This window comes from Balaenoptera physalus (assembly GCF_965194825.1).
Source record: "Balaenoptera physalus genome assembly, chromosome: 2".
NCBI classification, from domain to species: Eukaryota; Metazoa; Chordata; class Mammalia; order Artiodactyla; family Balaenopteridae; genus Balaenoptera; species Balaenoptera physalus.
Window position 1 is genome coordinate 4,360,860 of NC_138883.1, and position 288,358 is coordinate 4,649,217.

The 288,358-nt window shown below is 44.0% G+C and overlaps 1 protein-coding gene and 4 long non-coding RNA genes across 19 annotated transcripts; all 5 read right to left on the reverse strand.

The window, feature by feature from the left end:
* Positions 1 to 45,494: 45,494 nt before the first annotated feature.
* LOC309654396 lies at positions 45,495 to 67,090 on the reverse strand. Of its 3 annotated transcripts, none has more exons than XR_014260217.1 (4): positions 62,757 to 67,090; positions 61,445 to 61,530; positions 58,585 to 58,659; positions 45,495 to 57,715 (listed from the first exon to the last, which is right to left on the reverse strand). It is a non-coding gene; the product is annotated as an uncharacterized lncRNA (long non-coding RNA). The 3 variants fall into 3 exon arrangements; XR_014260219.1 differs by having other exon boundaries at positions 45,495 to 49,876; positions 50,412 to 58,659; positions 59,882 to 61,530; XR_014260218.1 differs by having other exon boundaries at positions 45,495 to 58,659.
* Positions 67,091 to 67,321: 231 nt separating this feature from the next.
* On the reverse strand, positions 67,322 to 99,740 carry LOC309654394. Its single transcript, XR_014260211.1, has 2 exons — positions 89,148 to 99,740; positions 67,322 to 88,620 (listed from the first exon to the last, which is right to left on the reverse strand). It is a non-coding gene; the product is annotated as an uncharacterized lncRNA (long non-coding RNA).
* A 1,570-nt stretch (positions 99,741 to 101,310) lies between these two features.
* On the reverse strand, positions 101,311 to 145,512 carry LOC309654395. Of its 5 annotated transcripts, none has more exons than XR_014260212.1 (4): positions 132,187 to 145,512; positions 114,611 to 129,826; positions 101,935 to 106,668; positions 101,311 to 101,388 (listed from the first exon to the last, which is right to left on the reverse strand). It is a non-coding gene; the product is annotated as an uncharacterized lncRNA (long non-coding RNA). The 5 variants fall into 5 exon arrangements; XR_014260213.1 differs by lacking the exon at positions 101,311 to 101,388 and having other exon boundaries at positions 101,937 to 102,020; positions 103,344 to 106,668; positions 132,187 to 145,511; XR_014260214.1 differs by lacking the exon at positions 101,311 to 101,388 and having other exon boundaries at positions 103,344 to 103,427; positions 104,156 to 106,668; positions 132,187 to 145,511.
* Positions 145,513 to 164,182: 18,670 nt separating this feature from the next.
* On the reverse strand, positions 164,183 to 204,467 carry LOC309654398. 4 transcript variants are annotated; one of them, XR_014260222.1, is made up of 4 exons: positions 202,133 to 204,467; positions 200,774 to 200,888; positions 186,878 to 189,845; positions 164,183 to 183,151 (listed from the first exon to the last, which is right to left on the reverse strand). It is a non-coding gene; the product is annotated as an uncharacterized lncRNA (long non-coding RNA). The 4 variants fall into 4 exon arrangements; XR_014260223.1 differs by having other exon boundaries at positions 186,878 to 186,967; positions 189,774 to 189,845; positions 200,774 to 204,467; XR_014260224.1 differs by having other exon boundaries at positions 200,774 to 204,467.
* A 29,223-nt stretch (positions 204,468 to 233,690) lies between these two features.
* LOC309654391 (uncharacterized protein) lies at positions 233,691 to 268,651 on the reverse strand. 6 transcript variants are annotated; one of them, XR_014260209.1, is made up of 8 exons: positions 268,361 to 268,596; positions 265,744 to 265,849; positions 264,799 to 265,523; positions 263,018 to 263,131; positions 258,233 to 258,382; positions 249,258 to 249,330; positions 237,177 to 248,925; positions 233,691 to 234,059 (listed from the first exon to the last, which is right to left on the reverse strand). XR_014260209.1 is itself a non-coding variant. In XM_082448279.1 (4 exons), exons 1-3 carry the CDS (start codon positions 258,652 to 258,654, stop codon positions 249,298 to 249,300), a joined length of 363 nt encoding a protein of 120 aa, XP_082304405.1. In that variant the 5' UTR covers positions 258,655 to 263,011; the 3' UTR covers positions 233,691 to 234,059; positions 249,258 to 249,297. The 6 variants fall into 6 exon arrangements, 4 of the variants coding, with proteins under 4 accessions (XP_082304405.1, XP_082304404.1, XP_082304403.1 ...); XR_014260210.1 differs by lacking the exon at positions 233,691 to 234,059 and having other exon boundaries at positions 246,278 to 248,925; positions 265,704 to 265,849; positions 268,361 to 268,651; XM_082448279.1 differs by lacking the exons at positions 237,177 to 248,925; positions 263,018 to 263,131; positions 264,799 to 265,523; positions 265,744 to 265,849; positions 268,361 to 268,596 and adding an exon at positions 258,475 to 263,011.
* Between the last annotated feature and the right edge of the window lie 19,707 nt (positions 268,652 to 288,358).

The window sequence follows — 288,358 nt, forward strand, 5'->3', positions numbered from 1 at the left end:
TTATTCCCAGGGTCTGTGTTCCATATGAGTGTCTCTAAGATGAGGTGGATCCAGAAACAGGCACGTAGCCATGCCATGTCCATCAAGAATAAAAGGAACATTCAATAGACAGCTCCTTGGAAGGACCAAACAATGGTGGTGGCAGGAAATGGACTGTGTTTTCCTTAATTTTGCATCTCCTCTAGGACGTCTTCCATGCTCAGAATTTATGCCAAAGATCAGGGGGTGTGGGACCCAGACGCCCCAGTCCACCTTCCAGCTGCCTAGAGAGACACTTGACAGCACCCTGTCTTCCAGGAATTCCTCATGGCTGAGATTGAATAACAAGAAGAGAAAGACAGATGAATAATTATCAGCATCTTCCAAATGGCCCTGAGCACCCGAACTGTAGGTCCGCCCCAAAGCTGGTGTGTGTATTAGTTCAAGGGCATCGCACTGCTGGCGTGCATTCTGAATTAGTTGTTACAGATTGTCAACAAAGCCATGCTCCATGGTGGGGCAGGCCCCCACGTCCTCTTGCTGAAGTCGGCACCTTGCTCGAGAAAACTTGTGAAGCAAATTTGGATACTAAAACAATGGTTGTCCGATATTAATCACCATAAATACAGAGACCATACTACGGACAACCATTCTTTAAGCACCAAAGAATTGTGCCATCCAGAAGAGCTTGGCGTCTTCTCTAAGGTCAGTGTCCCTTCCAGAAAGTTCTTCTCGGGTGGGCCAGACAATGGTTAGCGGGTCAGCTTCAGTCACTGAGTCAGCCATATGCTTGGGGGTCCGTCACATCCTCAGGTGGGGGAGGGGAGCTGACACCAATGACCTGACCCTAAAGTCGGCTTGGTGTCCAAGCAGGACCTTCAAGAAGCAGGATTTGATGAGCCTTGAACACATACCCATGACCAATGCAGGTCAAAGCAGCACCAGGGAGCCCACCGGCCCCATGCCAAGCTTGGCCCTGTGGCCAGGGTTCTGAAGGTTAGAGCACTGGTCCCCCAGCACGAGCCACTGCAAGCTCTCCCAGCCCCCAGCCAGGCAGGAGCCCCAAAAGGGGTCGACACATGCGTCTCTTTATGGAACTGATCACAGGGTCCAGGAAGTCCGCCGAGGCAGGATTTGATACTCAAAAAGAAATTGTCCTTGTATGATTCATCACAAATAAAGCGAACACACCAAGGATAATTTCTCCCCAAGTATGAAACAGCAACGTGGACGGGAACACCGGCACCTCCAGGTCTTTGGCTCAAGGACGGTCAGCGACTGCAACTCAGCAAGCCCAGGCACACACACACAGGCGTGCACACACCACACGCACACACTCGCAAAGCGTGCATCGTGGGCCACGCCTCTCTGGGCACCGGGGAGGTGGCACAGAGCTGCTCCTCGCCCTGCTCAGGGACCACACCCTAGCGTCCTGCAGAGGGCGGAGGGTGGCTCAGCCGAGTATCCAAGGACTGTCCCCCTTCCCTGGAGCGAACGCTCTCAGTGGCCCCGCTGTCGTGGGCCTAACGACCCCCATTGCACTTGGCCTCCTTTTCTGAATGCTATCACGGGAAGGGCTTCGCTGCTGTACTTCCAAAGCCTAGGCCACCCCCATCGTGAATACAGCATAGACTCTGGGCTGGAGAATCCACTCACATACCTGAGCGGGGGGAGTTTGCTGTCCACATCTCAACATTGCTCCAAAACACCAAGGAGAGATTTTAATAATCACATCACCGTTACCAACAGTTTCCTAGCACATGGAGTCCTGGCTATGACTCTGCTCTAAGCCGGGTACAAGTCTTAACTCATTCAGCCCCCAGCAGCTCTCCAATTCCCCTTCCACAACAGCAGCACGGCACGATGAAATCCTTGCCCAAGGTTGCCCAGTTAGTAAGTGTCAGAGGTGGGATCCACACACAGGAAATCGGACTCTACGGTCTGCGCTCTTGATACTGAGAAAGTGGATGACCCTGTACGATTCGACACGAGTAAAACGAACAGGACAGGGGTAACCACTCTCCAAGTACCAAAGGTTAGCACGGAAAAGAAAGCCACCACCTTGGGAGGACCTGGCATGTCTTCAAGGCGCAGTCCTGGGGATGAATTAGATGCTGAGGGTTAGTGGATCAGTTCACGGGCACCCAGCATACACGTGCAGTGATGATGCAACCACCGCCCACACAAGCGCCGACCTGGCCGTCTCGGGCCCCGGACCACACACGCAGTGCATGCCTCCTGACCCCCGCCCCCGCCAATGCAGTCCTGGGAGGGGTGACGTTCCCAGGGGGCCACCGCCTTCTCTGAAGTCAGCCGTGTGCCTGAGACGTCACCTCTGCAAAGTGGTGACCTTAAAGCGATATGCCACACACCAAATGGGCACAAGGTCATGCACACACGTACCGAATCCCTCGCTGCCTGTGGACTGGGTCCAAGGTTTGATACTCACAGAGAGCTTGCCCTTGTATATTCTATGTCAAAAAACCGAATATACAAAGGGCAACCTCGCTTTAAGTACCAAACAATAACATTGGGCAGGTCCATCGCTACCGTTCACAGAGCTGGCCTCGTCTCCCGGGAAACATCCTAGGGAGGGGGTGGGGGATGCAGGATCGGGAGACCAGGGGGCAAACACCTCCTGCCAGGTGTGTGCCCACTGGTCTGCTCTCCATCCCACTAGCCCGGGAAGGGGCAGAAGCCAGTGCTCCTTCACTGAAATCAGCTTCATTTCCAGGAATCACTCCAAATTAAGACTTGTTCCTGAAACGGAGATCAATCCCATGACCTTCAAGAGTGTGCCCAGAGCTCAGCTAGCCTCTCACTTTCTGCAGAACAACGCTGGGGGTGGAACCAGCCTGGACACCTCCTCCAGGAAGTTCTCCTGATAATGCACTGAGGGCAAGGGGATTGGGCGAATTTGCATCGTAGATAACGTAAAGGCCCTGTGGTCACCCTCATACCTCCCACAGGGGTGTGGCCATCAATGTCCTGTTCTAGCACCAGCCTCCTCCCCACACCCCCTACCCCCTGGAGGTTGGCATTACGCCCAGGAAGCCATGCTAGGAAAGAGCTGACATTGAAAAGGAGTCAAACTCCACGTACCACAAGGAAATGGAGACAGCAGACCACGAGCGCTTCCCCACAGCGGCCTCTACCCCCCAGGAGGCCCCTATGGAAGGAGAAGAAACTGAAGGCTACCGGCCAGCAGGTGACCTAACTCATCCCCCGGGTGAGGTGCCCACCTCTCGCAGACGACATTCCCTCTCCTTGACAGCCGCCGCTGCAGTCCCCTTCCCCAGTGCTGGCCTCAGGGCCTGAGGACCCCCAGGGCGGTCAGGCTGTGCCAAGTGGACGGTCACGTGGCCCAAGAAATGTCTCCACAAATGCAGAACCAGAGCCCTCGTCTTCCGGCCATCGTCCTAGAGACGAACGGAATGCAGGAAGGTCAGAGGACTAGAGAACAAACATCGAGACAAAAGCACTTCCCTCTGACCTTCAGCATCCACGTACCTGGCCCAGGGGCGACGGCTCCCGCGGCTCTTCCCCAGAGCCGGGCAGTTCCCGTGGAGGACACTGTCTCCAGGAAGGACTGGAGCCACAAATCACTAACAGAAATAGTTCTTACAGATTCAGCTCAGGGACCTTGAGCAGGAGGGTGTCCTCCCGAACACCGAAGAGGAGGCATTGATGAGCAAATCTCAGCCTCTTCCCCCCATGTGGGTGCCACCTCCAGGAAGCCCTCCAGGATGGACTTGCAGGGGTTGGTCAAGCTTGCTTGGAACCATCGTAAATAAAGCCAGAGCCCTGTGGTCCACCGTCACTCATGCGTTACCCTTGAAAGGGTCTGACATCAAGGTCTCTCTCCTGAGCTTGACATTGTACCGGGAAGCCTCCAGGGTATGATCTGGTAGTGACAAAGGGCAGGTCCACGCACGAATCATCTTTAAAAAAGCAAACCGCCATTAAAGTCAGTGCAGACAATAGACAGCATGCACAAAAGGCCACCCCTGTCCCCTGCCAGCATGGCATAGCCTCCGGGGAGTTCCCCAGAGGAGGACCTGGGGCCCGTATCACAGCCGAAGCCCACGTTAGGGCCTGGAAAGCTAGGACATACCTGAGAGGGGCTGACAACAGTGTCTCTGTCCTGAAGATGGAGCTGGGTCCAAGCGCCTTCCCGGTCAGAGTTTGATACGCAAATAAGAGTCTCCCTCTGTATATTCGCCATTAATAAAGTGAACATACAAAGGGTATCCTCTCTTCAAGTACCAAAGAGCAGCTCCGGTGAGGACCACGCCGTACCTTCCCCAGAGGGGGCTTCGCCTCCTGCGGGGCCTGAGACCAAGGGGGAGGGGCCGGTGATGACACTGACCCTGCACACTGTGACCCAGCCCTGGGATGGGCTGTACTTCCCAGCCTCTCTCCAAGATAGGACTGTCTCCCAAAGACAGGGTGATCCTGTGTGACTCGACAGCAAGTGTCAGCTGGCTGACATTCCTTCAGAGCCTGCAAAACCGCCCTCTGCCCAAAGCCTTTCCCTCCAGGAAGTCCCCCTGGTGACAGGTTGGCTGCTGCGGTTAGAAGACACAATAGCGTGCATCGTTAAAGGAAAAAAAGCAAAAGAGAAAACCAACACATTCCACGATCCACCCCATCCACAAATCGTATGGCAGCTTTAAGACCAGTGTCCCTCCCCCTGAACTTGGCATTGTGTCCAAAAAGCCACCTGAGCTATTACTCAAAAGCACTCGACTAGAGCAAGATTCGCCGAAGGAAAATGGAGTCCCCGTGGGCCAACTCTATCTAATGAAACAGATAATGACATCAGTAATCCCAGCGTCCTCCCATCACAGTTGGCAATGATGCCAAGAGGAGGCCTAAAGACCCAGAGAGCACGGGGGCTTAGGGTCCCACGGCAGGTCCCATAGAACATGGTGCTCTGGGGCTACCCCGTTCACTTACTCAGGACTGGCAGCGGCACCCATTCCCTCCTTCAAATGGACGTTAAGGCCCAGAAGTCAGCCCAAGGATGGCCTGGGTGTGGAGAGTGGGTAGACCAGATGACCCAAGGATGAAGCCGACACTGGCTTGCTGTTGACCCTTCTTTCTCATATCTGGGAGATACGCTGGCATCATGTCTGGGGAGACCGGCCAGAGTAACAGTTCACGGGTGCTTCGTCATTACACTAAACAGGCCCACCAAGGAAGGCACCACGTTCTAAACAGAAAAGCAGCTCTGAAAAGGAAACCACTGCATCCCCTCCAAAGCCATCATCTGTTCCAGAAAGTTCTCGGGAGGATGCAGGGGATGAGGGCGGCGAGAGACCAGGTCACAAACAGTAAGAGAGAGGCACATGCCCCATGGTCAACCATGCATTTGCCTACCCTGCGGCGGTTCTGCCCTCTGATGCTCCCAGAGGTCAGCCTCGACTCCAGGAAGTCTTCCCAGGCAGGCATTTGCTCCTCGGAGAGAACTTGCCCTTGGTATATTCATTACAAAGAATGCAAACACAGGAAGGATAATCTCTCTTCAAGTAGCAAACAACACCACTGGTGGGAAAGCCACTCTCATGGTGACAAAGTTGGCCTCAGCTCCAGCAGTGAGCCTAAGATAAACAGATTGGATATTGCAGGGTTAGAGAGCAAGCAACACGCGGCTGTATGCGGAGTTCCCGCCCGTGGGTGAATCACGCATCCCTTCCTTCCCTATGCCCAGAAATGGTACCCCCACCAGTGCCCCTTCCTAACACTGACAGCCTACCCAGGTAATCTCTAAGATTACTGCAGAAGACGGGATTCTGGAAAATGCATTATAAACATGGTGAACACACAGAGAATAAAATTCATTCAAGGTCAATGAAGTAACCCCGAGAGCACAGCCTCGAGACAACACAACCAGGCCGAGGGTAAGTCAGCCGGGCCGCACGTCTCACACGAAGCACAGGACACCCCTGCGCCACCTCTTCTTTGATGGCGAAGTCACATCCTCGGAGGTTTCCAAGCAGCATTTGATACTGAAAACGTGGATTTTCCTCTATGATTAATCATAAATAATGTACTCATAGAAGGAGAATCTACCTTTTAAATACCAAAGAAGGGTTCTGTCCAGGAGAACTCGAATCTGTGCTTGAGTCATCAAACATGAAAGTCACATCTGGCGGACAAGCCTCCACGGATAAACAGACGGCAGACCCACAATGTAAACTTCACTGGGTGGGCTGCTTGGCCAGAAATGGCTCCTGAGTATGGAAGACCCCCAGGCAACCGTCCTTAACTAAGACACGGCATGCTGCCCACCCGCCATCTTTCCGCCTGCCAGGCCCAGGGGGCCGGGAGCGAGGCTGGCCCTCCAGTCTCTTCCAGAAATATTTCCAAAGCAGCATTTGATACTGAAAACATGGATTTTCCTCTATGATTATCTATGAATCACGTAAACATAGAAGGAATATCCACCTTTTAAATACCAAAGAAAGATGGAGTTCTGGAAAGGACCAACGTGCACAATTCACCAAAAGCGGAAGCAAGACGGCCAGGGAAGCTGTGTCCAGTCCCGTGGCAGAGCTGTGACCACACGCCACGACCTCCTTGGCCGGTGGGCTCCTCAGCGAGAGGGGGCTTCTAAAGGTGATGGTCGGCAGACATATGGCACGAACGAAGCACATGTTCTGCGGCCCACCATCTTTCCACTCACCCGGCTTGGGGGCTCAGCCTTGCCTCACGCCCCTGCCTGCCGTGTCAGTCCCGACAATGTCTCCAAAGCAGCATTTGATACTGAAAATGTGGATTTTCCTCTATGATTAACCATCAAACACGTAATCATAGAAGGAAAATCTACCTTTTAAATACCAAAGAGGATGAATCCTGGGAAGCATGACCCCAGGCACAGTCCATCGGAAGTTAGGGTCACGGCACACAGCAAAGACTGTTGAGCTGCCTGGAGAAACCGGGACCCCAGCCTCTCCCCCTAGTCGGCCGCTCGGCGGGAAGGGTCTCCCCGAGACAAGCGGGCGGTCCACAGACATATGGCGCGAATGGATCTCATGCGCTGGGGTCCACCGACTTCCACTTACCCTGGAGGGGCTTAGCCCCACCTGGCTTCCCTGATGGAGATTTCAGTCCAGGAAAGTTTCCAAGCAGCATTTGATACTGAAAACGTGGAATTTCCTCTATGTTTAACCATAAATAACATAAACATAGAAGGAATATCCACCTTTTAAATACCAAAGAAGGATTTAGTCCCGGAAAGCATGAACCTGAGCAGAATCCGTCAGAGATAAAGGTGACACAGGACAGGGACACCGGGCGCGGCCTGCGCAGCTGGCGGCCACAACGGGGAGCGCGGGGAGGTCACCTGTCCATCACTAAGGGAGAAAGGGGTTGGGGTCCAGCTTCCAATCACTCCCTCCGTGTGTGTGTGTGTGTGTGTGTGTGTGTGTGAGTGTGTGAGTGTGTGTGTGTGTGAGAGTGTGTGTGTTGGGGGGGGGCGTTAACCTTCTTCTCTCTTCCCTGAGGGGGGATTTTGTGTGCAGAAATGTTTTAAAAGCAACTTTAGATACTGAAAATGTGGATTTTCCTCTATGCTTAACCGTAAATCCTGTAAACACAGAAGGAATATCCACTTTTTGAATATCAAACATCGAGCAGCCCTGGGGAGCACAAGCCACAACACGAGTCAGCCGGAATAAAAACAACTTTGGGCAGTCGAGCCCTTTCTAAGCTCCATGAAGGAACTATGACATCAGACCCCAGCTTCTTGGGCTCCCAATGATGGACCTGATTCAGAGGCACGTGGCTTGGGGTCTGCCCTAACGTCACTCCCCTGCTGAGGGTAACCCTGATGTCTCCTCCCCGATGGGGCCCAGAAAAGCAGAGTCTCATTCCGGAAAAGTGGATGTACTTCAAAAAGTCACCATAAATAAAGCAAATACAGTAGGAATAACCATCCTTTAAGTTCCAAAAAAGATCATAGAAAGAAAGAGCAAAATCCTATGAAGTTCCTAAAGTCAAGGCCAACTCCATGGAGCCCTCCTGAGGCACCCAGGGCATAGAAAAGTGTGCAGGACAGTCAAGCAGCCTTTCACATACCTTGGAGGGATGAGGACATCAAAGAACCTTCCAGAAAGCGAGACTTGTGTTTGGAAGGTCCCAATGGGCAGGAGTGGATAAGTCGGCAGGATAGGCTGTTGGGTATATTAGACAAATAGATCACAAACGATATGTCTTCAAAAGCAACCAAGAGGCAGCAAAGCATGATGTTCACCAGCCACCACGCCACCACCACCCCCACTAAAAAAATTGCACAACTTCCAGAAAAGTCATTTTTCAGGTGGATTGGGGGATACAGGGACTTACCGAAATAGGTGCTGTGAATTTCTGGTAAAGCGTGCCTCCAAAAGCAAACAATAAATCAGCAATAATCCCAGACTCAGTCCCTGTTCTGCAAGGTTGCCATCACCTCCAGGAGGTCCTCCTAAACACAGATTCAGTATTGGAGAAAAATGGGCCAATCGGCATTCTTCGGAAACAAAGCACACGTTCTGCGGTCGCCCCTCTGTTCATAGTCCACAAAGAGGCACCCAACTCCAGTATTGCTTTTCTAAAGTTGGAATTGGTTCAAAAAAGCCTTGACCTGAAAAAGCAGTGCCTGTCACAAGGGTGAGTCAGGCACTCCTCCTAGAGATGAATGGATCCCAAGGAGGGTGGACCAGGTCACCCCCATCACCTGCAGAGCCACAGCCCCTCCCCTGCAGCTGAGACTTGCTGAGGAAGCAATCCTGATTCCCCCAAAGTCCCCCCAAGCATCATTTGTCATAAATAAAGCAAACACACGGGGCCCAGTGTTCTTCATGCACCATCGAGAGCTATGCCACGCCGCCCAGGTTGGTGCTTTCTCCATGAAGCCTTGTCCAGAATAAGTGAGACACATAGCTGGTTAGGGGATCGGAGGGTCTAAGTCTGGGGCCAACATCGTTCATGTACCCAGGAGTGGTTCTAACAAGCATGGCCATGAACGAGAAAGGCATGCTATCAAGGAATAATTCCCAGTTGGGTTTTTTAAAAAAAATTGAATGGTAGGCAGCCAGGTGAGATTTGGGACAGATGTAGTGACTAGCTAAGGAACTCCTCTTCAGGTACCCTGGGAAAGCAATGTCAGCCTACCTGTTGTCTCTTCCAAGAAGCTGGCATCACACAGTAAGTGTCCTGCTAAAGCTAAAATGCCAGCTGGGGTACCAAGGGCCTGTGAGCTGAGAACCGTGTCTACTCACTGCTTCGCTTAACCCCCTCCCTCTCCTGTTACCCCCACTTCCTCCTGGAATGACCTTCCTGGAGAGCTCTCCTTGAATAAAGCACTTGCCCACAAATCTTGAGGAACCCCCTCCAAGCTTAAGATAGAAGTATGTGTTAATAACAGCAGTCTGGCCCCCAGGAAAACAACAGAAAGGTAAGTCAGAGACAATTCGATGAGATAGGATAGGATATAGGGACATTTGGAGAGAGTGTAAAGACCTCGTGGTCTCTTTCTGTTAAGCATTTGGAAATTGTAACTTTCCCAAGAAGGCTGGTATTTTCCCTTCAAAAAGTTATTATTAAAATAAAGTTATTTTATTTTACATGAAAATAAGTTATGTACTGAAACATCAGTACACCTGCCACATAGTCATAAAAATTCCCATATCATCTCATCTTTATCATTATAATTTGTTCAGGGTATGTCCCGTGGTTCATCTGTTCTTTTAGAGGTTAAGCTTTGGAAACCAAGGGGCTGGATGGTGTATATTTCAGGATTCTTCTTAAAATCTGAAAACCGTGTTAAACAAGTTTTTGTTCACATTTATTGGTCAGTTGTTTCAAAGAAATCGGTGTTACACAACCTCATTTTTCACATTGATAGATTTACCTTAAGAAACAGGGTGATAGGGTGATTCATTCAATAAATTCTTAATTCGCAAAATAAAAAAATAAACAAAAGAGGAACACTCGTCATCTGGTCAACCATCTGTTTGCTTGCCCTCAGAGAGGGGCTAACACCTCCCCCCTTCCCTCCCCCCACCCGAACATGACCCCACGTGCAGTGAGTCCTTCAAGAAGGCATTTGATGAAGAAAAGAGATCAACCGTGCAATATCTGCCACAAATAAAGCAAATACATCACGGACAACCTCCTTTCGAACATCTCAGACCAGCTTCTGTGACACGCTTCTCCTCCAGCTGCCAGGGCCTCCTCCTGCAAAGGAAATTGACGGTGAGGGTTCATGCACAGAGAACAGACGCTATCAAAGTTCTCACGCTCCCCCCGAGGCTTCCTCTGACATACCTGGGTGTGCAGGTATGAGTGGCCCTCCCTGACATCAGCTGCAGGATGCCGATGGCCTCCAAGGTGGGAAAAGAGGCTCAGTTCTGAAAGCTGTACCTTTCATGTCTCCTTGGGCATAGGACAAAGGCATCATCGGGCAACTGCCCACATTCCACAGGCGACTCAGAACCAGAATCCCCTCCAGGAGGTCCTCCGGGCTGCAGAGACGCTAGGGCCCTGGGGCCAGGTGGGACGTGTCCGACCCAGGATGCCCAGCTGCCCTGTATCTCGGTTCAGAAACCCCAGCAAATGCTCCCGCATCTGGACCTTCCCATCATCCAGAAGGGTGATACTACACTTAGTAAAACAGGTAAACCGTGTAGACCACATCTTGGACAGCCTGTCTCGACGGACCTCAGATGACAGCTGCTTCTTTTCCCAAGGTGTTTTTGCCCCCATGAAGGTCTCTGAAGGAGGACAGGCCCCCGAGGATGGGTGGGGCAGGAGCCAACCATTACACAGGCATCCGCTGAGGCCAGCATCGCCCAAGTGCCACCGATGGGGCTTGCCATCAACATCTCTTCACGGAAGTCAGTGCTGGGCTTCAGTGACGGGGTATGATACTCAAATAGAAGTGCACCCGTATTTTTCGTCATAAATAAAGCGAAGAAACACGGATAACCTCTTTTCTAGTACCAAAATATAGCACCGAGAGTAACCCTAAGGCCTCTGGTCGCAGCTGGCAGAGTTCCAGAAACTCCTCCTAGGGAAGACAGATGCTGAGCGTTAGGGGACTGGGTGACCAGACTGCCACTAGAACACTCTGTAGGCAGCAACCGGCCACTTACCCTACGGACCCACCGACACCAAGAGTCCCAGCTCCGACGGCCTCTCCTCCACGTTGGATTTGATACTGAAAAGAGGTTGGCCAAGACTGATTCGCCGTAAAGAAAACGAATTCACCTGGGAAAACCTCTCTTCAAGTACCACAGAACAGAACGGTCCCTGGAACCCCGTGGCACCTCCTACAGGAAGACGGCCTCGAAATGGATGGAGCACTGAGGCTAAAAGACCGGACAGCAGCGTCTTTCAGGAGGCATGTCCACGTGCTGGTCGCGATTGGGGGCTGACACCAACGTCCCTTCTCTGGCATCTGGGAGCACATCCCTCCGGGGCAGAACTGGAACCTGGAAAGAGGTGGGCTGAGCAGAATTAGTCCCAACAAAACGGCTGCCCTGGGAAAACCGCTCTCCCAGAACCACGGGGACCTCCAGCCTCCACTACAGCAGGTGTCCCCGATCAACTCCACTATGGATGTGTGGGTGACAGTCCCCAAGGTGACAATCACAGCTAACAGCCAGGCACCTGGGCACCATGCACCTCCATCTCCGGAGAGAGATCGTTTCCATCGGCTCCGTGCTTTTGTTGTCACTGCTGCTATTTAGTTGTATTATTTCGGGGGCGGGCTGCTCTCATCTGAACCCCTCTCAAATGCTGGGGGAAATTCTTAGCAACAGAACCGAGAAACATGTTTCCCCAGCCTCCCTTGCAGCGGGGAGTGGACATATGATCAAGGCCTCGCCATCCGTGCCCGTTTTTAGAGGCAGGCATTGCCTGCGTTCGGACCGAGGACGGCTGGACACTGAGTGTGCCATCACCCAGTGGACAAGGGGCAATCCTCCACTTACATACCCAGAGAGGCAGTGACACCAAAGTTCCATCAGGGCCAGGGAGCTCCTCAAGGTGAGATTTGATACCGAAAAAGAAGTGCACCATGTTTGTTTCGTCACGTATCAAGCGAAAAGAACATGGGCGACTTCTTTTCAGGTACCAGAGATCAGCACTGATGGGCAGGCACCGTGCTCACGGCCAGTGGTCCACCTGTGTGGAAGGGATACTGAGCGTTAGGGCGCAGTGGTCAGGCCGTGGCCAACACCGTGTGTTCAACGTGTGCTCGAAAGCAATGGGGCATCTGCTCACCCTGGAGAAGGCAGATGGCACTCCTTGCCTGCAGCGTCTGGGAAGCCCTCGCAGGTGACGTTGACACAGAGCAGGGGCAGACTGCGTGGTCGTCATCATGGATAAAGCAAACCAACCCAGCCCCGCTCTGCTTCAGGATTCCAGGAAGGGCTCATGGGCAGAATTCAATAATCAGGGCAGATGGATTCCAGACTGTTTGATATCAGCTCCACAGAGGCTGAGGGAGAGCATCATTTCAGAGGAAACGGGATGGTCTTGGACCCAGAAAGAAAATCTCCTCTGTGAGTCAGTGGTTCCAGTAAGGCATCCTCTTGAGAGATGGGAGACTGCGGACCTCGAATTAGGTGAAACAAGCCACCGAAGCAGCATCTGCGGTCCTTGGACCATCCCTCCGTGCTCCTGGCATGGTTCTGACTCCAGTATCCCCTCCTTACAGGCACTCCTGGTTCCTTTGAGACATGGTTTAGTTCTATAATGCCGGCCATTCAATATGACTTGTGACAAATACAGCAAACCCATCACAGAGAGCCACAGAACAGCAGGGGCGAGGAAATGATGTCTTCTCCAAAGTCACTGTCACTTCCAGGAAGTGCTCCCAGGGAGAAGGGGACCCTGGGGGTGAAGGAGGCAGGGGAGATGCTCTGGGGTCCACCGTCCTTCAGGTCTCCTGGAGAGGGACCCATGTCAATGGCCCTTCCCTGGACACAAAACACATTAATCAGGCATTATTTGTCATCCAGAAGTTAAACCACGAGGACGACACTTTTAAAGTACAAACAAACACAGCAAATCCACAAGAAAAAGTCACTTTTCGCCAAGAACCCACCTTGGGATACTGAGATAGCTGAACCAAGAGACACATAAAATTGAAAAGAAATGCAGGTTTTCCAATCACCACAGCACTGTGGTATCACTGTTTATATCCCAAGTAAGATAAAACCCAACTCAAACTGGCTTAAACAATAAAGGGATTTATATGCTTTATATAACTGATAGGCTTATACAACTGAAAAGTGCTGAGGCAGGGTAAGCTTCAGGCAGGGTTTGATCCAGGGGCTCAAACAATGTCTCCCAGGTCCTGTTTCCTTTCTAACGACCCAATATGCCTTTTGTGGTACAGGTTTCCTCCTCTGAGTCTGCATAACATCCCCATGCACAGTCCCAGGCACTCTCCTCTTGATCTTTAAATAGTTGTAGGAGCTTCAAGGCTCACATTATCACATCACAAGGCTGAAGGGAACATAGATGGTCTACTCTGGCAGCTCTCACAGGGAAGGGAAAGATAGCTCCTTTCCCAGAAGCCTCAGCAAACATCTTGCATCTCATTGACTCAGTGGAGTTAAGGGCCCATTTTTGAACCAATCACAGCATCAAAGGGGGAGGGATAAAGCAACTCACTAAGCCCTGGACTGGTGTGTGTGTGTGTGTGTGTGTGTGTGTGTGTGTGTGTGTGAAGGGTGGTGGGGGGAGGTTCAACCCAAGCCGAGCCACGTAGCAGGCATGAGAGAAATCAGGGGACACTGGGGAAGGGAAAAGCCGCAGGGTGGCAAAAATCTTGACCGCAGTCCTCTACAAGTGCCCACATGCCTTGCCTGAAGTTGGCACCAGAACCAAGAAGTCTTCGAGGCAGAATTGGATACTGAAAAAGAAGTGCACCGCGAATGTTTCGTCACATATAAAGCGAAAAAGACACGGGCAACTTCTCCTTAAGTACCACAGGTCAGAATCGTCCAGCAACTCTGCTTCTCCGCGGTAGTGTCACTTCGGCGGACTTCCTGAGAGCAAACGGGTCCTGCTAGCCCACCAGGCAACATGTCTTCATGAAACGGGTGCCAGAAGGGATGTTTCATGATTGTCAAAACACAGACGATGGCTCATGGACAACACTGCCTCAAAGTAAAGGGAATGACCTTGATCCTGACTGTTACCTTTGCTGACCGCCTCAGCTTGCACAAGTGTCCCCATGGCAGACGGGACACCGGAGGTTAATGAGTTACGGATGAACAATGAATGAAACGCAAGTGTTTGGTGGCCCATGTGGACGACTGATCAACTGGCTCCACACCCTCACCATAACCTCCTCGTGGGTGGCGTGTACCTCCCACCCCTTGCCTTTGGGCTTAGCCATGTGACTTGCTTTGGCCAATGAGACACGGACAGAAATGTGCCAGTTCCAAGTTTCAGTCTTAAGCAGCCTCTGGGTTTCCACTTACCTTCTGGGGCCCCTGCGATCACTGTGAGACCAATGCGCTGGCCAGCCCAAGAGGAGGGTGACAGATGTCGAGTCCCGCCTTCACCCCCCAGAGTAGGCCTCATCTCCAGAAGTCGACCTAAGGATGGAAGGGATATCTAGGATCAGTGGACCAGGAGACACACATGCTAAGCTGAACGTATGTTCTCGAGTGAAACATCCATATCCACACCTTCACTGATGGCGACTCCAAAACCCCTTCTCTGAAGTTGGTGTCACGTCCAGAATGCATCTTAAGCAGGATCTGACACAGATGAGCAACCAGTCCGTTTGGGTCCTCCTAAGTCAAGCAAGGCTGGACAACCGGCACAGAGGTGGGTGATGACAACAAAGCCTCCTTCCCCAGGTGATGACCATGGACTTGAAATCTGCCCAAGGAGAGGCTGGATTCTAGGTGATAACGACCCAGAAGGTCACATCCAAACCTCTCTGTGAGGACAGCGAGGACAGTCCCCCATCCACTCACCCACCAGTAGTGGTACAGACACCAATGGCCCTGCCTGGAATCGGGCTTCACATCCAGGACATCCTCCAGGGTGGGATTTACTACTGAAAAGAGATGAGCCGTGTGATATTCATCTCATACATGACAAGCACATCAGGCAGCCTCTCTGCAGGCCCCATAGAAGAGAGTTGACATCACAACCACAGATGCTCCCCACATTAGTACTATTGCACACACACACACACACACACACACCATCCTGAGGACAGACTGCACCCCTGAAGCAGGTACTACTCACATCCTGCATTCAACCTGTGCTGTGCGGTGGGCCTCCCCCCGGTGCGGGCACTGACACCAAGGTCTCCTCCCTGACATTTTCTGTGCAGGTTAACCGTCCTCCCGAGAAGGATTTGACTGGGAGGAGATTGTTCATTGACGACTGCTTCTATGTATTTTTAAAAGGCGGGGGTGGGGGTTGGGGGGGAGCCAAGAGGGCAGCCCTTCTCTCAATACGGCAGATTCACACTGGCTCCAAATTCTCCTACACCTTTTCCAAAGTCGCCATGTGCACCAAGATGTCATCCCACAGATGGACTGGGTGCTGATGGGTAGTCAAACGGGTGACCTACATCGTAAATGAAGTGCACGTCACCGGTCTACCATCCTTTCAGCTACCCTGGAGACTGGCTGGGGTGTCCAGAAAGCCACCCGAGCAGGACCTCACCCTGAAGAGCCACCACCCACCATGAGTCATCAAACAGATGAAGACCACAAGGAGCAACTCCCCTCCAGCACAGAAACACGGGCCCTTCTCCACACTGGGCTTCCCTTCCAGGAGCTGTCCTCGGACGGCTGGACCCTGAAGGCCACCCTCCACCCCACTCTGCGACACACGACACACAATCCGCCTTCCTTGTGCCTGCTCAGAGTGCAGCTGGCCACGTCCCTTCCCTGAAGGCTGCATCAGGAACAGGAAGTGCCTCCAGGGTGGGATTTGATACTAAAAAAGAGGTTTCCCGTGTATGTTTCATCATAAATAAAGAGAAGACAACACGGACAACCTCTCCTTCGAGTATCAAGGATTAGCACTGATCAAAAAAAACGAAAACAAAAACAAAAAATTGCTGAATCTTCAGCGACGTTGGTGTCACCTCCGGGAAGTTTTCCCAAGTCTACATGGCCCCGGGTAGACCAGATGTCATGTGTCATATGCAAGTGGAGAGCCTGAATGGAGTGTCCTGGGTTGGTTTCTGGAGGTCAGCCAAGAAACCCTTTAAGACCTGATACTGAAAAGAGGTCACTTGTGAAATATTTTCCACCAGTACAGAGAACATTTAGTTACACCACTCTCCAGGAATTGGAGCTTTCCTGGTGGGGGAACCATAGTCTCCTTCTGGAAGTCCATCAGGCCTCAGCAGAAAGTGCCCCAGCAATGGTCTGCACCCCAAGGTCAATGCATCAGGAGAGAATTCACAAATAAATCCCGCATTTTGTGGTCAAGAGGCAGGTGATGTGGTCTGCAGTGGACCGACACCCAGGCCCCTGCATGGAATTGGCTATGGGTCCAAGTAATCTTCCAGGTAAGCTGTGGTTGGTTCTAAAAACAGATGCATGGTATCAGGTTAGTCATAAGTAAAGTGAGCACCAAGGTAGGGTAGGGACAGCTGGGAACAGGGCCAGGCCTCCATCCTCCAGATGAAACACTACTTAACACCTGCTGCTGCCTTCCATTTGATTCAGTAGAATTAAGGAAGAAAACCAATTTTCATTTCTGGAAGTCAGTTCACCAAATGTTTGTGCCAAATCTGGATTGGTTTTTCTGTTTTGCTGCAAAATGCCTTTGACCATAATTTTTTCACTGTAGGGGGAGCACTGATCTCTTCAGACTCTTTATCATTTCAGTGGGGATGTAAGCCCACCCTAACAGGCATGGAGAGACAGGAGTCAAAAATCAAGGAAAAGAAAAGTCCAGGTTTTCTCTTACAATGTTGTGCAATTGTGCCCTCCCTTGTCTCTGAAGCTGGCCTCTAGAACAGAGGACAAAGAGGGTCATGGGCCATGCAGCCTCCCTCCAGATTGACAGTCTGCCTTTGACCCCTGCTTAGCCACCAGAGTGCCCAGCCTGCAAGAATGTAGCAGCCACCTGCCCTGGATCCATCAGAGGTGATGGCACCTCACCACTGCCCCATTTCCTCATCTTCCTCTCTCTTTTCTCTCGGGGCTCTTTCCATGTGGAAGGAATGAGGTTTGGGCATCATCTTAGAGGAAAGATTGGTTGTGTCGCATGTGAAAGATCATGGCTGCCACCGCAACTGTTCTGACCCTCATCTAACCAAGTGGGGTTGAAGTGGAAAGACCTGGGCCTTTACAAGAACCCGGTGCCCCTTCTCCAAATGCTACGAAAAAGCCCAGAACTGAGTCACAGCCTATTGCCATTAAAACAAACGCACTGCCAACAACCTACCTCTGTGCCCCCGCTTTAGAGCCGGCCAAGAGCCCCTTCCTTTCCCAGAGGTTGGCGTCGCCTCCATGAAGTCCTCCTGAAAAGGATGGAGTAAGAAGCATCAGTGTCAGACACACCATGCAGATCAAGGGAAGCAGACATCTCAGCTCACTCACCCTGGAATGGAGCTGACATCTTCTGTCTCATTCAGGAAGTCTTCCAAGCTGGTATTTGATACTGAAGAGTGGTCGGTGGGAATGATCTGTCATTAAAGATCGAGTACACCAAAGGAAACCTCTCCTTAGTACCACAGAGAAGAACCACCTACAGACAGCTTCTTCCCTAACAGTAGCATCGCCTCCTAAGGATGAATTAGATACAATGGTAAGTGAACCAGGTGTGTCCCTGGTAAAGCACATGGCCTGTGGTCAGCTCTCTGCTTATTTCTCCTGACCCAGGGTTGATGATAAAGCCCTTTCCCCTAAACTGGCATAAATCAAGCATTCCTCCAGATTTAAAATAAGCCCACTCCAGAATTCCTGTTGGAAATAAACAGGTCCTACCACCGACCAATTCTAGAGACCCCCAAGGCTTCATCTTGATCTCGGAACTGGCTTTTCTTCCCAAAGATGTCATTATGTCTAGGACATCTTTTCAGAATAAACCAGAGGCTGAGGGGCAGTGGTCCAGGCCACCTACACTGTCCAGGGCATGCTCTCTGTGCCAAAGGCATTCACCAACATGGGTTGGGCTAAGTCCAAGATAAATGCAGCCACAGATAACCTACCTGCATGTTCCAGGCATGGAGCTATCTTGGGGACCACAGTCTTCTTCCAGGTGGGCATCCCCTTGGGAAGTACTCCTAAGAATGGATAAGATATTGATGGTTAGTGGAACAGATGATTAAAGTAAGAAATATGGGACAGGCTTTGTGGGCAACCATTAATTCGTGTCCACAGCGCCCCTTCCTGGAAGCTGAGATCTGTGCCAGAAGGCCTCCAAGGTGGGATCTGATACTGGAAAAAAGGTTAACCAGGTGTGTTCCATCCTCACGAAAGAAACAGAGACCTAGAAAACCTGTCCTCAGGTACCACCAGTTACACTGATACAATCGCCACTGGTTCTTCCTCAGACTTGACAGCCAGTCCTGGAAGCCCTGTTAATACGGATTGGACACGGATGGTTAGTAGAACAGGTGACATGAGTCATAAATATAAGGCACAGGTTTTGTGGTCAACCACTTATTTCTGTCCACTGGGTGGAAGCTGACAGTAACATCTTTCCCTGAAGCTGAGGTCTGGACCAGAAGGCCTTCAAGATGGGATTTGATACTGGAAAAGAGGTTAACCAGGTGTGTTTCATCCTCATTAAAGAAACAGAAACCCAGAAAACCTCTCTTCAGGTACCACGGATGAACACTGACCAGAACACCAGTGATTCTTCCCCAGACTTGACCTTCAATCCTGGACGTCCTGTTAGTATGGAATTGGATACCGCAGTGGTTGAGGTGCTGGTGTAAGCCACTGGGTGAATGCATGCTGTCCGTTACCCATCCGTCCGAGTACCCCAGTGGAGCAGACCCCGACGGCATCCTCAACATCCTGACATTGGCATCGTGGCCAGAAGGTGTTGAGGCTATAGAGACACTGCTCATAAAAGCTGTCACATTTTTAGTTCACCTCCCCAGGGCAAACTTTTCTCAGTTATCACAGAGACACGGATGCCCCAAGCCAAGGCGGGCTCCCCCAGAGGTCCTCCCAAGGACTTCCTGGGTATGGAGGTGTGGTGGCCCAAGTGACGTGGGTCATAAAGAAAGTGCACACACCCTGGCCAGTGGATCACTTGAGTACTTTGGGGTGGTGCAGACAGCATGCCCCTCCCCCTGAATTTGGATGGCCTCACATCTGGGAAGCCCTCCAAAGAAAGATCTTACTGAAAACAAGTCCAAGTTTGCTGTATCTGGCACATGGGTAGCGAACGCCTTGAGGATGCTCTCTCTTCCAAGTCTAGCGGAGCCCAGCTGGCCCTGCTTTACTGTCTCCTTCCCCAGAGTTGGCACTTCTTCCGGAAGTTGTCCAAGGGGGGATTAGATACTGAGGGTTAGTGGACCAGGTCACAAACGGCACAAATAAAGCGTGTGCTCTCTGGTCAACCATCTCATGTACCCAGGCACGTGTTGAGGCCACTCTGCTCGTCCACAAGTCAGCCCTGCCCTTGAAGCCGCCAAGCCAGCGTGGTCTGCTGAGAATAAGGCTGCCACCCATGAGTTGTCATCACACACAAGACAAACGCATCACAAACAGACCCTGCCGAGCTGCACGGAGCGCAGACCTAGTGTCCCCACCCCCACCGTTGATGTTAGCTCCAGGAAAGCTTGCAAGGCGGGATTAGATACTGCAAAGAGGTCGACCGTGTAATGTGCGCCATAAATAAAGCGAACGCGCCACGGACCACCTCTCTCCAAGTACCAAGCAGCAGCAGTACTGACACCAGGGCAGTGGCTCTTCCTCAAAGCTGAGATCACCTCCTGGAAGTCTTCCAAGGTGAGATGTGATATTGAGAAGAAGTAGACCATGTGTCCTACGTCATAAATAAAGCGTACACACCATGGTCAACCGCGTCTTCAAATACCAGGAAGTGACGCCAACCCCGCCTCTCTTCCCTTCCTCTGGGATCACCTCCAGGGAGCCCTTGCAATCTGCATCATGAGTTATCAGCCATCGGCAAGGGTGGCAACGACCACAAACCCATGCCCAGTGCTGCTACCACCTCCAGGATGCCCTGTAAAGCTGGGATTGAGTGCTGAGTGTTGGTTGGGGGGATAAAGCACGTGATCTGTGCTGGATGGCGCCTACCACACAGGCCCTGCTCCCAAGTTGGCATGGCCTCCAGGAAGTCCCCTCAGGCTGACTGATGCTGAGAATTAGTGGACCATGTGACATACGTCATAAACATCACGTACGTTTTATGGTCGACCATCTCTCCACATACAGTGGAATGGAGCTGAAGCCAGACCAGTGCATCTCCCACGAAGTTGGCTTTGCCTCTGGGAAGCCCTCTGCGACTGAATTTGATATTGAGAAGACGTGGACCACATTACATACGACGCAGAGACAGCGCATGTTCTATGGTCAACCATCTTTTCAGGTACCGTGGGAAGGGCTGATGTCGGACCCGGCGTCTCTTTCCTCTCATTAGCATGACCTTCCGGAAGCCCTCTGAGGCTAGATGCAGTATTGAGAAGAGGCCACCATGCAATGTTTGCTAGAGGCGCGGTGGACGCGGCACAGAGAAACCCCTCAAGGACCCAGAGTGGAGATGACGCCAGGACGAGCGCTATGCCTGATACTCAGCATTGCCTACAGGAAGCCCCCCAAGGTGCAGTGGCTGTTATGAAAAGGTGGACTGAGTCACATGCGTTGTAAGTAAGACGTATGAAGCGTGGCCAACTCCTAGTTAAGTATCTCAAAGCGGTCCTGGTGCCAGAACCAGTACCTTGTCTCCAGAGGTTGACATGACCTCCCTGGAGACCTATGAGGCTGAATATCTGATACTGAAATGAAGCAGACCACGTTACATACGCTGTTAATCAAACACATGCAGTGCGGTTGAACCCTTTCCAGGTACCGTGAGGTCGGCGCTGACGCCAGAACCAGGGCTCGGACTCTACTGTCAGACTGGCAGCATCTTCAGCAAGTTCTCCAAGGCTGGGTTGGAGAGAGGGGAGGAAGCGGGCCCATGGACCGTACATCGTCTGTAAGCATATGTGGCCCATCGGATCTTCGTGGAGGAGCAATGTTGAGTCCAGAGCCAGGGCGTCTTCCCCGAGAAGACTAAACTTGATATGGAAAAAAGATAGACTGTACACACACCATCAGTGAAAATTACGAGTCAGTGTGTCTTCAAGTACCTGGTGTGGCATCGTCTCGCGGGCACCCATATCCACCTCTACATGGGCACTCGGTCCTGGAGACAACTGAGGATAGCTTTGAGGCTGACGAGAGGCAGAACGTGGAACAACAGCCCTCCTTCGTGAACATTCGCGGTGCCAACCACCATTTCTTCAAGTACTATGGGGGGGGGGGATGCACCAAGGTGGAAACAGGATACCTTCCTAGAGGTTACCATTGTCCTAGGGAAGCCCTTAGAGGCTGCATTTGACACTGAGGAGAAGACTGTCGCAAGCATTAACAGATTAAGTACACATCTAACAGTCTACCATTCCACCAAGTACCATGGAGCAGGGAGGCTCCTGAGACCAGTGTCGCTTCTCTAACTTCAGGCTCTCTCCAGGGTGGTTTGGATGGCTGGGCTGGATACCAAGAAGCGGTTTACCGTCCCACATACATATTCAAAATGTATGTGGGACGGTAAACCATTTCTTCAAGTACCGCACGATGGCAGTGATGGCTGGGAGAAGGCTCGCATCTGCAAAGTTGCCTCTGGGGACCTCTTCAAGGCTGTATTTGATGCTGAGAAGAAGCAGGTCATGGTGTCATACTAAACAAGAGTCGCGAAGTCAACCATGTCATTGAATGCCAGAGAGCAGCACTGATCCCAGAAAGAGAATCAAGATCTCCTCCCCAGAGATGGTGAGATTTCCCGAGGCAGAACTTGATATAGGAAGAGCGAGAGTATGTCATTTCGCATCATGCAGAAAAGAACATGCCATACAGAAAACCATCTCTTCGAGTGTCATGGAGAGGCCTGATGCTGGGTCCAAGGGCGCCTCCCCGAAGACGACGTCATTTCTGGGAGCCTCGAGGATGGATTTGATACTGAGGGTTAGTGGACCGTGTTACATACGTCACAGATAAAGCGTACGCTATACGGTCTACTATCTCTCCAAGTACCACACAGGGACGCCGAGGACAGAGGCTGAGGACACGTCCAGAAAGCCTTCCAGAGCTGGAGGGAATCAGAGGGCAGGTCGAGTACAACACATGCATCATGCGACAAGCACACACAGGCTAGGAGTCTTGTCTCCACTGTCAGGAGTTGACGCAGACGCTGGACCTGGTGGCTTATCCCCAAAGCTGGCAACTCCTCCAGGAAGCCCTCCAAGGCTGAAAGTCCCACTGAGCGGAAGTGGACGATGTTCTGGGTTTCGTCATTCCAGAAATACCGATCACGTGCCTACTAGGTGCCAGGCACCATGTTGGATCTGAGGGAACGGGTAGGTGGGCGTGGTGGGAGGTTGGGCATGGCATGTGGCTAACAGGACTGTGTGGGGGATGGTGGAGAGCAAAATGAGAAATAGAAGATGGCGTGTGCGCCACCGAAAAGAACACCTGTCTAGTTATCCTGAGCAGGCCAAGCAAACAGCCTCGGGGCACGTGAAGCCCAGGTCATGAGCGCTAGTTTTTTTGAGCATTAAAAAAAATAACTGTGCCGCAAGGAAAGACTGACAGCCGTCTCTGCCTCAACACCAGGGGCATTTCCGGGAGGTCCTCTCAGGCCAGATGGGATCTGAGCAGTAACCACCGTGCCATCTTCATAAACCAGGTGGATGTCGTTTTGGTCAATGGATTCCCTAAGGTCAGAACCTCCATCTCATCCCCAGTCTTGGCACTGCCTCCAGAAAACCTCTGAGACTGAATTTAATATTGATCAGAGGTGGGCCTTCGTGCAAACATAGGAACTTCAACACAGGGGAATATCTCTTCAGTACCACACAGTGTGATGGAGGCTGGGCTGGTGGGTCTCCCTGAAGGTGGTGTCGGTTCCATGAAGCCCTCCAAAGCTGGCCAGGCTACTGGGAAGTGGTGGGCCACGTCACACAAATCTTTCCTCGTGCATATGCCACACGGCAAGCCATCTCTTCAAGGACCATGGCTGAGGCTGGAACCGGTGTCTCTCCCCCAAGCTGCATCACCTCCAGAAAAGCCCCCAGGGGCTGCATTTAATAGGCCTTGTTGTAAGACTCAGACATCAAACATGGGCCCCAGGGATTACCATGGAGCAGGGCCGCAGCTAAACCCAGTGTCCTCTTCCCTCACGTTGGCAACACCTCCGGGGTGCCCTCCGAGGATGGATTGGATACTGAGAGTTAGTGGACCATGTTACATAGGTCAAAAATCATAAAGCCTACGTTCCATAGTCTACCATCTCTGCAGGAACCATGGAGTGGTGCTGACCCCAGAACCAGGGCTTGGCCCTGAAGTTGGTGTCGCTTCCAGGCTTCCAGAAAACTTTCTGAGGCCTGACTTGGCACTGGGAAGCAGGCACGTAATGAACATCAACTGCTCCCTCAAGTCTGGGGTAGCATTTCTGATAGGGAACACGTGCTTCTACCCTGAAGCAGCATCTCCCCTAGGAAGGCCATGCCAACTTGGAAAGACCGAGAAGAAGCAAACCATGCAATGTTGATCGTGCTTTGGCCATTACACGGTCAACTGTTTCTTAGTCACAGTGAAGGGCAGTGGTTTGCTCTGCGTGGCAGAATGGGGAATTCTAAGAGCAGAGCTCATATGTGAAAGGGGGGCCTCGACTTCTGGGTGGCAACCTGCCTGAGATCACCCAAGCTCTGAAAGTCCTCACCACATGCCACACGCCCTTGTAGACTCAAGCCACAGAGCTGAGTGGGCAATGGGTGCTTCCAGATCCTGCTCAACACCTCCACTTCCTCCCAGAGGTCTTCCTTGGGTCTCTCCATCCCCTCTCGTAGCCCAACTGTCAATACCATCACCCTGTATGAATGGGAGGCACAGCCATGAGGTCAGTTAGTCTCCAAGGAAAGGGCAAGGGCAGGCTCCTGGCCAGCATGGTGGGGGTGTGTGGCTATCCTCCGAAGTCTCAAAGCCCACCGCATGGCACCCCCCTGCTCACAATCCAGATGTTGAACATCAAACTCCCTAGAACAGCATTCAAGGCTTCACCCTTTGTCTCCGTCCTCTTCCCTGATCCCTGAGCTCTGACACTACCTTCCAGCTCCAAGCTTTGCATCCCCGACCCTCCACAGCACCCTGCTCACGTCTTTCCCCCGGCTCCATCACACCTTCCATGTGGTGACTCAGAGAAATAAGCTCATATTTATTAAAAAAAAAAAAAAAAAACCCACGAGGTGCTGGAGGTGTGAATAAAAATGGTCTCTGTCCTCCTGGAGCTTCTAGCTTAGCAGGGGAGACTCACATGGAAATAATTATTGCAGAGCATTGATTTCAAAATTAAAAGGGGCCACAATGTTGCGAAGGAGCAGGGAGCATATAAGAAGAAGATCTGATGAATCAGGAGGAGCTTCTCAGAAGAAGTTTAAAATAAAAGATGAAGGATGAGGAATCTAAGCTAGGAAGAGAGGGGACAAGAGTGGACAGTGCAGGGTTGAAGCAGAGGAATGGATGGAGCACGGACCATAGAGAGGGCTCATGGACCAGACAGATACAGCGTGAGCCAGACGGAACACAGAATGGATGGAGCATGGACCATAGAGAGGGCTCATGGACCAGACAGGTACAGCGTGAGCCAGACAGAACACAGAATGGATGGAGCATGGACCAGATGGAGCATGGACCAGATAAATGGCTCATGGACCAGACAGGTGGCTCAGGGACCAGACAGGTGGAGCATGGTCTGGATGGAGCATGGTAAGCAAAAGAGCATCTATGTCAATGGTACATGGAGAGCCAGAAATGTGCCAGAAATGATGCCGAGGAGCTAGGTGGGGACTAGATCATTCAGAGCCTTACAGCAAAGTTAATGATTACAGATTTTATCCTTAAGCCAAGGGAAAGCTCTTATTAGTTGACAAAGGACTTGAGTTTTACATTTTTACATCTCTTGCTGATATGAAGAGAAAGCGCTGGGGGGGAAAGTGGAGGCAGGGAGAAAGAGTATAGCGTCCAAAAGAAGAGAGTGGCGCCCTGGACAGGGTAGGAATCATGGAAATGCAGGAAAGTGGGCGTGTTTGGAAATAGTTAGAAGGAAGGGCATAGCAGACTTGGTAAGGTCCCAGATGTGGGTGAGGAATGGGGAGCAGTAAGACAACGTGAAGAATCTGTGCAAGTGCTTGGAACGGACGTCAGGAGGGGGTGGCACCTGCCTCTGAGCTGGGGAGCAGCCGATGAAGAATGAGCGTTGGTGGGGGAGCGGGAGTTTAGTCCTGAGTGCTCTGAGTTCGAAGCACTGGTGAGAAATCCCAGCGGAGATGCTGAGTCAGCAATCGGACGGAGGTCGCTGGTGATCCTAACGAAAGCACTTCCAGGGGAAAGATAAGGTGAGAAGTCAAACGAAAATGAGATACAGAGACTCTACCAAGAGGGTGGTAGCTCGATGGAGGAGGTGGACTCCCGGGATTTTTCAGACTCGAAGGACAGCAGTGTGGTAGGGGCCAATGGGAAGGCTGCAGGGTGGGGGAGGGCTGTGTGAGACTCCTGAGAAGCTGGAGGGATGGAGCCCAAGCTTGGGGGGCGGGTGCCGCTGGCCCAGCGGCAGGTCACTTCCTCCCTGGTCCTAGGGAAAGAGAAGCCAGGGGGCGAGGAAGATGGTGGGAAGCTGCGGGGGTTCATTTAGATGGCTTTTATTTTCCCTGTGTCTGTGATGGGAGAGGAACTCAACCCCGCCGCTCCTTGGTATGGGCGCTCCTCTGATGCAGGAAGGGGTCACCGACCTTGGTTTTGCATCTCCAGTGCCCAGCACCAGATATTCCACAGAGTAGTGGGCAAGGAAAGAACAGACAACTCTGAATAGCAGAGGTGGACCCCGAAAGTACCCTCGTCCTCCTGGATAAAGTGACATGCATCCCTACTAGCCTCCTGGATCTCTAGAGACGTGGGTGAGCCCACTTTCCCCACCCAGCCTCCCGACCCCAGATGGCTGGTGGCTGGTGGCACTTCTCACTTCCCCAGGCATTGCTCCCCTCCCTCACCTGTCCACCGGTTCGGTCGCTCTTTCAACGGCACATAAATACACCTGCCCATGCACTCCTCTGTCTCACAAACTCACCCCTTCAGGCACATATTTATTTCTCTGCTACTCATCCTTGTGTTGACTCACCCACACATCCTCGCAGACACTCAACCGTAAGCACACATGTGCTGGCATCAGTCCCGTGCAGAGCCCGAGGCTGCCCGGGGGGCAACCTCAGTGTTCCTGCCTCCCAGTAGCTCACAGGATGGGAGAAGACAGACACGATCCACACACCAATACGTGATGATGGAGGTATGCCGCGTGCTAGGATTTCAGGCTTCCATGATCTCTAGTCCAGAAACAGCACGGAGTTTCAGCTACTGCAGAAGTGGGCTGGACCACAGAAAGCAGATGGGTGATTTGTTCCTCCCAAAGATTAGGGCACAGGGGTGGAAAAGCTAAGTAGAGGAGATGGTGATAAATCCCACTCATATCTTAGCATTTGGAAGGGGATACCCAGGAGGAAGGGGAAGAAACAGATACCCCCTCAGCTTAGTAATTACAGAGGGCAGAGTGGGGACAACATTATTTCACTGCTTTACCACACAGAAATTTAGACGTAAGCATGTTTTGTTTTGTTTTGTTTTAACTGAGGCGTAGGCACTAACAGACTTAGAAACTGGTTGTGTACTTCCTAAATCAGCAAAAAAAAAAATTTTTAAGAGAAATGTAGTCTATATAATATACTAAAAGATAGGGAAGAAAGAAAGGGTGAAAAAAAGAAAACAAGCGTTAAGTGCAGTTTTTTAAGTTCAAACAAGACAATCCAGAAAAAAGTGTAAATGAGTTAAACGCCCTTAAAAGAGGGAGTTTTCAAGTCAAAAATCCTCAAAGCCAACTATATGTTGTCTATTTGAAGCACACTTTCAATAAATTAACTCAAAAAACCCTCAAATCCAAGGGATGGGCCTCAATTTTCATGCATTTGCCTCTCAGGGAGCCCACACAATCACGCGTTGACATCTGAAAAAACTACCAAATTTATACAGCAGCTGATGGCCAGCAATCAACTCCCTATCAACAGCATCCCCAGTTTTGCATACACAGCAATTTGTTCAATTTGTTTCTGTGATTCCTTAAATATCTCGTTGCAGAGGCTTTCAAACGGTATTCTTAGGGGTACTTGGGGCCCCCGTCACTGTCAGGGTGGTGCCCACAGCTCAAGGTCTCCGCCCAGCTCCAAATAGGGCAGCTTTGATTTGATCTATTTTACTTATTGAGCTTCTGGGTAATATTTGGTCTGAATAAAAGGCTTGGCTGCATTTGAAAACCAGTGTTTAATTACATTTTGCTCTTATTGTTTTATAAAAATAAGTGGAAAATGGAAAAATAAAACCGCTGATACCAGTGGTAAGAACATGGACCTCATATATACTTAAGAAATGAAGACAAAGATGGAAATCATTAGGTGAACCTAACGTGGCCAGTCCTTAGCCTCAATAATTGAATTTAAGGCAGTCAACTATGTGTTTGGAAAGAATGAAATTAAAGAACATCCGTGGAATGCTAGAAATTGCCTGGAAAGGTACAGAATGTTGAGCTCTCGAAGAGCAGAATTCTCTGGAACATGCAAGTCTCTGGTTCAACTTTCAAACAACACTTTGCCTTGAATACAGACTTCCAGAAACAATTATATGAGAAAGCAGGGTTACCTAACTCGGGAATACGAATGAAAATAAAGCAGAGGTGCTTCTGAATTTCAAGTACCCAAGAGCAAAGTCATTAAGCAGGTTGAAGAAAACCACCTCTCAGAGACAGAAGGTACCATCCACAGCAATGACATTCACAAACATTTACATTAGGAATAAAATAGCATCAAAAAATGGGGAAACAGAAACAGTGTCCAGAGCCCTCTCAGTCATAAAGACATCAAATAGGCAAAAAGTAAGTGAGAAACATACCTCAAATCTAGAGGCAAGTAACATTGTACTTAGAAAATGAGAAATAAAGATGCTTACTTCATCAATATCAGTTTACACTGTCCTAAAAGCTCTAACCAATACAATAAAACAAAAAAATAGATAAATGTTATAAACTATTAGAATGACATTTAAATTACGGTTATTTACAATTACTTAATTCTTTACTAAGAAAATCCAAAAGAATCAACTGAAAAGCTAGTAAAACTAAATGTCTTTACATCAAAATTTGTATCCTATAAACAAGATATACACCTTACTTTTAAAGGCCCATGAAACATTCACAAAATTAATTAAAGAAAGCACAAAGAAGACATCCATAAATTCCCCAAAGTAGAATTTGTGTGTCCACATTCTCTAACCGCAATGAAATATGACCACAATTGAATAAAAAAGTATAAGCAACAATACACAACCCAAATAAAGTAGAAATTAATTTAAAAAGTAAGCTCTACTTTTGCATATTTAATTCAGATAATCATTTCTTCTAAGAACTAGAAGAAATGAAAAGCATAATTACAAGAAGAAATGAAAAGCATAATTATAAAAATTTTAAAATATTGAAAAGACTACATATTAAAACTTAGGCGGTCAAAATTGCAAACAGAGGCAAATTCAGAGGCAAAACAGAGGCAAATAGTGAAATGGTTTCACTATTAAAGAAGAATAACATAAGGGACATATGAACAGATCCGTAAAACAAGGAAAGCAGAAGGAAGGAATCAATAAAGATAAAAGCAGATATTGGTGAATTTGAACACACACACAAAAACAGCTGAATTGATAAACTATTCCCAAGAACTGATTCTTTGAAAAACCTCTAAAATATACACTCCTCTACTTCACCTAATAAAAAAAGAGATAAAGTACACATATACAAAATTAAGAATGAAAAAGATGATATAATCACAGAAATAGATAAAATTTTATTATAAAAATACTATTTATAATTCTATGCTAAGAAATATTTAAATCTCAGAAAAATAGATTATTTTCTAGAATTAATATTAGCTTTAAAAGAATCATGGAGCACTCGCTATGTGCCAGACTCAGTGCAAGATACTTTATCTCTTTAATTCTCACAGTGGCCCTCTTAGCTACAGGCTCTCATTAACCATTTAACAGGTGAGGAAACTAAGAATTAGGGAGAAGACATAGTTTTCCTGAGGTCACATGAGAAATGACAGAGCAAGAATTTGAACCCAAGTTGTCTGATTCCAGGTCCTGCACATGTAAACACTGAGCTATATTAGGAAAAGAAGCAAACATTCTAAAGATTTAGAAAATCTAAAGAATCCAATAAATACAGAAGAAATAGGAAAAGTCGCCAGAATTATCCCAGGAGAGTTATACGGCTGAGTTCTTTCAAGCTTTCATGAAATAGATCATTCAAATGATGTTTATATGGTACAGAATACAGAAAAAGGTGGATGGTTCCCTAATTCATTTTACAAAGCCAGCATAACTTTGAAATCAAATGAACAAAAAATTAATTTGAGATACTAGCGGACCAAATCATGTAGTATATTAAAAGGACAGTATACCACAACCAGGTAGAATTTGATCTAAAAATGTTTCAAAGTTATGAAACATTATTATAATTCATTGCATCAACAGGTCAATGGAGAAAAACACCAATATCTCTATAGATATCAAAAATGTATTTCATAAAATTCTAATCCATTCCTGATTTTAATCATACATGAAATAGAAATAAATACTTAATTAGCATTATAAAAACATACAGCCTTAAAAAAGTATCTGTTATCATACTTAACATGAACCAGAAATGAGACAAAAGTTTTCTGTTATCAACAACTTAATGTTTTGGAAGATCTAGCCAATACTATAAGACAAGGAAGAGAAATAGAAGAGATAAAATTTTTTAAAATTTGCTATAATTGTATAGATATGAATGACTCTTTACCTAGAAATTCCAAAACATTCAACTAAAACCTTGTAGAACATATGAGAGAATTCAATGAGATAGCCAATAACAATAGATACATAATCTCTTCCCTACATACCAGTAACAACCAGGCAGAAAATATAAGAAAACATTCACAATAGAAGCAGTACTTAATTCCTTGAAATAAACTTAATGACAAATTGTGAATTTGTCAAATTTGACAAATTGTGAATATATATATTAAACTGTAAAATATGTAAAGCCAAAGTATCAAAAAATACCAATTCTCTTTAATTTACAATTTTATAAAATTCCACAGAATATCTATAAAGCATGTTTTTAACTTCACCATATTACTAAAATTCACCTGGAAGAGTAAACAAATGAGACTAAACAAGAAAATCTTGAAAAATAAGAATGAAGGAAGACTATTGCTATCAAATAATAATACATATTATAACTATACAATATATTATAACAAAGCAATACTAGGGTAAGAATAGACAGATTAATGGCATAATAGAAAGCCACAATGAGAAACAAAAAGTATCTAGCATGTGGTAAACGTGGAAATGAAGGATATAGTTGTTTCTCACAATAATTAAAGGATTAAAGATTCAATATAAAGAAGAAATCATGAAAGAACTAGGAAAAAATAAAAGTGACTAATTATATGAGCTTCTAAGCAAGAAGAAACTATAAGAACAAATTAGTGATAGATTTTTAGAACATAAAATTTTTTTAAATAAAAAAGTTGAAAGCTCCATGAACAAAATGGAATGGCAAATGAAAAATGGGGGGGAGGGAATGTTGGTAATATAGGATGGAAAAAGAGTTACTATTCTTATTTTGAAAGGTATTATAAAATAAAAGATACACCAGTAGAGAAAAATGGGAAAATGACTTTCAGTTCAATATGGTGAATTACATATAGATATTCACCTGCCCTCTCTCTTGAAACTGCGCTAAATGAAAGTGAAGGGATTTTCATTTGGAGCATGAGTACACAGGGAAGAGGACAAGAAGGCAGGAGAGTGGTAACTGATTCAGAGCTGGGAACACTAGACTGGCAGTGAGGAAAGCTGAAATAAAGACCAGGGTATGCCATGGAACCCACTGAAGTCTCAGGACTTGGCAGTACCAGGTGCCTCCAGGAAAACCTGGGCCTAGATAAGATGAATTGGCTAAAAGTCTGTTAAAGAAGAAGACAGAGCCCCAGATCTTCACCCATCAGGCAAAGCCTTCCCTAACTGTGAGAGAAGACTGAAAATGTATTACATGCAGAAAGCAAAGCAGAGGTGACTGGAGCAGAGACGCATGCCCAGTTGAAGGCAAGAGTCCTAAATTTTAAAAAGAGGAAGAAGGCAAAGCTTTGCAAGTTGGATGTTGAGACCACCCAGTCTTCCTCCACAAATCTCCCAGAGGGCTGGCAGCTAGCAATACTCTAGACCAGAAACTGAAAAACTTTCTTTGGAGCATCTGAGCAATCTAAAAGAAAAAAACATAAAAATGCTGAAACCTGGGTTCCCCAACAAAAAAGACCACTTAGTTCACTCTACAGTAAAGCCCATAGTTTACAAGGCCCAACCACATAGTGAGAGCTTCCAAATAGCTCATTAGTGTATTTGGATGCATGCATTACAGATATGTGTCTATATCATCTATATCTATATATCTATCTATATGACCAGAGAGTTGAGTAAAGCACCTAACATGGAAGTTAGAGAATCACTTGGAAGGAAGAAGAGACAACAACAAAAAAAGCTTGGAGACTCTGTAAGAGAAAGAAAATTTCAGAAAACCTATTATTAATATTTTCAGAAATATCAAAGAAGCAATTACATCCATGAAACAAAATGCTATAAAATACTGTTTAGTGTATAATAAAAAAAAACCCTTGAATATCAGAGACTGCAGAAGTGAAAATAGGTTAAAAGAAGAAGACAGAGAAATCTCTCAGGAAGAGAACAAAGTGGTGAAGAGATGAAAATCAGAGGAAAAATACATGAATAGCAGAGAACCAGTCAAAGAGATCCAACATACAAACAATGTAAGTTCAAGAAAGAGAAAAGTGATAGGAGGACACTGTCCAAGGAATCATTTAAGAAAAATTTTCACAACTGAAGGACACATATTTTCAGATCAAAAGGGCCTGGAAAAATGGATGAACGTAGATCCACATCAAGACGCACACACGTGAAATTCAAAGCACAAGAAGACAATGAGAAAACACCACAAGTTCCAGAAAGGGAGGAGAAAAAAAGATCACATACAAGGGATGAGGAATCAAAAAGTTTTCAGACTTCTCATCAACACCACTAGAAGCCAGAAGGCAATTATTTCTGCTTTCCAAATCTGAAGGGGAAAAAAGTTACTAAGTAGAATTCTATTCCCAGACAAGCCATCAACATCAGTGTGGACTAGACATTTTCCTTTTCAGACGTGAAAGGTCTCCAAAAATTTACCTCCCATGTACCCTTTCTCAGGAAACCGCTAGAGGATACACTCTAGCTAAACAAGGGAGCAAACCAAAAAAGAGGATAACACGGGATTTACAAAATCAGGGATCCAACCAAGGAGAGATGGTCAAGGGAATCCCCAGGTAGAGAATGAGGAGGAGATCCCAAGATAAGGGCAGGAAGCCCAAAGATGAACCAATCCAGAACAGAACAGGCAAGGAGGCTCCAGGAAGAGATTTCTTCAAAAAGATAAAACACATTAAATAAAAACAAAAAATACTAATGTGTTTGAATGTCTTGAGAGGCTGGGGATAAATCTGTGATAAATTCATTAAAAACTAACCAACCAATCAAAGAGAGAAGGAAAAAAAGAAACAAACAAACAAAAACCAAGACAATTATTACCTCCAGAGAAAACAAAAAGTTTTAAGGAGAAGTAAATAAACATCGTGCTGTTGTTCCGCTATCAAGAGTATTTACACTGTTAAAATAATGTAAACACTGAATATTGATCAAACCAAAAATGTGAGCTAAATATATTGAAAGGATGGGACAGAGAGGTCTTCCTGTGTGTGGTGAGGCCAAGGGCCTTTGTGAAAGAGACTTAAATCTTCATCTTCTGTGAAAAAGTGAAAAGTCAAGATAATGCTTAAGCTAAAACAATTTTTTTGAGAACTAGAAAAATCAGAACGTTACTTAGAAAAATGGTTGTAAATGTCAAGAGACTCAGTTAAAAGAGTTAAAAGCTGTTGCTTCTGTGGAGCAGGATATGGGATTGGAGTGGAGAAGGCTGATGCTTCTACAGAATTCTGTAAAACTATTTGATGCTTAAAATGATGTATGTGCATGACTTCAACAAAAATAAAGCTCAATGAAAGATGCAAAGAACCTGAACTGACAACTCAGATACAAAGCACCAATAAAGATATGGGAGGAAATGCTCTTATCGCAGGTAATAAAATAACTGAAAATGAGAAGGATGAAATATTGCGTTTTGACAAATTGGCAAATGTTTAAAAACTTTGATAATTCCCAGAGGAACAGTCACTTCTCAAACTAATTCTGGGAATGTAAGTAAGTTGGTACAAAGAAGGGCAACTTGGCCATAAAATGCTCACACCTTTTGACATGGCCATTCCACTTTCAGAATGCACTGAAGGAAACTGAAAGATGAAAAAAACAAAGTTGTTCAGCCCAACTTACACCATCCAACTTTTAAAAATCATGTAAATATCTGACAAGAGCATGTCAATTAAATCAATTATGATATAGTCATTTGCTAGGATACTAGGTAAAAAAATCACAAGACAGGAAATTACTTAATGGCATAGGAAAATGTTCAGGATGTATAGTTAGGTGAAAAATTAGGATGACTGTGATGAACCCAATTTACAATATACATACATATGTGTGTCCACGCGCACACACACACACGCACACACGCACACTTCTGCAATTTATAGGTGAAACCAAAAGACCAGAGGCTGGTCACCAAAATGCCGGCCGTGGTCATCTTTGAGCAGTGAGAGTCTTGTTCTTTTTAGTATTTTACAAGTTTTCACAATAAACATATTTCTTTTTTCTAGAATTATTACACGCAATAAATTTTAGTTATCAGCTTAGTAACTTTTACGGGAAAAACTCACACGGCTCCCCCGTCTTCATTCTCCACAACAGAAATGAGTTCATAAAACACAATTATCTGCATAATTTATAAGAGACTCAGCGGGGGGCAGGGGTGTGAAGGTAACCCTGAGTCCCAGCTCAAGCGGCCAACAAGGACTCTGGCGTCTGGTCAGCTGCAAAGTGACCACTTGGGTGGGACCAGAGATGAGGGCCAGGTGTCTGGGGTCGCGCCCCTGCTGACCTCCCCTCTATGCTCTGGGTAGCTTCTGAGTGGCTTCATCCTTCACTCAGAGAAGCAGCTGCCAGAAACGGCCCAGCCTCTACCTGCCACTGCCCAGGTGGGCAGTGTGTGCATTCGGGCCCCTCGGAGGCCTTCACGCGTGCTAATATCGTCTCTAGTCTTTACCTTTTCTAGACCAAGCCTGGCCCTTAGTGACGGGCACACAAGCCTCTTAGAGTGTAACGAGGAAAAGCACAACTCACCCAGCGAAGCAAGGGCTCCACCCATCGGCAGTGTCCTCAGGAAGCGTTGTGCTCAAGCACCCACACCTCCATGGGCTCCGTGCGAACAACCTTCCAAGACAAGAGGGCCGAGTCACAAAACCACGTCCAACTGTGTGAGCACGCGTCTGACCCACAGGGTCCATCCCTGGAGGGGCGGTTGGCGAATGGTGAGGCCAGCCCTGGGGACGCGGAGCCAGAGCAGAGTCGCCTCCCCGACTCAGGATGCTCCTGACCCAACGTGAGACGAACGGGGCAGATCTGGGTCGGGTGATAGGAGGTGTGAACAGGGGGAGGACGAGAAACTCAGGCTGGAGCAGGGCGGAGGGGAGGAAGGAGAGGATGACCTTGGTTCCGGCCAGTTGGGACGTCTGTCGAGATAAAGAACACAGGGGCCTGTGGGATTGGCCTAGGCGATCAGTGCCCTCGGACCTCCACCCATCGAGTGAGCGCTGTTGTTAATATCCCTGTCATTGTCTATTGTATCCAGGGATACACAGAACTGGACCGATGACAGTCTTCATCCCATGACACCAATCATCACTGGTCCACGAATGGCTCTTTTAGTTTATTCTTTTTAACTTTTTAAGGATTTAATGCTCATTCATAAACCCACCAGAGCTCCAACCCAGAGCTAGGGCACTAACTGTACGTTGCATCCCCCAGGGCTGGGGGGCCGTTCCGTACAGCCCTGGGGTCATGGGGCTCCCCTCCAGCCCTGCCATCGGAGGCTGACACCCCCCCGATCCTGAATTTGGGAGCCACGCTCCAGCTATTCACTCCCTGCTCCGATCCGTTCCAGCCACGCCATTCCTGGCCTGGGAACTAAGCAAGGCCAGGCTCTCGCCGCTGTGAAAGAAATGGGCTGGTCTCAGACAAAGCCCCAGCTGAAGTTCTCCCTGAGGTCACAGAAGCCAGGGTTTGGGGGCAAGTGGGCACCAAGTGGGCTCTGGGGCAGGGGGCAGCTCGGCGGGCCAAGGGTGGCCCTGCACCCGCTCCCCTGATGATTGGAGCCTCATGTTCAGTGTATTTTGAAACATGCTGTTTGGGGCGACTCTCAGGAGGAGGAAAAGCGTTTTCCAGATGGTTCCCTATAGGGCTTTTAGGAAAGGTCACCACACTGGTGGAGTCGGCCTGGAACATTTGTTCAGTTCTTTCATCCTGATGAGCAAACCATAAACACGTGATGCCCTCAGGACCCGACCCCTCGCGTGAAAGGGGACACTGCCTCCCATCCCACCGGTGAGGACGGCAGACGCCCAGGCTCTGCCCCCAGAGCCCCCCTCCGGCTTCACTCTCTCCTACCCTACGACCCAGGGAGGTGACCAGGGCTGGGACGGCTGCGGGACCCAGGGGACCCGCCCTGGGCTCAGGCACAGAGCTGGGCTCATCACACTCATCTGAGCCTCGGTTTCCTTCTTTGCAAGGGGGAGCCAATGATGTGCCCCCTGTAGCACTGGGGGTTCGGTGAGGTGCAAATGCTGCAGCACCCGCCGACTCAGCCAGCCCCGGGGCAGGGGGAGGGAAGGGAGAGCAGCTCCCGGGGCGGGGGGGGCAGGGGGGATATGCAGAGGTGGGCTGGGGGTCCCCGAAGGGCCTCTCCCTCCCTCGTGTCTCCAACATCTGCCCAGCACTTTCTAGCTCATAAAACCCTTCCCTCTGTGCCCTGTCGCAGCCCAGAGAAGGGCTATCCTATGGGGAGCCTCATCTTCCAGCCATCCCCGCCCTCACATCCCCCAGTCTCCCTCCAAACCGGGCACAGAGCACAGTCCCTGAGAAGGTGTGGCGGGGAGAGAGAGCTGGGAGGAGAGGCTGGGAGACGCGCAAAGCGAAGGACTCAGACCGGAGGGTCCCAGTGGCCCTCTCACTCCCTGTCTTCTGCGAAGGGAATGAGTCTCCTTTGGTGACCTCCCCCCGCTTCAAGCACGGCTCCTTCAAAGTGTGAGGAGCGCCCGCCAGCTGGATAAACAGCCGAGCCGAGGAATGCGGGCTCACGGCTTGCCGGGGTACTGAATATCTGGATATGTGACCTGCAGAGCAGCGGGGGTGTTTTGGGGGGAGGGAAGAGGGGCCGTGCAGAGGGTCTGTATAGAGAGGAGGGGCGTGAACAGGAGGAGGCAGGGGCCCAGAGATGCAGGGAGAGGCCAGGGGCAGAGGCAGCTGGACAGATGGCCTTTGAGAAGTCTGAAGGTGGGCTGGGGTTCCCCGGAGAACCCCACAGGAGGGGCCATCAGAAAATGAAACCAGGAGCCCGGCGGAACCAGGGGTGGGCGGTGCAGCAGAGGTGAGGGGACAGCTGAGGCTGCAGCAGGGACACCTGTGCCCAGGCCCACCTTCCTCCCCGCTGGGCAGCTGCCAGCAGCTCGGGCCGATACCAGGAACATCTGCCACAGGCGGGGTCCAGCCCCCACCAAGCTAGTGGGACTGTCATCGTACCATGTTGAAAAAACACGTGCTGGGAGAAGCCTCGGATCTCAGGGAAAAGAAAATAAAACTGGGGACTTCCCTGGTGGTCCAGTGGGTAAGACTCCACACTCCCAATGCAGGCCCAGGCTCGATTCCGGGTCAGAGAACTAGATCCCGCACGCATGCCACAACTAAGAGTACGCATGCCGCAACTAAGGGTCCACATGCCGCAACTGAGAAGCCCACATGCCGCAACTAAGACCCAGCACAGCCAAAATAAATAAATAAAATAATAAATAAATAAATATTGAAAAAAAAAAAAGAAAAGAAAACTGGCCCCAAATTACAAGTGAAGCTCAAGGGCCTGGAAGTACAGAAGAGAGCGGGGTCAGCACCGCAGTGAAATAGGGAGACATCTTTTCCCTCTCCCCAGCAGGCAAGACATCACCCTTCTTCCAGGTATGCAGATGGGGAAACTGAGGCCAGGCTGGGTGGCCACTGGCTCCAGCTCGAGTCTTAGATGCTGGAAGAAGGAAACATCACCCTCTGTGAGGGTCCCTGGGGGATACTGAGGTCCCCTGCGAGCCTGGGAGACCAGTGAAGGGAAGACGTGAGGACGAAAAGGTAAGTGGGGCGATTCCGCATGTGAGTGAGCACCTCTGAGGCTCCGGAAGGGCAGGGACAGGAGAAGAGCCCACGGCACAGACAGCACACGCTCCACAGGGGCGGAGCTGCACGCAGGGGCCACGAGCTCTGGTCAGTGCACAGCTCTTGGCACTTTTGAGACGTTTGCAGAATAAATGAATGAAATTTACTTCCCTTTTACAGATGACGGGCATGGGACTTGGAGGGGCCTGGTGACTTCTCCAAGGGCACTCTCTGCTATCTTTCCTGGCAGAGAAAAGAACAAAGAAGTCAGAAGAGAACGAGAGACAACAGAATCACCTGTCCTCGGGGGCCAGTCCAGGGCCAGTGTCCACTCACCGAGGACAGCAGGGACAGGGGCCACAGGGCGTGAACACTGAGAACTGATCTCCAGGGCTGTCTACCCCTGTGCCCCACCGCCACTGCTTCTGTGATCCTGGAGCCCGGCCTCAGGCTTTGCTCTGTGTGTCGGGTGCCCACTGAGGAAAAGCCCAAGGAGAGCGCAGGATGTGGAATCAGGACTGTCTGGCTGAACTGTGGCCCTGACGGGACCCAGGTCACAGCCCCACCCCACCCCCCAGGCCCCAGTGTCCTTGTCTCCACAGTGAGGAATGGGTGTCACCCATCTCCAAGTGAGATGTGGAAACTTTGGGCTGTGAGAGCAGACACAACATAACGTCATTATTCTTTCTCCCCAGTGTCAGGCCCACTGAGCTCCAGTGCACAGCCCCTCCGGGGCCTGCTCCCAAAGAGAAGGGGAGCCTCTGGTCGCCGTGGTCCCCCAAGTGGGGCTGGATGGTCCCCGGGCCTGCTCCTGAACATCTGTCTCCTCCAGGCCTGGGCCAAAGCCCCGGTCCCTGTAGCGCTCACACACTTGTCCCATAGATTTCAGGACCAGCTCAAACTCCCCTCTGGCTTCGGGAGGGTCTGAGGCCTCCGCCGAAAGTTTGAAAGAAGAGATGATGAGGGTCACCCAGCCCGCTCAAGTTTCATCAGAGAAGCAAAACCAAACCGCGGAATTCTGTCTTGCAAACCTTCAGCCTATTCAGTGACAGCTGAAGGCTTGTTTTCAATCTTCCCTTCCCTTCTTTGGGAGGAGGCCCCAGCGACCCCCACAAACCAGACTCGGCTCTGGCCAGTGGCCATGGGGTTTCAAATTTTGAAACGGGCCTTTTGCAAAATGTTCAGTTTCAAGCCCTGGTCCGATTGCCCACATCCTGTCCAAACTTCCTGGGGGAGCGAGATTTATTTAAGAAAGGAATAAAATCCCCATGTTCAGGCCATTGAGTGAAAACACGCTCCATCACAGGCAATTTCAAGGATTAAGGTTACACATCTCTTAATGAGTCACAGGCAGAAAGCAAAGTGGAGTTGGCTGGAGGAGGAGGACCAGCCTCAGTCACGGGGAGGTGCTAGTCCTCAGCGCCAAGGACCCCAGTTCTCGGCCAGGGATATAATCTGCCCCCCAGCACGGCCTCACAATCATTCTTTTGTGCATTCATTCATTCTTTCACTCCACCCGTATTCTTACTGATGGATAAGCTACTCTGCACAGGTTCTGTACCGGAGAGTGGGGAGTCTTAGGCACCCAAGACCGAGCACCCCCAGTCGGGAAGCTCAAGGTCTGGTTGGGAAGGCAGATGCCTAACCAGATCATGGCCAAGCAACGGGACTGGTTTCCGCATGGAAGTCAAGTTCACGGCCATGGAACAGTTCTGAGTGTGGGGGGACTCATCCCATCTAGAGGGGCAGGACAAGCCCTCCGGTGATTGAGCACCGTGGGGAGAGGGCTAAAGGGTGAGCTTGTGCAAAGGCACAGGGGCACAGATGCACGCAGACTCGGGGGTGGGCAGGTGGTCTGCTGGGTGATGCGCGAGGTCAGGGAGCTTGTGGTGGGAGGTGTGATGGGAGACCAAGTCATGAGGATCCTTGAGCATGAAGCCAAGGAGCTTGGACTTCACCCTGGGGCTTTGGGAACTCATGAGAGAGCTCTAAGGAGCAGGGGACTCTTTCTCAGTCATTCTAGAAAGATGCACAGGGAGGAGAGCAAATTGGAGGAGGAGCAAGAAGACCAGTCGGAGGTGGAAGACAGCCCAAGGAGCCTGGACCAACGTGGGGGTGATGGTGATGAGAACCGTAGACTCATGGGCTCCCTGGAGAGATGCTGAAGGGGGTGGACCGGAGTTGGAAGCAGAGGGAGGGAGGCATCAGGGATGGCGACTGAAACAACATATGCCCTTTTGCCGGGGGTGCTGTAGAACATTCTAGCAATGTTAGCGATAGCCAGTGTCCCAGGCAGCCATTTTGAGAAACTCAAAGAAATACGGTAGAGGGAAGCGAAAAGGTCGCCACACATTCCATTCTACCCTTGGTTTGTCATTTGGCAACACATCTAAGAGAAATACTTGAAAGTTGACAGGGCAGATCAAACCCTGACAATCAACAGAACTTTCCTTAACAAGCACGGTGCTTGAGTGAATGTTGTGGTGGGCTGGCTGGTCACAACTGCCCAGGAAATGACCAGGCAGCAGCTGCACAAACTCCAGAGTACACTTGTCTCTCTTTCCTCCAAGGATGTCTGAAGACTCTGCTGACCTGATTGACTCCAGGGAGCCAAAGCCATCGACCAGCTCCCACCAAGTCTATAGCTTTGTCCTCCTTTCAGTGTCCCCCCAAAACACAGGAGAGAAGCAGATGCAGCTTCTTATGAGGGTCAAGACCAGTCTAGCTGGCAGGTTAACAAAGCCCCGGGCACCTGGGCTTCATAGCGCTGGTCACATGTGTAATCAGGTAATTTTGCCATGAATAGTTGTTTAAAATCTATCTCCCACTCAAGACTTGAAGCTCCACCAGGGTAGAGATGGGATATGTCTTATTTCTTGCTATTTATCACCCAGCCTCTGGCACCATAGAAAGGGCCCAATATTTTTTGAGTAAATGAAAGAATGAATGATTAATTCGCCAAGCATTTCCGGATGCCCAGACCTTCTGCTGGGTGAGCATGACTCAAAAAGAAGACCCCGACTTCAAGAAGTTCATAGCCCTTTGGGAGAGATTGGTGGCTCATAGTTTAACAATGTAATATGGGCTCTGTCAGTGGTACTGATGAAGGATGAATGAGTGAGGAAGGGCAAATTTGGACACAGGGAGGTGGGAAGTCAAAGGAGGGGCAGGGGACTGTGGGAATGTGAGAGGCAGGTGACATCTGTGTTAGGCAGTGAGGGAAGCACACCTCGTTTACCCAGGAATTCTGGGGAAATGTGAGAACCTGATTTCCATATGTGTACACACTTGACAGCTGAATCTTAGGCTCTAGCCCAAAGGCATCAGTGATGATCATGCAGTTCACCCTCAGCATTCGGAGGGTCCACCTGCTACCCACATGGTCTGAACACCTCTCCAGAGGGACTGGAGTTTGCCCAGATGGGAGAGAGTTGACCCAGAAGACTCAAAATTAGAGGCCCAGATGCCCACAGTTAAGAAGGGGGATTCTACCTGATTCAGGTGAATGGTTTGAGCTGACATCAAATCCTTGCGAAGGAGATGGCTATATTCCAAGCCGGATGGCCAAGTACCATCACCAAGTTCAAAGGAAGGATGCAAGACCAGGAGTGGGAGACAGAATCCAGGGTCAGGAGCTGGTCAAGACAAGAGAGGAAGAGTAGTGGTCGGTATTAGGTAAATAGTGGATTCTGAATACGTAATTGCTGGGGGGAGGGAAGGAGGAATAGAAGGAGGGTGGGAAGGAGGACGGGAGGGAGGGAGAATCTTGGGCAAATGCCCCACACCGTGCAAAAGTGTTGCCAACTCACATTTCTTGTTATCTGTCCCTGGTAGAGGGTATGTTATGATGCCTTAAATGTGCATGGTCTGGGCTGGCCTGTCCCATCCAAACTAGTATTCTTCCAAAACTTAGTTGAACTCTCCATTCTTCTGGGACAGGGGAATTTGGGTACCACATCCATTTGGGAGCTTTTAAATGAATGCAGTTGACACCATCAATTACAGCTCCTTCAGGTAATTTCTGAGGCATCTCTTTCCTCTCTGGTACCACAATATTATGTATAGGATAGGTATTACACCAGATAAGGGCCTTATAATAAGCTCCTGTTAGACAAGGTTAATTCTCACAACAATCCAGCCAGGTAGGTATCGTTATTCTCATCTAATAGGTGACGCTGAGGCTGGAGGTCCAGAGTGCTTCCAGTCTAACCCAAAGTCTCACAGCTAGAAGCAGGATGAAAGGCGAGGAGTGGCCCCCCTCACTGGAGGCATAAAAACAAGACTGGGTCATTTTCAATCTCCTGTCTTGGCAGAGGCCGGGGCAGCTTTCGGGAAGACCCAGGGCTTCCATTCCACCAGTCCAAGCCAATGTTGCCCAAGGATGGGCCAAAGTCCAGGGCAGTCAGAACTGCCAGGATCCTGTCTCACTGTCTGGCACTGGCCACAGGAAGCTGGACTCAAGGGAGAATTTGCACTTGGGTAGGAGGATGCCACAGACCATCTGACACACAGCACACCTCCCTGCAGGAGAGCTCCCGGGCCGTTCTGAGAAGGGCCATCCCGGTTCCACAAAAGCACGTGTATGTATTTTTAGCTATTCGTTCATTCATTCAGCAGTAATTTACTGGGCGCCTCCTAGGCTCAGGCTGGGCAGGCCGTGGGGAGACAGAGGAGAATTTGACCCAGTTCTTGGCTCATGGAGCAGGTCAGTTTACTGGTGACATGTAAACAAATGCCCACGACGGAGTAGGATGGGTGCCCCGCGCGGTATTTAGAATGTGCTCTGAGGCTGGGGTGTGGCTGACTTTGGACTGGTCAGGGAAGGAAGCCCAGTGGGACCTCATCTACTCATTGCCTCACACACGGGTCACTGACTCATTCATTTACTGATTCGTTCACTTATTCACTCGTTCATTCGTAGAGCACTCAATTTATTCTTGGATGACATATGCATTGACTCGTTTAATCACCCAATTATTATTCTTTTATTCAATGACTCTAAGATATTCATTCCTCCATCCATTTGCCTGTTCATTCCTCATTAATTTGTCTCATGCCTTGACTTACTTATCTACTCATTAGTTAAATTATTCAACTTTGTCCTCTTTTCATTGACTTCTTTATTCCCACACTCCTTTTTTGATTTATTCATCAATTAATTCATTTGGTTCCTCATTGACTCACTGGCTCACTCATTCTGTCCTTACTAATTAACTTTCACTAATCCATTTATTGATAAAGTCATTCTGGAATCCACTTATTAATTCACTCATCTGGTTGCACACTCATCTTTCTCTTATTGAGTCATTGAACTACTAGTCTTTCATTCATTTCCTCCTTCACTTACTCATTCGTCACTCTCCATCCACCTCTTGACATTTGTACCTACACATCGACTCATCTACTCATGAATTCATCATACACTTAAGTACTTATTGATTTAGTTACTCTACGCATTATCAATGTGTTCACTCATTTGTGTACTCCACATTTTCACTCCTTTTTTTCCATTCCTTTGTTTACTCAAAGACTCATTCAGGGGCTTCCCTGGTGGCGCAGTGGTTTTGAATCCGCCTGCCAATGCAGGGGACACAGGTTCAAGCTCTGGTCCAGGAAGATCCCACATGCTGCGGGGCAACTAAGCCTATGTGCCACAACTACTGAGCCTGCCACAACTACTGAGCCTGCACTCTAGAGCCCACGAGCCACAACTACTGAGCCCGCATGCCACACTACTGAAGCCTGTGTGCCTAGAGCCCGTGCTCCACAACAAGAGAAGTCACCACAGTGAGAAGCCCACACACTGCAACAAAGAGTAGCCCCCGCTCGCTGCAACTAGAGAAAACAGGCACGCAGCAACAAAGACCCAACGCAGCCAAAAATAAAATAAATAAAATAAAATAAATAAATTTATTTTTAAAAAGACTCATTCATTCACTCACTCACTGCTTCATTCATTCATTATTTCATTCACCTTTTATTCAATGACTCATTCAACAAATGTATTACATGTGCTCTATGTGCAATAGGTAGGAGGAGTGTGAGTCCTAACACCCTGGACCTCACAGCCCAGGGAGGTGGTCATTGGCACAGGCATTTTCTCTTTTATAAAGCATCTGATACTTGAGACTGAGCTGAAGTCCTGCCATCTGTGCTTCTGGAAAGCCCATCTACTTGCCCTATTTATACTGAATTATTATATTTATCAGTAGGTCTCCACCTAATCCCAAAGAGCTACTTGATTGCTGGAACTAGATCAGATTTAGATATGAATGCCATGACCAATACAGAGCCTGACACAGATTTGGATCAATACTTGTTGAGCTGAAATTAATACCTTAGTATCAGTTATTTTTGTACTCTCTCAGATACCAAATTTTCTCTCTCAGAAAATTTTTAAATATGGGGTACAGGGACCTCCTGCCATCACCTCCTATCAGGTCATTAGTATTTGTTCCTGAGATAGGGTAAAAAAAAAAATCCAGGTAAGCAGCATGCAAAAATATCCAAATTAGTTCAGTACAACATGAACTGCATACTACATACTATTAAAACAAATATTTTTAAAAGTGTTTTATTTTTATAAATGTCAGTGGTACAGAACTGTAATAATCATAATCCTTGTTTCAAAACACATTTCCAAAAAAAAAAAAAAAAAATCCCACAAGGACTCAGAGGCAAAGAATATACAAATCAATTTTCACTGCAAAGTAAAGGAGCTGTTACAGTGGAGGATTACTGGACTGAATGTCAATATTATGACATAGTATGAGTGTGTTTCATGTTTCGTAATTGCAATCATTGTTGCTTTTGTTGTGGTCATCCATGTACAATGCTTGGTGTCAGTCTATTTATCTCTTGTAAAAATAAAATACAGTGTGTGTGTGTGAAAAAAAAAAAAAAGTTTTGTGGGTCTATGCAGACATGTCTTTATCAAAAAAAAAAAAAAAAAAAAAAAAAAAAAAAAAAAAAACACATTTCCATCACTGACCCTCTTCTAATTTACTTTTTCATAGATTGATTTACTAAACAATAATAATAATGATAATAGTAACACCCAAGAACCCACTAAAATACAACAACAAAAACAACAAATATTTTAATATCTATGTCCCCATTATAAACAGAGGTAACAGATTAAATCTTTTTGGTTAAATGGATCTCAGAGAAGCAAAATTGGGCCACTCATAATTCTTGTTTCATAAAATTTTATCATTGAAATACTCTTGGTCATTTTAATTTTCTTTATATATGGATTTTCTCTTATTTATTAATTTAGTCAGGTACTCATTTTCAAAAGTAAAGTCAACAGCAAAGAATCCACTTCCAAACAAGAGGGTAAACTTTGACTATTACGTCTCCCTATATACTCCTTAAACAGAGTGGTAAAATAGCTGACTTGAGTTAAACAAATCCTTGTTTCATGAATAATCACATCATTGGTCATGAGTGGCCATTGTGATTTTACTAGCATATTTATCTTTAATTTGTTTAATTATTTATTACCCAAGGAAATCACAACCAACCCAAGAACAAGATCTTTGACTAAGCCTAGAATTCATCTATGCTCTTCTTACTCTAAGAGGCAGCAGTCTAAATCTATTTTTTAACAGAAATTTTTTTTTTTTTTTTGGTTTTGCAAAATGAATTAACCACGATCCTTGTCAGACAAAGTCTTATCATTGGTCCCTGCATAATCTTCTTTGATTTGTTCTATAATTACATGAAGCCATCTATTCTTTTTAAAGAATATAGTCATCATCCATAAACAAAATGACCAAACCAAGAATAAAAACTTAATCTCTTACTTACCCTGATCTATACTCTCCTTGGCCACATAGGTAACAGTCAAGATCTTCATCATTAAATAATGACTAAAACAACCAAGGAGTGGCCATTCTGGGGCACAAAGCAGATGGAAAAAAGAATAACATACACTGATCATTGGTTCATATTTTGCACTCTTTCATTTAGTTAACCATTTGTTTAATCCTAATTTTGTTTCCTTCATGAATCAAGCATCTAGTAACCCACTTCAGACTAAAAGCAGAACACTGATTATTAAATACCTCTTTCTAGCTGCTTCCTACACAAAGTGGTAACAACTTTATGTAAATGTTTTCTTATTGGGCCAACATATTTCAGAACTGAAGTAATTATATTCCTTATTTTATAACACATCCTAAAAATTGGTCCGTGTTTTGACCTCTCTTTCTTTTCTTTTGAGTGTATTTGTTTATTGATCCATTCATTTATTCACTAATAGTATAAAACCAATATCTATGAACCCTCTCAACTAGATTCTCAAACTTTCCTGAGATCATTCCCAAAAAAGTCATACACTAGTTCTCTTTTTGCCATGGACCTCAGTGGTTCAAAAAATGATTGATCATAATTTTTATTCAGATGCATTCCATTCACATCATCGGTCCAGGTGTGGTCCTTCTGCATTTAATTTGAACAATCTTTAGATGTTACAATGAACAACCATGAAACTGCTGTCCTACTCAACAACTAGAGTACTGACTTCCTAAATGAGTAACAGCCTAGATCTTTATCAAGAGAGGGATGTTTAAATAATCAGTGGGACAAACATAAAATGGGACATTTGAGTTTTGAAATGAGTGGGAAAAGTTAAGTTTTTTTTCTTGTACTTCATTTGTGCTAAATTGCATTAATCATAAACTTTGGCTTATAACACATTCTCATCGTAGGTCTATGCATGGCATTTAATTTTAATTACATTTATTCTTTTTTAACGATACAACGGAAACCCATGAGCTAACCACCCAAACCAAGAACTTTATTACTTACATGGCATGATATGCTCCTCCCCCCGCGGGATTAGGCAAAGATCTTCATGATTGGAGAATAATTTAATTAGCTATAGTCCATCCATCCTGTGGAATGTAAGATGCTGACAAATGAAAAGGCCTGGATTTGGGTTTTAATTTAGTGAACATGAGGTAACCATGACAACAATTAATTGTAAACAATGATTTATGCCACATTCTTATCTCTGGTTCATGAATGGACCTCCATTTTATTAGTTAATATATGCAGTTATTCATTTTAATAACATAATAAGCACCTGTAAATGAACCACCCAATAGAAGAAGAACTCTGAGTGTTGCAGACAAGAGACTCTAGGTCTCTTACCCACAGAGCTAAGAAGTCAGAACTTCATTTTTTTTTTTAATTTGGGGTATAGTTCTTTTACAATATTGTGTTAGTTTCTACCATACAGCGAAGTGAGGTAGAATTCCCTGTGCTATACAGCAGATTCTCATGAGTTATCTATTTTATACATATTAGTGTATATATGTCAATCCCAATCTCCCAATTCATCCCACACCCCCCCTTACCCCCCTTGGTGTCCATACGTTTGTAGAACTTCATTTTTTAAAAGGTGTCTGTTGTGCTGAATCAGATTCTTCACGAACCTTGGTTTAGGACACAATCTTATCATTGGTCCTTATGTGGTCTTCTTTGATTATATTCCATACTTTCTTTTTTTCAATTGTTCAATATGCAAAAATCAGGAGTCACTATTGGACAGACAATCCATCCGCATGGTGCTCTGAGTGAAAACAGATCAGCTTGCTATATGATGGACTAAAATCCCACTCTCCAAGATGTAAAGTAGTGAGAGGAACAGCCATCAAATGTATTCCATACTTTTAAATCGTACACTGAATATCCTAAATAAGTTATCCCAACAAAAACAAGAACTTGACCATTACTCACATTGAACCATGAAGGTCTTGATCATTACAAAACGATTATCAGCTCATGCCCATTCTGTGAAGCACAAAGCAAATAGCACAAAAAGGGGGGGGGGAGGAGGAAATGAATATGGACTCTTTTATAACTTTAAAAATGTTAAATAAAATATGACAGAATATCTTTTGCCCCAAAAAGGCAAATAGGCAAAATTCTCTCCACTGATTCATGTTTTCTGCTTGATTGACTTGCTATTTAGGTATTAATTCATTTCATTATTTATTTCTGTTTCTCTTAATTAAATAAACTAGAACTCACCACTGATATAGACCAAGAACATTGACTCTGACTATTCTCTGTCTACATGACCTTCATCCCAAACAGGTAACACCTCTGATTTGTTTGTTTATTAATGAACCTCAGTGTTCTAGGATGATATTTTAAAATATATAGTTCAACAGTTGTACTGACTGGTTACATCCTAATCCTTGATGTGTAATTCATTCTCATCTCTGGTCTTTTAAAATTTTGTGTACGTATGTAGGCATTTATCCATTTTTTGTAATACAGCGAACACCCATGAGCAAACTACCCACCCAAGGATGAGAACTTTGTGTACCACGTATACAGGCCTATAGGCGTCTTACCCAGAGACTCCCCAGCCATGACGTTTAACCATGAGAAGCCATTCTGGGGAGTAGAAAGCAAATGTGAAAAAGAACGAAACAGCCTAGATTTTGACTTTGCTCTAACACGCTAATGGATGCAGGGTGAGCAGGTTGAGATTAACCTTAAAACTTTGGGCCATGTTACTTGCTACAATTGGCAAAAAAGTAACCCCTCTTTTAATTTAATTAATTCAATGATAAAGTTTACATAAAAAAGGGATACCTTTGAATCCAGTACCTGAGTCAAGGACAAGAGCATCTGTGAGGCATCCGTCTCAATGCTCCACACATACATACAACCACCTGAATGTCTGGGCCTTACTTGTGCAGAATTAGATTCATCTCAGCCCTTGTTCCAAGGCAATTTCATACCAATGAACAATACTCAATCCTACTTTATTTATTTATTTATTCATAAATTAACTCGGACACTATTCATTCTTTTTAAAGAAATGGAATAACGTTTAAAACCTCCAAAACCCTGAACAGAAATGCTACTGTATATATCAATGTTCTTCTTAGTCAAACTAGCAAGAGCCAGAATTTCTGCCCTAAGAGGGACATCAACTGAATGGAACTGGTTAAATCGTAATTATTTCAAGACACACTCATTACTGGCCCACACTTTGTCCCTTTGAGCTAGTGATTGTTATTAACTTATTCATTTGTTCACTGTAATGATAAAATTGCACACGCTCAATGCAATAGCATGAATAATAGTAATACATGCACAGTTTGCTGCTCATTACCAAGCTGAAAACAGACTGTGTAACTCTGCAATGGAATTCAGTGAGCAAAATAGCTCATGCTGCCTAACAAACTTTTATCACTGGCCTTTTTTAATTTAAACAGCACTTAATATTTTATTTAATTTTATAAACATGTTTCCGAATTAGTAATAAAACAAACAACCATTAGACCAAAGACATCCCAGAATGAGAACATTGACAATTCATGCATCTGTCTGTATGTGCTGCATTCTGAGAGAGAAGGAACATGAATCCCAACTCCTCAAAAATAGATTAGTACTGATACTTGTTTCATCACGTCTGCGATAGTTGGTCCAGGACTGGCCATGTTTTTATTCACTTATTCCTATTTGTTAAACCTCCATGCATTAATTCACTTATACTAATATAATCATTATCCTTGACCCACAAAAGCGCAAAAACAGGATAACTGAATATTGGAAACAACTGTCTATAAGATAATTTCCAATACAGACATAGATTAGATTTCTTCTTGTGGTGGACCTCAGATGTCCCGACACGTATTATTCAACATCTTTGACTCAGACACCACCAGTCGTTAGCAAAGGTCCAAGCACGGAATCTTTTTCTTCATTTATACTTTGCCTATTGATTTTATTTATTAAGTTACGACTTACACATAAAGAAATATACATGAATCAGAAAAAACCCAAAATAAGAACCTTGATATCCCTAATGTAGATCTATAAAATCATTTCCTAGACACTAGATCTGTTTCTTGAATTGACCTCAGTGTTTCATACATGGATACCTCAACATGTTTCCATGTTCATTACTGGACTATGGTTGCCCTTCTTTGATTATATTTCCTATTTCTTAATAATGCATTGACCACCATAAACCACCCAAACCAAGACAAGAACTTTGACTATTACTCACACTGGTCTCCATGTTCCTAAGACAACTGAGTTTGAGGCCACAGCAGAATGCTAAAATCAGTGCAGGAGTGACCATTCTGAGGAGTACAAAAAAGAACAAAAAGTAAAGTTTGACACCGTCTATGCATTGACTGTTTGCATTCCACCTTTCATGGACTCAGTCATTTAATATTTATTAGTTTATGGTAATTCTGTCCGGTTGGACCTCAGAGTTCCAGACACGTATTCATCATGCACGACTCATACGCCACCAGTGGTCATCATCGATCCAGTACTGCCCCTCTTTTTCTTCGTTCATTTCTATGTGTTTATTGATCAAATCACTAATGCACTAATAATAATTTTAACTCACTATGATTCACAAAAACCCAAGAAGAGTTTTTACATACATAATCTGTACACAGAATAATTCTCACATCAATATATATATCTTTCACTATATCCTCAGTTTTACAAACATTCAATAAACAATACAATGCATCATATCAATCTCATATTTATTGCTAGTCTAGAGTTGACCATCTTTGATTATTTTTCACACTTTTTAATAATATTTTGAATACTCTTAAACAAACCAACCAAACCAAGACAAGAACTTTGACTATTACTCACATGGTCTTCATGTTCCTAACACAGATGTAACCAGAAAGCTCCTGACAATGGAAGGTGCTTAAATCAGCTCAAGTGCATTCATTCTGAAGAGTACAAAGCAGGACAAAGAAATCAAAAAAACTCAGACCTTATCTCCATTGATCCTTGATTTCTGCATTTCAGTTACTCATTGAGGTATTTATTAATTTTGCATAAATATACATTTTTCCTTAACAAAAAAGGACTAACCTTAAACTTGGAACTGATCCAGATCAAAAAATTGATTCTTACAAAACAGTGCCCAGATGATCCTAAACCTAAGAGGTAACATTCTTGAATCATTTATTTCTTAAGGAACAACTTTTTAATATTAACATGAAAACTTTTATGAGCAATATTTTTTGTCTCACCACATATGTTCATGTTGAAAAATGCTTCACTCTCCTCTTCTTTATCTGTATATTTTTATTTGTTTAATGGTTCTATCATTGATTCATTAGTAATAGCAAATCTAAATCTATGAATCTAAATAAGAACATGATATTTGTATATTGCTGACATCTGTCTATAGGATCATCTCAAACAGAGGGAATAGACTAGATCTCAGGTTGACCCCGAGTTCCACACACATATTACTCATCATCCATGACTCACATGCCCCAGACATCATTAATGGTCCACATTAGACCCTTGTTTTCTTCATTTGTTTTACATTGGTATCAATTAAATAATTCATTCATGGATTTTAACAAAAATCAAATTATTTAAGAAAACAAACGAACAAGATCCTTAAATATTCCTGAAGTCTGTCTACAGAATCTTTTCCCATATACACTATATTTTTTCATTAAGTGACTTCAACATTGATTAGTCAACACGATGGTTCCTATGACATCTCTTATTATCTATTATGGATAATTTTTCATTATATTTAGTACTTTTTAATAATGCCAGGAATACTCAAACAAATAACTGAAACCAAAATAAGATCTCTGACTACTACTATTCATCTGTTCTCTTTCCTGACACAGAGGCAACATAATTTGATCACGACAGAACCTAAGATCAGCTCGGTGCATCCGTTCTGAAGAGTTCCAACCCTAATGATAAAAAAATGTTGAGACATTCTCTTCTCTTCATTTATCCACAATTTCCATCCTCCATGTACATAGTCATTTAAGTGCTTATTAATTCATGGTAATTTTTATTTTTCTTTCAATACAATAAATATCAAACATGCAACTGACTCAGTGCAATAACTGACTACTACTTATCACTGTCAATATCATGCTTATTTAGTTCAAGACATAATATATTTGGTCCATTTTATTATCTATTCCAGTATATATTAATATTCATTTTGCTGACTAAATATTTTATTAATTAACAGTGCTTCACCCCTCTTCATCTTTATTCATTTATACATTTGTTAATTTATTCTGCCATTGATTCTTTTATAATTATATTTTTAAAATTCATGAGCACAAAGACCAAGAAAAAGATCACTGTATAATCCTGAAATCTATCTATAGTCACTTAAAATATGATGAATAGATAGAGTCTCTTTGTGTTGGTCCTCAGACTTCTGGACACGTAGAATTCATCTCATGAATTCATGACTCATACACTAGTCATCATCATTAGACCATGATTGGCCAACTTTCTCTTTATGTCACCAATATTTGTTTACTAATTCACTAATAAGGAAATACATGTAAATCACCAAAAAAAGACAAGAATAAGATTCTTGAATATCTCATAACATCCACCTATAGACTCATTCATGTCAATCATCTCTTTCAATTAACTGAACTCAATGTTCCATTTATGGATTAATCAATGTAATGCTTCATATGAATCTGATATTAAGCATCAGTATGGTTGGCTTTCTTTGATTATATTCAATACTTTTTAATAATACAGTGAACAGTTGTTTTAAAAAAACCACTCAAACCAAGTCAAGAACTTTGACTATTATGCTGCTCTCCACGCTCCTAATACAAAGATGCAACCATACAGCTTGTGACTTTGGAAGAATCTTTAAATAAGCTCGAGTGGGTCCCTTCTGAGGAGCAAAAAGAGGAGCAGATGATAAAAAAATAAGACATTCTATCCATTGATCTATAGATTACACCATTCATTTACATAGCTGTTGAGGTATTTATTAAAATAGGTTAATATATTTCTTCTTAATAAATCAAATTGTCAAACTGGAAACTGACTCAACAATGACTGACTGTTACTTACAAGGTTCTGTTATCATCCTTTCGTCAAAGACAAAACACACTTGGCAAAATACACACAGTACGTTTATTGTCCATTCCAAATTATAATATTATTTTTCCTCATACATTCCTGCCATTAGTTTAAAGGGTCGATTCAAACAGAGATAATGAACTAGATTTTTTTCAGGTTGGACCACGTTCCAGATACACACTCATCATATATGACTCATACACCATCAGTGGTCATCACTGATCCAATATTGCCCCTCCTTTTTTTCATTAATTTCTATAGGTTTGTTGATTAAATCATTATCTCATTAATAATCATTTTTAAATGTTATGATTCACAAAAACTCAAGAATACTTTTTGTGTCCCTAATCTATATATGGAATTCGTCTCACAACAGTATATCTCTCACTAATTATCCTCAGTTTTTCATATATACATTGATATGATGATAACTTTATCCCATATTTATCACTGAGATAGAGTTGCATTCTCTAAATCTATTTTGCACTTTTAAATGAATAACTTTAAAAAAAAAAAACACTGAAACCAAGAGAGTAACTTCACTATTACTTACATTAATCTCTGTCTTCCTAGTATATACAGGCAACCGTAGAGCTCATGAGAGTGGAAGATGCTGAAAGCAGCTCGAGTGCATCTGTACTGAGAAGTACAACACAGAGCAGACAATAAAAAATTGAGACTTAATCACCATTTCTGAATAGGTATCAATGTTTTCAATTTTATTAATAATATCTTTTGCCACGCAACATACATTCATAATTGGACAATGCTTCACCCTATTGTTTTTTAATGTATGTATTTATATTTGTCTAATGATTCTATAGTAATTCCATAATAGTAACAAATCTAAGTTATGAAATGAATACAAGAATATGATCTTTGTATATGTCTCACATCTCTTTATAGAAACAGTTTCAACAGAGGAACAGGTTAATTTTGTTCTGTGTTGGACCTCAGAGTTTCAGACACAAATTTTTTCATCGTCCATGACTCCTATGCCATCAGACATCATCACTGGTCCATGATTTGGTCTGTTCCTCTTCATTTGTATGTTTGTACTGATTAAATTATGAATTCATTGATAAGAATAAAAATAATACACGGTTCATAAAAACTCTAAGACAAGATTCCTAACACTGGTTTACAGAATCATTTTCCACACAGACTATACCTTTTTCATTAACAGACCTCAATCCTGCACATTATTGATTAATCAATATAATGTTTCATATCCTATTTATCATTAGGAATTTTTTAATGAATTTAATACTTTTTAATAATACTGTAAATACCCGTAAACAGATGACCCAATCCAAGACAACAGTGTGGACCATTACTCACCTTGGTCTCTTTCCACACAAGGAAGCAGCAGACAATCTTGATGACAACAGGAGCTGAAGTCATCTCCAGCATCTGTTCTGAAAAGGACTAAGCAGACAAGATGATAAAAATGTTGAGACTTTCTCTCCACTGATTTAACGTTTTGACAACTCATCTGCATAGTCATTTAGGCATTTATTAATTTATGATAAGATTTAATTATTGTGCTCTTAAGAAATCAAATGTCAAAGTTGTAACTGAATCAGTAAATGACAATTATCACTATTATTCTCACTCGAAGACATATACACTTGATCATTTTATTTTCCATCCCAATTTACATCATCAGATTTCTTCATAATACTTTTTAACAATGAACAGTGTTTCCGCTCTTCATATTTAATTACTTACCTATTTATTTACTTATCCTGTCATTGATTTCTTAATAATAATACTTTTAAGTATTTCTGTACACTAAGACTAAGAACATGATCCTCATATATGGCTGGCATCTTCCTACAGGATCACTTCAAAAGAGGGGAGAATATTAGATTTCTTTTGTGTTGGGCCTCAGAACTCCAGACCCGTAGTGTTCCTCATCAAAGACTCATACCACAAGTCATCATTGTTTATTCAGATTTGGTCCTCATTACCTTCATTCACGTCAACACTTTTTATTGATTAATTCATCAATTCACTAATAATAATAAAATAAATGCTTCACGGTCACAAAAACTTAAAACAAACAAGGTCTTTGGCTCTTACATTTGTCTACAGAATTACTTCCCACAGAAACTGTCATTAATTGAACTCAAAGTTTCCTATATAGATTCATTAATATGAATCCTATATAGATTCATTAATGCTTCATATTAACCCTACTTTTACTGTTTAGCCATGGTCGACAATCATCAATTATATTTCACATTTTTTTTTAAAGATTTTTTGATGTGGACCATTTTTAAAGTCCTTATTGAATTTGTTACAACATTGTTTCTGTTTTATGTTTTTGTTTTTTGGCCCCACAGCATGTGGGATCTCAGCTCCCTGACCAGGGATCGAACCCACACCCTGTGCAACAGAAGGCGAAGTCTTAACCACTGGACCACCAGGGAATTCCCTCACAGGTTTTAAGAATGCAGTGAAAATCTTATAAAAAACAAAACCACAAAACCAAGAAAATAATTTTGACTATTACTCACTTTGCTCTCCAAGCTCTTAACACATAGATGCAACCACAGGATTCGTGACATCGGTGGAAAACTTAAGTCAGCCCATTGCAACGATTCTAAGGAGTACAAGACAAAGTAGAAGATAAAAAAAGAGGTTAAGATATTATTTTCATTAGTCCTTGAATTCCACCTTTCATTTAGTCAGTCATTTAGGTAGGTAGTGAATTGGGATAATTTGTATTTTATTTTCTCCTAAGTAAATGAACAATATCGATCTTCACAATGACAGAGAACATGAAAATTTGACTTATCAATAACTATATCATCCTTAGTCAAAGAATACCCCCCTTGTACCATATGTTTCCTAACATACATTTGTTTTTAATATTTGTTGATAGTATTTCTTGCCTAACCACATATTTCTATAATTGGAGAAAGTTCCACCACCTTCATCTTTATTTATCTATTTATTATTTGATTGATCCAATTATAAAAAGAAAAAGAAAATGAATGAACATAAAACAAGATCCTTGTATAATCCTGACATGTGTCTATAGGATCACCTGAAATAGGGGCAATGGGCCAGAATACATTTGCACTGGACCTCAGAGTTCCAGACACGTATTCATCGTAAACGACTCATAACGCACCGAACAGTCATCATGGATCCAATGTTGTACCTATTTTCTTCATTCATTTCTACAGTGTTTATTGACTAATTCATTAATTCACTAATAATAATTTAAAAACCCAATTATTCGCAAAAAGCCAGAAAAGCCCTAAAATCCCTATTCTGTGTATATAATAGAATTATTTTCACATCAGTATATCTCTTTGTTTATATCCTTTGTTTTTATGTTACATATTAATTCAGTATTTATCACTGGGCTACAGTTGGCCATTCTTATTATATATGGTACTTTTCAATAATACACTAAATACCCTGAAAGGAATCACTGAAATCCATACAAGACTTTGACTATTACTCACATTGGTGTCTGTTCTCCTAACACAGAGATGCAATCACAGAGGTCACCATCACGGTACACTGCTTAAATCAGCTCAAGTGTTTCCATTCTGCAAAGTACAAAGCAGTTGATGATAAAAAACGTTTAAGTATAATCCCCATTGATTCTTGATATCCACATTTCATTTACTCATGCATTTAGGTATTTATAAATTATTCACAGTGGAGATATTTTTATCTTAACAAAATGAACAACAGCAAACTTGAGACAAACCCACAACAATATAATTGACTCTTAATTATCTGTATTGATATGATCCTTAGTCAAAGAGATGCTCTTGATCCATTTACTCCTGACTGAGTTTCAGTGTTTTCAATTTTATTAATAGTATTTCTTGTCTCGCCACATGTTTATAGTTAGACAAATTTCACCCTTTTTTCTTTACCTGTTATTTATATTTATTTAATGGTTCTATAATTAATCCATTAATAATAATAAATCTAAATCTATGAACCAAATACGTATACTGGGTATATCTTAACATGAAATACAAGAAATACACTAGGTATTTTGTTGGACCTCAGTATCTAGACATATATTATTCATTACCCAGACTCATCTGCTACCATTTACCATCACTGGCCCATGAAAGCCCTCTTTCTTTTCATTCTCATAAACATCTGTTTATTGATAAATTCATTGTTAAATACACATAAATAAAAAATAAACTAAAATATTGTCAATATCTATCTCTAAAATCTTTTCCAGAGACTAACTCTGTTTCAAAAACTGACCTCAAGGATACATTTATAGATTAATCAACATAACAGTTCATGTCAATCTGATACTAACATGGTATTTTTCCTTCTTTGATTACATTTCATATTTTGAATAATACGTGAATAACCTTAAACAAACCACTCAAACTAAAACATTGACTATTACTCACATGGTCTTCATACTCCTACAGCACAGGTGAAACCAGAGAGCTCGTGACCACGCAAGATGCTTCAATCAGCTCCCGTGCGTCCGTTCTGAGGAATATAAAGCAGAGGAGATGATAATAAAATGAGATGCTCTTCCTGACATCTGTCTATAGGATGCCTTCTCGAGTTGAGAATGGACTAGTTTAATTCAATATTGGACCTCAGAGTTCCAGACACGTATTCATCGTATATGACTCATATTGATGATGACCAGAAATCATCATCGATCCAATATTGGTCCTATTTTACTACATACATTTCTATATCTTTATTGCTTAAATCAAAAATCCACTAATAATTTCAGCAGTACAATTCAAAAAATAAAACAAGAAGAGTCTTGGTGTACACAGAAGTATTGTTACTGTAACATATCTTCCTCGATAATACTTTGTTTTCCATATATACATTAATCAATATAATGGTTCGTATATCCATACTCAGCACTGAGATGTGGCTGCCTTCTTTACTTATATTCCACATTTCTTAATAATACAGTAAATTACTTTAATAAAAAAACAGAGAATTTCAACTGTTACTCACATTAATCTCCATCCTCCTATTATACAGAGGCAACCAGAGCTCCTGTCCTTGGAAGATGCTAAATCAGCTCTACTGCCTTCATTCTGAGAAGTACACAACACAGAAGATGTTAAAAATATTGAGACCTAATAACCACTGATCCTTGTTTTCTGCATTTCGTTTACTCAGTATTTAGGTATTTATTACTTTTTCTTTCTCTCTATACTTTTTATCTTGTTAAAAGAGAAGGCTCAATCTTTAGTCTTAGGCAGAACAATTAAACTGTCTTTACTCATGCATTTCTATCTAAGCTTGGTCAAAGAGGTGACCTTCAGCCATTTATTTAACGGGCATCAGTGTTTTCAGTGTTTATTAACAGTATCTTTTGCCAAATCAAATACGTTCATATTTGGACAGTGCTTCACCCTATTTTTCCTTATGTTTATTTATATTTGTTTAATGGTTCTATCAGAGATCCATTAATAATAACAAATCTAAGTCTGTGAAATCCATACAAAGATACGATCTATTTATATTCCTGTCATCTCCCTATAGAGACAATTTCACCAGAAGGAAGAGACTACTTATGGTCTGGGTTGGACCTCAGAGTTTCAGACCTGTTTTCATCATTCAGGACTCTTCCCATCACGATCATCATTATTGGTCCATCACTGAGTCTCTTTTCTTCCATCATTTCTATATTTGTATTGATTAAATCATTAATTGATAATAACCCCAAGAATAAGACCCGTCAATACCCCTAACCTCAATTTACAGAATCATTTCCCACTAAGGGTCCATCTCTTCCAATATTCGACCTCAATCCTATCCATTATCAATTATTCAAAAGAATATTTCTATTTATCATTGAACTATGAGTAAGTTTTTGATTAATTTAATACTTTTTAATAACACCGTAAATACCCTCAAATGCATCACCTAATCCAAGACAACAACCTTGCCCATTGTTCACCTTAGTTTCCTTCCTGACACAGGGGCGGTGTGACAAGTGAGCACAGCAGAAGCTGAAATAGCAGGAACATCCATCCTGAAGAATAACAAGCAGACAAGGTGATAAAAATACTGAGATACGCTCTCCATTGATCCAAATACCACACTATTCATTTGCACGGTAATTGAGGCATTGACTAAATTATGGTAATATTTGTTTCTTTTTCCCTTAATAAATCAAATGTCAAAGTTGTAACTGACTCAGTCAGTAACCAATACCTGTCACTTTCTATATCATCCAAAGAGGTAACACCCTTATACCACATCTTTCTCAATGGTTATCAGTCTTTTCAATAATTATCAATGTATTACTATATGATAGTAACTTTTGCCTAACCACATATTTTTATAATTGAAAAAGGCTTCACTTTCATCATTTTTTAATTTTACATATTTGTATATTGACTATTTCATTGATTCAATTATAAAAATAGAAAAAATGCATGGTAATAATAACCAAAACAAAGATCTTTGTATATTCCTAACCATTGCCTATAAGGTCACTTCAAACAGGACAATGGACTAGATTCCATTTGCATCAGACCTCAGAGCTCCAGACACGTATTCATCGTACACAACCCATATGCCACGGGTAGTCATCATCAGACCAATATTGTCCATCTTTTTCTACATACATTTCTATTTCTTTATTGTGTAAATCACAAATTCACTAATAATTTTAATCAGTACAATTCAAAAAAAAACAGAACCTTGATGTATAAAGAATTATTCTTACTTTAACACATTAATACAAGAATATAATCTATTTATATTGCTGAAACCTCTCAACAGAAAAAGTTTCAGCAGAGGAAATATACTACTTATGTCTGCATTGGACCTCAGAGTTCCAGACATGTTTTCATCGTTTAGGACTCTTCCCGAAACGATCATCATCATTGGTCCATGGTTGAGTCTCTTTTCTTTGTTCAATTCTGTTCATTGACTAATTCAGTAATGCACTCATAATAACTAAAAAAACCCATTATTCACAAAACCTTAGAAGAGTCATGATATCCCTGTTGTGTACATAGATCATTCTCACATCAACGTATCTCTTTTTTTAAATTAGATGCTGTTTTTCACTGACGCAGTAATCAATTAATGTGTCATAAAATTCAATAGTTATCACTGAGCTACACTTGGCCTTCTGTTATTCTATATAGAACATTCAAACAATACAATGAATACACAAACAAACAAAAACAAACAAACAAGCAGAAATTAACAAAACTGTGACAAGAAATTTGACTACTACTCACATTGGTCTCTGTGCTTCTAACCCAGAGATGCAATCATAAGGTACATCACCACGGAATAATGCTTCATTAGCGCGAATGTGTCCATTTTGAACAATATGAAGTACAGTCGATGAGAAAAATAAAGGAAAGAAAATTTATCATCATTGACTCTTGCATTCTACGTCTCGTTTACCCAGACCTTTAGGAATGTATAGCTTTTTCTAATGTAGACATTGTTTTCTCTTGAAAGAAAGAAAAACCTCATACTTGACACTGACTCAGAAAAACAAAATCGACTTCCAATACTTCAAGTCTACCTGAATCTTAGCCACAGAGGTAACATCTTTCATCCACTGATTTCATAATGGGCACCACTGTTGGGAATTTCTCTTACTATTTCTTTCCTCACCATTTATGTTCACAATTAGACAATAATATATCTGTTCTTCTTCATCTATTATCTATATCTTTAAAGGTACTCTCACTGATGTATTAATAATTTTAAAACTCAATCTTAGAACTTGAACTTTAAACATTCATAACGTCTGCCCATAGGATGAAATAAACAAAGAAATAGAGTATGAAATGGCTTGGGCCTCAAGGTTCCAGACCTTCTTCATTTGTCATCCATGACTCATCTGCTAATCATCACTGGTTCATTTGAGACCTAGTTTTAGTTCATTCATTTATATATTTGTATCAATTAAATCCTTATTCATTGATAATAATAAAATAAATACATGATTAACAAAAACCAAAGAACAAGACACTCGAATACCCCTGACTTGTCTCTAATTAATACCAAAATAGATTATACCTTTCATTAATAAATATCAATGTTATATATTATCAATAAATCAACATAAGGTTTCATATCATATTTATCATTGGGCCATAGTTAACCTTTTGATGATATCTATTACGTTTAAGAATACAATGAAAACACTTGAACCAATTCCCTAAACCAAGACAGGACCCCACCCGGGTCTCTGTCCCACAGCAACCTGAAATGGAGAACCTTGATCACAGTGGAGGCTGAAATCACCTTGAGCTTCTATTCTGAAAAGTACCAGAGAAGGTGATGACCGAGATTGAGACTTTCACACCATGGATCGGCAGATTTGTTGATTGATGCTTTCATTGAATCAATTAGCATAACCAGTGAAAACGCATGAAGAGAAAGACCACATTTCTTTTGTATTGGACCTCAGAGTTCCAGACACGTATTATTCGTCATCGATGACGCATACGCTGGCATTTATCATCATCGATCCAGAAAAGATGACCTTTTCTTCATTCTATATGGTTCACTGATTCATGCGTTAATTCACTAATGCCGATTTTGACACTCTTGGGTTTGCAAAACCCAGCGAGGCCTCGATATCACTCACCTGTGTCTAGAACCATTCTCACGTCATCATATCTCTCTCATATTTATTATCAGGTTTTTGCTTCATAACAGTTCTTTGTTTATCAGTGGGATAAAGATGCCCTCCTTTAATTTCCTTTCACCTATTTTGTTAGCACAGTCATTACTTTTAGAGAATCCACCCAGCCCCAGACTAGGAACTAGATGATGCTCACATGGGTGTCCTGGCTCTTACAACCCAGATGCCATCCTAGGCTAGCACTCGAGGAAGAATCCTCATTTCTGGTCCAGTGCATCCACTCTGAGGAGTATAAAACAAAGCAGAAGATAAAAATGGTGGAGACAATCCACTCATCCCTGCTTCCACATTCACATCGTTATGTAAGCTATCCCTAATGTAGTAGATATGTGAAATCTTATGAAAACGAACCATTTTGATCTTGACACTGCGCTACACAATGAAGACTGTCCATCACTTCTCTTGGCCCCCTCATCCTTACCCTAAGTGGTAACAGTCAGGTACCATTCATTTTTAATTGAAATTCAGGGTGTCCGTGGTACATTAATAGTATTTCTTGGCTCAGCACATATTTCAGTAATTGGAAATTGTTTTACTCCATTCATCTTTATTTTTAATTATATATTTATTTACAGATTCTCACATTTTCCAATTACAATAATAGAATGAATATCCATGAACACGAAGACCACAAATAAGCCCCTCCTTTATTCTTGACATCTGTTTATAGGATGCCTTCTCGAGTTGAGAATGGACTCGATTAATTTAATATTGGACCTCAGAGTTCCTCAGAGTTCCAGAGTTCCAGAATATATTGGTATAGTCACCATACACCACTCATAATGATGACCGGAAATCATCATTGATCCAATATTGTTCCTATATTCCTACATATATTTCTATTTTTTATTGATTAAATAAAAAATTCACTAATAATGTTAGCAGTACAACTCAAAAAAGAGAAACAAGAAAAGCCTTGATGTATATAGAATAATTTGTACTTAAATATATATCTCTCTTTAATACATTGTTTTCCATATGTGCATTAATCAATATAATAGTTTGTATATCAATACTCAACACTGAGGGCTTCCCTGGTGGCTCAGTGGTTGGGGGTCTGCCTGCCAATGCAGGGGACACGGGTTCGAGCCCTGGTCTGGGAAGATCCCACATGCCACGGAGCAACTGGGCCCGTGAGCCACAATTACTGAGCCTGCGCGTCTGGAGCCTGTGCTCCGCAACAAGAGAGGCCGCGATGGTGAGAGGCCCGCGCACCGCGATGAAGAGTGGTCCCCGCTTGCCGCAACTAGAGAAAGCCCTCGCACAGAAACGAAGACCCAACACAGTCATGAATAAATAAATAAATAAATAAATAAAAGAACGTGAATTTCTAAAAAAAAAATACTCAACACTGAGATGTAGCTGCCTTCTTTACTTATATTCCACGTTTCTTAATAATACAGTAAATTACTTTAATAAAAAAACAGAGAATTTCAACTGTTACTCACATTAATCTCCATCCTCCTATTATACAGAGGCAACCAGAGCTCCTGTCCTTGGAAGATGCTAAATCAGCTCTACTGCCTTCATTCTGAGGAGTACACAACACAGAAGATGATAAAAATATTGAGACCTAATCGCCACTGATCCTTGTTTTCTGCCTTTCATTTACTCAGTAGTTAGGTTTCATTAGTTTTTCTTTCTCTCTTATCTTAAAAGAAAAAAACTCAATCTTTAGTCTGAGGCAGAACAATTAAACTGTCTTTACTGATGCATTTCTATCTAACTTTGGACCAAGAGGTGACCTTCACCCATTTATTTAATGGGCAGCAGTGTTTTCAATGTTTCTTAACAGTATCTTTTGCCAAACAAAACACATTCATATTTGGACAATGTTTCACCTTATTTTTCCTTATGTTTATTTATATTTGCTTAAAGGTTCTAATACAGATCCATTAATAATAACAAATCTAAGTCTGTGAAATCCATACATAGATATGATCTATTTATATTCTTGTCATCTCTCTATAGAAACAGTTTCACCAGAAGGAAGAGACTACTATGGTCTGGGTTGGACCTCAGAGTTTCAGACATGTTTTCATCGTTCAGGACTCTTCCCGTCACGATCATCATCATTGGTCCATCACTGAGTCTCTTTTCTTCCATCATGTCTATATTTGTATTGATTAAATCATTAATTAATTGCTAATAATAAAAATAATATATGGTTCACTAAATATTCCAAGAATAAGACTCTTCAATACCTCTAACCTCAGTTTACAGAATCGTTTCCCACTAAGGGTCCATCTCTTCCAATTTTCAGCCTCAATCCTATCCATTATCAATTATTCAAAAGAATATTTCTTATATTTATCATTGAACTATGAGTAAGTTTTTGATTAACTTAATACTTTTTAATAACACCATGAGTACCCTCAAACGCACCACCAGTCCAAGACAACAACCTTGCCCATTGTTCACCTTAGTTTCCTTCCTGACACAGGGGCGGTGTGACAAGTGAGCACAGCAGAAGCTGAAATAGCAGGAACATCCATCCTGAAGAATAACAAGCAGACAAGGTGATAAAAATACTGAGATACGCTCTCCATTGATCCAAATATCACACTATTCATTTGCACAGTAATTGAGGCATTGACTAAATTATGGTAATATTTGTTTCTTTTTCCCTTAATAAATTAAATGTCAAAGTTGTAACTGACTCAGTCAGTAACCAATACCTGTCACTTTCTATATCACCCCTAGCCAAAGAGGTGATATACCACTACTTTCCCAATGGTTACAAGTCTTTTCAATAAATTTTTTTTTAAAGAATTATGGGGTTTTTTTGATGTGGACCATTTTTAAAGTCTTTATTGAATTTGTTCCAATATCGCTTCTGTTTTATATTTTGTTTTTTTGGCCACGAGGCATGTGGGATCTTAGCTCCCCGACCAGGGATCGAAACCACACCCACTGCATTGGAAGACAAATTCTTAACCACTGGACCACCAGGGAAGTCCCTCAATAAATATTAATGTATTAATATACGATAGTAATTTTTGCCTAACCACATATTTTTATAATTGGAAAAGGCTTCACATTCATCATTTTTTTTATTTTACACATCTGTATATTCACTATTTCATTGATTCAGTTATAAAAATAGAAAAAATGCCTGGTCATAATAACCAAAACAAACATCTTTGTATATTCCTAACCACTGCCTATAAGGTCACTGCAAACAGGAAAATGGACTAGAATCCATTTGCATCGGACCTCAGAGCTCCAGACACGTATTCATCGTACACGACTCATACGCCACCGGTAGTCATCATCGATCCAATATTGTCCCTTTTTTTCTAAATATATTTCTATTTCTTTATTGTGTAAATCACAAATTCACTAATAATTTTATCAGTACAATTAGAAAAACAAGAAGAGGTTTTTTTTTTTTTACGTGATGATCCATTTATTTATTTATTTATTTATGGCTGTGTTGGGTCTTCGTTTCTGCGTGAGGGCTTTCTCTAGTTGCGGTAAGTGGGGGCCACTCTTCATCGCGGTGCACGGGCCTCTCACTATCGCGGCCTCTCTTGTTGCGGAGCACAAGCTCCAGACGCGCAGGCTCAGTAATTGTGGCTCACGGGCCTAGTTGCTCCGCGGCATGTGGGATCTTCCCAGACCAGGGCTCGAACCCGTGTCCCCTGCATTGGCAGGCAGACTCTCAACCACTGCGCCATTAGGGAAGCCCAAGAAGAGCTTTGATGTATATAGAATTACTCTTACTTTAATACATCTCTCATTAACACTCTGTTTTCCGTATATTCATTAATCAGTATAATGATTCTTATACCAATTCTCAACACTGAGATGCAGCTGCCTTCTTTACTTATGGTCCACATTTCTTAATCATACATTGAATTACTTTAATAAAAAAACAATCTGAGGAAAAGAACTTCGACTATTACTCACATTAATCTCCATCCTCCTACTATTCAGAGGCAAGCACAGAGCTCATGCCCATGAAAGATGCTAAATCATCTCTATTGCCTTCATTCTGAGGAGTACAGAACACAGGAGATGATACAAATATTCAGACCTAATTGCTATTGATCCTTATTTTCCAAATTTCATTTACTCAGTATTTAGGTAGTTATTATTTTTTCTTTCAATACTTTCTATTTTGTTAAAAGAGAAAGCTCAATCTTTAGTCTGAGGCAGAACAATTAAACTGACTCTTACATATGCATTTCTATCCAAACTGTGTCAAATAGGTGACCCTCAGCCATTTATTTAATGGGCATCAGTGTTTTCAATGTTTGTTAACAGTAACTTTTGTCACAAAGTTCCAATTTGGACAGTTTCACCCTACTTTTCCTTATATGTTTATTTATACTTGCTTAATGGTTCCATCACAGATCCATTAATAACAACAAATCTAAGTCTATGAAATCAATATAAGAATATGATTTCTTTATATTCCTGACATCTCTCTATAGAAATAACTTCAAACAGGGAATAGACTACTTATGATCTGGGTTGGACCTCAGTTTCAGCCATGTTTTCATCGTTCAGGACTCTTCCCATCACGATCATCATCATTGGCTCATGATTGAGTCTCTTTTCTTTGTTCATTTCTATTTGTTTATTGACTAATTCAGTAAGTCACTCAAAATAATTTTAAAACCCTATTATTCACAAATCCCAAGAAGAGTCATGATATTGCTATCTATAAATAGATCATTCTTACAGCAATGTACCTCTTTTTAAATTATATGCTGTTACTCATCTATGCATTAATCAATTAATGTTTCATAAACTTCTGTATCACTGAGTTGCATTGTCCCTCTGTTATCCTATATGGAACTTTCAAATAGTACACTGTATACACACACAGAGGAAAAAAAATCACTGAAACCAAGACAAGAAATGTGACTATTACTCACATTGGTCTCTGTGCTTCTAACACAGAGATGCAATCATTAAGGTGCATCACCATGGAATAACGCTTCATCAGCGCGAATGTGTCCATTTTGAACAATACAAAGTACAGTCAATGAGAAAAAAAAACAAATTTATTGCTATTGACTCTTGCATTCTACATTTCATTTTCCCAGTCGTTTAGGAATTTATAACATTTTTATAATGCAGACATTGTTTTCTCTTAACAGGAAGAACAACTTCAGACTTGAGATTGACTCAGAACAATAAAATCAACTCTGAATAGTTCAAGTCTATCTGATACTTGGCCAGAGAGGTGATACCCTTGAGCCATCCATTTCATAATGGACATCAATGTTGGCAATTTTTATTAATATTTCTTGCCTCATTATATATGTTCCTAATTAGACAATAATTTACTGTTCTTCTTCATCTATTATCTACATATCTTTAATGGTGCTCTCATTGCTGTATTACTAATTTTTAAACTCGGTCTAAGCACTTGAACTTCTTAACATCTGTGCATAGGATGAAATAAACAAAGAAAAAGAGTACGGATTGTGTTGGGCCTCAGCGTTCCAGACCCTTATTTTTCATCATCCATGGTCATGTGTTAATCATCATTGATTCATTTGGGCCCAGGTTTAGTTCATTTATTTATATATTTGTATCAATTAAATCATCACTTCACTTATAATAATAAAATAAATACTTGAGTAACAAAAACCAAAGAACTAGCCATTGGATATCCCTGACTTGTCTCTAATACCAACATAGATTATACCATTCATTAATAAATATGAATGTTATATATTATCAATTAATCAACATAAGGTCTCATATGATATTTATCATTGGGCCATAGTTAACTTTTTGATTATATTTACTACTTTCAAAGAATACAATGGGGTTTCCCTGGTGGCGCAGCGGTTGAGAATCTGCCTGCCAATGCAGGGGACACGGGTTCAAGCCCTGGTCTGGGAAGATCCCACATGCCGTGGAGCAACTAGGCCCGTGAGCCACAACTACTGAGCCTGCACGTCTGGAGCCTGTGCTCCGCAACAAGAGAGGCCGCGACAGTGAGAGGCCCATGCACCACGATGAAGAGCGGCCCCCGCTTGCCGCAACTAGAGAAAGCCCTCGCACAGAAACGAAGACCCAACACAGCCAAAAATAAATATAAATAAATAAAAATTAAAAAAAAAAAAAAGAATACAATGAAAACACTTAAACCAACTCCCCAAACCAAGAGAGGAACCCTGGCTATAGCTCACCTGGGTCTCTGTCCCATAGCAACCTGAAAAGGAGAACCTTGATCAAAATGGAGGCTGAACTCACCTTGAGCTTCTATTCTGAAAAGTACCAAACAGAGAAGGTGATGACCAAGATTGAGACTTTCACACCATGGATCGGCGGATTTGTTGACTGATGCTTTCATTGGCTCAATTAGCATAACCAATGAAAACGCATGAAGAGAAAGACCACATTTCTTTTGTATTGGACCTCAGCGTTCCAGACACATATTATTCGTCATCGATGACTCATACGCTGGCATTTATCATCATCGATCCAGAAGAGATGACTTTCTCTTCATTCATTCTATATCATTTATTGGTTAATTCATTAATTCACTAATTACAACTTTAAAACAATATGATTCACGAAACACCAAGAAGTCCTTGTTATTCCTGATATGTATCTTGAGTCATTCTCAAATCAATGTATCTTTGTTATTAATTATACAACTTTTCATAAATGCTTTAATCATTGTGATTCTATTAATCACATATTTGTTACAAGGACACATTGGACTTTCTGGAATATTTTTAATTCTTTTGGTTAATACAATGAAGACCCTTAACAAAACATCCAAACCAAGGAAAGAATTTGCTTATTACTCACATAGATCTCTGGGATCCTAAAACACAGATCCTATCCTAAGGCTGTCGATCAAGGAAAGGTCCTTAAATCAGGTCCACTGTGTTGCTTCTGAGGAGAAGAGGGAAGAACAGATGATAAAGACGGTTGAGACATTCTCTCCACTGATCATTGATTGCTTTTACCTTTCATTTAATCAGTCCTTAGGCAATCATTAATTTGTGAATATTCATTTCTCTTAAGAAAATGAACAAGTTTGACCCTTGACCAGATTATGAACATTATGTAAGACTTTTATTCCCTTAGAAAACAGTTAAGAGTCATATACCATTCACATATTTATATAATGGCCAATGCTTCATGCATTCATCTTTACTGATTTATATAATTATTTATAGATTCTCTAATTTATCCAATTATAATAATAGATGAAAATGCATGCACATAAGGATCAAATCAAGATCTCAGTATATTCCTGACATCTGTCTATAGAATACCTTCAAATAATGAAAATGTACTAGATTAATTTTATTGGGTCTCAGAGTTCCAGACCCACACTCATCGTATATGACTCATACGCTGCCAGTAGTCATCATTAATCCAGTACTGTATCTCTTTTTCCTCATCCCTTTCCACACCATTTATTGATCAATTCATAATTCAGTAATTATAATTTTAAAAATGGTTATTCATCAGAACCACCAAAGAGCTTAGAAATCTCTAATATATATTTAGAATCATTCTCATGTCAACATCTTTCATTAATAACTCTCATTTTTCATTTTATGAATGAATCAATATAATACTTCATATTAATCCCATATTTCACACTGGGCTATTTGGATTTCATTGATTATATTTCACAACTTACAATAATACAGTCAATAGACTTAAATAAAATATTGAAACTAAGATCAAAATTTGTCTATTACTCACATGGTCTCCACAGTCCTAACACGTGAATGCAACCAGAGCTCTCAGGACCATAGAAGAATCCTTCAACCAGCTTAAGTGCTCCCATTCTAAGGAGTACAGAGCAGAAAGGAAGATAAAAATTTTCAGACCTTATCTCCATTGATCCTTGTTATCCACACTTCATTACTCATTTAAGTATTCATTAATTTTTCATAGTGTAGTATTTTTTTCTCTTAACAAGAGAAAACCTTAAACTTGAGACTGACCCAGAACAATAATGTTGACTCTTACTTATCAGTGTCTATATGATCCTTTCAGCAAAAGGGCAAGACACTTATTCATTTATTGCTTAAAGGGCATGAATGTTTTCTATTTTATTAATAATATTTCTTGCCTGACCACATATGATCCTGGTGGACAATGCTTCACCTTCTCCTTTTCATCTTTTTTTTACATTTTTTCAGGGCTCAATTACTGATTTATTATTATTAATACATTTAACCCCAAAAATGGTATATGATGTTTGTATTTTCCTAACATCGACCCATGGGGTCATTTATAACAGAACATTGGCTAGATTTTGCATTGTGTGGAATCAGGGTTACAGACACATGGTACTCACCATATATGACTCCTATGCCTCCAGTCATCATCAGTGGTCCAGGAGGGGCTCTTTTCTCCAGTATCATCTACATCTGTTTATTGATTAATTCACTATTATTTAAATGACTTCCCTGGTGGTCCAGGGGTTAAAACTCCATGCTGCCAATGCAGGGGGCCCGGGTTTGATCCCTGGTCAGGGAACTAGATACCACATGCTACAACTAAGAGCTCACATGCCGCAACTAAAGACCCTGCATGCCACAACTAAAGATCCTGAATGCTGCAACTAAGACCCGGCATAGCCAAATAAATAAATAAATATTTAAAAATAAATAAATAAATAAACATAAGTCACACAAATAAATCATGAGTAAGACTCTTAAATATCCCTAACATCCATCTAAACCATCATCTCCCCTGACACTCAACTCTTTCATTAACTGAACTCAGTTTTTCATATATGGATTAATCATCATATTCCTTCATATCAATGATATTTGACTTTGGCAAGTTTGGACTTCTATTATATTTAATACTTTTTAACAATACAATAAGTGTCTTTTTAAAAATACTGCTCAATCCAAGACAAGAACACTGACTACTACTCACATTGTTCCCCTTCCTCCTAACACACAGATGCAACCACAGGGCTCCTGACCATGCAAGATGCTCAGATCAGCTCAAGGGCATCCATTCTGAGGAGTACAGGGCAGAGCAAATTATAAAAAACTGAGAACTAACCTCCATTGATCCTTGCTTTTGCACTTCATTTTTCAGTGGTTTAGACAATCATTAATTTGGAGTACATTTATTTCAATTTCTTTTAAGAAAATGAACTTAAAACTTGACGCTGACCAAGAAAATGAGCAGTGATTATTACTACAATTGTCCATATTTCTCTTAGTCAAAGATTTTTCATGTACCATTTATTTCTCTTTGGACTTCACTGTTTTCAAGTTTACTAATATTGTTTCTTCTATCACCACATATGTTTATAATTGGACAATATTTCACTGCCTTCATCTTTATTTATTTATATGCTTGTTTATTGTTTATTTGATTAACCCAATTATAAAATATAAAGAAAATGCATAAACATAAAGACCAAAAACAAGTCCCTTGTATATATCAGACAAGTGTCTCTAGAATCAACTCAAATAGGACAATGGACTAGATTCTATTTGCATCGGACATCAGACTTCCAGTCATCGTACACAACTCATACGCCACCAGTAGTCATCATCGATCCAATATTGTCCCTCTTTTTATTCACTCATTTCTACATGCTTTATTGACTAATTCAGAAAATCAATCATAATAATTTAAAACAGTTTATTCACAAAACCCAAGAAGAGTCATGATATCCTTATTCTGTAAATAATTCATTCTCACAGCAGAGTATCTTTCTTAAAAATAATGATGCCATTTTTCATCTATGCAGTAATCAATTAATGTTTCATAAAACTCAATATATATCACTGAGCTACAGTTGGCCTTCTTTTATTCTGTATGGAACTTTCAAATAAAACAGTGAATAAATGCACAGGAAAAAAAAAATCACTGAAACTGAGACAAGAAATTTGACTATTATTCACATTGGTTCCTGTGAATCTAACACAGCGATGCAATCATAAGGTGCATGACCATGGAATAATGCTTAATCAGCTCGAATATGTCCATTTTCAGAAGTACAATGCACAGTGGCTGTTTAAAAAGAAAAGGAAAATTTATTGCGATTGATTCTTGCTTTCTAGATTTATAGTACTCAAATCATTAGGAATTTATAACTTTTTCATAATTTAGAGAATTTTTCTATGAACAAAAAGAACCTCAAACTCGAGAATGACACAGATCAATAAAACTGACACTTAATCATCACATCTGTATGATGCTTGGCCAAAGAGGTGACACCATGGACCCATTCATTTCCTAATGGGCATCAGTGCTGGCAATTTTCATCACTATTTCTTGGCTGACAATATATTTTCATAGGTACATAATAATTTACCTTTTCTTCTTAAGCTGTTATTTATATATCTTTAATGGTTAATTATTTATCCATTAATAATACTAAATCAAAATCTATTAACCCAAACTAAGAGCATGACTTTATATATTTCAATCACCTGTCCATAGGACAAAATCAATGTAGAAAATAGAGTATGTACACTTCTTGGCCCTCAGGCTTCCAGATACTTATGGTTCCTTGCCCATGCCTCATCCTCTACCCAACTTCATCTTTGGTCCCCTTGGGTCCAATTTTAGTTCATTCATTGGTACATCTCTATCAATTAAATCATTATATCATTAATACTAATGAAAGAAAAACATGAATACCCAAAACCCAAGAACCAGACCAGCGAATATCCCTAACTTCTCTCCAATCATTATCACCATACATGAGATCTCCTTGGTTAATGAATTTCCAGGTTCTAGATTATCACTTCATCAGCATAAGCTCTCATGGTTATTTTTCAACAGGCCATCATCAACCCTTTGATATATGTCGATTATGCTTGAAAATACAATGAAAACACTTAAACCAATTCCCCAAACCAAGAGAGGAACACTGGCCATGACTCACCTGGGTCTCTGTCCCATAGCAACCAGAAAAGGAGAGCCTTGATCACAATGGAGGCTGAAATCACCTTGAGCTGCTATTCTGAAAAGTACCAAACAGAGAAGGTGATCACCGAGATTGAGACTTTCTCTCCTTTGATCCGCAGATTTGTTGATTGATGCTTTCATTGGCTTAATTAGCATAACCAATGAACATGCATGAAGAGAAAGACCACATTTCTTTTGCGTTGGACCTCAGAGTTCGAGACACGTATTATTCATCATCGATGACTCATACGCCGGCATTTATCATCACTGATCCAGAAAAGATGAATGTCTCTTCATTCTATATTGTTAATTGATTAGTTCATTGATTCACTAATTATAATCTATAACTCCATGAGTCACAAAACCCAATAAGGCCTTGATACCACTAACATGTCTCTAGAAAGATACTCACATCATTATATCTCTTTCATATTTATGATCAGTTTTTCAAATCTGCATTAATCAATATAATGCTTCATATTAATCTCTTTATTATCAATAGGATAAAAATGGCCTTCTTTAATTATACTTCAAATATTTTATTAATACAGTAAATATGTTAGACAAACCACCCAACCCAAGACTACAAATTTGATTCTGCTCACACTGGTCTCTTGGCTCCTAAAACAAAGATGCCATCCTAGGCTGGTGCTCAAGGAAGAATCTTTCTTTCAGGTCCAGTGTGTCCACTCTGAGGAGTATAAAGCAAAGCAGATGATAAAAATGGTGCATACACTCTCCACTTTCCCTTACTTCCACATTCACACAGATATTTAGGCAATCATTAATTTAGTGTATGTATTAAGTCTGTTTAAAACGAACCACTTCAATCTTGCCACTGAGCCAGAATATGAAGGTTGTCTACAAATTATCCTGTCTACCTCATTCTTACCCTAAGTGGTAATGGTCATGTACCATTCATTACTAATTGAACTTCAGGGTTTCTATGATATATTAATAATATTTCTTGTCTCACCACATATTTTGATAATTGGAAAGTGTTTTACTCCATTCATCGTTAGTTTTAATTATATATTTATTTATAGATTCTCATATTATCCAATTATAATAATAGAATGAAATGCATGAACACAAAGACGAAAAACAAGCCCCTCATTTATTCCTAACATTTGTCTATAGGACACCTTCTCAAGTTGAGAATGGACAAGCTTAATTTAATATTGGACCTCAGAGTTCCAGACATGTATTCATCGTATACAACTCATATTGATGATGACCAGAAATCATCATCGATCCAGTACTGTTCTTCTTTCTACATACATTTCTATTTCTTTATTGATTAAATTAAAAACTCACTAATAATTTTAGCAGTACAATTCAAAAAACCCAGGAAGACCCCTGATGTACATAGAATTATTCTCAGTTTAATACATCTCACACTAATAGTCTCAGTTTTCCATATATGCATTAATCAATATGATGGTTTGTATATCCATACTCAACACCGAGATACAGCTGCCTTCTTTATTTATATTCCACATTCCAAACAATACAGTGAATTACTTTAATTAAAAAAAAACTGAAAAAAGAACTTCAACTATTACTCACATTAATCTTCATCCTCCTATTATACAGAAGCAACCACAGAGCTCATGCCCATGGAAGATGCTAAATGATGCATTCATTCTGGGGAGTACAGAACATGAAAGATAATAAAAATATTGAGATCTAATCACCACTGATCCTTGTTTTCTACATTTCATTTAGTCAGTATTTAGATATTTATTATTTTTTCTTATTCTCTCTATTTTTTGTCTTGTTAAAAGAAAAAACACAACCATTTGGCTAAAGCAGAACAATTAAACTGATGCCTACTTATGCATTTCTATCTAATCTTGGTCAAATAAGTGATCCTCACCCATTTATTTAATGGGCATCAGTGTTTTCAATGTTTATTAACCGTATCTTTTGCCTCACGAAATATGTTCAATTTGGACCATGCTTCACCCTATTTTTTCCTTATATGTAATTTATATTTGCTTAATGGTTCCATTAATACTAACAAATCTAAATCCATGAAATCAATATAAGAATATGATCTTTAAATATTCCTGACCTCTTTCTACAAAAGCAATTTCAAAGAGGGAGAGACTACTTGTGTTCTGGGTTGGACCTCAGAGTTTCAGACATGTTTTCATCGTTCAGGACTCTTCCCGAAACGATCATCATCATTGGTCCATGACTGAGTCTCTTCTCTTTGTTCATTTGCATATTTGCATTGATTAAATCATTAATTAATTGGTAATAATCCCAAGAATAAGACCCTTCAATATCCCTAATTCTCAGTTTACAGAATCATTTCCCATTAAGTGTCCATCTCTTGCATTATTCAACCTCAATCCTGCCCACTATCAATTATTCAAAATAACATTTCTTCTCAGATTTATCATTGAACTATGAGTAATTTTTGATTAATTTAATACTTTTTAATAACACCATGACTACCCTCAAACACATCACCTAATGCAAGAACACCAACCTTGCCTGTTATTTACTTTAGTTACTTTCTGACACAGAAGCAGCAGGACAACTGAGCACAGCAGAAGCTGAAGGAGTGGGAACATCTGTCCTGAAGAGTAACAAGCAGACAAGGTGATAAAAATATTCAGATTTATCCATTTATTTATTTATTTATTTATTTATTTATTTATTTATTTATTCATTCTCCATTTATCCAATATTCCGCTATTCATTTGCACAGTAATTTAGTCATTTACTAAATTATGGTAATTATTTATTTGTTTTTTCCTTAATGAATCAAATGTCAAAGTAGTTACTGACTCAGTCAGTAACTAATACCTATCATTTTCTGTATCACTCTTAACCAAAGAGATAACATCTTTATATCACTTTTTACCTAAAAACGTCTTTTCAATATATATTAATGTATTTGTATATAATAGTAATTTTTGACTAACCACATATTTTTATTATTGAAAAGCCTTCATATTCATCATTATTTAATTTACAAATTTGTATATTGACTATTTCATTGATCCAATCATAGAAATTTTTTAAATGCATGGTCATAATAACCAAAACAAATATCTTTGTATATTCCTAACCTCTGCCTATAGGATCACTTCAAACAAGACAATGGACTAGATTCCATTTGCATTGGACCTCAGAGTTCCAGACACGTATTCATCGTACACGACTCTTACGCCACGGGTAGTCATCATTGATCCAATACTGACCCTCTTTTCTACATACATTTTTATTTCTTTATTGTATAAATCCCAAATTCACTGATAATTTTAGCATTACAATAAAAAAACCAAGAGTATTGATGTATATGGAATTATTCTTAGTTTAATATATGTCTCATATTAATGCTCAGTTTTCCATATATGCATTAATCAATATAATGGTTTGTAATAACATACTCAACACTGAAATGCAGCTACCTTCTTTACTCATATTCCACATTTCTTAACGATAGAGTGAATGTCTTTAATAAAAAAACAAACTGAAAAAAGAACTTCAACTATTACTCACATTAATCTCCATCCTCCTATTATACAGAGGCAACCACAGATCTGGTGACCATGGATGATTCTAAACCATCTCTAGTGCATTCATTCTGAGTACAAAACACAGAAGATGATGAAAATACTGAGACCAGAAGCCACAGATCTTTGTTTTTGGAATTTCATATACTCACTATTTAATTATTTATTAGCTACTGTTTTTCTATTTATTTTTTACCTTGTTGAAAGAAAAACCTCAACTTTAGTCTGAAAAAGAATAATTTAATGACTCTTATGTAGGCATGTCTATAGAAACCTGGTCAAGGAGGTGACCCTCACCCATTTATTTAATGGGATTCAGAATTTTCAGGTTTTATTCACAATATCTTTTGCTTCAACAAAGGTGTTCATATGAGAAAAATACTTCACCCTATTTTTCCTTATACATTTATATTTGCTTAATGATTCCATCACAGATCAATTACTAATAACAACTATAACTCTATGAAATCAACAAGAATATGATCTTTTGGTATTCCTGACATCTCCCTATACAAACAATTTTAACAAAGGAAGTAGACTACTTATGCTCTGCATTGGACCTCAGAGTTTCAGACATGTTTTCATCACTCAGGACTATTCTTAGAATGATCATCATACTTGGTCCATGAATATGTCTCTGTTCTTTGTTCATTTCTATTTGTTTATTGACTGATCAAGTAATCCATTCACCAACATTTTTAGACTCTATTTTCTGCAAAACCCAAAAAGAGCATGATATCCCTACTGTGTAAATAGTTCAATTTCATATCAATGAAACTTTTTTGAATTAGATGCTGTTTTCATTTATTTATTAATCATTTAATGTTTCATCAAATTCTCTATTTCTTATTGAGCTTGGCCATCTACTATTCTGTATGGAAATTGTGAACTTTACCCTTAATACACACAGACACACACACACACACACGCAAACACAGAAATCAACAAAACCATGAGAAAAAATATGATTAAATATTTCTTAATAGATCTTTATTGGAGTATAATTGCTTCACAATACTGTGTTAGTTTCTGTTGCACAACAAAGCAAATCAGCCATATGCATACACATGTCCCCATATCCCCTCCCTCTTGAGCCTCCCTCCCATCCTCGCTACCCCACTCCTCTAGGTCATAGCAAAGCACCGACCTGATCTCCCTGTGCTACGCTGTTGCTTCCCACCAGCCAACTATTTTACATTCAGTAGTGTATATATGTCAATGCTACTCTCACTTCGCCCTCCCACCCCATGTCCACAAGTCCATTTTCTATGTCTACCTCTTTATTCCTGCTCTGCATCTAGGTTCATCAGTACCTTTTTTTTTTTTTAGGTTCCATATATATGCATTAGCATACAGTATTTGTTTTTCTTTCTGACTTACTTCACTCTGTATGACAGACTCTAGGTCCATCCACCTCACTACAAACAACTCAATTTCGTTTCTTTTTATGGCTGAGTAATATTCCATTGTTTACATGTGTCACATCTTCTTTATCCATTCATCTGTCGATGGACATTTAGGTTGGTTCCATATCCTGGCTGTTATAAATAGTGCTGCAATGAACATTGTGGTATATGTCTCATTTTGAATTATGTTTTTCTCAAGGTATATGCCCAGTAGTGGGATTGCTGGGTGGTATGGTAGTTCTATTTTTAGTTTTTTAAGGAACCTCCATACTGTTTTCCATAGTGGTTGTATCAATTTACATTCCCACCAACAGTGCAGGAGGGTTCCCTTTTCACCATACCCGTACCAGCATTTATTGTTTCCAGATTTTTTGATAATGGCCATTCTGACTGGCATGAGGTGATACCTCATTGTAGTTTTGATTTGCATTTCTCTAATAATTAGTGATGCTGAGCATCTTTTAATGTGCCTGTTGGCCATCTGTATGTCTTCCTTGGTGAAATATCTATTTAGGTCTTCGGCCCATTTTTTTAACTGGATTGTTTTGTTTTGTTTTGTTTTGTTTTGATATTGAGCTCCATGACCTGTTGTATATTTTGGAGATTAATCCTTTGTCTGTTGTTTCATTTGCAAATATTTTCTCCCATTCTGAGGGTTGTCTTTTTGTCTTGTTTATGGTTTCCTTTGCTGTGCAAAAGCTTTTAAGTTTCATTAAGTCCCACTGTTTATTTTTGTTTTTATTTCTGTTACTCTAGGAGGTGGGTAAAAAAGATCTTGCTGTGGTTTATGTCAAAGAGTGTTTTTCCTATGTTTTCCTCTAAGAGTTTTATAGTGTCTGGTCTTACGTTTAAGTCTTTAATCCATTTGGAGTTAATTTTTGTGTATGGTGTTAGGTAGTGTTCTAATTTCTTTCTTTTACAGGTAGCTGTCCAGTTTTCCAGCACCACTTATTGAAGAGGCTGTCTTTTCTCCATTGTATGTTCTTGCCTCCTTTGTTGTAAATTAGGTGCCCATAGGTGCGTGGGTTTATCTCTGGGCATTCTATCCTATACCATTGATCTATACTTCTGTTTTTGTGCCAGTACCATACTGTCCTGATTACTGTAGCTTTGTGGTATAGTTTGAAGTCGGGGAGCCTCATTCCTCCAACTCCATTTTTCTTTCTCAAGATTGCTTTGGTTATTCAGGGTCTTTTGTGTTTCCATACAAATTGTAAAATTTTTTGTTCTAATTCTGTGAAGAATGCCATTGGTAGTTTGATAAGGATTACATTGAATCTGTAGATTGCTTTGGGTAGTATAGTCATTTTCACAATATTGATTCTTCCAACCAGTTGATCGGAAGATCAATTGATCACCTCCTTAGGCACATTTATTCCTAGGTATATTATTCTTGTTCTTGCAATGGTAAATGGGAGTGTTTTCTTAATTTCTCTTTCTGACTTTTTGTTGGTGGTGTATAGGAATGCCAGAGATTTCTGTGCATTAATTTTGTATCCTGCAACCTTACCAAATTCATTGATTAGTTCTAGTAGTTTTCTGGTGGCATCTTTAGTATTTTCTGTGTATAGTATCATGTCATCAGCAAACAGTGACAGTTTTCCTTCTTCTTTTCCAATTTGTATTCCTTTTATTTCTTTTTCTTCTCTGACTGCTGTGGTTAGGACTTCCAAAACTATGTTGAATAAGAGAGGTGAGAGTGGACATCCTTGTCTTGTTCCTGATCTTAGTGGAAATGCTTTCAGTTTTTCACCACTGAGTATGATGCTTGCTGTGGGTTTGTCATGTTGAGGTAGGTTCCCTCTATGCCCATTTTCTGGAGAGTTTTTATCATAAATGGGTGTTGACTTTTGTCAAAAGCTTTTTCTGCATCTATTGAGATGATCATATGGGTTTTATTCCTTATTTTGTTAATGTGGTGTATCACATTGATTGATTTGCATATATTGAAGAATCCTTGCATCCCTGGGATAAATCCCACTTGATCATGGTGTATGATCCTTTTAATATGTTGTTGGATTCTGTTTGATAGTATTTTGTTCAGGATTTTTGCATCTATGTTCATCAGTGATGTTGGTCTATACTTTTCTTTTTTTGTGATATCTTTTTCTGGTTTTAGTAACAGGGTGATGGTGGCTTCGTAGATTGAATTTGGGAGTGTTTCTGCCTCTCAATTTTTTGGAAGAGTTTGAGAAGGATGCGTGTTAGCTCTTCTCTAAATGTTTGATAGAATTTGCCTGTGAAGCCATCTCGTCCTGGACTTTTGTTTGTTGGAAGATTTCTAATTATGGTTTCAATTTCACTACTTTTGATAGGTCTGTTTATACTTTCTAATTCTTTCTGGTTCAGTCTTGGAAAATTGTACCTTTCCAAGAATTTCCATTTCTTCATGGTTGTCCATTTTATTGGCGTATAGTTGTTTGTAGTAGTCTCTTATAATCCTTTGTATTTCTGCACTGTCGGTTGTGATTTCTCCTTTTTCATTTCTAATTTTATTGATTTGCATCCTCTCCCTTTTTTTCTTGATGAGTCTGGCTAAGGGTTTATCAATTTTGATTATCTTCTCAAAGAACCAGCTTTTAGTTTTATTGATCTCTGCTATTGTTTTATTCATTTCTATTTCATTTATTCCTGCTCTGATCTTTATGATTTCTTTCCTTCTACTGACTTTGGATTTTCTTTGTTCTTCTTTCTCTAGTTGTTTTAAATGTAGAGTTAGATTGTTTATTTGAAATTTTTCTTGTTTCTTGAGGTGAGATTGTATTGCTCTAAACTTCCCTCTTAGAACTGCTTTTGCTGCGACCCATAGGTTTTGGGTCGTTGTGTTTTCATTGTCATTTGTTTCTATGTATTTTTTTTATTTCTTCTTTGATTTCTTCAGTGATCTTTTGGTTATTAAGTAGCACACTGTTTAGCCTCCATGTATTTGTGTTTTTTACAGTTTTTTTTCCTGTAATTGATTTCCAGTCTTATAGCTTTGTGGTCAGAAAAGATGCTTGATATGATTTCAATTTTCTTAAATTTTCCAAGGCTTCATTTGTGACCCAAGATGTGATCTATCCTGGAGAATGTTCCATGTGCACTTGAGAAGAAAGTGTATTCTGCCACTTTTGGGTGGAATGTTCTATAAATATCAATTAGATCTATCTGGTCTGTGTGTCATTTAAAGCTTGTGTTTCCTTATTTATTTTCTGTTTGGATGATCTGTCCATTGATGTAAGTGGGGTGCTAAAGTCCTCTACTGTTATTGTGTTACTGTCAATTTCTCTTTCATGGTTGTTAGCATTTGCCTTACATATTGAGGTGCTCCTATGTTGGGTGCATAAATATTTATAATTGTTATATCTTCTTCTTGGATTGATCCTTTGATCATTATGTAGTGTCCCTCCATATCTCTTGTAAGAGTCTTTATTTTAAAGTCTATTTTATCTGATACAAGTATTGCTACTCCAGCTTTCTTTTGATTTCCATTTGCATGAAATATCTTTTTTCCATCCCTTCACTTTCTGTATGTGTATGTGTCTTTCTGTGTCTGTATGTGTCACTAGGTCTAAAGTGGGTCTCTTGTAGACAGCATATATAAGGATCTTGTTTTTGTATCCATTCAGCCAGCCTGTGTCTTTTGGTTGGAGCTTTTAAACCATTTACATTCAAGGTGATTATTGATATGTATATTCTTATTACCATTTTCTTAATTAATTTGGGCTTGTTTTTGTGGGTCTTTTTCTTCCTTTGTGTTTCCCACTTAGAGAAGTTCCTTTACATTTGCTGTAAAGATGCTTTGCTCTTGCTGAATTCTCGTAGCTTTTGCTTGTCTGTAAAGCTTTTGATTTCTCCATTGAATCTGAATGAGATCCTTGCGGGGTAGAGTAATCTTGGTTGTACGTTTCCCCTTTCATCATTTTAAATATGTCCTGCCACTCCCTTCTGGCTTGCAGAGTTTCTGCTGAAAGATCACCTGTTAACCTTATGGGGATTCCTTTGTATGTTATTTTTTGTTTTTCCCTTGCTGCTTTTAATATTTTTTCTTTGAATTTAATATTTGTTAGTTTGATTAACATGTGTCTTGGTGTGTTTCCCCTAGGGTTTATCCTGTATGGGACTCTCTGTGCTTCCTGGACTTGGGTGACTATTTCCTTTCCCATGTTAGGGAAGTTTTCAAATATAATCTCTTCAAATATTTTCTCAGACCATTTCTTTTTCTCTTCTTCTTCTGGGACCCCTATAATTCGAATGTTGGTACATTTAGTGTTGTCCCAGAGGTCTCTGAGATTGTCTTCAATTCTTTTCATTCTTTTTTCTTTATTCTGCTCCTTGTCAGTTATTTCCACCATTTTGTCTTCCAGCTCACTTATTCGTTCTTCTGCCTCAGTTATTCTGTTATTGATTCCTTCTAGTGTATTTTTCATTTCAGTTATTGTGCTGTTCATCTCTGTTTCTTCTTTAGTTCTTCTAGATCTTTGTTAAACATTTTTTGTATTTTCTCAATCCATGCCTCCATTCTACTTCCGAGATTCTGGATCATCTTTACTATCATTACTCTGAGTTCTTTTTCAGGTACATTGCCTATTTCTTCTTCATTTATTTGGTCTTGTAGGTTTTCACCTTGCTCCTTCATCTGTGACATATTTTTTGCTGTCTCTTTTTTTTTTTTTTTTTTATGAGTGGGATTGTTTCCTGTCTTACTGGTTGTTTGGTCTGAGGCTTCCAACACTGGAGTTTGTAGGCTATTGGGTAGAGCTGGGTCTTGGTGCTGAGATGAGGAACTCCGTGAGACCTCACTCCGATGAATATTCCTTGGGGTCTGAGGTTCTCTGTTAGTCCAGTGGTTTGGACTCAGAGCTCCCACCACAGAAGCTTCAGTCTGACACTTGGCTTGTGAACCAAGATCCTGCAAGCCGCCTGGGGCAGCAAAAAAAAAAAAAAAAAAAAAAAGAACAATAACAAAGTAAAAAATAAAATTAGACTAGGAAACTAACAGATGTGTTAGAAAGAACATAAAAATAAAAATATAGATGAGGGGCTTCCCTGGTGGCTCAGTGGTTAAGAACCCACCTGCCAATGCAGGGGACACAGGTTCGAGCCCTGGTCCGGGAAGATCCCACATGCCATGGAGCAACTAAGCCCATGTGCCACAACTACTGAGTCTGCGCTCTACAGCCTGCGAGCCACAACTACTAAGCCCACATGCCACAACTACTGAAGCCCACGTACCTAGAGCCTGTGCTCCGCAACAAGAGAAGCCACCACAATGAGAAGCCCGTGCACCGCAACAAAGAGTAGCCCCCGCTCGCCACAACTAGAGAAAGCCTGTGCGCAGCAATGAAGACCCAACACAGCCAAAAATAAAAACAAATAAATTTATTTAAAAAAATATATATATAGATGAATCAACAACCAGAAGGTACATCAGTACCACAGTAGTAAAGGAGGAGGAGGGAAAAGAAAAAAAAGTGGGGGGGAAGGCCTTCGTTTTGGAGGGTGGGACCTAAGCAAGGGTGAGGTTTGGGCAGTGGGTGGGGCCTATGCTCAGGACCCACAGGGCTGGAAAAGGTCCTGGGGGTTGTGGGTGGTGGGGCTTAGGCTCAAGGAACAGAAGGGGCTCAGGCATGCCCCCCCACCCCTAGTCTCAGAAGGCAGGGGACCTCACCTGGGAGCCCAGCAGGCTTCTTGGGCTCGAGTGGGTGGGGCAAATGCCCTCCTCTCCTCTCCTGCTCCTCCCATCTGGGAGGATCCCTCCCTCCTGCCTCTCCTGATCTCCCCATCCTCTCTCCTGTGCCCCCAAGGACCTATGCAGCCTAGAGGGGGCTTTGGAGGGCAGGGGATCGGCCTGGGAGCTCAGCAGGCTCTCCAGTCCCCAGTGGGTGGGGCAATTGCCCTCTGCTCCTCTCCTGCTCCTCCCAGAGGGCCTCTCTCACCTGCCTCTCCTGTTTTATGCTCGGCATCCTTCTTATGTCCCCAAGGACCCACACAACCTGGAGAGGGCTTTGGAGTGTAGGGGACTGGCCTGGGAGCTCAGCAGGCTCTCCAGGCCAAGTGGGCAGGTCAATGGCCCTCTGCTCCTCTCCCGCTCCTCCTGGATGGCTCCTCCTGCCTGCCTCTCCTGATCTCCCCAGCCTCCCTCTTATGCCCCCAGGACCCACGCAGCCTGGATGGGGCGTTGGAGCCAGGGTACCGGCTTGGGAGCTCAGCAGCCTCCCTGGCCGAGTGGGCCAAGCGATTGCCCTCCGCTCCTCTCCCGCTCTTCCTGGAGAGTCCCTCCCGCCTGCCTCTCCTGATCTCCCTGGCCTCAGGGACGCTGATCCTGTCTGGACTCCACTTCTCCTCCCCCTTCAGTCCCCCTACATCCTACTGGTTCACTTTGGGGTTCCTCCCGTCTCCTTGGGCGTCAGAGTCCCCACCAGCGGCCAGCAGGCACCCTAGTTGTGGGGAGACGCTAACTCTGTGTCTTCCCACACTGCCATCTTGACTCTGCCTCCCATGATTAAATATTTTTTAATGAAAAACAATCACCTGAACCAAGACAAGAAATTTGACTATTACTGACATTGGTCTTTCTACTTCTAACACAGAGATTCAGTCATGAGGCACATCACCATGGAATAAGGCTTAATTACAATTTTAACACTCTATAGATTGAAAATACAACAAACACATGAAATAGATAATGTCTCTAGAAAATTCTCATATCATTATATCTCTCTCATATTTATTATCAGGTTTCATACATGCATTAATCAATAGAAACCTTCATATCAATTACTTGTTTATCAATAGGATAAAAAAAGCCATCTTTAATTATATTCCAAACACACTATTAGCATAGTAATTACTCTTAGAAAACAGAGCAAAAGGAAGCCTAAGAATTAACTGATGCTAACACTGGTCTCCTGGCTCCTAAAAAAAGATGTCACCCAAGGCAGATGCCCAAAGAAAAATCCTTAGATTAGCTTTGAATAGGACATCAAAGTCACAGACACAAATTCAACTTTCATGACCCGTAAGCCACCAGGAGTAATCAGCCATACAGTGTTAACTTCTGTGACCTCAAGTATTTGGACATTGTTTATTGAATAATTCAATACATCACAAAATAATTGAAAGTGCTATTAAACACAAAACCTAAGGAGAGTCATGATATCCCTATTCTGTAAATAGTTCATTCTCACAGCAATGAATCTCTTCTGTGAATTACGATGCTGCTTTTTTTTTTTTTTTTTTTTCAGCTACGTAGTAATCAACTAATGCTTGAAAAATGCAACATTTAAAACTGAGCTGCGTTGGCTTTATGTTATCCTATATGGATCTTTCTAAAAATAAACTGAGTGTACACTCAGAGGAAGGAAAAAGACTGAAGGAAGACAAGAAATTAGATTATTGATCACATGGGTTCCTGCAGTTATATGATGCATCGCCATGGAATCGATCTATTATGGCCATTCCTTCTCTTTGCTTATTACTACATTGTTTACTGATTGAAGAAATAAATCTCTCATAAATATTGAAAAACCTATTAATCACAAAACTTAAGGGCAGTCATGATATCCCTCTTATCAAAACAGTTCATTCTCACAGCAGTGCATCTCTCCCGTAAATCATGATGCTGGTTTTCTGTTGATTTGTTTTGTATTGTTTTGATTTGTTTGTTTTTTCCATCAGGGCAGTAATCAATTAATGTTTCATAAAATGTAACATTTATCACTGAGCTGCATTGCCCTTGTTTTTCCTGTATGTATCTCTCCAATAATACACTCAATGCACACACAGAGGGACAAAAAAATCATGACATGAAATTTATTATCCACATGGGTTCCAGCAATCATAAGGTGCAGCACCATGGAATATTGATAGCTTAATCAGCTTGAATGTGTCCATTTTAATCAGTAGAAAGCACAGTCAATGAAACAAAACAGAGAAAGAAAAAGGAAACTTTATGGACATTGATGCTTTCTTTCCAAATTTAGAGTTCTCAATATTCACGAATTGATCACTCTTTCATAATGCAGAGATTTTTCTTCTTCTACAATCAAAAATACCCTCAAACTTGAGAGTGCCCCAGAACAATAAAATTGACTCTTAATTATTCACATCTAAATGATGCTTGGCCAAACAGTTGACCCCTAGGTCCACTTGTTATTAACGGTCATAACTGATGGAAATATTTAGGATTGCTTCTTGCCAAACCCCATGTGTCCACAGTAGGCAATAATGGACCTTTTCTTCTTAATCTACTATTTATATATTTTGAAGTGTTCTATCACTGATCGATTAATAGTATGAAATATAAATTGAGTAACACAAAATAGGAGCATGATTTTATATATTCCGAACATCTGTCCAAGGGAAGAAATCAATGTAGAAAACAAAGTATGTATCCTTTCTTGGACCTCAGGATTCCAGATACTTATAGTTCCTTGGCCATGCCTCATCGTCTACCCAACGTCATCGTTGTTCCCCTTGGGTCCAATTTTAGTTCATTCATTGATACATCACTATCAATTAAATCATTACATCATTGATATTAATGAAAGAAAGACACGAAAAACCAAAACCCAAGAACAGTATACCCATGAATATCCCTAATTTCCCTCCAATCTCTATCACCATACGTGAGATCTCTTTCCTTAATGCATTTCCAGGATCTAGATGATCACTTCATCAGCATAAGCTCTCATGGCTTATTTTTCAACAGGCATCATCAACCCTTTGATATATATCAATGACTTTTGAGAATACAATGAAAACACTTAAACCAGTTCCCAAACCAAGGCAGAAACCCTGGCCATAACTCACCTGGGTCTCTGTCCCATAGCAACCTGAGAAGGAGAACCTTGATCACAATGGAGGCCAAAATCACCTTGAGCTTCTATTCTGAAAAGTACCAAACAGAGAAGGTGTCGACTGAGATTGAGACTTTCTCTCCATAGATAGGCAGATTTGTTGATTGATGCTTTCTTTGGCTCAATTAGCATAATCAATGAAAAAGCATGAAGAGAAAGACCACATTTCTTTTGTATTGGACCTCAGAGTTCCAGACACGTATTATTCATAATCAGTGACTCATACGCTGGCATTTATCATCATCAATCCAGAAAAGATGACCTTCTCTTCATTCTGTATGTTTCACTGATGCATGCGTTAATTCACTAATGCCAGTTATGACCCTCTAGGGTTTGCAAAACTCAGCGAAGCCTTAATATCGCTCACCTGTCTCTAGAACCATTCTCACATCATCATATCTCCCTCATATTTATTATCTGGTTTTTGCTTCACAAGAGTTCCTGTTTATCAATGGGATAAAGAGTCCCTCCTTTAATTTTCTTTAACCCATTTTGTTAGCATAGCCATTACTATTAGTGAAAACACCGACCCCCGGATTAGGAACTAGATGATGCCTACATGGGTCTCCTGGCTCCTATGACCAAGATGCCATCCTACGCTGGCGCTCAAAGAATAATCCTCCTGAAGTCCAGTGCATCCAACCTGAGGAGTATAAAGCAAAGCAGAAGATAAAAATGGTGGAGACACTCTTCACTCATCACTGCTTCCAAATTCATGTCGTTATTTAGGCAATACCTAATGTAGCAGATGTGTGAAATCTGTTAAAAAGAAACCACTTCGATCTTGCTGCTGTGCCAGAATATGAGGGCTGTCTACCGATTCTCCTGGCCCCCTCCTCCTTACCCTATGTGGTAACAGTTATGTGCCATGGCTTTCCAATTGAAACTCAGGCTTCCCTTGACATATTAATGGTATATCTCATTTCCACCCATATATCCGTGAATAGAAATTGTTTTCTGTCATTTTTCTTTATTTTAATTCATATATTTATGAAGAGGGTCTCAGTTTTTCATTTGCATGGGAAAAATGAAAAGGCATGAACACAAAGACTGCAAAGGAGCCCCTCATTCATTCCTGACCTCAGCCCCTAGGGTCACTTCCAATAGGACAATGGACTAGATTCCATTTGCATCGGACCTCAGAGCTCCAGACACGTATTCATCGTACACAACTCAGACGCCACGAGTAGTCATCATCGATCCATTAGTGTCCCTCCTTCTCTTCATGTATTTCTACATTGTGTACTGATTAAGGCAATAAATCTCTCATAAATACTGAAAAGCCTATTAATCACAAAACCCAAGGGCAGTCATGATTTCCCTCCTCTCTCCATAGTTCATTCTCACAGCAGTGTGTCTCTCCTGTAAATCACGATGCTGATTTTGTGTTGTTTTGTCTTGGTTTGTTTTGTTTTATTTTATTTTTTTCATTGGGGCAGTAATCAATTAATGTTTCATAAAATGTAACATTTATCACTGAACTGCACTGGCCTTTTGTTTTCCTATATGAATATCTCAAATAATACCCTGAATGCACACCCAGGCAGACAAAAAAAAAAAAAAAAAACAGAAACCATGACAAGAAATTTGCTTATTACTCACATGGGTTCCTGCAATCATAAGGTGCATCACCATGGAATACTGATAGCTTGCTCAGCTCGAATGTGTCCATTTTAATCAATAAAAGCACAGTCGATGAAACAAAAGAGAGAGAGAGAAAGGAAACTTATGAACACTGATGCTTTCTTTCCACATTTAATGTTCTCAGTCATGAGGAATTGACCACTCTTTCATAATGAAGAGATGTTTTTTTCTATAAAAAATAATACCCTCAAACTTGAGAGTGGCCAAGAACAATAAAATTGACTCAATTATTCACATCTACATGACTCTTGGCCAAACATTTGACCTCCTAGGTCCAATTGTAATTAAGGGGCATAAGGGGTGGAAATCTTTAGGATTACTTCTTGCTGGCCCACATGTGTCCACATTTGGCAATAACTGACCATTTCTTCTTAATCTACTATTTACATATTTTGAAGGGTTCTATCATTGATCGATTAATAGTATTAAATATAAATTTAGTAAACCAAACTAAGAGCATGACTTTATATATTCTGAACATCTGTCCATAGGAAGAAATCAATGTAGAAAAGAGAGTACGTATCCTTCTTGGCCCTCAGGCTTCCAGATACATATGGTTCTTTGCCCATGCCTCATCCTCTACCCACCTTGTTTGTTGGTCCTCTTCAGTTCAATTTTAGTTCGTTCATTGATATATCTCTATCAATTAAATCATTATATCATTGATACTAATGAAAGAAAGACACGAATATCCAAAACCCAAGAACAAGACCTGCAAATATCCTTATGTTCTCTCCAATCACTATCACCATACATGAGATCACTTTCCTTAATGCATTTCCAGGATCTAGATGATCACTTCATCAGCATAAGCTCTCATGGCTTATTTTTCAACAGGCATCATCAACCTTTTGATATATATCAATGACTTTTGAGAATACAGTGAAAACACTTAAACCAATTCCCCAAACAGGAAACCTGGCCATAACTCACCTGGGTCTCTGTCCCATAGCAACCTGAAAAGGAGGATTACAATGGAGGCTGAAATCACCTTGAGCTTCTATTCTGAAAAGTACCAAACAGAGAAGGTGATCACCGAGATTGAGACTTTCTCTCCATAGATTCGCAGATTTGTTGACTGATGCTTTCACAGGCTCAATTAGCATAACCAAAGAAAACACATGAGAATAAAGACCACATTTCTTTTGTACTGGACCTCAGAGTTCCAGACACGTATTATTCGTCACTGATGACTCATACGCTGGCATTTCTCATCATCGATCCAGAAAAGATGACTTTCTCTTATTCTATATGTTTCACTGATTCATGCGTCAATTCACTAAGGCCAATTTTGACATTCTAGGGTTTGCAAAACACACCGAGGCCTCAATATCTCTCACCTGTCTCTAGAACTATTCTTACATCATTATATCTCTCTCATATTTGTTACGGGTTTTTGCTTCACAACAGTTCCTTGTTTATCAATGGGATAAAGAGTCCCTCCTTTAATTTTCTTTAACCCATTTTGTTAGCATAGCCATTACTATTAGTGAAAACACCCACCCCCGGATTAGGAACTAGATGATGCCTACATGGGTCTCCTGGCTCCTATGACCAAGATGCCATCCTACGCTGGCGCTCAAAGAATAATCCTCCTGAAGTCCAGTGCATCCAACCTGAGGAGTATAAAGCAAAGCAGAAGATAAAAATGGTGGAGACACTCTTCACTCATCACTGCTTCCAAATTCACATCGTTATTTAGGCAATACCTAATGTAGCAGATGTGTGAAATCTGTTAAAAAGAAACCACTTCAATCTTGCTGCTGTGCCAGAATATGAGGGCTGTCTACCGATTCTCCTGGCCCCCTCCTCCTTACCCTAAGTGGTAACAGTTATGTGCCATGGCTTTCCAATTGAAACTCAGGCTTCCCTTGACATATTAATGGTAGAGCTCATCTCCACCCATATTTCCATGATTGGAAATTGTTTTCCGCCATTCATCTTTATTTTTATTCATATATTTATGAAGAGAGCCTCAGTTTTTCAATTGTACGAACAGAATGAAAAGGCATGAACACAAAGACTGCAAAGAAGCCCCTCATTCATTCCTGACCTCGGCCCCTAGGGTCACTTCCAATAGCACAACGGACTAGATTCCATTTGCATCGGACCTCAGAGTTCCAGACACATATTCATCATACACGACTCAGACGCCACCAGTAGTCATCCTCGATCCAATACTGTCCCTCCTTCTCTTCGTGTATTTCTACATCGTGTACTGATTGAGGCAATAAATCTCTCATCAATATTGAAACCCCATTAATCACAAAACCTAAGGGCAGTCAGGATATCCCTCTTCTCTCCATAGTTCATTCTCACAGTAGTATTCTCTCCTATAAATCACGATGCTGGTTTTGGGTTGCTGTGGTTTGGTTTGTTCTGTTTTGCTTTGCTTTGTTTTTTTTATGGGGCAGTAATCAATTAATGTTTCATAAAATGTAACATTTATCACCAAGTTGCACTGGCCTTCTGTTTTCCTATAGGGATCTCTCCAATAATATACTGAATGCAACACAGAGGGACAAAAATATAATGGAAACCATGACATGAAATTTGATTATTACTCACATGGGTTCTGGCAATGATAAGGCACCATCACCGTGAAATACTGATAGCTTGCTCAGCTCGAATGTGTCCACTTTAATCAGTAGAAAGAACAGTCGATGATAGAAAAGAGACAGAGAGAAAACAAATTTTATGGACATTGATGTTTTCTTTGCAGATTTAATGTTCTCAGTCATGGAGAATTGATCACTCTTTCATAATGCAGAGATTTTTCTTTTTCTACACAGCAAAATACCCTCAAGCTTCACAGCGACCCAGAACAATAAAATTGACTCTTAATTATTCACATCTACATGATGCTTGGCCAAAAAGTTGACCTCCTAGGTCCATTTGTTATTAGCGGGCATCAGTGGTGGTAATCTTTAGGATTACTTATTGCTGGAACACGTGTCCAATGTAGGCAATGATTGACCTTTTCTTCTTAATATACTATTTACATATTTTGAACCATTCTATCACTTATCGATTAATAGTATGAAATCAGAATTGTGTAACCCAAACAAAGGGCATGACTTTATATATGCCGGACATCCATCCATAGCAAGAGACCAATGTAGAAAACAGAGTATGAATCCTTCTTGGCCATCAGGCTTCCAGATACTTATGGTTCCCTACCCAGGCCTCATCTTATACCCAACTTGATCGTTGGCCCCCCTTGGTCCAATTTTATTTCATTCATTGATATATATCAATTAAATCAGTGATACTGATGAACGAAAGACACAAATATCCAAAACCCAAGAACAAGACCCGCGAATATCCCTAACTTCTCTCCAATCACTATCACCATACATGAGATCGCTTTCCTTAATGAATTTCCAGGATCTAGATGATCACTTCTTCAGCATAAGCTCTCATGGCTTGTTTATCAACAGGCCTTCGTCAACCCTTTTATATATATCTATGACTTTTACGAATACAATAAAAACACTTAAACCAATTCCCCAAACCAAGACAGGAAACCTGGCCATAGCTCACCTGGGTCTCTGTCCCATAGCAACCTGAAAAGGAGAACCTTGATCACAATGGAGGTTGAAATCTCCTTGAGCTTCTATTCTGAAAAGTACCAAACAGAGAAGGTGATGACGAGATGGAGACTTTCTCTCCATGGATCTGCCTATCTGTTGATTGATGCTTTCACTGGCTCAATTCACATAACCAATGAAAACTAATGAGGAGAAAGACCACATTTCTTTTGTATTGGGCCTCAAAGTTCCAGACACATATTATTCATCACCAATGACTCATACGCTGGCATTTATCATCATTGATCCAGAAAAGATGACTTTCTCTTCATTCAATATGTTTCACTGATTCATGCGTTACTTCCCTAATGCCAATTTTGACACTCTAGGGTTTGCAAAACCCAGAAAGGCCTCTATATCGCTCACCTGTCTCTAGAACCATTCTCACATCATCGTATCTCTCTCATATTTATTATCGGGTCTCTGCTTCACAGCAGTTCCTTGTTTATCAGTGGGATAAAGATGCCCTCCTTCAATTTTCTTTCACCCATTTTGTTAGCAGAGTCATTACTTTTAGTGAAAACACCCACCCCCAGACTAGGAACTAGATGATGCTCACACAGGCTCCTACGACCAAGATGCCATCCTAGGCTGGCACTCGAGGGCGAAGCCTCTTTTCTGGTCCAGTGCATCCACTCTGAGGAGTATAAAGCAAAGCAGAAGATAAAAATGGTGGAGACACTCACCACTCATCTCAGCTTCCACATTCCCATTGTTATTTAGGCAATCCCTAATACAGCGGATATGTGAGATCTGTTGAAAAGAAACCAGTTCAATCTTGCCGGTGTGCCATATTATGAAGTTTGTCTACCCATTATCTTGGCCTGCTCCTCCTTACCCTAGTGGTATCAATCATGTGCCATGGCTTTCTAACTGAAATTCAGGCTTTCCTTAATATATTAATGGTATATCTCACCTCCACCCATATTTCCGTGATTGGTGATTGCCGCCGTTAATTTTTATATTTATTCATATATTTATGAAGAGAGCCTCAGTTTTTCAATTGTTGAACAGAATGAAAAGGCATGCATACAAAGACCACAAAGAAGCCCCTCATCATTCCTGACCTCTGCCTCTAGGGTCACTTCCAATAGGACAACGGACTAGATTCCATGTACACTAGAACTCCTAGGTCTGCTTGTTATTAACGGGCATCACTGGCAGCAGTCCTTAGGATTACTTCTTGCCAAAGTACGTGTGTCCACAGTAGGCAATAATTGACCTTTTCTTCTTAATCTACTATTTACTTATTTTGAAGGGTTCTATCACTGATCGATTAATAGTATGAAAACTACATTGAGTAACCAAAATAAGAGCATGACATTACATATTCTGAATATCTGTCCATAGGAAGAAATCAATGTAGAAAACAGAGTATGTATCCTTCTTTGCCGTCCGGCCTCCAAATGCTTATGGTTCCTTGCCGATGCCTCATCCTCTACCCATCTTCACTGTTGGTCTCCTTGGGTCCAATTATACTTCATTTATTTATATATCTCTATCAATTAAATCATTATATTATTGATACTAATGAAAGAAAGACACGAATACCCAAAACCCAAGAACAAGACCTGCGAATATCCCTAACTTCTCTCCAATCACTATGACCATACATGAGATCTCTTTTCTTAAGGAATTTCCAGGATCTAGATGACCATTTCATCAGCATAAGCTCTCATGGCTTGTTTTACAACGGGTCATCATCAACCCTTTGAAATATGTCAATGAGTTTTGAGAATACAATGAAAGCACTTAAATCAATTCCCCAAACCAAGACAGGAACGCTGGACAAAACTCACCTGGGTCTCTGCCCCATAGCAACCTGAAATGGAGAACCTTGATCAAAATGGAGGCTGAAATTACCTTGAGTTTCTATTCTAAAAAGTACCAAACAGAGAAGGTGATGACGAGATGGAGACTTTCTCTCCATGGATCAGCAGATTTGTTGCTTGATGCGTTCATTGGCTCAATTAGCATAACCAATGAAAACGCATGAAGAGAAAGATCACATTTCTTTTGTATTGGACCTCAGAGTTCCAGACACATATTATTCGTCATCGATGACTCATACGCTGGCATTTATCAACATCGATCCAGAAAAGATGACTTTCTCTTCATTCTGTACGGTTCACTGATTCATGCATTAATTCACTAATGTGAATTTTGACACTCTGGGGTTCACAAAACCCAATGAGGCCTTGTTATCGCTCACCTGTCTTGAACTATTCTCACACCATTATATCTCTCTCATATTTATTATCAGGGTTTTGCTTCACAACAGTTCCTTATTTATCAATGGGATAAAGATGCCTTTCTTTAATTTTCTTTCACCCATTTTGTTAACATACTCATTACTTTTAGTGAAAACACCCATCCCCAGACTAGGAACTAGATGATGCTCACAAGGGTCTCCTGGCTCCTACGACCAAGATGCCCTCCTAGGCTGGCACTCAAGGAAGAATCTTCATTTCTGGTCCAGTGCATCCACTCTGAGGTGTATAAAGCAAAGCAGAAGATAAAAATGGTGGAGACACGCTCCACTCATCCCTGCTTCCACATTCACATCGTTATATAGGAAATCCCTAATGTAGTGGATATACGAAAGCTGTTGAAAAGGAACCACTTCAATATTGTCTCTGTGCCAGAATATGAATGTTGTCTACCACTTCTCCTGGCCCCCACCTCATTACCGTAAGTGGTAACAGTCATGTGCCATGGCTTTCTAATTGAAATTCAGGCTTTCCTTGATATATTAATCGCATATCTCGTCTCCACCCATATTTCTGTGATTGGAAATTGTTTTCCATCGTTCATCTTTAGTTTTATTCATATATTTATGAAGAAAGCCTCAGTTTTTCAATTGTACAAACAGAATGAAAAGGCATAAACACAAAGACTGCAAAGAAGACCCTCATTCATTCCTGACTTCAGCCTCTAGGGTCACTACCGATAGGACAATGGACTAGATTCCATTTGCATCGGACCTCAGAGTTCCAGACACGTATTCATCGTACACGACTCATACGCCACCAGTAGTCATCATCGATCCATTAGTGTCCCTCCTTCTCTTCATGTATTTCTACATTGTGTACTGATTGAGGCAATAAATCTCTCATAGGTATTGAAAACCCTATTAATCACGAAACCTAAGGGCAGTCATGATATCCCTCTTCTCTCCATAATTTATTCTCACAGCAGTGTGTCTCACCTGTAAATCACAATGCTGATTTTGTGTTGTTGTGGTTTGATTTGTTTTGTTTTGCCTTGTTTTTTTCATTGGGGCAGTAAGCAATTAATATTTCATAAAATGTAACATTTATCACTGAGCTGACTGGCCTTCTGTTTTCCTATAGGGATCTCTCTAGTAATACGCTGAATGCATACACGGAGGGACAAAATAATAACAGAAACCATGACATGAAATTTGATTATTACTCACATGGGTTCCTGTAATTATAAGATGCCTCACCACGGAATACTGATAGCTTGACCAGCTGGAAATGTGTCCACTTTAATCAATAGAAAGCACAGTCGATGAAACAAAAGAGAGAGAAAGGAAACTTTATGGACTTTGATGCATTCTTTCCAGATTTAATGTTCTCAATCATGAGGAATTGGTCACTCTTTCATAATGCAGAGATTTTTCTTTTTCTACAAACAAAAATACCATCAAACTTGAGAGCACCCCGGAACAATAAAATTGACTCTTAATTATTCACATCTACGTGAAGCTTGGCCAAACAGCTGACCTCCTAGATCCATTTGTTATTAACGGTCATTACCAGTGGAAATATTTAGGATTGCTTCTTGCCAGACCACATGTGTCCACTGTGGGAATTAACTGACTTTTTCTTCTCAATCTACTATTTACATATTTTGAACAGTTCTATCACTTATCGATTAATAATATGAAATCTAAATTGAGTAACCCAAACTAAGAGCATGATGTTATATATTCTGAACATCTGTCCATAGGAAGAAATCAATGTAGAAAACAGAGGATGTATCCTTCTTGGCCCTCAAATTCCATATATTTATAGTTCCTTGCCCATGCTTTATCCTCTACCCAACTTCATCTTTGGTCCCCTTGGGTCCAATTTTACTTCATTCATTGACATATCTCTATCAAATAAATCATTACACCATTGATACTAATGAAAGAAAGACACGAATACCCCAAACCCAAGAACAAGACCTGCGAATATCCCTAACTTCTGTCCAATCACTATCATCATACATGAGATCTCTTTCCTTAATGCATTTCCAGGATTTAGATGATCACTTCATCAGCATAAGCTCTCATGGTTTATTTTTCAACGGGCCTTCGTCAACCCTTTGATATATATCGATGACTTTTGAGAATACAATGAAAACACTTAAACAAATTCCCCAAACCAAGACAGGAACCCTGGCCATGACTCACCTGGGTCTCTGTCCCATAGCAACCTGAAAAGGAGAAGTTTGATCAAAATGGAGGCTGAAATCGCCTTGAGCTTCTATTCTGAAAAGTACCAAACAGAGAAGGTAATGACCGAGATTGAGACTTTCTCTTCATGGATCAGCAGATTTGTTTACTGATGCTTTCATTGGCTCAATTAGCATAACCAGTGAAAACGCATGAAGAGATAGACCACATTTCCTGTGTATTGGACCTCAGAGTTCCAGACACGTATTATTCGTCATCGATGACTCATGCACTGGCATTTATCATCATCGATCCAGAAAAGATGACTTTCTCTTCATTCTATATCTTTCACTGATTCATGCGTTACTTCACTAATGCCAATTTTGACACTCTATGGTTTGCAAAACCCAGCGAGACCTCAATATCGTTCACCTGTCTCTATAACCATTCTCACATCATTATATCTCTCTCATATTTATTATCAGGTTTTTGCTTCACAACAGTTCTTTGTTTATCAATGGCATAAAGATGTTCTCCTTTAATTTTCTTTCACCCATTTTTTTAGCATAGTCATTACTTTTATTGAAACCACCCATCCCCAGACTAGGAACTAGATGATGCTCACATGGGTGTCCGGGCTCCTATGACCAAGATGCCATCCTAGGCTGGCACTCAAGGAAGAATCCTCATTTCTGGTCCAGTGCATCCACTCTGAGGAGTATAAAACAAAGCAGAAGATAAAAATGGTGGAGGCACTCTCCACTCATCCCTGCTTCCACATTCACATCATTATTTAGGCAATCCCTAATGTTGAGGATATGTGAAATCTGTTGAAAAAGAATCTTCGATCTTGCCGCTGCACCAGAATATGAAGGTTGTCAACCACTTCTCCTGACCCCTCCTTCTTACCCTAAGTGGTAACAGTCATGTCCCGTGGCTTTATAATTGAAATTCAGTCTTTGTTTGACATATTACTGGTATATCTTTTTTTTTTAAACATCTTTATCGGAGTATAATTGCTTTACAATGGTGTGTTAGTTTCTGCTTTATAACAAAGTGAATCAGTTATACATATACATATATCCCCATATCTCTTCCCTCTTGCATCTCCCTCCCTCCCACCCTCCCTATCCCACCCCTCTAGGTGGTCACAAAGCACCGAGTTGATCTCCCTGTGCTATGCGGCTGCTTCCAACTAGCTATCTATTGTCTCCACCCATATTTCCCATAATTGGAAATTGTTCTTTTTTTCGTTCACATAATATTTTAAAATTTTTATTTGGGTATAATTCAGCATAGTTTTGGAAGCCCTAACCACTGGTATCAGAGAAGAAAAGAATTAAAAGTGATCCAAATTGGAAAAGAAAATGTAAAACTGTCACTATTTGCCGATGATATTATACTATACATATAAAATCATATATATGATACTGGAAAACTAGTAGAGCTCTTCAATGAATTTGGAAAAGTTGCAGGATTCACAATTAATACACAGAAATCTCTTGCATTACTATACTCTAACAACGGAAGTTCATAAATAGGGATTATGGAAACAATCATATTTACCGTTGCATCAAAAAGAATAAAATAGCTAGGAATAAGCCTTCGTAAGGAAGCCAAAGACCTGTAATTAGAAAACTATAAGATGCTGATGAAAGAAATAAAAGATGACACAAACAGATGATGAGATATACCATATTCTTGGATGAAAGAATCAATATTCTGAAAATGGCTACATATCCAAAGATATCTACAGATTCAAAGCAATCCTTATCAAATTACCAATTTTTTTTTTACAGAATTAGAACATAAAATGTTACAATTTGTATGGAAATACAAAAGACCATGAATAGCCAAAGCAATCTTGAGAAAGAAAAACAGATCTGGAGAAATCAGGCTCCCTGACTTCAGACTCTTCTAGAAAGCTATAGTCATCAAACAGTATGGTACTGGCACAAAAACAGAAATATAGATCAATGGTACAGGATAGAAAGTCCAGAGATAAACCCACGCATTTATGGTCACCTAATCTATGACAAAAGTGGCAAGTATACATATACAATGGAGAAAAGACAGTCTCTTCAATAAGTGGTGCTGGGAAAACTGGACAGCTACATGTTGAAGAATGAAATTAGAACACACCCTAGCACCATACACAAAAATAAACTCAAAATGGATTAAAGACCTAAATGTAAGGCCGCATAGTGTAAAACCTTTAGAGGAAAACATAGGGAGAACCCTCTGTGACACAAATCGCAGCAAGATCTTTTTTGATCCATCTCCTAATGAACATAAAAACAGTAATAAACAAATGGGACCTAATTAAACTTAAAGGCTTTTGCACAGCAAAGGAAACCATTAACAAAACGAAAAGAAAACCCACAGAATGGGGGGAAATATTTGCAAACCATGCAACTAACAAGGGATTAATCTCCAAAATATACAAACAGCTCATGCAGCTCTGATTCATTCTGTTGTGCAGCGGAAGCTAACACAACATTGTTAAGCAACCATGCTCCAATACATACTAATTTTAAAAATAATAAATAAATAAATAACAACAACCCAATCAAAAAATGGGCAGAAGATCTAAATAGGCATTTCTCCCAAGAAGATATACAGATCATTCACCTTTATTTTTAATTACATATGTATTTATAGATTCTCCCATTTTCCTATTTTAATAATAGAATGAAAAATATGAACACAAGAGCAAAGTAAGCTCCTCATTTATTCCTGTCTATAGGATGCCTTCTCGAGTTGAGAATCGAATAGATTAATGTAATATCAGACCTCAGAATTCCAGACGAGTATTCACTGTAAATCACTCATATTGATGACCAGAAATCATCATCAATCCAATATTGGTCCTTTTTCTATGTACACATCTCTTTTTTGATTAAATAAAAAAATCACTAATTATTTTTAGCAGTACAATTCAAGAAAAAATAAGAAAAGCCTTCATATATATAGAATAATTATTACTTAAATATATATCTCTCTTTAATACATTGTTTTCTATATGTGTATTAATCCGTATAGTGGTTTTTATATCCATACTCAACACTGAGATGCAATCTCCTTCTTTACTTATATTCCTCATTTCTTATTAAATACATTGAATTACTTTAATAAAACCATAGAGGAAAGAACTTCTACTATGACTCACAGTAATCTCCATCTCCTATTTCGCAGAGGCAAACCCATAGCTCATATCCATGGACAATTCTAAATCACGTCTAGTGACTTCATTCTGAGGTGTACACAACACAGAAGATGATAAAAATATTCAGACCTAATCACCACTATCTTTGTTTTCTGCATTTCTGTTACTCAGTATTTATGTTTCTGTTACTTTTTTTCTCTAAATTTTTTACCTTGTTAAAAGAAAATCTCAGTCTTTTGTCTGAAGCAGAACAATTAAACTGACCCTTACTTATGCGTGTCTTTCTATCTAACCTTGGCCAAACAGGTGACCTTCACCCATTTATTTAATGGGCATCAGTGTTTTCAATATTTATTAACAGTATCTTTTGTCTCGCTTCACCCTGTTTTTCCTTATGTTCATCTATATTTGCTTAATGGTTCATTATAGATCTATTAATAATAACAAATCTGTCTATGAAACCCATACAAAAATGTGATCTATTTATATTCCTGTCATCTCTCTATAGAAACAGTTTCACCAGAAGGAAGAGACTACTTATGGTCTGGGTTGGACCTCAGAGTTTCAGACATGTTTTCATCATTCAGGACTCTTCCCATCACAATCATCATCACTGGTCCATCACTGAGTCTCTTTTCTTCCATCATTTCTATATGGAATAATAAAATAATATATGGTTCACTAAATATTCCAAGAATAACACACTTCAATACCCCTAACCTCAGTTTACAGAATCATTTCCCATTAAGGGTCCATCTCTTCCAATTTTCGACCTCAATCCTGCCCATTATCAATTATTCAAAAGAATATTTCTTATATTTATCATTGAACTATGAGTAAGTTTTTGCTTAATTTAATACTTTTTAACACTTTTTACTCTTTTCTTTGTTCATTTCTATTTGTTTATTGACTAATTCAGTAAGTCACTCATAATAATTTTAAAATTATTAGTCACAAAACCCAAGAAGAGTCATGATATCACTAACTGTAAATAGATCATTCTCACAGCAACGTATCTCTTTTTAAATTTTATGCTATTACACATCTATGCATTAATCAATTAGTGTTTAATGAAGGTCTATATTTATCACTGAGCTACACTCGCCTTCTGTTACTCTATATGGAAGTTTCAAGTAATACACTGAATGCACAGGGGGAAAAAAAAATCACTGAAACTAAGACGAGAAATTTGACTATTACTTACATTTGTCTCTGTGCTTCTAATACAGAGATGCAATCTTAAGGTGCATCACCGTGGAATAATGCTTCAACAGCACGAATGTGTCCATTTTGAACAATATGAAGCACAGTCAATGAGAAAAAAAGAAAAGAAAATTTATCTCCATTGACTCTTGCATTCTACATTTCTCTTACCCAGTCATTTAGGAATTTATAACTTTTTCATAATGTAGAAATTGTTTTCTCTTAACAGAAAGAACAACCTCATACTTAAGATTGACTCAGAACAATAAAATTGACTCCTAGTTGTTCAAGTCTATCTGATACCTGGCAGAAGTGATGACACCCTTGCTCCATCTATTTCATAGTGGTCATCAGGGCTGGAAACTCTTATTAATATTTCTTGTCTCATCATAGATGTTCATAATGAGAACATAATTTATCTTTTCTTTGTAATCTATTATTTATGTATCTTTAATGGTGCTCTCATTGATCGAGTAATAATTTTAAAACTTAATCGAAGAACTTGAAAATTATATGTTCCTAACATCTGTCCATAGGATCAAATAAACATGAAAATAGAGTATGTATTGTCTTGGACCTCAGGGTTCCAGATACTTATTATTCATCAGCTGTGCCTCAACCTCTACCAATTCTCATCACTGGTTCATTTAAACCCAATTTTAGTTCATTCATTTATATATTTGTATCAATTAAATCATTACTGCATTGATAGTAATAAAATAAATACATGATTAACAAAAGCCAAAGAACAAGACACTCGAATATCCCTAACTTCTCTCTAATCATTACCAAAATAGATTACAACTCTTTCATTAATGAATATCAATGTTATACAATATCAATTTTTTAAAATAAATTTATTTATTTATTTATTATTTATTTTTGGCTGCATTGGGTCTTTGTTGCTGCGCTCAGGCTTTCTCTAGTTGTGACAAGTAGGGGCTACTCTTTGTTGTGGTGTGCGGGCTTCTCATTGTGGTGGCTTCTCTCGTTGCGGAGCACAGGCTCTAGGCACATGGGCTCAGTACTTGTGGCTCATGGACTCTTGAGCGCAGCTCAGTAGTTGTGGCGCACGGGCTTAGTTGCTCTGCAGCATGTAGGATCTTCCCGGACCAGGGCTGGAACCCGTGTCCCCTGCATTGGCAGGCAGATTCTAACCACTGCACCACCAGGGAAGTCCCTACAATATCAATTAATCAGTATAACGTTTCAGGTCATATTTATCAATGGGCCATTATTAACCTGTTGATTGCATTTATTACTTTTTAGAATATAATGAAAACACTTTAGTAAATTACCAAAACCAAGAGAGGAACATTGGTCATTACTCACCTGGGTCTCTGTCTTATACCAACCTGAAATGATAACCTTGATCACAATAGAGGCTGAAATCACTTTGAGCTTCTATTCTGAAAAGTACCAAACAGAAGGCAATAAAAAGATTGAGACTTTCTCTCCATTTGTCCACATGTTTGTTTATTGATTCTTTCATTGCTTCAATTATAATAAAGAATGAAAATGCATGAAGAGAAAAAAGACATTTCTTTTGCATCGGACCTCAGATTTCCAGAACATATTCACTGTACACGACGCATACGCCACCAGTAGTCATCATTGATCCAATACCATACCTCTTTTCACTCATTCATTTCTATATTACTTATTGCTCAATTCATAATTCAGTAATTATAATTTTAAAAATGGTTATTCATCGGAACCACCAAAGAGCTTAGAAATCTCTAATATATATTTAGAATCATTCTTGTGTCAACATCTTTCATTAATTACTCTCATTTTTCATTTTATGAATGAATCAATATAGTACTTCATATTAATCCCATATTTCATACTGGGCTATTTGGATTTCATTGATTATATTTCACAACTTGCAATAATACAGTCAATAGCCTTAAATAAAATATTGAAACTAAGGCCAAAATTTATCTATTACTCACATGGTCTCCACAGTCCTAACACGTGAATGCAACCAGAGATCTCAGGACCATAGAAGAATCCTTCAACCAGCTTGAGTGCTCCCATTCTAAGAGGTACAGAGCAGAAAAGATGATAAAAAATTTCAGACCTTATCTCCATTGATCCTGGTTATCCACATTTCACTTACTCATTTAGGCATTCATTAATTTTTCATAACATAGTATTTTTTCTCTTAAGAAAAGAAAACCTTAAACTTGAGACTGACCCAGAACAACAATGTTGACTCTTACTTATCAGTGTCTGTATGATCCTTTCAGCAAAAGGGCAAAACACTTATTTGTTTACTGTTTAAAAGGCATGAATGTTTTCTATTTTATTAATAATATTTCTTGCCTGACCACATATGTTCCTAGTGAACAATGCTTCGCCTTCTTCTTTTTATGTGTGTTTTTACATTTTTTAATGGCTAGATTGCTGATTTATTATTAATAATATGTCTAAATCTATTAACCCAAAATAGGAATATAATGTTTGTATATTCCTAACATCGACCCATGGGGTCATTTATAACAGAAGATAGGCTAGATTTTGCGTTGTGTGGAATCAGGGTTACAGACACATGGTATTCACCATATATGACTCCTATGCCTCCAGTCATGACCAATGGTCCAGGAGAGGCACTTTTCTCTACTGTCATCTACACTTGTTTATTAATTAATTCACTATTATTTAAATAAACATAAATCAGGGACTTCCCTGGTGGCCCAGTGGTTGAGAGACCACCCGCCAATGCAGGGGACATGGATTCAATCCCTGGTCTGGGGAGATCCCACATGCCACAGAGCAACAAAGCCCATGCGCCACAACTACTGAGCCTGCACTCTAGAGCCCGCAAGTCACAACTACTGAGCCCGCACACCCTAGAGACCTCATGCCACAACTATTGAGCCCATGTGCCGCAACTACTGAAGCCTGTGAGCTCTAGGGCCCGCGTGCCACAACTACTGAAGCCGCATGTCTAGAGCCTGTGCTCCACAACAAGAGAAGCCACCGCAACGAGAAGCCCAAGCACTGCAATGAAGAGTAGCTCCCACTCGCCGCAACCAGAGAAAGCCCATGCACAGCAACGAAGACCCAACAAAGCCAAAAAAAATAAATAAATAAATCACACAAAAAATTATGTGTAAGAGCTTGAATATCCCTAACATTTATCTATACAATCATTTCCCCTGACACCCAACTCTTTCATTAACTGAACTCAGTGTTTCATATGTGGATTAATCATATTGTTTTGTATCAATGGTATTTGACATTAGCATGCTTGGACTTTTTTGTTAATATTTAATTTTTTAAATAATATCTTTTAAAGTAATAATTAAAAAAAAAAAATACGGCTCAATCCAAGACAAGAACATTGACTACTACTCACATTGTTCTCCATCCTCCTAACACAGATGCAACCATAGGGCTCCTGTCCATTGAAGATGCTTAAATCAGCTCAAGGGCATCCACTCTGAGAAGTACAGGTCAGAGCAGATAATAAAATATTGAGAACTCATCTCCATTGATCCTTGCTTCTGCATTTCATTTTTAGTGACTTAGGCAATCGTTAATTTGGAGTATGTTTGTTTCATTTTCTCTTTAAAAAATGAACTTAAAACTTGTCCCTGACACAGAAAATGAGCAGTGACTTACAGTAAGTAATCTTACTGATTACAGTAAGTAATCTTACTATTGTCTGTATTATTCTTAGCCAAAGATTTAACAGTCATGCACCATTTGTTTCTCTTTGGACTTCACTGTTTTCAAATTTATTAACAGTATTTCTTGCATGACCACATATTTTTATAATTGGATAAGGATTCACCCATTCAGCTTTATTTATTTACATATTTGGTTTTTGATTATTTCATTTCTCCAATTATAACAGTAAAGTGAAAATGCATGAATGAACACAAAGAGTAAACAAGATCCTTGTATATTCCTGACTTCTATCTATAGGATCTTTACAAACAGAGTTAATGCATTAGACTTCTTTTTGCTGGACCTCAGAGTTTCAGACACATATTATTTATCATCCTTGATTCAAACCATCAGTCATCATCATTGGTCCAGGATTGGCTCAATTTCTCTTTGTTCATTTCTAAATTGTTTATTAATTCATTAATTCACACTAATCATACAGTAACTATTCTTAAGCAAACCACCCAAACCAACATGAGAACTTTGACTATGACTTACAGTGGTCTCCATGCTTCTAATGCATAGATGCAACCAAAGAGCTTGTGATCGTGGAAGATGGTTAAATCCCTCAAGAGTGTTCACTCTGAGGAGTATAGAGCAGAACAGTTTATATAAAAAAAAGTTAGGACCTTATCTACATTGGTCCTTCCTTTCCACATCACTTACTCCAATTTTTTAGGTATTTATTAATTTTTCATTATATATACACATTTTTTCTATTAACAAAGAGAACAACCTCAACCTTGCAACTGATCCAGAATAATAAAACTGACTGGTAATTATCTATGTCTACATGATCCTTAGCCAAAGAAGTAACACCCTTGATCCATTTATTTCTTAAAGGGCTTCACTGTTTTCAATATTTATTAATAATATATCTTGCCTCACTACATATGTTCATGATTGACTAATGCTTCATTTTCCCCTTTATCTTTCTCTAATGGTTCTATCTATGATCCATTAATAATGATGAATCTAAATCTATGAATCTAATATAAGAACATGACCTTTGTATATTTCTGACAGTTGTCTATATGATCATTTCCAAAAGGAGGATCAAACACATTATGTTGTGTATTGGATCTCAGCATTTCAGACACTTATTTTCAACATCCACAACTCATATGTCACCAGTAGTCATCAATGTCATGTTATTCCATATTAGGGTGTCATTTTCTTCACTGGTGTTTATATTTGTATTGATTAAACTATTAATAATTATTAATTCTTTGATAATAATAAAATAAGTATATAATTCACAAAAAAAACCCCAAGAGCAAGATTCTACAGTCTGTCTATACAATCATTTCCCACATGGATCATACCTCTTCTGTTATTCAATCTCAGTGTTACACATTATTGATTAAACAACATGTTTCATACATATTTATCATTGACAATAGTTAACTTTTTGATTTAAGAATTTTTAATAATACCATGACACCCTTAAACGAAGACTCAAACCAAGATAAGATCTTTGACCATTACCTACCTTTGTCTCTTTCCTGACAGAGGCAGTACAGTAACCTTGATCATGGTGGAAGCTGAAATCAGCTCCAGTATCTGTTCTGAAGAGTACCAAGCAGAGAAGGTAATAAAAAGATTGAGACATTCACGCCATTAATCCATACTTTCTACCATTCATATACATAGTAATTTAGGTATTTATTAATTTATAGTAATATTTATTTATTTTTCTCTTAATCAATCAAACATCAACTCTACTCTGCTATTGATTCTTTTATAACAATATTTTTTAAATCTATGGCCACAAGTCCAAGAAAAAGATCCTTGCATAAATGTGACAAATGTCTAATGGAACATGTCAAACAGGGTGAATGTACTAGATTCTTTTTATGTTGGACCTCAGAGCTCCCAACACGTAATATTCACTGTATATGACTCATATGCGCCAGTCATCATCATTGGTCCAGAATTTACCCTTATTCTTCATCTTTTGTTTAATTCAATCATTCACAAATAATAACAAAATTAATTCATGTAAATCACAAAAACCTAAGAAGTCTCTTGAAAATTCCTAAGATCTGTCTATAGAATTATTTCCCACAGAGACTAGATCTCTTTGTCTATTTGACGTCAATGTTTAATATATCAATTAATCAACATCATGCTTCATGTCAACACCAGCTTCAGTATCAGGCTATGGTTGGCCTTCTGTCATTATATTTCATAGATTTTTTTTTTTCTGGCTGCACAACATGTGGGATCTTAGTTCCCCAACCAGGGATTGAACCCTCGCCCCCTGCACTGGAAGCTTGGAGTCTTAACCACTGGACCACCAGGAAAGTCCCAGATAGTGAATGCCATTAGTCGCCTTGACAAGAAATTTGATTATTACTCACGCTGGTCCGCACACATAGATGCAAACGTAAATTTTTTGACCACAGGGATCATGGCAGAACCTTGAACAGCATTGAGTACCCACCCTGAGGAGTACAAAGCATAGCAGATGATAAAAGGATTGAAGCATTATTTCCATTGATCATTGTGGTCCACATTTCATTTTCTTAGGCATTTAAATATTTACTAATTGATGTTAATAATTCTTTGTCTCATCTCCTAAAAAAAGAGAACACCATTGAACTGACTACTGATCCAGAATAGTAACATTGATATATAATCCCTGGCTATGTGATAGTTAACCAAAGAGGTAATACCCTTGATCCAATTATTTCTTTTATTTTTTTAATACAACTCAAGTAAATTTATTACATAAAACAAAAATATGACAAGGCCAAGTAAAATGAAGGCTCAGTGTTTGGTATAAGTGAAAAAATTATTCATGAAAATTCAAGATAGGTCAATTGCTACTAAAATACTTGCCAGAGAGAGGAGCTTCAAGATGGCGGAAGAGTAAGAAGTGGAGATCACCTTCCTCCCCACAAATACATCAAAAATACATCTACATGTGGAACAACTGCTACAGAACACCTACGGAACACTAGCAGAAGACCTCAGACCTCCCAAAAGGCAAGAAACTCCCCACGTACCTGGGTAGGGAAAAGAAAAAAGAAAAAACAGAGACAAAGAATAGGGACAGGACCTGCACCAGTGGGAGGGAGCTGTGAAGGAGGAAAGGTTTCCACACACTAGGAAGCCCCTTCGCGGGTGGAGACTGCGGGTGGCGGAGGGGGAAGCTTCGGAGCCACGGAGGAGAGCGCAGCCACAGGGGTGCGGAGGGCAAAGCGGAGAGATCCCACACAGAGGATCGGTGCCGACCAGCGCTCACCAGCCCGAGAGGTTCGTCTGCTCCCCCGCCGGGGCGGGCGGGGCTGGGAGCTGAGGCTCGGGCTTTGGTCAGATCGCAGGGAGAGTACTGGGGTTGGCGGCGTGAACACAGCCTGAAGGGGCTAGTGCACCACGGCTAGCCGGGAAGGAGTCCGGGAAAAGGTCTGCAGCTGCCGAAGAGGCAAGAGACTCTTTCTTGCCTGTTTCCTGGTGCACGAGGAGAGGGGATTCAGAGCGCCGCCTAAACGAGCTCCAGAGACGGGCGCGAGCCGCGGCTAAAAGCGCGGACCCCAGAGACGGGCGTGAGACGCTAAGGCTGCTGCTGCCGCCACCAAGAAGCCTGTGTGCGAGCACAGGTCACTACCCACACCGCCCCTCCCGGGAGCCGGTGCAGCCCGCCACCGCCAGGGTCCCGATTCAGGGACAACGTTCCCGGGAGAACGCACGGCGCGCCTCAGGCTGGTGCAACGTCACGACACCTCTGACGCCGAAGGCTCGCCCCACCTCCTCCGTGCCCCTCCCTCCCCGCGGCCTGAGTGAGCCAGAGCCCCTGAAGCAGCTGCTCCTTTAACCCCGTCCTGTCTGAGCAAAGAACAGACGCCCTCAGGCGACCTACACGCAGAGGCGGGGCCACATCCAAAGCTGAACCCCGGGAGCTGTGCGAACAAAGAAGAGAAAGGGAAGTCTCTCCCAGCAGCCTCAGGAGCAGCAGATTAAATCTCCACAATCAACTTTATGTACCCTGCATCTGTGGAATACCTGAATAGACAACAAATCATCCCAAATTGAGGAGGTGGACTTTGGGAGCAATGATATATATATATTTCCCCCCTTTTTCTCTTTTCTTGAGTGTCTATGTGTATGCTTCTGTGTGTGATTTGGTCTCTATAGCTTTGCTTTTACCATTTGTCCTAGGGTTCTGTCTGTCCATTTCTTTTTTTTTTTTAGTATAGTTTTTAGCACTTGTTATCATTGGTGGATTTGATTTTTGGTTTGGTTGCTCCCTTCTTTCTTTCTTTCCTTTTTTATTACTTTAAAAAATTTTTTTAATAATTATTTTTTATTTTAATAACTATTTTACTTTATTTTATTTTATCTTCTTCTTCCTTTCTTTCTTTTTTTTTCTCCCTTTTATTCTGAGTCATGTGGATGACAGGCTCTTGATACTCCAGCCAGGCATCAGGGCTGTGCCTCTGAGGTGGGAGAGCCAAGATCAGGACATTGGTCCACAAAGGACCTTCCAGCTCCACGTAATATCAAACGGCGAAAATCTCCCAGAGATCTCCATCTCAACGTCAAGACGCAGCTCCACTCAAAAGACCAGCAAGTTACAGTGCTGGACACCCCATGCCAAACAAATAGCAAGACAGGAACACAGCCCCGCCCATTAGCAGAGAGGCTGCCTAAAATCATAATAAGGCCACAGACACCCCAAAACACACCACCAGACGTGGACCTGCCCACCAGAAAGACAAGATCCAGCCTCATCCACCAGAACACAGGCACCAGTCACCTCCACCAGGAAGCCTACAAACCCACTGAACCAACCTTAGCCATTGGGGACAGACACCAAAAACAACAGGAACTACGAACCTGCAGCCTGTGAAAAGGAGACCCCAAACACAGTAAGTTAAGCAAAATGAGAAGACAGAGAAACACACAGCAGATGAAGGAGCAAGGTAAAAACCCACCAGACCGAACAAATGAAGAGGAAATAGGCAGTCTACCTGAAAAAGAATTCAGAATAATGATAGTAAAGATGATCCAAAATCTTGGAAATAGAATGGAGAAAATACAAGAAATGTTTAACAAGGACCTAGAAGAACTAAAGAGCAAAGAAACAGTGATGAACAACACAATAAATGAAATTAAAAATTCTCTAGAAGGGATCAATAGCAGAATAACTGAGGCAGAAGAACGGATAAGTGACTTGGAAGATAAAATAGTGGAAATAACTACCGCAGAGCAGAATAAAGAAAAAATAATGAAAAGAATTGAGGACAGTCTCAGAGACCTCTGGGACAACATTAAACTCACCGACATTTGAATTATAGGGGTCCCAGAAGAATAAGAGAAAAAGAAAGGGACTGAGAAAATATTTGAAGAGATTATAGTTGAAAACTTCCCTAATATGGGAAAGGAAATAGTTAATCAAGTCCAGGAAGCACAGAGAGTCCCATACAGGATAAATCCAAGGAGAAACACGCCAAGACACATATTAATCAAACTATCAAAAATTAAATATAAAGAAAACATATTAAAAGCAGCAAGGGGAAAACAACAAATAACACAGAAGGGAATCCCCATAAGGTTAACAGCTGATCTTTCAGCAGAAACTCTGCAAGCCAGAAGGGAGTGGCAGGACATATTTAAAGTGATGAAGGGGAAAAACCTACAACCAAGATTACCCTACCCAGCAAGAATCTCATTCAGATTTGACAGAGAAATTAAAACCTTTACAGATAAGCAAAAGCTAAGAGAATTCAGCACCACCAAACCAGCTTTACGACAAATGCTAAAGGAACTTCTCTAGGCAGGAAACACAAGAGAAGGAAAAGACCTACAATAACAAAACCAAAACAATTAAGAAAATGGTAATAGGAACATACATATCGATAATTACCTTAAATGTAAATGCATTAAATGCTCCAACCAAAAGACACAGACTGGCTGAATGCATACAAAAACAAGACCCATATATAGGCTGTCTACAAGAGACACACTTCAGACCTAGGGACACATACAGACTGAAAGTGAGGGGATGGAAAAAGATAGTCCATGCAAATGGAAATCAAAAGAAAGCTGGAGTAACAATTCTCATATCAGACAAAATAGAGTTTAAAACAAAGACTATTACAAGAGACAAAGAAGGATACTACATAATGATCAAGGGATCAATCCAAAAAGAAGATATAACAATTGTAAATATTTATGCACCCAACATAGGAGCACCTCAATACATAAGGTGCATACTAACAGCCATAAAAGGGGAAATCGACAGTAACACAATCATAGTAGGGGACTTTAACACCCCACTTTCACCAATGGACAGATCATCCAAAATGAAAATAAATAAGGAAACACAAGCTTTAAATGACACATTAAACAAGATGGACTTAATTGATATTTATAGGACATTCCATCCAGAAACAACAGAATACACTCTCTTCTCAAGTGCTCACAGAACATTCTCCAGGATAGATCATATCCTGGGTCACAAATCAAGCCTCAGTAAATTTAAGAAAATTGAAATCGTATCAAGTATCTTTTCCGACCACAACACTATGAGGCTAGATATCAATTACTGGGGGGAAAATCTGTAAAAAATACGAACATATGGAGGCTAAACAATACACTACTTAATAACCAAAAGATCACTGAAGAAATCAAAGAGGAAATCAAAAAATACCTAGAAACAAATGACAATGAAAACACGATGACCCAAAACCTATTGGATGCAGCAAAACCAGTTCTAAGAAGGAAGTTTATAGCAATAAAATCCTACGTTAAGAAACAAGAAACATCTCAAAGAAACAACCTAACCTTCCACCTAAAACAATTAGAGAAAAAAACAAAAAAAACCCCAAAGTTAGCAGAAGGAAAGAAATCATAAAGATCAGATCAGAAATAAATGAAAAAGAAATGAAGGAAATGATAGCAAAGATCAATAAAACTAAAAGCTGGTTCTTTGAGAAGATAAACAAAATTGATAAACCATTAGCCAGACTCATCAAGAAAAAAAGGGAGAAGACTCAAATCAATAGAATTAGAAATGAAAAAGGAGAAGTAACAACTGACACTGCAGAAATAAAAGGATCATGAGCGATTACTACAAGCAACTATATGCCAATAAAATGGACAATCTGGAAGAAATGGACAAATTCTTAGAAATGCACAACCTTCCGAGACTGACCCAGAAAGAAATGGAAAATATGAACAGACCAATCACAAGCACTGAAATTGAAACTGCGATTAAAAATCTTCCAGCAAACAAAAGCCCAGGACCGGTTGGCTTCAGAGGCGAATTCTATCAAACATTTAGAGAAGAGCTAACACCTATCCTTCTCAAACTCCTCCAAAATATAGCTGAGGGAGGAACACTCCCAAACTCATTCTATGAGGCCACCATCACCCTGATACCAAAACCAGACAAAGATGTCACAACGAAAGAAAAATACAGGCCAATATCACTGATGAACATAGATGCAAAAATCCTCAACAAAATACTAGCAAACAGAATCTAACAGCACATTAAAAGGATCATACACCATTATCAAGTGGGGTTTATCCCAGGAACGCAAGGATTCTTCAATATACGCAAATCAATCAATGTGATACACCATATTAACAAACTGAAGGAGAAAAACCATATGATCATCTCAAGAGACGCAGAGAAAGCTTTCGACAAAATTCAACACCCATTTATGATAAAAACCCTCCAGAAAGTAGGCACAGAGGGAACTTACCTCAACATAATAAAGGCCATATATGATAAACCCACAGCCAACATTGTCCTCAATGGTGAAAAACTGAAACCATTTCCACTAAGATCAGGAACAACACAAGGTTGCCCACTCTCACCACTATTATTCAACATAGTTTTGGAATTGTTAGCCACAGCATTCAGAGAAGAAAAAGAAATAAAAGGAATCCAAATTGGAAAAGAAGAAGTAAAGCTGTCACTCTTTGCAGATGACATGATACTATACAAAGAGAATCCTAAAGATGCTACCAGAAAACTACTAGAGCTAATCAACGAATTTGGTAAAGTAGCAGGATACAAAATTAATGCACAGAAATCTCTTGCATTCCTATACACTACTGATGAAAAATCTGAAAGTGAAATTAAGAAAACACTCCCACTTACCATTGCAACAAAAAGAATAAAATATCTAGGAATAAACCTAGCTAAGGAGACAAAAGACCTGTATGCAGAAAATTATAAGACACTGATGAAAGACATTAAAGATGGTACAAACAGATGGAGAGATATACCATGTTTTTGGATTGGAAGAATCAACATTGTGAAAATGACTCTACTACCCAAAGCAATCTACAGATTCAATGCAATCCCTATCAAACTACCACTGGCATTTTTCACAGAACTAGAACAAAAATTTTCACAATTTGTATGGAAACACAGAAGACCCCCAATAGCCAAAGCAATCTTGAGAAAGAAAAACGGAGCTAGAGGAATCCGGCTCCCTGACTTCAGACTATACTACAAAGCTACAGTAATCAAGACAGTATGGTACTGGCACAAAAACAGAAATATAGATCAATGGAACAGGATAGAAAGCCCAGAGAAAAACTCGGCACACATGGTCACCTTATCTTTGATAAAGGAGGCAAGAATATACAATGGAGAAAAGACAGCCTCTTCAATAAGTGGTGCTGGGAAAACTGGACAACTACATGTAAAAGAATGAAATTAGAACACTCCCTAACACCATACACAAAAATAAACTAAAAATGGATTAAAGACCTAAATGTAAGGCCAGACACTATCAAACTCTTAGAGGAAAACATAGGCAGAACACTCTATGACATAAATCACAGCAAGATCCTTTTTGACACATCTCCTAGAGAAATGGAAATAAAAACAAAATAAACAAATGGGACGTAATGAAACTTCAAAGCTTTTCACAGCAAAGGAAACCATAAACAAGACCAAAAGACAACCCTCAGAATGGGAGAAAATATTTGCAAATGAAGCAACTGACAAAGGATTAATCTCCAAAATTTACAAGCAGCACATGCAGCTCAATATCAAAAAAACAAACAACCCAATCCAAAAATGGGCATAAGACCTAAATAGACATTTCTCCAAAGAAGATATACAGATTGCCAACAGACACATGAAAGAATGCTCAACATCATTAATCATTAGAGAAATGCAAATCAAAACTACCATGAGATATCATCTCACACCGGTCAGAATGGCCATCATCAAAAAATCTACAAACAATAAGTGCTGGAGAGGGTGTGGAGAAAAGGGAACCCTCTTGCACTGTTGGTGGGAATGTAAATTGATACAGCCACTATGGAAAACAGTATGGAGGTTCCTTAAAAAACTAAAAATAGAACTACCACACGACCCAGCAATCCCACTACTGGGCATATACCCTCAGAAAACCATAATTCAAAAAGAGTCATGTACCACAATGTTCATTGCAGCTCTATTTACAATAGCCAGGACATGGAAGCAACCTAAGTGTCCATCATCGGATGAATGGATAAAGAAGATGTGGCACATATATACAATAGAATATTACTCAGCCATAAAAAGAAACAAAATTGAGTTATTTGGGGTTTTTTTAACATCTTTATTGGAGTCTAATTGCTTTACAATGGTGTGTTAGTTTCTGCTTTATAACAAAGTGAATCAGTTATACATATACATATGTTCCCATATCTCTTCCCTCTTGCATCTCCCTCCCTCCCACCCTCCCTATCCCACCCCTCTAGATGGTCACAAACGACCGAGCAAATTGAGTTATTTGTAGTGAGGTGAATGGACCTAGAGTCTGTCATACAGAGTGAAGTAAGTCAGAAAGAGAAAAACAAATACCATATGCTAACACATATATATGGAATCTAAAAAACAAACAAAAAAATGGTCATGAAGAACCTAGGGGCAAGACGGGAATAAAGATGCAGGCCTACTAGAGAATGGACTTGAGGATACGGGGAGGGGGAAGGGTAAGCTGGTACAAAAAGAGAGAGTGGCATGGACATATATACAGTACCAAATGTAAAACAGATAGCTAGTGGGAAGCAGCCGCATAGCACAAGGAGATCAGCTTGGTGCTTTGTGACCACCTAGAGGGGTGGGACAGGGAGGGTGGGAGGGAGGGAGATGCAAGAGGGAAGAGATATGGGGATATATGTATATGTATAGCTGATTCACTTTGTTATAAAGCAGAAACTAACACACCATTGTAAAGCAATTATCCTCCAATAAAGATGTAAATAAATAAATAAATAAAATTAAATACTTTCCAGAATTTAATAACTAACTTTTATATAGTGTTGATCCAATTATATCTTAATGGATACTCATATTTCCAAATTAAATTAATATTATTTCTTGTCTCATATAACTGGACAATACTTCACCCTTTCATCTTTATTTACGTAACTGTATAGATTTTGTTATTGATTTTTTGTCGCAATAATACCATCAAAATTCATGAACCACAAGAGTCCAAGAACAGACTTTAGTGCATTCCTAGTCTGTCTTGAGGATCACTTCCAACAGAGACCATAGACTAGATCTCTTTCTGTACAGTACCTCAGAGCCAGATACATATCATCCATCACCCGTGATTCATACCCCACCAGCGGTCCCTTATCGGTCCAGGATTTGCCCTCTTTCTCCTCATTCATTTGCACATTCGTTGATTTTTAATTTTTAATTGCCTAATAATAATAAAATAAATTTACATGAAGCACAAAAACTCAAGAGCAAGAGTTTCAAGTATCCCTAACATCTGTACATAGAATAATTTCCCTCAGCAACTATATCTTTCATTAATCAATCTTAGTTTGCACCTATTCATTAAGGGACGTATGTGACATATGAAACCCATAGTGGGCCATGGCTAACTTCTTAGATTATACTTAATACATGTTTTTAACAAAACAATGAATATTCTTAAACAAGCCACCCACACCAAGATAAGAGCTTTGACTATTACTCACATTGGTCTCTTTGCTCCTAATACAGAATTCACAGCCATGGCAAAAGGCTTACATCAGTTCAGTTCATCCATTCTGAGTACAAGCAATGCAGATAATAAAATATTGTGACATTCTTCCCATTAATACATGGTTTTCTCATTTCATTTTCTTAATATTTAAGTACTTATTATTTTATAGTGTGATATACTTCTTTTTCTCTAAAGTAAACAAACTACTCAAACACATGACTGACTCAAAGCAAGAAGACAGCCTAATACATATAACTATCTATATCATCCTTACCCCAAAGTGTAACCTGCTTGATCCATTTATCACTTAATGAACTCTCATGGTTCTAAGTTATATTAATAGTAATTCATACCTCACCACATATTTTCATAGTTTGATATGCTTCACCTTTTTCATCTTTATACACTGACATATCTGTTTATTCTTTCATTTATTCACTTAATAAAATCAAAATCCATGAAGCACCGAAAACTGAGAATACGATCCTTGAATATTACTGAAATCTATCCATGGGCTCATTCCCACAAATGTAAACATTTAATATTTTTTTGTAATGGACCTCAGTAGTTCGTAGATGTTTTGATCATAAAATATAGTCCAGAATCGGTCCATGGTTGGCCTTTTCTTCATATAATTTGTATATTGTTTCTATATATAGCATGAACCCACCATCAGCACTACAATACTGACTAGTACTTACGTCTCCTATGTGCTCCGTCCTCATAATGAAAATAGCTTACATCGTTATCAATTAAGGAATGTGTAGGGAAAACCTAAAACAAATTTAAAGAGCTATAAAATGAATGACATGGACTCAACCTGTTTTTAAAATCATCCCAAGTGATCAAATTAATCATAATCAAATTACTCATATACTTTGGTTCCTCATCCTTAGTACAGGCCTATCCTTGTTTGATTTTGTTCATGTATGTAGCCACGTACTCATTTTAAATACACATTCCTAAACATACTGGCAGCCTACAGATCTTGGTCTTTTCAGAATGCTTAAATCAGTTCAGGTGCACCCATTTTGTAGAGTACAAAGATGATGTTAAAAGAATGAGACATTTTCTCCATTGGACCATGCTTTTCCCCTTTCGTTTACTTAGACTTTTAGATATTTATTAATTAATGTATTTGTTATTTCTTTAAAAATAAGCAACCTGGAACTTAGCACTGACACACAGCAACAGCACTAACTATTATGACATATATTTGACTTTATCGGTGATTCTCGAAACGTTGTTTCCTGATAGGCAGCATTAGCAGAACTTGGGAATGTGTTAAAAATGCAGATTAGCGGACCCTACACTAATTTTACTGAATCAGAAATGCTGAGAGTGGGACCAGCAATCCGTAGTTTAACAAGCCCTCCGGGTGATTCTGATTCTCACTCAAGAACACTGCTCTATTATTAACCTATCCCAAAGAGGTAAAACCCTTGATCTACTGGTTTCTTAATGCACTGCCATGCTTCAGAATTATATGAACAAAAATTTCTGTCTCATAACATTTTTTCTTAATTAACCCAGCTTTACTCTCTTTATCTATCTATCTATCTATCCGTCTATTGATTCTTTAATTTATTCCCTTAGAATAATGTAAGAAGTCCCCATGATCCATTTAAACCCCAGAATTAGATGCTTGAAAATTACTGAAATCTAGCTATACACTTATTCCCACAGATATATCAAATCTCCTTTTGAAATGAACTTCAGTGATGCAGAAACGAATTAATCACAAGACACATTCAGACTGAATTCCATTCACATCATGGATCCGTGCTTGACTCGTTTTCATTTAACTTCTGCATTCTTTAAAGATGTAAGAAAGAACCACCATGGGCCCACCAACCACTCCACATCCAAACACCGTAAATATCTTACATTTTCCTGTGGGTTGCTTCACTCAATTCACAGCTTAGATCTTTTCCACAGAGGAATGTTTATAAACTGTGGTGCAAACCTAATATGGAATAATAAGTAGCTGTGAAAGTGAATGTAAAACCCTCAAACTTTTAAAAAATTGTACTGAATTCGATGACTTCATAAAACTTGCCACATTGCATATCTTCAGCATATATCCATATTTGGTCTTCTTTGAATTTATTTGTCGGTAGCTACTTATTAATAGCTCTAATTTTCATTCATCCATTCTTTAATGCGTGAAAGAATCTGACAAACTATTCGTGTCGTAAACAAAATGCAAAATGTTTAACTTCCCAGAAACCAAGAGACAAATGCCTATTGTGTATATCTGTCTAATCCCCCTTATTCAAACTGGCCAGAGCTAAGATTCTTTTTTCTCAAGAGGGACACAACAGGAGTAAAACTGATGAATCACGTTTCACCATATGAACATATTCATGAACATATTCATCACTGGCCAGGTGCTTTGTCCCCTTTGATCTTATTAAGGTATTAACTTATTTATTAATTTATAATACTAAGATCAGTATCCTTGTATACAAACTCAGTTCAATAACACTCATTAATAGTAACTGCATCCAGCCCCTCACTATCATTAAGTGTCACGGGACTATATACTTTTTATTCCCAACTTTATTGAGGAGTAATTGATAAACATAGTTTGCATATATTTAAAATGTACAACATGAAGATTTGATTTATATATACACTGTGGAGTATTACCAATAGAACATTGAAGCCAAGGGCTTGATCATAACTTGTCATATGACACATTTTTGTCACTGGTTCACGTTAAGCCCTCTTTAATGTAGTAAGGGGGTTCAATTATATAAACTATTTTTTCCCATTTCTTAATTAAAAACAAAAAATGCCTGCATCCCAAAGATAACCCAGAACATAAACATCAACAATTACAAACATCTCTCTCTGGGTCTCATGATATAAAAGCCTCTACATATTTTTAATAGACTTCGGTACCTTAGAAATAGATTGGTAATAATGTTTATCACATACTCTATAGTTATTCCAGATTTGGCCCTATTTTTCCTTCATTAGTTCATACATTTGTTTAGTTATTATGGTATTGATTAACTTTTAATAAGCAATCAATATCTATGAAACTCAAAAGCCCAAAAATAAGATCCTTGGATATCCTTAACAAGTCTTTATAGGCTCATTTATATCAGAAGAATGGACTAGATTTCTTTTTGCTTTGGAGTTCGGAGTTCTAGGTAAGCATTGCTCTTCCTTGACTCACATGCCACCAGTCCTCAGTATTACTTCAGACTTCATCCTCTTTTTTTCATTCAATTATAATTTTGTTTAGAGATAAATCGTTAATTCATAATGAGAAACATATACTCATAAATTTTTCAAGTAGTTTTAATATCCCTAACATCTGTATGTAGAATCATTTTCTACAGAGAGAAAAGTCCAGATCTCTTTTGTTAATCGGCCTTGTGTTGAATGTACGGATTAGTCATCATAATTGCTTCATTTTCACGTCTAACTTTACTTATTGTTAGTCCAAGGTTAGCATGGACTAATCCCTAACATCTGTCTGTAGAATTATTTCCCTCAGCAAACCATCTCTTCCATTAATTGACCTCAATGTTTTGATTTGGATTAATAAACATAATGCTTCTTATTAATTGCATTTGGGGGCCATGGTTGGCATTCACTGATTATATTTCACATTTTTAAATAATACAATGAATACCCTTAAACAAACAACCCAAACTGAGGCAATAACTTTGACTATTACTCACATTGGTCACCATGCTCTAAACCATAGAACTTTTGATCATGGAAGAATCGTTACGCCAGCTTGAGGGGGTCCATTCTGAGGAGTACAGAGCAGAGCAGATGATTTTAAAAGGCTGAGACCTAATCAACATTGGTCCTTGTATTTCACCTTTCATTTAGTGAGTTATTTAGGAAATTGGCAACTTTCGAAAATGTTTACTTAATGTCTCCTAAGTAAACAAACAATAACGATCTTGCCACTGACACAGAATATGGACATTGCCTATTAACTACTTCACACTGCCTATAAAATCTTTAGCCAGAGGTAACACCTTGTATGATTTGTTTCCTAATAAACAGAAGTATTTTCAAAATACATTAATAGTATTTCTTGTCTTGCTACATATTTTCATAATTGGACAATGCTTAATGAACTTCATCTTTATTTATGTACGTATTTATCGATTATTTCATTGATCTGACTATAAAAATAGAGAATACATGAACGTAAACCAAAAACGAGATTCTTGTATATTCATGGCATCTGTCTATAGGATCACTTCACACAGGGCAATGGACTAGTTTCCATTTGCATCGGACCTCAGAGTTCCAGACACATATTCATCATACACGACATACATGACTACACCAATAGTCATCATCGATCCAGTATTGTCCCTCCTTTTCTTCAATCGTTTGTACATTGTCCATTGATTAATTCATTAATTCACTAATAATAATTTTTAAACCCTATTATTCACAGAAACCCAAGAAGAGCCTTGATAGCCCTAAACTGTATATAGGATAATTCTCACATCAATATATCTCTCTCATTTATTATTCTGATTTTCCTATATGCATTAATCAATATAATCAACCCCATATTTATATAATTAATTCCATATTTGTCACTGGGCTATAGTTAGCCTTACGCAATTATACTTCACATCAATACTTCATAATGATACAGTGAATATTCTTTTTTTAAAAACACTAAAATAAGACAAGAATTTTGACTATTACTCACATTGGTCTGTATGCTCCTAACACACAGGTGCAACCATAGACCTGGTACCCATGGAAGATGCTTAAATCAGCTCAGGTGTGTCCATTCTGAGGCTTACAGAGCAGAGCAGATGATAAAGATAATTGAGACCTTATTTCCACTGATCCCTGCTTTCCACCGTTCATTTAGGTATTTATATATTTTTCATGATATAGATTTTTTTTTCTCTTAACAAAGGAAACTCTCAAACTTGAAACTGATCCAGTAAATAAAACTGACTCTTATTTATCAGCCTACATGATTCTTAGCCACAGAGGTAACATCCTTGATTCATTTATTTCTTAGGAGGCATCAGTGTCTTCTTCAATTTTTATTAGTAATATTTCTTGCCTCACCACGTATGTTCATAGTTGGACAATGCTTAACATTCTTCTTTATCTATTTACTTCTATTTTATTCTACCGTCAATCCATTAGTAATAATAAATCTAAATCTATGGACTCAAAATAAGAACACAATATTTATATATTTCTGACATCTGTCTACAGCAGGGGTCTCCAACCCCCGGACTGCGGACCGGTACTGGTCCAAGGCCTGTTAGGAACCGGGCTGCACAGCAGGAAGTGAGCAGCGGGCGAGTGAGCGAAGCTTCGTCTGCCGCTCCCCATCGCTCTCCATCGCTCGCATTGCCGCGTGAACCATCTCCCAGCATGCCATCCGTGGAAAAATTGTCTTCCACGAAACCGGTCCCTGGTGCCAAAAATGCTGGGGACTGCTGGTCTACTGGATCATTTCCAAAAGAGAGATTCAACTAATTATGTTTTGTGTTGGACCCCGGAGTTCCAGACACATAGTATTCATTGTTTATAACTCATATGCCACCAGTTGTTATCACTGGTCTATGTTTCTCTTTTTCTTCATTCATTTCTGCATCAGTATTAAATAAATCAAATTAATTCACTGATAATAATATAATGAATACATGATTCCAAAACCCAAGAGCAAGATATTTGCGTATCCCAAGCATAGTATATAGAGCCATATCCCATGTAGACTTTATCTCTTTGATCAGTGAATTTCAATGTTGATTAAATAACATAATATTTCATATGATTTTTAAATTTGGACATAGTTTATTTTTATTTTATTTATTATTTTTTAAAATAATACAGTGAAACCTTTAAACAAATAACCCAAACCAAGACAAGAACTTTGACCGTTACTCACCTTTGTCTCTTTCCTGACACGGAGGCAACATGACAATCTTAATCAGCTTGGAGGAGCCAATCTGAATAGTACCAAGCAGAGAAGAAAATAAAAAGATGGAGACATTCTCTCCATTGATTCATTGTCTCCACCATCCATATACATAGTCATTTAGGTATTTATTGATTAATGGTAATTTTTACTTATTTTCCTCTTAACAAATTCAGCATCAAACTTGTAACTAACTCAGATCAGAAACTGTACATATCACTGTCTATACCATCCTTAGTCAAAGATGTAATACACTTGATCCATTTAATATTGATTTCAATTTATATTAGTATTATTTTCTTTATTATACATTTTAAAGATGAACAATACTTCAGCCTCTTCATTTTTACTTACACATTTGTTTATTTATCCTGCCATTTATTCTTTTAGAATAAGATTTTGTAAAATTCACAGACACAAAGATCAAGAACAATATCTTTGTATATTCTGACATCTGTCTATAGAATCACTTTAAACAGAAGGAATGGGCTGGATTTCTTTGTGCTGGACCTCAGAGTTTCAGACACACAAGTACTCATCGTATACAACTCATACGTCACTAGCTGTCATCATCGGTCCACGATTGGACTCTTTCTTCATTCTCATCTATATTTATTGAGCAATTCATCAATAATAATAAAATAAATATCTGTGAATCACAAATACTCAAGGACTAGATCCTTAATATCCTTAATATCTATCTATAGAATCATTTGCCTCATTGAATATTCTTCTTTCATTAATCATCTTCATTGAGGGAAATACCTATTAAGCAACATAACATCTCATGTCAATTCTATATTTATCCATAGACCATGACTAGCCTTCTTTGAATACATTTAATGCTATTTTTTATTATCACAGCGAATAAACAAACACCCAAACCAAGAGAGGAATTTGACAATTACTTACATGGACCACATGTACTTATACACAGGACAACCAGCAGAGCTCCTGGTCATGGTCAATGCTTAACCAATTCAGGTGCATCCATTCTGAGGAATACAAAGCAGAGAAGATGATAAGAGGATTGAGAGACACTCCACTGACATGTACATTTCAACTTTCACATGGTCACTTACTTAGGAAAACAGTACATTGGGGTCATGTTTATTAATTTATTCTTAAACAAAACAGCATCAAGCTTGACACAGACCAAGAATAAGAACTTTGATGGTTATTTACTGTCTGTATCATTCTCAACTAAAGATGTCAGACATTTGAGCCACTTACATTTCCTAATGAACTTCAGTATTTTCAATCAATGTTAATAGTTTTTATTGACTCACCACATATATTAAGAGTGAATATGCTTCAGCCTCTTCATCTTAACTTATTTACACTTGTACATTGATTATTTCTTTGGGCTAATTTTTATAGTATCAATAAAATCAAAGACTCATAAACACAAACCAAGAAAACTGTTCTTTTATTTTCCTAATACTTGTCAGTAATAGCATGTCAAATAGAGGTGACAAATTATACTTCTTTTTTTACTGGACCTCAGAGTTTCAGACACATAGTATTCATTATCCATGACTCATACGATATCAGTCATCATCACTGGTCCCTATATGGGCCTCTATTTCTTTATTCCCATCGGCATAGTTCATTGATTAATTCATTAAGTGACTGATATTATGTTTCACACTTTTACAATATAGTGAATAGTTGAGAAAAAAAAGCTCTCAAAGACATGAATTTAATTACTGTATTACTCACATTGGTCTATAGAGCACAGGATCGTGCAAGATGCTTAAACCCACCAGCATGCGTCCGTTCTGAGGAGTACAGAGCAGAGCAGAAAAAAAAAAAATTTGAGACGTTCTCTGAATTGGTCCTGGTTTTCCTCATTTTGTTTACTCAGACATGAAAATATTTATTCTTTTCCATAATTTATACACATATATAAGCATAAATATAAATATAATTTGATCCTTAGAAAAACGATCCTAACATCTTTCCATAAGATCACTTCAAACAGAGGCAACAGACTATACTTCGTTTCTGGTTGGACCTCAGAGTTTCAGACACTAAGTAGTCATCGTCCAGGGCTCATACTCCACCAACGGTCATCACTGGTCCACACCTGAGCCTCTGTTTCTTCATTCTCATGGACATTTTCTATGACTGGTGTTTTGGATTATATTTCACACTTTTAACAGTGCAGTGAATACCCTTAAAAAAAAACTTCTTAAACACAAGAACTTAACCTTTACTCACATTCATCTCTAGGCTCTTAACACACAGAGGAAACCACAGAAAACGCTTGAATCAGCTTGAGTGTGTCGATTCTGGGGAGTACAAGATGAGGCGGATGATTAAAAATTTAGATCTTTCAAAAGAAGATCCATCAGTCTTTGTTTACATCATTTCACTTTTTCATTTACAAAGGTATTTATTAATTTTTCCGAATATATGTACATATGAAATATATACATAGGAAACAAGATTGACATCCTCTACTGAGACAGACCCAGGCCTATAAAACTAGGTATTACTTATCAAGGTCAGTGTCTGTATGATCCTTAGGAAAAGAGGTAACACCGTTGGTCCATTTATTTCTTAACATGCATCAGTTTCCTCAGTTTATATTAAATAGTATTTCTTGCCTCTCGCGTATATTCATAGGTGGACAAAGCAAAATCCTCATTTTTATTTATTTGTATTTTGTTTATTGGCTCTATCACTGATCGATTTATATTAATAATATATAAATCCATGAGTCCAAAATTACAAGAACAGTACCCTTGTAAACTCTTAACATCGATCCACAGGATCATTTGCGAGAGAGGAAACAGATTAGATTTTGTTTTGTGTTGGACCTCAGACTTCCAGACACGTGGCATTCATCGTATAAGACTCCTAGGTCATCAGACTTCATCACTGATCTGGGGTTGGGCCACTTTTTCTTCATTCTCCTCTACAGTTGTTTATACATTAATTCAACAGTCTACTAATAAAAATTAAGTAAATATATGTGAATTACAAAAATGCAAGGAAAGGAGCCTTCAGTATCCCTATCATTTTTCTTTAGAATCATTGCCTAATTGAATATACCTTTTCCATTAATCATCATTGTTGTAAAAACAGATTAATCAACATAATGTTTCAGACACTTCCAATTTAATCGCTGGACCACAGTTGGTCTTTTTTCTTATATTTAATACATTTTGAATTATTACAGGGATACCCTGAACAAATCACCCAAACCAGGACAAGAACTTTGATTATTACTCACACTGGACTTAATGCTCCCACACAGAGATGCTCCCATGAGCTCCTGAGTTCAGGGTCCTCTTTCTGAGAAGTACAAAGCAAAACAGATATAACAAGATCAAGACATTATCTGCATTGTTCTGTGCACTCCACCTTACATTTAGTCAATCATTTAGTAATATGTTAATCTGGGATAATACTTAACAAATTTCCTCTTTAAAAAATGAATAACATCAGACTTGCTATGGACTCAGAATAAGAACGGCTCTATTAGCATGAGCCAAAGAGGTAAGGCACTCGAACCACTTATTTTTCGTAATGGTATTCAGTATTCTCAACACATTTTAACAGTTTCTATTGCCTTACCCCATATCTTAAGAGTGCATATGCTTCATGCTCGGCATCCTCACTTTTTTATATTTGTACACTGATTCTTTAATTGATCCATTTATAATAAAAGAATCAAAATTCACAAAAATAGTCTAAGAAAACAGTCCCTTTAGATTCCTCAAATCAGTCTATTGGATCTCAAACAGAGGCAACAGACTATATTTCTTACTGGGTTGGACCTCAGATTCCAGAATGAAGTAGTCATCGTCCATGACTCATACTCCACCAGCGGTCATCATCGATCCGCATGTCAGCCTCTTTTTGCTCATCCTCCTGTACATTAGCTATTAATTAATTTCTTATTCATTGATATTCATTTTAAAAACCCTATGATTCACATAAAAACAAAGAATAAGAACCTTGACTATTTTACATCTGTCCATAGAATCATTTGTCACATTGATATCTCTCTTTCATTAATTACTCTTACAATACCATAAATTGATTAATAAATACGATTGGGAATAATCCCATATTTATCGTTGGCCACGGATGGCCAATAAGTACACTTTTTAAAAAAACCTTTCGAATGAAGGCATGAACGTTATTACTCACATTGGTCTCTATACACCAAAGACGTGGAGACAACCAGAGAACGTGACCATGAAAGAATTTTCCAATCAGCTCGACTGGTCCATTCTGAGGAATATAAAGCAGAGTAGATGATGTTTTAAAAATGAGACTGGGCTTCCCTGGTGGCACAGTGGTTAAGAATCCTCCTGCCAATGCAGGGGACACGGGTTCGAGCCCTAGTCCGGGAAGATCCCACATGCCACGGAGCAACTAAGCCCGTGTGCCACAACTACTGAGCCTGCGCTCTAGAGCTCACGAGCCACAACTACTGAGCCCATGTGCCACAACTACTAAAGCCCGTGCGCCTAAAGCCCATGCTCCACAACAAGAGAAGCCACCGCAATGAGAAGCCCACGCACCACAACGAAGAGTAGCCCCCACTCGCCGCAACTAGAGAAAGCCCGCGCGCAGCAACGAAGACCCAATGCAGCCAAAAATAAATAAATTAAATAAATTTATAAAAATGAGACCTTGTCTGAATGGATTTTTCCTTTCCACATTATATTCGTTCAGTCCTTTAGGTAGTTATTAATTTTTCATAATTTAGATTTTTTTCTCTTAACAAAAGGAACCACCTCAAATTTGAGACTGACCTAGAAAATAAAATTGACTCTAATTATGAATCTATATGATCCTTAGCCAAAGAGGTGACACTCTTGATACATTTATTTCTAAAGAGGCATCAATATTTTCAATTTTTATTAATAGTAATTCTTGCCTCACCACATATGCTCACAGTTGAACAATGCTTCACTCTCTTTTTATCTGTTTATTTATTATTTCTTTAATGGTCCTTTATCTATTTATTGATACTTCTTTAATAGTAATATCATTCATCCATTCATTAACAATAATAAATTTAATCAGTGAATCCAGGGTAAGAACATGATCTCTGTATATTTCTAATATCTGTCTACAAGATCATTTCCAACACAGGTATTTGACGAATTATGTTTTGTGTTGGACCTCAAAGTTCCAGACACATATTATTCACCATCCACAACACATACACTACCAGTTATCTTCATTGGTTCAGGTTTGGCTGTCTTTTTCCTCATTCATTTATCAAGTAAATCATTAATTTATTAATAACAATAAAATAAACACATAATTCACAAAATCCAAGAACAGGATCCTTGAATATTCCCAACATCTGTCTATAGAACTATTTCACACATGGACTGATTCTCTTTATTAACCAACCTCAATGGTGCACAATACTGATGACTCAACATAATGTTTCATATCATATTTATCATTGGGCCATAGTTGACTTTTTTATTATGTTTAATACTTTTAATAATTCAATGAATACCTTTAAACAAATGACCCAACCTAAGATGACAAACTTGACCATTACTCACCTTTGTCTCTTTCTAATACAGAGGCAATAGGACAATCTTAATCACGGCAGAAGCTGAAATCAGCTGGGGCATCAATTCTGAATAGTACCAAGCAGAGCAGGTGATAAAAAGTTTGATATTTTCTCCATTGATCCATACTTTCCACCATTCATATACGTAGTCATTTAGGTATTTATTAATTTATGGTAATATTTATTTGTTGTTTCCTTAATAAAACAAACATCAAGCTTGCAACAGACTCAGATCAATAATTGACTATTACTTATCACTGTCTATATCATCCTTACTCAAAAATGCATAATACACTTGATCCGTTAATTATCCATTCTAACTTATATTAATATTATTTCTCTTTACTATGTATTTAAGTAATGAACAGTACTTAACCCTCTTCATCTTTAGTCACTTATATACTTGTTTATTCGGCCAGTAACATTTTTATAATAATATTTTTAAAAACTCGTGAACCACAAAGAATAAAACAAGGTCCCTATATATTCCTGACATCTGTCTATAGGAACACTTCCAACAGAGGAAATGGACTAGATTTCTTTTGCTGTACCTCAGAGTTTCAGACACACAGTATTCATCGTATATGACTCATATGCCATCAGTCATCATCAATGGTCCAAGCTTAGACTCTTTTTCTTTATTCTCATCTACATTTGTTTAGTGGTCACTTTATTAATTCATTAATAATAATAAAATAAATATCTGTGAATCAAAAAACTCAAGGACAAGATCTTAAATACTAACTTCTGCCTATAGAATCTTTTGCCTCATGGAATATACTTATTTCAATAATCATCCTCATTGTGGCAAATATCGATTAATCAACAGAGTTTCATGTCAATTCCATGATAATCATTAAGCCATGTTTGGCCATCTTTGAATATATTTAATAATTTTTAGTATTACACTGAATATCCTATACAAACCACCTAAACCATGAGAGAAATCTGTTGGTCACATTGGTCTTCATGCTCTTACACACAGGGGCATTCATGGAGGTCCTGATCATGGCCAAATACGTAAATCGGTTCCAGTGTATCCATTCTGAAGCATACAAAGCAGGAGCGATAATAACAACATTGAGATACTCATTATTGATCCACACATTCCACCTTCATCTGGTCAGTCATTTAGGAATATAATAAGTTCAGGTCATATTTCTTATTTTTCTCTTAGAAAAAAGAACAATATCAAACCTGGTACTACCATAGAATAAGAACTTTGCCTGTTATTCATTGTCTACATCATTCTTAGCCAAAGAAGTATGACATTTGCACCATTTACATTTCCTAATGAACTTCAGTATTTTCAATCAATATTAATAGTTTTTATTGCCTTACCACATATATTAAGAGTGAATATGCTTCAACCTCTTCATCTTAACTTATTTATACTTATACTTATTTCTTTGGGCTATTTCTTTTAAAGTAAAATCAAAATTCATGAACACAAACCAAGAAAATTGCTCTCTTCTTTTCCTAATATTTGTCTATGGTGTGATACCAAATAGAGGCAACAGATTATATTTCTTTTTTGACTGAACCTGAGTTTCAGACACGTAGTATTCATCATCCATGACTCATACGATATCAGTCATCATCATTGGTCCATACATGGGCCTCTATTTCTTCATTCTCATCTGCATAAGTTCATTGATTAACTCATTATTACTAATATTAATTCTATTCCACACTTCTAACAATACAGTGAATATTTGAGGAAAAAAAGAAGCTCTCAAAGACATGAATTTGCTTACTGCATTACTCACATTGGTCTATAGAGCACGTGACCATGAAAGATGCTTAAATCCACTAGCGTGCATCCATTCTGAGGAGTACAGAGCAGAGTAGATGATAGAAAAAAATTGAGACTTTCTCTAAATTGGTCCTTGTTTTCCTCATTTCATTTACTCAGTCACAAAGGTATTTATTATTTTCCATGATTTATACACATATATAAGCATAAATATGAATATAATGATATGATCCTTAGAAAAAGAGCGAACACCCTTGGTCCATCCATTTATTAATATGCATCAGTTTCTTCAATTTATATTAATAATACTTCTTGCCTCACCACATATACTTATGGTTGATAAGGCTTCATTCTTGTTTTTATTTAGTTATACTTTGTTTATTGGTTCTATCATTGATCTATTTATATTAATAACATAGAAATTCATGGATCCAAAATTAGAAGAACAATATCCTTGTTTATAGGGATGATTTGCAAGAGAGGAAACAGACTAGATTTTGTTTTGTGTTGGACCTCAGACTTCCAGACACGTGGTATTCATCGTATATGACTCCTACGCCACCAGATGTCATCATTGGTCCAGGTTTGCGACTCTTTTTCTTACTCCCATCTACTTCTGTTTACTGATTAATTTATCAATTTACTAATGGTAATTAAATAAATATCTGAGTCACAAAAGCTCAAGGACAAGAGCCTTCAGTATCTTTATAATTTTCTTTAGAACCACTGCCTAATTGAGTACACTTCTTTCATTAATCACCCTCATTATTCTAAAGATAGATTAATCAACAATGATTCATACATTTCCAATTTAATCACTGGACCATGGTTAGTATTTTTTCTTATAGTGAATATTATTTTTAATATTTCAAAGAATACCCTAAACAAACTACCCACAGTAAGATGAGACCACTGACTATTACTCCCGTTGGTTTCCATGTACAGGCAAATTCAGAGATTGTTGACCAAGACATATGTTTAAATCAGCTAAAGCGTGTCCATTCTAAAGCATAGAAAGCAGAGTAGATGATAACATGATTGAGATGTTTCCTCTACTGATCTTTGTATCTACATTTAATTTTCAGTGATTATGTTATATATGAATTGGGTAATATATAACTTTTTCCTAAGAAAACAAACCACATTGAACTTTCTACTAACCCAGAATAAATACTGGTCATTATTTATATTATCTATAACATCCTTAGCTAGAGGAAACACCCTTGAACCATTTATTTCTTAACTGACTTAGTGTTTCCATATTTATTAATATTATCTCTAGCCTTAAATTTCTTCATAATTGGACGATGCTTCACCCTCTTCATCTTATTCATTTACATCTGCACATTGATTCTTTATTGATTCATTTATTATAATAGAATCAAAATCCATAAACACAAAGATCCCTGAGCATGAGCTTTATAAAATAAATCCTAAATCTGTCTATAGGATCATTTCCAACAGAGGCAATAAACTAGATTTCTTTTTTATGTTGGACCTCAGAGTTCCAGACACATATTCATCATGCACGATGCATACGCCACCAGTGGTCATCATTGGCCCAGGCCTGGCCTTTTTTTTCCCCCACTGTCGTCTACCTTTGTTTAGTAATTAATTCAACAAATTCTCTAATAGGAATAAAATGAATACCTATGAAGCACAAAATACCTAGAACATAGGCCTTGAATAGTTTTACTTCTGTCTATAGAATCGTTTACTACACTGATACATCTCTTTCATTAATCACCCTCAAAGTTTCATATAGGAATTAATCAATATAATGCTGCATTATTAATCAATGGACCATGTCTGGTATTCTTTGTTTATATATCATACTTTTCAAATACAGAGTGTTTACCCATAAAAACTCACATTTGTTTCTATGTGCCAAACACAGAGACAACCAGACATCTTGTGACCTTAGATGAATCCTTAAATCAGCTCCAATGCATCCATGCTGAGAAGTACAAAGCACAGAAGGTGATTTTAAAAAATTGAGACCTTATCTGCATTGACTTTGTTCTCCACATGTCAGCTATTCAGCCTCTTAGGGATTTATTAATTTTCATAATTTACAGTGCTTCACTTATTCATATTTATTTGTTTTTATTGTCTGATTCTTTCATTTATCTGTTTATACTAATAAAATCAAAGTTCTTGAACACAAAAACCAAGAACACAATCCTTGTATATTACTAACATCTGTGAATATGGCAATTTCCAACAGAGGAAATAGACTAGATCTCTTATTGTGATGGACCTCAGAGGTCTTGACACATAGTATTCACCATCCATGACTCATACGCTACCAGTGGTCATCATTGGTCCAGGCTCAGCCCACTTTTTCTTCATTCACTTCTACATTTCTTTACCGATTTAACTTATCGATAAAGCAACAATTGTAAAATAAATATCTATGAGTCAAAAAAAACTTGAAAATAAGACATTCAAGAATCTCTACAAACATATGGACACCAAGGAGGGAAAGCGCGGTGTGGGGGGGGGGGAGGGGATGAATTGGGAGATTGGGATTGACATGTATACACTAATATGTATAAAATAGATAACTAGTAAGAACATGCTATATAAAAAATTAATTAAATAAAAATTTTTTTAAAAAGAATCTCTAACATCTCTCTATAGAATCATTTGCCTCCTTGAATTTACATTTTGCTAATCACCTACGTGGTTGCAAATATTGATTCATCAATATAATGTTTCATATCAGTTCCGTATTTATAAGGGGGCCATGGTTGGCCTTTTTTATTATATTTAACTATTTTTTAATATTACAGTTAACATCCTAAACAAACCACCAAAAACAAGACAAGAACTTTGACTACTTCTTACACTTAGAGCTCAAGATCATGCAAGGTGTTTAAGTTGGCTTGGTGTGCCCACTCTAAGAAGTACAAAGCAGAGAAGATGAAAAAAACACTGAGATATTATCTTCATTAATCCTTGTATTTCACCTTTCATTACATCAGTAATTTAGGTATTCATTAATTTGGGGTAATATTTATTGATATTTCCCTCAAGAAAATATCAAACTTGCCACTGAGCCAGAATAGGAATAATAATTATTACTTGTGCTTTCTATAGAACCATTAGCCAAAGAAATAACATAAAACCATGTCCTTCTTAATTGAATAAGTGTTTTTAACATATATTAACAGATTCTCTTACTTCATGACATATTATCATAATTGGACAATGCTTCACCCTCTTTACTTATTTGTATACAGTTGACCCTTGAACAACATGGGGTTTGAACTGCATGGGTCCATTTGTACATGGATTTTTTTCAATAAATATAGGACCTGTATTTTCATTTTAGGGATCTTTAAGTCAACTAAGTGTGGGAAAAATTTGTGTTTGATTAGAGATCACAACATGTGGTATCAAAAGAACCAGGGTTTGAGTCCTGATTCTATCCAAACTATTTAAGATTCCTAGCCTTGGGTGAGTCATTTATCAATTCCTTTGCTTCTGAAGCAGAGATAGCCTTACAAGGACTTTCGACTGCATGGGGTTACACCACGTGTTGTTCAAGGGTCAACTGTATTTACTGATTGATTCTTTCATTGATCCACCTATAATAACAGAATCAAATTCCATAACAAAAACTAAGAACAAGATCCTTGAATATTCCTAACATATGTCCACAGGATAATTTCTAACAGACGTATGGTACAGACTAGATTTCTTACTGGGTTGGACCTCAGAGTTCCAGACAAGTACTCATCATCCATGACTCATACCCCACCAGCATCACCATTGGTCCAGGATTGGCCCTCATTATCTTCAATCATGTCTGCATGTTTTTATTGATTAAGTAATCAATTCACTAATAATAATAAAATTAATGCCTGGAGGTCATAAAAACTTGAAACAAGATCCTTGAATATCTCTAACATTTCTCTATAGAATTACTTCCCACTGACAATATATATATATTTCATTAATTGGCCACAATGTTTTCTATATAGATTAATTAATACAATACTTTATATTGACCCCATTTTACTGTTTGAATGTGATAAAACCATGTCTTTATAGAGGGAGGTTTAAATCAACTGTGGCTCAAATTAAAATTGATAATACATTGTACATTAATTAATTAATTGAATAATTAACTGTGAAAATAAAATGGTCTTTCTTTTTTCTCCTTAATTGACCACAGATGTACTGAATTGGCCCACACATGATCTCCATTCATTTAATTTGTACATGTAGCCATTTATTCCCTTCCAATAACAGAGTTAACACCCATGACAAACCACCAAACCAGAAGCAATTACTTTGACTGTTACTTACGTAAGTTTCTATAGTCCTTAATTGAATCATTGCGCAATCATTCTGTAGAGTACAAAGCAAATATGAAAATATACAGATTAGATTAGGTAGATAGATAGACAGATAGATAGATAGATAGATAGTTAGGAGAGGCTAGATTCAGATTTTTCTAGTTGACTCCAAGTCAACAACTGATGAGGAATAAACCTTAGTGCTTGTTGTATATTAAAACTCTTCATGGTATATTGCTTGATTGATTGAATCAAGTATTAAATGTAACGAATATAATGAACACCTCTGAAAGCAACACCAGACAAAAGAATAAGAACTATGACTATTACACATGTCTGCTTGTGTGTCCCCTACCCAGTCAGGTAAGAGCTATAACAACTTTCTAAATGAACCTTTCTTGGAGAGAATTCGGTTAATCTGAGTCTTAGATTCAAGCACATTCTCAGCAACTGTCCATGCTTGTCCCACCTTTATATATGTAGGTATGTATATAGCTATACATGGAGTCATTTTATCTTCCATTTTTTTTAAAGTAATTGCACCAACAAGTCAGGAAGAGAAATCCTCTCTAAATATATTGACCATTTCAAAAATTAAGAGCCTAGGTCTAGTTTTTTTATCTAGAGAGCAATTGTTAGAACTGGATTAATCACTCTCCTTGTTTCATAACACATGGTCCTCACTGGGCCATGCGTTACCTTCTTTCAAGGAACTGATTAAAATATTAACTTATTCCTTGATACGTTTATAATAATAACATTAATACTTGTGACTCCACAGAAACAGAACAATATTAATGCCTGTCCATATGCTCATTAGGCACAGAAAAAAGATCAGATAATTTTTTCTTGTTCTTTTTTTTAATTAAAAAGTCGAAGATCATTGAATTAATCATAACTGGTCATGTGACATTCTCAACATAGGTCCAAGTATAAGCCCACTCTCAATTACGTAGTTATTTAATCAATAATTAATTTAAGTAAATGTTTTGCCCTTATCTTAATAAAACAAAAACCAACAACCCAACCCAGAAAAACAGCATGAGCTCTTACACCCATTTATTGAAATGCTCTTTACTCAAAATGGTCAGCTTTAATCAATTTATTTTACTGGAACTCAGTGCTTCAGAAATGTATTAATAATGATTTTTATATTACATATATTACATTACATTCTCCCATATTTGGACCAAGAATAAACCATTTTGTCCTTATTCATTTATACTTTCTCGATTTATTCATGCATTGATTTACTGAAAATACAATACTCAGAAACCCAAGCACAAGAACAAACTCTTGAATATTTTTAACTCCTTGAACAAGTTCATTTCCTGTAGAGATAACAAAGAGGAATGAATCTTTTTGTAATGGACCTCAGAGTTATAGGGTTTAATCAAAGTCCTTGACTTCAGACACCCCAGGGTACTCATCATCGATCCAGGCTAAGCAATCTTTTTCTTCATTTATACTGTTGTTCATTGATCCACCAAGAGTAATAACATCAATATCCATGAATTTAAAAAAAGCCAAGAACAAGACCCTTGAATATGACCAACATCTGTGTATAGGCTCTTTTCCCATAAACTAGATCTTTCTCAATAGATGAGATCTCTTTTTGTAGTGGTCCTCATTGAGGTATGTATGGATCAATTATCATCCTTGCTTTGTATCCTTCCTCTTCCAGCTCTCTTGCATCTTCCTAATCTAAATAATTCAACAAACACTAATGAAAAATTCACTCCAAGATCTTTTGACAAGATCTTTTGACTATTATTATTTTATTTTAGTCATTAGAATCCTTACCCACAAAGGTAACAGTCAAGATCTTCCTCAAAACAGACTGATTAAAGCAGCCATGGTCTTCATTCTGTGGAGTTAAATGCCAATGTTCAAAAGAATGAACAGTTGAGAATTAGATTGATTTAAAAGGACATTAGTTGCGTGGTACTACGTTAATCATTAAGTTGATTCAAGTGTCATTTTCATCACTGACCTGAGAACAGCACTCCTTTTTATTACTTGATTTAACTATTACTTTTAAATAATATAATGAATACTGTTGAATTCATCACTCAAAAATAAGAACTATGACTATTGCTCATATCTGTCTATAGACCCCTACCCACATAGGTAAGAGCCTAGATAATCTTTTTTTAATGGTCTCAATTTGTGTAGAAATGGTTGAATTTAAAATCTGTGATTCATGGCATAGTCTGACCAAGGTCTATGCTTGACCCTACTCATATTTTAATTCAATTGTTCATTGTTTTATTTATTCATTTATGGACTTATTCATGGAATACTCGATCATATATTCAAATATACAAACACACACACACACAAAGTGATAAACCCATGAACAACCCAGAATAGAAATGATCTTCATGTGCATGTCTATATGTTCATACCTAAACTAGGAAGAGAGGATTAGTAGTATACAAAAAGATTAGTCATTATTCTTGCTTCTTACTGAGCCATGTTTGCCTCCTTTTAGACTATTGACTGTGATTAGGATTTCATCTATTTACATGTAAGAATACATCAATATCTAGGAATTAACTAACATTAGATAGGAAACTTGAATAATATTTATTGTTGCCATATGTCTATTTCACTACACAGAGATTTAAAAACGAGATGCTTTTATTGTTTTTAATAAAACTCAGTGAACAGAGTTGGACTAATAATAACTCTTTTCATAAGGCACATTCTGAAGATGAGCTTTGCTCATTCTTTTTTCAATTAAATAATTATTTAATAAGCATTTATTTATGTAATTTTTCCCTTCTCTAAGTAAAAACAACCAACCAGCAAACAACCACCTACATCAAACAATAATTCTGAATCTTACATACATCTGTATACATATTCCTTCCAAAAGAGGGCAAACAGCCTTTATGTATATATTTCACTGGAATTTAGTGCTACGGAAACTTATAACAATAATCCATGTTTCATTACATACTCTCATAACTGGTCCAGGCCCAGCTTCCTTTATATTTACCCATCTTTACATTTCTTCATTTATTCATGCATTGATTTACTTATGAAAATCAATCTATACCCAGAAGGTGTGGACGCCTGTGATCAAGACACCTGAATATTCTGAACTTCTGCTATACACTCATTTCCATAAAGGAAAAAAAAGAGAAGGCCACTTTAAAATGATGGACCTCAGAGTTACAGATGGCTTTAATCAAAAGTTTTGATTCAGACACCCTCCAATCTCATCATTGGTCCAGGCTTGGCACTCTTTTTCTTTGTTATTTATACCTTCATTTTCCCATGAGTCACAGACTCCCAAAAACAGGATCCTTGATATAACTATGATAATTGTCTCTAGACTGATTTCTGACAGAGCTTTCAGACTAGATCTAAGTGTAGCCTTGCTTCATCTCAGTACCATCACAAAAAATGACCCAACATTGGGTCATGTTGATTTAATTCACCCAATTTTAAACATGCTGTATTGAACATCCAAAAACCACAATGGTACCCTACATCTAGAACACACACAATAAGTTCCACCTTCTAAGAGCTTCCTCTAAACAATTAATAGGCTGGATCTCTAACAATATGGAAATGTTTAAACCAACTGCAGTGCAGAAATAATATGAAATAGCAAATGGTTCTGAAAATTAATTAAATGCCTTTCATTTCTTTTTAAAATGAATCTCAGAGGTGCTGAAATGCGTTAATTCTACTCCTTGGCCCATAACACATTCTTCACTATTGGTCCATACTTGGTGTTCTTGGATTTGGTTTTTATGTATACAGCCTTTTTTTCTCTTGAACTACCTCAGTGACCACACATGAACAAACCATACAAACAAAAAACAGAAACTCTGACTGTTACTTACATTGCTCCTTACCTACAGAAGTAACAGCTAAGATCTTCATCATTGGACAACGACTGAATCCAACGTGGAGTGTTCATTCAGAAGGAAAAGGCAGATTTTTAAAAGAATGAAAAGTGTAAACTTAGATTTTTTAAATAGAAGTTAGTTCTGCATTACTAGATTAACCAGAAACATTGGTTTGTGTCACATTTTCATCAATCCATCCAACAGTGGTATCCTTGTCATCTATTGACTTAATTTTTAGTGTGAAATAAAATAATGAAGACTTTTTAAATGTTTTTATGAAGATGTTTTGATCTATCACCCAATATAAGAACTATAACTATTATTAATATTTGGCTATACCCCTACCTAATCGCAAAAAGGCCACATAATTTTTTTAATGGGGAAAACTTTTGCAAAATGTGATGAATTTAAATTCTTATTTCAAAAAACATTCTGACCCCTTGGTGCCATATACTTTAACTCATGTACTTATTGATTAATTTATTCACTCATTTATTTAATAATTCTAAGCATAATTTAATTATCTAGACTTTTTTTTTTAGGAAATACAAACTGATAGAGCCATCTGCTATTCAAAACTAAATACTATTACATGCATCTTTCTCTATCAGCAATGACCAAAATGGTAGCCACTAGCCACTTATAGCTTGAAATGTGCCTAGTGTTACTAAGGAACTAAATTTTTATTTTTGGCTGTTTGAATTTAAATGTTAACAGCAAGATGTGTTTAGAGAGTGGGGTCTATATGATCCTTCCTTAAAGATGGAGGGGCTCAGATCTTTTTTATTTAAGTGGATTTCTAGGCAATAAAACAGGATTAATCATGCTCCTTCACATATTACATATGCTCCTAACTGGCCCACAGTTTGTACTCTTTTAAATAATAGATTGAGATATGAAATTATGCTTTTACTCACTTATAATAATAGCACCAATATTGGTGAAGCCTAAGAACACTTGACAAAAATGCTGAGAGACACTAAATCTATCCATTTGATGATTACTCACAAAAATCATCAACAACATGCATTTACTTTTTTAAAAATAAAAATCAATGAACACAAGAGGATTCATAGTTAGTATATTCTCAAATCTCATGCTTAGACCTTTTGTATGTTTCAGTAACTATCTAATCATTTGTATTTTATTTTTCATTATTGATTATATTAAACTACTACTTATTAAATGTTATATTAATATGTTTATCATGATTTGTTATATTACTATTGAATATATTTATTATTATTATTGTACAGTTATGTAAATATTCTTAAAGTAAGACATACAACCAGAAACTCACCACCAACCAAGAACAACATTGATGTTCACATATATCTATGCTTCCAAAGGAGGAGTAGCCTTGGTCTATTTTATTGAACTCAAATTTTCAGAAATGTATTAACAATAATTTTTGGTTCATAAGCTCCTTTCGTAATTGGACAAGGTGTAGCCCTCCTCTTTATTTATACTTTATTTATTCATACATTTATTTACTTACAATAGTACAATCCATATTCATAAACAACAAAAGGTCAAGAACACAATCCTTGAATATTTCTGACTTCCTCTGTAAGCACATTTCCCAAAGATGCAACGGACCTCAGAGTTACAGACTGGGTTTAATCAAAATGTTATTCAGATGCCCCACGCATACTCATCATCGATCCAGACTTGGTATTCTGTGCCTTTGTTTGATATATTGTTCTTGACTTATTCATTGATTCATTAATAATAATACTGTCAATGTCCATTAATTAGGAAAATAAAACCAAGATCCTTGAAGATATGAATATGTCTGTGAACATTCACTTCCTACAGAGCTAGAGAAGTAGCTCTCTTTGTGCAATGCAGCCCAGCATTGAAAATATGAGTGAATCCATTTCCTTGCATCATATCAGTTTCATATTAGCCACTCGTCCATGCTTGGACCTCTTTCATTTAACATCCATATTTTAAAGATGAACAATGAACTTCCATTTTATACCACAACTAAGAAAAATGCAAAATTTTCCATTTTTGTATATTCTCCTCCTCAGTGGGTTCACAGTCTATAACAATACCAATGGAGAAGTTTATATCCACTGTGGTAAAAAAATTAAACGGAATATTAAAATTTTCTGAAAATGAGTGAAATGCCTTTCATCTTGTTGTCCTAATAAATTCAGTCATGCTGAAATGCTGAAATGGAGTAATCATAATTCTGAATTCCTAACACATTTTAATCATTGGTCAATGCATGACCACCTTGAATTGTTTGTGTATGTAGCCATTTATTCCTTCAAAACATCTCAGTGGATACCCATGACCAAGCCCCCCAAGTAGAACATGAACTTTATTACTTACATAGATCTCTTCTCTCTTTATCCAAAGAGGTAAAACTCAAGATCTTTGCCATGGGCTAATAATCAAATATGGTAGAGTTGTTCATTCTGAGCAGTAAAAAGCAAATTTTAAAAAGAATCAATCTACAATTACCCATTTTTAAAAATCAATAATCAGGTAACAATAATCCTTGGTTTGCTTTCCATTCTCAACATTTGGAAAGAGAGAGCTCTACTTTATATTTATTAACTTGTGCAATTTTTAAATTTTAAATAATACAATGAACACCACTGGATCTAGCAGTAAACAGAAGAAAAATAACTATAATTATTAAGAATATGTCTCCCTACTTACTACCCATGAAGAGCCAAGATCATCTTTTTTATTGAACTTTATTTGTGTGGCATTGGATACATGGGAGATTCAACTCATGGCACAATCTCACCAATGGTCCAAGCTTTACCCTACTTAATATATTTATTAATTCACTCACTAATTCCTTTATTTAATTACTCATGGAATAATAAGACCATCCCTTTATTTTTCTAAAAGAATTCCAAAAAGCTTAAACAATCATCAAACCAGAACTGAAACACTATTATTTACAAATGTCTATGTACACCATTGGAAAGGCCTATGACTCTTTATCTTCCTGTGGACATCAGTTGTGTAAAACATGATGAATCACAATCTTTACATCCAACTGCATGCTTTCCATTGAGGCAATACTGGCTGACATTTTTGAAAAATTGATTGAGATACAAATGTATACATTTGTTCACTTATAATTAAACTTCAATATCTGTGACCCACCCACACTGGATAAGCACCTTGAATAATATTTACATTTGTCCTAATGTCATTACCCAAAAGAATAGCAAACTGGTTCCTTTAATTTAAGTTTGTTTGTATGCAACATAAAATTGCATAAAAAGATTGAATTAATCACAAACGTGGTTGAATAAAAGAGTCTCATAATCATTCCATGCTTTCCCTCTCAATTACACAGTTTATTCAATCAACTATTTATGTAAATGTATTTCTCTTTCCTTAATAAAATGATCGACTGGCAACTCGCCTCCACACAAAACAAAAACATTGAGTTTTGTGTGCAAATGACCATATGCTCCTTACAAAAATGATAAGAGCCTTGACTATTAACTTACTGGGACTAAAAATCTCAAAATTGTTTTTGTAATTATCAATGTTTCATTACATGCTTTAAAAAGTAGTACACATATATCTCTCTTATTCCTCATTCACTGATATATTTCTTTATTCATAGGCTAAATTTATTCTAATTCATACCCCAAACCAAAAAGCCTGAGAATAAGGTGTTGTACGCGCATTTCCCACAAAGAGAATAATGAGATGTCTCTTCGCTTTGGACCTCAGAGTTGCAGATGGGCTTAATCAAAATTCTTGTTTCAGAAACCCCATGAGATTCATCACTGGTCCTTGCTAGAAAAATTTTTTTTCATTTATTGATTAATTTTCTGATGCACAAATAATAATACAATCACAAAATTCCAAAAACAAGATCCTTGAATTTTAGGTTCTCACCCTATAGAGCTAATAAACGACATTTCTTCTATAATGGAACTCAAACCTGCACATGTGGTGGGTGAACATCCCGGCTTTGTATCAAACCCACATTCAGCATTGCTTCCTGTGTGGCCCTCTTTTATTTAATTCATCTGTACGTCAAAGATGGTTCCATGAAAAATAATGAAACCACCATCTGAATCACCTCTGGGCTGCCCACAAAGAGTCATCAGCCCCTCTACCCATATGCAAATGGTGAAATCAACCATGGTAGAAAATAGAAAATAATATTAAACAGCTCGGAGAATAAATTAAATAACTTCTATCTCCTTTTAAAATGACCTCAGTTGTGCTGATTTAGATTAAACATAATTTGGGGTTTGTAACACATTCCCGTCATTGGTCCATAGTTGAAGTGTTTTATATATTTCATGTATGTAGTACATAATTATTACTTTGGAATTCTTCAGCTAACGCTCATGAATAAACCATTCAAACAAAGAATGTGAACCAAGGGACTTACTTATATTAGACTTTATGCTCCTTGCTTACGATAACAATTCTTTATTAAGTGATTAAATCAGCTGTCCTGTGTTCACTCTGGGGAGGAAAAAAGCAGATTTAGACTAGATTTCAATTTTTTAATGATTGTTAGTCAGGCAGAACTAGATAACAATAAACTTTGGCTCAAAAATGTAATTTTTTTACTAATCCAGTATTGAATTCTTAGTTATGAATAATATAATAAACATTATTAACTCCACCACCTAGCCCAAGATTAAGATCTGTAACAATTACAAATATCCAAGAATATAAACAGCTGTTAAGTACATGGTTAGTTAATAGATTATTGACTGATGCAAACACTTTTCCTTTTCCTAATTAAAAAATAGCAAACTACCAAAACTCAAAACATTGCCTCCCGACCACAGATACTCATATGTTCCATGTGAAAGAGGATTACAGACTAAACCTGTTCATTTTACTTCAGAATTGTATTAATATTAATACTTATTTTATTGCACTCTACTGATTGTTCCATGAGCAGATCTCTTCGTTTTTCAGAAGTACATTTCTTTCTTTATTCGTGCTCTGATTCACTTGCAATAATACAATCCATATCCATGAACCACAAAAGCCCAGGGACAAGTTTATTGCCTTTTCCTAACTTCTACTACTAGTTAATGTCTACAGAGAATATTTACTAGTTCTCTTTCCATAGTGGACCTCAAAGTTACACAGAGCGCTTAATCAAAGTTATTGACTCAGATACCTCCACCAATACCCATCATCGACCCAGGCATGTCTTTCTATTTCTTCATCTACTTATGTCTTCTTGAACTGATTCACTCGTTCATGAATTCATGAATAATTATACAATCAATAACCTTCGGTGATGCAAAACTAAGAACAAAAGCCTTAAATACAACCAAGATCTGTTCATTGCCCCTGTTCATGCAGAGCGAATAGACTCAGTCACTTTTCACTGTGAGGCTCTGTTTTACATGTAGGGGTTAATCAGCATGCTTGCTTCATATCAATCCCTTTCTTAAGATTAGTGCCCACCTGCTACTCTTTCACTTGATTTGGCCTTACATTAAAGCTAGTGTAATCAACAACCACAGACCTATCATCTTAGCCTACAACTGACAAAAATGACATCTGCCATCTTCCAAAGTACTCCAGCCTCAAAGAGTTAACAACTGAGGTCTTAATCAATGAAGAAATGGATTCAGCAAATGTGGCAAGAATATTAAGTAGGAAGTTAAACTGCTCTGAAAATATGTGAAATGCCCTCCATCACTTTAGTAATGGTCCTTAGTCGGGCCGAGTCAAATTAATCATAAATGTTAGTTTATGACACATTCCAATCATGGGCTGGTAACTGGCATTCCTTAATTTCATGTACTATTTAACTATTTATTTTATTGAAATAATTTAGTGGGATCCCATTAATAACTCCCATCGGAGCTTAGAACACCAACACTGATGTTTCCTTAGTTCGGTCTTTAAGCTCCTTAGTCTCAGAAGTAAGGGTCTTCACCTTTAGAGAATGATTAAATCAGATGTGTGGTGTTCATTCTATAAAGAAAAAAAAGAGCCTATTATTAAAAACTATAGAGTTAGCTTTTTTCAAATTGTTATAACACATTCTCATCGTTTTCCTAAGAATGGCACTCCTTTATTTACTTACTTAAATTTTACTATTAAATAATATGAATACCACTGAATTCATTATTCAACACAAAATTAAAACTACAATTAGAGATATCTGACTTTACCTGCTACTTACATAGGAAGAGCCAAGATCATCTTATTGGACTTACTTCTGCAGAATTGGACATATTTAATATGTTTCATGGTACAATCTCACCAATCCTCCACTATATGGACTTACGGATTCATTCACCTACTGATTTATTTTATTTTTCAGGGAATAATATTATCATGTCTTTATTTTTCTAAAGAAAACTCAAAATGGTTAGACACTAACCCAGAATCAAATTACTGGAACTTGGAAAGGTTCAGGTGTACCATTCAAAAAATAGAAGAGCTTAGAATTTTTCCTAGAATATCTGACTCAGAAAACAAGATGAATCAGTATCCTGATATCAAAACATGTGTTCTGAACTGGTCTGTGGTTTGCTGACTTCTTAAAAATAGATTGAGATATAAAATTATACCTTCTTTCTCTTATACAAACATATCAGTATCTGTGATCTTATCCACTAGACAAGAACACTGAACAAAATTTATGTCTATCTATGGTCATTGCCATTGAGAATAACAGACTTGCTTCTTTTTTTATTGTTTTAACAAAAATCAATGAAAAAAAGGATTGGATTAATTAGAAGTGTTGTCTTACCAAACATTCTCATCAGTGGTCTCTGGCTCTCAATTACGTGGTTATTTAAACAAGTATTTATACAAGTAAATGCATTTGCATTTCCTTAATACCACAACCAGTGAGCAACCCACCACCAACACAGAACAAAAACTGTTATATACAAATGACCATACATATACCACCTTCCAGAGCAGTAACAGTCTCTACTATTAATGTATAGTAAAGAGTCAGAGTCTCAGCTAGATTTTAATAACAATCCATGTTTCGTTACATTCCTTAATAATAGGTACATGACTTATTATATTTTTTAATTTATTGATACATTTTACCTATTTATGGGTCAACTTTATAATAAAAATACAATCCATCCCCAAGAACCACAAAAGTACAAACACAAGGTACCATGTGCTCATTTCCCACAGAGGGAATAATTTAACCATGTGTCTCTTTGCCATGGACCTCAGAAGTGCATATGGGTTTAATCAAAACTCCTGTTTCAGATACCCCATGGAACTCATCATCGATCCAGACACGTTGTTCTTTCTGTATTTACTTATTAATTGATCCATGAATAACAATACAATCATAAAACTCCAGGAACAAAATCTCCTTTTATAATGGACCTCAGAGAACATGTGTGATCAATCAACATCCATGCTTCATACTAAATCCACATTCACCATTGGTCCTTCTGGGTGCTTCTTTTATTTAGTTTGCCCATGTTTTAACGATGGTTCAATGAAAAGTGATGAAACCACCATCTTTAATCACTTCTCAAACACAGAGTCTTCCACGGGCTTGTGGGTTGCCACAGAGTTATCAGTCAGTGCTATACCAATACGAGAATGTTTAAGTCATTTGTGGAGGATCATATAATGTAATATTAAGTAGTTTTAAAAATGAACGAACAACTACTGAATTAGACTGCTGAATTAGACTAAACATAATTTTTGATTCATAACATATTCCCATCATTGGTCCATATTGGGGATTTTTATTTCCTTTATACACATTGATCCTTTTGAAATACCACTAAATATTTGTGAACAAATCATCCTACCCAAGGATAGGAACTTCAAGTCTTACTTACTTATTTTTCTCTAGGTTCTTAACTCACAGAGCTAACTGCCAAGATTTTGCTTCTTAGAAAATGAATAAGTGTGCTGTCCTGTGATCATTCTGTGGAGGAAGAAGGAGAATTAAACTAGAATTTAAGCGTATTTTAGTTACTTGGAGCTAGGTAGTTATAAACTTTGGTCCTTTTTAATTAATCCAGTATTCGACTTTTACTTTTAGATATTTTTAGTTATAGCCACTGTTGAATTCACACATAAGAATAAGAAAGATATTTATCAAAAATATCTTTATAGTTTAACAGTTTTAACAGAATAAAAGATAATTTTAATGGATGCTACTTTTGCACAATTAGGTACATTTAAATCTTTATTTGGGTACATTTAAATCCAATAAGGGGTTAATATCCAACATATACAAACAGCTCATACAACTCAACATAAAAAAAAAAAAAACTGATTAAAAATGAGCAGAAGAACTGAATAAGCATTCTTCCAAAGAGGAAAAGCAGGCAGCCAAGAGGCACATGAGAAGATGCTCAACATCGCTAATCATCAGGGAAATACAAATCAAAACCACAATGAGATACCACCTCACACCTGTCAGAATGGCCATCATGAAACATAACACAAATAACAAATGTTGGCAAGGATGTGGAGAAAAGGAAATGCTCATACACTGTTGGTAGGAATGTAAAATGTGGAAAACAGTACGGAGGTTTCTCAAAAACCTAAAAATAGAACTATCATATAATCCAGCAATTCCACTCCTGGGTATATATTCAGAAAAAAACCCACGAATTTGAAAAGATACATGCACCCCAATGTTCATAGCAGCATTATTTACAATTGCCAAGATATGGAAGCAACCTAAGTGTCCATGAACAGATGAATGGATAAAGAAGATGTGGTGTGTGTGTGTGTGTGTGTGTGTGTGTGTGTGTGTAATGGAATACTACTCAGCCATAAAAAAGAATGAAATAATGCCATTTGCAGCAACATGGATGGACCTAGAGATTATCATATTGATATTAAGTGAAGTCAGACAGAGAAAGAAAGTATGAATCTAACAAGTACAACCAATTAGTGAATATAACAAAAAAGAAGCAGACTAGCAGATACAGAGAACAAACTAGTGGTTATCAGTGGGGAAAGAAAAGGGGGAGGGGAAATATAGGGGTAAGGAATTACGAGGTACAAACTATTAGGTATAAAATAAGCTACAAGGATGGGTTGTATAACACGGGGAATATAGTCAATAGTTTATAGTAACAATAAATGGAGTATATAACCTTTAAAAATTGTGAATCACTATATTGTACCCCTGTAATTTTATATATTATATATCAACTATACTTCAGTTCAAAAAAAACGGAAAAGGAAAGCACCCATAATCTCATTTTAAAAAATTCTTAGGGGCTTCGGTCGGATCACAGGGAGAGGACTGGGGTTGGGGGCGTGAACACAGCCTGAAGGGGGCTAGTGCGCCACAGCTAGCCGGGAGGGAGTCCGGGAAAAGGTCTGGAGCTGCCAAAGAGACAAGAGACTCTTTCTTGCCTCTTTGTTTCGCGGCGCGCGAGGAGAGGGGATTCAGAGCACCGCCTAAACGAGCTCCAGAGACGGGTGCAAGCCGCGGCTATCAGCGTGGACCCCAGAGACAGGCATGAGACGCTAAGGCTGCTGCTGCCGCCACCAAGAAGCCTGTGTGCGAGCCCAGGTCACTCTCCACACCGCTCCTCCCGGGAGCCTGCACAGCCCGCCACTGTCAGGGTCACGTGATCCACGGACACCGTCCCCGGGAGAACGCATGGCGCGCCTCTGGCTGGTGCAACGTCACGACGCCTCTGCCGCCACAGCCTCGCCCCGCATCTGTACCCCTCCCTCCCCCCGGCCTGAGTGAGCCAGAGCCCCCGAATCAGCTGCTCCTTTAACCCCGTCCTGTCTGAGCAAAGAACAGACGCCCTCAGGCGACATAATGCAGAGGCGGGTCCAAATCCAAAGTTGAACCCTGGGAGCTGTGCGAACAAAGAAGAGAAAGGGAAATCTCTCCCAGCAGCCTCAGAAGCAGTGGATTAAAACTCCACAATCAATTTGATGTACCTGCATCTGTGGAATACCTGAATAGACAACGAATCATCCCAAATTGAGGAGGTGGACTTTGGGACCAAGATATATTATTTTTTCTTCTTTTGGTGAGTGTGTATGTGTATGCTTCTGTGTGAGATTTTGTCTGTATAGCTTTGCTTTCACCATTTGTCCTAGCATTCTGTCCGTCCGTTTTTGTTTTTGTTTTTGTTTTTTTTTACTTAAAAAATCTTTTTTCTTAATAATTATTTTTTATTTTAATAACTTTATTTTATTTTATCTTACTTTATTTTATTTTATTTTATCCTCTTTCTTTCTTTCTTTCTATTTTTTCTCCCTTTAATTCTGAGCCATGTGGATGAAACGCTCTTGGTGCTCCAGCCAGGAATCAGGGCTGTGCCTCTGAGGTGGGAGAGCCAACTTCAGGACACTGGTCCACAAGAGACCTCCCAGCTCCATGGAATACCAAACGGCGAAAACCTCCCAGAGATCTCCATCTCAACACCAAGACCCAGCTTCACTCAACGACCAGCAAGCTACAGTGCTGGACAACCTATGCCAAATAACTAGCAAGACAGGAACACAGCCCCATCCATTAGCAGAGAGGCTGCCTAAAATCATAATAAGGCCACAGACACCCCAAAACACACCACCAGACATTGATCTGCCCACCAGAAAGACAAGATCCAGCTTCATCCACCAGAACACAGGCACTAGTCCCCTCCACCAGGAAGCCTACACAACCCACTGAACCAACCTTAGCCACTGGGGACAGATACCAAAAACAATGGGAACTACAAACCTGCAGCCTGTGAAAAGGAGACCCCAAACACAGTAAGTTAAGCAAAATGAGAAGACAGAGAAATACACAGCAGATGAAGGAGCAAGGTAAAAACCCACCAGACTGAACAAATGAAGAGGAAATAGGCAGTCAACCTGAAAAAGAATTCAGAATAATGATAGTAAAGATGATCCAAAATCTTGGAAATAGAATAGACAAAATGCAAGAAACATTTAACAAGGATGTAGAAGAACTAAAGAGGAAACAAGCAATGATGACCAACACAATAAATGAAATTAAAAATACTCTAGAAGGGATCAATAGCAGAATAACAGAGGCAGAAGAATGGATAAGTGACCTGGAAGATAAAATAGTGGAAATAACTACTGCAGAGCAGAATAAAGAAAAAAGAATGAAAAGAACTGTGGACAGTCTCAGAGACCTCTGGGACAACATTAAACGCACCAACATTCGAATTACAGGGGTCCCAGAAGAAGAAGAGAAAAAGAAAGGGACTGAGAAAATATTTGAAGAGATTATAGTTGAAAACTTCCCTAATATGGGAAAGGAAATAGTTAATCAAGTCCTGGAAGCACAGAGAGTCCCATACAAGATAAATCCAAGGAGAAACATGCCAAGACACATATTAATCAAACTATCAAAAATTAAATACAAAGAAAAAATATTAAAAGCAGCAAGGGAAAAACAACAAATAACACACAAGGGAATCCCCATAAGGTTAACAGCTGAACTTTCAGCAGAAACTCTGCAAGCCAGAAGGGAGTGGCAGGACATATTTAAACTGATGAAGGAGAAAAACCTACAACCAAGATGACTCTACCCAGCAAGGATCTCATTCAGATTTGATGGAGAAATTAAAACCTTTACAGACAAGCAAAAGCTGAGAGAGTTCAGCACCACCAAACCAGCTTTGCAACAAATGCTAAAGGAACTTCTCTAGGCAAGAAACACAAGAGAAGGAAAACACTTACAATAACAAACCCAAACATTTAAGAAAATGGGAATAGGAACATACATATCGATAATTACCTTAAATGTAAATGGATTAAATGCTCCCACCAAAAGACACAGGCTGGCTGAATGGATACAAAAACAAGACCCATATATATGCTGTCTACAAGAGACCCACTTCAGACCTACAGACACATACAGACTGAAAGTGAGGGGATGGAAAAAGATATTCCATGCAAATGGAAATCAAAAGAAAGCTGGAGTAGCAATTCTCATATCAGACAAAATAGACTTTAAAATAAAGACTATTACAAGAGACAAAGAAGGACACTATATAATGATCAAGGGATCGATCCAAGAGGAAGGTATAACAATTGTAAATATTTATGCACTCAACATAGGAGCACCTCAATACATAAGGCAAATACTAACAGCCATAAAAGGGGAAATCGACAGAAACACAATCATAGTAGGGGACTTTAACACCCCACTTTCACCAATGGACAGATCATCCAAAATGAAAATAAATAAGGAAACACAAGCTTTAAATGATACATTAAACAAGATGGACTTAATTGATATTTATAGGACATTCCACCCAAAAACAACGGAATACACATTTTTCTCAAGTGCTCATGGAACATTCTCCAGGATATATCATATCTTGGGTCACAAATCAAGCCTTGGTAAATTTAAGAAAATTGATATCATATCAAGTATCTTTTCCGACCACAACGCTATGAGACTAGATATCAATTACAGGAAAAGATCTGTAAAAAATACAAACACATGGAGGCTACACAATACACTACTTAATAACGAAGTGATCACTGAAGAAATCAAAGGGGAAATCAAAAAATACCTAGAAACAAATGACAATGGAGACACAACGACCCAAAACCTATGGGACGCAGCACAAGCAGTGCTAAGAGGGAAGTTTATAGCAATACAAGCCTACCTCAAGAAACAGGAAACATCTCGAGTAAACAACCTAACCTTGCACCTAAAGCAATTAGAGAAAGAAGAACAAAAAAACCCCAAAGCCAGCAGAAGGAAAGAAATCATAAAGATTAGGTCAGAAATAAATGAAAAAGAAATGAAGGAAACAATAGCAAAAATCAATGAAACTAAAAGCTGGTTCTTTGAGAAGATAAACAAAATTGATAAACCATTAGCCAGACTCATCAAGAGAAAAAGGGAGAAGACTCAAATCAATAGAATTAGAAATGAAAAAGGAGAAGTAACCACTGACACTGCAGAAATACAAACGATCATGAGAGATTACTACAAGCAACTCTATGCCAATAAAATGGACAACCTGGAAGAAATGGACAGATTCTTAGAAATGCACAGACTGCCGAGACTGAACCAGGAAGAAATAGAAAATATGAACAGACCAATCACAAGCACTGAAATTGAAACTGAGATTAAAAACCTTCCAACAAACAAAAGCCCAGGACCAGATGGCTTCACAGGCGAATTCTATCAAACATTTAGAGAAGAGCTAACACCTATCCTTCTCAAACTCTTCCAAAATATTGCAGAGGGAGGAACACTCCCAAACTCATTCTACGAGGCCACCATCACCCTGATACCAAAACCAGACAAAGATGTCACAAAGAAAGAAAACTACAGGCCAATATCACTGATGAACATAGATGCAAAAATCCTCAACAAAATACTAGCAAACAGAATCCAACAGCACATTAAAAGGATCATACACCATGATCAAGTGGGGTTTATCCCAGGAATGCAAGGATTCTTCAACATACGCAAATCAATCAATGTGATACACCATATTAACAAATTGAAGGAGAAAAAACATATGATCATCTCAATAGATGCAGAGAAAGCTTTCGACAAAATTCAACACGCATTTATGATAAATGCTCCCACCAAAAGACACAGACTGGCTGAATGGATACAAAAACAAGACCCATATATATGCTGTCTACAAGAGACCCACTTCAGACCTAGGGACACATACGACTGAAAGTGAGGGGATGGAAAAAGATAGTCCATACAAATGGAAATCAAAAGAAAGCTGGAGTAGCAATTCTCATATCAGACAAAATAGACTTTAAAATAAAGACTATTACAAGAGACAAAGAAGGACACTACATAATGATCAAGGGATCGATCCAAGAAGAAGATATAACAATTATAAATATTTATGCACCCAACATAGGAGCACCTTAATACATAAGGCAAATACTAACAGCCATAAAAGGGGAAAGCGACAGTAACACAATCATATCAGGGGACTTTAACACCCCACTTTCACCAATGGACAGATCATCCAAAATGAAAATAAATAAGGAAACACAAGCTTTAAGTGATGCACTACACAAGATGGACTTAATTGATATTTATAGGACATTCCACCCAAAAACAACAGAATACACGTTTTTCTCAAGTGCTCATGGAACATTCTCCAGGATAGATCATATCTTGGGTCACAAATCAAGCCTTGGTAAATTTAAGAAAATTGAAATCGTATCAAGTATCTTTTCCGACCACAACGCTATGAGATTAGATATCAATTACAGGAAAAGATCTGTAAAAAATACAAACACATGGAGGCTAAACAATACACTACTTAATACCAAAGTGATCACTGAAGAAATCAAAGGGGAAATCAAAAAATACCTAGAAACAAATGACAATGGAGACACGACGACCCAAAACCTATGGGATGCAGCAAAAGCAGTTCTAAGAAGGAAGTTTATAGCAATACAATCCTACCTTAAGAAATAGGAAACATCTCAAATAAACAATCTAACCTTGCACCTAAAGCAATTAGAGAAAGAAGAACGAAAAAACCCCAAAGTTAGCAGAAGGAAAGAAATCATAAAGATCAGATCAGAAATAAATGAAAAAGAAATGAAGGAAACAATAGCAAAGATCAATAAAACTAAAAGCTGGTTCTTCGAGAAGATAAACAAAATTGATAAACCATTAGCCAGACTCATCAAGAAAAAAAGGGAGAAGACTCAAAGCAATAGAATTAGAAATGAAAAAGGAGAAGTAACAACTGACACTGCAGAAATACAACCGATCATGAGAGATTACTACAAGCAACTCTACGCCAATAAAATGGACAACCTGTAAGAAATGGACAAATTCTTAGAAATGCACAACCTGCCGAGACTGAACCAGGAAGAAATGGAAAATATGAACAGACCAATCACAAGCACTGAAATTGAAACTGCGATTAATAATCTTCCAACAAACAAAAGCCCAGGACCAGTTGGCTTCACAGGCGAATTCTATCAAACATTTAGAGAAGAGCTAACACCTATCCTTCTCAAACTCCTCCAAAATATAGCAGAGGGAGGAACACTCCCAAACTCATTCTACGAGGCCACCATCACCCTGATACCAAAACCAGACAAAGATGTCACAAAGAAAGAAAAATACAGGCCAATATCACTGATGAACATAGATGCAAAAATCCTCAACAAAATACTAGCAAACAGAATCCAACAGTACATTAAAAGGATCATACACCATTATCAAGTGGGGTTTATCCCAGGAATGCAAGGATTCTTCAATATACGCAAATCAATCAATGTGATACACCACATTAACAAATTGAAGGAGAAAAACCATATGATCATCTCAACAGATGCAGAGAAAGCTTTCAACAAAATTCAACACCCATTTATGATAAAAACCCTGCAGAAAGTAGGCATAGAGGGAAATTTCCTCAACATAATAAAGGCCATATATGACAAACCCACAGCCAACATTGTCCTCAATGGTGAAAAACTGAAACCATTTCCACTAAGATCAGGAACACGACAAGGTTGCCCATTCTCACCACTGTTATTCAACATAGTTTTGGAAGTTTTAGCCACAGCATTCAGAGAAGAAAAAGAAATCAAAGGAATCCAAATCGGAAAAGAAGAAGTAAAGCTGTCACTGTTTGCAGATGACATGATACCATACATAGAGAATCCTAAAGATGCTACCAGAAAACTACTAGAGCTAATCAATGAATTTGGTAAAGTAGCAGGATACAAAATTAATGCCCAGAAATCTCTTGCATTCCTATACACTACTGATGAAAAATCTGAAAGTGAAATTAAGAAAACACTCCCACTTACCATTGCAACAAAAAGAATAAAATATCTAGGAATAAACCTAGCTAAGGAGACAAAAGACCTGTATGCAGAAAATTATAAGACACTGATGAAAGAAATTAAAGATGGTACAAACAGATGGAGAGATATACCATGTTTTTGGATTGGAAGAATCAACATTGTGAAAATGACTATACTACCCAAAGCAATCTACAGATTCAATGCAATCCCTATCAAACTACCACTGGCATTTTTCACAGAATTAGAACAAAAAATTTCACAATTTGTATGGAAACACAAAAGACCCCCCAATAGCCAAAGCAATCTTGAGAACGAAAAACGGGGCTGGAGGAATCCGGCTCCCTGACTTCAGACTATACTACAAAGCTACAATAATCAAGATGGTATGGTACTGGCACAAAAACAGAAATATAGATCAATGGAACAGGATAGAAAGCCCAGAGATAAACCCACGCACATATGGTCAACTAATGTATGACAAAGGAGGCAAGCATATACAGTGGAGAAAAGACAGCCTCTTCAATAAGTGGTGCTGGGAAAACTGGACAGGTACATGTAAAAGAATGACATTAGAACACTCTTTAACACCATACACAAAAATAAACTCAAAATGGATTAAAGACCTAAATGTAAGGCCAGACACTATCAAACTCTTAGAGGAAAACAGGCAGAACACTCTATGACATAAATCACAGCAAGATCCTTTTTGACCAACCTCCTAGAGAAATGGAAATAAAACCAAAAATAAACAAATGGGACCTAATGAAACTTAAAAGCTTTTGCACAGCAAAGGAAACCATAAACAAGACAAAAAGACAACCCTCAGAAAGGGAGAAAATATTTGCAAATGAAGCAACTGACAAAGAATTAATCTCCAAAATTTACATGCAGCTCAATACCAAAAAAACAAATAACCCAATCCAAAAATGGGCAGAAGACCTAAATAGACATTTCTACAAAGAAGATATACAGATTTCCAACAAACACATAAAAGAATGCTCAACATCATTAATCATTAGAGAAATGCAAATCAAAACTACAACAAGATATCATCTCACACTGGTCAGAATGGCCATCATCAAAAAATCTAGAAACAATAAATGCTGGAGAGGGTGTGGAGAAAAGGGAACCCTCTTGCACTGTTGGTGGGAATGTAAATTGATACAGCCACTATGGAGAACAGTATGGAGGTTCCTTAAAAAACTAAAAAAAGAACTACCATACGACCCAGCAATCCCACTACTGGGCCTATACCCTGAGAAAACCATAATTCAAAGAGTCATGTACCAAAATGTTCATTGCAGCTCTATTTACAATAGCCAGGACATGGAAGCAACCTAGGTGTCCATCATCGGATGAATGGATAAAGAAGATGTGGCACATATATACAATGGAATATTACTCAGCCATAAAAAGAAACGAAATTGAGTTATTTGTAGTGAGGTGGATGGAGTTAGAGTCTGTCATACAGAGTGAAGTAAGTCAGAAAGAGAAAAACAAATACAATATGCTAACACATATATATGGAACCTAAGGGGGGAAAAAAAAAAAGGTCATGAAGAACCTAGTGGCAAGACTGGAATAAAGACACAGACCTACTATAGAATGGACTTGAGGATATGGGGAGGGGGAAGGGGAGGCTGTGACAAAGTGAGAGAGTGGCATGGACATATATACACTACCAAATGTAAAATAGATAGCTAGTGGGAAGCAACCGCATAGCACAGGGAGATCAGCTCGGTGCTTTGTGACCACCTAGAGGGATGGGATAGGGAGGGTGGGAGGGAGGGAGATGCAAGAGGGAAGAGATATGGGAACATATGTATATGTATAACTGATTCACTTCGTTATAAAGCAGAAACTAACACACCATTGTAAAGCAATTATACTCCAACCAAGAAAAAAAAAATTCTTATTTCACATTCTCAGTGATGACTCTGCTTGATTCAATTTTATATGTTCATTTATTTATTTACTTAACTACTCATGGAATGATTAAATCATATGCTCATTATATGAAGAAAGTCAAAATGGTAAACCAGCCAGTAATCCAGAACAGAAATATTATATGCAATGAATTATATGTCCCTTATCAAAAACGGGAGTAGGCTAGGAAATTTTTCTTTTTATAAACATCAGTAGCAAAAACCCAAACTTACAATTATCACTGTCTCATAAAACATGGTCTTCCAATGATCTGTGCTTTCTCTTATTTTAAAGAATTAAGATAGGATTTTATTTATTCATTCAATTATAACAATACATCAATATCTATGAATGCAAAGACACTAGAAATAAATCCTTAATGATACAAACATCTGTCTATCCACTTGTTAGTCACAGACATAACTGACTAGATCACGTTTGGGCTGTTCATAAAATTTAGAGAACACAGTCTGTTCAATCCTAATGTTTCTTATATGACCTGTCATCAACATATGTCCATAACTGCTTCTCATTCAATGAGCTTCTCATTCATTTATGGTAATGTTTCCTGTTTCAAAAACACCAAGAAAACAAAAAACAAAAAAATGGATGCAGCAAAAACAGTGCTTGGAGGGCGATTTATAGCATTGAATGCGTACATTAGAAAAGAAGACCTAAGTGTTTGCTGACAGATGAATGGATAAAGAAATTGTGGTATATATATATATTGTAATATTTTTCAGCCTTAAAGGAGGACATCCTGTCTTTTGCAACAACATGGATGAACATGGAGGACATTATGCTAAGTGAAATAAGCCAGATACAGAAAGAAAAATGCAGAATGATCTCACACATGGAACCTAAAAAAGGTGAATTCATAGAAGCAGAGACTAGACTAGTGGTTACCAGGAGCAGGGAGGTGGAGGAAATAGAAAGATGTTGGTCAAAGGTACAAAGCTGCTATTATGTAAGGTAGGTAAGTTCCAGAAATCTAATGTACAGCATGGTGACCATAGTTAATAAATATATTGTATACTGGAAATTTGCTAAGAGAGTAGTTTCAGATGCTCTTATCACAAAAACAAAAAAGCAAAAAACAAAAAGTTAAGTGTGTGAGATGAATATGTTAATTAGCTTGTCTGTGGTAATTATTTCTCTCTCTCTATATATATATACATCAAAACATCATGTTGTACATCTTAAATATATACAATTTTTATTTAAAGAAAAAAAGAAATATGTAAAATCAGTAATCTAAGTTTCTGCCTTAGAAAACTAGGAAAAGAAAAACAAACTAAATCCAGAGTAAGCAGAAAAAAAGACATAATAAAAATTAAAGCAGAATCAATGAAATTGAAAACAGAGAATCAACAGAGAAAAATCAATGAAACCAAAAGCTATTTATTTTAAAAGATCAATAAAAGCAGTAAGCTACTAGCCATGCTAAGAAAAAAAATAAGAGGACACAAATTACTATTATGCGAAGTCTGAGGAGAAAGCACTACAGATCCCTGGGACATTAGAAGAATAGTCACAGAATACTGTGAACAACTCTATGCCCACAAATTTGATAACCTAGATGAAATAGACTAGTTCCTCAAAAGACACAATTTGCTAAAATCCAAACAAGAAGAAATAGACAATATGAATAGGCTTATATCCATTAAAGAAATAGATCTATGATTAATAACCTTCCAAAACAGAAAGCACCACACCCAGGTGGGTTCTCTGGTGAATGTTACCAAATATTTAAGGAAAAAATTATAACAGTTCTCTTAAAGCTTTATTTATTTATTTATTTATTTAACATCTTTATTGGAGTATAATTGCTTTACAATGGTGTGTTTGTTAGTTTCTGCTTTATAACAAAGTGAATCAGTTATACATATACATATGTCCCCATATCTCTTCCCTCTTGCATTTCCCTCCCTCCCATCCTCCTTATCCCACCCCTCTAGGTGGTCACAAAGCACCAAGCTGATCTCCTTGTGCTATGCGGTTGCTTCCTACTAGCTATCTATTTTACGTTTGGTAGTGTATATATGTCCATGCCACTCTCTCACTTTGTCACAGCTTACCCTTCCCCCTCCCCGTATCCTCAAGTCCATTCTCTAGTAGGTCTGCATCTTTATTCCCATCTTGTCCCTAGGTTCTTCATGACCTTTTTTTTTTTAGATTCCATATATATGTGTTAGCATACAGTATTTGTTTTTCTCTTTCTGACTTACTTCACTCTGTATGACAGTCTCTAGGTCCATCCACCTCACTACAAATAACTCAGTTTTGTTCCTTTTTATGGCTGAGTAATATTCCATTGTATATATGTGCCACATCTTCTTTATCCATTCATCCGATGATGGACACTTAGGTTGCTTCCATGTCCTGGCTATTGTAAATAGAGCTGCAATGAACATTTTGGTACATGACTCTTTTTGAATTATGGTTTTCTCAGGGTATATGCCCAGTAGTGGGATTGCTGGGTCATATGGTAGTTCTATTTTTAGTTTTTTAAGGAACCTCCATACTGTTCTCCATAGTGGCTGTATCAATTTACATTCCCACCAACAGTGCAAGAGGGTTCCCTTTTCTCCACACCCTCTCCAGCATTTATTGTTTCTAGATTTTTTGATGATGGCCATTCTGACCGGTGTGAGATGATATCTTGTTGTAGTTTTGATTTGCATTTCTCTAATGATTAATGATGTTGAGCATTCTTTTATGTGTTTGTTGGAAATCTGTATATCTTCTTTGTAGAAATGTCTATTTAGGTCTTCTGCCCATTTTTTGATTGGGTTGTTTGTTTTTCTGATATTGAGCTGCATGAGCTGCTTGTAAATTTTGGAGATTAATTCTTTGTCAGTTGCTTCATTTGCAAATATTTTCTCCCTTTCTGAGGGTTGTCTTTTCGTCTTGTTTATGGTTTCCTTTGCTGTGCAAAAGCTTTTAAGTTTCATTAGGTCCCATTTGTTTATTTTTGGTTTTATTTCCATTTCTCTAGGAGGTCGGTCAAAAAGGATCTTGCTGTGATTTATGTCATAGAGTGTTCTGCCTATGTTTTCCTCTAAGAGTTTGATAGTGTCTGGCCTTACATTTAGGTCTTTAATCCATTTTGAGTTTATTTTTGTGTATGGTGTTAAAGAGTGTTCTAATGTCATTCTTTTACATGTACCTGTCCAGTTTTCCCAGCACCACTTATTGAAGAGGCTGTCTTTTCTCCACTGTATATGCTTGCCTCCTTTGTCATACATTAGTTGACCATATGTACGTGGGTTTATCTCTGGGCTTTCTATCCTGTTCCATTGATCGATATTTCTGTTTTTGTGCCAGTACCATACCGTCTTGATTATTGTAGCTTTGTAGTATAGTCTGAAGTCAGGGAGCCGGATTCCTCCAGCCCCGTTTTTCATTCTCAAGATTGCTTTGGCTATTGGGGGTCTTTTGTGTTTCCATACAAATTGTGAAATTTTTTGTTCTAGTTCTGTGAAAAATACCAGTGGTAGTTTGATAGGGATTGGACTGAATCTGTAGATTGTTAAAGCCTTGTTTAGAAGATACAAGCTGAGAAGACACTTCCTAACCCATTCTATGAAGCCAGCATTACCCTAATAAAAAAAAAAATTACAAAAAACTACAGAACAATATCTCTCATGAACATAGGTGCAAAAATCCTCAACAAAATATTAGCAAATTGAATGCAACAATGTATAAAAAGAAATACAATATGATCAACTGGAATTTATCCCACTATGCAAGGCTGATTCAATATTCAAAAGTCAATTAGTGTAATCTATCACATCAAAAGGCTAAAGGAGAATACTCACATGATCATATCAATAGATGCAGAAAAAGCATCTGATAAAATACAACAGCAATTCATGGGGGAAAAAACTCTCAGTAAACTAGGAATAGAGAGGAATTTCCTCAACTTGACAAAGAATATTTACAAAAATCCTATAGATAATATCATACCTAATGATGTAACATTTGAAGCTTTCCCACTAAAATCAGTATCAATGCAAGGATGTTCCCTCTCAACACTTCTTTTCAACATTGTACTGGAAGTTATAGCTAAGATAATAAGAGAATAAAAGGAAATAAAAAGCATACTATTAGTGAAAGAAGAAATAAAACTGTCTTTATTAACAGATGGCAGGGTCATCTATGTAGAAAATACAAAAGAATTAACCAACAAACTCCTGGAACTCATAAGCAAATATAGCAAGGCTGCAGGATACAAGGTAAATAAATAAAAGTCAATCACTTTCCTATATAATAGCAATGGACACGTGGAATTTGAAATTAAAAACATAATATTATTTACATTGGCACCCAAAAAATGAAATACTTAGGTATAAAACTGACAAAATATGTATAAACTATAAAACTCAGATAAAATAATCAAAGAAGAACTAAATAAATGGAAAGATATTCCATGTTCATGGATAGGAAGAGTCAATATTGTTTAAATGTCAATTCTTTCCAACTTGATCTATAGATTCAAGGCAATTCCAATCAAAATCCCAGCAAGTGGTTTTGTGGATATAGACGCAGTGATCTTAAAGTTTACATGGATAGGCAAAAAAAAAAAAAAAAAAAAAAAAAAGAATAGCCAACGCAATATTGAGAAACAAAGTTGGAGGAATGGCAGTATCTGACTTCAAGACTTACTATAAAGCTACAATAATCCAGACTGTGGTATTGGTGAAAGAATTCACAAACTGATCTATGGAACAGAATAGAGCCCAGAAATAAGTCCCACATAAATATGGGCAACTGATTTTTGACAAAGGAGCACTTTTCAATAAGTGGTACTGGAACAACTGGACATACACAATAAAAAAAAGAAAGAAAGAAATCTAGACACAGACCTTACACTCCTCCCAAAAATTAACTCAAAATGGATCATAGACCTAAATGAAAAATGTAAAACAATAAAACCCCTAGAAGATAACATGAGAAAATCTAGCTGACGTTGGGTTTAGTGATGAGTTTTTAAATACAACACCAAAGACATATGTGAAATAATTGATAAGTTGGACTTCATTAAAATTAAAAGTCTCTGCTCTGCAAAGAAAGTTTCAAAAGAACAAAATACAAGCCACAGACTGGAGAAAAAATAATATTTTCAAGACATGTCTGATAAATGACTGTTATCCAAAACACACAAAGAATCCTTAAAATAAACAATAAGAAAACAAACAACTTGGGACTTCCCTGGTGGTGCAGTGGCTAAGAATCTGCCTCCCAATGCAGGGGACACGGGTTTGAGCCCTGGCCCACGAAGATCCCACATGCCACAGAGTAACTAAGCCCACGTGCCTAGAGCCCATGCTCTGCAACAAGAGAAGCCACCACAATGAGAAGCCCACGCACTGCAACGAAGAGTAGCCCCTGCTTGCTGCAACTAGAGAAAGCCCACGCGCAGCAACAAAGACCAACACATCCAGAAGTAAATAAATAAAATTAAGGGGAAAAAAAGAAAAGAAAACACTTGATTAAAAAATGAGTCAAGGAAGCTTCTTAGATAGCCTCATCCACCAGAGAGCAGACAGCAGAAGCAAGAAGAACTACAATCCTGTAGCCTGTGGAACAAAAACCACATTCACAGAAAGATAGACAAGATGAAAATGCAGAGGGCTATGTACCAGATGAAGGAACAAGATAAAATCTCAGAAAAACAACTAAATGAAGTGGAGATAGGCAACCTTCCAGAAAAAGAATTCAGAAAAATGATAGTGAAGATGATCCAGGACCTCGGAAAAACAATGGAGGCAAAGATTGAGAAGATGGAAGAAATGTTTAACAAAGACCTAGAAGAATTAAAGAACAAACAAACAGAGATGAACAATACAATAACTGAAATGAAAACTACACTAGAAGGAATCAATAGCAGAATAACTGAGGTAGAAGAACGGATAAGTGACCTGGAAGACAGAATGGTGGAATTCACTGCTGTGGAACAGAATAAAGAAAAAAGAATGAAAAGAAATGAAGACAGCCTAAGAGACCTCTGGGACAACATTAAATGCAACAACATTCGCATTATAGGGGTCCCAGAAGGAGAAGAGGGAGAGAAAGGACGAGAGAAAATATTTGAAGAGATTATACTCGAAAACTTCCCTAACATGGGAAAGGAAATAGCCACCCAAGTCCAAGAAGCGCAGCAAATCCCATACAGGATAAACCCAACGAGAAACATGCCGAGACACATAGTAATCAAATTGGCAAAAATTAAAGACAAAGAAAAATTATTGAAAGCAGCAAGGGAAAAATGACAAATAACATACAAGGGAACTCCCATAAGGTTAACAGCTGATTTCTCAGCAGAAACTCTACAAGCCAAAAGGGAGTGCCATGATATACTCAAAGTGATGAAAGGGAAGAACCTACAACCAAGATTACTCTACCTGGCAATGATCTCATTCAGATTCGATGGAGAAATCAAAAGCTTTACAGACAAGCAAAAGCTAAGAGAATTCAGCACCACCAAACCAGCTATACAACAAATGCTAAAGGAACTTCGCTAAGTGGGAAACACAAGAGAAGAAAAGGATCTACAAAAACAAACCCAAACCAATTAAGAAAATGGTCATAGGAACATACATATCGATAATTACCTTAAATGTGAATGGATTAAATCCTCCAACCAAAAGGCTTGCTGAATGGATACAAAAACAAGACCCATATATATGCTCTCTACAAGAGACCCACTTCTGACCTAGGGACACATACAGACTGAAAGTGAGGGGATGGAAAAAGATATTCCATGCAAATGGAAATCAAAAGAAAGCTGGAGTAGCTATACTCTTATCAGATAAAATAGACTTTAAAATAAAGAATGTTATGAGAGACAAGGAAGGACACTACATAATGATCAAGGGATCAATCCAAGAAGAAGATATAACAATTATAAATATATATGCACCCAACATAGGAGCACCTCAATACATAAGGCAACTGCTAACAGCTATAAAAGAAGGAATTGACAGTAACACAATAATAGTGGGGGACTTTAACACCTCACTTACACCAATGGACAGATCATCCAAAATGAAAATAAATAAGGAAACAGAAGCTTTAAATGACACAATAGAGCAGATAGATTTAATTGATATTTATTGGACATTCCATCCAAAAACAGCAGATTACACTTTCTTCTCAAGTGCACACGGAACATTCTCCAGGATAGATCACACCCTGGGTCACAAATCAAGCCTCAGTAAATTTAAGAAAACTGAAATCATATCAAGCATCTTTTCTGACCACAACGCTATGAGATTAGAAATGAATTACAGGGAAAAAAAACCCTAAAAACACAAACACATGGAGGCTAAACAATACGTTACTAAATAACCAAGAGGTCACTAAAGAAATCAAAGAGGACATCAAAAAATACCTAGAGACAAATAACAATGAAAACACGACGATCCAAAACCTATGGGATGCAGCAAAAGCTGTTCTAAGAGGGAAGTTTATAGCTATACAAACTTACCTCAAGAAACAAGAAAAATCTCAAATAAACAATCTAACCTTACACCTAAAGGAACTAGAGAAAGAAGAACAATCAAAACCCAAAGTTAGCAGAAGGAAAGAAATCATAAAGATCAGAGCAGAAATAAATGAAATAGAAACAAAGAAAACAATAGCAAAGATCAATAAAACTAAAAGATGGTTCTTTGAGAAGATAAACAAAATTGATAAACCATTAGCCAGACTCATCAAGAAAAAGAGGGAGAGGACTCAAATCAATAAAATTAGAAATGAAAAAGGACAAGTTACAACAGACACCGCAGAAATACAAAGCATCCTAAGAGACTACTACAAGCAACTCTATGCCAATAAAATGGACAACCTGGAAGAAATGGACAAAGTCTTAGAAAGGTGTAACCTTCCAAGACTGAACCAGGAAGAAACAGAAAATATGAACAGACCAATCACAAGTAATGAAATTGAAACTGTGATTAAAAATCTTCCAACAAACAAAAGTCCAGGACCAGATGCCTTCACAGGTGAATTCTATCAAACATTTAGAGAAGAGCTAACACCCATCCTTCTCAAACTCTTCCAAAAAATTGCAGAGGAAGGAACACTCCGAAACTCATTCTATGAGGCCACCATCACCCTGATACCAAAACCAGACAAAGATACTACAAAAAAAGAAAATTACAGATCAATATCACTGATGAATATAGACGCAAATATCCTCAACAAAATACTAGCAAACAGAATCCAACAACACATTAAAAGGATCATACACCAAGAACAAGTGGGATTTATCCCAGGGATGCAAGGATTCTTCAATATATGTAAATCAATCAATGTGATACACCATATTAACAAATTGAAGAATAAAAACCATACGATCATCTCAATAGATGCAGGAAAAGCTTTTGACAAAATTCAACACCCATTTATAATTAAAACTCTCCAGAAAGTGGGCATAGAGGGAACCTACCTCAACATAATAAAGGCCATATATGACAAACCCACAGCAAACATCATTCTCAATGGTGAAAAACTGAAAGCATTTCCTCTAAGATCAGGAACAAGACAAGGATGTCCACTCTCACCACTATTATTCAACATAGTTTTGGAAGTCCTCACCACGGCAATCAGAGAAGAAAAAGAAATAAAAGGAATACAAATTGGAAAAGAAGAAGTAAAACTGTCACTGTTTGCAGATGACATGATACTATACATAGAGAATCCTAAAAATGCCACCAGAAAACTACTAGAGCTAATCAATGAATTTGGTAAAGTAGCAGGATACAAAATTAATGCACAGAAATCTCTTGCATTCCTATACACTAATGATGAAAAATCTGAAAGAGAAATTAAGGAAACACTCCCATTTACCATTGCACCAAAAAGAATAAAATACCTAGGAATAAACCTACCTAGGGAGACAAAAGACCTGTATGCAGAAAACTATAAGACACTGATGAAAGAAATTAAAGATGATACCAACAGATGGAGAGATATACCATGTTCTCGGATTGGAAGAATCAATATTGTGACAATGACTATACCACCCAAAGCAATCTACAGATTCAATGCAATCCCTATCAAATTACCAATGGCATTTTTTACAGAACTAGAACAAAATATCTTAAAATTTGTATGGAGACACAAAAGACCCCGAATAAACAAAGCAATCTAGAGGGAAAGAAAACGGAGCAGGAGGAATCAGACTCCCTGTCTTCAGACTATACTACAAAGCTACACTAATCAAGACAATATGGTACTGGCATAAAAACAGAAACATAGATCAATGGAACAAGATAGAAAGCCCAGAGATGAACCCATGCACCTATGGTCAACTGATCTATGACAAAGGAGGCAAGGATATACAATGGAGAAAAGACAGTCTCTTCAATAAGTGGTGCTGGCAAAACTGGACAGCTACATGCAAAAGAATGAAATTAGAACACTCCCTAACACCATACACAAAAATAAACTCAAAATGGATTTGAGACCTAAATTTAAGACCAGACACCAAACAACTCTTAGAGGAAAACATAGGAAGAACACTCTTTGACATAAATCACAGCAAGATCTTTTTTGATCCACCTCCTAGAGTAATGGAAATAAAAACAAAAATAAACAAATGGGACCTAATGAAACTTCAAAGCTTTGGCACAGCAAAGGAAACCATAAACAAGACGAAAAGACAACCCTCAGAATGGGAGAAAGTATTTGCAAATGAATCAACGGACAAAGGATTAATCTCCAAAATATATAAACAGCTCATGCAGCTCAATATTAAAGAAACAAACAACCCAATCCAAAAATGGGCAGAAGACCTAGATAGACATTTCTCCAAAGAAGACATACAGATGGCCAAGAAGCACATGAAAAGCTGCTCAACATCACTAATTATTAGAGAAATGCAAATCAAAACTACAATGAGGTATCACCTCGCACCAGTTAGCATGGGCATCATCAGAAAATCTACAAACAACAAATGCTGGACAGGGTGTGGAGAAAAGGGAACCCTCTTGCACTGTTGATGGGAATGTAAATTGATGCAGCCACTCTGGAGAACAATATGGAGGTTCCTTAAAAAACTAAAAATAGAATTACCATATGATCCAGCAATCGCACTACTGATCCTATACCCAGAGAAAACCATAATTCAAAAAGACACATGCACCCCAATGTTCATTGCAGCACTATTTACAATAGCCAGGTCATGGAAGCAACCTAAATGCCCATCGACAGATGAATGGATAAAGAAGTTGTGGTACATATATACAATGGAATATTACTCAGCCATAAAAAGGAACGAAATTGGGTCATTTGTTGAGACGTGGATGGATCTAGAGACTGTCATACAGAGTGAAGTAAGTCAGAAAGAGCAAAACAAATATTGTATATTAACACATGTATGTGGAACCAAGAAAAATGGTACAGATGAACCGGTTTGCAGGGCAGAAGTTGAAACACAGATGTAGAGAACAAACATATGGACACCAAGGGGGGATGAATTGGGTGATTGGGATTGACATGTATACCCTGATGTGTATAAAATTGATGACTAATAAGAACCTTCTGTATAAAAAATAAATAAAATTCAAAAATTCAACACAAAAAAGAAACGAAATTGAGTTATTTGTGGTCAGGTGGATGGACCCAGAGTCTGTCATACAGAGTGAAGTAAGTCAGAAAGAGAAAAACAAATACCGCATGCTAACGCATATATATGGAATCTAAAAAAAAAAAAAAAAAAAAAATGGTACTGCTGAACCTAGTTGCAGGGCAGGAATAAAGAGGTAAGCATAGAGAATGGACTTGATGACATGGGTGGGAAATTGGAGCTGGGGCGAAGTGAGAGTAGCATTGACATATATACACTACCGAATGTAAAATAGTTGGCTGGTGGGAAGCAGCAGCATAGCACAGGGAGATCAGCTCAGTGCTTTGGGATGACGTATAGGGGTGGAACAGGGAGGACGGGAGGGAGGCTCAAGAGGGAGGGGACATGGGGACGTGTGTATGCATATGGCTGATTCACTTTGTTGTGCAACAGAAACTAACATGGTATTGTGAAGCAATTATACTCCAATAAAGATCTATTAAAAAAAAAAAATGAGCCAAAGACCTCAACAGATACCTCACCAAAGAAGATACACAGATGGCAAATAAGCATATGAAAAGATTCTCCACATCATATGTCATGAGGGAAATGCAAATTAAAACAATGAAATACCACTACACATCTATTAGAATAGATATTTGGCAGTTCCTTACGAAACTAAACATCTTCTTACCATACGATCCAGAAATCACACTCCTTGGTATTTACCCAAAGGAGTTGAAAACTTATGTCCAGACAGAAACCTCCACATGGATATTTATAGCAGCTTTATTCATAATTGCCAAAACTTGGAAGCAGCCAAGATATCCTTCAGTAGGTGAATGGATAAACTGTGTTACATCAAAATGATGGAAGATTATTCTTCACTAAAAAGAAATGAGCTATCAAAGCCATAAAAAGGTGTGAAGGAACCTTAAACACATATTACTAAATTTAAAAAGACAATATGAAATGGCTATGTACTGTATAATTCCAACATTATTACATTCTGAAAAAGGCAAAACTAGGGGGACAGTAAATGGAGAGGTTGCCAGAGGTTAAGGGGAGAGAAGGATGAATGGAGCACAGAGGATTTTTAGGGCAGCGAAATATTCTGTATGATACTATAATGGTGGATACATGTCATTATACATTTGTCCAAAACCACTGAATTTACAACCAAGAGTGAACCCTGAGGTCAACTATGGACTTCGGGTGAAAATGATGTGTCAGTGAAGGTTCATCAGTTATAACAAATGTACCCCTCTGGTGCAGGATGTTGATAATGGGGGAGGCTATATACATGTAGAGCCAGGGGGATTATGGGAAATCTATGTACATTCCTCTCAATTATGCCATGAACCTAAAACTGCTCTAAAAAAATAAAGTCTTTTAGAAAAGTAAGCAACATCTATAAAAACAAAAAAACAAAAAAACAAAAATTTTGCTTTTCATCAATTGCAACATTGACTCATATAAAATTGTCTTTTATGTTTCTTACTCAAAAGTGTAAGAGCTTTGATCTATTTAATTTTATTGGAACTCAGCATTTCTAAATCATATTAGTCTTGTTCCTTATTTAATTGCATACTCTCATAATTGATCCATTCAGGGCCTTCCTTGTCTTCATTCATTTACATATTTTATTCACACACTGATTTACTTAAAATATAATCTATACTCAAGAACCTCAACAGACCAAGAATAAAAACTGACACTTCCTCACTTCTGCTATACGATCATTTCCCACGGAGATAATAGGGTAATTTTCTTTTTCTAATAGATCTCAGAGCTATAAGGCTTAATCAAAATTTCAGATTCAGACACCCCAGGATACTCATCATTGGTTTAGGCTTGGCACTCTTTTTCTTCATTCATTTGCACCTTTATTGATTGACTCATTCAGTGATTCACTAACAATAAAAAGTCAACACACAAAAATCCCCAAATTCAGAACTCTGATATTGCTAAGATCAATGTATGAACCTCAAAGTCACACACATGGATTAATTAACTTCCTTGCTTCTTAGAAATTCTGTACTCATGGCAGATCCATGCTTACTCCTTTTCATTTAATTTGTCCCTGTTTTAAACATGATACAATGACCATGAACCCACAATCTTTACCCCACAATAGGAGCCCTGACAACATCAACCATTTTCTTATGTGCGCTCATTAAAGAGTCAATAGCCTAGGTCACTTGAGGAAATTTAAATTAGCTGTGGTACAAAAATACAGTGGAATAATCATCCACTCTGAAAGGGATGAAAATGTCCTCCATCTTGTTTTCTTTCACAGCCCAACTTAGGTTGAGTAGATGTCACTTGTGCAGGATTGGATTCACTTAATACTTCTTTCATGGCACATTTTCACCAATAGTCCATGCTAGACCCCACTTTTTGTATTTATTTATTCATTCATTGTTTTATTTATTCATTTACTTTTGTACTCATGAATAATTTGAACATCAATTTATTTTTCCAGAGAAAACACAATATGATCAATCCATCAACAACTCAAATTGCAATACAGTTAGATACACATGAACCTGAGATAATGTGGGAAGAGCCTAGTTTGATTTTTCTTTGTCTTAATATCAGTAAGGAACAATAGGACAAATGAGTCACATTGTTTTTTAACACATGTTCCTCTTTGGTCCATGCTTTACCTAGTGGTCCTCAATGGGGGCGATATTGCCCCCAGAGGACATTTGTCAATGTTGAGATATTTTTGGTTGTCACACTGGGAGAGGGGGTCAATACTGGCATCTAGTTAGTAGAAGTCAGTGAAGTTATCAAACATTCTACAATGCACAGGACAGCGCTCCAACAGCAATGAATTACCCAGCTCAAAATGCCAATAGCGCGAGGTTGAGAAATCCCGCTTTACCTCCTTCAAAATAACTGGTTGAAAGATGACTGTATTTATACATTCACCCATAATATCACCAGTACCACTGAACACAGAAACTGGATCAGAAATTTCAGAGGTATTTATAGCTGCTCATGTGCTCATTACTCCCAGACATAACCAATTAGATCATATCTTCTTATTTTCAATAAGCAACCAGCACTGCCCAAATAATGCAGAACAACATTGATTTCCAGGTATTTATCTCTATATGTTACTTACCCAAATAGATTCATGTTGGAACTGAGTATTTCAGACAAATATTAATAATAAAAAATATATTAAACACTCATAATTGGGCCACATATGGCTTTCCTTGTCTTCATTTATATATATATATATATTAAATATATATATATTTCTTTGTTCATTAATTCACTTACAGTAATACAATCCAGACCTACGAACCTTAATAACCTAACAAAATCCTGAATATTATTAACTTCTGCTGTAAGTTCATTTACCATATAGGCATTAACTAGGTCTCTGGCCTCAGAGTTATATGATTTAATCAAAATCATTGATTCAGGCACCCCAGATATTCACTGGTCCAAACATTGCGCCTTTTCCATTCATGCATACTTTTGTTTACTGATTCCCTCATTAAGTCACTAATAATAATAAAGTCAATGTGTAAAAATAAAATTAAAAAAACTAAAAACAATACCCTAGAATGTTACGAAGCTCAATCGATAGGCTTGTTTTCCATAAAACTAAGAGGCTACATCTTTTTTGCAGCAGATCTCAGCACTATACCTAGAGATGATCAGCTTACTTGCTTCATGCCAATCCCATATTTATACCTTGTCCATGCTTGTCCTTCTTTTATTTAATTTTTCCACATTTTAAAGATGGTAGCTGTGGTAGCCAGCCTCCAAGATGGCACCCAATGATCCATGACGCCTGGTATTCGTAGCCTTGTGCAATCTCCTCCCATATTAAATCATGCGTGGCCTCTATAACCAACAGAATACTTGAGACAGTGATGGTGTATGACTTCTGAATCTAGGTTGTAAATACATTGAGTTTTCCACCTCCCTTTCTCTTGTAGTTATTACTCTTGGGGAAGTCAGCTGTCATGTTGTAAGGATACTCAAGCAGTCCTGAGGAGAGGCCCATGTAGGAAGAAATTGTGGCCTCCCGCCAACAACCAGCACCAACTTTCTAGCCATGTAAGTGAGCCATGGAGGCAGATCCTCCAACCCAAGCTTTCATATATCTACAATTCTACCTGACATCTTGACTACAACCTCACAAAAGACCCTAAGCCAAAACTGCCCACTAATCCTCTCCTGGACTCCTGCCCCACAGAAACTGTGACAGGTAACAAATATTTACTGTTGTTTTCAGCCACTAATTTGTAGGGTAGTTTGTTACACAGCAATAAATAACTAATACAATACAATGATCAACCAACCACTGTCATATCTCACCATGAGGACATTAATACTATTTTCTCTTCTCCACTCCCCCTTCAAGGAGTTATGGCCTAGTTCTTTATCACTGAGGAAAGGTTTAAACTAAATTAACCATGGTATAAAATAAAATAAAATATTAAAAACTCTGAAGATGAATAAAAGCCCTCCATCATTTTTAATGAATCTCAGTTGCCCTTAATTGGATTACTCGTAAAATTTGGTTAATTACCATTATTGGTCCCTGCATGGCATACTTTGATTTTATTTATGTATTTAGTATTTTTTCCTTTAACATAATGTCAGGATGAACAAATCACCTTCACCAAGGACATGAATTTTGACTGTCGTCTACCAGAGTCTCTAGACTCCTTACCCAGAGGTAAAAACTAAAATCTTATGACTATTGAATAATTATCAGCTATAGTGCTTTCATTCTGTGACGTAAGATGCACATTTTTATAGAGAATGGAACAAGATAAATTTAACTTTATTTTAATGAACTGGAGTCATGAGGTACTAGATTAATCATAAACCTTGGCTCCTAACACATTCTTATTATTGACTTTTCACATATTGACTTGTTTACTGTTTAGTTTTTAATTAATGCAGTGAATGCTGTTAAATCTACCACCTAACATGAGAATAATTAATGTAACTGGTACTTCTATTGATCTATATACTCCCTAGCCACACAGTTCACAGCCTCATTCATCTTTTTTAAAGGACCACATTCAGGTGTTGCTTAGAGTGTGCCATGAAATATTGGTCCAAGATTTACCCTAATTTTTCATCCACTGACTTACTCATGTTTTTCTCTTATTTAAATATTCAAAGAATAATGTGATCATTTATTCATCTTTTTAAAGAAAAAGAGTAAAACCCACCGGTATTCAGAATTGAAATACCATTTCATGCAACTGCTGACATGCTCTCTGTCCAAAGTGAGATAAGACTAGATTTCTTTTTTTTCATCTAAAATGGTTTAGTCATTATCTTTGTTTCATGAAGCCTGCTCCTCACTGACCCGTGTACTACCTTCTTTGAAATCATTGACCAAACGTGAACTCATTCATTTATTCACTTTTAACAACACATCCAAAATGAATGCAAGCCAAGACCCTGAACGAGAATACTGACTAATACTAGTTTCTGCCCATACGCTCATTGTCCACAGATATAACTTGTTAGATCCTTTCTTGTTTTTTAAAATAATAGTCAGTGAACAGAATTGATTTGATCACATATACTATCATATTCCCAGGATTAGTCCATGCTTGGCCTTCTTTCAATTAGGCACTTATTTAAACAATTATTTTTAATGTAAATGACTTGTTCCTTTTCTAAATAAACTAACAACCAACTACCCAACACCAACCCAAAAACAACATGGACTCCTGGAATAGAATATATCCTATATGTAAAACAGTTACGAGAGACTTGATCTATTTAGGTTATGAAACTCAGTGCTTCAGGAAATAATATATTTAAATAATAATCCTTGTTTCATTGCAGACTTGAATCATTGGTCATCATTCATTTACACTTTTTCATTTATTCTTGCATTGCTTCACTTATAATACATTTCACAGGCATGAAGAACTAAAGCTCAAGAACCACATCTTTGACTACTCCTGATTTTCGCTGTAAGCCCCTCTTCCACAAAGGAAATAAACAAGATTTCTTTTTTCTAATAAATCTCTAAGTTACAGAGCTTAATCAAAATCTTTGATTGATACACCTCAGAATACTCATCATTGGTCTATATTGGGCATCTTAATCTTCCTTTTTTATGCATTGTTTATTCCTTTATTCATTGATTCACTAATAATAATATAATCAATTCTCATGAATCAAAAAGCCCAAGAACAACATCCTTGAATATCATTAATAACGGGCTATATGCCTATTTCCCACAGTGTTAACAGACATTTTTTGCAATATATATATGTGCTTTTTGCACATATAAGTTAATCAGCATCCTTGCTTCGTATCAGTCCCATTGGTCCATGCTTGGCCCTTTTCATTTAAAGATGATGCAGTGAATAACTAAGGGACCCATAATCTCACTCCACAACTAGAACAATTTTTTCCATCTTCTTATGTGCTCCTCCCTCAAAAAATTAATAGCTTAAATCTTTATCAATGGAGCAGTACTTAAATGAATTGCACTACAAAAATAAAACACAATGTGAAGCAGCCCTGAAAGTGAAGGAAACACCTGCATCTTTTTTATTGGACTTGAAGAGTTCTAAATCAGGGCTTCCCTGTGGCACAGTGCTTAAGAATCCACCTGCCAATGCAGGGGACACGGGTTTGAGCCCTGGTCCGGGAAGATCCCACATGCCGCGGAGCAACTAAGCCTGTGCACCACACCTACTGAGCCTGTGCTCTAGACGTCGCAAGCCACAACTTCTGAGCCCGCGTGCCTAGACTCCGTGCTCTGCAACGAGCCCGTGCCCCACAACAAGAGAAGCCACCACAATGAGAAGCCTGCACACCTCAACGAAGAGTAGCCCCCGCTCGCGGCAGCTAGAGAAAGCCCGTGCACAGCAACGAAGACCCAACGCAGCCAAAAATAAATAAATAAATAAATAAATTTATTTTTAAAAAAGAGTACTAAATCAGATTAATCAATCATAAATCCCAATTCTGGTCCATGTTGGTGCTATTTGGTTTTATTTATTAATATACCCAATTATTACTTTGAAAACTTTAAGTAACACCCATAAACCAACCGCCCAACCCAAGAACATAAACTCTGTTACTTACATCACTCTCTTCTGTCCTTACCCACCAAATTTGTAAAAGCCAAGATCTTTAGCATTAGATAATGATTAAATCATCTGTAGTACGTTCACTTGGTGAAAACACAGACTTTCCAAAAAAAGAAAGAGCCTATAGTTAGATTTTCTTTAATGGAAGTTAGTTTTTCAGTATTTGATTAATTATAAATTTGGGTCATTTAATAATTTCATCATTGCCCAAGAATGGCACTCTTTATTTGTTGATTCATTTAATTTTTATTTTTAAATAATACAATGAACACCAATATGAGAATAAGAACCTTTATCTATCATAAATTGTGTCTCCATACTCCCTAGTCATAAATTTAACAGCTTGGTGATTGCTTTTAATGGATCTCACTTGTGTAAAATTGGATAAATGTAAACCTTTGTTTTGTGGTATATTCTCACCAATTCACACAATTTTTTCTGATTTATATATCTAGTGATTCATTTATTGATTCGCATATTAATCAGGCATGAAATAAATTATTTACCCATTTTTCTAAAGAACTTCTCCATGTGAATTTCTATATCAGTCCCATTGGTCCGTGCTTGACCACTTTTAGCCAAAGTGGGGAGAAACCCAGAATTCTCGTTCTTTATCTGGACAACATTTGGGTATAACTGGAGTAATCATTACCTCTGGTTCATAACACATGTTCCTCACTGGCCCTTCCTTGGCCTTCTTTTGAATAACTAATCTATATATAAAATACATTCTTTCATTCTTTTATAACAACATATCAATATCAATGAAAACCAAGGCACTGCATAAGAGCATTGAATATCCTGCTTAGCGCTCATGGTGCATGGACATAACTGACTAAATCCTCTTTTGATTTTTTTAAAAATAAGACTCAGCGAATAGAGTTAGATTAATCCTAACTCTGCTCATATGACACAGTCTCAGTATTGGTTCATGCTTGGTCCTCTCTCAATAAGACAATTATTTAAGCAACTCTTTATGTAAACTTTTTTTTTTCTCCTTTTCTAATTAAAACAACCAAACCAGCAATGAAAGCAGCAACCTGGACTCTTAGGTATCTCTGTCTATACTGTCCCTATGGAAGGGTTCAGAGCTTTAATCTCTTCATCTATGGAACCCTGTGTTTCAAACAGGCACTAATAATAATCTTTATTACATAATTTCATAATTGGTCTCTGTGTGGCCCTCCTTATCTTCATTCATTTACATATTTCTTTATCCATTCATGAGTTCATTTCCCAAGGAGTTTACCTTATGCCTTTTACTCAATAGACCACAGATTTTGAGATAGGAATTAATTACAATTTTGGATTCAGACCTAACCTCCACTCTAGGAGTCATCATTGGTCCAGGCTCAGCACTCTTTCTCTTCAATCCTTTATCCCTTTGTTTATTGATTCATTCACTAGTCCAATAATAACACAATCACTACATATAAATTACAGAATCTTGAAAATAAGATCCTTGAATGTTACTATGATCTATCTATATGCTCATTTCCTATAGAGCCAATAACACTAGATCTCTTTGCAATGACCCTCAATGTAGGACATACATGCTCCCTCTCACTGAGATCTTTTGAAGGGAAAAATGTTGATATCAACTGGCATGTAAATATAAAAGAGAGTAGCAAACATCTCTGAAAATGTGTGAAACACTTGCATCGTTTTGTAGGAGTCATCAGTTGTGCAGAAGTGAATTAAACATCATTACCTATGGTTCATAAGCTATTCTTGTCATTGGTAATGTACAGCCTTCTTTAATTTTATACTTTTATCTGGCTATGTATTTTTTTTAATATTTCATTGAGCACAAATGAACAAATTCCCCTAACCAAGAACATAAACTTTGAATGTTACCCACCTTGGTATGTATGCTTCTTAAATAGAGAGGTATCAGCCAAATGCTTCTTCATTAGATATGATTAAATCAGTTATGGTGTGTTAATTCTGAGGTGAAAAGCAGGCTTTAAAAATAATGAAAAATCATGAATTTAGGTATGTTTAGCGGATACTAATTGTAGAGTTCTAGATTAGACCTAAAACTTGTTTCATTTCTTTGACCCAAGAATATCACTATTTTTTATTTACTCAATTATTTAATTTTCATTTTAAGCAAAATAATGAACACCACTGAATCCACAATCTAACCCACAAGTCAGAACTTTAACTCAGATTTCCTTTTTAATGAATCTTTCTTGTGCAAATTGGACAAATTTTAATCCTTGTTTTTCATGGCCCAAGCTTGACTCTTCTTTATGTATTCATTCACTCACTCACTCATTCATTCATTCATTTAATTACTCATGGAGTAAGTTCACCAGCTGCTCATTATATAAAGAAAACAGAAAATGCTAAAATGGGCAGCAACCCAGAAACAAAATACTATTATGTGCATCTGTCTATGTGCACATTATGCAAAATAGGAAAAGCCTAGATTTTTTTTAAAGTATGGAAATCAACTGTGTAAAACAGGATAATCACTATGCTTATTTCATAATAGAGCTCCTCATTGGTGTGCGATTTGCATCTTTTAAGTAAAATATGAATCCATTCATTCACTAACAGCAATATATAATTATAATACGTCACTATTATAATTATAACCCACTGGACAAAAACTTTCCAATAATATTAACATGTGATCATATACTCACAGTCAACCATCTTAAATTAATCATAACTCTCGTTATAGGACTTATTCTCATCACTGGTCCATGATTTTTTTCCCATTAGATATTTAATTATTTGTGCAAACATTTTGCCCTTTTCTTAACAAAATAAACGATCAGTAACCCACCATCAATCCATAATAACAACATTCAATCTTGGGCATACTTGTCTATTTGCTCCCTGCTGAAAGAGGTAAAACCTTGATATATTTATTTTCCTAGACCTCAGTGCTTCAGAAATATTTGAAAACATACTCTCATAATTGAACAGTGTATGGCTTTCCTTGTCTTTATTCATTCCTTCATGTCTTTCTTTACTCATGCATTGTTTCATTTATAATAAAAAATATCCATAGGGAAGGTGGGAGGGAGATGCAAGAGGGAGGAGAAATGGGGATATATGTGTATGTATAGCTGATTCACTTTGTTATACAGCAGAAACTAACACACCATTGTAAAGCAATTATACTCCAAAAGAGATGTTTAAAAACAAAAATCCATACCCATGGAACACGTAGCCCAAGAACAGGATCCTGAATATTCCTTTCTTATGCCACAAGCACACTTACCATAGAGTGGATAACTAGATCTCTTCTTATAACGACCTCAGAGCTATAGAGTTTAATCAGAATCCTTAATTCCGACACCCCAAGACACTCATCATGGATCCAGACTTTGCATTTTTTGTCTTCTTCATTCATATCTTCCTTTCTGGATCATTTTTACATGCATAAATTATAATACAATCAATATCCATGAATTATAAATGCCAAGAACAGGATGAGTGATTGTTACTAAGGAAGGTCTGTTCACACTTGTCCCACAGAACTAATACATTTAATGTCTTCTTTCAATGCACCTCTGTGTTGCATGTACGGATTAATCAACAGTTGTGCTTCATAGCAATGCCATATTGATAAAAGATTTTTGCTTGTCTCTTTACCTAATTTGTCCATATTGTAAAGATGGTAAAATAAAAACTATGAACCACCATCTTCCCTCACAACTAAAACAATGTAATTTTCTTCCTATGTTCTCCATCCTCAACAGGTAAATGACCTTGATCTTCATCAAGGAATGAATTTCTAAATATATTTGGGGGTCAAACTAAAATGGGATATTATGTGACCCTAAAAATGATTAATCATGAACCTTGGTTTATAACATTCCCATTCTTGGTCGATGTTTGGTGTTCTTTAATTTTATTTATATATGTAAAACCAGTTTTTAAAAAATAACTCCTTAAAAATCCATGAACAAACTCCCCAAATTAAGAACATTAACTTTAACAGTTATTTATATTGGTCTCTGTGCTCTTTACTGACAAAGGCAACAGCTACAATATTCGCCATTAGAAAATGATTGAGTTGGCTGTGGTATGTTCATTCAGTAAAGGAAAAAGCCAATTCTAAATAGTCTATATTAGATGTTTTTAAATGGATGTGAGCTCTGCACTGCCAGATTAATCATAAACTTGGATCATATCACATTCTCATTATTGGTGCAAAAGTTGCAATCCTTTTTAATTTATCAACTTATTCTATTTTTAATTTTAAGCTATGTAGTAACAAGCGTCATTGAATCCAACACCTAACTCAAGAATAAGGCTTTTAAACATTACGGTGCATGGCTGTATACTCCCTGCTCTTAGTTAATAACCTACTAATTATTTTCACAAACTTTGTGCAGAATTGGATAAATTTTAAATCTAGCATCGTGGCACATTCTCACAAATAATCCTAGCTTTATCTTACTTTATGACTTTACAAATCCTTTCATTTATTTATTTAATTTTCAATGGAATAATCTGACCAGGATCAGTCATTAACCTTACTTCACATCACATGCTCTATATTTGTTCATAGTCTGCCCTTTTAAAATAATCATTTGAGATACAGTCATATTAATTCAATAACTTATAACCATAAATAATTACCTGAGAATCTATACTTGAACACCAAAAATGCTAACAATTGCCCACAGGCTGATTACCCACAGAAATACATGACTAGATCATCCTCCCACCAACCCAGAATGCCAACATGGACACTCATGTGTCCTGTTTTGTCTTCATTCACTTACACATTTATTCATTTATTCATTCATGCATTCATTGATTCATTTACATCAATACACACCATAACCAGGAACCACTAAGACCTAAGAACAGATCCCCAATTGGCTCTGAACTCTATTCCCTTAGAGGGAAAAACTAAGTCTTTTTCTAATGGACCTCAGAGTTAGGGTTTAATCAAAATTCTTGATTCATATACCCCAGAACTCTCATCATTGATCCACGCTCTTGTTTATGGGTTGTTTATGCATTCATTATTTACTGATTATTTCAGTCATGGTTTCATTGATTTAAAAAAAATAATAATTCCCATGAATCACAAAAACCCGAGAGCAAGATCTTTTAATATTGCAGAGAGCTGTTTACAGCTATTTATTCCCCACAGAGCTAGCAAATGAGATCTATTTTTAATTGGCTCTCAGTGTTTCACATATAGATTAATCAATAACCTTGCTTCATGCCCATCCCATGTGTTTTACTACTCTCTGCTTGCTCATCTTTCATTTAATTTCTTCATATTTTAAAAGTACTACAATGAACCTACTATCCTACCCCACAACTAGAGCACTGACAATACTTTCTATCTTCTTAGGTGCCCCCTCCTCCATGATTTAACAAACTAGACTGTTATCAACTGAGAAATATTCTTAAAATGTTGTGCAAAAATAAAATGCAATAGTAAGCAACTGTGAAAATGAATGCAAAACCCTCCAACCTTGTTTTTAACGGATCTCAGTTTCACTAAAATGGATCAGTCTTAACCCATGGTTCATTACACCTTCTCAGCAGTGGTCCATATGTGACATCTTTTGATTTTATGTCTGCAGTAGCCACTCATTCCTTTGAAACAATTCCATGGACCACATGAATTACCTTCAAACCAAGAACACAAACTTTTTTACTTACATGAGTCCCTTTGCTTTTTATCCACAGAAGTGACAGCCGAGATCTTCATCACTGGTAATGAATAAATCAGATTGGGGTATATTGAATCTGTGCAGTAAAAAACAGATTTTAGAAAATTGAAGAGGCAGTGTAGATTTTTTTTTAAGAGACCTTAGTCTTTCTGTAACAGATTTATCATAAAACTCTGTTTTCATCACACTCAATTAACCCAAGAATTGCCCTCTTTTTATTTTTTTCTAATTATTAATGTACATAGTATGATGACAACTGCTAAATTTACATCCTAGTAGAATAATTAAGAACTATGCCTGTTCCAAATTATTTCTATTAAACCTTACTCACATAGGTAAGAGCCCATATTACCTTCTTTATAGGTCTTCCTTGATTAGAATGAGGTAAATTTACATCACTGTCTCGATATATTCTCACCATGCTTGACCCTACTTTATGACTTTATTCATATATTTGTTTATTTTTTATTTATTTATTCATGGAATAACTTGTTTATTTTTTCAAAGCAAATGCAAAATGGTCCAAAATACTTTTATAGGTAACTATCTCTATGGCTCTTTACCCAAAGTGGGCATAGCCCAGTCCCCTTTTATTTATATGCACGGCAGAAGAGTACAGTGAGATTAATAAACTATTTTTAATGACACAATATCCTCATTGGTCCATGTTTGCCCTCTTTTAAATAACCTCAATAAATAAATAAATAAATAAATAACCTCTTCCTTCATTCACTAACAATAATATCACTTACATACCCCAGGTAAGAGTCCTAAATAACACTAACATCTGCCCATAAACTCAATACCCACAGACTTCCCCGGTGGCACAGTGGTTAAGAATCCGCCTGCCAATGCAGGGGACACAGGTTCGAGCCCTGGTCCGGGAAGATCCCACATGCTGCAGAGCAACTAAGCCCATGCACCACAAATACTGAGCTCACGTGCCACAACTACTGAAGCTCGTGCACCTAGAGTCCATGCTCCACAACAAGAGAAGCCACCGCAATGAGAAGCACACGCACTGCAACGAAGAGTAGCCCCTGCTCGCCACAACTAGAGAAAGCCGGCGTGCAGCAATGAAGACCCAATGCAGTCATAAATAAATAAATTTATAAAAACTCAATACCCACAGAATAACAACTAGATGTGTTTTTCAAAAATGATACTGGTTGAGACAAACTGATTTAATCATAACTCCTCTCGTGTCATGAATTCTTAATATTGGCCCATGCTTGATCTTCTTTAATTAGGTAGTTCTGTAATCGATTATTACGTTTCCCTTTTTCCCCCTTTCTTAATAAAATTAACAACCACCAACCCAGAAACAACACTGACTCTTACATAGAGTTGCTCATAGGTTCCTGATCAACATGTTAAATGCCTTGGACCCTTCATTTATTAGAACTCAATTCCTCAGAAATGTTTTAAGAATAATCTGTATTTCATTAGATACTCTCACTGTTGGTGGTTATCTTGCCCTCTTTGTCTTCATTAAATAATACATTTATTTATTTACTCATTACTGATTCACTAATAAAAGGATCTATACCTAAGATCTATCAAAGCTAAGAGCAAGATGCCTGTATTCCTAACTTCAGCTACAAGTTCATGTCCCACCAAAGCAGGAAATTAGGTTTGTTTTTATAATGGACCTCAGAATTATGGGGTTTAATCAAAATCCTTGGTTTGGACACCTCAGAGTACTCATTAATGATCTAGGCTTGGGACTTTTTTCTTTATTCATTTATACATTTGTTTATTAATTCATTCATTGATTGACTAATAATTAATCAATATCCATTAATCACCACAAAGCAAGAATAAGATCTAAGAACATTACTACCTTCTGGTTTTTGCTCATTTCTCTCAGAACTAATACACTCTTTCTACAATGGACCCCACTGTAGTACATATGGATCAATCAACAGTCTTCATGCAAACCCAAACTCATCATGGCCATTCTTGGTCTTTTAATCTTTCTTTAATTTGTTCAAATTTTAAATGTGCAACAAAACAATCCAGGAACATCTCATTTTACTTCACTAACAATTTTCCATCTTTCCTTGTGTTTTGCTTCTCGATAGATTAGAAACCTAAATCTTTACCCTGATGGAATGTGTAAATCAACAGTGGTAAATAAATAAATAAAGCAAAATAGTAAACAACTGTAAAATGAATGAAGCACCCTCTTTTATCTTTTTTTTTTTTTTTTAATGGACCTCACTTGTTCAATCTTAGGTTAATCTGGGACTTCCCCGGCAGGCCAGTGGTTAAGACTCCGAGCTTCCCACACGGGGGACATGGGTTCGATCCCCGGTCAGATAACTAAGATGCCACATGCCACAGGGCATGGCCAATTTTAATTAATTTTAAAAATTGAAGAAGAAACAAAGTTGGGTTAATCTAAAATTTTGTTTCATGGCACATTTTGCCAGTGCTCATTCTTGACCCTTTTTATGTATTTATCTATTTGCTTATCTATCATTTAATTTGATTTGTCATAGATTAATTTAATCATATGCCTATCGTTAATTAACAAGAGTAAATCCAAGCTCATATAACTCAATATCATAAAGACAAACAACCCAATCAAAAAATGGGCAGAAGACATCAATAGACATGTTTCCAATGAAGACATACAGATGGCCAACAGGCATATGAAAAGATGCTCATGACGCTATTAGAGAAATGCAAATCAAAACCACAATGAGGTATCACCTGTCAGAATAGCTATTATCAAAAAGTCTACAAAAACAAACGTTACAGAGGAGGTGATGGGATTGCAAACTGGTGCAGCCACTATGGAAAACAGTATGAAGATTCCTTAAAAAACTAAAAATATAACTTCCATGTCATCCAACAGTTCCACTCCTGAGATATATCTGGAAAAAATGAAAACACTAACTGAAAAAGATATATGCACCCCAGTGTTCATAGCGGCCCTATTTACAATGGCCAAGACATGGAAGCAACCCAAGTGCCCATTAAGAGACACATGGATAAACAAAATTATACACACACACACACACATACACACACACACACACATATACACACAATGGAATATTACTCAGCAATAAAAAAGAATGAATTTCTGCCATTTGCAGCAACGTGGATGGACCTAGAGAATAATATGCTTAGTGAAATATGTCAGATATAGAAAGACAAATACTATATAACTTATGTGTGGAATCTAAAAAATAATACAAATGAATGCATATGCAAAACAGAAACAGATAATAGAAAACAAACTTGTGGATATATTGTATAGCACAGGGAATTATACCCATTATCTTGTAATAATTTATAATGGAGTATAATCTGCAAAAATACTGAATCATTATGCTGTACAGCTGAAAATAATATAGTAAATCAACTATACTTAATTTAAAAAATAGTAAGCCCACAAGCAGCCCAAACTGAAACATTATAACATGAATTTATCTGGGAACCTTAAACAAACAGGTTGGAGCCTAGACTTCATATTCTTTACATGGACACCAGCAATGAAGGATGTACTTGCTTTATAACTTAAGAGTGTTCATCACTGGTCCATGATTTGCCCCCTTTTAAATAACTGACTGTGACATAAATTTATTCATTCATTCCCTTACAATCCATAGCTTGGAATCCAAAGAAACTGATCACAAACTCTGAATAAAACTAATATCTGTCAACCTGTTCATTTCCTACAGAGATAACAAGCTAGATCTTCGTTGTTGTTTAATGAACTCAATGAATAAACTGGATTAATCATAATTCTTATCATCTGACACAATCTCAACACTGGCCCTCTTTAATTTTCTTATTTATGTAAATATCTTCTCTTTTCAAAAAAATGAATGTCAGTGCCTTTTTTAATGGACTTTAGTGCTTCACAAACATATTAGTAATATTTCTTGCATCATTGGTCCATGCTTTGCCCTCTTTTTTCATTCATTTATACACGTGTTTAATTTATGCATTGATTCACTTAAACAGTAATAACATAATCAATACTTGGGAGACTCAAAGTCTAAGATTAAGACCTAGCGAACTTCCTAATCACTGACTAGAGGCTCATTTCCCACAGAGCTGAGACTGAATTTTTTTTGCTGTGGATATCACTGGTGCCAAAAGGATTGACCGACACCATTATCACTATGCTGCCTTTATTTGACACTTGTCATGCTCGACCCTCTTCTATTTAGTTGGTTATTTAATCAGCTATTTGTCCATGTAGGTCATTTTCTTTAAAAAAATAATAAATTAATTAAAAAATTTAAGACTAGCAACACACCACCAATCCAATACAACAGCATTGATTACTACACACATCTGTTCATATGTTCATTAGCCAGACGGATTAACCACTTTACATTGTTTTTATGGGCTTTAGTGCTTTATTTAAAATAATCCTTGTGTCAATATACACTTTAATATTTAGTGTGTGCTTTTTCCCATTTTTCTCATTCATTTATCCATTTTTCACTAATTGGTCCATTAGTTGACTAATAATAACACAATCAATACCCATGGGTCAGAAAAACATAAAGGAAAAGATCCTTGAGTATCCCTATCATTAGTCTATAGCAGTGCTGGCCAATAAAAATATAATGCAAGCCTCCCATACATTTTAAGTTTTCTAGAATCTATATTTTTAAAAAGAAACAGGTGAAATCAATTATAACTGTATATTTTATTTAACCCAATAGATCTAAAATACTATCATTTCAACAAGTAATCAGTATAAATAACTTATTAAAGAAATATTTTACGGGCTTCCCTGGTGGCGCAGTGGTTAAGAATCCACCTGCCAATGTAGGGGACACGGGTTCGTGCCCTGGTCCAGGAAGATCGCCCATGCCACGGAGCAGCTAAGCCCGTGTGCCACAACTACTGAGCTTGAGCTCTAGAGCCCGCGAGCCACAACTACTGAAGCCTGCACGCCTAGACAACTAGAGAAAGCCCACGCACAGCAACAAAGACCCAACACAGCCAAAAATAATAAATAATTTTTTTTTAAATATTAAAATATATATATATTTTACACTTTTTGGTACTGACTTTTCTGAATTTGGTGTGTATTTTCCACATAGGTCACATCTCAATTCAGTCTAGCCAGGTGCTCAGTACCCACCTGTGGCTAGTGGTCATTGTATTGAACGGCACTTGTCCATAGGCTAATTTCCCACAGAAATAGTACACTAGATGTCTTTCTATAATGATCAATAACGTATGAATCAATCAACATTCTTGCTACATAGCAATCCCCCACTCATCATTGGCCTGTTCTTAGCCCTCTTACTTTTAATTTGTCTATATTTCAAAGATGACACAGCGAACCCTTCTGAGCCTACCATCTTCTTCCACAATAGAACACTGATAATATCTCTCCACCTTCCTATGTGCTACCCTCTCAACCAGTTATCAGCATAGATCTTTGTCAGTGGGGAATGTCTAAGTCAAAGTCACAGTGGGTATAACATGAGTATGGAATAGTAAAATGCCAATAACATAAATTAAATGGCCTTAGTGTATTTTTTTTCTCTTTTTTTAATTACTTATTTATTTATTTATGGCTGCGGTGGGTCTTCGTTTCTGTGCGAGGGCTTTCTCTAGTTGCGGCAAGCGGGGGCCACTCCTCATCGCAGCGCGCGGGCCTCTCACTGTCGCGGCCTCTCTTGTTGCGGAGCACAGGCTCCAGACGCGCAGGCTCAGTAGTTGTGGCTCACGGGCCTAGTTGCTCCGCGGCATGTGGGATCTTCCCAGACCAGAGCTCGAACCCGTGTCCGCTGCATTGGCAGGCAGATTCTCAACCACTGCGCCACCAGGGAAGCCCCGGCCTTGGTGTATTTTTAATGGAATTAAGTTGTGTTGGATTAGATTCATCACAATTCTTGGTTCATATCACACTCTAAACGCTGGTTCATGCGTGGTCTGCTGTTATATTAACAAGTGATGAATGAAGCCATTTGTTTCTTTTAAGTAATACAGTCAACATCCATGAGCAAACCATCCAAACCAAGAACAAGGGCTCTGACTGTCACTTACATGGGCCTCCATGCTCCTTACCCACAGAGGTAAGCCCTTCATCAGTTAAGGATGGCTGATCAGCTCTAGTGCGTTCATTCTGTAGAACAGAAATCAGGCATAAAAAAGAGTGAACAGTATTCGATGTAAACTTTTTAAATGAATGTTAGTTGTGAAATACTGAATTAACCATAATCCTTGCCTTGTGCTTGGCCCTCCTTCTCCCCTTTGACCACAAACAACACTCCATTTTTTAACTTAATTAATGACTCTCAACGTTTATGTCAATGAACATCATTGAACGGATCACCTACAAGAAGGATACGAATGGTGGCCATTACCAACATCCACCTTTGTTCTCCCTCCTATACAGGTGACAGCTGCAGGTAGGAGAGCTCACATCTTTTGCCCAGCAGAGTTGGAATGAATGGCTTTGTGCCTCCCATTTTCTCCCTTTGCAAGTGGGGGTGTTTCCAACACAGTATGTTTACCATGTGGGGACAGATAACCCGCCTCTGATTTATAAGTCTCTGAATTAAGAAGAGTCACATCCCAACCAGAAGTGAATCAAGATGCTCTGGACTACAAACTAAAGCACTGGTTTCATGGACTTCTGGGACGCTTTGAAGAGAGAATGATTGTATTTCATGTAGGAACATGAAGTAAATATTTCTCACCAGTTGGGAGAAATGGGGTAAGTTATGTCATTTTTCAGCAAATATTCCCTCTCCCTTCCCTATCCTCTATAGGAAGACTATCCTTCCCCACACCACTGATGCTGTGCCGTATGACTTGCATTGCCCAATGGAGTATGAGTGGATATGACTTAAACCATGTCAAAGCAGTCTTTAAATGTGCAGGGGTGGTTTTGCTTGCCCTCTGGAGCTTCAAGCTTTCACTGTGAGAAGAGCATGGCCCAGACACTACAACTCCTTTATCTAAGAACCTTGAAAAAGAAGGCAAGTTGGGCAGATGTGAACCCAACCCACAGCCTGGAGCACAACTGCTTCAAGATACCCACAGACCCATATGTGCGAAATAAATATTGTTATTGTTGTAATAATTGCTGTTTTGTAAGTCAGTGAAATTGTGGGATACTTGTTATGCAGCACTGCCACAACAATGACTAACTCATACATTTCCTTCCTCTTATTTTTAAGAATTTATCCATGTATTGGTTTTTTTTTATAATATAGTCAATGAAATCACCATGAATGTACCATCAAACCTAAGAAAAACTATAATTTTTATCCACATCTATAATATATGTATATATAATATGTATGGATATAAAGGATAGGTAGATAAATCTTCGTAGTTCTTACCCATAAATGGAGAGGAACAAAGACCTTTATAAAATGAGTTTCAGTTGTTCAGAAATGTATTAATATAAATATTTGGTTCGTGATATACTTTTTTCATTGGTCCTTGCTTACTCCTATATGTATATTGACAATTAGGTACATCTGTCTGTATGTTCCTCACCAAAAAATGTAAAAGAGATGTTTTATTTATGGACCACAGTTATTATTTATGTATTAATCACAAACGTTGGTACATGTCATACTGTCTTCCTTGCACCACACATGGACTCTCTATTATTTATTATTCATTTTTTTAAATAAATAATAATATAATGAATATCTGCAAAACCACTATTCAACTCACCAGCTACAACTTTGACAATAAATTTTTGATCTTCTCTCACCAAAATACATAGATCTTCAATATTAGAGAAATGTTCACATAAACTATGGGGCACACATTCAAAGTAATACTTCATAGTTGATAAAATAAATGAATAAGCCTATGTCTATTTTTCATGAACCAAAGACTTTTTGCCAGTGAATCTCAGTTGTGCAGAACTGGATTAATTATAATCTTTTTCTCATGGTATATTCTCATCTCTGGCCCATAATCAACCCTCTTTATTAATTCATATATTTAATTATTCATACCTAATATTCAAGAAACTCTCATTAACCAACCATCCAATGCAACTAATAGAGTAGCCATTATCCACATATGACTATTTAAATTCAAATTAATAAAAATAAAGTAAAATTAAAAATTCAGCTCCCCATGCACACCGGCCACATTTTAAGTGCTCAGTAGTCACATGTAACTAATGGCTACCATATTGAACAGAACAAATTACAGACCATGTCCATCAGTGCAGAAATTTCTATTGGACAGCACTAACATACATTTTTTACCCTTAGGTAATAGTCTAGAACTCTTTCTAATGAAGCTAGAGGGGATTAATCATAATTCTTAATCATTGGTCTATGCTGATTCTCTCAGGTTTGAGTCGATCATTTCTAAAGGAGTTTTAATTAGCAACCATAAACCCAGTCTCATACTCCACAGGTAGAACACTGACGTTATCTTTCATCTCCTTTTGTGCTCCTTGCTCAGTGAGTTAATAACCTAGATCTTTCTCCATGGAAGGATGTTTAAATAAACTAGGTATATATACACTGTGAAATACAAAATATCTGGTAAAAGGAATAAAACATACTATTTTTATGGCAGTCAAGAGCACAGAACTAAATTAACTGTAATACTCTAATCTTTGGGTCATTCTCATCACCAGTCTCCGTTTTGGCTTCTTTGTACTTTATACATTTACTAATTTTTTTAAGCACTGAAATTAACATGCAACACACCACCATGCAAAAACAGGAATAATGAATATCTGCTCCTTAACCAACACATACTTTAAATGGACCTGGAATGTACAGAATTAGAATAATTTTATTTCTGGGATAATGAAACATTATCGTTATCGGCCTCTCGTTTTATTCATTAATTTGTTCATTCATTCATTTACTTACTTATCATCACCCTTAAACCACTTTCCAGCTGAAGATTTAAGAATGTCAACTATTACTTACATTTTCTTTACCTTATCCACCCAAATAAGAGTCAAAATTCTCATAAATGTTGCATGATTATATAAACTATGGTGTGTCCATTTCATGCAACAGAAAGCAACCGTTTAAAAGAATGAACAGCCTGGATCATTTTTAATGAGTCTCACTTGTGTAGAATTGAATTAATCAGCCTTAGTGTATGAAACGTTATCCTCATTGGTCTGTGCTTTGCCCTTTTGAATTTTATTTATCCCTTTTAAAAAAATCCTAAAAGAACACCCATGAATCTTACCCAAAATATAATAAACTACCAATTCTTTTCATTTCTATGTGCATCTCTCACTGAGTTAACAGTCTAAACTTCACCCACAGGAAAGTGTTTATATAAACCATAGTGTATAAATTAATAGTAGAATGCTATTAAAATACATGAAATAGTATAGAATTTTTTTGTTGTTTTAACGTCCCTCAAATTTGCAGAATTGTGTAATCATAAGTCTTGGGTCTTGATACATTGTCTTCATTAGTCCATGCTTGACCTCTTTGATTTTATTTATGCATGCATCCTTTTCTTTTAATAAATCAGTAAACATACATGAGCACATCATTCACCCCAAGAATAAGAAAAAGTAACAATTATATTTATATAAACATATATTAATGTATAATGGAATCATACATATACATATATAAAATTAACATAATGATTCATATATAATCATTTGTTTTTATCTGCTCATTTACTACACAGAGAAGAGCCCAGTGATATTATTTTTTAATTTGCTGACAGTTATGCCAAATGAGATTCATCACCCGGCTTCATGACAGAGTCTCATCATTGGTCTATGCTTGGCCATCTTTGATTTTATTTGTGTCCATTCATGTTTAATAGCGCATACACACCCATCAACCAACCACCCAACCGTAAAACAACACTAACCATCACTCACGTTGGTTGGTCCATGGCTCATTTCCCACAGAAGTCACAGCCAAGATCTTCATCAACAGAGTGTCATTAGACCCACTCTGGGGCCTCCATTCTGTGGAACACAAGGCAGATATTCAGAAGGATGAAACAACCTAGATATTTTCTAACGGCTGTCGGGGGGGCAGCATAGTATTAATCACGTGACACAGTCTCATCATTGGCCCAAGCCTAGCTCTCATTGTACATATTTCTCCATTCAATAACTGTATTTATTACAATAAACATGTATGAATTCACCACCCTAATCAAAAGCAAGAATAATGGCTATTACAAGCATCTGTCTCTATGCTTCTAACTCAGAAGAACCAGCCCAGATCTTCTTCCTAATGAACTCGGCTATGCAGAATTAAAGTAATAATCATCTTTGATTCCAGATATAATCTCATCCTTGTTTCCTACTTGTCCTTTTTATTGTTTTTACTTATTTTTTGAAACACAATAACCACACAGGAGCTCAGCACTAACCCACAACAAAAACATCAATTAGTCCTTATAGACCAATGCCTCTTATCCAGAGAGGTAAGAGCTTTGGCTTTGTTGTTTTAAGTAGTCCACCATTGTCCATAAATGGATTAACCTTAAGCCATAAGCCATAAAACATGATCTTTGGTGGTCTGCTCTTGGCTCTCTTTCATTTTGTCATGTATTTTATTCTCATCTAATTCATTCTTAACAATATATCAAGAACACCTGAAGCCACCATTCAGCCCAAGACCAATGACCGTTCTATCTACCCATTAATATGCTTCCTACCCACAGTCCCAACAGCCTAGAACCTACTGGGTGTTTGTACTATTATTTTTAATAACTACTGTTGGGTAGAACTAGATTACTCATAACACTTGTCTGAAAACACATTCTCATCCGTGGTGTAAGCTTGGCTCTCTTTAATTGGATCTGTGCATTCATTCATTTGTAACTATGCAGCGAACACCCATTAATCCCCGCTTATACCTGTCTACAGTGTCTTTCCCCAGAGCCAAGATCCTGTCCAGCGGAGAAACCCCAGTGTGCCCATTCTATGGAACACAAATCCCCATGAAAAGAAGAAAATTGCCCAGACCTTTTTTGCTCGTTAATGTCAGGTTAGCAGACCTGGATTCATCACCACCTTTTATGCAGAACACGTTTTCACCATTGTGCTACTCAAGGCCGTTATGACAGTATTTCTTTATTCTTTTATTATTTTTAATAATAAAATGAAGGACCACAAACCACTCTGATCTCTTTTTTCATGTCCCTCGGTTGTGGAGAATTCATCTCAATCCTTGGTTCGCAACCCGCTCTCATTCCTGCTCCTGACATGCCTCTCTTATTTTACCGATTATTAAAAGCAGTACAATAACCACGCACTGCCCCCACCTCCTGTGCTCCGCCCCCTTAGTCCCCTGCTGCCCTCTACCTTAAATAATCACTCTCAAATCTCCTGTGTATCCTCCCCTTCCCCTTTTATATATGTACAATTTTATCACATATGTATTCTTAAAAAATATTTTCCGTGGTTCAGTGGCTGGCTGGGCCTCTGCAGCGCCTTGTCAAGAGGGAGAATTAAATACATATGATTGACTTACAAGCACTCCCAACAGGGGGGTGGTAGGAGGACTCGAACCCAGATCCTTGAACTCCACGTGCCCTCTTAATCTGTGCTCACAGCCGTGAGGCACTGTGGGCCAATGGTTAAAGCACATATGTTGGCATCACACCGCCTGCCTCAAATCCAGCCTCAAATCCTGACTAGCTGAGCCACATCAGGAAAGTTAACCAACCTCTCTGTGCCTGTTTTCCCACCTGCAGTCACAGCCCTAGTCCCTAAGCAGAATCAGCTATTATTTTCATGCCAAAGTCAGCCAGGTGACCCCCCCGCCTCCCAGCCCAGGCTCTGAGCCCATCCCCCAAATCTTTCTTCCCTCTGCAGCAGCTGTGGTGCTAGACAGACAGACAGACCAGGTTCCACCCCAGCAGGCACTCGTGAGCTGTGTAACTGCAGAGACGTGACCTGGCTTCTCTGCCTTGTGCCCCGACTTGTGCGACTGGTCGACTGAGGACAGCAACACCCTCGAGGGTCCAACGTGAGGGTGCATTTGACTACCGACCGTTCCTCAAGCAGCTCCCACCCTGCGCTCACCCTGCCCTTCCCCCGCCCCACGCCGCCCACCCTGCGGGTCCAACGGCCCCCGATCTGATTAGAGAAACGAATGATCTCGATGCTCAGGCCAAGCTGAGTGTTTCGGAAAGGATGGGCCACGGGCAGGAAATTGTTGGGATCTGTTCTTTTTGGACCCGGCATCAAAGCTTAAACAAGTGCCCTGGAAAACAGAAATCCAACTAAGGGATGCGCTTTGGAAAACTAAAATTCATTTCATGAAATGGGGCTGCCTTCGGGGGAGTCCCTGCCATGGGATTCTTGATGTTCACATTGTTTCCCAGAAACCAAAACAACTGTGACCCTTACTGACAAGACACAGCCAGCTTCCTTCCTACCCTCCCAGACTGTCCTGGTGGGTTCCCAGCACGCTGGCCTCAGAGCAACTCTGAGGCATCAAAAATAAAAACTAAATGACAAGTTAAAACATACTTCCATCATGTAGATGTATATATAATGTAATAGGTACATAAATATACCCACGTGGGGACTTACATAAGGGAGACGTAGAAAGACCCCTAGAGGCTGGGGAGCCCAACGCAGACTCCTGCCTCTGCCTTGAGCCCACTGTGAGCCTCCAGCAAGGCCCTTCCCCGTGCTGAGCCTCAGGGGGCAGTGATCTCTCGGGCTTCCCTCCCTCCCAGGTGGTGTGAAAATGAAAAGCATAAAGTTGTGTAAGTCCCCTCAAAGTAGCAGAGGATCATTAATGCTGTACCTCCTGCCCTGGGCACGCAGAATTCACAGCATGCCTTCGCATACATTATCTTGTTTGATCCTCACAACAGTCCTGTGAAGAAGACATAATAATCAAAATTAGCCAATATTCACTGAATGAACACTCCACCAGGCACCATGCTGCCTGCTTTGCAGGCACTGACAATACTCTGGAACAATTCAACAGCATGTCTTTTTTTTTTCCCCAAAAAAAGTTTTGAGCATGCATTTTGTGCCAGGTACAGGCCAGGGGAGACAGCAATGAATGAAACAGACAAAATCTGAGAGCTAACTTCCTTGTGGGTGGAGACAGGAACAGACAATATTCAAATTAAACAAGTACTATATACAGGATATAAGATGGTGATGAGAACTATGGAGAAAAAGAAAGCGGAAAAAAGGAGTGATAGAAAGCAACAAGAAGGCGAAAGTCTCACTGAGAAGGTGATATTTGAGCAAAGACATGATTAGCCCCATTTTACACATGAGAAAATGGAGGCTCAGAGAAGTTAAGCGACTTACAAGTGGTCACAGAGTTAGGAAGATGCTGAGCAAGGCAGCCAGTGCGGGAAGTCTGGCCCCAGTGTCTCTTCCCCAGTTAGCCCCAATGCCTCATTTTTGTGGCATTTCTTGCTCTCTGATACCCGACTCTCAGCCTACAAGGTAAGCGTGTACATGCATGTGTGGGCAAATAGGAGGGCTTGTTTCACCTCCCACACAGGCATCCCCAGGAGCACAGGGCATCTCCAGGATGTACCGCTAATCCTGAATGAATAAGTAAACTGTCTTGGAGGAGATGCAGTGGTGTCAGTTCCCACAGGACTTGCACAGATTCTGGGATTAGGTCATGCTGGGATCATCCGCCCAACGTGGCCCAGCAAGTCAGCAGAGATGCTAAACCCATCTTCTGTCACCTGGCTGTTAGAGCATCCAAATGCCCTCACCCCCCACCCCCGGTGCCATCCTCACGTGCAGTCACACGTCACCTAGGCTAAAGTTGCAAATGTTCTGCCCAGGAATGGGCGCAGGTCACCAATCCTCATGCCCCACACGGTGTGAGACTCAACTAGAACTATGCTTTGTTCCAACTGGCCACCCTCAAAAGACCAAACAAGAAACATGTCTAATGTGGCTATTTTCTACCCCCCACCCCCCCCAAAAAATATGTAGGAAAAGAAGTTTGGTCAGAGCGTATATGGGAAACTTGCCCACTGCTTCTAGAAGCCATGAAGTTGAACCAAGAGAATTGTAATTCTTCCTCTTGCCCTTCACCTACTCAGCTTCTTCTCAACTCCCATCCAACCTCATTAAAACTCTCAATACCCCCAAGAAAATCCCTTCAGAGGAGTTTCACCTATTCCAGGGCTTAATCTTTTATAAGACGGATCATGTTCAATTGGTGCGTATAGCTCTTGTTTCCATAACGAGAACTGAAATTGTCTAGTCTTCAATTTATATTTCTATTTCACTGACTCCCCTCTCCAAAGGCAAAGGCTCATACACCTCTACGGGCACCTATTCAGCTGTCTGTAAAAAGTGGGTAATGATTCTTACCAGTCAGAGATATTAAATGCCATCTCAAGGAAAAGTGATAACAATTATAATTTTAATTATAATGAAATATTTATTGCATCCTCACCAAATGGGAAACATTGTTTCAAGCACTTTAAATATTTGACTCATTTAATCTTCAAGTACCCATTAATAAGGTACTATTGGTATTTTCGTATTACAACTGAGGAAACTGAGGCACAGAGGTTAAACACTTTGTCCAAACTCACAAAACTAGTAAATGGCAGAGCTGGGATTGAAATCTGAGCATCTTGGATGTGTGTAACATGGCTTAGCCCATAAGCAGATTATCGAAACATATCTGCTGAATTTAAGTCAGATCTTTGGGGACACTAGCTGAATTGCCCTCCAGCCCTCTGTCTGACTCCCTCTCTCCTTGCCTTGCAGCCTTTCGGGCTCTAGAGTCTACATCTGCTTCTCTGAGCATTCAGTCATAATCTGAGCTACCAGAAATTTAATTTGTAACTTGATAATTGTACTGCAGGAGGTCAGTGATATGTTTGATCCCTGCATGTGTGATAGTTACAAGTAGGATAAACTAGAGAAGGTGTTACTTGAGAAATAAATTTAAAGTCTGGGGGGTGGAAGGCCAGCTCCCTGACAGGCCAGGAAGGTGAGTCTGACATGGGTGAACCCCAAGGAGTGCAGACTTTTTCAGGCACAGTCACAGAGAAAAGAAAATGGGAAAAGGGTATGGGTTTGTTAGAAGAGTAGACTAGGGTTCAAATCCTGGTTCTGCACTCGCCCCCTACACGATGTGGGGCAAGGCACTTACCACTTCTAAACCTCAGTTTCCTTTTATTTTGATTGAGGATGGTAACTGCGGCCATGGAGGGTGGTCCTGATGATTTAGAGGACAGAAAGCTATGCCGATGAACTAGAAAAAGACTGAGCATGGGGTTGGGCTTAGGGCTTAGTCACCCAGGAGAGTCAGGGGAAAGGAGGCTGTCTTCTGTTTCTCAGTGCTTGTGAAAGCAGCTGGGACTGAGAGCTGCAACTGAGCAGCTCTAGCACCAGAACTGGAACTTGGTCCCTATCAGCTGGCAGCCCACCTGTTGTCCCAGAGCCCCCTGAGCCAGTGAGTATGCTCAGAGGCAGCACAGCTTTACCAGCAAGCTCCCCTCAGAGGAAACCTCTCTTCACAAATCAAGTGAGCCTTCGATCTTGGTGAGAAACTGACTATTCTCTCCCATTCATCCATCCGTCCACCCTCTGCACTTTCATTCATTCACCCATCTCACCAGCCTTCATCAGCCAGCCAGCCAGCCATCTCTCTACTTCTGCATCCTGATGCAGGCTTCCATCCATCCAACAGACCTAACATCCATCCTTCTGCCTTTCCATTATGCGGAGGAAACAGACAAACCTGGATTGGAACCCTGGGTCCTGCTTCCTAACTGACCTTGGACAAGTCACTAACCTCTCAAAGTCCTCTCATCTGTAAAATCAAGGGAAATCAGATGTAGCTGGGGCGAGGATTTCAAGAGAGAGTGGACATACCAGTGCCTGACCTGAGCAAATGATCATGAAATGCTCATTCCCTCTGCGCCTGCAATCAGGCTGGGATTTACACAGAAAGAAAACTGCTGTATCTTGCATGACATATTGAGAAATGCTTTTCAGAAATTATCTGCAGTGTTTCAGTGGCATGCAACACCCTGTGGCACCCAGAGCTGGGCGGTGGCCAGAGCAGGTTGGGGTAGTGGTCCCTCCTGGACGCACAGCAGAGAGTGCCATCTAGTGGATTGGCAACCTGTGGGATCCCCAGTGGGCCCCCAGTGGCGGCAGCTGCTGTCTGCTGTTGGGCAGCGGAGTTGCGAGCCAGCTGGGAGGTCCCAGACCCCCGGACTGCAGGCTGCCATGTTGGGATGTGGTGCACGTACTGTCTTAATCTCTCAGGGGGCCTGGACTGCCAGGAGCCTTTTGTTTTGTGGACGATTGCCAACTCTGATTTGCCTACCCCAGCCCAAGTCCCCTTTAGAAGTCTCCAGGAAAAAAAAGAATAATCCTAGCAGCTACAGCTGAGTGTCTGTTATGTATTAGATACAGGGCTGGGGGCTTCATATGCATTATCTCTAATCCTCTAAATGACCCTAGCAGAGACCCAGAATTTGCCCCATTTTCTGTGAGAAAACTAAAGTTTGCTGAGGTTGAGTTACTCACTTAAGGAGAGACTAGATATTCAAACCCCTGGATTTGTAACTGCATTTACCTTCTATAATCCCAGTGCCCCCTGAAGGTGCAGGAAAGAATTTGGACACTGATTTGAACAAGCCAACTGTAAAGGAAATTTATCAGTCAATTGGGGCCTATTTGAATGCTGAATAGCTATTGGATGACATTAAGAAAATGCTGTTAATTTTTTAACTGTGATAATGGCATTGTGGTTATGTTTTCAAAACAGAAAAAGAGTCCTTCTTTTTTAGAGATACACACTGAAGAATGCTGGAGGAAAGGGTATGGTGTCTGGAATTTGCTTCAGAGTGGTCTGGGGGCAGGTGGGGGTAGTAGAAGGACAGTATGAGGTTTGGATAGAATGAGCGGGGCTGAGAGTTGACGGTGGCAGCAGTATGAAAAGTGTGTAAATTGCGATGAAAATATGTACCGTTTTCTCTACTTTTGTGTTGTTTGAAATTTCTCCTAATTAAAGGTTTTTAAAATCATCGTGTAAAAATAAAGTGCAGGAGCTGAGGAGGTAGGAGAGGGGAAGCCTTTTCAAAGGGCAAAGGGGCCCAGGGTCTAAGCTAAATCCTGGAGGGTGTTAGGGAGCTGATTCAAAGGCAAAAAAATGCCTCAGAGTGGAAAGGGGGCGAGAAAGGGGCCTGGGTCAGTGGAAGGAAACCATTCTAAGTTGGGGAGATTAAGGAGAAAGTGCAAGGCTGCAGGGCACTGCAGAGCCAGACCCCCAACTGCTACCCCAGCCCCTACCTCCCAGACGATCCTGCTCCCCCCTAGACCCTCCAGCCCCTTCCCAGGCCCTCCTGTCTCCCCCGGGGCCTCCTGGTCCCTTTCCTAGGCCCTCCTGCCCCCTCCCTGGCCCCTCTCCCCCACTCCCCAGGTCCTCCGGGCCCCATGCAACCTCTTCTGGCTCTAAAAGGGCCTGCAGAAGCCTCCCTTCTCCAAGGCAGAGCTGGCCACCTGAAGACTCCTTCCCTGGGACCAGCTCAGCCAGGCTGGGAAGGATTCAGCTGTCTAGCTTGTCAGATGCTTTTATTTATTTTTTATTTTTTGGCTCTTTCTGGCAGGACAAGAGGTGGTGGTTTTTGTCCTAAAACTGTGTGCCAAGCTGGCCTCACCATCCTCAGTCCCTCTCTGCCCCACCTAAGCCTCCCTCTTCTCTGTCAGTCACATCACTGGGAACTGACTCACGCTCGAGCCCAGGTCCACACCAATCTCCCCAAACCCCCGGGGCCCCTCACCCCTGCCCCCCGCCTCTCCCCTCTCCAGCCGTCCTGCAGCTGCCAGACTCTCCGCGCAGTCTGCTTCCTGGGCGCCTCTCCACCCTCTGCCCCTCCAGGAAATGCTCCCTCCCGCAGCCTTCCTTTCCCACTTTGGAAAGCCGGCCACCGGACAGCTCCCCGGACCCTCCCGGCAGCCTGCTGCATTGCAGCTCGGCCCTCGGTGAGGGAGGGCCGCAGCCTGCAGTCACCCCCAAGGTAGGGTGGGTCACCCCCTCCTGGCTGCCCCCAGCCCAGGGCAGGGCCCGGCCCCCGCATGCATGCACGCATCGGGGCCGCAATGGAAATCAAAATCGCCGCCGCAAAAGCAAAAAGCGCCGATCCCCGCTGTCTGTCTCCCCCTCCTCACTTTCCGGGCTTAAAAATGTGGCCCAGGCAGCCCCCTTGTGGCACTTGGGGGCGCCACAGACGCTCGGCTGGTGTCTGAAGAATTCAGACTGATTCCACTGCACCGTGAGTTGGCACAAATCTGAAGTGGCCCAACTCCTACCCAACGCAGAGCAGCCTCTCTGAGTTGGGGACATCAGCCCCCTCTCCTTTCTCCCTTCCACATCTCCCCTCTCTCCCTCCTGGATGTGGAACTCTCCTGTTGAACACTTCTCCGACAGGCAGACAGGTGTCCGGGGGCGGTCACCATGGTAGGGGGCTGGAGGGAAGGTGTGGGACCGGAGCTTTCCCTGCAGTGACGATGGTTTTCATCTCCATCTCACTCGGATGGGGAAACCGAGGTGCAGGGGGGCCCATCGTCCTAGTCTGTGTCGGAGAAGGCGCAGGGGATCCTGCCCTGGAGAGTGGGCTCCAGCTTGGGCATTTGCCTGAGTGAGGGGCTGCCCCTCTCAGCCAGCAGGCCCTCATTCTCGCCAAAGCTCGTCCTCCCCAGGAGGCAGCCCTGGTGGGCCCCCCGGATGTGCTCCCTCCCCTCCAACCCCCTGTCCACACAAACAAGCCCCAGCCCCCTCTATCTGCAAGCCGCCTGGAGGTGGGCAGGGCCCCCTCCGCATCAGGTTAATAATGCCATTTTCATAAGCCTCTGCCCATAGGTGCTACCACCTAATTTTGAATCTGCCCTTCAAACGGATTGGGCCACAGAGGAGCTGGGATCTCAAGCACCGCTGGGAGGTGCTTATAACTAATCAATCCATCCCCTGCCCACCCACACCCCCCCCCCAGCACTCAGCACAGCCTCGCTGAGCTGTCTTCAGCAGCAGGGTGTGGTGGGGAGCCTCGGAGGGACTGGGGTTCCATCCCAGCCCGGCCTCACACCAGCTGAGAGACAGTGAGTATGGGACTTTGTCTTTCCCTGCCTCAGTTTCTTCATCAATCAAATGGGGATTTTTGAGGCTGGTGCTCAGAGTTCCTGCTGGGGTAAGTCCTAGGTAGGCAGCCCGGCTCAGGGCTTGTCCCCTAGAAGACAGGACTCCATGATCTCAGCTGCTTCATCCCCCCTTCATCACTTGATTTACAGTGACTTATCCCCTGTCTCTTTCCCCCCACCCCAGACTGAGCTTCGAGGACAAGAAGCCAGCCGATCGGCACTGCTCCGTGTCCAGCCTTCCACTCGGGTCTGGGCCCAGGAAGGTAGGTGCTCTGCGTTGGTTTGGAGAATGAGTGCCCGGAAGGATGACTGCACCCCACAGTCTGTGGGGTGCCTGGACTCCACTGGGCTTCTCTTCCCCAGACACCCCCCGTCTAAGCCGGCCCTTCTAGGGAGCAGCCGGGAAAAATGTTCCTTTCTGCCTTACCCCAGGGTCCCCTCGTGCTGCTGTATAAATGCAAATTCTTGCTCTATTAAAGGCAGATGTGGGCTTGCACGTCTTTTCTGCCGCCTTCTGCATCTACTGTGAGCTCACAGGCCAGAGGCTTCCTCTGGCTGACTTGATTTGTGCGATGGAGCCGGCAGAGGGGTCTCTGCCTGGTGAGGTTCCTGTCTGTATTCGGAGCAGGGTCTCCAAAGGCCAGACTGTTTTCTTTCCTGCGACACTTGTTACACGCGTGCGTCCCTCCCCGGGTCCCACCGTCTACCCCACGAGCACTGATGAACTCTCTGATGCGTGTTGGGCTACTCTTATCTCATTTAGCCTCCCTTCGAGCCGGTGTGGGAGCCCCTCTCATCTCCACTTCACAGAGGAAAAACCGAGGCTCTGAAAAGAAAGGGGAATTGTGTGGTCTCCCAGCTAGAGGGCGGGGAGTGGGGCCTGGGAGCCCCCAGCCCCGCTGCGGGCGCCTGCCGCCACCGTTGCCGCCGCTGCGGGCTGACCAGGGCCGGCCTGGCCGCCAGCGGCTCCTGCGGAAAAGGCAGGGGGTTTGCATAGAGAGCGTTCTCCCTGGCAACTGGCAAAGGGGCCATAAAACACCGAGAGGGCTCAGAAGCCGCTTAACAGATAGCTACAGAGCAGCTGGACCCGGGAGGGGAGACCCGCGCCCTCCCCTGGGCTCTCTGCAGAACAGCAGGGCAAAGGGCTCCGTCCCGGATGCGGGCGGGCAGGGGCAGAGGCGCCCCGGGACAGGTGTAGACGGCCGAGATCGGACGGGGCCAGGGGACCCCAAGCCTGATCCCACGGTGGATGGAGGGCTCGCTACCGAGCACGGAAAAGAGAGGACTGAGAAGGAGCTTGCTGCCTGCAAAGAGCCGAGGGCAGAGGGGGCGAGGGGGCTGCGTCGGAGCCGCGGAGGCAGATGCAGAAAGCAGGGAGGGCTCGGCAAAGCGGCTCGGTGTGCGAGCCCCGAGCGGGCTGCTTGGGGAGAGAGGGCGCTCCCTGTTACGGGCGGCATCCGAGCAGAGAGAGGCAGGCCGGTACTTGGCCAGGAGGCTGCAGCACGGCTCCCTGCCCGGGCTGGCAGCCCGCACGTCTAGGCCTTCGAGAAGCTGCTGCAGCACTAGGTCCCGAGCGGGGCTGGCCACGGAGAAGGCAGGCTGGGGTCAGAGCAAGGATGCCCAGACTCTCCCGTGTCCCCGGCCCCGAGCTCAGTGGCAAAGGCACCGAGATGGCCGGTGGAGTGCTTCTGTGTCGATGAGGCAGTGAGGGAGAGGAGCGGAGAGAATGGGGGTGAGTGCGGGGCCGGAGGGGGGAGGGGGGAGCTGTCCTGCGGCCAACTCCCCATCTCAAGGGCCGGCCCACCTGGAGTGGCCAAGTGCCCGCCCCGCTCCCAGGCCCAGAAAGGCTGGCCCGGGTCCTCTCTGGGGCAACAGGCTGGTGCACAGGGCTGGGGGGAGCCTTCCTGGCTGGGGGTGGGGGGGACAGAAGGAGGGGGGTGTGGCGAGTAGCGGGGCTGGCCCGGTCATGGGAAAACCAGGGCCCTTTCCTGGAGGCTGGGCCGCAGCCCCGGATTCGGCCGGCTGCTGGACCGTTACTTCGATGCTCCGGGGACTCGTGAAAGCCCCTCGCCCGGCGCCGGGGCCGAGGGGCCTGCCTGTCGATGAATGCGGCCCACGCTGATGTCGGGCGCTGGCCCTCCAGGCCCATTCATGGGGGCTCAGTTCCCAGGAACTCTGGGTGGATGGGGCCTTTATCAGGGGACCCCCACTAGACGAGGCTCTGTTCTGCAGTTTCTAAAGGAGTTTTCTTGTCTTTGTTCCCAGTGCAGGCACTGAGCGCGCGCGCGCACACGTGTGTGTGTGTGTGTGTGTGTGTGTGTGGTGTGTGTGTGTGTGTGTGTGTGTGTGTGTGTGAGAGAGAGAGAGAGAGAGACAGGCTGGCTGAGGGACCAGCCCGGGTTCCTTGTCTGAAATGACCAGGCTGCCCTCGCTCAGCCTCGGGGGCAGGGGTGCACCGCCACAGGGCAGAAAGATTCGGGTAAGACGACAAAGGCACCCAGGTACTCAGGGATGGCACCCTTGTCACCACTGCCTAACTGCCCCACTCCTGACAGCCCAGTCTTCCCTGGGCGGGCGCTGTCTGCCAGCCTCGGGGTCCTGACAGCTGCTCTGACCCGCCGAGGGGGGGCAGCATCGTGCTGCAGGTGGAGAGTGCGGGCTGGCTCCGCAGACAGACAGACAGACAGACTGCCCCACCGCCCGGCTCAGGAGCTGGGAGCAGCCCTGGGAGAAACTGTTTGCTTTCTCAGAGCTTCGGGGAGGTGGGGGTGGGAGGGGAGTTGGGGGTGGTGAGGTTTGGTTGTTTTCCGTCGTTGCTGTTGTTTCAATCAATTAAAAGATGGCTTTGAAACTGTCGATGTGACAATGTTTGGTAAAGTATTTACAAGTGCGTCACAGCCTCTGCGGCATCACATGGAGGTGGGGCGGGGGGAGGGGGGATGCGGCAGAAGAAATCACGCACGTGGGAAATTTTGCAAATACCGGTTTCTGATCGGGGTAGCAGCAAAGGGTTCAAAAGAGCTTTGGTGTGGATTTGAAAAGTCACCTGCCCAAAACTCTAACGGGGCAGAGGCCATGGGGCAGCCTGGCTAGAGAGGGGCTTCCCACTAATGGTTCCTTTTGCCCCAGACACAAACAGAGCCTGGCATCCTCACCCAGGCACGAGGACATCAGGGATGGACGGGGCTCCAGGCTAGAGGCACGGACAGCTCCACTAACAGCACAGAGAAACACCCCGGGGTGAGACGTGTGTCTGACCAAGCCCACGCTCCAGAGTAAATAAACTGAAAATTTAGGAGAGAGGGGTCTCTGTGCTCGGTGGCCGAGGAAGTTCACTTCTGTGTAAAAGGCAAGTCACGCTCCCACTAGGTAAGGCTGCATCGATGCACAGAAACCTCATTTAGGCTGGGCCCGGCCCAGGGAGCAGTTTCTGTGAAATTTAGGAGAAGTCAGGTTTAGCCAGAAGTTTTTCCAGGAATTATTAACCTCTGGAGACTGTAACCACTGTTTCTTCCGAACCGCCCTTGCCAAAGTCTATAAAATACGAGCCTAAAAAATCTGCCTGAAGAGCAGTCTGACATTTTATATATATTTATAAAAAAATAAAATAAACTATCGCCAAACTTTTTAGGAGAGCCCAATTAAAGCCGGCGGGGGGCAGCCCCTTCCCCAGCCCCCCAGGGTTCGAGGAAAGGCCCGCGTTTCCCTTGGGAAGGTGTCTGCGCTGGGGCGAGAGGAGCAGGGCAGTTCCTCCCTGGTCACTTGCCCTCTTGGCCTTGGTGTCTTCCCCTGTGGGTCTCTCTGCCCTGAAAAGGAGCTGCCTGTGTCTCTGGACGGAGGGTTAAGGACTTCGGACAGGACGAGATGGGAAAGGCTGCTGGTTTTTGCTGGGTACCGCATGCCGGCTGCTGTGCAGCGTGACTTAATCGTGCTATTGTCTCACTCGGCCGCTCAGTACTCTGTGTGGGCGATTATGATTCCTTCCTTTAATATCAGGAAACCAAGGCACAGAAATTCTTGGGAGATTTGCCAAAGACACACAGCTCTATGTCTGCCCTGTAGCCAGGTTTGTGCTCGAGATGGCTGCCCTCTTGGGGTGCTTCCTCCCCATCCCCAACCCCAGGGAAACAGAGGGGACCAAAACCCTGAACAGGCTGGCGCTCCTGTTCTTCCCAGCAAGCAGGTGGAGTCCTCCGCCCCCAGGGGTGATGCAGACTTGGCGTCGCGGCCCCTCTACCCGGAAGCCTGCGCTCTTTCTAGAACATGACCGTGTCCCAAAGGTAGAAGCACCACTCTTAACCCTGTCCTCTCCCCAGGGCATCCCCATCACCCCAGCTGGTGGCCCTGCTGTCACGTGCTACGTCACGGCTCCTCCTCGTGTTCCAGAACCCCCTTTTCTCTCTGGCAAGGAGCAGGTCACAAAAGATGCAATCAACCGTTTCCAGGATATACCTATGTCCTGAAAACCCATCACTGGCACTCCAACCCTGAGACGTAGCACCCCCACCCATGCACCCCAGGACACAGGGTTCCAGGGCCCGGGGGAGCCTGGCGTGTGCACCCAGGAGGGTGGGACAGAGCAGCTCGGGGCGGTGGGGATGCCAGCCTGGCCCCCCGGGTGTGCATCTGCAGTGTGACAGCGTTCTGAGGACTCACCCAGCGCCACCGAGCATACGGCTCAGTCCTCTGAAGCTGCCCATGGGCCCGGGGGAATATGAGGCGGTTTTCAGTTAGGGGAAGTCGGATCCAGGCAACATGGGAGCCAAGGGCACTGGAAAGGGACAAAGGAAAGGGGGTGATTAACATGCGGCCAGTCTCATGAATTCGAGAAAAATGTAAAACGTTCTCCTAGACGAGGCAAACATGTCAATGAGTCATCACGATTCCACAGACTATGCTTTGCTGAACTTTAGCATGAGGTGTTGGGGGGCATGGGTGCCTCTTAAATTTGGGTTCACCCTAGGGGACATTTCAAGCCTTGTCTTAAGCGCCGAGGAGAAGCTGGCTGGGACGGCTTGGCCGGAGCCCCGAAGGGTAAAAGGCAGGGCACACGCAGAGAGGAGAAGGTAGCTGGTAGGGGCTGCTGTGTGCCTAGCACACGTGTGTGTGTGCATGTGTGTGTGTGTGTGTGTGTGTGTGTGTGTGTGTGTGTGTATGCATGGGGAAGGGGCACGAGGCTGGGGAGCTTCCAGCCAGACCCTGAAGGGTCTTACATGCCAGGCTAAGGCTCTTGGACCACGTCCCAGACACTCCGGGAAGTCAGATGGAGGATTTAAAGCAAGACAGCAACAAGGTCAAAATGGCATGTTAGAAAGATCACTCAGTGAAAATAAACTTCGCTGCAAACCATGTAATCTAGCTATCCCACCTCTAAGAAGCTGGACGAAAAGAACAGTCAGGGACGTGTTTACAGATTTAGCTACAAGAATGCTCACTGCAGGGTCGTTAGCAATAACAACAACAACAAAACTAAAACAGGACGGCTTAGATCTTTTTTAGCAGGCGTCAGTTCAGCAAAATCACATTAACTAAAACCTCGGTTCGTGACATGCTCTCCTCATTTATCTATGCCAGGACCTCTTTTATTTTATGTATCTTCCTTATTTATTTTCTTAAATAATATAACGAGCACACATGGACCCGTGACCCACCCCGATGACTAGGACTTTGACCAAAGCATCTATATGCTCACACTGGCCTACCCCAGCAGACTTCCAGCTGGGATTTTCAACAATAGAGGAAGCTCTAATCAACAATGGTGCAAACACACCCCGGAATATTAAACAGCTCTTAAAAAGAATGAAACAGCCGAGACCTATTGTCTTTTAATGGACCTCAGTATTTTGCGCAGAACTGGATTAATCATGATCCTTTGTTCACAAACACTTTCTCATCATTGGTCCAGGCATGTCCCGCTTTCATTTTGCTAATTTATGCATTCATATATTCATTTGTAATAATGTCATAAACACTTGTGAGCCCACTCCTCAAATCCAGACCTTGGCAATTACTTACACCTGCTTCCACAAGCCAGCCCCACCGGGTAAGGACCCGGAGCTTTAGTGACAGCAGCGAGGTAGTTAACTCAACTTCGGTGTGTACGGATTACAGGCTACTAAGGTGCTGTTATAAGGAATGGTGTTTATCTTTTATGATCTCCAAGCACATTCTTGAGTGAAGAAAAACAAGCTGTGCAAAAAGAAATGTACATGGTGATATAGTTTCCGTTAAAAAAAAAAAAAAGAATCATATATTGGAGAGTCTATTTAGATACATATGCAAATGCACAGGAAAAAAAAAAAAAAATCTGGAACCAGACACCTGACTCTGACAACAAGAGTTAAAATGGTGGTGATTGGGGGGTGGGGGGGAACTGAGATGGAGGAAGGAGTTGACGATGACTTTAGCTTTTATCCGCAGTGTTTGATTTTCGGTAATGAGTGTATTAATTATCAATGCATTTCTTGCATAATTAAAATAAACATTTTGTGTGTGGGTTTTGTTTTGTTTTGCTGTGTTTGTGTGTGGGGTTTCTGTTAGCTTTTAGCTTTTTTTTTTTAACAAATACAAAAGGAAGAGCATTTTGACTGCTGGATCAGGAGTGGGCATATCTCCCCCAAACAAGTTCTGCAGACACGAGGGATTTATTGTATCTCCCAGATCATTCTTTTCTGAATTTTCTACGTTCTAAAACTGGAGCCCTGGGCCTCCGAGTGGCGTGTCAGTGACATGAGGCCAGCAGGTGAGTGCCTGCTGGCTGTGACTGCACCACCCACAGGCCCCAAATCCCTCCAGAGCCACGGAGCGGGTGTCCGCAAGGCACCCATCGGGGAGGACTTTCCTTTCTGGTCTTTAAGAGGCCCGAAAGCTAATGCCCTGGCCCGTGTTCTCAGGGATCAGCTAACTAGAATGAGGACTCGGGAGAATGTGACACGAGACAGTCCTGGGCGAAGGGTACACGGGAGCCTCTGGGGAGCAGCGGCCCTGTAGCCCACGTGCACCGGCAGCCTCCCAGCCGGGCGGAACCCACAGCTGTCACATTGCCCACGCCCCAGTTCTAACCAACAGGGTGTGTGGCTAACATGTCAGCTCCCTGAGAATGGGGTGCAGCCTTGCAGGCCCTTGCCTGCCCCCCTTCACGTTCCGGGTAGCACACCGCACCCCGACTTCCCATCAGAACCCCTTCTCTCCCCCAGGCACCCCAACCCCTGCTTGCACACTAAGCTTCAGACCCAGCTCCACAGGCCCCCTCCAGCTGTCGCAGGCACGGACTAATAAGTGTGCGACTGGGAAGACCCTTTATCCGCAGATAAAGACATCAAGGCTCGGAGAGCCCAAGAGCACAAAACTAAGCCAACTTGAAACCCAAAGCAGCCTGAAATCAGGTTTTGTCCTGGCCTCCCTCTGCACAGATTAGTTAGCTGGTTAATGTCTCCCCCTCCCTAAGCTAACACAGGCAGGACCTTCTGGAGTTCTCTCCCCTCTGCCAGGCAGACACTTATTTTCAACCATGACTTTGGGCAGAAGAAATGTGAGCACAGGTTAGCCAGCCCTCCGCCGGCTCTTAATCACCTTTCCCGCACGTGAGCCTCTGCTATTTATTACATGGTGTTTTATTTTGGACAGGGTTTGGTCCTGGTGAATGCTTTGAGATGCTTATCATAGTTTTGCAGATACAAAAGATTTTTATGATAAATAAAAATAAAATACAGTACCCAGGTTACCTGTGTCTGCCTCCGGACAGGGGTAATTCCACCTGAAGATGTTCATTCCTCAGAAAGGCTACATAAATCCCACGATGCCAATAAAGTTACAGGGTTGACTCAAGAAAAGGCCCTCTGGACCCAACGCTGACCTGTCTAACCCTCCCTGTTCCCCTCTGGACTCTACAAAAATGAGAAGGGCTTTCAAAAGCACAGTTAGGGGACAGATCCACCTGAAATAAGAACCATTTTTGCATATGTTGAGCACCTACTATGTGCCAGGCATTTTATATTTTACTTCATTAAAAGCATCAAGCCGACACTTGAAGATGGCTGTCCCCATCCTACCAGAGCAGGCGAGGGGAATTACAGTCCAAGGCCACCCACCTCCTCCCAGGGGAGCCCACCCTCTCTGCCCCCCCGAGCAGACCCCTTAAGCCCCCATCACAGATACCCCAGTTGTAGGCATCCCTCTGTATTACGGTGAGAGATTTTAACACCTCCCTGGGGGGATGTATAACGGACAGACAACAGTAACGGTGTCGTTCTGGATTTTTAATTATATTACTATCTTAAGGTTGTGTGACACCCCCAGTCTTTGAGGGCCCTACCTCCCAAAGAGGCTGTCAGTGTGACAGAGCAGGGCATACGTACCTGGTCTGCTTCAAGGTCAGCCTAGGAGGGCCTCACTCTCCTCTGGGCAGGTGTGCCATCCTGGGGGCCAGGGCTGGGCCACACCCTGGCCTCGGGAACCCACCGACCCACTGCCCGCCGGGGGGCAGTGAGCCTCACCTGCAGAACAAAGGGCTTGAGTTAGTTCCCTCCTGAGGACTCTATACATTTACAAATTGTTCAAATGTACAAATCAGGGATTTAAAAAAATCATTTTTCAGACCTTTCTATTCGATCCTGGGCCAGGCATCTACTCCCTTCCTGGAGAAAGCCGTCATCTCACCTCTCCGCCACCTGGGAGGGGAGAAGAGAAAATGCCCACCAGGTCCCCTGGCAGAGGCGCAGGCCACCTCTCTGAGCCGCTGCCCCGGGCCTCACCTGCTGCCGGCAGCCCTACTCTACTGTGTGCTGAGGGGGAGGAGTGAAGGAACGAGTAGCTAGTGCAGACGCAGAACAAAACACCACAGGGGTCCAGCAAGAACAGGGGGCTTGCCGAGAGCTCAGGAGTCACAGAGCAAAGGCAGGACCCAAGTGCCGCCAGCGTGGACCTTAGCTGGCTTGACACGCGGGCCCTGAGACCGACGAGATGTGCGGCCTGGGTCAGTCCCAGTTACAGAAGTGAGATCGGCCCATAGGGTCTGAGGTTTGTCTCTGGGCCTCAGGCTCCTCTTCTGCAAAATGGGGATAAAAACTAACACCTTCACAGGGTATTCTGAGGACTAAAGGAATGAACACAGTGCCTGGCACATAGTAAGTACTCAAGAAATATCACGGAGGCACCCAAACGTAGCGATGGGGGGACTGTATCACATGACGTGATATAGTCCCATGAGAAAAGCAGGACAGAGGCTGGAGTGGACCGTGGTTGCTACTGTGGAGAGGGCACGCGCCTCCCAAACCTAGGCTTTCATACTTAAAGAAACCCATTTATCCAATAACTTTCTAGAAAGAAGCGAAGTTCCAGTTGACGGGACAGGAGCAGAGCCACTGATCGCTTGCATCAAAGGTAAGACTCGGGGTGGGGATCTCATGCTGACCTCCCCCTGGGGGGCCTGGGCAATGAACGGGGCCTGGGCCAGCGCTCAGGAAGAGAGGTTAAAGGGTTTGCTTGCCTGCAAGAAAAAAACATGACATGGACGACTCAGTAGCTCTGCTCAAATACTTGAGCGGCTATAATTAGCAGGTCCTGGGCCAGCTGTCCTGTCCCTCTGCCCACAACCACATTAGCCAAAATGAGTTGGGGGTGACCGCGTGAGATTTTCGGGGAGACGGAGGGGAGACACCGAGGTCCCCATTCCTTTGGTCTGGGCTCCTGTCGGGCCATGTAATGAAAGTGGCCCCTCCAGTCCTCAGGGGCCCCAAATGGCCACTGCCCACTGCACCCAGGGCATCGGCTCGTGCCCCTCCGTCCACCAGTGGAGGGAAGAAAGCCTGAGCCTGGCTTTGAACACTGCCTCCGCCTCTTCCTTCCTGAACTGAGCTCTCTGAACCCCCGTTAAAGCTGTGAGACCAGAACACGCCTACCCCATAAGGAACAAAGTCAGTATTAGGGGCCCCGTGCCCAGGGTCGTGCCTGACACAGAGCAGACACTCGGGAAACATCCATTTTAATAAATGAGCGCTAATTACCCCCATCTGGAGGACACGTGCCTTCTGCACCCTACACCGCACCCCCCGCCCCCCATCCCTCACTAGCTCCAGTCACGGGCGGCTTATTGCTGGGGCTGTTCAATGGCCTGCATCCGAGCGCCTTCGTCACCGCTAATTACGGCTCCTGGGCAAGCCGCTTCACCCTCTGGACTCTGGTTCACTCACTTGCAAGGCAGGGCGTCATCACCTCACAGGGTTAATGGGAAAATTAAAGTTGACACCATGCGTGAAAACACTGTCTGAATCTGCCTGACCATTACAATTATAGCGGGTGTTCTAAAAGTAATAATCATAAGAGTCCTAATGAAAATAACAGGCCCTGACTCGTTGGTAGCATTTCACAGTTTACCAAGGGCTTGCTGTGCCCACCTCCCCTGGGAAGGCCGTGCTCCTTCCATTATGTAAATGGGGAGACTGAGGCCAGCCTCGGCCTCCCACTCCAGCCCAAGCTGCCCTGCATGTCCCCAGACTCCATGCTCCTAGGCCTGCAGCCACAGCACACCAGGCACAGAGGGAGCCCACCAGAGACGCGAAAAAGTCCACCGAGACCCCTCCCAGCCCAGCTGTCAAACCCGGACCAACACTAGAAAAACCACACAGCCTGTGTTCCCAACTGTGGAACTAGTACGAGAACGCCCAGTTTGTAAGAGTGGCTGGTGGAACTGACTTCCACCTGCTCAGCCAACCCCTCCCCTCACCCCTGCTCCCCAAGGTCACCCCTCGAGCCCCTCTCAGGACCCCAGAACTACAGGAGCCAAGTGAGAAGACCCCAGCCCAAGCCTCCCTGCAGATGTGGGGAAACTGAGGGCCCAGGGGGAGAAGGGCATGCTGAAAGTCAGCATGGGCCCCAGGCTGGCAGCTGGTACGGGCTCCTTCCCCCGCCCACTCGCCTTGAAAGGCAAGAGCAGCCTCAGGACCAGCTGATTGGCCCGGCCGATTGGGGCAGCCCAAAGAAGGAGGCCACTCTCCCCGTGACCCTCTCCCGGCCCCGCCCGCAGGTGGCACTCTCCCCCTCCCTGGGTTATTCTGGGCAGAGAGATCCAGCTGCCCCCGGAGCTGCCAGTCAAGCGGTGGCAGGACAGGCACGCTGCATGGGAGGGAACACTGCTGGGTCAGGGGCACCGCCCTCCACCTTGATGGCCTGGGGAGGCGAGGGGCTGCAGGGACCCTCTCCAGGAGACCTCCACCTAGCCCAGGATGGAGGTGGAGGTGAAGCCCAGGCGACAGCCCCAGCTCTGCCATAATTCACTGTCTTCCTGAGTCACCGTTTCCCCCTTCTAGACACTCAGTGTCCCCAGTTATGTCTGAGGCCCGGTGGGGCCTGACAGTCAAGGACCTCTGTCCAGGCCCCAGGGGAAGAGAGGGGAGTAACAGAGACTAGCTGTTCTGGGTCAAGGTGAGAAGGGTCTCCTATCTGTAAGGCCCAAGGGGTCTTTAGCACAAGTCAGGGAGTTGAGTGCCAAGGCAGGGTCTCGGAAGGGAGGGACCCCCAACTTGAGCTCTGCCAGGCCAGCAGCCCCTGAAGGTCCCATGGTCCACTGGGACCCGGGACCCAACCCCAGATCCTCTTGGGACCCTCAGGGAGCCACCCTCAGAAGTCCCACCACCCTTCTCCTCTGCTCCCAACTAGCAAGCTGAATGCGGAGAGGGACCACGCCACTGGTCCACACCAGGGGAATCAAGAAGGACCCCCAGCCTCAGCCTGTCAAGGGCACAACTTGACCTTGACGTTAGTTTAACAGAATAACTAACAACAGCCTGTGGCCCTCCCAGTGCCCCTGTGCGCCCACCCGCATCGCGATGCTCCATTCCAGCCGCGCCACCAGCAGGACTGGGGCCGTGGAGGGAGCACGTGGAAGACACGCATTTCCAGACGACTGAGCCCCCAAGACCCGGCGGTTGTGTCCCTCGAACCCAAGTGGCTCTGAGCACAGCCTTGAGGCGGCGCAAGGCAGAGAGGGGTCTTCACCTGACAACAGCCCTGGTGCCCACCTGACGGCCCCGAAAGCCAGGGGGCTCCAGGTGTGAGATCCAGCGTCTGGGAGGCCAGGAACGGGGAACACGAGAAGCCCTCCTTCCCCTTCCCCCCTCACCCCTCCTCTTTCTCGCTGTCCTACCTTCTCAGCAACTTGGGCCTCCGCCCCCCTCCCCTGTCCTAACCTCTCCCCTAATTCCTCCACCTCCGCCCCCCGCCCCAGGCTCAACCCTGCTCCTAAACAGCCTCTCGTCTCCTCTTCCAAGCTCTATTTTTAAAATCAGATTTCCTTTACTGTGCAAGTGAGCCGACGGGGAGAGGTATTCGCTGAGGGACCGGCCCCCCCGGCTCCCCACACCCAGCCCTTCATAGACACACGTTGGCAGCCCTGACCCAATGGGCCACTTGCTCAGAGGCGAGCAAGGAGCTGACCTGACCGAGAAGGCTCCCGGCACTGAAGGTGGTGAGGCTGGGCTGTCTGGGTATGAGTGTCGGGAGGGGAAGAAAGAGGGTCCAACCCAAAGACCCCAAACCAGGTGCACTAAATCATCCTGGATTTCGGAGGGTTTTTTTTTTTTTTTTTGGTAAGGTTAAGAATTTCCAAATCAGTAGACATTTCTGAAAGAAATTTTTGTGAGGCTTGAGACTTCAACCTGTATCCAGCTGCATTCGTAGGACTGAGAACGCTACTTCCGGAGAGCCCAGAGGAGAGGCGGGGCAGCCCCTGGGCCGCATGGGGCTGCGGTGGGTGGGCCCGTGGAGGACAGGAGCCAGAAGGAAGCCCACAGTGGTTGCCCAAAGCGGCGCGTGGGTCTCCGACGATGCCCAAAGCTCTTGCAAAGGGGCAGACAGCTGAGCCCAGCGGAGCCTCAAGGGGGCTGCTCACCAGGAGTACAGGGAGACCCCAGCCCTGCCCCTCCAAGACCCCGAGCTCACCTCCAGCACAGTACTGAACACAAGGGCGTGGTCCTCATCTCTTTGCTGGTGATGTTCTGCAAGGTTGCCTCCATTCCTTTATCTCGGAGATCTAGCATAATGCCTGGTCCGGAAAAAAGAATCAGGACATGCTGCGTGAATTAATGAATCATAGGTAGAGAGATGAGTTTTAAAAAATTAAAAGGACCTGGAACAATGAAATCAGATGTGTTTGGGGGGCAAGAAGTAAGAAACCCAGTCTTTGAGGACTGAAGGGTGAAAGGAATAAGAAACCGAAGCTAAGAATCGTAGATGGTGCAAAATGTTGGTTTGGTGCAAATTTAGGCTTTATACCCTAAGTACGAAAGAGCAGTGTGAGGATTTTTCAGTATAACAAACACTTGGTCCAATTTGCATTTCACGCTCAGGCAATTGGATTGTATGTTATGGACATGCATGTGGAGGGTTTTAAACTGAGGAAACCATGATTAAATTTGAGAGCCATGCTAAGACAGGGAGACATTTTGTTAGTGATGAAAATGCATTAAAAAGATTTTAAGTGGGGGGTTTCATGAATAGATTTGGGGTTTGGGGGGAAGAAATCTGGACTTTATTTTGAGAAGTGACAGGATCAAACTTTTATAATCATGCTAAGGAGTTTGGATTCTTGCCAGGGGGTTTGAAGAAATGTGATGGGGAGATTTTTGCTTGTGGGAGGCCAAGTCTGCAGAGAAACATAAAATACATTTTAAGGCTTTGGACTTTATATTACAGGCAATGAGGAAACATTGGAAAATTGTACAGAGAAAAGTAAGAGCCACACATTTAAGTATCATGCTAAAACATCTGGACTTTACATGTTGAAGGGTGCCAAAGTCTGACTTTCAGAGCATACCAAGGAGATCTGATTGATGCGGACAGTAAGGCTGAAAGACTTTGATCAGAGGAGTTACATGATCGACACTGGGAATATGCAAAGAAATGTGGAATTTATTTTGAGGCTCTGACATGATGAGATTTTTGCACGTGCCCAGGAATTTGATTTTAGTCAATAAAAAGTTCTAAGAGCGTGACATGCTGAGTTTTGTTGTATTCGATAAAGAGTATGCAGTGATATTACAAAATAAAATTCACATTTGATGCTAAGATTTTGGATTTTTATTCCATAATTCCACAATCAAGAGACACTGTTAAGATTTTAAGTGCAGTGACAAGATCAAACTTTACTGACTGTGCTAGAAAGCGTGAACTTTATTTTAAGGGATGACAAGATCAAATTTTTATATCATGCTAATAAGTTTGGATTTAAGCCAATAAAGGGTTTCAAAGAATGACAGGGTGAGATGTGGGGATTTTTTTATAGACCAGTCCGAAGATAAATTACGTGGTAAAACGCTGTATTTTACGATGAGTAGTTGGGACTTTATGTTATAGGCTATGAAGAAACCTTGAAAAGTTTTAAATTGGGGAGTTACACGATCAAATGTACACATTTCAGCAGAGCTACAAGAGTGGATTTTTATGGTAAAGATAATATGATCAGATTTTTATAACATGCCAAGGAGATGTGATTTTATGTGAGAGTTGAAGGCATTCAAGCATCTCTTTCGGGGGAGGGATATGATCTCAATTTTGAACCCTCATGCAGAGGCATTTGGATTTTAGCCAGTAAAGGGTCTTAAGGAGTGACTGATGAGAGTTTTGTCTCCAGGGGAATTAGCTGGTAAAATGTATTTTATGCTAAGGTGTCTGGATTTGATGAACCAGATAATGAAGGCACATCGACAGCTCAGGGGAGACACCCCTTGGTACAAGCTCACACTGTCGCCACTTTATGCTGAGGAATTGGAGCACTTATGGCAAGTAATATAGAGAGGCGGGGCAGGACTTCACACTTATACAGAGGTTATATGATTGAATTTGCACAGCATGCTAAGAAGTTTGGACACTATTTTGAGGAACAACAGGATCACTTTTTTGTGTCGGGCTAAGGAATTTGGATGTCAGCTATTAAAGAGATTTTAAGAAAAATTTCTGTGTTTGATAAGAGCAGTCTGCAGAGAAATCATATAGTAAAATGCGTATTTTATGCTAAGGGGTTTAGATCCTATCTCACAGGTGACTAGAGACGTTATAAGATTTTAAGCAGAAGTTACAAGACCAAATTCATGCATCTTGCGAGGAAATGTGACCTTTTATGACATGGTCAAATTTTGGTATCATGCCTGATTTAGAGGTTTGGAATTAAGCCAATAACAAGTTTAAGAAGTGACCTGGTGAGATGTGGGGTTTTATATCCATGAGTTTGCAGATAAATTACATGATAAAAATTTTTATTTTATGCTAAGTGATTGGAACTTCATATTATAGGCAATGAAAAGAAAGTTTTGTAAGCTTTAAATAGAGAAGTTATGGATAACTTTTATGCCTCTTGCTAAAAGTTTAAACTTTGATGTTAAGGAGTAGGAAAAGCAGGTTTTCACAACATGCCAAGGATATTAGATTTTAGGCTGAAGTAGAGAAAGTTGAAGAATTTAATCAGGTACCTCATCAAATTTATAAATATGTTGAGAGTCTCGGCTTTTTTTTTTTTTTTTTTTTTAATTTATTTATTTAAACTAAGCGCCAGGTCTTAGTTGTAGCACGCAGGATCTTTAGTTGGGGCATGCGGAATCTTTTAGTTGTGACATGCAGGCCCTTAGCTGCGGCATGCAGGATCTAGTTCCCTGACCAGCAATCAAACCCGGGCCCCCTGCATTGGGAGCGCAGAGTCTTAACCGTTGGACCGCCAGGGAAGTCCCAAGAGTGTAGACTTTATATTAAGAAGGGGCTAATCTAGTTTTTAAATCATCTTGCTAAGGTGTTCAGATTTTAGCTAATTAAGGGTTTTAAGAGACATACTGAGATTGTGTATTTTACATTTTAGCCCATTTAAATTTTTAAATTGTAAATTTTACCCAATAAAGGATTTTAAGGGTAGTAAGAGACCTACTGAGATTTTATAGTTTAAATTTTAGCCAATTTAAATTTTTTAATTTTAAAATTCAAATTTTAGCCGATTTAATTTTTTTGGCTTTAAATTTTGGCCAGTAAAGCACTCTAAGGGTGTTTAAAGACATACTGAGATTTTATATTTCAAATTCTAGTCCGTTTTAAATTTTAGCCAATAAAGGGTTTTAAGGGTTGTAGGTGACATACTGAGATTTTATGTTCTAAATTTTAAATGTTAGCCAATTTAAATTTTTATTTTAAAATTCAAATTTTAGCCAATTTAATTTTTTAAATTTTAAATTTTAGCCACTAAAGTGTTTTAAGGGTTTTAAGAGACAACTGAGATTTTATATTTTAAATTTCAGCCAATTTAAAATTTTTAATTTTAAAATTCAAATTTTAACCCATTTAAATTTTTTATTTTAAATTTTAGCCAATAAATCATTTTAAGGGTTGTAAGAGACACACTGAGATTTTTGTTTTAAATTTTAGCCAATTTAAATTTTCAATTTTAGCCAGTAGAGGGTTTTAAGGGTTGTAAGAGACATACTGAGATTTTTATTTCTAATAGATGAGTCTGCAGATGAATTATTGTGTCAAATTTTGTATTTCAATTAGAGACTTGGAATTTTACAATTTTACACAGTTAACAGGACTTTTATGAAGAGGAAATGAGTTAATTTATGCAATGTGCTATATACATATTCTCATAATGGAGATGATGGTGATGGTGATGATTTTATCTAAAAAAATGTAATCTCTGCCTTGAGGGAATGACATGATCAGAATTTTCTATTATTCTAAGGCCTTAAATTTTAGCCAGAAAATGATTTCGTTGAGTTTATGTGTCAGGAATTTTTATGCTAACAGGTTTGGATTTAATATCGTAGACAGCAAATAAACAGCGAAAGGTTTTAATCAGAGGGACTGCAGGATCAAATTTAACTGTCATGCTAACAAGAATGTATTTAATTTTGAGAAACAGCAGATCAGAATTTCGTATCGTGTTGGAAAGTCTGGATTTTAGCCAATGAGGAGTTTTACACAAGGGAAGGCATTTTTTTTCTGATAGATTGGCCCGGTGGCTAAAAAGAAAACTGAGAAGCAACAAAAAGCGTTAAATGCATAAAGAGCAGTAACTGTAGAGCTAATTAATTGGATAGCCAGAACTCGATCTGCTCTGCCCCAACAGAGGAGTGTACAAATAACCCCAACCTAAACGTCTCTGTAAATTCAGCCTTGGCCCACTAAAACCACCCATGATCAGATTTTCAAAAATCCATCCTAAGTCACTCAGATGTCAAAGTTATCTGATGCCCTCCCCACACCCCCGACCCCTTACTGAATATCCCAGCTCTACTAGATATACCCCGATGTTGGCGGGGAAACCAACCAGCAACAGAGAAGGGGCATCTGCTAGAGCAAAGAGATTGCAGGGGTGTACGAAGATTTTTGCACAAGCGGAATGGAGGCCAAATGTTTGACGTTCCTGAGCTCCCACGGACAGCGAGGGCAATCTTGGGAGAGTGCAGATTTTAGGAGGGGTGGGCAAATGATTTGCAGGTCTCCTCGACAGCTCAGAGCTGGGGAGAACGCTGCATTGGAAGTTGGTGAAAGACAGGAAATCAGCAAAAACTCCGAGTCAGAATCAAATCACAAATGCACAAGTCTCTGGCACACAGTAGGTGTTTTATAAACGTTTCTGGGAAAAAAAAGAAAAGCCAGAATCCAGATCACTACTTCTGCCTGCCCCCGATGTCTGCTTCGAATCTGGGAGAGGAAATAAGAGCTATTTTGGGCGCCTGAGCCAACCGATGGGATAGCAGCCAAATGCCCATTTTCTCCTCTTGCCCTGAACTTGTTAAACAGTAGGCATCTCTGCTGGAGATCCCCACCTCACAAGCGAGGAGGCCCAGCCTGCCAGGGGCGGCTTTGGACGGCACTGAGATGTGACCTCTGTGACTTTCTGGTGACCAAGGAAGGGAAGGGAGGCTGACCAGGCCTGTGTGCCAGGGTTGAAATGAAGCGGCTAATGCACCCTGCCAGGTGCCTGCCTGCCTGCCACGGTGGCCGCTCCGGGCCCATCAACTCCACAGAATTTATGGGCTGTGAATTTCTTACAGCCACGGGGGAGTGGTCAGGCCAGACAGGCAGAGTAAGCCTGGGAGAGTAGGTGGGAAGGTCAGGGGTCTGCAGATTTTTCTCTCCATGGGATGCCCCAAGTTGGACCCAGGGAGGCTTTCCCCAAGCTTCTCTCTGCTCTGCCAAGTTGGGCATCTGATTTGTCCTGGAGACCCTGACCTCATGAGACCCTGAACCACTGCCTTTCCTCGCACCCCCTCCCCACCCCCAGGTTCTGATCTCTGCCACCCCAGGCACTGACCGGACGCATCACGACCTTACCAGTCTTCAGAGAACGCTCCTTCCCGTCCGACGAAATGATAGAACCCTCTGAAGACTCATTTGAGACGATGATGGAGCGTAAGAATCCATCATCAAAACAAATGGAGTCCTCCGAGGGCTCATCCAACACCACCGCGGAGACACCAGGCAGCAGAGCGGAGGCGGCGGCAGCGGCGGCAGGGCTGGCCGGTGGCCTGGCCCAGGAAGTGGAAGAGCTGCCCATTGATCTCCTCCAAGACATGGAGGAGCCATCCAGTGGCCCACATAGGGAGATAAAGGATCCACCCAATGACCTACTCCAAGACCTGGAGGAGTCACGCGATGGTTCACATCTGGAAGTGGGGGGTCCATTCGGTGGGGCACCTGGTAGAATGGAAGAGGCATCAGTCAACCCGTGGGGAGCCCAGGAAGAGCAAGACGACTACACTGACCTGGCGGGGCGGGAAGAGGAGGAGCGTCCCGAAGAGCCGACGGACAGCTCGACAGCAGAAACCATGGGCATGGTGAGGTCCATCATCTCTCTGTACTTCCGGATGCAAGACCTCAGAGAGCAGCAGAGGGTGGCGGAAGAGATCTTGATGAAAGGGATCAGCGCCGGCCAACTGCCCATCCCAGGCAAATTCTCGGGCGATCGCCGAGAATACCACGAGTTCATCGTGCTCTGCCAGCTGATCTTACAGAGCTACCCAAGAATGTTCTACAACGACCGCCTGCGAGTGGGCTACGTCATCTGCCATCTCTCGGGCTTGGCCTTGGAATGGGCCAAAGATCTGGTGGAGAGAGAGAGCCCCCTGATTGACGACTTCCCAGCCTTCCTGGAGGCCATGTCCGATATGTTCCAGTACCGCCAGACCCTGCAGGTGGCGGAAGAGGCCATGTTCAACCTCAGGCAGGGGGATCGTGCCGCCGTCGAATACATCCACGAGTTCCAGGGCCTGGTACCCACCCTGGGCTGGCCAGACGAAGTCCTGCAGGCCCACCTGTGCCAGGGGCTCAAGGAGGAGATCAGGCGCTATCTGTTCCGCGTCCCTCAGCCGGATTCGCTGGACAGTCTGATCGTGCTGGTCCTGCAGATAGAAGAGAAGCTGGCAGAGAGAAGGGCGATGCTCAGGCTGCCCCCGGAGGCCCGCCCGCGGAACCTGACCTGGATCGACTCACCTGCTCCAGAGAGGTGGATGGTGAGCAGCGGGCTGCCCTGCGAGGTCCACCCCGCCATCAACCGCAACCACCTCTTCCTGCTGCTCATGGTGAGGGTGAACCCCTACCACAGCGTGGCGGTTCGGGCCCTGGTCGACTCGGGGGCGGGCGGCAACTTCATGGATGAGAGGTTCGCCCAAGAGCACTACGTCGAGCTCTACGAGAAGCCCTACCCACAGTCGGTCCAGTCGGTGGACGGCTCGCTGGTCGGCCACGAGCCCGTCTGGCTCTACACCGAACCCCTGGTGTGCATCCACCAGAACCACCAGGAGTCCCTGGAATTCGACATCATTCCGTCTCCCAACTTCTCCGTGATACTAGGCGTCAACTGGCTCCGAGTCCACGCCCCAGAGGTCGACTGGGTCAAAGGCCGCTGCACCTTCCACTCTCCCTACTGCCTGAAGAACTGCTTCCGCCCGCCCCCACCATGCATCGCTCTGGAAAGACATGCCATAAGCTTGCTGCCCGGATTGCCGCCCCTGTACTCCGACCTGGCCGACGTGTTTAACCCGAAGGAAGCAGATGAGGAGACTTCCGACCAGCCAAGCTCAGACGGATCCGATGATCTTTCTGAATCAGAGCCCTCTGAGCTTCAGCAGGCTGGAGACAGTGATCACAGCGAGACCTATTACGAGTGTCCCTCCGCCGCGCCGTGGGAACCTGTGGGAGCCGGGATGCAAGAAAGAGCCAGGCGGGAGGAATACTGGGACCCGCAGGACATGCTGACCAGCAGACACGACTACGTACAGATGATCCCAGAACTGTTCGACCAGTTACACGGAGCTACATGGTTCACAAAGCTGGAGCTGCGCGGCACCGTCGTGGAGGAAAGCATGAACATACACCAAACAGAAGATGTATGGAAAGCAGCGTTCGGTTTGGAGCTTCAAGAGATGACGAGCTACCAGCCCTTCCTGATCTGCGCGGACCCTATCATCCCTCAGGGCGTGATTCACTTTATCCTAAAGGACATGCTCGGCTTCTTTGCCCTCTCGTACGGGCAGGACGTCCTGGTCTACTCAATGAGCCAGGAGGAGCACCTCCACCACGTCCGCCAAGTCCTGGTCCGCTTCCGCTACCACCACGTCTACTGTTCCCTGGACAGAAGCCAGTTCCACCGACACACCGCCGAGTTCCTGGGATTCGTCATGACCCCCAAAGGGGTGAAACTCAACAAGAGCATCGTGGGCACCATAACAGGGTACCCCACCCCTGGCTCTAAGAAGTCCCTGCGAAACCTCATCGAATTCGCCTTCCCGTACCGGCACTTCGTGGAGCGCTTCGCCGTCGTCACGGAGCCCCTGGTGCGGCAGCTCCTGACCGACCAGCCCTTCTACTGGGGGCACGAGGAGCAGGAGGCCTTCGAGTGCCTGAAGCGGGCTTTCCGCAAGGCGCCCCTCCTCCACCACCCCAAGCCCCAGAACCCGTTCTACTTGGAAACGGGCGTCACCAAGACGGCCCTGCACGCCTCCCTAATCCAAGTCGACGAGCAAACCGGCAAGCGGGTCTGCTGCGCTTTCTATTCTCGAAACATCTCCCCGATCGAGGTCGAGGCCTCGCCAGCGGAGATGAAGATCCTTCCAGTACGGGCTGCCTTCATGGTGTGGTGCCGCTACCTGGAGAACACCGAGGAGCCCATCATGATCCTTCTCAACACAGAGGATCTGGCCTCTCTGAATAATGACAGGCTCACCGTACTTCTCCCCGGGCATTGGGTCTTCTTCTTCTCCCACTTCAACTTTGACGTCACGGAGCGGCCAGAACCAAAGGGCGGCCGGCCCCTGCCACCCGTGCGGAAACTTCTCCGGAGAAGGGCCTTCCAGCACCACACTGCCACTTGGCCAGTGATGCTTTTCGCTATGGGAGGGTCCCCCAGGGATCAGTCCCCGGAATCGGGGGACGAAGAGGACAATGAAGATGCCCTTCATCAGGACGAGCCAAATGGGCAGAACCTCCAGCAGGAGTTCCTGGCTCTGATACCAGTTGACCAAATACTCAACAACTTCCTTGCCCATTTCAGCACGGCCCAGATCAGGGCAGTCATTCTGCACTTCTTCCGAGGCCTCCTGTTCTGGAAGAACCTCCTGGCCGTGGCCGCCCTCCTGGTGCTGCTGAGGCCCAGAAGTCACCTCGCCCTGCTGCCCGCGCCCCCCTCGGACACGGCCCGGCCGCCGCCACGGCGCTCGCTGCGCCTGCTCCTAGACTCGTCCCTCATCGCTGGCAGCGGCATCGCCACCGCCGTTGCCCAGCTGTTCACCCAGATGCCCCCTCTCACGGGCGCCAACGCCACCCCCGCCGAGGAGCCGGCCGAGCTGTCCCCGGGCCCTGGCCAGTGGCAGCACAACGCCCTGCTTGGCCTGCGACTCACGCCCGAGTTCTGGCAGATGCTGTGCGAGCTCTTCGCCGTCAGAGTCGCCCCCCGTGAGGGGACCCACCCCCACCCGCGCCCGCACCGCTACCTGGAGCTGCACGTCGTCGACGCTGAGGATGTCGCCTTGCGAGAAGCCCTGCAAGACGACCTGCAACGTTACCGTCAGTGTGGCCTGCATGACGGCCTGCAAGACACCTCGCAGGACGAGCAGGAGAACGACGTGCAGGAGACCCTGAGCACCGACGCCTCGGGCGCCCTCGGGCCACGCCAGCGCCTCCCCGCCGACGCCGACGCCCACCGCCCGCTCTACATCCGCAGCGCCCGAGGGGGCTCCAACCCGATCAACCGGGAGCTGGCAGCCAGGGCCCTGGCCCACTTCCTGACCACCATCTACACCCAGTCTACACCCACCCTCGCCGGGGTGAGCCCCCCCGGGGAAGGAGCAACGCTGCAGGAGCTGCCCAGCGGAGAGGAGGACGCGGACCTCGACTGAAAACGCCTCCTCTCCTCCGCCCCGCCGCCCCACAGGACCCCCCTCCAGCCTCCCCGTGCCTCAGCCAGCTTCGCTCGGACCCTGGGCCCCCTTCCTGCCACTCCTGACCCAAGGGGAAACACTTGAGAAGGGCAAACAATCAACTCATCAACCAGCAACAGTATCCGTGCCAACGGACTATCCAGTGGACTGTCCAACCATCAGAGACCCAGAGCCAGCTCAGGGCTACACAATTCCGTCTTAATTCTCCAGGTCCCAGGCCTGCAACTGGGCGTGAGATCCATGAGAGGAGAGAGCAGTGGTGAGCAGGAAATGACCCCATGACCCCAGGCCAGGTGAAGAAGCAGCACAGCGGACGCAGCGAAGCAAGCGGATGCCAGGGACCCACCCCCCTGGCGTGAGGAGTGGCCACCTTGGGCCACCCTGCGACACTGACCTCGGGTGCTCCACTGACCTCTTCTACCTCCACCACCGGTGCTCCTGCCCCCCTGGGCCCGACCCCGACCTCCCCCGCCCCGCCTCCCTGCGAAGCTGCGCCCGCCCGCCGTCTGGTCCAGCTCCCTCGACGCTGACTGTCTGACCCTGAGCTCTGGCTCTCACCTGGATGGTGCCACTCCAGAGGGTCCCGACGTGCCAGTACTTACCGGCCTCGCAGCCTCAGGCGTCCCTGCGACTGTCCGGGACGCTGACGGGGTGACCTCGCCCGGGGGGGCGCCCTCCCCCACCCCAACACTGACAGCACAGGGGCCTGAGGCCCGAGACAAGGGGAGGGGCTCCAAGAGAGACAGAGAGAGGCCCGAGACAGCCAAGTAGCTGAGGGGACTCCTACCAGACCACCGCTCTCTGCCACGGGGAGGAGACCCTCCCCGCCTTCCCCTCCTCACCGCTTCCCACCCCCAAAATAAAGCAGAGTTAAAAGATGATCTGACTCTGTGGCTTGTTCTGAAGGTGGAGGGTGGGGGCAGGCAGGATGGAGGGCCAGCAGGTGGAGCGGGGGAGGGGCGGGGTGGGGCTCCCCCCTCCCCCAGGCGCCTGGCACGCAAGCTGGGGGAGGCGGGGGAGGAGGGGAACACGGGGAGCTGCCTCTTCCGGAGGGTCCGGATCAGGGACCCCAGAAATCCAAGTCCCAATTCGTCCCACACGAGAAATGAAGGGTGGGCAGGCTGTGCCCTGCCCCCCTAACTCGGAGGGTCTTTGAACCAAGGAACCTCGGCTTCAGCAATTCCCCCACCACCACCCCTAGTGGAGAAGGCCAAGGTCACACGGCCATAAAAGTGGCAGAAAAGCTGTTCTGAGGGTGCACTGCCCTGGGAAGTCGGAGGGAGTCCCGGGGAGGGAGGATAGCGGTGACCGGCCACTCAGGGCTCACTCATCCCACAGCCCAGCCCACGCTGACCGAGGGCCCCTCTGCCTGGCCTCGGGGCCCACCCATCTGGCAGCGGTCTTGGACCTCCCAGATCCGCCACCCCTCCACACTGGGACCACTCCTTGCGGGGGACCTAGAACCTCCACTTGGGGAGGGGCTCCAACACGGGGGTCCGTGCACGTGGGCCCTCACACATCATGTCATGGGCCTTAAGTCTGCCCTCTCAGCACAGAATCTGCCCCTGACAGTGGCACCATGAGATCACCAAGCAGATCTCAGGTTCAAAGGTCAGGGGCTCTGCAGGGGCCTGACTCCCCATCCCCCTCACAGGCCTGCCCCTCCCCACCCCTGAGGAAAGTCGTGTCCCTCCCGGACCCCCCAGAGTTCTGTGCCCTCTCCGGCCCCAGCCGGCGTTATGCCCGGCGCCCTCGCTGGTCCCCAGGAGCGACTGACTGCCGCTCACCACCCACCCATCTGTCTGAGGCATCTACCCCTGGAGGCAGCACCGCGAGATCATGGTCAGGGTCCCCAGGTTCAAAGCCCGGGGCTCGGCAACACCTCTGGGCTTCTGGCCGCCCCCCGGCCCCCTGCTGACCGGCTGCACCCCCTCTCCCAGCCTCCTCCTCCTCCTCTGTCGCTCCGACCCATTGGAGCTCCTGTCACAAAGGAAGTCACACTCGGGTCCCTGTCCTCCACCGCCCCCCACGCGTGGACTTCTTAGGCCGCTTATTCAGGAGAAACTTGGGAAACCAAGGCCCAGAGAGGGCAGTTGACCTGATGCTGGCTGAGAAGGGGTCAAGAACAGAGGCGGGACCGGGGTCCTCCCTGGTGGCCTCCGCCCTCTCGCCCCTCCGTCCCCGCCACGCCCTGCACACCTGCAGTCACGGACCCAGGAACGACGCCCACAAACAGCCGCCATCACCGAGGCCCCAGGAGCCAAGGGCACCCTTCCTGCCTGTCTGTCCGCCCCCTGACAGCAACTCCAAGAAGCATGGGCAAGCCCCGTGGGTCAAGGTCAGGGGCTCATCTCCAAGAACCCCAAGACCCCCTTAGTGGCCCTGACTCCAACTTGCTGGGTGACCCTGGCTAGCAGCTGTCACCCTGCTGTCAGGGCTGTTTTCCTATCATCAAATGGGGGGTGTGGTTAGAGGGGAGGGGAGTTTCAGGGGCAATGAGACACAGTCTCCAAGGGCGTCTGATTCCTAAAATCCCCTCTGTTCCCAGAGGACGCTCTTCTGGGGGTTCCCGAATCCCTTGGCGTGAGCTGCCCTGGAGCAGAGCCTGGGGTCATGGTGGGGAGGCCACGCCCAGCACTGGCCCCTCACCCAGCCCACCCTCGGGGGGTCCTAGAGGCTGAACCTCCAGGGCAAACCCGCTTGGTAGGGGCTGCCCTGGGCGATGGGACGCATGACGACCCCTCTCCAGCCCGGGACCTGCCAGGAGCGCCACTCTTTCCAGCCAGGCCTGTGCAGGTGGAGGGGCAACGGGACGGCCTCTCGGCTAAGGCCGAACAGAATTCGCCACCAAACGACCAGCCCTGCCCTACAGTGGGGAGCCCAGACGCCCACTAAGGTGCACACACTTATCCACGGTGACACGCCCGCACACTCACACACACGTAGAGCAGTGGGGCTGCCGGCACAATAGTGCTGGCACAGCAGTCTGGACACAGTGGACGGCGGTGTACTGGTCTAACTGGGTCCCCCGCCCCAGTCCAGCCAGAAGGGGCTGTATCCCCATTTACAGACAAGAGAGGCAGCTCCCAGGCCAAGGAGGACAAACTACTGACAAAGCAAAAAAAAACACTGGGTGATGGTGTCCCCACCTTCCTAGAAAAAGAGTTTAGAGAACACAGTACAAACCTTTTTTCTCCTGAAAGCAAGGAAAAAGTTAGTATTGAATGACATGCTGGGTTATGACATCATGGCACCACAACAAAGGTGGAAACTCAAGACAAAAGACAGGTTACACAGCCGCCTGTGCCCAGGTCCCCCCCACCCTCCCCAAGACCACTGCCATCCAGTGAGCTCTGACAGCGTCCAGGGACACAGGGGAGCCCCGGATTCCAACCAGGTGAGGCTGCCAGCCTCTCTGCCACCTCCCTGCCCTTCCCAGCACCCCCATCCCCACCCCCAGCCCGCCCATGGCCAAGAGCTCCGGCCTCCAGGCCTGGTACACGCGGGCCTGTTTCTGGAAACATGTAACAACACACAGTCCCCGGCAGCTGATGGCTACTCACCACTCGGATCCTGATATGCCCAGCCCTCCTGCAGGCGGCCGCAGGTCCAGCCTCTGTCGGGCCCCCCACACAGGCTCCCGTGTTAGCGGGTGTGATAGGAGCTTGAAATCCCCTCCCTGCCCACCAGGGCGGTGCCCGCCTGTGCCCAAAGTAAGCAAGAAGCCAGCATCACACAGAGCCCATCCCCACACCCCGGCCCCCACTGCACGCATCCACCAAGCAGCACACGCTGTCCACTCCTCAGAGCTCTGGTTTCTATCCAAGGTCCTGAGCGGGAGGAGGCCTTTCCTTGGCCAACATCGAGGCCTCTCGCCATGGGACCTCAATCTTCCCCGTGTCACATCTCCCTCCAACACACTGCACCTGACAAAGGCAAACATGACACTCCCACCACCACCTGAAGGCCCCGCCTTTGCTCAAGCTGTCCACTGGCCAGGAGGGCCTTCCTGACCTCAACAAGGAGGTCCTGATGCTGCAAAGTGGGGAAAGATGCAAAGCCGGGCGGAGGCAGGGGAGGAGGAGGGTGGCGGAAGGCCCTCCTGTCCTGGCTGGGGGCTCCGTGCTGCGGGCTGCCTTGGCTGCCTCGTGGGCAAACGACTCTAGTCGCACAGGGGCTTGGTGCGGTCACCTCCCGCCACGCATGGGACCTAAGTTAGCGGGACAGCCAAAGTCAGCAGCCAGGGCCCAGGGGGACATGGGTCTAGCGCCCTCGGGCACCCAGCTCGGACAAGGAGAAGAAGGGGGCACCTGCTGACAGCTTCCAGCCGAGAGACATGGGACCCAGGGTTAGGAATAGCTGGGGAGCCAGGGATGTCTCCAGATGGGGTTTAAGGAGAGAGTAGGAAGCAGCCGCCTGTGAGGGGCCTCAGCCTCCTGGTCATGAAAGAGTCCTGGGCAGAGGCTAAGGCCCCTCGAGGAGACCCTCCTCCAGGGGCAGTAAGAAGGGGCAGGCCTGGGAAAAAAGGGCACTGTCTCTCCGACGTCCACCTGTCTGTCCTAGGAGCTGGGTCCTCTCAGACGGCTCCCTACAGGAGCACAGCCGCTGCCCCATCAGGGGGAGAAGCCCCAGGGCAGGCCCTGTCTCCACCTCTGGCCTGGGCCCACCCCTGGGGAGTGTCCCACCGGGGGCATAGCCTTCCCCTCCAAGGAGGGGACCTCAGAGATGGCCCGGCCCTAGGCCCTCCCCCTCCAGGAACTCGAGGACTGCAGACCAGAGAGAAGACCGTGCCAGGAAGAGGCTGGCGGGGCGGCAACGAGCTTGAGCACACGCTCCCGTGCAGCCAGGGGCTCAGAGGACGGGTGGGGGATGGACTCCACAAGGTACATGAACGAGTGAGGGACTTAGCATGACACATGGGGGAGGGGCTCGCTGTGAAGCATGGGTGGAAGATGGGCTCCATGTCACACACGCGTGGGTGAGTAACTCAGACCGACACCTGAAAGAAGGGGCTCAGTGGGACACATGAGAGGGGGAGGGGCTCAGTGGGACACATGTACGTTGCAGGCTCTCAGTGTAACGTACAGGTGGGGGAGGGAGTGGCGTGCCACATGAGTGAGGGAGTTTAGTGTGACACACAGGTGGAACAGAGCTACTGGCACAGGAGTGGAGAAGGCGCCTAGGTGACTCAGAGTTGGGAGGAAAAGCTCAGGGTCCAGTGTCACTCCTGAGGCAGGAAGGGACTCGGTGTCACACATGAGCAGGAGAGGGTCAGTGTGACTCAATAACGGGGGAAGGACTCAGGGTGACAACGAGTGGGGAGATTCAGTGTGACGTGTGGAGGAGGGGCTCCATGTGACAGATGGGAAGGGGAGGGGCTCAGCGTACACATGAAAGGGTTACGGGGCACAAAGCGACACACTGAATGGAGGAGCAATGTGACACAAGCGCATTAAGGGGCTTAATGTGATACACGAGTGGGGAAGGAGCTCTGTGTGACCTGAATGGTGGGAGGGAATCAATATGATACATGACTGGGGCAGGGCTGGTGTGATCAGAAGTGGAGAAGAGGCTCAGTGTGACACACAGCTGGGGGGACATCTGGGTGAAGAGGGGCTCCATGTGACTCATGAGCCGGAAGTGACTAGTGTGACACACACGTGGCGGAGGGGATCGGCATGACACAACAGTGGGCGCTCACTGTTACACGCTGGTAGGGGAGAGATTCAGTGTGACACGCTGGCAGAGGGTACACGTGACTCTGGTGGGGGAGGGTCCCGTGTGATGCATAAATAGGAGAGAGGCTCAGGGTCAGAGAAGTGGGCAGGGCGAGGTTTGACAAAGGGTCAAGAGTTACTCTGTGTGACACAAGAAGGGGCAGGGATTCCATATGACACGTAAGTGGGAGAGGAGCTCAAGGCGAAGCATAAATATGGGGCGGGGGCTCAGTGTGACATGTCAGTAGGCAGTGCCTAGTGTGACACATGGTGGGGAGGCGCTCGCTATGACCTGTGGGAGTGGAGGAGCATTATGTGAAACATGAATGGGGTTTGGGGTCAGTGCGGCTTAAGGATGGGAGGGGGACACAAGTGTGACACTCGAGTGAGGGGGCTCCGTAAAACTTGTGGGAGGAAGAGGGGAAGGGTGTGACAAATGGGTCGGGGAGTAGCTCTGTGTTACAATTAAAAGAAGAATGGACACGTGTGACCTGTGACCGGAGGTCAGTGTAACACATGGGAGAAGGAGGACTCCATAGGACAGATGAGCATGGAAGAAGCTCAGTGTGACACGTCAGTGGAGGAGGGGGTCTGTGTGACACCTGAGTGCAGGAGGGGGTCTGTGAGACACCTGAGTGCAGGAGGGGGTCTGAGTGACACCTGAGTGCAGGAGGGGGTCTGCGTGACTCCTGAGTGCAGGAGGGTGTCTTTGTGACACCTGAGTGCAGGAGGGGGTCTTTGTGACACCTGAGTGCAGGAGGGGGTCTGCGTGACACCTGAGTGCAGGAGGGGGTCTGCGTGACTCCTGAGTGCAGGAGGGGGTCTGCGTGACACCTGAGTGCAGGAGGGCATCTGCGTGACACCTGAGTGGAGAAAGGGGTCTTTGTGACACCTGAGTGGAGGAGGGGGTCTGTGTGACACCTGAGTGCAGGAGGGGGTCTTTGTGACACATGAGTGGAGGAGGGGGTCTGTGTGACACCTGAGTGGAGGGGGGGTTCTCTGTGACACCTGAGTGGAGGAGGGGGTCTGTGTGACATCTGAGTGGAGGAGGGGTTCTGGGTGACACCTGAGTGGAGGAGGGGGTCTGCGTGACACCTGAGTGCAGGAGGGGGTCTGGGTGACACCTGAGTGCAGGAGGGGGTCTGGGTGACACCTGAGTGCAGGAGGGGGTCTTTGTGACACCTGAGTGCAGGAGGGGGTCTGCGTGACACCTGAGTGGAGGAGGGGTTCTGGGTGACACCTGAGTGCAGGAGGGGGTCTTTGTGACACCTGAGTGCAGGAGGGCGTCTGTGTGACTCCTGAGTGCAGGAGGGGGTCTGTGTGACTCCTGAGTGCAGGAGGGGGTCTTGTTACCCTCCGTGGGAACAAGCGTAGCTGTTGCATGAACCTAGCAGTGCTTTTCAGCCTCCAACTGCCATGAAGTGCAGCCTCACCGGCGAGAAGATGGACGTTCTCGGGTCAAAGCGGGACCCCATGGGGCCACCTCATCCCTACAGACTCCCAGGCAGTATGCACCTGCCACACCAATTCTGATTCAGATTCAGAGTCTAATAGGCAATTTAACAATTCTGAAAGCTACAGAAGTTCCTTCACCAAGGGGAGAACTCCAAATAACCAAACCTAAAACATCTGATGACTGACACCCAAGGTCCCCTGAAACTGAGTCCACTCCAATACCTGAAGAGGACCTTGAAGACATCCGCCATCCCTCCCCACAAACCGGTGCCCCTCCCCCAGCACATCCACAGGGTCTTGGTGGACACTAGAGGGTCCCAGTTTCTGACTCTCCAAGACGTGGAAAATGCCCAGATGGATATCTGACAACCACCACCTGGCCAAGCAAAGACATTCAAGTCAATAGACCAAACCATCCTTGACCACCATGATTTGAGAGAACAGAAGTGCATTGTAACAGACCAAACTACAAGGACACAGCTCAGAATTTTACAATGAAATAAATTTTGCTTTACAAGAAATTCACTGCCTTGTCCACCATTGTCTGGTTTTACCCTAACCTTAACCCTCCGTCACAGACTTGGCCGCCCCTCCCTGCCCCCCGTGACTCCCCCTCCTCCAATGTGGTCTAACTCTGCCTTGAAACCACTCCAAGACTGAGAAGTCCACATCCTCCCCGCCAACCACCTCCTTTCTCTTACGTCATCAATTCATTCGTTCATTCATTCATTCATTCATTCATTTCAACTTTGATAGAAAGAGCACAAAATTTAGTCCTTAACCCTCCCTCTGAGTCCTGACATGTGACACTCGGGGAACCAGTCTGAGCATCAGTTTACCATCTAAAAAGGGGAAATATGTGACCAGCATCGAAGGATCTGGGCAGGACTGGGTGATCCCCCACAAAGGGGACAGCAAGGAGGCGGAGCCAGAGAACAGGGTGCAGAGTGCCAGGAGCCCAGGCTGCCAGAGGGGCTGGACCTGTGCCTGGGGCCTGCGAGCAAGGACCCTGCAGGCAGGCTGGCAGGGCCTGGGCTCCTGGTGCCGTTTCTGAGATGCCGGCCACCAGCAGGGAAGAAAGTGGGCACAGGTAGGCTCTCCTTGCAGACCTCACTCAGCAGGACCTGGGCTGAACCTCCCCACCGCCATGCAGTCAGACCCGCCCTTCTCTGCACCACGTCCCCAAGCCGCCCTGGCCCAGGCTCTGTGCCATCCGCCGGCTCTCGTGCGTCTCCCCGAGGTGTGCACTCCCACGGGCCACGTCCATTTACTTGCTGCCTGGCACAGGGCCTGGCACACAGTAGACCTTCACCGAATGTGCAAACGAATGAATGAAAGCCTACCATGTACAAGGCCCTGGGGGCCAGAGTGAGCCCCGAAGCGAGGATGATGGAGGTGAGGCACATGATGGATGGGCGATGGCCAGGTCCACAGTGACAGAGGTGAGATGCTGTGCTCAGGATGACAGAGGCCAGGCGGAGGTGATGGGAGCCCGAGATGGCCAGCCCACGGGGAAGGACGGGCCAGACCCTGGGACCCGGTGGGGTACAGTGAAGTGGTGATGGGTGCCAGGATGATGGAGCCCGCGGTGACAGACATGCGTGAGATGGACCCCAAAGACTAGAGGGGGGGTAGGAGGAACCCAGGACCCCACGAACTGGGCGTGGAAACCTCTGAGGCTCAAGACCCGGGCGTCCTGCTCAACCCCCCCGCCCACTTGCATTAACAGAATACCCATCGTGTGCAAAGCTCGGAGAGCAGCTACCAAGCTGACAGCCTTGCCAGTGAGAACAGTGGATGCCCTAGACTGGGGGTCAGCAAACATTTTTGCTTGCAGACCCCATTAAGGAATTTTGAAAAGCCATCCCGCCTTCCCCGAGCCCCTTTTTAAATCGGCACCAAAGCTTTCATGCCAAGCTTACAGAGTTGCAATGATATAACATCTTGGGTATCACATACTAGATATGCAACATGTAGATATATATCTGTCAAAAGCACAGAGCTCATTGAATTCATCCACTCTCAACCTCACTGGCAAACCAATCGGACAAAACAGACTTTCATCAGCAGGTCTGTCACTTTTAGCACTTTTCAATCCAGGCCAATGCGTTCTAGGCATCGCGACGACAAACGTTGCCCCTCTGGATTCTGAGTCTCAGGTAGACGCGTCACCTGGGTGAGAAGGGGGTGGGGCACCGTGGGGCAGGCGGGAACTGACCTGGATGGTGCAGCCTCTGGGCTGAGGGCCACGGGGGCGCAGGCACACTCCGGGTCCGAGGCTCTGTCGAGGGCGCAGTGCAGCAGCCGAAGTCTGGGAGGTCTGGGTCCAGAGGTCCCGGCCAGCGCCCGTGGGTGGCAGCGGCTCCCAGGCGGCGGCCAGGGAGGCTGGGCAGGCTGCAGAGACCGGCACAAGACCCAGTGCACCTTGCTCAACCCATCCTTGCCCCTCCATCCAGGAGGCGGTTGAACGTGTCCTGCGAGCTGCCGGGGAAGCTGGGGTCTGGGACCTGGCATGGGGGAGCCGAGCAGAACCCCAGGTGGGTGGGGAGGAGCTGGGGGGCTGCGGGCGGGGAAGGCTCCACTCCGGGACACTGGGCAGAGCTGGTGAGTGGGTGTGTCAGCAACTTACCGGCGCAAGATCCCCCCCACCTGTGGGCGCATCGCCAAGGAGAGGCAATGCGGGGGGTGGGGGGCGGTCACAGAAGGGTAAGGGGTGAGGGCCGAGGCTGCCACTTTTCTGCTTGCTGTGGCTGCACTGGACGCACAGAGGGGCACGTGGCAGGGGTGGCTGCGGAGAGTGGGTCTGGAGGAGAGTGGACGTGGAATCCACAGTCAGGGCGTCTGGCGTTAGGGAGAGACCCACTGTCTCTCACCTCCAGTCACTCTCCAGCCTGTGTCTCTCTCTCTCTCACACGCATGCGCGCGCGCGCACACACGCTCGCACATGCGCACACACACCGAGGCGCGCACAGCCGTGCACACCCAGGCACACACGGGCAGGCTCAGGCTCACGTCTGTCCCCAACCCGGGCCAGGACCCCCCCTGCACCCTGAGCACCATCCCCCCGGGCTGGGACAGCACTTGAGCCTAACCTGGGGCAGCCACCCGATACCAACCGGCCACCTATCTGGCGCTGGGGGCAGTGCAGGAGCTGGGGTGGAGGGGTGCAGACTAATCCCCGGATCAGGGGTCCCAGGTTGCAGAAACCTCCGGAAGCAGCACCCGTGCAGGTGGCAGGAGCCCAGGCTGCATGGGAGGTTTGATAAGACCCTTTGGAGTCACAGTCAATTCTAAAGAGGCAACTTCCAGCCTGGGTAATTAATCCCAGACGGCCAAGCAGGGGTGCCCTGGGGGCTTTCTTCCCAGCAGAGTGGCCTCTGATTGCTGTGCACTGAGGCCCCGGCCAGGACATCGCAGAAAAGGCCGCTCCTGGCCCCATCGCCCTACGGACATGTGAGTATCCTGTCTCTGAGCCCAAGGTCTCCACCGTGACATGCGGGGGCCCGAGGAGCGCCCGGCGCCGACAGGCACACATCCGTCCACTCCTTCCACCATCAGCCACCACCAAGCAAACAGATAAAGTGCTTTGTGAAGTGCAGGCATATAGGTAACGTTCCACAACGCCCTGCCAGCCCCCCCGGGCCCTCACCCAACCCCCCCGAGGGCACCTCGGAGTCCAGGGGAGCTCTGGCCTTGGAGGCTTCTCAGCCGCAGAAGACAGCTCGGGGACCGTGGGCTGTCTGGGAGGCACACAGCCATCAAATTAGCCTAAAAAATGTCTCCCTGGAGTAGGGGCTCCCCCTCCGTTGCTGTAGCATTTGGCTTGAATTTGGCCTGACTCTAGAACACTTGGCTGTTGTCCTACCCCTTACTGCCTGCCATCTGTCCTCCCAACCCACCTCCACCCACCCCCTGGGTGGGCCCAGCCTCTGCAGAGAGCTTTGGCCGCTACTGGGACGGGCTTCCCCAGAGGCCCGACGTGATGGCTGAGTGCAGGAGTAGGGGCAGAGCCCAGATTGTCTCCTGAGAAGTACAGGGAGGGCCCTGCCTCCCACCGGCCTGCATGGGAGAACAACCCGCCACGTGAAGGGAGCTGGAGAGAAAGCTTTCCACGGGCCGCCTGCCCCTGCCTCGCTCCGGCTCCCAGCTCCAAAACGATGGCCACCCGTGTGGATAAGAGGGGAAGATTACAATCCGCTGGGAGAAAACTGCAGCCCAAGGCATCTTCATTCCCTGCTTCCTCTAGGAGCTGACCTGGGAATGTCTGTGAAATCTGAGGCACGGCCCGACCCCTCCTGGGAAGGAAGAAGGCCATGATTTTCCTCTCCCTCAGTACTCGTCTGCCTCTTTGCCACGAAGCCGTTTCACCAAATGGCCACTACTCACAAAGCGGAAGTGGGAAATCCCACCAGAGGATGTCCCTCCAAAAAGCGGGAGGAGGACAGAGTGAGTGATGGGGAAACTAAAGCCCCGAGGGAGAGTCAGAGACAAACAGTGGCCGGGCCTGGCTCCCTAGGTTCCCGGACGGGGGTCCTCCTGTGCCATCCCCCCCACCCCCCAACCCCAAGCATCCTCACTCCCTCTGGCCTGGTCTTCCAGGATGGCGCTGGGGCTGGGCTCTTGGAGAATGGGTACACAGTCACTCCGGCGCCAAGCCTTCCTACTTCTCTCGATGGGTGTCTGTGGGCAATCCACTCAGCCTTCTGGGCTCTTCCTGAATCTCAGTACAATCAGAGGCAGCCTGGGGTAGGGAATGTTGACCTCCAGAGAGGTCTGGTCTTAATGGACATCAAGTAACCAATCTTTCTCTCAGCCTCAGTGTTCTCATCTGTAAAGTGGGAGCTGACTGGGAGACCACGATGGGCCATCCAGCCCTGACCAAAGGGCAGCCCTCTACACTGAGACCACAGCAGCAGTAGCACCTGGAATTTGGTCTTTTGCACTTGCAGGGCAGGGACTGAATCAAATTCATCTCTTCCTCCAGAGTCTCAGCACAATGCCTAGCACACTCCAGAAAATCTTAGAGTTCGACAACCTTCCTGGGAGGGGCTGTGTCATAATCTCTGGCCTATATTAAGTCAGGAGATCCAGAAGTTCCATCTGTCCTTATTTCCACTACTGTGGTTCTACTTTGAGCCTCGCCCCCTGAAGCTGATGATGTCATGGAGTGGTTTCACATTTTCTTCACAAACATTACAAGCCCGCTGGCTCACCCATTTTGCATTTGGCTTCAGAACTTGTTGTGGAAACTTCTAGGAAATCAGCAACGGGTGATTCTAATAATTGCTTGTTCTTGGAAATCTCCTAAAATAACTTGGCCAAATGGGGTGGGGGGCGGGGCAGGGCAGTCCTCTAAGAGGACATTTCTCCTCCATTCCTTCCCAGGTCTCGAGTTCCAGTTACTCGTAAAAGTTTTTGTGTGCATAGTTTCAAATTCGAATGAATTTCCAGGAAATATCACCAAAATGATGTTGGCATCGTTAGGATGTGTTTTTCAAGAACGCTTGCTAGCTGCTCCCTTTTCCTGCAGACTCCAACTGCAGAAAATAAGTCAGTTTCTGGGATATATTATTGTAGCTATGTCTGAATGGCATAAATGATGATATCAGATTCTCAGAACCTCCCAGTCTAAAGATTTCAAAGTCAGCACATCCAGAATCACACTCAGCATTCTCTCCTCCCAATGTTGACACTTCTCATCACTTCAACTGTGTCAACCCACGACGTTCTTACGGTTTCTGAGCAAGGCAATGTTTTCAGCCTTATTTCATTAATTGCCATCTCTCTCCAGTTTAGTGGACAGTCTGGTGTCAACCCAATGTCTGAAGGGCCACAGTGACCTTCAAGGTGCTCGGGGCAGGGTCCCAGCCCAAATTGCAGCTGCATGTGGGAAGCTGCCATCATGTCCCTGTGTATTTGGGGGCCTCCTTTGCTGTCCATGCCATCTGCACCACCCATCGCGATGGCCTGGCCCCGTCTTCAGTCCCAACCTCAGCGAACTTCCGTTGCTGGAAAGAGGCAACCAGATCTGACCAGCCCCGAGGTCGTGGCTTCACGCCGGGCTGGCGAGTGGGCGTTTAGCACCTTCCCCTGGGAGAGGAGCTAAGCCGCAGAAACGAGCTTGGGTTACATTCCAGGGTCCAGCCAACTTGGCAGCCCCGTGGGTCAAGTCTGGTGTGCAGCCAGCCGTGAGTCCGGCACAACTAAAAGGCATAAAACGGCACTTTGCTGCCGAGATACACACTCACGGGCAGGCTCCGTCAGCAGGGCCCCGCCCACAATCCAAGGCTTCTGCTGCCAGGCTCTTCCTAACACTCTTCCTCCGGCCAGCAGCCCCTGCTCCACATCTCTCCTTATGCATCTGGAACCCAACTTCCTGCGGGGTTCAGTACCTCCAGTGTTGCCAGTGAAGAGAGCTGCAGGCCGTGCGCGGAGAGCAGAGTCTCCTCTGCCACCTCCGGTCAAGTCAAACCTTGGCCACACCCAGTCGTGCCCAGGCAAGCCCATGGCCTTGAGGCTTTCTCAGCAGTTCTGCACGTCTGAGCTTCATCAGAGGCTGCAACTAGGGTCTCAGTTCTGAAATATCAAGGGGGCCCTCATTTTGGAGGCCCAAGGTTCACTGGAGGCCAGAGCTGGAGTCTCAGTTCTGCAACATCAGTGGGGCCCCTCATCATGGGCATCTGAGCTTCATCAGAGGCTGGAGCTGGGGTCTCAGCTCTGGAACATCAAGGGGACTTTCATTTGGATGCACAAGCTTCATCAGAGGCTGGGGGCCCTGACGCAGGACTCTCCTGGACTCTCGGCTGCCCCTTGGCTGGCCGTGGACTCATCCAGTTGAGCACACTGGAGGCTGTCTTCTTCTCATCTCAGTGCTTCCTGGACCCTCGCTCGGCACCATCCATGTCTCCATCTTGATCAGGGACTGGGGTCAAGTCTCCTTGGCTGAGATGTGGCCATGGTCCCCAAGGTGGTTCTTTCTCTCTGCAAAGAAGCCATGCTCAGCCCCGTGCAATCATGGCTGGACTTGCCTGTAGTTCCCTTGAGGCACCTCCCTGTGGGGAGTGGAGGGGAGGAGGGAGCAAGAGGAGGAGGGAGAAGGAAGAAGGTAGAAGAAGAGGAAGGAGAAATGGGGAAGGAGAAAGAGGAGGAGGAGGAGATGGCCGTAGTGGTGGTGGTTGTCACGGCTTTGGCGTTGACAATGGCATTGGCGGTGGCAGTGGCAGCGGTCAGCCTCTCTTTCCCACTGGTTGCGTGTCCAGCTCATCTGTTCCAGCAAAGCCAGGCGTGCTGACCCCAGGACTCCTCGTGGACTCGAGTCCGAAGCTCCCCTCGCCCTTGCTCCCCTCTGTCCCCATTCGGCCCCAGCCACACGCTGCTGGCCAACAGCCTGAGCTTCCTGAGCTGGGCGCCCCTGCCAGTGGGGCAGGGGCTGCATCTCGGGCTCTGCCTCTGCGGTGCCTCAGGGCCTGCTCAGTAGCCAGCTCGTGGAATGAGTGCTGGCCCGGGTCGCAGCCAGGCCGGACCGGAACAAGCTCGGCCGTCCGCTCCCCTTTAGTTTAAGCAGGGTGACTGCTCTCCCAGGACCCCCACCAGGGCCCTGGGAATATGTGAGGAGCGGGGGCGGGGGGCAGAGTCGCAGCCCTGGGGGCGGCCCCTCCGGGGCTCCAGGGACCAGCTCAGACTTCTTCCACCTCCTGTCTATATTCCTTTCTGGAAAGAAACCTGGCTTCCTAAAACCATTAGGAGAAGGGGGACCTGCCCGGGTTAGTTCATCCAAACATGCACCCATCTCAGGGTCCCCCCAGGCCAGCTTTGCTTCTGGGCATCCCATCACCCTTGAGTATCCAGTGGGTAGGGGACAGACAGGTGGCTTCCTGGGACCGGAGCTGGCTCCCCTGCCCCTCCCATCAGACGGGCCCGGGAGGAGGAGAAGCCCCCAGCCAGACAGCATCCCGACATTCACCCCTCCTCAGATTAGTAGCACATCCATCACTGTTTTTGTTAAGGCAAGAAACACATTTATTGAGAGCACAACGGGGTGTGCCAAGCCCCCGGGAGGGCACTTTCCGACCGCGTCACATGCTCCTCACAACAGCCCTGTGAGGTAGGTGTGCGATCCCATTTCACAGGTGCGGACAGCGAGGCTCGGCGCTCCCCCAAGTCTCAGGGTTCATGAGGGGTGGGGAGGGGTCCAGCCCGCGTGTCTGACACTCAAATCAGTGAAGTCCATCAGTCAGAGGGCGGGGAGGCGGGGAGGACACGCCCCTCCATGCAGGGGAGTGGCCCGGGTCCAGAGTCTTTGGGTCCGGCCTGTCCCATGGGAACACGTGCGTGCAGGTCTCCCCGCGGCTGTGGAGGCTGAGAGAGACACAGGTGCTGATGAAGGCCACCCGCTCCTGGGCTCACTGGCGGACACGAGTTCTCATGCACACAGGCACGTGGGAGGCACGGAGCGGAGCGAGGGTTAGGAGACGGGTCGCTCGGGGGCCTGGACCACGTGGGGAGAGGGCCCGGGCCCCCAGTAGCCACGGGGGCGAGGTAAGCACCCAGCCGCTAGCCCCTGCCCTCCACCTGGCGCCCCTCAACACTGGCATCCCACACCCGGTCTCCTCCTCCCGCAGAGATTTCCAGAAGCGTCACACCCTCCTGCACCAGGAACCTCTGATGGTCCTCACCTCACTCGCCCAAAGCTAGAACGCTTGGCCTTGCTAAAAACCACCCCAGCTCTCCTGTCCAACCCGTTGCCAATTAAACTTGGGCGTTTTCTAAACTATCAGCATCCTCCTCTTCCTAAAACTTCTCCCTGATTCTGCCCACTTGGACCTCGATCCCCTCTCCTCTGAACCTGCTACATCTCTGTATTGAAAAGCAAACCCTTCCTTCCCTCGCTGTCCCTCCAAAGCTGGCCAGGTGCTCCCCTGACGCCCTCCACTCCGCCCTGCAGCCCCCCTTTGGCAGTTCCAGAAAGCCCAGGGCTTCCGTGACCAGGCCCCACAGGCTGCAGGGTGCTGTGGCCAGCCCCAACTGGGAGGCCGGGTAACGAAACATTTATTTTCACATGAACAATCTCATTGAATCCGACAATAACCACGCCAGGTAGATGTGACTATTTCCAGATTACAGGTGAGCAAACTCATCCAGGCCACATACACATAAAGGTGCTTAGGTGGCTTCGAGCCCCAGACCTTGATCTCAGAGCCAGTATATACGGAGTGCAGCAAGGCACTAGGCCAGCAACCCCGGAGCGGACACTGTCATTATGTACCCATTCTACAGGGGTGAAAACCAAGGCTCGGGGTGGTCCAAGTAACCCTCCCAAGGCCACTACGCTGGCAAATGGTGATGCCAGAACCAGAACTCAAATGGGTAAGTGCCCCACCCCCTCAGCTTGAGGGGGTGGGGAGGAGGGCGAGAGGAGAAGAAAGGAATCAAGGTCTGGGGTCCGATCCCCCCCCTCATTTGCTGGCTGACCAGGGCTGCATCCCAGACTGGGCATGTGCCTTACAGGTTAATGCTGATTGTCACCAATGGTGAGGACAAAGACTTTTCAGGTAAAAGACCTCCCCTCCCCAAGGGCGAGGGCTCCTGAGGCCCAGAGAGGGCGTGGGCAGGACCAGGGCACCTCTGCCACTTGGGAATTGCCAAATGCCACGTCATCAAAATCACTTGGACCACCTACTGTATATAGCACAGGGAACTATAGTCAATATCCTGTGACAAACCATAATGGAAAACAATATGAAAAAGAATATATATATGTATAAGTGAGTTGCTTTGCTGTACAGAAGAAATGAACACAGTATTGTAAATCGACTATACTTAATAAAAAAAAAAAATCACTTGGACCACTACACAAAGGAGTACATTTTAGCCCAAATAAAGTTTTATTCTAGATATAAATATTTCCAACAATGTTCAGAAGACAGCTATTTCCATCAGGAGGGTCCGTCCGGCGGCCGCCCTCTGGGCTGCACCCCCTGGGGTGAGCCCCCAGCGCAGACAAAGACCCTCAGGATTTGCCCTGAAGAGTCTTTGCCAAGAAAACACACCTTTTTCTCTTACAGAAACGCATGCAGATTCAACATGTACATCAGCCAACAGTCAATTCAGCTTTTCACATCCACTAAAACCCTGCCTTATCAGTCAGCGAGCACCTATTAGGCACCTACTAGTGTAGACAGCAGGGCTGTTAGGGTCAGAGAAGCATAGGTCTCAGAGTCAGGGAGGGGGTCTAATAGCTGCTTAGGCACGACCTCACTGAGCTTCGACTTTCTACCTGCCCTCCAGAGGTGGGGACCCAGGCCTGCCCCCCTCAAGAGGACGAGGCCCTGAAAACACCAGGCACCTGAGAAAGTCCCTCCCCCTGGGTCACACAGGACCGAGGTCCATCAGGGAGCAGACACCCACACACAGACCCACAGTCTACCGGGAGGGGGACCCTGTCAACCTGTCCCTAGCATGGGGCCCGCCCCTCGGGAGCTTCAGACACATTCTCAGGGACATGGGGTGGCCATGGTGCAGACACAGCCCACTGCAGCTGTGAAAGGCAGAGGCCGAACCAGGAGGGTGGTGAGGCTTCCACAGAGGGAGGGGCCAGGAGGGAGGGACTCAACGAGATCCCCAGCTCAAGCCCACCTGGAATGGAATCTGGGATGTTCTAGCAGAACTCTGATGTCCCACACACGTGAGACAAGGGCCAGGAAAGGAATTCCGTGGTCACGTGGAGACCCCTGATCCAAAATGACCCCTGCAGGGGTGTCTCCTGGGACTTCCTCCAGAGCAGGGCAGTATCTAATTCGGCCAAGTTTCCAGGTCCCACTGAGCTCTGGAGAGCGTGACCTCCACGGGAGCACTGCTAGGTGTGTGGTGGGGACAGAGACACACTGGGGCACACTTGGGCTGGCAGAGGCTGGCCACGGTAACTGGGAGGCCTTGTTTGGCCAAGTGGAAAGAGTGCCCCCCGGCTTTTCATGGCAGACTGTTCAGTCCTGGCTCTGACACTCCACAGTCCCTGATTCTCAACTTCCTCATCTGTAAAATGGGCCCACACGCCAATCAAGCAGGGAGCTTGTGGGCGTGGAACAGCCCCAAGTTTGGTTCCAGGCCCATGGAGGGGGCTGAAGACTCATTTGTTTACCTTACAGTCAGGGAAAGAAGGAAGCGGGTGGAGGAAATTAGGAGCACCGGCCTTTCCCTTAAAAGGCAGAAGAAGGTGTTTTAGTCCCTAAAGATGTTACCCAGAAACCCTGCTCGGGCTCTCTCGAAACTGTCCCCCCGCCTTCCTCCCTAAGAAACACCCCGGGGCACCCACAGACGTCTGCAGAAGCCCCTCCACAGGCCAGGCAGCGACAGGTAGGACAAACCCAAAGCAGTCACCCTGCACGCGGCAAGCAGCAGCCCAGGATGAGAGGGGAGAGGAAGGGAGGCTCCGAGGAAGGGAAAACGCCATCACTCATTAACCAAACCAATATTTACCCTGGGCCCACATCGCTAAACGCTTGCAGACTGCTGGGCCTCTGCCTTACACATCCCACTGACTGTTGGAAATACAATCTTAGCATAAGGTCAAGGCTGGCTTTTTATTCACTTGGAACTGGGAAAGGCTTCCCTGTTCCCTTCCAGACAGCCCCCAACACGCGACCATTCTCAGTGACAGCCAGCATTTCATTAGCAGCCCTGGGCCCTCACAACAACCCTGTGAGGTAAGCTTTCTGGTGACCCACAGCTTAGAGAAAAGGAGACCGAGGGTCAGAGAGGAAGGAGGAGTGACTTGCCCAACACCACACAGTTAGTTAAGCGCCCCCCGGATTCTCATTTCTAACACAAAACACTGACTCGTTAATCGGACAGCGAAAGTTCCATCAAGTGACACCCAAAGCAAGAGTCCTGGTTTTCGAACAACACACATCATACAAAAGTCCATAAGATACAACAACTGTTAACAGGTTAATTAGGAACAAAATACAATCTCTTAGTAAACGTTATAAACAACTGTCGCTTGCATTGGGTTACAATTTTGTTATTTGACCATCTACCTATCCATCCTTTCAACAGAAATGGAAGGTGACCCCCCTACCACTGGCCTGGTACTGTGTTAGGCACCCAAGCTGCTGACATTTGAGCCCAGATGTTGTGAATGGGGAGAGGGGACATTAGTGGGGAGAGGTGTAGTGTCTTTGACAGCTGGTGCCTAATATTTTGGGGGGAGGACACTGCTGGGAGGGGTCTCTCGTGAAGGATAAGTGCCGCCCACAGGCCAGACACAGCGGTAGGCAAGACACAGATGGGGCCTTCCAACCGATTCCGATTCCGGAGACAGGTGTGAACGCGTACCCCAGGGGGTCCAGGGCATTGCCCAAAGGGGTCGTCATTACCCAGCATGAAGGTTCCTGCCAAAATTACAACTACCTAACCTTCGAACGCCATACAAATTTAGCATTCGTTCCCACAATACCCACTGCGTGTTTGACAAAAAGATTTCCCACTAACCTGCCCAAATCGGGCTGCCCCTCCCGGCCTGTCATCCCGCCCCCAGCCCACCCCTGGGGGCACGCGCACACCCTTTCAGAATCACAGTTCAAAATCCTAGTTACATCAATCCTCACAACAGCCCTGCGAGGTGGGTGCCATGATCTCCCCAGGAGACAGACTCAAGCTGTCACCGTCAGTTTAAACCACACGTTTGTCCAGCTCCAGGGTCCTGGCTTTGTCGACCACCCCCACTGTCCAAGGCAATAAATCAAATACAGAATTCGCAGTAGAGCCCCTAGATCTACGCCTTGTCCCAAGCAGGTAGCAGTGAGCTAAGCTGGAGATGGGGGCGCGGTGGTGGATGCCGCCTGACCTGGGACCTGCATCCAGGGTTCGCCAAGCGCTGTGTGCCTCGGATGCCCTGTTGTGCCAGTAGATTGTTCTGTGCAGACCCCGCATGGGGCACGATCCTTGCCATCCAAGCAAGCAATCATCTTCCCCAATTTTTTCTAAATAGACCCCAGAATTAGCAAATCTCAAAGGGGCAGGAATGACTGTAAGTTCCCCTTTGTGCAAGATCAGGGTGTTCTAATGACTTGAAAGCCTGCTCACGGCCAGAATCAGCCTTTCGTTTCAGACCCCCCCCCAGCTCTCATCCTGGCCTCTTGAGGCTACGGGCTATGATTTCTGAGCACCAAGGAACACGGTTTGCTGATTACTAATCAACTTAGTTTGGGGAGGAACAAAGTCAGAGAGGGCTATCAAACTTTCCGCAGAACTCGGGTCTAGGGGCGGGAGCTAAATCAAGGGTCCCGCCTTGTTACTGACACACAAACTTGGCCCCTGGCAAACATGCCCATCTTTTCCTTCGAAAGGGGATGGTCGGAATGCATCCCGTGAGCCAGCTCTAGTATAGCACCGGAGGATCTTTTCAAATGTTCGGGGACTGAGTGAACGAATGAAGGGATGAAAGAATGAAGGGATGAGTTACAACCACTGCCATCTGGTGGGAGGAAGCTGAAAGGCTGAGGGCAAAGCTCATGGCAGGGACCATGCACCAGGCAGGGTGGCCTGGGGGGGACATCTCCGCTCATGGGCGGGGGAGGGGGGCCGCTCTCGGACCCTGGCCCTGGTTCCCTCACGGTGTGTGATGCGTGGGAAAGCGCCATGGGGAAGGAAGCCGTGTGGGTGACGGTGGCAGATGACATCCAGCTGGGACGTGCTCAGAGCAGTGACCCCGGAGGAAGAAGCCACAAATAAGGGCGTTCACTTCATAACCACAGCCCATGGCACTACACAGCCTGCCCAAGAGGAAAAGGTTTGCTTTCAGGAAAGGGAAAGGCCAAAGCACCAGGTCAAGAGACGCAGGCCAAATGCATGGATGGATGGATGGATCAAAATAATGTTGGGAATCATCGCTGGCCTCCCAAGCTTCGATGCTGGGGCAAACATGTGGGTGAGAAATTCCGATGCAGGCAAACAGCACTCGGTGCTATAGTAGAGGGTCAGTGGGAAGATGCGGCCCTCGGCTGAGAGCAGAGGGTGTTCTGGAAAGCAGGGGCAAGCCCTCCTTGGGTCACGTGCCCTCCCCGAATGGCCACAGTGACCTTTGAGCCCCGGCTAGCCTTGGGGTGGACCATGAGGGGAAGCCCGAGGAGAACATGGGGTCCATTCTGCTCCTTGGCTCACGGAATTGAACTGTCCCATTTCTGAAGGAGGATTCACTATCAGACCTGATCCGACATGTCCCCTTAATCAATTAAACCCCAAAGACCAACACGCAGGCCTAGGGGACATTTGCTCACAGGACCCCTGGAACGTAAATGGCAGCTGATCGCCTCAGCTGATTGCGCTGAGAGGTGGCAAATGGAAGTGCAGGAGCCCGTCCTCCTCAAGGTGAAATGGGGAAGGGGGGCGGGTGGGAAGTCCACCACTTAACTCTACAAGATGGTAGCACAGTTGTCTGGACCCTGGAGGGTCAAAGAGATAGTCCTGCCCCACAAGAGTTATAGAGGGTGAGGTTAGAGTTTGTCAATCACTAATGCACAAGCCCACCAGGGGGATGTGGCCTTAGATACTGCTGGGCTGACAAAGGGAAGATGCCCATTTCCCAGGAAGAAGCAAAATCCTAAGGTCAAATGAAGGGTCATCTAGGCCAACCCCACTCCCACTAATTGAATCTCCTTAAAGCCACCCTCACCGCGTATCTGCCTGGCCTGCCCCTCGAATGCCTCCAGTGAGGAAGGGCTCACTACGTCCTGAGGACACTCGTTCCATCCTTCACAGTCTCATCACAAAGCCATGACCCGGTGGACTTGGACAAACAGTTCACAGAAGATAAAATGCAATTTTTTAACAAACACATGTGAAAATGTTCAACCGTCATTAGTAATCAAAGCAATGCAAGTTAAAAATGACAGAAAAACACTTTTTAACAGAGATAAACTAGCAATATCATAACAAAATGCTAATACATCGCTGGACATTATAAAATGCTGTAAGCCTTCTGCTATTAGTCAATATTCATACAAAAATTCCTGGCCCTTCATTCAAGAAACTCAACCCTAAGAAGTTCATTTGTTCATTCACCAATCCTTTTATTCACCCATCCTTTCCTCCTCTCCTCTAACAGCCAACCAACCACGCACTCACTCCCATCATCATCCATCCTCAATCCTCTCCTCCTCAGCCAACCACTGACCTGCTCACTCACATCTCCATCCATCCTTCCATCCTCTCCTCTAACAGCCAACCAACCACTGACCCACTCACTCACATCATCATCCATCCTCAATCCTCTCCTCCTCAGCCAACCACTGACCTGCTCACTCACATCTCCATCCACCCTTCCATCCTCTCCTCCTCAGCCAACCAACCACTCACTCACATCTTCATCCATCCTTCCATCCTCTCATCTAACATTTAGCATCGACAACATTTCAGGCATTAGAGATACAAAGATCAATTCAACAAGCTTCTTGCCCTTAAGGGGCTCACAGCCTAGCAGGAGAAACTGACATACCATGAAACAACGATCATTTCTAGGTGTGGGAAAATAATTCGTAAGAATGAAAAAAAAAAAAGTGGATGTGCTAAGCCATTAGCTGTGGCATAATTTGTAACATTAAAAAAAAAGAGGAATTATGCAGAGCAATAGTAACAACAGCAGGTTGATGTGGTGAATGATTGACATAGCCGCTCAATGAGACACAAGGCAGCCAGTGACGTGATGAAGTCTATGGAAGAAAGAAAAATGTTGACGACGGAATATTAAGTGGAAAAGGCAAGATGTAAAAAAAAAAAAAAAAAAAAAGTGTATGTGGTGAAGAATGGCAATTAGGTTTAAAAAATGAACGCTCATTTAAAAAAATTAGATGTCCATTTTAAAAAAGTGTGCTCATAAACAGGAATTTGAAGGGAAGAAATAAAGATGGGTGACATGTCGAATGATGGGTAATCTCCTGCTCTAGGTCATGTGCTATCCACACCATTTACATTAGGATCACAAGGGAGCCCTTGGCCCATCTGCCCCAGAGGCCCAGCCTCCGTCCTCCGCCCTCTGGAAGGCCAGCCCCGAGGCCAAGCTTCCTGAGGAGGGAGTTGGGAGTTGTACAGAAATCCAAGGAGACTTGTAGCTCCTGGTGTCACCAGGGGAAGGATTTGTGCAAGGGGTGCATGCAGAGGTCAAAGTCAACAGACAAAATTTGTCTTTTTTTAAAAAAGTGAGAAGAAGAAACACACACTTGAGATAAGCCCTGATCAGAGAGGAGTGCTGAGATCCCATCTTAGACCTCATGGATCGGGCATGGACAGAACCGGATGGGGGCCCATGTGGAAATTCCACCCCCGGCTCTACAGCCCTCGGAACCCTGTCCTGAAATTCAGCGTCTCAGAACTGGAGATCCTTAGAATGCTGGATCCCAAACTCTTAAGAGCTCTGACCCGATGACCCTCAGACCCTCAGGCCCTCAACATTCCTAAACAGACAGAACTCATCCAATCCCAACCCACCCTCCCCCCTGGGCATTCTCCCACCAGCCCATTTCCATCCATGTGACCCCTCGACAGCCCCTCGGACCTGGGGAGAAGGCTCCCCGAGAGGTTTGCTCTTGTCCCTATTTCCTCTGTGCACATGGCCGTGGCCCCCCACTTCTCCCCAATATTTTCTAAGTCTTCTTGACCCTCAGCTGACTTTTTAAACCACACAAGGTTTCTTCAGAAAGACTCTCCCAGGCTCTCCCTGCCCCAAGCCCCTCCCACCCCCACTCTGGTCCACACGATGACACCTGGGCTGTTTGGGGGGCTCTCTGGAGACCCTCTCTGAGCAGGTGTCTTCAGGGTTAATAAGTGTGCAGAGCCCTGAAGCCTCAGCGCCACCTCAGGCCCACGAGGCCCTGCTCACGTGGCCCAGACACGTGGCACTGGAGGCAGGGAAGGGGGGCTCCTGACACGTGATTCCGTGTCCTCCATCTTCTAGATGCCGTCTGCATCCATTCAGGGCCCGCCTTCTAAGCATGGAGGCTGCCCCCGGTCCCCCTCCCTCCCTCCCCACATCCTGTCCGCGAACCCTGCAGCTTTGATTCCTGCGCCTCCAGCTCGCTGCCCTCACAGCGCACCTGCATCATCACCGGCCTGGAGTAGAGCTACGCCCCGCCCCAAGCCTGTGGCCGGCCACTCCCTGTCCCCACCTGGGGTCCAAAGCTGCTCCGAGTGGAGTGTAACCCCCCTGCCACGAACCATCCCCTCACCCCCCACCCACCAGGCGAAACACTAGCCCCAGCTGCACCCGACCCCCCTGGGCGCCCCGCTCTCCCAGCCTCGAATCCTGGGTCCCGCCAAGCGGGCTCCTCCTGCTCAGGGCACTCGTTAGGAATCCAATTTTTTTTTTTAATGTCCCAGATAGGAATCGAGAAGTCCAGAGGGACTCTGGTCCTCATTTTTAGAGACAAACACAGGCACACAACACACAAGTGCACAAATCCTGTCCGGTACAGAGAAAGGAGACTGCACAGAACCAGGGCGTCCCTGGGGTCGGAAGCGCCAGTACAAACAGCCCCCAACCCCGGCGGGGGGGCGGGGGGGGTGCGGGGGGAGGCAGGTCAGGAGGGGAGAGGACAAGTTCAACAACACAGTGCAAACGCGCTTTCCGCCGAAATACAGAGAGTACATCGGAAAACAGTCGAGAGGACAGCAAGGCCTTGAAACGGGCTCTGGGGAGGCCAGGGCGAGGGGCCGGGATCCTGGGACCACTTCTGCAAACCCCGGGCTGAGAGGCACCTGCCCCGGGACCCCCTGACTTGAGAAGGGAAGGCAGCCCACCCCGTAGAAGACCCTGGGGGCTGGAGGGCTCCCGGGCACATTTCGGAAAGTTGCGGGAACACGATTTCTGGTGATCTGGCCCCTACTGGCCCCTTCCCAAGCCACCTGCACAGGCCCTGGATGTGAGTGGCGCCCCTCCCAGGACAGCGCAGCAGGCGGGGCCCACACAGCCCCCAGGGCCTCCTGCTCCCTGACCCTCTGCTGCCCCCTGGCGGGAAAAGCCTCCCTCGCAGGTGACCCACGCCCAGTTCCCACAACCTTCGGCAGGGCCCGGGGCCTGAGCCCTTCCGCCTCTCCAGGGCTCTAGACGGGGCACTGCCAACACGCAGGACAGCATTTGCCCCACGATCCATCCAAGCGGGCAGCGGATGCCATTCCGAGTTTACAGATGGGGAAACTGAGAATGAGAGCAATGAAGTGAGATGGCCCCCACAGCCAGGGTGTGACAGTGGCACTCCAAGGCAAGGGTCCTCCTGGGCCACCTCCTCCCCGCCAAGAAAGTGCAAGTAACAAGCACACAACATGCCAAGAGCCACCCCTCCCTGGTACCCACTCCCTTCAGCTGGCGGGAACCCAGGGACCCCAAACTGGAAGAGTCCTCCCTCCCTCTCTGCCTACTATCTCTTCCTTCCTTTTTCCTTCTTTCCCTCCTTCCCTCCTTCCTTCCTTCCTCTCTCCCTCACTTCCTTCCTGTCATTCATCCATTTCTTCCAGTCACTCATTCGTTCATTCATTTAGATTTGACGCCTTTATTTACCGACTTCAATAGCGTGACTTTCAATTAATCATAGCCCCTCGTTCGTGAAGCTCTCCCTTCTCCTATTTATTCGTTTATACATTATTTTTATTCCTTATTCCTTTCTTTCGTATTTCTCCCTTTCTCTCACTCTTCCTTCCGTTCCTTCATTCTTACAAACGCAGGTGCACAGAAGGATGACAAATCAGGCTCCTGCGTGCGACATCCTACTGTCCCTGGTCCAGGCAGCACCACCTCTCATTCATTCATTCATTCATTCATCTATGCACTCATGCATTTGCCCTTCCTTTCTTTCTTATTTTGGGTATTCTTTTACTTATCAGCCTCCTGGGAAATAACTGTATTAGTCAAAACTCCATGTGCAAAATAACCATCATTGGCCCATGTGTTTATTTGCCTTTGCTATCTTTCTTCCCTGCCTTTAGTCGCCTTTTACACTTTGCTGTTTATTCTTTTATTTATGGACCTCAATTGCATATATTTTATTACATAAAGATGATAAAAGGCTGGAAGATGCAGCCTTGTCTTTGGGTCGGGTATTTCCTCTATTTTTCATTTACTCTTGGAAAGGTGTGATGTATTTATCTATTTAAGGAGTACGTATGTAAACTAATTATAATCCCTGTTAAGACAACCTCTCTTAACTAACCATTTATCACCTTGGTTGTGGGTTTATCATCCTTCCTTTCTCCTTTTTTCACTTCTTATTTTTTTAATCTCTCCATCCTCCCTTGCCCTAGAAAAGGGGATTGGATGATCTCATCCATCATTAGGATTGATGACCTCATCCCTAATCCTAACACATCCTTCTCCCAGACACACCCACGTCTTCTTAGCTTTTTATTAGTCCCTCCCCCACCCCGCCTTTCTCTTTCACTTAGTTTCACTTTGCCTTCCCTCACCTCTTTCTTCGACTCCCTGATGGTTTTTTTTTTTTTCTTGCATCTTTTCACTCTTAGGAACCTCAGGTGTCCGGAGTGAGATGAGTGACAATCCCATGGGCGACACGCTCCTGGCCGTTCCAGGCATTTCCATTTCTAATTCAGTTGTTCATGGGTCCATTCATTCTTTCTGTCACTCTTTTATTTCAATATTTATTCTTTTATTTATGGACCTCAGGTGCACAGAATTGGATTAACCATAATCTGTGGTTCCCGGAGCCTTCCCAGCACCGGTCCATGTGGGGCTCGCTTTTGTTTGTTAATTCCTCATACTGGTGATTTGGTTGAGGATTTATTTAACCATCTCAAGAGCCCAGTTTTGAATCAGTCATAATTCCTGGCTTGCGGTGCCTTCTCGTTTTTTTGTTCTAACATGGCCCTCTCGTAGATTTATGTACGTATTGATTTATTCCTTCAATATGTTTTTATTGCTAATATCCATCCTGTCATAATTGTCTACGCCCCTCCTTCACCGCTCTCTTTTTTGCATTCTTTTATTCTCGTGAGCCTCGGGTGCAGACGTGAATTAATCAAAATCATCTTTCTCATTCATTTGTTCACACAGCCATCCCTCTACTTATTCTTTCTTTACGATGAACCTCAGCTCTTACTAGTGATTGTATTTAATAAATAATATTTATTATATGTAAGTAGTTATCCAGGAAGTGCCTCTTCTTCCATAGGTCTATTTTCTTTTCTTTTCCTACATCTTTCTTTCTCCCAGTCCCTCCTACAATTTTTCAAACTTTTTCTCACATTCTCATGGAATGTGTGAATTTATTCCTTCAGGCATTTACTTATGCGATTGTTTTTATTATTTATCAACTTCGGGGCCAGAGATTTGAATTCATGTGGATGGTCTGTGCTAAACCAGTCCCTTCTCACAGACTTCACTGTATGACTTATTTATTACCTTCTTTACTCCTTTTTTTAAATTGTTTTATTTTTTTCTCCAATCTCAATTGTTTTTTTCTACCAGTCTTTCAGCCTTTTTTTTTTACTGCCTTTCCTTCTCTTGGAGCTCAGGCACCAGGGACTGGATGAATCCTAACACCCCCTGCAAGACCGGCCTCCTTGGTCACTACAAATCTTTTTCACTCTTTCATTCATGCATTCATGCATCCATTCAGGTTTTCTTTCTTTTTGATGATTGTTTTTACACTTCTAGCTGGCAGGGGCACCTAACTGGATACATGATAATCTACAAGCAGTGGGCCCTCCCCTCCCTGGCCTCACTGAGGTCCTCCCTTATGTACTTCAGCTTTGAACTGCCTCCTGGTTGGGTGGGTGGCGGCCCATCTCAGAAGCCCAGATGTGAATTCATCACTGTGCTTGGTTCAGGCCCCCCTCTCATTCTTATTCCTAGAACTGCTCTCTCCTATATATGTATTTATCTATCTGTCTGTTAATATATTACCTTTCTCCTTTTTTCCTTTTACATTTCTAATTTGGTCTCTGATTTGTCATTCCTCTCCCATTTTCACTGTTTCTCTCTTTCACTCTCTCACTCTTTCTTTCTTGCATTCTTTCATTCTTCGGAGCTCAGGTGCCACGAACTGATGAATCCTAATGTTACCTGCAAACGGCATCCTGGGGCCCTGCAGCTCCATGTCTCATTCATTCCTTCCTTCCTTCATTCATTCATACCATTCTTCCTTCTTGCTGTTTTTTTCTTCTTATTAGGTATATACTCCTCTACTAATGGAATGGGTGCCCAGATTTTGACCCATTGTGATCTACTGTTTGGGCTGGCCCCTTATTATCACTCCTAGCCTAACCCTCTTCCAAGAATATACCCATTTATCACCTCTTAACTCTTTCTTTCTCTCTTTTGTTGCAGCTTTCCAAATCTCCTCCTTTCTCACTTTTTCTCATCTGTCTTCTTTCATTCTCCTGGATCTTTGGTGCCCAGACAGTGGGGGGGGATTAATTACAACCTTCCAACAGGCCCCTCAGGAGTGCCTGTGGCCATGGCCCCTCCCCGCCTCACGCCATCATGTCTTTGCTTCTTTAGATACTCATTCACTTGTTTATGGAGATACTTATTATTTTTTGATAGTACTGTGGCTTTTAGAATTGGACTAACCATAACCCTTGATTCATGACAGTCTATTACTCGACTCCTAGCATTGCCTTCTTTTATATGTTTATTTATTCACCCACTAATGTATTCCTGGACTGAACACTTGTTACTTTTTCTTCCATATTTCTTGATTTTTATTTAGATGTTTAATTTTATTCTCTCTCTTTTTTAATCCTTTCATGGAACAGACCTCAGGTCCCGGGACTGGAGGACTCAAAAGCCCTCCTGCCATGCTCCCATGTGGGTCCACAGATGTCCACTGCTCATTCATTCATCCCATCCTTTCTTTTTTTTTTTTTTTTTTTGCTTTCTTTCATTTCAGTGTTTATTTATTTATGTGTGCCCAGAGTTAGAAAAATTTGGTTAAAGTTAACTCTCATCTCTGGTCCCCTGGGTCCTTTTTCGGTTTTAACTATCTTTTGAACTCTTCCTCTGTTGTTTATCTTTTTTTCTAGGTCTGGAGCATGTAGTTGGACTAATCCTGATGCTTGGCTTATAATAACCTGACATAGCCCTCCTTATATATTTTCTCACCCCCTAATTTCAAAAGTTATCTTCCTTCTTATTAATTATTTTGCGCCTTTCCATTTTTCTTCTTCCTTTCAATCATTTGTGCCCTTTCTCTTGCATCTTTTCACTTTGATGGGCCGCATAATCTCACCCTCACCACTGGTTTATGCATCTCGACTTCTTATTCATTCTTTCATCTAGGTTTTATTCTTTTATGGGCAAACTTTAGATGCCATATACTTGAATTGCACGTGTTCCTTAGTCCACGATGACCTGACATTGGTTCCTGTGTGGCCCTATTTATATACTGATTCAATGCTTTATTGACTTATCTGTTGATCTCCTGTGCGTCAAACTGGACCTCCTTCAGGGTACACTTCCTTACCTATTTATTAGTTTCTTCACTCTTTCATGCCTTCATTCATTTATTCATCCATTCACTTATTTGGACCAGGTAACAGAGCCCAGCAAAATGACCTCCCAACCAGAACAATAGAACATTCACAGTATCTTTGACCTTCCAGCTTCTTCCCACCAAGTTAACCACCAAGGTGCACACAACCCACAGTCCTTGACACATATGCATGGCAGATGCAGGCACAGGCAGAGTACATGTTAGTGCAGCCAGAACACCCCCCACCCCCCGGGGCTCACATCCTACACAGACGAGGGTCAGAGTCCCCAGGCCCCCTTGGCGGGGCAGGTGCTTCCCCGTGGACCCCTGTGAATGGCCACCCCCGTGAGAAACCTGTTTCAAGACCCGAGAGTGCACAGAGACACACACGGTATACACGATCTCCCCGGTGGGAAACGACGGACATAGAGTTCATCTTAAAACAGACGGCTTTGTCTGTAGCCATATAAAAATAGTTTGGCCTTTCAAGGCAAATACAAAAGGAACTACCCATTACCATTGCTGAGTGTCTCAGTCCCAAACAATAAAGAACTTGAAGAGGTTTAGCCGGAAACTTTGAAGACAGAAAATCTGTCCATTCCGCTTTCCAGACATTTCAAGGGGGGGGGGAAGGTAAGCGAAGGTCATTGGAGCTCGAAGCCCGTTTGAGAGGCTGGTCTCTTGGCCCGCGTTTTCTCCTTGGCCCTTTGAAGGGCCCCCCAGCTAGGCCACTTCCATCCTAGTCTGCCCTGCGGCACAAGAGCCAAAGGGAGACTCAGCAATGAAAGGGCCATTCATTTAGAGGAGAGAAAGAGGAAAAATTCTTTGGGGGTCCGGCACTTGAAGCCGCCTATAGAATTCTTTTGCCACAGAGACGACACGAGGAGGCTGGGGGGTCCTGCCTCCGAACACAAGCCCCCCAGGTCCACGCTCAACTGGGCTCACTGGGCACCCCTCTCCCCGTGAGCGGACCACAGACCAGTGCCCACCAGTCCCTCCCATGAGGCTGCTCTGGGTGGCAGCCGGGCGGCCCCCCTTGGTGACAAACCACAGAGGTGCTCCCCACGACCCAGCAACTTACGATTTCGGAGCTGGAGGGTACTGGGGTGGCGTGTCCACGGTCATGTCCCACGAAGGATTCGAGACGGCTTCAGCTGGAAGGAGAAAGCACTGGGTCACTGAAATAGAATCTCGCCCGACGGAAGCAGGGACGCCCCAGCTTCTAGCAAGCGTGGAATTGGTGAAACCAAGCATTTCGCTTTTCATTGCACTGGCTCACTCTCACACCCGCCAAGCTCCCCACCACAACTTCCGGGGGTATTTGAAGCCGATGGGGCGGGTGTGGCGGTGTGGACACGGCTCTCAACCCAAGAGCCCTTGGGTTGGTTGGTGCCACCCATGATGCTAAGTGCCCTTTTATGGAACCCAAAGGCTCAGGGCCATTTCATGAGTGAGAGCAGAGCTGGACACACCCAAAGGCTGGCTAGAAGGCTTCCCGGCAGGGCATTCCACCATGAGGGAAGGGCACTGCGGGGCACAGCCAAGCCAGCGTTAGCATGTGCTCAGGCATGATGGGAGTGCGGTCAGCTGGGCGCCTGGCCCTGGATGAGACTAGGGAAGTGGGCTGTGGACCACACCAGGGTTGTGGAGTCTTGAATGGGCAGCGTGTCCTAAAACCGCGGGACGGAAGATGAAGAATGATGCTGCCTGGACAGACATCTTCACTTTAACAATTACATACAAATTTTCATCAGCACCATATAAAAGCCCTGACCAGTTACATCAAGTCTTGGACTTCAAGTCTTTGCCTTAAAGTTTTTTTAAAAAGCGTTGAATAATGATAGACACATGTCATTATATACCTGTCAAGACCCACAGACTGTAGGACACAAAGAGTGACCCCGAAGGATATAAACCGTGAACTTCAGTGAATAACTATGTTATCAAGGTCGGCTCCTCAGTGGTAACAAATGTGCCACATTAATGCCAGATGTTAACATCAGGGGAAATGGGAGGGGGGGCGGGGTATGGGACTTCTCTGTACTTGCCACTCACTTTTTCTGTAAATCTAAAACTGCTCAGAAGAAGAAAAAAAAAAGAGGCTGTTCATTTCTAAAAAATATTTTGAGGGACTTGATTTTGAACATACATTCAGTAGGCTCTAGTGAAGGTGGGCAGGTGTGGCTGGCAGATGGTCTGTGATGGCTGAGGTTTGAACAGCTCTGTAAGGTGAGGGGGGAAGCCAAAGACTGGGGCGAGAATGATAATAAAACCTAGAGAAAAAGAAGAATGAAAAAGGAGTGCCCCATGGTCCTCCAAGGAACCCCAAGGAAGGAAGAGACCCTCTCCAACCCCCGTGCCCTGACTTAAGCCATTTGGGTACACACCCCACCCCGGCTGCCATTGCCCCCCCTATTCTCAGTGGTTCACTCACTGGGGTGCCCAAGACCTGGCTGGGCACAGAGGGCTCACTTCTTGCTTCCAATCCCTGTAAGAATTCCTTCCCTGGCCTTGAGCTTCCCTAACACTGTTTTCCCCTAATTGGTTGCTTTTATAACCAAGAAACAGAAAGTCTTTTTAAAAAATCAGTGTTAATCAAGCAGTCATCAGCCCATGGGTACCCGAGGGTAGACTGGTTTTCTAAGGGCTCTCTGGGTGCCCGAGTTGTGCTGGACGCCCCCGGGAGAGTTTCCAGCCCTCCCCAGGAGCCTGTGAGCACCCGGGGTGGCCATCTCATCATCACCTCGGTCCTATGATGACAATCGGACTCCAGTCCCCGAACATGCGGCAAGGCAAGACCACAGCCACTGCCTGTTCCCGTGGGACAAAGAAACGCGGGAAAGGGCTTTGGTGAGTCATTCCGGTTTGGTTCTCTCTGGTGTCTTTTAATAGGACCAGGGAAACCAAAAGCAGCTCAGAGCATCTGGGTTTTTTCCTGCTTCTGCCCAGGGGCCCCAGGAACCCTTAGAGTTCCTGATTGATCCGTAATTAACTTTCGTGCAGACCCCAGGCTGCTCCTTGAAGACGCAGCCCCGGCAAAGTCGTGCCTTGGTTTCCGAGCTGCGTGTCCCAGCCCTGGGTTTGCCGTGATGTATTAGCACCGCGGTGCCAGGCTGAAATCATAACAGATGGAGACACTGCAGAGATGAGTCAGTGTCTGGAATCAAAGGAAAACACAAGGCCTCCTCAGAGGGTCCAGAGGCACAATTGTCGCAAGCGACTGATCGAAGACCTCATGAATGCGTGTGCTGCGCTCATAATACACGCAAGAAGCACTGCTGCTTACACCGAAAACACCCTCTGGGGCTTGAGAGGATTAGACAATTCTAGCTCTGCCTCTCGAAATGTTTAAAGTTCCTCTTTTCTGAGGGCAAATGGGGCCTCATTGATCTAGCATGTCTTTGGTACAAATCGTCTGTGGAGGTTGAGAGCAGAGAAAGATGGAAAAGGATGATTTCTAATAAAACGGTGATTCCCAGAAATAGAGCCTGCAGTTTATACAAACAGCCTCGCCTCGGATCTCACGCTCCCTACCTGTTGAGTGAAGAGTACACTCTTACAACTTTCCCCGACAAACGCAAGCTCTTTGCAGAGCTAATTTCCTGTACCTTTGTGAAGGCCAGGGCCCTGGACATTATGGGCTCATTTATGAAAATGGGAGAGGTAATTGGGACAGCTTTTGAAATCATGTCCCCCTCTCTCTTGCTGGCCCCCATCAGCCCTCTAATTTCAGTTGGCCGGGCTATGGAGGATGTTTACATATGCCTCTTCCTGGAATTTCACTCTTTGCTTCAGGAGTGGGCAATTAGAGAGAATTAAGGCCTATTTGGCGTATGTTTACCGTTAATGGATAGAGTGGCAGAGGAAGCCTTGGGAAAGGCAGTCTGCCGGTCTAATTGAAGCTGGCAATTTTTCGATTCCTCATTTCAGCTTGCAGGTATTGTAGCAACCAAGGTCACAAAACAAAGGCTGCAGCCCACCGTGGTAATCACCGGGTGCAGGCCTGACCGAGGGTTTTGTGAGCTCTTTATGACCGCACTCTGAAGCACAAAGAGACAGCTAGAGATGTTTGCAAAACGGAGTCTGAGATGGGCAGCCGGGGCAGGCCCGGCGACTGATCGCTTTTCCAGAACTTGCCTCCCTGATGGCTTTTTCAGGAAGTTCTCAGCTGAGCGAGCCGGAGCACCAAAAGGCCCAGGGCGAGCCACACGGGATGGTGCGGCCAGGCCCGCCCTCCCGGGACTGCAGCCACGGAGCCAGGCTCATTACACAGCCCAGAAAGGTGTTCCAGGCCTGGCCGGCAGCCCACCTGTGTGGAAGAATGTTCCATAAATGCAATCCCTGCACCGCAGCACGCAGGCAGCCCCTTGGAGCTGCTTTGGAGTGTGAGTCCTATTAGATCTGTGTTCACAAGAAGCTGACCATGGGGCCTGGCTCATGACTGCTCCCCCACTGCCTGGCCGTGGGCGGTGGGCTTCGCATCCACAGCCTGCCACCCCGGCCCCCTCGGGTGTCTGGTTTTTTCCTCGTCTCTAAAGTAGAGGGGGTTGTGGGACTTCCCGGGCGGTCCAGTGGTTAAGACTCCGCCTTCCACTGCAGGGGGCCAGGGTTCAATCCCTGGTCAGGGAACTACGATCCCACATGACGCTCAGCACGGCCAAAAAACAATTAAAAATTTTAAAAAATAATAATAAAGTAGAGAGGGGTTGGAAGGCAAAGGACCAGTGATCTCCAGCCCTCTGATTCTAAAGACCTAGCAAACAAGCCACCCACAGATGACCACTGAGCAACTGGAAGGAATCCAGAGCCCCAAAGACCCTCAGATGACCTCGAGCCTGCACTGTCCCATTTCATAGATGGGAAAACTGAGGCCCAGAGGGCTGGAGACAGGGGCCAAGGTCACACCCACAGTGTGAGCTGAACACAGGCTGGAACCAGGTCCCAGAGAGCCAATTCAGGGCCGCTGCCTGACTCTCAGGTGCCCGAAGCACCCGATTTGAACCCTCTCCTCCGACTGACAAGGCCTGAGTAGCAGGGATGTGCCCTGCTCTCAGCCAGGAGGCCAGTGGGGGCCCAATCTGGACACCTGGGGCCCTCCCTCCCCTCCTCTGGGGAAAGGGCCCTTGCCTTTCTAGCGCTGACATCCCATGCTTCTTCTGCCTCAGAGAATACAGAGAACTGACAGGCTACTGCCTCATTTTACAGATGGGGAAACTGAGACCCAGCAGCCAGCAGTAACAAAGATACTGGCCCAGACTGAGACCCAGGACTCCTTCCCCTCATGGCAGGGACTTTGCCCCTGGTTCCTCCAGAGGGGCCTGAGCCCTCGGGGCAATTTGGGGCAGTGGTGGTGCAAACTGTTTTCCCTCCACCTCAGAGGGTCCCCTTGCTCAGGGCTGCCCCCGACCCCGTGGGCCCTGCCGACTCCCCCTCCCTTACCCCTTCTAACTGCAAACACCAGCCCCGTGATCTCCGAGCCCCAAAACCCCCAATTTCTCAACCCGGTAGGAATGCCTCTATGCCCACCCACAGGACAGCACCGAGAAAGGGCTGGGAAGGCAGAAGGACCAGCACAGCCGTGGTCCCGGATGACCAGCACAGACGTGCAGTCTCTGGCCCCCTGACTGGCCTCCTGCCCCAACTTTCCACCCTAGAGTTCCGTCTCCTTGGCTGTCTCTTGGGCATCAGGTCTGGTTTCATCAGCTTCTTGTTTACAGGCACAGCTACCCCGATGCCTCCTCCTGAGAAACTCGCAAAAACAAAGCCCTAGAACGGGGGAGCACGGGCATGTCCAGGGTCGCGCCGACGGGGTGGCTGGTTAGACGTGCATCGTGTCACCTCTCGCCTGCGCGCCTCGGAGCTCCCGACACACACACAAGGGCGCACACACAAGGGCGAGGGGCCCTCAGCAGCGCCCCGGCTCCCCCCACCAAGAGGGAACACACACACTCCTCCGTTTCAGGGGAAGGTAATTGAGGTTTCCTTCTTTTCATGGGAAGAAAAGGCACCTTCTATTGAGAGAATGTATTCACAGAACCTGGGAAAACTCATCTGCACTCAGCCTCCCAATTATCCCCAGGTGGCTGTTCTCCATGGGGGGCTCCCCACATTCCTTTCTGCTGGGCCTTTGTTTCCATCTGCACCGCCCTGGGAGCTCCCAGGCTAAGTCTCCTCCTTAAGCCCCTGCCAAAGACCCCTATTCACTCCGCAAAGAGACGCCAGGCAAAAGGTGGTGGGCAGCCTTCCTCCCCCGCTACCCCGGCCCCCCGACTCCCAGGAAGGAGGACTTAAGAACTCTCCATCTGGATTTTTTTCTGAAGCCCAAAGAAATTGGAGAGCAATTAAGAGAGTCATGACTACACCCTCCACCACCCTCCTCCCCCATAATTAATTCCTCTCTCACACACCCTTCCCCCAAGTCAGGGCCTACCCCGGCCTCAGCTACCCGGCACCTGCTCTGCTCTGGACCGCCAAAGCCCTCAGTTAGTTCCCCGAAGCGTGGCTGCAGTGAAGACTGGGATAAGGGACCAAGTGTCTAAAATCTGGAAAGCACTAGGAATTCCAGGCTGTGCGGGAAATCCAAAGATGGGCCTCTCGGGCACTTCTCTGTGCTCACCTGGGCACAGAGAAGGGGACCCTCCACCTCTGCTGGATCCCAGTGAACTCGGGACCTCTCCCGCTGGCATTGCAGGGTGTGGGGATGGCTGGGAGGCTATACCGTCGGAGGCCAGCCTCCTCCCCGTGGATTCCCAAGGGCACCCTCGTCCCCTCCACTCCTGGCTCCGAAACACTGACTCGCTCCATACCCGGGAGGAGAGGCTACCTCTGCAACACCCCTTCCTTCAGACCCCTCCCCGCCGAAAGGGCCTGGCTTCTTGAAGACACACTCAGGCAGCTGGGACTTGGGACCGCCCATTGGAAGTAGGCACCAGAGTAAAAAGCCTCCCCTCCTTTCCTACCCAGACCGGCCTCTCCCTTTCAAAATGGGGACCCCACGCTTGAGATGGCCTCATTTGGAAAGATATAACTCTTTTCCAGAATTTTCCATCTGCTCAAACCAGGGATGGGAGATCAGGCTGGACTCAACTCCCTTAGCTCCTTGAGGACAGGGGACGGGGCTCAAAGACGCAGAAGGAAAAGGGAACCAGTTCTTGGGACTCATTTGCAACTTGTTCAATGTCAGTCTTCTGAAAAGAAAATGCTCCCAGTGCCCCAGAGCCTTCCTGATTCAGCTGACAATGCCGGATTGGACATTGTCCACTGCCCTTTAACCCTTTGGGGCCTTAATTTGTCTCCCTCCACACCCCCTTCTGTGTAAAGCCGCCTTCCTCTTTTCAAGGAAAAATTCATTAGCAAGCTCATTAAAGACGGGTGATTTTTTTTTTTTTTTTTTCTTTCTGGAAGTCAGATCGCTCATAAAAAAAAAACCACATTTAAGTTCCTTCATGTAAATGAATGAATAAGAAACACATGCATCCTGTTGCCCTTAAGTCTTGCCAGTTTTTGACATTATTTAGAGAGATGTGCTTGGAAATACATTTGGGATTTGAATCACAAGTCAGGAGGCACTAGGTCAGGGGCCCTGAAAGCTGCAATCAGCCCCACAGGCAACCTGCAGGTGGGCAATTGGAGGGTGAGAGAGGGGCATTTTCTTCCTTTCCGAGAGCGCAGAGGCTGAGCTACGCTCTCGGCCCCCTTTCTCATCCACCTCGGGGGAAGCAGGTGGGACCCGAGGGCCAGCTTTTGGGCAAGACCACCAATCTCGTCCCTGATACCTGTGCCCACGCGGAAGCATTCAGCTAGAGGTGGCCCCGGGGACCAGCTCAACACAAAGACAAATGGCCAAAGAACCCCTCGTGCCAAGAGGACAGGGTCCTCTGCCTGTCTGACCGGCCAGGGTAACATTCCACCCCTTACTGCTCAGGGATGCGCCAACCCATCAAAAAAGAATTTTCCTGAAAATGATCATTTCTTTCAACACTTGATAACGGCCTTTCTGCAATTCTTGGGCTGATCGGCTGCGAAGCTGATGGATGATGTTACATTTCAACTTCTTTAATGGAGAACTTGACCTATTTTCCTCTGTTTTCTGCGTAATAACACACAAAACCCAGAATATGTGTTTACCTGAGACTGAGCATTCACAAATGTCTCTAAAATACAACACACCCCAAACACAGGCCACCCCAAATCCTGAGGAGGATGAGGGGCGGGGGGCTGGCAAAGTCTGGGACTGGCTGGGGACCTGCCTCCACCTTGACTCTGCCCGTCGGCCCAGCCCACCTTGAGGGGGTCCCGAGACATCCCTGAGGGAGAGTCCAGGAGCCGTGGGCATTTGGCTCCTTCCAATGAGCTACACGGATCTTTCTGGTAAGCTCTGGATATGACACCCCAGAGCCCGCATCCTGCCCTTTGTAAAGCTCCCCTCCCGGGCCTCTCTTCCACGTCACTGTGTTTGCAGATGGCAAATGCCAGCTGCGGAGTAAATGTCACGGGGCAGAGTCTGCCCGGTGCCCCTTTCCCTGGAGTTAGACCTGGGCACACCCTCTCCACCTCTCTGCAGCCTGATGGGCTCTCCGGGGAGTGAAAACAAGCAGACAAAGGCATCAGCCCCCGGGTTTGGATATCTCTACCCCTCTTTACCTGCACTGCTGGGTGTTATTAAAAAATACCATCCCTACCCCGTTTCCAACTCAGGGGAGAAGGGCAGGGCTACAGAAGAGCTGTCTCCAAAATCTGGTTGACGAAAGAGCCTTATGGAAGCTGCGCTGGAAACCGGAGACCCTCAGGGAGCGCAGGGGGTCCAGCCGCTCTGCCCACTGGGCAGCAGGTCACACACAGGCGGGCGCACCCCGAGGCAGGGCCCCCGGCTCTGACGTGAGCCCCGTTCATCACCTTCCCTGTCACAGAGACAGACGCCGTGTATGAGCATCAAGGTGGTTTTGGGGGGGTGTTGGCATCGGGACCAGGACAGTGCTGGGCCCACTGGAGCCTCCATAAACATCTGGGGACTTGAGTCAACTTCACCTCCCATCCTCCAGGCCTTTTCTATCTCCCCCCTGGACCACCCCGGCCGTCTAAGCGCCCCAGTAGCTACCCCAAATGTCTCAGATGTGGGGCACAGAGCCAGCAACACTCCACTGGGGCTGCTGGCTCTGAAAACACCCCCAGGCCCCTCCGTGAGCCCTGCCATGGGCTCCGTCGCCCGGACCCCAGAAAGCAAGGTGCCCTCGGCGGAGCCCCCTCTCTCCCTGTCCGCCTTGCTTAGCTGCCACACAAGCCACGTCACCGCATGGGACCTCCCGGGGCACCGGATTAGACCCTCTAGTCCTTAAGGCAAAGCTGGTCTTGGGCACCCAGAGAAGAGTCCCAACCCTGGGCCTCCCGGGGCTCCATTAACGCATCTTGAATAAGTGAACCCCAGATAAACAAGTAAGGAGTCCCTGAGTGAATCGTGGGGCTGTAATCCCCTGCTTCCTTCTGCTCTACCATTACTGATTTTATTTAAACAAACAAAACATTCCCATCTCATTGCAATTTCAGGGGTGAGGAGAAGAGGCCAAGAGAAGAACTCACTCAGAAAACCACTATCTGATTAGAAGACATTATCAAGGCCTCATGTGTGAGAAACCAGCTTTCTCACAGCGACTGACGTTACCATGGCTTGTGGGGAGAAATGTTTTTCCAGCTACAGAGCAAACAAGCATTCCTGTTTCCACATCTCCAAAGCAGCCCACTAGCCTGGATTAGGAGGGCGAATGCACCATTATTCATTTCATTAACATGCTCAGTAAAGTTTTGTGAGGACCTACTATGTGCCCGGCCCGAGCTGGTTCTCAGGGGCCCAGACCTGAAGGGGACGCTCCCCACTTACCGTGCTGGCCCACAAGGGTCTCAGCTCTAGACAGCTTCCAGAACCCCAGCCCCATGTTTGGTGTAGAAGAGGACTTGCCCTTGGAAGTGACCCCTCCCAGGTTAAATGTGTACCTCCTTGAACCGAGAGATGCGAGCTGAACCTAATGAAATCGTAGTGTCCCAAAAAAGCAAGAAACTCACCCCAAACCAGGAGGGAGTCGCGAGGCACCAGGTGGGCATGAGATGCCAGGTGACCGTCCTGAAGGAGCGCTGGTCCAGGGCAACTCTTCTGCCTCTTCCATCCAGTTCTTCAGCCGACTGTCGCCGCCAGGGTGTCGAGGACGGGCTGACCTTGGGGAGGGGCAGAAAGTTAGAACGCCGGCAAGGCGAGCCCCCAGAAAAGCCACACACACCCCCAGAAAACACACGGAGCCCAGTCTCACCTGCAGCCTGGTTTTCGGTGGAGGGAGGTGGCGCGTAGGGATGGCAATGACAGGAAAAGGTGCAAGAAGAGAAGCGACAGGCCAGGTGGCAGCCCCCAGACCGGCCATGAGGCCGCAGGCAAGGCAGAGCCTGGGACTCGCGGGTACAGGACGGCCGTACAGGCAGGCCCGGTAGGACATGATGACAAGGGGTCTGGGGGGCTTGGGGTGGGGGGAAGGGAGCAGGACAAAGGTCTGGCTGCAGCCCACGGGCACTCAGAGCCTGGGAGGCCAGGCCCATGGGAGGGGGCCTCTGAGGATGGTAGGGGAGGTGGTTTGCCAGCGGGGCTTGTGCCATGAGCACTGGAGACCAACCGGAAACTTGGGAGACCCCGAGGGGGAGGGCCTCCTTGCCCTGGGGGAGAGGCAGGCAAAAGGCAAGCAGCTGGGAGGTGGGCGGGGCAGCAGGCAGGGCCAGGTAACCACAGGTGTGGGCTCAGCCAGGAAAACCAGCCTGTTAGGCAGAGGGCTGGATGGGTGAGACCCAGAGGGTCCCAAGCCCAGTGACTGGGGCACAGAGAAGGGGAAATGGGTCAGGTCGGGCAAGCAGAGCCCCAGGTGGGCAGTCAACCTAGCAAGGGGTGGGGGGCCAGAGGAGGAGCCGCCAGGGAGAGCAGAGCAGGTGGGCAGCCAGGCAGAGGCGGAGCCTGCAGTGCTCCCTGGAGGTTCCCGGCCAGGGGCCCTCGACATTGGACATGGCCCAGCCCACAAGTGGGGGGGCAAAGGAGCTGGATTTAGCCCCAGGGGGAGGAAGACATCATGGAGGGAGGCGTCCAGCTCACGGACCCCAACTCAAAGAGGGAGACCTGTGTGGCCAGAGCCCAAGGGGACATACACCACAGCTGCCCCTGTGCCGCCACCTCAGTCCTGAACTTCAGGTGTGGGGGTCCAGATCAGCCATGAGCACTCAGCTACGGGACGGGGTGGGAGGCCAAGAGGGCCGGAGGGGCTGGCTGGGACCTGCGGCCGAGCCCTGGAGAAGGGCAGGTTCGCGGCCCGCGCCCGCCCCCCAGGGTTTGAATTAAAAGGGGGCCAACCGGCCAAACCAGGCCCGCCCCTCGCACCCCACCCCGCCTGCCTTGCCTGCAGAGCGGGAGTCCGCTGCTCCCGCGCCCGGGAGCCACGAGGCCACCCTGGGCAGAAGCAACCCCCTGGCCCGCCACCCCCCGGGGACGCAGAGGCCATCAAGGGATGCGCTAGGGTGGCAGGTGCCCAGCCCGGGGCCGGGCCGTGGGCTTGCTCAGTAAGGATCAACTGTTGGATGACGGGATGGACGCATGAGTGAACGAAGGGGTGAGACTGGTGAGCCCCCACTCAAATGGGGCTGGGGGTGGGGCAACGCCCACTCGTCTCGGTAAAAGGACATCCACCCTCCACCCTTTTGACCTAAAACTTTTTGCATCCTCAACAACTCCCGCCTAGCAGCTCAAGTATGGCAGTCAAGTTCCTTCATTGACTCACCTGTCCAAACATACATCCCACATACTCTTACTGAACCCCACTTTGTGCCAGGCTGGTGCTGGGACACCCAAAGGAGAAGTGGCTGGCCTAGGACACCCCCAGGGGCCCAGATGAGGAAATGGTGATGGAGTAGAGAAGAAAAGGTAGATGGAGAAAAGGGGGCAATAAAAGCAGAAAAAAAAGAAAATCAGAAGAATTGGTGTCGAGGGGATCTCCTGAGCCTCTGGGATTGACTTAATGGTGGATGCTGAGACCAGTGGGCCCTGGGAGTCACGGGGCCCACTCAGGAAGCCTGACAGGACCTCTGGGCTGTAAGAGTGGGGCACAGGGGTCCCGTGTGCATAGGCAGCTGGGAGCAGCATCCGTCCAGGCACAGAAGGGGGACCACAGAAACAAGGATGCAGGTTAAAACAGGCTGCCATACACTCAAGAGCAAGTAGCACAGACCCCTCTGCTGGTGGCCCCAGAAGTTGAATTCAACTGCCTTCCACCCCCTCCCCAGGTTCTCAAGTGCTGGAATATTAATGACTTTGGGACATGTATTTTAATTAGTATGTATGTGAGGGTGAAAAGGGTCCTATGGGTTATTTTTTTTTTTCCTATTTAAAATAAATCCTCTTTTAGAAACACCAGGAACTGCTCTATTATTTTACTCTCCAAAAAGTGCACGGATGAGTGTAGGTTTTTGTGGGATCCCTATTCTCAGAGGTGCCCACCCTCATCCAGTCCCCAAGTCCAGGCAACATCTGGGTCACCGCCACCAAAAGGAGTGGAGTTGCCCCAACTGGCCACCTGGGCCTCCTTCAACATTTTCATTTAGGGGGCTGGACGAGGGTTGGTTTTGTTAACTTGGAAAGAGCATCAAATTCTGATCCATGAATGCCAGGGAACCTTTAGCCAACAAGTAAGTTAAGGAAGTTTTCAACTAAAAGTTTTCTTGCACCAAACACCTCACTTTTCCCTTAGTTGTTTTTTTTTCCCCCATTTGGCTGAAGGTCTGGGTAGAGGCTGAAGTTTAATTGGAGTGATCTCATCTTGATTGATCTGCCTTGGGGTGAGAAACATCCAGAACTCAGGATTCATAAGGGCAAGTTTCCAACTCAGGCACACTTGCTCTAAAAACATTACTGGGGGACTTCCCTAGTGGTCCAGTGGTTAAGACTCTGCACTTGCAATGCAGGGGGCGCGGGTTCGATCCCTGGTCTGGGAACTAAGATGTCACATGCCGCAGGGTGCGGCCAAAAAAAAAAGCTAATAACAATTAAAAATAAAGACATTCATGGGCTCCTGGGAGTCCAAGAATCAGGACAGAAAGGGAGAATTGGAGGGGGGGGCGGCGCGCAGGACATATGGGAGGGGCACATTTAGGGGGTAAAAGGAGTGACTACAGGTTCTGTTGCTGGATCTGAGTGGTCCTGACAAATAGCTGGCCCTCTCATCCCTCTCATCCTATGTGGGGGCCAAATGTGAGCCCCAATCGTGCCCTTCCCTTGGCGGGGGGACTGGAGTACCAATACCCAGCCATTTCCTGACCTGGAAGGAGCATTCCACGGGCACTGACCCTGTGATCATTCTACGGGGTCTATGCCTAAGCCTTTTCTACCATTTGGGGATCTTAAAGCCTCAACACCAGTGAGTCCTAAAAACAAGTCTGGTGTGAGGCAGAGTTGGAAACGTGCACCCCCATCTCTCTGCTTTTGGAAAACGGATCCCAGAGGCCTGAAACGCCCTGGCCCATTGCTGGTCTGCGTGTAGGGTCGAACAAAAGAACTTTCTGCAAAGCAGCCCTATCTGTGGCCCAAAGCTGCCTGCAACTTTCCACCCCGCTCAATGGATCGCGAGCTGGGACAGAGGCAGAGACTTAAATGGGAAGCAAAACGAATCCTGGGCTCCAGCACCAAAATTAGAAGTGTGGCTTCAGACCCACGTAGCCCGTGCCCTGCGGCCGCGGCCCTGCGGCACTTATTATGATAATCAGTGTGTTTTTCCTTCCCAGACAAAGAAGGCTCCTTATGAGGCGAATATTGGAATCCAGCAGCTACCTCATTAACGTCTGCAGCCTCTTCCTTGACAAGGCCCAAGATTAGCCCTGTGTTCATTAACGGAAAAGGGCGGAAAGTGGAATAAAACTGAAAAACACAGCTGGGGGGAGGGGGAGGGCTCTTTCTGTTGGCCATTCATTCATTGAAAGACTCCGTGTAGCTTCGGGATTTAATCACCAGCCGAGGGGGCTGAGGAGCATTTAACCAGGATGCAGGAGGTAAAGAGGTTAAACCTGATAGAAGGAGTTAAAAACCCAAAATGGGGCAATTTGATTTGAAAGCTTCCTGGGATTTGTCATTGGGATAATCAATTTTAAACCTTTTTCCTGTTTACTTTCTTTTTGCCTAACCCAAGAAGAAACCCCTTTCTCTGGATGTGGGGTGTTTTTTTTTTTTTTGGTGGGTTTTCATATTTTCTGAGTCTCCCTTTCCTACTTTTTTGTCTTTGGTGCCTTTTTCTATTCTTTGCTTCTTTCTCTCCCACTGCCCCCTCCCCCCACTTCTTTCTTCTCTCTTTGGTCCTCCCTGTGGGAACTTAACCTACAAGAAAATCTGATGATGACCCCAATTGTATTTTCTCATGAACACTTTATTGAACTTATTTCAAGTCCCTCAAATAGTGGGACTTAAAATCTTACCTGCAAGACTGCCCACCTGACCTGCCAGGTAAAGACACCCTATTCTGCAACTGAGAAAAAGGTGGCTTGGAAAAAACTGACCTACCCCAAGGCCTCAGCTCTAGGTGGTTTAGACTCCAACCCAGGGTGAGCTGCTAAGAGGCAGGTTCTAGAAGGTGAGGGGTCTGGATACTCCAGTTTCTACGAGAAACTAAGAAGGAGGAAGGCCAGGAGCAGGTGACTCTGTGAAGTCTACAGGGGCGTGTCTGTCAAGAGAAGTGACTGGAGCTGGAAAATGTGAGAGAAACACTGGATACGTGTCTGTGTGTCATGTGCCCATGAGCCGGAAACGTGTCCAGGGTTAACCTCCAGAAAAGTCATTACCTTAGTGACAGCCGATCAGCGGAGTAGAAGAGGTCAGGAAGCAGTGGGTTGGAGAGGAAATTGGAGGTGAGGAAGGAAGACAGCGAGTGTAGACAGGCCTTTCGAGAAGCTTGGCTGCGAAAGGAAAGAGAGAGTGGCTAGAAAGCAGGGCAGGAGGGGCCCGGAGGCTCAGAGCTGCCGACAGAGCAAAGTTAGGAATTCGGAGGGAATCGCTGCTGGCCGGGAAGGCCAGGTCTGAGACAGGAGGGGCCAGGGCAGGGGACGCCTCTCCCTTTACTATGTCAGATGCCTCAGATGCCCTAATCTGAAGGCCGCTTGAGGGCCTCTTCCCCTAGGAGGCTCAGGCCAGCCCCGGGTCCGGACAGGGAGTTGTGAGGTTCAAATGAATTGATGGTTGCAAAAAGGCCTTTGCCAACTGCAAAGGGAGACATAAATGCTCCCTGTAATTACTCACTGGTAGCAGGACGCTCAGTTTTACAGCCCACTCAAATCTCACTGGGGCCTGGGTTTTCACTGACCATAAATTATGCGTCCTTACATTAAGGATGTAAAACCCAGTGGTAAAAGCTCCTGCCAGCCTCTGGAAGACAAAAGGTCCCTCCTAATAGCCTGGATTAACTCACAGCAGATCTCCGCCCACTTCATTTGTCACCTTCCAAGTCATCCTTCCACCTTCATTTGCCACATAATCCAATCAGCCCCTTTCAGAAGCCCGGGAGCTATTGTCTACACCAAGCCGGGTTTCTCTAAAGCAGCCCAAGTTGTTTTTGTCTCGTCCGGACAAAACTGGTTGGCTTAAAAGGGGACGAAAGAAAGTGCCGGTCAAACGAGGACCCCAATTAGCTTCCAAGAGACTGTTTTCATCATCTTTGTATCACATACCAGGCCTGGTGTGCGGGGCATATTGTAGGCGGTCCAGAAAATGTTTGTTGAATTAATTCTGTTTTTATTTCTTCTGGAATTTACTTATTGAGCGCAAACACAGCACCTAGTGGGTGCTAGCTGTTATTAACTGAGGGGGGACAGGGCTGGGCATGCGATAATCAGGGAGAGCTTCCTGGTGTTAAGTATCTCGCAATTTCCACAGCAATTTACAAAGCACTTTCATAGTGGTTACATCATTTGGCCTTCAAAAGCGCCCTGTGGGGTAGATAAACGCGGGTGTTTTTTTGTGTTGCTTTTTTTTTTTTTTTTTTCCCTAATCCCCATTTAGGCCATGAAAAGAACTGAGACTTGGAGAAGTTAAGCAACGTATTTAAGGTCACACCATTATTGAGAGGTGAGGCCAGCACATGGTACCAGCATTGGGGCCACCCAAGACCCCCAAGACCACCCTGGGCAGCTGGGATTTCAAACAGCCTACCCCACTGTCAAACATTTGATTGGAAATCAAAGGGCTCTTAGTATAACTCTGGGGCAGGGGGTAAGGGGCAGACACAAATGGCACCCAGGGTCCAACTCTGACCCCTTCTCTTGCCAGCAACGTGACAAAATGCTTACGCTCCTCCAGCCTCAGAGACCTCACTGTAAATGTGAATCAGTCCCGTCCCCTAGGGAGGGGCACTCTGTTCAAATACGTCTTCTTGCTCTCCATCTTTTAGAATTACTCAGATCGATGCCAAATTCATTCTCACCTGTAAACGAGGCAGCCTCACTCACATGGACATCGGACATAGAAATAACATAGGCACAGAACATCGAAAGTGCTCTGGAAATGACCACATGCACCATGCATGTCCTTACTCAAGTCAGCCCAGCACCCGTCTGGGTTCAGCCCCTACCTGGTGCAGGGAGAGCCCCGTGGACTAGGGCTGTCCGGAGCGCTGTGGGAGAATAAATAAGAGGTGTAAGACAGGTGAGAGGGGTAGGGATGGACTGGCCAACCAAACTGTTTCAACAAACATTTGTTGACTGCCTCCTCTATGCCTGGCCCTACCCGAGGCTGCTTGGACTCATTCAATACTCACAACACCCTGGGAGGTTGCTCTTCTCAACCCCGTTCCCCAGAAAGGACAGGGTGATCTCAAAGGTGGTGGGGATGCCCTTGGCAGTTCAGTAGCATGGCGTGGGGCACATGCTCATTCCAGAAGCCCACCCCGGGCCTTGGAATTGCCAGTGAGATGCTGGTTAAGCCCTTGGCCCAGGTCCCCCTCCTGAGAAGTTCCCAAAGGGACCCTTCCATTCAGAACATCACGGGGGTAACAACGGGGTGGACTGAGAAAGACTGACACCTCCCTGGGGTTGGAAACCCTCCAGGTCGCTGACATGTTAACACAAGCAGAGACACATAGAAAAGCAGTCATAGCATCAAGGCAGAAGCATAGCAAAGGTCCGGCGTTAATGACCAATGCCCCCTCACTAGGGCATTGGTTTAAGCCGTTAGCCAAGAGGGACAGCTGGTCAGTTCTGGTCCTCTTCATCCTTCGTCGTCCTGGTCCTGGGGGGTCACTGCCAGTGGCTGCTTTGTATGCTGGTGGCATCCAGGAATCCATGCTCCTAGCATGCTCTGCAATAGATCAAAGGTTAGAGGACCCACTTACAAGCCCAAGTCTCAGTATTAATTAAACTTTAAATGAATTAATTACAACTAAAACTAATTAGTTAAATTTTTAAATTGCTAATTTTAACTGCTAATGGGTCTGGGGGTGGTGCAAGGAGGGTGGCAGGGGTGAGGGATTCTGCCCACCATGTTGTGTGTAAATTGCCACAAGGAGGGGTCGAAGTACCATGAGGTGGAGGTGAGCAGCAAGAACCTTGGCATCAACTTGGCATCCAGAGGTGGTCCTTGAAGACAGGGAGGCAAACAGATGATGTCATCCATGAAGAGAGACCCTATGGCAGGGAGGGGGTGGGATTAGAAACCATCTTGATGACCTCTAATGGCCAGCACAGGAACAGCAGAGGGAGGGAGGGGGCAGTCAGAGGGAGAGGCAGGGGGGTAGTGAGAAAGAGGAGGAAGGAGGGGGGAAGAGGGAGAGGTGGAAGGGGAGAGGAGGGAGGAGGGAATGGGAGAGAGGAAGGGGACGGGAAAGGAGGGAGGACGAAAATGGGAGGGGAGGTGGGGGAAGAGGAGAAAAGGGAGGGGGAGGAGGGAGAGAAGAGCAAAGGGGAGGAGGGAGAGAAATGGGAGGGGGTAAGGAAGATTTGATTGACAGGGCACAAGTGTTCGCTGTGTGCGCATGCGCAACCTGAAGCCCGGTTTAGCGGGCCGAGAGCCATTTTCAGACACAGACCGCTAGGGGGCGCGCGGCCAGCACCCAGAGTCCAAGAGCACAGACACCTGCGGCGTGCGCGCGGGAGACAACTTCTGCGCCGCCACCCGCGCCTGGCCCGCAGCTGCCAGGGGCACATATGGCATAAGATGGGGGGGCCCAACAGGTCTCAGGCTAGGAAGGGGGACAGGGGCCACCCCAGCTCATCGCGCAGGGCCACTGTGTCCCCTAAACGTCACGCCTGCCATCACCAGCCAGAATCCACCTGTGGACATCAGGCAGCACGCCCCCATACACGTCCTGGGGTCCTTCTGCGCCCCCCTACTGTCATCTTGCACCAGAGAGATATGAGGATTTCAAGGAGACAGTCGCCATAAGGGTCTTTCCAGAACAAGATTCCACTTTTAATAGGTAAAAACACAGAAATCTTGGCTCCAACCTCCAGAAAATGCAATTAAACATAAATTAATTAAAATTATAAAGGTCCAGTTCTCAGTACACTATTTTCACTCACTTATGCTCTCTGGACGCATGCTACAAAATATGGTACCACTAGAAAATAATATAAAGGCGACCAAAACCGCCGAAAATTATCCAGACCACCATCGAGCCCCCCACCCCAAATCTCGCCTCCCTTCTACGTCACAGTAAGAATTTCAAGACCCCCGCACGATGGCGCCTAACGAACCATTTTAGAGCCTCTACATCCTACTCAAATGAGCCACATCTTCCTAAGACCCTCAAAACCAAAACCGACCGAAAATAAACTAGTCTGCGTCCACGCTCTTCCACGACACCCTAGGTCATGCAACCAGTGCCGATCACGGCATCTCTGCCCAGCGCGAATCCTGCAACCGCTCCCCAGTGAACCCGGGGGTCTTAAAACATTTCCCCCTTAGGTAAATGAATTCAGAATTCTCCAGTAAATCCCACGCCCGACCCCCTCCAGCAGGAGAACAAAGGCCACCTCCCCTTCCCACCCCGCCCCCCAAAATTCCGCAGTGCCACCAGCGCCCTCTGGCGGCCAGCAAGAAAACCTTCCAGAAACCTGCCACGTAGCAACCCTCTCACGCTCCCCCTCCCCAAGCCCGCCGGCTCAGAGTGGGGAGGGGGCGACGTGGGGGGGGGGGCTTGACAGGGACAAAGGAAATGGCAAAAGGCGACTTTATCAAAAGTCAAAAGCACACAACATGTCAGAATCTTCCAGCGACCATCACGCAACACTGAAAAGACCCCCGACCCCCAATTCTCAGCTCCCAGTGCCCAGACCCCCCCCAACACGCCCCCTTTTCTGTATTTCTCTCTTCCCTCTTAATTAACCTCTCCCAGACCCAAGGACACAGCCTTATCTCCACCCCAGCCCACCCCCTGCTTCTATTCTGCCTTCACCCCCAATTACTTGACCCTCCCCCCAGCCGCCCTTCTCTACCGAACTCATCCTAGGGGGGCTTCTGGTAGGTTTGCACTTGGGCGCCACATCTCCACTATTTAAGTAAAACAGATGATACCAGGTAGCAATTTTACTGTCTAAATTTTGACTGGAGTAGGCTTTGCACTAACCTGTGCACTTGGATTCAGAATCCCTAGCGGATAAGTACCTCTACTCCTCACGCCTACGGCCACCAAGAACCTGGCCAAAAACTAGCGGGAAGATGTGCCCAGGAGACTCGTGTTTTCGGGTGCTCTGCCCCCTAATTCTACGGCATGCAGAATACATCCGCTGCCATACCTCCCACCACTCGTGATTCTAAAGGTGGCTTCAAACACAGAAAATCTGGGTTTTGGACCCCAGGGACTGCGGCACACTGGCCTCTGACAGGGCTTTGATCAGATTCCTCCCACTCATCCTCATTGAAGCTTCTACCACCCAGCCTTCCCTCAAGGACTGCACTGGAAAGTGGCCTTGTGAGTCTCCGCCCCCACCCCCCCACCCCAGGAAAATGTGCCTCGAGATTTTCCTTCCTGACAGAATTTCATTGCCGATGCTCGGAGACAAGGCGAAGTGGCCGCCTTCAGGAGAAGGTCCCGGCATCTGTCTTGCGGCATGTCCAGGAGGACGGAGCCCAGCCCAGAAGGGGGTGTCGTCTTCCTTTTGCACATCCTTTCGGGCAAAGGATGGCCAACCACTCACCAGGTAGGGAGGTTCTCGCGCGGGCGCCCCGGCTCTCCCGAGGAGCTGCAGCCAAGGCCAGCAGGCCAGGGCGCGCTCCATCCCAGCTCTCCGCCGTCTGCGCTAGGGGCTGGCTGGGTGGGGTTTATATCGAGGCGCAGAAGGGGTGGTCTCTGACGTCAGCGCATTCTGCTGCAATGCGCTCATTTCTCCAAAAGTGATTGGCCGGAAAAATGAGCCCCCCAGATTCTATGACAAATTGCTCTAGCCGCACCCAGATTGCAGCAAAGAAGGGAGGAAAAAATTCTGCCGCAGTGCCCCTCGCCGCCATGACCAACACCCTGAGCTCGCTGGTGCTTTTTCCTACATGAGCCCCGCGCGCCAGGCGGGCAGATTTCTGTGCACAATTTGCTGGGAGAACTGGACAAGGGGTGGTTATCCTCAGGCGGGCCGAGGGTAAAGCTGAGGCATCGGGGGCAGCAGATCACACACCTGGCTATTTCGGAACCTCCATCAGAGGATGCGGCTTAGGAAAAGAAAATGATGCTTTCTGCCTCTTGTCCTGGGAAATAAAATGCCCCGGGCAAGATAAGCGGTACCCAAATGTAAGTCAGCGTCTGTCACCCCCCTCTTAGCCCACCCGTCCATTTCCGACTGGGAGACTCGATATTGCATCTCCGAGTCAGAAAAACTGGCTTTTGAGTCCCCTGCTCTGCCGCTTACAACCTGCGTGCCCTGAACCCTGCAATGCCCCCTCCTCTGCCAGGGGGTCCGCTTCCTCCATGTTAACAAGGGGGTACCCCCTAACCAGGGTTGTAATAATCTAGACACCAGCCGTGTCCCTATAGGGAAAGTACTTTTGGAGGGAGACTGTGTCCCACAAGGAGATGCACAGGGTACCCCCCCAAATGTGAGATGATGTCCGCACACATACACTTTGAAAAGCCCCCCACACACACCGCCCCCGGGGAAACAGGCAGCGACACATGTTGCGGCAGAGCATAGCTGCACGGCCTCGTGCTCCGGGACTTGGCACATGAGATTTAATCCTTAACAGGTGGCGCCTTCGGCAGCTCTGCCGGGCACTGAGTGGCAAAGCGGGCAGAACCGTCAATCAAATGTCCTCTCGCAAAGGTCAAAATGCTGTTGAAAGGGACTAAGGATCTATCTTAGGGCGACAGGTGGGTGGCAGCCGGGAGGGCAAGGATGAAGCGCCTGGTGACAGAAGAGGGGTGAGGATGAGTGATGAGTCCCAAAGGGGAAAGGCGGAGGGGCCCCGCGGGGGTATCAAGTTAGAACAGTTCCCCCGCACTTCTCAGGGGCTTCAAAGCAGCGGCTTCAGAGCGAGCCCCCCATGCCCAGCGATCCTGTACGTAACTATAGCCCAGTCGGGAGATTCCAGGGCTGAAAAGAAGGGACAGGTCTATTTGCAAGCCCACGGCTAGCGACAGGGAGGTGAAAATGGGCCACCAGGTTGCACGAGACACCGAGCCTTGGTGGGAGGGCTCATTTGTAGATGAGCAGGCGGGCTATTGGGGAGATGAAGATAAAGTGGCCTTTAGAGGCCATGGCGGGGAGCTACCTTAAAGTGTCAGATAACGTAAAGGGGGGAGAGAACCCCATTTACAGCCTGCGGAGCATGCACGGCGCCCCAGAGACTAGAGCCGCAGCGGCAGGACTTGCGAAACAGAAAGGCCCGCACCAAGCGCGGATGTCAAGAAAGCTTCAAAAAATCATGGCTCCGAGCATCCTAGTCAACAGGAGAGCGTTTATTAGCCACGGTATTAATAGCTAGGAAACAGCCGGAGCCAGCGGGGACCAATCAGCGGCCAGGAGCCCCTGTCGTCAAGCCGGCGCGGCCAATCAGACACCCGCAGGCCCGGTTGCTAGCCTCTCGGGGGCAGAGGCGAGGGGTGCGCATTGTCATGGGGGCGCCAGCTCGCCCTCCGCGCGTGGGAGGCCTGCGTGGGAGCCGAGGCGACCACCAGAGAGGCTCGGTAGTCACGCACGCGGGGTCCCTGGAGGCTGTCCTAGAGACAGTGCCTCCTGGCGTCATCCCTGCAGCCCCAAAAGGACACGAGTGAAGCTCTGGGAGGGGCCCCCGGCTGTTTGGGGCGCCTCTGAGAGGCCCTGGAAGGAGAAACTCCAGATGGCCAATGCGCATCTCTGTCCTCAAGGCCTGGCCCCCGGGAGGAGAGGTGGGCCTCCCAGCGCAAAGGCCGCCTCTCTGCTTTTTTTTTTTTTCTGGGCTCCCTGACTTCTCCGCCTGGTGCTCAGAGTTTAACAGTAAATCCCACTCCTCTTTCTCAAGGTCTCACTGACAGGCCAAGGTAAAAGACCCTGGCAATTCTGTGTCTCTGACAAAAGCACCGCGGGTTTGAATCCCAGCTCTCCTCCCTCCTAACTGGGAGGCTGCTGTCCAGGCCCTTCACTCTGGGCCCCTATTTCCTCATCTGGAAAAAGGAAAGAGTTGGACAAGATGGTCCCCAAGGACCCCTCCAGTCCTGCTTTGCTTGATTTGAATGTATACATCAGGCGAGTCAAATGTCTTCCAGAACATTCTGCATGACAGTAATTAGTATCAGGTGTATCCTGCCGTCCATGTGGTTACTTCATCATGCTGCTTTTCTTTCCATTGTATTTTATTTTAAACAGAACTCCATGGCAACATGTTTATCCTTCTGGCTTCCTAAAAGAAAGAAAGAAAGAAAAAGATAGGGGGGAAAAAAAGGCAAAGAGAGAAAGACAGACTGCTGTAAACTAATCTCTACTGAGCATGGTTTAACCACACACCAACACACACACACACACACACACAAAATCCATATGTTTAAATGTTTTCGTTGGCTTTTCGGGAGCTCGGAACCTAACTTTTTAAATATTTGTTGGTCCAAAGCAAAAAAAGCAATAACTTGAAAGAGCTAAATCTATGGTAATATTTGGACCTGAACTGTTTCTCAATCTGAACAATGTCGTGCATGCTTTACTTGCTCGAAAAGGACATTTGAGGGCTCAGATTCATATCTATAGGGCAAAACAGACAAGGAAATCCAGGTTTGAGAAATGGCTCACTTTCTTTCTGTACATGCTGAAACCCAACTCTCCTGAAGAACCCTGGAGGAGAGCCAGTGTCCCAGGCGCAGGGCTTAGCCTGCTGCCTCTTTTTTTTTTTTTTTTTTTTTTTTTTTTTCCACGTAGATCTAATTCAAAGCATACATTTTTCTTCTTTTTTTTTAATTCATACTTGGGAACCCTCAAAAGCCGTGTGAGCAGTCTCCTATCCACATGTACATACTTGTGGGCAAGCATACAAACGTCCTAAGATTCAGCCAGGAAATGAAGACAAGCTTCTCCTATAGCCATCTTCCAGGCGTGGGTAAATGTACTCTCTTCTCAAAAACAATACTCAGGCTCTTACTGAACAGCGACCCCTGAGTGCCTGCCCCTCTAAGCAGGCCTTCCCAGCCTTCCAGGTAAAATGCTCGTGTTCCCCAGAGATCTCTGCTGCAGGCCCTCTTCCACACATCCTGAGGGTGGCTACAGTGATAGCCGATGCTCCTGCCTTCCTGATCCCTAGTTCCAGAACCAGCCTCTGTCAATTCAAACCACCCGAGATCACACGTCCCTGAACCACCCCCAGCACCCTTAGACCTCATCCCAAGTCATAGAAGCAGAAGGACACACAGAGGGTCTTCCTATGAAGCTGCTTTGGAGTGAGGGAGCCTGGAATTGTCGGGTACCACCTCTGTGCCTTCTGTAAAGTACAAGACAGGGCATCAAGCCCCCAAGGATTTGGGGGAAATGATCAAATACAGTCCTGTCTTCTGGGATCCTGGAATTGACAATACCTCTTCCAGAATGCACACTAACCTGTGGCTCCCATGCTAGCCAAGCTTCAGGAACTTGATTTTGCCTTCAAAACAAAGTCTAAACTTTCGAGTTAGGCATTTAAGGACTTGTAGGAGGGGCTCCCTTTTTTCTTTCTGGTCACTTATCCAAACACAGTTCCTACCCACATTTCCTGCCAGTTGGATGCTTGGGGGTCCCTGCCGTGTGTCGTGATCCTAGGGTTGGTAAGTGGGAGCACCACACGGCTGCCTGGGCACTTGTGGATTTTCTACCCAGGGAACCTGAGTTCCGGGTTCAGCCCCAACCTTTGCATAGAAGAGTTTGCCAAACTGTAGATACTAAAAGACAAATAAAATTCAGCGCCTTTCATAAAAGGCCACGGATAAAGCTGACTTCCCAGTAGACTGCTGGCCTTCCAGGCAGCGCATTATGTGTTGGACTCTGGGGTGTGTGGTATGTGGGAGAGAGGGTGGGCATTGCTCTTTAGGGATCTTTTTCATGACTAGAGCCAGTGAAAAAGAGCTGAAAGGTAATACCCCCAAATTACCCCCAAATACCACCCCCCAAACCATTAGTTGTTCTGGGTGAATAAATTCTGAATGATTTGCTCTTGTTTCTACTTTTGTGGATTTCTCTACTGACATGTATTGCTTTTATTATGTGTATTTTTTAAAATGCTACAATCCAAGAAGACTGACCATTTGAGCCTCTTTCTGATGGACCGCAAATAGGAAGTCTTTTTCTAATAAGTAAATAAAAATCAAGAGACTCGGGACCCCCCTCCTGAGTAGTTGGAGGCACCGTCCTCAGATGGAGGCATTGGAGCGTGGGCTGGGCATGGGGTGTCCAGGGGCAGCCCTACAGCCACTCCCGACTTCTGGAAGGGCTCCCTTGAACCTGCCGCAGAGATGAACAAATTCCAAGCTGGTAACAGCAAAAGAAAATGAACTTCAATGGTTGCCTTCATACAGGAAGGGCCTCAGGACACCCATTTCCTGGGGGAACGAGGCAGGCCCAGAACAGGGTCGTGGCGAAGCAGCCCACCACCGTGAGGTGGATCTTAGAAGTCACACCCTGACCCCAGGAGAAGGTGACCACATTGCCCCACCCCGCCCACATGCAGCCCCCCTGGCTTTGGGCGTGGGCCAGCCCGGATTCAAGCAAGGGGTTTTCCTGGCCCAACTCCATGGAAATATTTCCTTTGGTGGAGCAAAGAACTGCTTCATTCAACTGCCCGCGGCTAGGGAGGGGGCTGGCTTCACTGTGTTGACAGAACTGCAGAGGCCTGGGGAGGGCCCCCCCCCAGGAGAAAATGTATTCCAGGTAGAACAGGACTGGAAAGTTTGCTTTTTTTTTTTTTTTCTTTTTTTAACTAAAAGATTGCTAACAGTTGAAAAACTGCCACCCCACCCAAGAGGCTCCAAGAGAAGACATCTGTGCTGGATTTCAGCAAAGACTGTCACAGAGACCTGTCTCCTTAATGGCCAGGGGAAGGGGACCATTTGCAGGCTCGCTTTCAGTTTAAACACTCAAGGTCTGGATCCTTCCAAAGCCCACGGTTGGCTTCCCCGGGCCAAGCCTGGTGATACCTGAGTCTCGGTGCTCACCCAGAAGCCACTAGCCCACTAGTGGAATCAAGGGCGCCTGGGGGACTCTGCAGTTGGAGCCCGTGTGCCCTCAGGGGTTGACTTCCAGGGCGCACACCGTCCTCCTTGGCTGACCCTAGGTTTGCCGACGTCCATGTCCCAGTCGGTGCCCAAGAGAGGTCACCCAGAAACAGAGGAAACCCCCGCCACTTCACCAAAAAGCCAGAAGGAACCACACTCACAAGATTCCTGCCTGAGAGCACAGCTCAGAAGCTCATCTGCCCATGAGAGGCTTGGGAGGAACGTGGGGCAGGAGCAGGGAGGGGCAGGGGTGGTTCTTCACTATGAAAGGGGGTGATAATATCCTACCACCTGGGGCTCTCCTAGGGTTGAAAGGAGACAAGAAACAAACCGGGGGCAGAGCATGGCATGCAGGTAGGGGCCACTTTATGCAGTGCCACCCGAAGTAAGGGGCTAAGACCCCATAATCACGACGCTGATTGCTAGCGTTGTTTCCCAGCTCTTGGGTAGACCAGCAGTCTCGCCGGTGGGTGAGGGTTTGGGCCCCTGAGCTCAGACCTCAGATGCAAGCCCACTCGCTACCCACGTGCCTTGAGTTAGTTGTTTACCCTCCCTGAACCTCAATGCACAATCTGTAGAATGAGGGTAAATGTCTCCTTCGGGAGGGAAGATTAAATGGGCAGAAAAAAATGTGTGCGTGTAGTCACCACGTGTCCCCAGGCTGTTTGACACCAGGGCTGGGGATGGGGAGAGATCTTCTTGTTTTCTATGCTGCTTTCTATGAAGCATACATTTATTTTGTAATTGACAAAGTTAAATCCAACATACGTGCTAGAAGTGAGACAAAGTCTGTGCCACGTGTGCCCTGTTGCCCTGACAAGGACATGGAGATGCCCTTCCTATGTGGGGGGGGACAGCCCTGAATGCTGTTGTCTCCAAAATTCCTGAGAGTTTGGCTGCCCTAAGCTGAAGTTTGGGGGATGGGCTCTGCTAGTCCCCACAATCAGCCAGAGAGTAAAGAGAAACATGCCTCCCCACTCTCAGCCTCTTTGCTGAGCCCCATGGGTTCTCTGTGGACCAGGCTGGCCACCCTAGTGCAGCCACCTGGACCAGTACCCTCCATCCCCACCACCAACAAGAGCCAACTCTCTTCCTCAGCAGGACCCCCGTCCCAAAGACCGGGATGTGAGATGCAGCCTGCAAGCTCAGTAGGGAAATAGATCTTCCAGATAAAAATATTCCCAGAACACTTGGCCTGCCTCCCCCCACTTCCCTGCTGTTCTCCTGTCCGTGGTAGGACACAAGCCCTCTGCGGCCAGCATCAAACATTTTGCAAGGAGGCAGCGAGGAGAGGTGGGTGAAAACACAGACTCTAACATCAGACAGGCTCGTTCAAATTCCGATACCACCAACTTACTAGCAGCTTGACTTTGAGTGAGTCTCTTATGCCTCTGTGTGTCTCAGTTTTTCCATCTATAAAATGGGGATAATAATCGTACCTGCCCCCCGAGGGTCCTTGAGAAGACGAAATGAGGCCATACATGTGAAGCCCTCAGAACCGTGCCCAAGTAAGTACCCAGTAGAGGCTCAGTAAACCAACCAAGGTGGCCTCCTCCCCCTGCCCATGCAGACAGCCCTGCTGCCCACAGAGAGAGTTGATTTAACAAGGCCACCTTTTCCACAGGGACACAGAGCATGAAACCTTTGCCACAGTCTCCTGGTTCAGGGGGAGCAGCTCTGGGCCTGGCAGATGAGAGCTGTGAGCCTCTCCATCCTGGGACTTCCGGGATAGGGACAGTAGCAAAGATTCCGAGGGTGGCCAGGTGCCCTCCATGCCAGCCCCTTCCTAGAGCCAGAATGGAGATGCATCTTACAGCCTCAGCCCCTGAAAAGCTCCCCCCACCACTCCTTGAAGGGCAACTTCACCACCAGCATTGCTGGGGTTGACTGCGGGTCACCGAGGGTCATCTCTGAACACCGCAGGTCACCGCGGGTCTCCGCACTTCACCCCCATCTAACCACTTGCTTGGGCTTATGCTCTGCAAACGCTTCGCCCTCTGAGACACGGGCTCAAATGTTCAACATACCCTTTAGGTGTTTGCGGAAAGGATGAGCTTAAAGGCGCCTGCCTTTAGGTAAACAGAGCTGCCCTTGCACATTTGATGATAAAGAAAAGCAAACAAAGGCCACCTTTCAAAGCCTGCTCCAACCTAAAGACAGCATCGCCTTTGTGAACTGGTGGGGGTGGAGGGCTTCAGGAAGACTCTGGGAGGCCCAGGCCCTTTGAGGAGGGTCCTGCCCACTCACCGCACTGAGCTCCGGTTTCCTCTGCAAAAATACAGAAATCAGGACTCACACCACAGGTCTGCCCTGAGCACAGATTGAGACAGACTGACAGACTATTAAAAACAAAAATGCTCCTGCTTTATTCGGAGGGACCCTGAGGGTCAAAGTCCAGGGCTGAGGTGGTGGCGTCTGTCTCTGAACCAGTCACCTGGTAGGTGGCACACGTGCAGGGGAGCCAGGCCGGGCACACGGAGAACTGGCTGCCCCCAAAATACACCGCTGAGGGTCTGCGTCTTTCGCCTGAGCTTTGTCAACTTTGAAAGATGAGTTCCAGATAATTTTGTTAATGCGTTCATTCATTCAGTTCAAGAAACACCTACTGGGTGCCTAGGACCAGCACTGTTTCAAGTGCCGGGGATAAAACGGCAAGTGATGGGCAAGCTCCCTGCCTCTGGGGGTTCCGGGAGCTGCACCACTACTGTGCGCCGGGCTCGGCTCTGGGTGCCTCTGCTCCCGTCTCAGGTGGTCAGCCCAGGTCCTGAGAGCAGGTGAGTGAGCCCCACCCTCCCTAGAAGGAGGAGCCAACTAGTGGCAGGCTGTCATTTAACTAAAAGAGAGAGCCACTTGGGGGCTGGGATGCCCGTGAAAAGCTGGCACCTCTCTCCCAGGTCTGAGTATCAGGAATTCTGGGCCCATGTCCTTTCCCGACAGTCTGGCCTTATGTACATTTCCCAGAAATTCTCACTGTTTACTCTGAGGGGCCTCCCCACAGCAGAAGTCGTTCAAATTCTGCTTTCGGCCGTAAGTCACTTTCTGGCTGGCTCGGGGCACAGACATCTCAGAACGTTGAACGTATGGCCACGTGGCCACCCCAGAGATCCAAGCAAAACTGTCTGGCTGCCCGGCCTGAGCTGTCCCTGAAAGGCTTCAGTGTATACCCCCGGCCCCCTGCTTTGGGGGTTCGCACGGGGCCCTCACACACTCCCTGAACAGCCCGTGCAGACCCAGGCCCGGATTTAGGGCTGATTTCCACAGACCAAATCAAGGCCCTAATTTGGAGAAACCTGAGTGCATCTCGACTTGGGGCAGAGGGTGGGGAGCAGGAAGCGGCCGCGGGTGTGTCATCTCCCACCAGGCTGGAGAGGAAGCTGGGATGAGGTGGGGGCCCGAAGGCGGAGAGAGGAAGATGGGGAGGGTGGGCAGGGGGTCCAGGTGACTGGTGCTCACTGGCAAGCCCCCTCCAAGTCCCCTCCCTGGGCGAGGTTTCCTCAGGGGAAGAGCATGTCCACTTGGAACCAGAAGTCTCCACCCTGCCCCGTCCCAGGACCTTGTCTAAAGGATGTGCTGACCAATGCCATCCAGGAGCGACCATGGCAGAAGAAATGTGGACCAACGAGGGGGCCAGAAGGAAGGCTCTAAGCCCTAAGAGAAGCCCCTGTTTCCAGCATCCTAATCACTGCAGTCTCATATTAAAGCATCCTAGTTGAGTTCCCGTAGCCCAGCTCACCGGAGAGCAGAGGCTCAAAACAAACATCCCCAATGAATGAGGCAGAAGATGGAACAGGTGCCTGGGAGCCTGGTGGAGGTGCTGCCGCCATGTGCGCGGCACGTCCCACCCAGTGAGCAATGTGGGATGGGAGAAAGAGGGGTCCCAGGTCTGGGGTCGTATACCCCATCAGAGGCTGTCCCGGCACCGGGGAAGGGAGACCCCAACCCACAGCTGGGGGGACCTTGGAGATCAGAGGCGGCCCCTGTTCACTCTGGGCCTCCCCAGGGTCCTTGCACATTCTGTGAATTAAGAGAAGGATTCGGGGTCCAGGAGAGCAGCCCAAAAGGCGGGGCCTGTTGTGCCCCTCCCACTCAAAAATGCTTTGGAGCAGAAGACAGGAAGCAACCCACACTGCAGGCTTTCGGAGGCATTCCCGGGGGCCCCAACCTCGAGGCAGATCTCGGGAGGGGGGTTGGGAAGTTGGGGCCATTTCCCATACGTTAAAGGCAGCGCCATGCCTACATTTCAAACCCAACGGAAGAAAGGCAGAGAGAGGCAGAAGGAAGATGCGAGGGACTTTAACATCTGCTCCGGGGCTCAGGGTGGCCTTACCCCGAAGGGCGGGGCGGGGCTCTCTGAACCATGGACGTGGGCTCAGGCCAACAGGCAGCCGCCCGGGTGGCCGTTAGTGCTGAGCAGAGCACAGACGCAGAGCTGCGTTCCCCTAGGTCAGGATTCACACTTGAGCCCGTGTTCCTCCTAAATAAAGTGAAAAACCCCGTCTCGTCCTTCCACTCCGTGCCAAGATTCACTTGCTCCCGGCAAAACCGTGCGCCGAGGCCACATGCAGCTTTTTGACTCTCTAGCACCCCTCACCCCCGACCTGCAGCCAGGAGTGACGGCCAGTGGGACTCTGGGCCCCGGGCCAGCATCATCCCGCAGAGGGGCTACGAAGCGAAAAGGGAAACGCTTGACCTGGACCACGTCAAGATGTCTCTGCAGGACTTTGTTTGTTTGAGATCTACATTCTTTTACTAAACTATTAAAAGATTCACCATAAAATTCCGCCCACCCCTACACACAAACACACGCAGGTTCCCTTATCAACTTGATACCGCGTCTGCCATCTAACCGGGCACGACTTCTCTGAAAAGCCTTCTGGCAGAAGAGACCAAACATTTAAATGCACAGGATTCTGAGCCCAGCCATTTCCTCTAGAAACGATTCCCACCGAAAGGATTGCGCAAGGGTGCGGAGATGCAGAGCCACGGGGGTATCTGGCCTGGGGCTGTCAGCCGGCAAACCAAAAACTGTGCACAGCGGGTTCTCAGGGCTTTTAGTACCTATTTAATAGCTCGTTTAACCTTCACCCATGTACTTGATCAAGCCTGTTTGTGGATAAGGAAACCGAGGCACCGAGAAACGGCTCGTGAGGAGCCGACCTGGGATTCGTGCCACAAGGCGCTCCTCCCTGTCGCATTGTAGTTACATTTTCTCCGCAACCCCCCACCCCTTGCCCACCGGGAGGGCAGGGAACATGCAAAAGCTCAGGGCATTGAACTCAGGTCTTGACAGGGAATCCCCAGGGGCTCAGGACTTTCCAGGCTGGGAGTTATCCCCCTCTCCTCCAGCCATGATAAGGGCCACGTGCACCCCCTTATTTGGCCAGGGGAGGGGGCATGGCTGTGCCTGGCGGGCACTCTGGTGTACGACGGAGCTCCGCGCAGAAATCAGTTTGAGTTGACCCTCCACAGAGGAACTGGGTCTTTGGGCCTCTCAGTTTCCCTAACTGGGGAGAAAGGCCTGTAGCGGGTCCCACCCCGACTCTTCAGCAAATACCACAAGGGGCAAGACGTGGCCCTGGGGGTCACTGACCGAGCTGCCGTGAACTGCGCCGCAGGGAGTGCGGTGAAGGAGAGCCCCAGCTCCACAATCCTGGGGCTCCCAATGCTGCCGTCTGAGTGAGCCGTGGTGTTGTACACAGAGGCCCCACGGCAAGGGCAGCAGGTGCCCACGCGTCTCCCACCACGGAGGGCCCCGGAGGCCACAGAGTGCTGAGGAAGCTTGCTGAGCTGAAGTGCAAGCGGCACAGGGGTAACTAGCAAGGCACACGCACCAGCCAAGGATCCTGGCCTCTTACAGGACCATAAATGGTTCAAAATCACTGCCTTGGAGGCTATAGCATTCAAACTACTGTATTTTCAAGGCCATCAAGCAGCCCAGGCACATACTGGTGCTTCCCAAAGCCCCCTTTGTGTTAGCCCAATGGGCAAATGTTGCTAGCAAGTGTCTAAGGGACTTCGGAGGGCTGGGGTGAACCCTGCAGGTGCCATGCCTCCTCTGAGACTCCCCGACCCTAAAGCCCTTTCCTCAGTCCTTGGGGCTGAGCAGGAGGAGGGGGATGGGCAACCTTCAGCCTCACTCCTCCCCCACGGAGGACACGGTCTTTTGCAAACCAGCCAGACTGGGCTGGGGGCCTGAAACCTCCAGCGCTGGAGAGTTCTTCCCCTTCGTAAAGGAACAGAGCAACCCCAGCTGGGAGCAGCCCCTGGATCAAAGACCCCCTCCCCCGGGGGAATTCGTTTTCAATCACTTCCGGGGCTAAGCAGCACTACCCTCACTCCAGGCTCGGGGAGGGAACCCACAGATCCCGCAGGCTGTGCAGTTTTCATGCTACAGCCTGGGAAGGGGCTGGCACCCCATCCAACACCACTGTAGAAAGGCTCTTTCCGGGTCCCCAGGGAAGCAGTTCAGGCCTCTCCTTACAATTTATCGTGATTTAAGGGATCGTGCTATGGTGCTCTGTTCTTGTATTTACCTCCAAATCCTGCCCACTCTTCACTTTTATAAAAGCCTCGGCCGAGGTTCACCCAAGTTCCACAGCTATGATTTGGCAGGGCTAAGACGAGGACCAGTCTGCAGACAGCCAGGGCTTTCTCCTCACTGCTGCAGGAGAGGCTTCTGGAAAAGCAGGACCCAGGGCTCGCTCAGTGCTGGGGAACAAGAACGCTCCTCCTCAGAGTAACGGGGCTTGAGTCCCTGCACCTTCGGCGCTGGGAAACGGTCTAGGTCCAGCCCCGGGGGATGGAGCTGGCCCAGACGGGCGTGTGGAGGCAGTGAGAGTGAGTCGGGCTGCAGCACAGGACACTGCTCAGACTTATGCCTGCAGGAGTATGATACCCAGCTTGGCATCATATCCCAGTGCTGACGGGGGACCCCAGGACTCGATCACCTCTGCTCAAACCGCCTAGAGGGCTGAAGTCTGCCTGGGAGCCGGAGACAAGGCTGCACCTCCGTCTGACTCCACCATCCCCGCCCCCCACAGGCGGATGATTCCCCGGGAACCAAGAGCCTTGGGGGGGGGGGGGGAGGGTCGACTAAGAGTCAAGTATCAATTTGTCTGGAAAAGCAGAGTTTCAGATGGGGGAGGTGCAGGACCAGGGCCTGGAGCAATTTGGCCGCAGCCTTACCCCCGAAGACTTGAGCCTGCGCACAAAGTTGCCCGAAGACCGTAGATAACCCGCAGCACTGAGAACTGCGGAGACCCATGACATCACCAACCGTGGCGAATTGTGGTAAATCACGGAGCTGTGCTGCAGAGAAATGCATCTGGGCGAAGAAGAGTCAGGAAGCCAGGGGATCAGGGCAGACCAGCGTGCCAATTACAGCGCTGCAGGATTACGGTGCGGACCGCTGGCAACGGGCGGACCTCAGCCCGGCAAGTGCCGTCTCCTCTCACACCCACGAACTCTTAGCAATCCCCAGTTTGTGTCTGGGGCTTGAATATTGCCCTGGCCCCCAAGCCACCCAGCAGCCTACCCTCGGCACAGCAGAACTGTGCTCTCTTTTCTCCAAGAATGGAGGTTTGGAGGAGCCAAACCTCCCCCAAAACTCGATAGCTTAGATCCCGGGCCTGAAAGAGGAGGATGCCGCCGACCTCATTCTTGGAGCAAATCGGGCCGTCCCCCTGCCCCCCACCTCGTAGCTCAGCCTCCGCAGGGGAGAGCCATTTGCAAAACAGCAGGCCAGGTGGGGGATCACTCCACCTCTGGAGCTCGGGAGGTGAGTTAGTCTTTTGTCTCTAGCCCGTCTTTCTCTTCTTAAAGGAGCAGGGTGTCCCTGGGTGGACTGCAAGGAACAGCATCTAAGGATGAAATTTAAGGCGTTCATCTCAGCGGGAGGTCAGCTGCCAGAGCAGCCCAGGCAAGGCCATTCTGGTGACACTCTTTTTCCCAGACGTGGAGAGAACCACGTTGTGGTTCTTGAGGGCGTTGGTTCTGGCACGCTCACACAATTCGTAGCATTTTCAGGAACCACACTACAATGCTTATTTTATTTGTTTACCACAACTGTGCGAGGAAATGGGTTTTCTGTCCTCCAGTTTTGGAGAATCCCAAACTGGCTTCTCTCACTCACTGGGCGGGGGGCCAGAACCATACCAACCGTCAGGGGAAAGATTTGGGGTTACACACGGGCTGTCAGAAGGAGAACTGGATGTTTGGAGCCCCCTAAACAGTTTCCCTAAGTAGGAGGAAGGGGCAATTTCCACTGCAGAATTTCAGCAAATCCTCAAGAGTGTACACAGATTTGCCCGAGAACCACTGGGGTAGGCGTGATTACATGCAGGTACGTTGGAATGAGAAGCTGCCGATCTGAGAATCACGGAGATCCAAGAAGTCGCAACAGGGTGAATGGTGGTGAATCACAGAGAAGCAAAGAAGGCTGGGACCTAGGGGATCAGGGCAGATCCCGCGTGGCAGTTACAAAGCTGCAGGATGACAGGTGGGCCACAGGTAACTGGTGGACTGAGGCAACTGACGGGCCACCAGGAATTGGTCGGCCTTGGGCAACTGGCGGTCCGCAAGCATCTGGTGAACCGTGGGCATCCAGCAGACCACGGGCCTCTGGCGGACCGCTGCGGACCACGGGCAACTGACGGACCGCTGCGGACCACGGGCAACTGACGGACCGCTGCGGACCACGGGCAACTGGCGGACTGCGGGCAACTGGCAGGCCACAGGGAATTGACAGTCCGTGGGTATTTGGTGGGCCATGGGCATCTGGCGGACCGCGGGCACCTGGCAGGTCTCAGGTATCTGGCGGGCGGCGGGCATCTTGGCGAACTGCGGGCATCTGGCCGGCCTCAGGCAACTGGCAGGTCTCAGGCATCTGGCCAGCCTCGGGCAACTGGCGGACCGCAGGCAACAGGCGAACCAGGGGCAACTGGCGGGCCACAGGGAACTGACCGTCTGTGGTCATTTGGTGAGCCATGGGGAATTGGCAGACCGTGGGCCTCTGGTGGACCATGGGCAACTGGCAAACCGTGGGCAACTGGCAGGTCTCGGGCAACTGGCGAACCGCGGGCAACTGGCGGACCGCGGGCAACTGGCGGACCGCGGGCAACTGGCAGGCCTCAGGGGACTGGCAAGCCACGGGCATCTGGCGGGCCACAGGCATCTGGCAATCCTTGGGGCGTTGGTGGACCTTGGGGAATTGGCGGGCCACGGGCCACTGATGGACTGCAGGCAACTGGTGGGTCGTGGGCGACTGGCAGACCCTGGTTCGACAGCAGGCTTTGCTCTTTTTGCCCAAAGGGGTAGCTAATGATTTTAGAGTGACGCTGCAGGGGCCAAACCTCCCCAGAGACCCCAGACTCAATTCCTTAGACCCCAGGACTCAAAGAGAAGAAGGACGCAGCCAGTCTCACAGGCAGACCCACCTCAGGCTAAGTGATCCATTTGCAAAACAGTAAGGGGCGTGTGAGCCTCCTTCGGAATTCTGTTGGCTTTTGAGTTTCCTCTTAAAGAAACAGAGCATCCCCAACAGGCTTTAAGGAACTGCCCTAGGGATGAAATTTACCAAGTTGTCCCAGAGAGCCTTGCAGGCTCTGACCCCTTTTCCCCAGGCGGGAAGTGCAGAGTGTACCCAGACCCTTTGGTCCCCCGGACCTGGGGAGTAGTCACAGGCCACTTCAAGCATCGGAGATCTGAGCAGATGCTACAAAACCTGGCAAATCGTGATGAAGTATGGGCACAAATCATGGTCTGGCAGGGGTGGTGCAGCGAGGCCAGAGGACCGTGGTGAACCTCAGCGTCTGTGCAGGATTACGGCGCTGCGTGCTGCCTGACCACGGGCCACTGGTGAACCACAGCCCAAAGGAAGTTGCCTCTCACAGTCCGGCAAATTTTGCAATCCATATTTAGAGTCTGCGGCACAAAAATCCTCTTCACTTCCTAGCCACCGGCAGCCCAATCCTGTACCTGGGCTCAGTGCTCCTGGAGATCTTCGGGGACCCCAGCAGGTGCCAAACCACCTCGGGAATCCCAAAGCTCAATTCTGTAGCCCCCAGGGCTGAGAAAAGGAAAGTGGTGCTCTCTTTGACCAAGGGGTGGGTCCATTCTCATTCTTTGGGGGGCTTTGTCCATCCCGGTGCTCAGGCCTCCGGTAGACAGAGCCATTACGAAGCAGCAGGAGGGCACTACAGAGAGGGAATATGGTAATTCTTTTGGCTCTTTGGTCTTTCCCTACCCAATGGGTCTTCTCTTAAAGGGGCAGAGGACCTCCAGGCAGGCTTAAAAGGGCAGTTAAAGTTTGAAATTTACCGAGTTCAGCCTTGGAGCAGTGGAGGGCAGTGGGGTGTGTGGTGTATGCACGTATTCATTCTACTATCTCCCTGATGGGGACACACAGAATTCGATCCAAAGACTTTTGGAGAGACATTAAGTCATTCTGAAACTGAGCAGGACCCCGTGGGGCCCTCCCGGGTACCAAAGCCTTTCTATGTCCCCTGTTTCTTGTTTGTAGGAAAAGGCTTTAGCTTCCTAGACGTTCCCTGAGTTTCAAAGTACAGATTCAAGCAGTTCCTAATTCGGGAAGTAAGGGAATGCAGAAACAAAGGAAAAGCAGTCAAGAAACAAGTGTAGCAATAAAACAAGAGTTCTAGTTCCTCCTCAAGGGATATATATACATAACAATCTTTGAGTTGTTCTGCAGGAACTAAGGCCTCCACCCAGGTGGAGGATGGTAGCTAATTGCTGAGACCCCAGACTGGTCAGAACCAGAAGATTGATAAAGATTCCTGAAACACCACATTACGTCACCACCAACCAATCAGAAGACAGTCATGCATCCTGCGGCTATCACCCCAAATTAAAAAAATAATAATAAAAACAAAGTTTAAAAAAAAAAAACTCCCCTGAAAACCATTGAAGAGTTCGAGCCTTTTGATCATGAGATGCCTGCTCTCTTGGCTTGGCCCCACAGTAAACCTTTGTCTGCTCCGAATTCCAGCGTTTCGATCTGTTTGGCCTCACTGTGCGTCGGGCACAGGGACTTACATTCAACAACAATTCTGGCTAAACTGTCCCTTCCTCCTGTCTGGGGAGAGGCTAGTGTCGTTTTCCTCCCTACAGCCCACTCTGTGTATCAGATTTTGGGAGACCTAAAGGGAGGTCTGGTTCCTGCACGCTCTTACAAGGTATACCCCATTATTGGACCTTAGCATTTATTTAACACAACAGACCTAGGAAATCGGTCTTCTAGTCTCCAGTTTTGTAGAATCCCAGACTGGTCTGTCTCAGGCTTGGGGAGGGCTAGGCCATACAAACCTGGGGAAAAACTATCAGAGGTCACAGCCAGGCTCTCCATTGGGAATGGATTCGGGACAAAGGGCTGCAGCAATTTCTATGCCTTCCCCCCGACCCGCCACCCCTCCAGGCTTCGTGTCCCACAGGAGTTTCTGCTAGGAGTTGAAGATCACAGGGCTCTCAGTGTGTCATGAGCATGAGTGGGTACAAGAAGAGCCAGTGATGGGGAGCCAGGCGACCGCGGCACCACGAATGATGGCAAGACAGCCTGTGAGCTGGGCAGCGTGGCCAGGGACCACGGCCCAAGAGCCCGGTGTGCCACGGCACAGAGGCCATAGCAAGCCTCAGCACCACTGTGGAGTGTCACCTCTCACAATCTCCCTGCCGGTTGAAGTCACAGATTAGAGGCCTGGTGCCTTCAGTGCATCTTAGCCCAGGTGCCAGCAGGAAGCCCCACCACACCTTTGGGCATCAGGACCCCCTCTATTAGCTCCAGAGGGTAAGCATGTGGGCAAGAAGCACCCAAGTAGCCTGGGGCGGTCTTGGAGGGGCCCTTGCAGGTACCTAATGCCCAGTTCCCCAACCTTGGGGCTTCACTGGTCTCCAGTCTTTCCCCTGTCCCCTCTGCCCCACCTTCCCAATGCCCATCCTCTGGCATTTTCAAACTAGCATGACCAGGTTGGGGGCCAGAAAATGTGGATTTTGCTTGTTGGAAGCTCCAGGGGGAGTTCTTCCCCTTCTTAAAGAAACAGCCGGGAGCAGCCCTAAAGACCACCCACCCGGGGGTGTTTGCTCCTGTTCTCTCCCCTTGCCCCAGGCTGGGGGAGGGGACCTGCAGGGCTCCAGGCTCAGAGCTGGGCAAGTTCCCAGCTGCCTCCTGGGACCAGGGGAGGGGCCTCACTCCATCCGAACCTGTTACTCTGCTGGGACCCCAGGCATCTGGCTGCTGCCTACTCTACAATTTACTGCGATCTCAGGAGTCTTTACTTGGCATTTATTTTATCGAATCCTCACGACTGTCCCTGGAGGTGTGTCTTCTGTTCTTCTACATTACAGATGCCTAAACCACAGAAGTGAAGGCACTTGACTTCTTGTACTGGCTGTGCTAAAATGGTTGGATTCCGATCTTGTGACTGTCGTCTCAAGGCCTGTGTGCTGCCTGGAAGGCGAAGTTGGGGTCACAGTACCCCCAGCACAGGACCTTGGAGCAAAGACTAGGGTGGGCAGTGTCCAGGAGCAGTGCTGAGGCGGTAGGCTTTGGGATCCGAGCCCTGGTTGGAGAAGCCAGCCTGGATGGGAGTATGGCAGGTCTGGAGAGGTTGAATATTCTAATAAGAATCACACCCTTAAAGTTCTTTATGACTGAAAACTCCACTCAAAGACTTAAGTGCGCCAATAGGATGCAAGGCCTCCCTGGAGAACCTGTAGGAGAATCTGTCATGTGGAAGATGCCAGTAGCCAGGATTTGATGAGTGACAAGCTTAGGGTACCAAACAGCTCCCCACAGACGACTGAGGCAAAGGATCCTGGTGGCAGAAGGGCTGTTCTTTTTCCTGCACAGTCAGAACGCTCCAGAAAGCCGCTCTGACGTTCCCTGGAGCCTCATCTCATTTAATTCTCCCCACAGCCCAATCAGGGAACTGTCATAATATTTTAACCTTTAAGACAATTACAGGAATAATTCTTGTTTCTTGTTTTTTTTTTTTAAAAAAGATAAGAACAAACAACACAAACAAAAACCAAAGAAGGCAGTGGTGTGTGACTCTGAAAAGTACGGTTTCCCAGCCCCCATCCTAAACTCCCTCCCCAGCCAGCCAGAGCTGGGGGGACCCCGGTCCAGGTGGGCTTCTGGTATTCCAGGTGTGATGGGGCTGGGAGGGTGGAAGTGGAGGGAAGAACTTCTCCATAGAGTCCACTGCATCACTGGAGGGTCAGAGGACACACTGGGTTTTAGGGTGCCCCTCCCACTCTCAGAAAGGAACCAAGAGGAGGGCCAAGGAAGATGCTGGCAGATCAGGGGGCCCCCTCTGTGTCTTGTGAAGGCAGGTAACCCTCTCAGATCAGCTCTGCTGAGAAGGTAGATTTCAGAGAGTTTGGGGGGAAGGGTGAGCCCCAAAATGTTGGAGAGCGGAGGGACATCGCTGGCTTAGGGAGATGCGAGTTCGGAATCGCTTCCTCCCTGCAATCTTCTCCCTCCAGAAATGCAAACAGAGGGATAATTACTTGATGGGCCCTCCTGGGTCTGGAACTAAAGGGGATGGTCCCCTGGGGGCCCAGTTTTTGCCTCACAATGTCCAGGGAGCAGGCTTGCAGGTTCCCTTTTAACCAAGGAGGAACTGAGAGGCGGCCGAGTTGAGTGGAAACCACTCAGCTGAGCAAAGGTACAGAGCCTGGAGGGGGTCCACTCTTCCCTTCCCGTCGGCCAGGTGTCTGCGGCTGGACTAGCCCTAGAAACACAGGGACTCCATTTCTCCTTCCTCCCTGGGCTCACTTCTCACCTCTCCATCTCCCTCACGCTCTCCTCCGCCCCGACCCCAGACCTACCACCTCCCGTGTGTCTTCCCCACCCAGGGAAGGCAGGGCCCCAGAGAGCCCCAGACCCCCCCTTGCTGCGCCCACCCCCATCCCCAGGGCTCTGCTATGGTGGGGAGAGTCGGGAGGAAGCCCCCCACCATCCTCTCTGATTACAGAGCCCAGGCGGGAAGCCATGTGCCCGGGAGCCCTCAAGAGACAGGGCCCCAGCTCGGCCTCACAGCTCCCCGCGTGTCTTTGGGGGAAGGTTGGCAGCCATGGGCTGACTGCTCTAGTTCCTCTGGCCAACCATGAGGGAGGGCGCTTGTTGGACACGGACTGTGTGGTATTTCTACGGTGGCCCGAAGCTGGGACTTCTGGGGGTGGCTGGAGGGTGAGGGTGGGGTGCACGGGCTGCAGCGAATGCCAGGCTCCCAGGATCCCCCTTGGGACAGCGAACCCCAGTGGCCCAGGGGACCTGCCAACACCCCCGAAAGGGCTGGAGGGTCTTTGAGTTGTACAGGAGGGGGAAGGGAGGCTGGGCTTCTTGGGGTGTAAGTCGGTGCGGGGGGGGAGGGTCAGTGGAGCCTGGAAAAGGGCCACGTGTGGGACCCACTCTCCAGGGGCCCCGGACCACATAGCACCAGAACTCTCACACCAGGAGCCTCTTCTGACCTTCTTCAGCCGCAGA

Coding starts and splice junctions, on each gene's coding strand:
- LOC309654391 (XM_082448279.1), bottom strand. CDS start 258,654: ATGTCCTACCGGGCCTGCCTGTACGGCCGTCCTGTACCCGCGAGTCCC. Junction 258,383..258,474: donor CACCGAAAACCAGGCTGCAG/GTGAGACTGGGC, acceptor CCCCTCCCCAAG/GTCAGCCCGTCCTCGACACC. Junction 249,331..258,232: donor CGACTCCCTCCTGGTTTGGG/GTGAGTTTCTTG, acceptor TTCTCCTTCCAG/CTGAAGCCGTCTCGAATCCT.